General features: G+C 34.0%; 29 protein-coding genes, 1 long non-coding RNA gene and 1 pseudogene across 65 annotated transcripts; 14 read left to right on the top strand and 17 right to left on the bottom strand.

The window, feature by feature from the left end:
• Window positions 1-1,891: 1,891 nt before the first annotated feature.
• LOC107431484 (thioredoxin H-type) lies at window positions 1,892-5,373 on the bottom strand. The gene is made up of 5 exons (XM_016042403.4): window positions 5,019-5,373; window positions 4,298-4,357; window positions 3,433-3,555; window positions 2,771-2,893; window positions 1,892-2,251 (listed from the first exon to the last, which is right to left on the bottom strand). Exons 2-5 carry the CDS (start codon window positions 4,316-4,318, stop codon window positions 2,099-2,101), a joined length of 420 nt encoding a protein of 139 aa, XP_015897889.1. The 5' UTR covers window positions 4,319-4,357; window positions 5,019-5,373; the 3' UTR covers window positions 1,892-2,098.
• A 3,042-nt stretch (window positions 5,374-8,415) lies between these two features.
• Window positions 8,416-9,744, bottom strand: LOC107431478 (uncharacterized acetyltransferase At3g50280). Its single transcript, XM_016042397.3, has one exon. The coding sequence runs from the start codon at window positions 9,742-9,744 to the stop codon at window positions 8,416-8,418; it is 1,329 nt and encodes a 442-aa protein (XP_015897883.1).
• Window positions 9,745-44,174: 34,430 nt separating this feature from the next.
• On the bottom strand, window positions 44,175-45,616 carry LOC107431479 (uncharacterized acetyltransferase At3g50280). The gene has a single exon (XM_016042398.2). It carries the CDS (start codon window positions 45,614-45,616, stop codon window positions 44,192-44,194), a length of 1,425 nt encoding a protein of 474 aa, XP_015897884.2. The 3' UTR covers window positions 44,175-44,191.
• Window positions 45,617-55,325: 9,709 nt separating this feature from the next.
• Window positions 55,326-56,783, bottom strand: LOC107431480 (uncharacterized acetyltransferase At3g50280). Its single transcript, XM_016042399.3, has one exon. The coding sequence runs from the start codon at window positions 56,781-56,783 to the stop codon at window positions 55,326-55,328; it is 1,458 nt and encodes a 485-aa protein (XP_015897885.3).
• Window positions 56,784-61,645: 4,862 nt separating this feature from the next.
• Window positions 61,646-63,096, bottom strand: LOC107431486 (uncharacterized acetyltransferase At3g50280). Its single transcript, XM_016042405.4, has one exon. The coding sequence runs from the start codon at window positions 63,093-63,095 to the stop codon at window positions 61,653-61,655; it is 1,443 nt and encodes a 480-aa protein (XP_015897891.1). The 5' UTR covers window position 63,096; the 3' UTR covers window positions 61,646-61,652.
• Window positions 63,097-65,968: 2,872 nt separating this feature from the next.
• On the bottom strand, window positions 65,969-68,582 carry LOC107431489 (ubiquitin-conjugating enzyme E2 28). Of its 2 annotated transcripts, none has more exons than XM_016042421.4 (5): window positions 68,301-68,582; window positions 67,986-68,092; window positions 67,218-67,345; window positions 67,028-67,132; window positions 65,969-66,368 (listed from the first exon to the last, which is right to left on the bottom strand). In XM_016042421.4, the coding sequence occupies exons 2-5, from the start codon at window positions 68,053-68,055 to the stop codon at window positions 66,225-66,227; spliced, it is 447 nt and encodes a 148-aa protein (XP_015897907.1). In that variant the 5' UTR covers window positions 68,056-68,092; window positions 68,301-68,582; the 3' UTR covers window positions 65,969-66,224. The 2 variants fall into 2 exon arrangements, with proteins under 2 accessions (XP_015897907.1, XP_060674301.1); XM_060818318.1 differs by lacking the exon at window positions 68,301-68,582 and adding an exon at window positions 68,229-68,252.
• A 516-nt stretch (window positions 68,583-69,098) lies between these two features.
• Window positions 69,099-74,940, top strand: LOC107431487 (binder of USO1 and GRH1 protein 1). Of its 14 annotated transcripts, none has more exons than XM_016042409.4 (13): window positions 69,101-69,317; window positions 69,850-70,168; window positions 70,819-70,863; window positions 70,994-71,056; window positions 71,231-71,293; window positions 71,393-71,458; window positions 71,560-71,622; window positions 71,792-71,860; window positions 72,020-72,082; window positions 72,552-72,611; window positions 73,542-73,670; window positions 73,863-73,958; window positions 74,180-74,940. In XM_016042409.4, the coding sequence occupies exons 2-13, from the start codon at window positions 69,941-69,943 to the stop codon at window positions 74,642-74,644; spliced, it is 1,410 nt and encodes a 469-aa protein (XP_015897895.3). In that variant the 5' UTR covers window positions 69,101-69,317; window positions 69,850-69,940; the 3' UTR covers window positions 74,645-74,940. The 14 variants fall into 14 exon arrangements, with proteins under 14 accessions (XP_015897903.3, XP_015897901.3, XP_015897895.3 ...); XM_016042408.4 differs by having other exon boundaries at window positions 69,102-69,317; window positions 69,844-70,168; XM_016042412.4 differs by having other exon boundaries at window positions 69,104-69,317; window positions 69,844-70,168; window positions 71,393-71,455.
• Window positions 74,941-75,536: 596 nt separating this feature from the next.
• On the bottom strand, window positions 75,537-81,224 carry LOC107431491 (probable inactive receptor kinase At5g58300). 3 transcript variants are annotated; one of them, XM_016042427.4, is made up of 3 exons: window positions 80,802-81,224; window positions 76,899-78,255; window positions 75,537-76,546 (listed from the first exon to the last, which is right to left on the bottom strand). In XM_016042427.4, exons 2-3 carry the CDS (start codon window positions 78,169-78,171, stop codon window positions 75,918-75,920), a joined length of 1,902 nt encoding a protein of 633 aa, XP_015897913.3. In that variant the 5' UTR covers window positions 78,172-78,255; window positions 80,802-81,224; the 3' UTR covers window positions 75,537-75,917. The 3 variants fall into 3 exon arrangements, with proteins under 3 accessions (XP_015897913.3, XP_015897911.3, XP_015897912.3); XM_016042425.4 differs by having other exon boundaries at window positions 80,856-81,223; XM_016042426.4 differs by lacking the exon at window positions 80,802-81,224 and adding an exon at window positions 80,559-80,745.
• Window positions 81,225-85,304: 4,080 nt separating this feature from the next.
• Window positions 85,305-89,993, bottom strand: LOC107431481 (uncharacterized). Its single transcript, XM_016042400.4, has 5 exons — window positions 89,347-89,993; window positions 88,670-88,775; window positions 87,744-87,867; window positions 86,568-87,488; window positions 85,305-85,929 (listed from the first exon to the last, which is right to left on the bottom strand). Exons 1-5 carry the CDS (start codon window positions 89,561-89,563, stop codon window positions 85,525-85,527), a joined length of 1,773 nt encoding a protein of 590 aa, XP_015897886.3. The 5' UTR covers window positions 89,564-89,993; the 3' UTR covers window positions 85,305-85,524.
• A 4,807-nt stretch (window positions 89,994-94,800) lies between these two features.
• Window positions 94,801-100,842, top strand: LOC107431410 (acid phosphatase 1). Of its 4 annotated transcripts, none has more exons than XM_025079126.3 (4): window positions 94,801-94,897; window positions 98,706-99,124; window positions 99,332-99,544; window positions 100,463-100,842. In XM_025079126.3, the coding sequence occupies exons 2-4, from the start codon at window positions 98,733-98,735 to the stop codon at window positions 100,638-100,640; spliced, it is 783 nt and encodes a 260-aa protein (XP_024934894.2). In that variant the 5' UTR covers window positions 94,801-94,897; window positions 98,706-98,732; the 3' UTR covers window positions 100,641-100,842. The 4 variants fall into 4 exon arrangements, with proteins under 4 accessions (XP_024934894.2, XP_015897793.2, XP_015897794.2 ...); XM_016042307.4 differs by lacking the exon at window positions 94,801-94,897 and adding an exon at window positions 97,956-98,036; XM_016042308.4 differs by lacking the exon at window positions 94,801-94,897 and adding an exon at window positions 97,986-98,117.
• A 2,091-nt stretch (window positions 100,843-102,933) lies between these two features.
• Window positions 102,934-105,145, top strand: LOC107431369 (V-type proton ATPase subunit E). Its single transcript, XM_016042260.4, has 6 exons — window positions 102,934-103,125; window positions 103,240-103,340; window positions 103,627-103,783; window positions 103,895-104,091; window positions 104,355-104,454; window positions 104,969-105,145. Exons 1-6 carry the CDS (start codon window positions 103,024-103,026, stop codon window positions 105,002-105,004), a joined length of 693 nt encoding a protein of 230 aa, XP_015897746.1. The 5' UTR covers window positions 102,934-103,023; the 3' UTR covers window positions 105,005-105,145.
• Window positions 105,146-105,483: 338 nt separating this feature from the next.
• LOC107431368 (BTB/POZ domain-containing protein At3g08570) lies at window positions 105,484-110,315 on the bottom strand. The gene is made up of 4 exons (XM_016042259.4): window positions 108,872-110,315; window positions 107,728-107,794; window positions 106,307-107,461; window positions 105,484-106,070 (listed from the first exon to the last, which is right to left on the bottom strand). The coding sequence occupies exons 1-4, from the start codon at window positions 108,946-108,948 to the stop codon at window positions 105,546-105,548; spliced, it is 1,824 nt and encodes a 607-aa protein (XP_015897745.3). The 5' UTR covers window positions 108,949-110,315; the 3' UTR covers window positions 105,484-105,545.
• Window positions 110,316-110,520: 205 nt separating this feature from the next.
• Window positions 110,521-114,381, top strand: LOC107431393 (histone acetyltransferase TAP1). 5 transcript variants are annotated; one of them, XR_007238118.2, is made up of 9 exons: window positions 110,521-110,695; window positions 110,894-110,991; window positions 111,132-111,192; window positions 111,723-111,906; window positions 112,297-112,396; window positions 112,586-112,686; window positions 113,070-113,130; window positions 113,214-113,307; window positions 114,002-114,381. XR_007238118.2 is itself a non-coding variant. In XM_016042283.4 (8 exons), exons 1-8 carry the CDS (start codon window positions 110,661-110,663, stop codon window positions 114,079-114,081), a joined length of 741 nt encoding a protein of 246 aa, XP_015897769.3. In that variant the 5' UTR covers window positions 110,521-110,660; the 3' UTR covers window positions 114,082-114,381. The 5 variants fall into 5 exon arrangements, 3 of the variants coding, with proteins under 3 accessions (XP_015897769.3, XP_015897768.3, XP_060674237.1); XR_009639325.1 differs by lacking the exon at window positions 114,002-114,381 and adding an exon at window positions 113,470-113,983; XM_016042283.4 differs by lacking the exon at window positions 113,070-113,130 and having other exon boundaries at window positions 110,906-110,991.
• Window positions 114,382-115,229: 848 nt separating this feature from the next.
• On the top strand, window positions 115,230-122,633 carry LOC107431409 (probable LRR receptor-like serine/threonine-protein kinase At1g06840). The gene is made up of 21 exons (XM_016042305.4): window positions 115,230-115,494; window positions 116,030-116,136; window positions 116,237-116,393; window positions 116,654-116,725; window positions 116,852-116,923; window positions 117,009-117,152; window positions 117,250-117,321; window positions 117,473-117,544; window positions 117,997-118,071; window positions 118,257-118,325; window positions 118,549-118,617; window positions 118,737-118,808; window positions 118,959-119,045; window positions 119,223-119,291; window positions 119,441-119,958; window positions 120,177-120,335; window positions 120,434-120,717; window positions 120,864-120,915; window positions 121,270-121,520; window positions 121,763-121,897; window positions 122,009-122,633. Exons 2-21 carry the CDS (start codon window positions 116,034-116,036, stop codon window positions 122,384-122,386), a joined length of 2,910 nt encoding a protein of 969 aa, XP_015897791.3. The 5' UTR covers window positions 115,230-115,494; window positions 116,030-116,033; the 3' UTR covers window positions 122,387-122,633.
• Window positions 122,634-123,481: 848 nt separating this feature from the next.
• On the top strand, window positions 123,482-130,836 carry LOC107431384 (probable LRR receptor-like serine/threonine-protein kinase At1g06840). The gene is made up of 21 exons (XM_025078838.3): window positions 123,482-123,642; window positions 123,934-124,051; window positions 124,173-124,329; window positions 124,601-124,672; window positions 124,811-124,882; window positions 124,969-125,112; window positions 125,212-125,283; window positions 125,432-125,503; window positions 125,937-126,011; window positions 126,224-126,292; window positions 126,515-126,583; window positions 126,701-126,772; window positions 126,909-126,995; window positions 127,174-127,242; window positions 127,391-127,911; window positions 128,228-128,368; window positions 128,467-128,750; window positions 128,918-128,969; window positions 129,259-129,509; window positions 129,706-129,840; window positions 130,278-130,836. Exons 2-21 carry the CDS (start codon window positions 123,943-123,945, stop codon window positions 130,653-130,655), a joined length of 2,901 nt encoding a protein of 966 aa, XP_024934606.3. The 5' UTR covers window positions 123,482-123,642; window positions 123,934-123,942; the 3' UTR covers window positions 130,656-130,836.
• A 2,175-nt stretch (window positions 130,837-133,011) lies between these two features.
• On the top strand, window positions 133,012-140,779 carry LOC132799098 (probable LRR receptor-like serine/threonine-protein kinase At1g06840). Of its 3 annotated transcripts, none has more exons than XM_060818056.1 (21): window positions 133,012-133,244; window positions 133,519-133,624; window positions 133,711-133,861; window positions 134,033-134,104; window positions 134,258-134,329; window positions 134,493-134,636; window positions 134,735-134,806; window positions 134,944-135,015; window positions 135,470-135,544; window positions 136,057-136,125; window positions 136,229-136,297; window positions 136,397-136,468; window positions 136,571-136,660; window positions 136,838-136,906; window positions 137,054-137,388; window positions 137,753-137,911; window positions 137,994-138,277; window positions 138,511-138,562; window positions 138,875-139,125; window positions 139,339-139,473; window positions 139,592-140,779. In XM_060818056.1, exons 1-21 carry the CDS (start codon window positions 133,119-133,121, stop codon window positions 139,964-139,966), a joined length of 2,850 nt encoding a protein of 949 aa, XP_060674039.1. In that variant the 5' UTR covers window positions 133,012-133,118; the 3' UTR covers window positions 139,967-140,779. The 3 variants fall into 3 exon arrangements, with proteins under 3 accessions (XP_060674039.1, XP_060674038.1, XP_024934823.3); XM_060818055.1 differs by having other exon boundaries at window positions 133,013-133,244; window positions 137,054-137,565; window positions 139,592-140,751; XM_025079055.3 differs by having other exon boundaries at window positions 133,013-133,244; window positions 133,514-133,624; window positions 137,054-137,565; window positions 139,592-140,750.
• A 1,213-nt stretch (window positions 140,780-141,992) lies between these two features.
• LOC107431383 (probable LRR receptor-like serine/threonine-protein kinase At1g06840) lies at window positions 141,993-149,682 on the top strand. Of its 2 annotated transcripts, none has more exons than XM_060818205.1 (20): window positions 141,993-142,379; window positions 143,071-143,173; window positions 143,860-143,931; window positions 144,049-144,120; window positions 144,206-144,349; window positions 144,440-144,511; window positions 144,631-144,702; window positions 144,796-144,870; window positions 145,079-145,147; window positions 145,244-145,312; window positions 145,449-145,520; window positions 145,641-145,727; window positions 145,806-145,874; window positions 146,519-147,033; window positions 147,290-147,448; window positions 147,562-147,845; window positions 148,254-148,305; window positions 148,504-148,751; window positions 148,857-148,991; window positions 149,114-149,682. In XM_060818205.1, the coding sequence occupies exons 1-20, from the start codon at window positions 142,223-142,225 to the stop codon at window positions 149,474-149,476; spliced, it is 2,889 nt and encodes a 962-aa protein (XP_060674188.1). In that variant the 5' UTR covers window positions 141,993-142,222; the 3' UTR covers window positions 149,477-149,682. The 2 variants fall into 2 exon arrangements, with proteins under 2 accessions (XP_060674188.1, XP_015897804.3); XM_016042318.4 differs by adding an exon at window positions 143,625-143,775 and having other exon boundaries at window positions 142,241-143,173.
• Window positions 149,683-151,132: 1,450 nt separating this feature from the next.
• LOC132804253 (probable LRR receptor-like serine/threonine-protein kinase At5g37450) lies at window positions 151,133-154,491 on the top strand (annotated as a pseudogene).
• Window positions 154,492-157,006: 2,515 nt separating this feature from the next.
• LOC107431381 (probable LRR receptor-like serine/threonine-protein kinase At1g06840) lies at window positions 157,007-164,398 on the top strand. Its single transcript, XM_060818262.1, has 21 exons — window positions 157,007-158,152; window positions 158,263-158,334; window positions 158,452-158,523; window positions 158,609-158,752; window positions 158,854-158,925; window positions 159,045-159,116; window positions 159,210-159,284; window positions 159,469-159,537; window positions 159,634-159,702; window positions 159,841-159,912; window positions 160,033-160,119; window positions 160,196-160,264; window positions 160,863-161,390; window positions 161,659-161,716; window positions 161,845-161,848; window positions 161,987-162,058; window positions 162,172-162,455; window positions 162,932-162,983; window positions 163,180-163,427; window positions 163,539-163,673; window positions 163,768-164,398. The coding sequence occupies exons 1-21, from the start codon at window positions 157,980-157,982 to the stop codon at window positions 164,131-164,133; spliced, it is 2,793 nt and encodes a 930-aa protein (XP_060674245.1). The 5' UTR covers window positions 157,007-157,979; the 3' UTR covers window positions 164,134-164,398.
• A 1,160-nt stretch (window positions 164,399-165,558) lies between these two features.
• On the bottom strand, window positions 165,559-167,007 carry LOC107431406 (soyasapogenol B glucuronide galactosyltransferase). The gene has a single exon (XM_016042301.4). The coding sequence runs from the start codon at window positions 167,005-167,007 to the stop codon at window positions 165,559-165,561; it is 1,449 nt and encodes a 482-aa protein (XP_015897787.4).
• A 4,740-nt stretch (window positions 167,008-171,747) lies between these two features.
• On the bottom strand, window positions 171,748-176,704 carry LOC107431390 (KH domain-containing protein At2g38610). Of its 2 annotated transcripts, XM_016042278.4 has the most exons (7): window positions 176,100-176,690; window positions 175,854-175,942; window positions 174,498-174,649; window positions 173,451-173,567; window positions 173,228-173,344; window positions 172,916-173,059; window positions 171,748-172,262 (listed from the first exon to the last, which is right to left on the bottom strand). In XM_016042278.4, the coding sequence occupies exons 1-7, from the start codon at window positions 176,177-176,179 to the stop codon at window positions 172,116-172,118; spliced, it is 846 nt and encodes a 281-aa protein (XP_015897764.1). In that variant the 5' UTR covers window positions 176,180-176,690; the 3' UTR covers window positions 171,748-172,115. The 2 variants fall into 2 exon arrangements, with proteins under 2 accessions (XP_015897764.1, XP_060674155.1); XM_060818172.1 differs by lacking the exon at window positions 172,916-173,059 and having other exon boundaries at window positions 176,100-176,704.
• Window positions 176,705-178,080: 1,376 nt separating this feature from the next.
• Window positions 178,081-180,346, top strand: LOC107431394 (NADH dehydrogenase [ubiquinone] 1 alpha subcomplex subunit 1). Of its 4 annotated transcripts, none has more exons than XR_001582624.4 (4): window positions 178,081-178,253; window positions 178,412-178,524; window positions 179,648-179,820; window positions 179,989-180,346. XR_001582624.4 is itself a non-coding variant. In XM_060818578.1 (3 exons), the coding sequence occupies exons 1-2, from the start codon at window positions 178,146-178,148 to the stop codon at window positions 178,496-178,498; spliced, it is 195 nt and encodes a 64-aa protein (XP_060674561.1). In that variant the 5' UTR covers window positions 178,081-178,145; the 3' UTR covers window positions 178,499-178,524; window positions 178,975-179,069. The 4 variants fall into 4 exon arrangements, 2 of the variants coding, with proteins under 2 accessions (XP_060674561.1, XP_015897770.1); XR_001582623.4 differs by having other exon boundaries at window positions 179,614-179,820; XM_060818578.1 differs by lacking the exons at window positions 179,648-179,820; window positions 179,989-180,346 and adding an exon at window positions 178,975-179,069.
• Window positions 180,347-182,930: 2,584 nt separating this feature from the next.
• On the bottom strand, window positions 182,931-185,684 carry LOC107431422 (uncharacterized). 2 transcript variants are annotated; one of them, XM_016042324.4, is made up of 2 exons: window positions 184,953-185,684; window positions 182,931-184,636 (listed from the first exon to the last, which is right to left on the bottom strand). In XM_016042324.4, the coding sequence occupies exon 2, from the start codon at window positions 184,247-184,249 to the stop codon at window positions 183,287-183,289; it is 963 nt and encodes a 320-aa protein (XP_015897810.1). In that variant the 5' UTR covers window positions 184,250-184,636; window positions 184,953-185,684; the 3' UTR covers window positions 182,931-183,286. The 2 variants fall into 2 exon arrangements, with proteins under 2 accessions (XP_015897810.1, XP_015897811.1); XM_016042325.4 differs by having other exon boundaries at window positions 182,931-185,291; window positions 185,495-185,684.
• A 4,139-nt stretch (window positions 185,685-189,823) lies between these two features.
• LOC107431414 (uncharacterized) lies at window positions 189,824-194,517 on the top strand. The gene is made up of 9 exons (XM_016042312.4): window positions 189,824-190,383; window positions 190,491-191,095; window positions 191,384-191,460; window positions 191,554-191,722; window positions 191,882-191,970; window positions 192,167-192,331; window positions 192,508-192,585; window positions 193,240-193,343; window positions 194,073-194,517. The coding sequence occupies exons 2-9, from the start codon at window positions 190,510-190,512 to the stop codon at window positions 194,176-194,178; spliced, it is 1,374 nt and encodes a 457-aa protein (XP_015897798.1). The 5' UTR covers window positions 189,824-190,383; window positions 190,491-190,509; the 3' UTR covers window positions 194,179-194,517.
• Window positions 194,518-195,716: 1,199 nt separating this feature from the next.
• On the bottom strand, window positions 195,717-199,110 carry LOC107431415 (uncharacterized). Its single transcript, XM_016042313.4, has 6 exons — window positions 198,669-199,110; window positions 198,179-198,346; window positions 197,883-198,008; window positions 197,292-197,477; window positions 196,662-196,826; window positions 195,717-196,471 (listed from the first exon to the last, which is right to left on the bottom strand). Exons 1-6 carry the CDS (start codon window positions 198,855-198,857, stop codon window positions 196,040-196,042), a joined length of 1,266 nt encoding a protein of 421 aa, XP_015897799.1. The 5' UTR covers window positions 198,858-199,110; the 3' UTR covers window positions 195,717-196,039.
• Window positions 199,111-200,194: 1,084 nt separating this feature from the next.
• Window positions 200,195-205,262, bottom strand: LOC107431380 (uncharacterized). 3 transcript variants are annotated; one of them, XM_025079085.3, is made up of 11 exons: window positions 205,046-205,262; window positions 204,544-204,742; window positions 203,950-203,992; window positions 203,841-203,864; window positions 203,667-203,745; window positions 203,470-203,515; window positions 203,276-203,374; window positions 202,818-202,886; window positions 202,393-202,711; window positions 202,098-202,228; window positions 200,196-201,633 (listed from the first exon to the last, which is right to left on the bottom strand). In XM_025079085.3, the coding sequence occupies exons 1-11, from the start codon at window positions 205,051-205,053 to the stop codon at window positions 200,662-200,664; spliced, it is 1,989 nt and encodes a 662-aa protein (XP_024934853.1). In that variant the 5' UTR covers window positions 205,054-205,262; the 3' UTR covers window positions 200,196-200,661. The 3 variants fall into 3 exon arrangements, with proteins under 3 accessions (XP_024934851.1, XP_024934853.1, XP_024934852.1); XM_025079083.3 differs by having other exon boundaries at window positions 200,195-201,633; window positions 204,544-205,262; XM_025079084.3 differs by lacking the exon at window positions 203,841-203,864 and having other exon boundaries at window positions 204,544-205,262.
• Window positions 205,263-206,247: 985 nt separating this feature from the next.
• Window positions 206,248-209,555, top strand: LOC107431423 (uncharacterized). 3 transcript variants are annotated; one of them, XM_048464049.2, is made up of 2 exons: window positions 206,248-206,680; window positions 207,676-209,555. In XM_048464049.2, the coding sequence occupies exon 2, from the start codon at window positions 207,724-207,726 to the stop codon at window positions 209,440-209,442; it is 1,719 nt and encodes a 572-aa protein (XP_048320006.2). In that variant the 5' UTR covers window positions 206,248-206,680; window positions 207,676-207,723; the 3' UTR covers window positions 209,443-209,555. The 3 variants fall into 3 exon arrangements, with proteins under 3 accessions (XP_048320006.2, XP_015897814.2, XP_015897813.2); XM_016042328.4 differs by having other exon boundaries at window positions 206,249-206,680; window positions 207,719-209,555; XM_016042327.4 differs by having other exon boundaries at window positions 206,249-206,680; window positions 207,708-209,555.
• A 575-nt stretch (window positions 209,556-210,130) lies between these two features.
• On the bottom strand, window positions 210,131-215,042 carry LOC107431425 (protein PIN-LIKES 6). The gene is made up of 11 exons (XM_048464228.2): window positions 214,685-215,042; window positions 213,708-214,155; window positions 213,315-213,394; window positions 213,095-213,219; window positions 212,724-212,845; window positions 212,443-212,634; window positions 211,972-212,046; window positions 211,771-211,871; window positions 211,343-211,395; window positions 210,970-211,158; window positions 210,131-210,642 (listed from the first exon to the last, which is right to left on the bottom strand). Exons 2-11 carry the CDS (start codon window positions 213,891-213,893, stop codon window positions 210,521-210,523), a joined length of 1,245 nt encoding a protein of 414 aa, XP_048320185.1. The 5' UTR covers window positions 213,894-214,155; window positions 214,685-215,042; the 3' UTR covers window positions 210,131-210,520.
• An 11,282-nt stretch (window positions 215,043-226,324) lies between these two features.
• Window positions 226,325-227,925, bottom strand: LOC107416244 (3-oxo-Delta(4,5)-steroid 5-beta-reductase). The gene is made up of 2 exons (XM_048478024.2): window positions 227,737-227,925; window positions 226,325-227,633 (listed from the first exon to the last, which is right to left on the bottom strand). The coding sequence occupies exons 1-2, from the start codon at window positions 227,773-227,775 to the stop codon at window positions 226,485-226,487; spliced, it is 1,188 nt and encodes a 395-aa protein (XP_048333981.2). The 5' UTR covers window positions 227,776-227,925; the 3' UTR covers window positions 226,325-226,484.
• A 2,688-nt stretch (window positions 227,926-230,613) lies between these two features.
• On the top strand, window positions 230,614-238,908 carry LOC132804164 (disease resistance protein RPS6-like). Its single transcript, XM_060818230.1, has 7 exons — window positions 230,614-231,544; window positions 234,307-235,370; window positions 235,471-235,812; window positions 235,970-236,272; window positions 236,441-237,520; window positions 237,616-238,294; window positions 238,656-238,908. The coding sequence occupies exons 2-6, from the start codon at window positions 235,086-235,088 to the stop codon at window positions 238,240-238,242; spliced, it is 2,637 nt and encodes an 878-aa protein (XP_060674213.1). The 5' UTR covers window positions 230,614-231,544; window positions 234,307-235,085; the 3' UTR covers window positions 238,243-238,294; window positions 238,656-238,908.
• Window positions 238,909-247,284: 8,376 nt separating this feature from the next.
• Window positions 247,285-249,194, bottom strand: LOC132804268 (uncharacterized). The gene is made up of 2 exons (XR_009639394.1): window positions 248,480-249,194; window positions 247,285-247,913 (listed from the first exon to the last, which is right to left on the bottom strand). It is a non-coding gene; the product is annotated as an uncharacterized LOC132804268 (long non-coding RNA).
• Between the last annotated feature and the right edge of the window lie 2,087 nt (window positions 249,195-251,281).

Raw genomic sequence — 251,281 nt, 5'->3', positions numbered from 1 at the left:
TTGATACCAGTTTTCTTTGGTTTTGTTGCTTATGAGGCCGACCTTCCCATTATCAAACTCAAAAGTAAAAATTATGATCGCAACCCATCTCCATCAATTAAAGGCTAGAAGTCATTCCATCCTCAGAAACTTAAACATCTGAAATAAATAGCTTATTCTGGGGATGTAGAGATGCAATAGACCAAGGCCATGCACCAAAAGTAGAGAGCTCACACACCAGAAACAGAAATGAATTTTCATAGCTTGTAATTGGAGAGGAATTCGTGCTACAAAATGGCCTCTCTCCTACAAAAACAGAAATGAAGAATCTGATCATAGCTTCTCATTCAAAACCTCCTTCAATTGAGTCGATATTGTAATGTGACATTATTGGTAGGTTAATGCTTCAATAATTCTTTTTATTAATCCGTAAACATCAAAATCATCAGATGCTGTAATAAACGCATGGAGGCCAAAGTTTTCCCTCACACTGGGATTATTGTAAACAAGTTGAGCGAGAGTTGGCTTTCCAATCCCACCCATGCCAACAATTGAAATCACAGATATCATGCTTCCACCTATACCGCTATCTTTCAGCAAAGTCTGAACACTGACCTCTTTGTATATGCTGCCATAAATAGCAGGTTCTTCTCCAAGAGCTGGTAGTGCTCTAGGTGAAGGTTTATTTTCAACACCCTCCTTCAAACTAAGGTGATCTTTTTGTTTCACAATATCCTCTAGTGTATTAAGGATCTCCACCATCGTAGTCTTACTTTCTTAATAGTGAAACAACATGAAAAGAAGTTGAAGTTTAGTACTTTAGATTTTATTCATTTCGATTCACCTTCAAGCTCGAATCGCAAAGCTTCAGTGTCAATCTCAGGCACCCAATCCTCTGCATTGTAGATTGCCTTGTTGAGCTCCACAAGCCACTACCTCACATTTCAGCTCTCCATTAACAGACAATATCATGATCTTCGACTTGTTGAGCAGCCCATCAACGAGTTAGTTTCCACTAACAAAGTCGACGACCTGCTGAGAAGCCATCCTATCAAACAACAGCTGAAGGGAAGCAGAGTGGAAAGCTCCACCAGCCAGTTCAGCAGCCATGGTTTGAAAGGTGAAGAGTAAGAGTTCAAAAATGGTCAGGGAAGTTCTGGAGTTGCAAATAGAGAGATATGCAAAGAGAAAGTTTGAAGGGTGATGAGGGAAGCAGTTATCTTGTTGCAGAGCAACAATTGCAAAACTCTTTTGTTGGTCAGCCCAATCTGCTAACATATCCATTCCTAACATCTTTTATTTTATTTTATTATATTTATTTATTTGCTTTTTATTCCTTAATTTGTCCTCTCATGTTAGTTAGATATATGGTAATATAATTTCTAACGGGAAATGGATTAGCAATGAGAAAATAAATGCCTACAGTTCAAATGACCCTAATTGAGTAGGCTGCTGAACCAGACATGTTGATGGAAACAAGTTTCTGGGGTCCAGACGGGATGGTATTGGACTAGAAGTTGGACCATTCACGGTACTGGTTGTTGGGGTGGCTCACTTTGTAATAATCTGAGACAAAAGGAGATTAACAAGTGAGATTATTAGGAATTTTATAATGGTAATGAAGACTAGTAGTGTTAGTCATCTATCAATTAATTTCAAAAACTTGAGACATCAACATATAACCATGGCTGTGTCCTACAGCAGGACATCTCGAGTAGCTAGCATCATCTTGTCCTCCGTATGAAGTCAGACATCTCCAATTCAATATATTTAAAAACTAAACTTTTTTCCTTTTTTCCCACTCACAAGGAAAGCGAGGAGAATAGAACTTCCAGGGATGCAAGAACCCCTATGAAAATCCCCGTCAATTATATATAAGGATGAGGAGAAGATTTAAAAAAAGCATAAAATGGGAAACCAAAACCCACAGAACTCCATATAAATCCAAAATTTTTGAAGATCCAAAAGCGTTGTAAAAATGAAAAATTATTGTGCAATTAAGAATATTTACATGGCAAGGCCAAGTAACAAACAAATTCACACAACCGCATCTGGAAAATTACAGTGGACGAAGCAACAATTGATGACCTCTAAATAACTTAGAAACCAGAAAAAACAGTCATTTCTGGAACCGGGAAAGTGAATCTACAATAGCAGTTATTTTCTTCTCCAACTCAGGTTTGTTGGCTCCCACAAGCTTGTCAACTTGTTGCCCATCTCGGAGGAAGAAAAAAGTTGGAGTTGCTTTGATATCCCATGAAGTACTGAACTCCTGCACCATACAAAATATTAAAAAAGTACAACATTAATGAACTACGATTATTCAATAATGCACCTAATACCATAGTCGGATGTACTGATCATCCAATGAGCTTAAACTGTACCTTGCATAAATTAAATAGGATTTTTTCAGCTATAGTTTCCAATTTTTTCTCTAGTCTCCATTTTCAAGCATAAAGAAAGATTTTATAACCAATTGTTCTCGCCAGACAAAAATTTCTTCTAATTTATGAAAACTAAGTGTGGCTGGATCTTCTCATACTGTTTTCATTTTCAGCGTTTCCAGAACAGAAAATCATTCAAAAAGTAACAATAAACAACAGAACAATGCCCTGTAATAAGTATATAATAAATCTTCAGATTTAACAGTAAAGCTCTAATCAGACTACTATTCAGTTTTTGGCATCTGAGGAAAACCCCTCAGCAAAATTATATGGGTTATCAAAAGCAAGAAATGTCAAAATTGCACCAACTTATTTTACTCAATTAAAATTTTACTTTTTCCACTTACGGTCAATTCATCGACATCAATTAGAAGGAACATTAGAGAAGGATGTTTCTCGGATAACTCGCTGAATAGTGGTGCAATCATCTTGCAAGGACCACACCAGGTTGCACTGAAGTTTGCAACCACCTATCATACGTAAGCAAATTATTAATATGAAGCACTCATAAATACTTAAAAATAAGCAGAATATTCAGGCCAAACTGATGAGAAATTATGTATCAATCAATGCTCTAAGTATCACATTACAATTTAAGAGTCCTCTTATGAGTCTTTTATTGGAACAAACTTAAAACAATTTAAGGGTACTGATAATGGCTATGTATCTGTCCATGCATCCACAAAATGATTTACCAGAAGATATTAGAACAATTTATTAGCAAATTGGTCAAATTTTATGCAACACAATCCATCTACACCAAATCTTGAACTGTAACAGCAACATAGTCTAATAACCAAGCAAATTGGGTCCGCCACTTCAGCCATGAGAGGTTTACCAGAAATGAGACAAACAACAATCAATTTAAAATTTGTGCAAATCCTAATCAAAATAATGTGCACCAGAGCCAGACTCGTAAATGCAATGTGGTTACAACAACACAAACATATTTAGGGTAACCTTCTAGAAAAATAAAAGGCAAAGAAAGCATATATGATAAAAAGCTTACGATTTTGCCATCCCTTTTTGCTTCTTCCAGCTTTTGATCCCAACTTTCTTTGGTGGTGATAAGGCTCACCTTTCCACCAGCAAACTCAAAATGATGATCAGAATCCTCTCCATCAGTTAGGGGCTACAAGTATCATTGTCAAAACTAGTCAGATGACTTAAAAGGTAAGAAAACTCTTAATAGACTGGGGGCAGAAAAAAAAAAAAAAAAAAATTGCTACAGGAGAGTACACTTGTGCATGCTTTCAGTATCCATGAAAGTTTAGTTATTGCACAACATTTCCAAAACAGCTTGCAAAAGGCTAGTCTTAAATATAAGACATTACACAGCAAAGAAAAAGAAATAATATTTTGAGTTATTCATTTAACAACGCCTTATATTTTCATTTACAAGCATGTAACAACAACAAAAGTAACGCAATTCTTTCAATTCCCATCAGGCAGTGCCATTCAGTGTCTGTCGCTCTATAATTTAAGTATCATTTTAATCATGCATAGACCAACTGCTCACATTATCGTCCATTTCCCTCAAATTAAATTCTTCCAATCATCTCTATCTTTCGTAGCTCAATTATCTAAAACATTTGTGGTTGATTATCTAAAGCAGCTCAAGGTCAGATTATCATATTCCAAGAGACAAAAATGATTTTATGCTTGGGTATCTTTCCTCATGGAATTAAACAACCAACTCTATTAAAATCTTTTGTGACATTTGGACACTTCAAAAGTAATCTGTGAGCTACCTATACTAACTTCACAAGCATGGTTACCTAGAATGGCAATACAGACAATGTTCTAAACCTCATATGTTCTAAAACCAACAACCAATAACTACAAAACTAATGAGTGGCTCAAAAAGCACTAACCTTGGCCACACAAAGTCCCATACTGATATTTAGAAAGCCAAGTAGTGATAGAACAGTACCCTGAAAATCGAAAAAAATTATCAATTTTATCAGATAAACAGAATATGGATGCTGATAATGCTTTCCACAACATAGGAAAGTAAACACAAATACAATAAAACCAGATCGACCCTGCCCCAAAGAGAAAAAAACACCAAGCAAAACAAGAAAAAGTGAAAATAAAATAAAATAAAATAAAACAAATAAATAAATATACAAATTTTTACTTTTCGAGAAAGAAAAAGGAATGGAAGAGAAGTTAAAATAGTTTGTCTTCCATGTATCTACTATACACATTAATTTATATTCCTTTGCTCAAAAACAGAGGAAGAAAAAAAAAAAAAAAACATTTTGATTCCAAAAAAGGGATACAAAGGGAGGGCGAGGGGGGAAATGAAAAGGAACACTGCGAAGGTTTAATCAATCAAGCCCCCATGAACAAAAAGTAAAAAATGATAATTTAAATTTCAAAAATCCAAACTTTGAGAATTACAATTCCATTTCTTTATCCAAAAATTGCGGCCAACAAATCAAACAAATTTCAATGAAGATTAGGAATTCGCATCGTAAATGTAATAACCCTAAACCAAAACATCATCAAAAATTGTTCACCAAGCAATAAACGAAATTACAGAAATACCATTCATGAAAAAAAAAAAAAAAAAGGGCGCTAATTTTTCACCTTTTAAGAGTAAGATCGATCAAATTGCGCTAGAAATCTACCATTAGAATGTTGAAAAACTGCAAATCCAAGAACCAAATGTTCGACAAAATGACGACGAAACAGTGGAAAACGACGTCGCAAGGAGATAGGTTTTCCGAACAGAAAGAAAGAAAATCACGACGACGATTTAGAGAGAGAGAGAGAGAGAGAGAGAGAGGGATGAATAAACCCAACGGATGGTCGATGGTGTATGAAATCAGTGTACGTTGTTGTTTCTTAGATCACAGAATTACGTAAGAGCCCTCGGACATTTATTCTAATTCCGTATATGTGAATTACTTCTGGTCCGAACACTAACACCGGCCAAAAGTACTTTGGAGCTTTTTCTCGAAGCTTTATCTGAGAGAATTTGATGAGAGTAAATCAACCCCTGATTCTACTAGAAAATTACTACACTGCCCACGCAGTTTGGTTTGGGACTAGAATACTTGGAATTTATTAGATAATTAGATATTAAATTATACTTTTAAGATTTAAAAAAAAAAAAAAATGAACAGTAAACACAACTTCGTATTTGTAAATAAATAATTTGAAACATTTTTGCTTTCAAATAGAAAACATATTGAAGTCAACAAGACGTAGCTGAAAGTGTTTTCTTTTCATTGTTTGTGAAATCAAATAACAATGTTTTTTTGTTTTCGGAAAGGTAAAGTTTGACTTCAAAGGGTATGAAACCAAAAATACTTTTCAAACATAGTTTAGTAAGAAAATTAATATCTATCAAAAAAACAAAGAAATTAGAAGATTAATAGGCCGGACAACATATATTATTTTATTCTTTCATATATATATATATATATATATATAGTCTAGAACAGGTTGACCTACAAATTAACAAACTTTTTTTTATATGAAAAAACAAAACTAATGGCCGGCCTGTGGTGTTACGCCTTGTTTTTCACAGGGATATCAAAGGAATTAGACTTTCTTTTTTCTTTTCTTCTTTTTTTGTCGTTAATAATGTGAATTGCTAAACCATTTTTTATAACCACATAAACTATCTAAGTTTTATTTAATGAAACTACATTTTCAAATTTAAATTTCAAATTTCAACCTGGATGAATATCTCTTATCTATCAAATTATAATAGAAAATATATATATATATATATATATATTAGATCAAAATGCATCCAACAAATATTTATAAGTTATAAAATGCATAAATTTTACATAATTTTATTTAAGTCCAACTTATAAAAAACGCAAGATATTTCTACAATCAAATGGGTTTTTTACTTGTCTTCATGGATCGTAAAATTCATATGCATCACAATATTCTTATTAATATTGTGAATACTCAATACATAGTAGCTACAGCTGGAAGATGGCAATAAATACTGGTATATAAATTAAGAAAGTAGTAGACAAAAGAATATCATAATATTGTATATAGCCGCGGTTATACCACACATCATGTAAGAGTTATGAGAAGTTACATCATGTGAGAGAAATATATTGTGTTTACTGAATTATAACTTAATTTATTGCCCAAAAAACAAAAAAACGTACCTTTAATTAGTCGATGAGTCCTGACGTTGATTATGCATCCTGATGTATATATATATATATATATATATATATTTCTTGTATAATCTCGTTGGGCTTATATATATATATATATATATAAACTTAATTATTGTACCTTTCTTCCTTTTTTCTTGATTAATCTTTCCATTGCATATGTTCTTTTCCAGGAATCCTTTTTCCTAGTTCTTGGGACTAATTAAGCTCTTTTAAGCCCTCTGTATACATAAAATGTATGCGTTTTATATACCTTAAAAAAAGAAAGATATAAATAGCCAACTATGCTAAATTAAAGCTGCTATACTTGATCTCAAGGCGTAAAAGGACTCCAAGAATCAGAACATAAACAAAAAAGAAAAGAAAAAATAAACCAAGAAGCGAAGGAAGGAAGATTGCATAGGCTGAAACATGGTCGACTTTATAATTAATTCATGAACCTGAAACGCACTAATATACATATCTCTAAGGTTTTCTGTGTGTTTGCTTGTTATAAGATAGACATATACATAGAAGAAGAGAAGCAAATATCGATGGAGCTAAAAACAATATGTAGATTTAAAAATTGCCTTTTCCTAACCTTTTCGATATCTGCATCCCCCATCAATTTCTTGGTTTTACATTGTCCTTATTGGCACACCGATCCGGGTACTTGCTCTGATACCATACCCGTTTATAAGCCACCGATCCGGGTACTTGCTCTGATACTATACCCGCTCGTTGACACACCGATCCGGGTACTTGCTCTGATACCATACCCGTTTATAAGCCACCGATCCGGGTACTTGTTGGCACACCGATCCAGGTACTTGCTCGCACACCGATCCGGATACTTGCTCTGATACCATACCCGATCCAGGTACTTGTTCGCACACCGATCCGAATACTTGCTCTGATACCATACCCGTTTATACCGATCCGGGTACTTGCTCTGATACTAATGGTAATGGCCCAGACCACCTGCATGTAGATATTGTCCGTTTTGGACATAGGGAATCCTCTTACAACTTAATCCTCACGCGTTTAAAACGCATCTACAAGGGAAAAATATCCACACGCTTATAAATCATACTTCGTTTCATTTTCCAACTGATGTGGGATCTCACATGTATGTTTTAGTTTAAAAATATAAATTTCAGTTTAGCAAATAAATTTAAATTAAAAAAAAAAAAAAGAAATAAAAGGCACACGTTATGGGAAAAAAATAATAATAAAGTCAATACTTTTCTAATTTTTAAGTAGTTGTATATATATATACCAGTGATGCTATCATCTCAACTTATATAAATCCTGACAGAATAACTATTGCATATATATTAAAGTAATAGTTTGCTGTTTTAATAGTTCCTGTTTTAGGTTCCTCATATCCATATCTAAATATATCTACTCAATCTAATTGTAAAGATATTCCTCGATGGCAACTTTTTTGTTTACAATTAGAAACTTCATTATAAACGATAATAAAAAAAAGGAGATATCGTGGTACTCAAAACAGCGAATTTAAGCATTGAATATTATTGTAAAAAAATTTGAATTTAAGAAATAATATACATAAATTGTACACAATTTCACTTGTAACGGAACTAGTCAGGACAACAAATTAACGAAATAAAGAAAATAAAATAGACGATAATTATACAGTTAAATAATAATAACAATAATAATAACATTGCTTATTCAAACATTTGATGGGGAAAAGTTTATATATTAGTTCAAACACATGTATCACGAAGCAGCTTCCATGAACTCTTGATCAGATTCAAGGCCAAACATAGTATCCGGAAGAAGGCAGACTTCCAAGTCAACGCTTCCCTCTTCCCTCCCATAGTGGGCTATATCTTTCCACTGGTGGCAGTGTTTCTAGCCAACAAAATCGACAACGCTTTACCCATCCCGAACTCATTGCCAAATGTGTTGAATTTGGCCGACCCATTTATCATCACACAGTGTGGATCAAGACTTCCAGCTTCTGGGTTTAGAAACATCGGAGATTCAAGCCAAGCATCGAGCCCCTTGCGCACCGCCTTGTCGTTGTAGCTAACCAACACCTGATGCAATTTCCATGCCGCCAGACTAAGACCATTCTCACCCACCAGCTCACCTGCCGTAGTTATTGTCACTGTGATACCAACCGAGTTCCCAAAATAATCTTGAGATAAGGGCGGCTCTAGTTTCGATCTGGTGTTGACAGGTACCAAGCAGGTTGTGGATTGATGAGGTTGTAAACGGCGGACCCTGGTTATGCATCTCCATACCAATGCAGATAAGGATTGGAAGGATGAGATTTTGCTGGTTTCGCCTTCTGAATTGGCCTTTGCTTTCAGCTTTGCTATTACTTGTGATGAGAAGTGAAAGGTTCTCACCCTGAATTTGGGAGCTTCACATATTTTAGTAGAATCATGCTTATGACCATGATCATCATGATGATAATCAAGATCATGGAAAGGGGTGGAGGGTAGATTTATAAGTGGACCGTGACCATCAGGAAACCAACGGTCGAGGACTGGTGGACGTGAGATGGAAATACTAGCAATATTAGTATTCCCTTCAGCTTGATCTTGTGCTTGAAAGATCTCTGACCACATGTTGAAGAAATGCCAGAAAGAGTTGCCATCTGCAAGGAAGTGACTCCTTCCACACCCTATGAACACGCCATCCACCAACTCCGTCACATGGACTGTAAGCAAGCTCATTGCATGGAGGTGAATATTGGCTGTCCTATCATCATCAAACAAGGATTGTAATATCAACTCTTCTGTTACATCGGTTGAAGATAGGATATCTGATACAGTGGTGTTGTCCAACGCACCGTAGATGAATTTTGCACCAGGACTGTCGTTGCAATCCACATAGAAGGAATAGGAAAGCGGGTTTTTGTTTTTGATGGATTTAAGACGGCCAGCTAGAGGGAAGAAATGAACCAGGGCTAGGGATAAGGAGTGTTTGATCTTATCCAGTAGGGTTTCCATGAAATCATCATGTGGCTGGGGAGATTTGGCGAAGAGAAGGCCGCGCTGGACAAAGAAGCGTGGATGTATGTATACAAGATCCCAAGGTGTCAAGTAGAATGGCTGTTTGGATTGTTGTGAATTACTAACAACATCATATGGTTGGATAAAGCACTCTGAAATAATGCGAAGAGAGGGTGGATTTCTGGCCATTAAGAATGAGCTGTTGAATCACTTCTACTTTTGAAGCTTGGATATCTGTTTTCAAGTTTACCTAGCCCCCAGAGTACGGTAGGGATGGAGCTAGCTCTTTCACTCGCCTTGTCTAATTCTTGTATTTCAAAGCCTTCCTTATATATAGGAAAAACTCAAGTCTTCTATATTTGAATTTTTTTTTCTTTTTCCGCGTCTATATTTTCAAATCTCTATCAATATTCCATTTTCAAAAAAAAAAAAAAAAAAAAAACTCTTACCAATTTTCTAATATGTATATATAAATATACTTTCTTTCAATATATATATATATATATGTATTATGTAAAAGATAAGCTCCTCCGCTAGTTTCAGGTCTCCAATTGCGAAAGTCTGGTGGTGGATTGTAAAAAAGAATTTATGCAATTAGAACTATGAAAAAAATAATTGATATTTAATAATTAAACATATTAATTTTACGTACTTGTTTTTTAATTGCCTTAATTTCTTTAATTAATTTATGGGCCCATTTAATGCTCATGAATACTTTGAAATATTACACTTTTAATTGTTTTTTGATAAATTATGTGGACTCAACTATATATACAAGATATATATAAATAATAAGATAATGCATCATACATAGGATTGCTAAACATTATTATATTTTTTATAATGCATCATACATAGGATTGCTAAACATTATTAACTATATATATATATATATATACATACCTCGTGTTCCATGCCTTGCTGCACGAATTGTGATCAATGTAAAGTAGCAGGAGTGATATATTGGAAATCCCACTATGTTAGAGATTTTCATGAGTTTCATTATTATGGTTGCAAATCAAGCGGACAGATCATTATATTAGATGATTTTTCTGCTGGTATCATATATACAGCAGAAGTTTGATCGAAATTGAATGAAGCTTGATCAAGACTGAATGAAGCATGTAATAAATAATGTCACGATCCATTATTTTACTAATCTTTATGCGTAGAACTCTAAAACTCGCCGTTTCTGTTTTTCTCTCAAGGTGTTTTTAATTCTCTACTGAGATTCTTAATCTCTAAAAAATAATACATAAAAACATATTTTTGGAGGGTAGTAAACAGTGTATTTATACACTGCTAACCCTACTCCTCTTAGGGTTTCATAACACCTTGGACCCAATTAATGGGCTCTTTCTTGTATCTTAATGATCAGTTAAATGGGCTCTGTCATTTAATGAGCTAGTTTGGGGATCCTACGGTCCATTATTAATTAATGCTCTTGATCAACGGTTTAGATTGCTTCTAGAGCATAAATCCAACAATCTCCCACTTGCTTTGAAGAAAGTCTAGGATCATGATCTTATCCGGTGCTACTCCACTAAAAGCCCAGATGCAAACTCCAAAACTAATAATGTATATATTAATTGTATTTTTTCTTTGTAAAATATCAATAATTAATCGATAATAATTTCTATCAATCAATTAATTATTTATTCTCTTAACTTATCAGTTTCTCTAACGGATCCAATGCACTGGCTAATGACTTTCAATATCCGAGTACCGAAACATGTCAAGAGAATATTTCATACAAATTTCATTTTGTATATTTCATAAATACTTAGTAATCAAAGCACCATAATTCACAAATCATCAAGATATTGTCCATTCATAATAGACCTCACTTAATGATAACTCAAAAAACCATAGTCACTTAACTACCTATTTACAATATACTCAGGATTAAAAAAATAACATCTCAAATATTGCCTGAGATTCAATTCCTTTCACAGAAATTTATCCTTAATTAAATCTCTCTTGATCTTTTTAGAATGACTATAGTTCATTCCAATATTTTATAATAATCAAGACAAATTATTTCGTAAAATATTGCAGTCTAAATAAAGTGCCCAACTTTATTTAACAACTATGGGACAATTCATTAATTATGAGAACCTATAATCATGTCTTCTATGGACTTATTCATATGATCATAAACTACATAATTAATCTGGACCTTATACGTAAAATACTATGTGCAAAAATAACTTAATATTATTGAATCAGAAAATGAAATTACAACTTGTCTTACTCCCAGAGCACAAATGTAATTAACTCTCAGTTACTTTAAAGTAAGTTTGGGACCTTTTTAAGACCCATACAATTAAATACTTCTCAAACATGCTTTCAGGAAGAGTCTTAGTAAAAGGATCTGCTAGGTTCTCCTCATATGCTATTTTAGTAACCACTGTATCTTCTCTTTTAATGAAATCACGGATCAAATGGTACTTTTTTAATATGTGTTTCTGCTTTTTGTGAGACCTGGATTCTTTGGACTGTGCTACGGCCCCACTATTATCATAATAAAGGATAATGGATCGATCTGCACTTGGTATCATATAAAGATCCAAAAGGAATTGCTTGAGCCATACAACTTCATTTGCAGCTTCAGATGCAGCCATATATTTAGCTTTAGTTGTGGAGTCGGCAACACAAGTTTGTTTAACACTCCTCCAGCAAATGGCTCCTCCATTTAGGGTAAACACATATCCTGATGTTGATTTACTAGAATCAATATCTTTTTAAAAATCAGAGTCCGTATAACCAAGGGTTTTGAGATTCCCACTGGAATACACCAACATATAATCACTCATTCTCGTTAAATACTTGAGTATATGCTTCACTGCAGTCCAGTGTTCTACTCCAGGATCTGATTGGTACTGATTTACTACTCCCACTGCATAGCAGATATCTGGCTTGGTACATAGCATGGCATACATGAGACTACCAATAGCCGAAGCATAAGGTTTCTTACTCATGAGTTCTTTTTCTTGGGGAGTTTTTGGTGATTGCTTCTTAGAAAGATGAATTCCATGTCTAAAGGGTAAAAGTCTCCTTTTAGAATTTTCCATGTCGAACCTGATCACTATTTTGTCAATGTAGAAAGCTTGTGATAGAGCTAACAACTTATTCTTCCGGTCTCGTAAAAGTTTGATTCCTAGAATATAGTTAGCTTCACCCAAATCCTTTATATCAAACTGCTCTTTCAGGTAACCCTTTTATGTCTGACAATACTTTCATACTGTTTTCAATTAACAGAATATCATCCATGTAGAGAACCAGAAAAACTACCACTATACCTTGAATCTTTTTATACACACATGGTTCATCAGGGCTTTTCTCAAAACCATATGATTTGATAGCTTGATCAAACCTTATGTTCCATGATCTGGATGCTTGCTTAATTCCATAAATTGACTTATGCAACTTGTAAACCGTGTGTTCTTGACCGTTTGTTATGAATCCTTCCGGTTGTTGCATACATGTGTCCTCTTCCAACTCCCCATTTAGAAAAGCTGCTTTGATATCCATTTGCCAAATCTCATAATCGAGAGCTGCTGCTACAGCTAAGAGAATCCGAACAGATTTAAGCATGGCTATTGATGAAAAGGTTTCATCATAATCTATACCCTCTTTCTGGGTATAACATTTTGCCACCAATCTAGCTTTGAAGGTTTCAACCTTCCCATCTGGTCCTCTCTTTCTCTTGTAGATCCACTTACACCCAATTGGTTTTACCCCTTTAGGTGCTTCTACAATAGACCAGACCAAGTTAAAATCCATAGATTCTATCTTACGGTCCATGACCTTTCTCCACTCTTGCACATCAACATCCTCCAATGCCTCTTTGTATGTGGTAGGGTCGTCATCAGGATTATCCAGAACGACTTGATATGTCTCTTCTAACAAGGCATACCTTGCAGGTTTAAATATCATTCTCCCACTACAAGTTTGCTGCACTGGTTGTTGTACATGTACAGGAGGATCCAAGTTTTATGGTTCAGGTAGATTACCAATCTCTTCATTATATTCTTGTTCTTGAGTTTCTTGAATTTGGTTATGAGCTGTTTCCTGTGTTTGTTCACCTTCGGATGCATTTTGTACATTTTCCCCTCTTTGAACATTAACAGGAAATAGGGGTGGAAAACTAAGAGTTTATGTTGGATTTTGAACTGAGCCAAGTTCTTCAAGAACCAATTTATTCTTAGGTTTAAAATTGTTCATATAATCCTCTTCTAAGAAAGTGGCATGAGTACTCACTATCACCTTCTTTTCCTTTGGATTATAAAATATTCCACATCTCGTTCCCTTAAGGTAGCCAATAAACATACATATTTCTGTATGAGATTCCAATTTTTGAGATTTCTATGCTAAGACTTATGCTGGGACACCCCAAATCCGAATATGGTTTAAACTAGGTTTGTGCCCTTTTCATAATTCTGTGGGTGTCTTTGAAATAGATTTAGATGGAACCAAGTTTAGTATGTATACAACTGTTTTTAAGGCATATCCCCAGAACGATTCAGAAAATGATGAATAACTAAGCATTGATCTCACCATATCTAAAAGGCTGCTATTTCTCCTTTTAGAGACTCCATTTTGCTGGGGCGTTCCCAGAAATGATAATTGAGAAACTATCCCCTCTTTAGCTAAGTAAGACTTGAACTCTCCAAACAAGTATTCACCGCATCGGTCAGACCGAAGCTGCTTGATATGGACACCTAATTGCTTTTTTGCCTCAGTCTTATACTCTTGAAATTTATCAAAAGCTTCAAACTTATGGCGCATTAGGTAAACATAACCATATCTTGAGTAGTCATCGATAAATGTGATGAACTACTCATACTTGCCTCTAGCTTGAATACTCATTGGTCCACATACATCAGTATGTACCAATTCTAATTGTATGGCGGCACGATTTCCTTTAGCCTTGAAAGGCCTCTTTATCATTTTACCTTCTAAACATGATTCACATATTGGTATAGGTTTAAAGACTAAGGAATTTAAAATTCCACTTTTAACCAAACCATGAATTCTGCTAGAATTAATATGACCCAATCGCAAATGCCATAGATAGTTTTCATTTGAAACCTTCTTTTTCTTAGATAAGGGAGATTGCTCATCATCAGTATATTCAATGGCATTTATACTATAAGATAAAGAAGTTAAAAAATATACACCATTCATCAATAACCTGGAACAAATAAAAATATTATTACTCTTTATTGGAACTCCACTGTTAAACCATAATCAACTAAACAACTAACAGAAACCAAATTCTTCTTAAAATCTGGAACAAATAAACAGTTTGATAAACTTAAAATTTTATCATAAAAACATAACTCCACTAGTCCTACTACCATTATGAAGACATATTTCCTATTTTCCAACTTCAAGCTTCTTTGTCCTTTACTGAGTAGGCTACTTTGTTTGAACCATTGCAAAGAGTAATAAACATAGTTAGTGGCTCCTGAATCAATGATCCATTCATCATTGTAATTCTCCACTAAACAAGCCTCAACAACATTTAGACTACCGATACCTGATTTAGGGTAATCCTTCTTCCAATGACCTTTCTGTCCGCACTTAAAGCACTTGCCTTTTGGCTTCTTCATTGTAGCCGGTTTGACAGCTGAACCTGTTCCCTTCTGCTTCTTGGTCTTCTTTCCACCTTTAGATTTCCCTTTAGGTTTTGAGGAACTTTCACCATGATAAGTACTTCCTTACTTCCCGAGAGACCTTTCAACAATCTCAAGCTCGTGCATCAATTCAACAAGAGTAAGCTTCAGTTTATTCATATTATAGATCATTTTGAACTGACTAAAGCTATCCAGTAGAGATTCCAAGATCATGTCTATCTTCATCTCTTGTTCCTGTTTAGCCCCCATCACTTCCGTAGTACTGATGTGCGCCATCATCTTTAGACAATGGTTCCGCACACTTCCTCCAGTCATACGAGTGTTCATTAATGCCCCTATAGCTGCTTGTCTAGCAGTACTGCTATTTTTAGCAAACATCCCATCTAGAGTTTGAGGCTCTGTTTGGCAGGGCTTTTTTTTTTTGTTTAAAAGCTCTACTTGAGAGTCAAAAGCTCTTTTATAAAAAAATAAAGGTGTTTGGCAAAAGTCAATAAGTACTTATTGACTGAAAAATGAGCTTTGTTAAGCTATTTTAGAAAAGTTTAAATTTTGAGCTTCTCTAAAAAAGCTCTTTTTTTTACTTTATATGGAAATTTAATAAGCATTTAATATAGCTTAATGAGTATTTAACGCAGTTTTTTTATTTACAAGCAAAACTTATTAGCTTTTTAATAAAAGTTCTTTTTCAAAAAGATCTATTATAGAAAACTCTACAGACTACAACACTACTTTTATCAGCTATAGCAAACGGATCCTGAATCATTTCTGGTACACACTCCAGACTATCAAGTTGCTTCTGTAAATGTTCTGCAACGCTCGCAAGAATATAACAGCGAGCTGTTGTATTCGTCCATTGCCAATCTGCAAATTGCTTCTTAGTTTCCTTTGAAGCATTAGCAGTGGGCTCATGGGGTTTTGGAGTTGTTGTAATGAATTTTATTCTCTCAAAATCAAGGACAATATAGAGATTGGTTTTCCATAGGTCGTAGTTATTTCCATCGAATGGTTTTTTATTCAAAATTGTAGCTAGAGGATTAAAGGATACCATTTTCTGAAAATTAAAATGCACACATATTAACACGTAATCAACACAACAAATATACAAATATGTAGATCCCTTAAACTACTTATTATTAATGTTTATTGCAACAATAATTTAATTTCCATTTCAAATACTTACGTTGGGCAAGACATTTGTAATAAATTAAACTTTGAACATGGTATGTTTTAATGTCCTACTAAGTTAGCTCCCAGGAAAGGTGAGATGGGTCTCAGACTCCTTAAAAACGTATCTCCTTGGATAGAGCCTTCTTAGATAACACCAACACATACCACTCAAAATTGGTTTAAAAAATTAAAACTTTTTGAACCCGATATGTATAGTATCCTACCAAGTCAACTTTTCTTAAAAGCCTACCTTCTCTGATAGAGCCTTCTCATATAACACAAACACACATCATTCAAAATTAATTTTACAAATCAAGCATTGTTTCAATAATCTTTAGGCTTTTAATAACACTAATAGAGCCTCGTTGGGAGGATTATTAATGTCACTAAAATTGAATGTAATAACCATTAATTTTAATTTCAAAATTATTTTTAATATCTAAGCATTGTTGACGTTGGGCCGTACAACCTTATTAAAATTTTGAAATTGTTTTAGATCCAATCCAATAAAATCCGGTCATGCTTATCCTTTGGGGCATCACATAACCATTTTATTGTTAGACCCTTAATGGAGCCCGCAGGTTTCAAATTAATTGAATTAATTTTTTAACCTTCACCCATTAAATATTTTACATTGATTAATTAGGGTTTTCCATAATAATATTATCTAGATAAAACAAATATTATTATGCACATGTATATATCAAATGATGCAATTACATGGCACCACCTATTCTAAATGGCATGTTAAGCACATATCACATGTTATATCCATATAATTTAAACAATTATAAACATAGAATAATTAATAGCCCCTAATCCATGGTTTCCTAGAAAAGAAAATTACAAGCCCAAAAGGGCCAGAAGCCCAACTTGATATTTGGCCCATACTTTTTCTTTTCTTCAGGTCTTGCAATTCTATAGGGTATGGGCCAAGTTAGAATTGGTTTCTAGGGTTTTTAGCCCAAAAAACACAAAACCCTAACATGTCCCCTATTGATCCCGAGCACCAAAATCACCGACGGCAGCCACACAAAACTTGGATCACTATGAAATTTTACAGAGAGGTAGATACCTAAAGGAGGAATCAACCAACCACACATCATCAAATTTTGAATATGCACGCTCCCCCACGTGCCTGATGAATTTAGGTGCGTGAACCCCACTCTTAGCCAATTTGGTGACGCGTGACAGTGTTTTCGGCAACCGTTCTCCTCCCATCGATCATCCTTCGTGTTCTTCAACTTCTTATGGTGTTGGTTTGGCAAGGTATAGCTCCAATCCGCATGAAAAATGACGAATATCAATGTGTATATAGTTTTTTGGGTACTTTTACATATTTTTCCAATAAATCTGAATTTACATATAAAAATTCAAATAAAAATTTTGGGAAAAATAAATAAGTAAATCAATCAAGGAGGAAACCCTAATCTTATGATTAGCCTCCTTGTTACATCCAAAGAAAAAAGTACAAGCAAAAATCTACCATGGATTAAGGCCAAAACCAAATCATTCATTCATAATACAAAAAAAATTATAAATAACCTGAATAATAGAATCCTAGGTGCCATATATCCAATATACATCACATATACATGAAAAATAAAACTGTAAAAAAAATGGATTCGATTTATCACACACCGATTCAATCACGGCTTTGATACCAATTGCTGGTATCATATACACAGTGGAAGCCCTGATTGAGACTGAATGAAGCATGTGATAAATAATGTCACTATCCATTATTTTACTAACCTTTATGCGCAAGACCTTCACAACTATTCTCTAGCGACAGATCTACGTGTGGACGCACCTGATCACAAAAGAAACAAGAAGGCTAATCTGAAAAACACTCTGAAACTCGCAGTTTCTATTTTTCTCTCATGGTGTTTTTAATTCTCTATTGAGATTCTCAATCTCTAGCAATAATACGTAAAAACCTATTTTTGGAGGCTAGTAAACAATGTATTTATACACTGCTAACCCTAATCCTCCTAGGGTTTCATAACACCTTGGGCCCAATTAATAGGCTCTTTCTTGTTTCTTAATAATCATTTAAATGGGCTCTGTCATTTCATAAGCTAGTTTGGGGATCTCACGGCCTATTATTATTAAGGTTCTTGATCAACGGTTTAAATTGTTTCTAGAGCATAAATCCAACATTTTCAATCATTGGTTTTATAACATGAAGGAAATTTAATTAAATCATTAATAATTAAATAACAATCATATATGCAAAGTTGGAATGTGGTAAGTGGTATATATGAAAAATAACGAGCTGGCCACGGAGGAAATATTTTTATACGATGGTTTTAATTCTAATAATGATCATGATTCATTAACAAAAGCACAAGAACCTTAAACCGAAATACTAAATACGAGCAACTATCCTACATTATGCAGTCAAATAATAAAACTTCAATTTTGAAACTAGCACGCGATAACAATTTCTTTTGGCACATTTTAGATAAAAGACAATAATTTAATAATTTCCAAGGAATTAATTATGATGGTCCTTAATGAATAGTATATAGATAAAAAAAAAATACAATTTATCATCATTAGCAACCATCATCAACAAAATCCATATATCATTTGATCATTTAAATAGTTATTCAAAAAAAATTATTTTTCAAATTAAAATTTTAAAATAATAAATCAATATATAGTTAAATGCAGGCAATATACAATATTTATGTCAACAATGTTCTTATTCATGATTATCACCATTAAAGTCAAATAACAAAATTCACACCCATATAATAAATATTGAAACCCATTCGAAAACTTGTTAACCAAAATGAAATTGATTTCAAAGTTGTTTAGACTTTCAACATTTGGGGACTTATAATGTGGAGCTTGTTCTAGAGTATTTGGTATAACATCATCTAATTTGGGTTTCGCTCTATAAGAGCATCTTCAATAGAATGTTTATTAGTTCTGTCATTCTAAAAAATTTTTTGCCACATCAGATAGATAGATAGTCTTTTAAAAAAATCTTCTTCAATGATGATGTGCAAAAGATCTATTAAGGTGAGTTGGCAATTAAAAAAAAAAAATAGAAGCCATCTAACAAACCCTCTACTTGTAGAATGTCTGTTAGACAGAATTAGTCATAGATTCAACATATTCTCTCTCTTTTCTCCTCATCAATTCATAACTTTTTTCTCTCTCCATATGCCAACTCATTTTATTTTAAAATCTAAATAGGATCCATTGAAAAAAGAATTTAAATAGACATTATCTATTAATAGATACTATGCCACCTAAGTTTCAACACCTTTCAAATCTCTTGACATATAAGCTTTAATGGAGAAAATCATTAGAGATGCTCTAAGCACTAATGTAAAATCAAGAAAGTAAATTGCACTGTTCTATTCACTGTGAAAGAACGTGATATATACATGACAATAGTTGGATCTCTATCACAGCATAGTTATCAACAAAAGCTAAACACAGCCGAGTGTAATAGTTATCTACTTGTTGGTGGGATATTTATCTAAAACACTATCATGTGGCACTCCTGAGACACATAGGCTAACACGCTCTAGCTTCGCGGTTTTTGAATTTATTAGAAATGATATATCAAATTATGACTTGTCATATTTAAAAGCTTTTTTTGTTTTTGTTTTTTTGGGGTGTTACGGAAACGACATGTCTTTTTAATGTTGTACATGAAAAATTAGACAAATTTAATCCAATGCTTCATACCATGTTGCTGAGATCTTGTTTTTCGTTTTAGATATGATACCGGCATGTATCAATGAGTATTTGCGTCACGTCTCTTTTACATGCTTAAAAATCATATTTTAACACTGGCAATTGAAATTTGTAACTCAGGCAGTTGAAATTTATGATCAAAGGCTTTCAAACTGTGTGATGCCACTTTAGTTTATATTGGTGTATAATATATAACAACTTTTTGGGTTATGCTGTCAGGACCCGTCCAAAATTTCTTACTGGAGCCTTAGACAAGTCCTGATCCCAGGAAAACCCTACCGGACCCTCCAATGGAAAATTCGGTAGAACCTCCCCTAAGAATTGGACTTACCACAAACTTCCTGCATTGAAAACACACTTCTATATACACCACCTCATTCCTCCCACCTTACTACAATTTATTTTCACAAGTTTGAAGGACTCTAAATAAATAACAGTGAATCAGTACATAATTAATTAAGTAATACATCCAACGTAGTATATTGGGCATTAATAAAATTCTAAGTGTGATAGTTATTACAAACAAAATATAAAGAAATATTACATAATAAGGAATGAAGAAAATAAGATTTCTTGGTCCTTCAGAACGGTCAAACTATTGAGCTCACCCTGATCGAACAATGTCTACCACCTGAGCTTAAGGGAACAAAATTTAAAAATATAAAATGCTAATCATCTCAGTGAGCGACCCAGTCTACTAATTATTTATAATTAAGTAATTTAGTAATAAGTAAATAAATAAATAATAGTTAAATAAATAAATACATAAATGGTTTAGTAATACTAATTGAAAATAATTTTCTCTCAAAACCCTCACAGTCACTCAATTGGAAATGTTCCATTTTTAAAATGTTTTTGCAAAACCTAATATTTTATGCCCCAAGATTCAAAAAATAATTAATCAAATAATTTATAAATAAAACACAATAAATTAAGAATCCAAAATAAGAATGGAAATAATAATAGAAATGAAAATAAACTTTTATAACAATTACTAAAAGATTAATAACATATCATAAAAAAATAATACAAAAATATCAATGAAACTCATATTAAGACAATTCAAGAATTAAGAATTAATTAAATAATTAGAATAAATCAATTAATTGAACAATTAAGTAAAGAAATAATTAAATCAAATAAATACCCATTTAAAATAAATGGTAAGAATAAAATAAAATGAAAGAAAATGTAATATATTAGAATTGATTTCAAAATACCACAGCAATTTGAATAATAAATTCGTAAAAATATTTTCATAAAAATGTGTAAACTTTTAAATTTAAATAAATAAATAATAAAATACCGTTAAATACATTTTATTAAAAATAAGATTTTAAAATATTTCATATTTGAAAACCATGTCGCAAAAACCATTTGATACACCCACTATATACCAGTGGCGCCAACGGTATCCAGTGTCGTGAGCATAGCCAGACAGGAGGTTAAAGAGAGAAACGGGCATACGGACGCTTGGTGTCAGGATCCGTCCAAAATTCCTCCCCGGAACTCTAGACAAGCCCTGATCCCAGGGAAATACCACCAAACCTTCCAACGAAAAATCCGGCAGCACCTCCCCTAAGGGTAGGACTAACCAAAAATTTCCTCCACTGAAAACACACTTCTATAAACATCCCCTTATTCCTCCCACATTACTGCAATATAATTCCACAAATTTACAGCACTTCAAATGAATAACAGTAATCCAGTGCAGTATTTAATAAAATCCGTCCAATACAGTATGCAGAGCATTATACAGATAAATGTGGAATTAATACAATGACAGATAAAGAAGCAATATAAGATGGAGAAGAAAAAGGGAAGAAATACTTCTTGAACTTCGGGTAATGAACTGAGACGTTGGGCTCGTCCCGGACGATCAACGTCTCCCAACCTGGACCTAGGGGAACGGAATTTAAAAAACGTGAGATGCTAATCATCTCAGTGAGTGACCTTATCTACTGAACACTTTTAATATTAATAATATAACAAATAAAGGAATTTAATTAATACCAACAATTAAATAAATAAACAATAAACAATTGAAGTAATAATTTCTCTCAAAACCCTCACTATTCACTCCGTTGGAAATGTTCCCCTTTTAAAACATTTTCACAAAATCCGATATTCATATTTTCCGAAAACCAAGGGATCAATTAATTTAATAAACAATAGATAAATACCCCAAATATAAATAAAATGTAATAAAATATAATAAATAATTTTTGAATACTTTGGGGTTTGAAATTTCCATCCAAAAATTTATACTTGACGCACCACACCATATACCAGTGATGCCCTCCGATACCCAGCGTCCCGAGCACCGACTGGCGGGAGATTAAAGAGAGAAACTTGCATACGGCACTTCGGCGTCCCGACATTACCGCTGCTGAAACCGTCATCCCGGCCAAGGAGGGGGGCGGCTGATGCGCAATATATAAGACTTGCCTACCCTCGGTCCAATGGCAACTCACAGGAGACATAATAACTTGCGCGCTAACCACATAATAATAACTTGTGTGTATTAATTTAATTATTACCGTACCAATTTTCCAAAATCACCGTGGGAAATATACCAGTTTTCAATTTCACCATCCATCATTTTCCTTTAACATACCTGGTACGAAACCATCGATAACAATGTATAAAAATAATTTTTCTCGTAACACGAGGTCCAACAAATAATATTCCATGGGCATAATTATAAAATTTAAACCGCCAATTAAACCAATTATGCCCAAAATAATATTAAAAACCCAAATACAATTAATTAATGAAAAATACTTTGCTCATGTGTAATAAATACCATTATATCACAATAATAAAAATCGGGATTTTTGAGTAACCCAAAATTCCGTTTAGCACCAACAAACATATACATACTTATAAAATAATAATTTTCCACAATTATAATTAAATTTCACCACACGAACATAATTGCAGATATCAATTAAACACCAAATAAATATAATTAATTACCCCAAAATATTTTTAAAGGTGGGTCATGCACCTGAAACACGCAATTAAACCATGATCCATCATGGGATCAATTCCACGACTCACCCGTGCTCCTAGAACACAATTCACACAGTCAAATAAATTAATATTTTATTCGGGTAAATAATACCCGGTACCCGGGAGGGTTAAACACAAACGTTAACCAAAATTGATAAATTATATGTCTATGGAAAGCTTGTGAGATGAGGATCACATTACCGACCTCCATTGAGCTCAATTCAACCGGCGGTGGCCGGAATTTGGCCGGAAAGCTTCGACCGAGTTTAAACTTGAGGGATCTCTCAAACGGTGGGGATTTTGGGCAATCTAACCCCGGAAATGGACTCAGAGGGGTCGAAAATGGTGGGATAGAGGTATGGGTTGAGCTGGGTTGGCCAGAAAACACAAGAAAAGAGGAGAGAGAAAATTTCCTGCCGGCTGCTTCTCCAGCCCGATCTGGCCGCGTCCGGCGATCGGTGGCCATGAAATTTGCAGCCAAGCTCGCCTCCGTCCCCCGCTCATCTATGTCCGGCGCGTGTAGCAAGGTGGTGGTCAGAAACGAAGAAACGACGATGGCCCGAGAGGAAGAAGGAAAGGAAAGGAAGAAGAAGAAGAGAGCTTCGGGTGGCTGGGCGTTTTTTCCACGTGGGGGAAAAGAAAAAAAGAAAAAAGAAAAGAAAAAGAAAATAAATTAAAAATAATTAAATAATATTAAAAATAATATTATTATATAAAATAATATGATATTAAGCATGGTTGACATGTGGCATCTCAACATGGTGACACATGGTCACATTTATTAAGTCACACGTGGCACATTGTTACACGTTTAAAAATAATATTAAAATAATACAGTATTTGAAAAACTCTACAGGTCCATAACTTTCAAATTACATGTCCAAATCGGACGTGCCGCTAGTTTATGGACTCGTATCGACGAGCACTTGGACAGTTTGAACCTCAACTTATTTTGGTCATAACTTTCAAACCGTAGCTCCGTTTTCAACGTGCTACTGGTCTACGAACTCGTGCCAACGTGTACTTTATAACGGTACCTCAATCAACCTAGAATTCCATCCGAGTCAAAAAGTCAACTTTTGATCCCTTGGTCAACGGTCAACGGTCAAAGTCAACAATCAACAGTTAGCCTCGGTCAAATTTGAGAAATTTCCGTTGTACTTTGGGACGGGGTGTTACACTTGGTGTCCTACCGTGCCGCTGCAAACAAGTCTCCTGGCCATGGATGGGGGTGGCTACGGCCGATATCACTTGCCGACCCTTGGTCCGATGGCAACCACAAGACAAACCCATAAATCACCCGCGCGCTAAGTATATCCATGTATGCACTAATCATATCCATATATACAGAACACCAATACGTGTGTGATGCATCTAAAAACTCGTAAATCATAAAATTAATATTTGTATAAAAAACCACCGGCTGTATTTTATCCATTTAAACTCATAAATTTTTAACATTCCTTTTTAAAATCATCATCATAAATCCATCGCATAAATTTCAAATCCATCAACTCTCAATTCCATCAATTTAAATATACAGATTTTCCAATGGCAAAAATATTTTTGAAACATAATAATTTAAATCAATATTTCTTTCTCAAATCTTCAAAAACCAATTTGAATCAAATATGTCTTTTAAACCTCATAAAATCCACAATAATCAAAATTCTCATAAATATACATTTTCAAACACATAATAAATCCATCAATGAAATTAACAATAATCTAAAATAAATATTCCTTCAATTTCTCAAAATTAAAAATATAATTAAATTCCACAATTCATCAATAGATTAACACATTTTTATTAAACATAAATAAATTCACAATTAAATTCAACAACAATTCAAATAAAATTAAATTCACAATTTCTTTAAAATTGAATTTCATAAAAATAAAATCTCCATAATTTATCAAAATCAACATATGCTTTAATGCACATATAAATTTCAATTTATTCAAATTGTGCCATCAAAATTTCAAATATAATTTTGCTAAATATTTAACACATAAAATATTAAATCAAAACATTTAATTATCACAAAATAAATATAATTTAACATCCGACAATTAAGTTTGAAGGTGGGTCACTCACCTTGAGCATGCATATCAATCAAGATCCTCCACAGGATCAATCTCATGACCCACACGTGCTCCTAAAATATAAACATTACAAACAACAATTAAATTAATATTTTATTTGAGTAATTAATACACGGTACCGGGGAACTAATGTAACACCCCGTCCCAAAGTACATTGGAAATTTCTAAAATTTGACCAACGTTGACCGGGTTTGATCGTCGCTGACCGAGAAGGGGTCAAATGTTGACTTTTTGTTCCTGATGGAATTTTACATTGACCGAGGTACTATTAAAAAGTACACGTTGTCACGAGTCCATAGACTAGTAGCACGTTGAAAACGGAGCTACGGTTTGAAAGTTATGAGCAAAATCAATTGAGGTCCAAATTGTCCAAAGGGTGCCGGAGTTGACTTTTTGTTCATGCAAAGTTGAGCTTTGACTCATGCATGGTTGTGAAGTACTCGTCGATACGAGTTCACAGACTAATGGTACGTCCGATTTGGACATGTGGTTTGAAAGTTATGGACCTGTAGAATTTTTCAAATACAGTATTATTTTAATATTATTTTTAAATATGTGAACAGTATGCCATGTGTGACTTAATAAAGGGTGCCATGTGTCACAACGGTGAGATGCCACATATCAACCATGATTAAATACCATATTATTTTATTATTATTCTATACAATAATATTATTTAATTATTTTCTTTTTCTTTCTTTTTCTTTTCTTTTCTTTTCTTTTTTTTCCTTCCCCCACGTGTGAAAAACACCCCAGCCCCCCTGAACCTTTCTTCTTCTTCTTTCTTCTTCTTTCTTTTCCTTTCCTTTTCCTCCTCTCGAGTCCTTGCCGTTTCTCAATTTCCGGTCAACGGACGGCCACACGCGTTGGGCAGGGAAGGAGCCCATTCTCCAGTGACGCGAGCCTCTAATTTTCCTGGCCGAATGCCGCCGGACGCGCCCAGATAGGGCCAGTGAAGTTGGCGGCGGTGGGTTTGAGTTTTTCGGCGATTCTCGCCGTTTCCGGCCAACCCGATCCGATCTTCCACCCCTATCCCCCTATTTTGGGTCTTCTGAGTTCAAATATGTCTCCAATTGTTTAAATTCGAAGTGGTTGGCGAGTTATGAGGAGGTGAAGTTCGGCTGGTACTTCCCGAGCAAATTCCTACCACCACCGGCGGAATTGGGGTCAATGAAGGCCAGTAATGCAATCCTCGTTCCATAAGCTTCGATTCGGTATATTACTCGCAAATTTTGGTTAACATTTGTGTTAAACCCCCCGGGTACCGGGTATTATTTATCCGAATAAAATATTAATTTATTTGAGTTGTGTAATATTGTTGTTCTAGGAGCACATGTGGATCGTGGAATTGATCCCATAGAGGATCTTGGGTTAATTACGTGCTCGAGGTGAGTAACCCACCTTCAAATGAATTTCGGAAATTAAATTTATGAATATTTTGTGTGAATTGAATATTTGAAATTTATATTTTATGTGTCAAATATTTAGTGGATTTATATGTGGAAATTTGATGCCCAATTGAGTGAATCAAAATATTTATATATTAAAAAATATTTTGATCTAAAGAATTTTATGAAATTGAAATTGAAATTATTAATTATTAAATTAATTTGTTAGAATATTTCATAACTGAATATTTCAAAAATATGTTTACGTATTCGATATTATGAGAATTTCTATCTAGAATTGTATTGCCAGTTTATAATGTTTTTAATATATGTTTTGGTGCCAAAAGAAAATATTTGGGAATTTAAAATTGTGGTTTTGATTTATTTTAATTATTGCTATGGTTATTATTCAATTATTGTGCACAATTATATGAATTAAATATATATGGAATTTGTTAGGACCCGTCCAAAATTCCTCACCGAAACCCTAGATAAACCCTGATCCCAGGGAAACCCTACCGGACCCTCCAATGGAAAATCAGGCAGAACCTCCCCTAAGGGTTAGACTTACCACAAATTTTCCTGCACTGAAAACGCACTTTGATACTCATCCCCTTATTCCTCCCACAATACTACAATTTAATTCCACAAATTTACAGCCCTCCAAATGAATAACAGTAAATCAGTGCATACTTAACAACTAAATATCCAATACAGTATACAGAGCATTATATAAATAATTGTGGAATTAATACAATGATAGATAAGGAACCAATACAAGATGAAGAGGTAAAAGGGAAGAAATGCTTCTTGGACCTTCGGCAACAAACTGAGACGTCGGGCTCGCCCCGAATGATCAACGTCTCCCAACCTGGACCTAGGGGAACCGAATTTGAAAAATATGAAATGCTAATCATCTCAGTGAGTGACCCTATCTATTGCACAAATATAATAGTCACTATAATCACAGTACGTTTGATTAATAAACAATAAATAAATAATAATTAATTGGAAAATAATATTTCCTCTCAAAACCCTCACTATTCACTCCGTTGGAAATTTCCCCTTTTAAAATATTTTCGCAAAACCCGATTATTCGTACGCCCAGAAATCAAGGAATCGTTAATTTAATAAATAATAATTAAATAATCCAATTATAAATAAAATGTAATAAAACACAATAAATAATTTTTGAACACTTTAGGGTTTGAAATTTCTATCTGAAAATTTATACTTGACGCACCACACCATATACCAGTGATGCCCTCCGATACCAAGCGTCCCGAGCACCGACTGGCGAGGAGATTAAAGAGAGAAACTTGCATACGGCACTTTGGAGTCCCGACAGCGCCGCTGCTGAAACCGTCATCCCGGCCACGGAGGGGGGCGGCTGATGCGCAATATATAAGACTTGCCTGCCCTCGGTCCAATAGCAACTCAGGGGAGACATAATAACTTGCGCGCTAATCCACATATACATCCAAAACACCAATACTGTATGAGTGCGTCTAAAACCAATTATTAAATTTTATTACCGTACCGATTTTCCAAAAATCACCGTGGAAATTATACCATTTTTCAAATTCACCATGCCACATTTTCCTTTAATATTTCCGGTACGAAACCATCGATAACAATATACAAATAATTTTTCTTGTATCACGAGGTCCAACAAATAATGCTCCACGGGCATGATTATAAAAATGGAAACCACTAATTTAAACAAATATTTTCTTTGAAATATTTAAACCAATCATGCCCAAAAATAATATTAAAATCCGGCTAAAATTAATTAATGAAAATACATTGCTCGTGCGTAATAAATACAATTAAATCACAATAATAAAATCGGAAATTTCTTAATAACCCAAAATTCCGTTTAGCACCAATGGGTATATATATATATATATATAAAATAATATTTTTCCACAATTATAATTAAATTTCCACCACATGAGCATAATTACATATATCAATTTAACACCAAATAAATATAATTAATCACCCCAAAATAGTTTTAAAGGTGGGTTACTCACCTGGAACACGCAATTAACCTAAGATCTTCCATGGGATCAATTCCACGACACACACGTGCTCCTAGAACAACAATTCACACACAGTCAAATAAATTAATATTTTATTCGGGTAAATAATATCCGGTACCCGGGGGGTTAAACACAAACGTTAACTAAAATTGACGAGCAATATACCAAAATGAAGCTTATGGAACGGGGATCGCATTACCTGTCTCCATTGACCCCATTTCCGCCGGTGGTGGCCGAAATTTGGCCGGAAAGCTTCGGCCGAAATTCATCTTGAGAGATCTCTCAAATGGTGGGGGTTTTGGGCAATCTAATCACAGAAATGGACTCAGAGGGGTCGAAAATGGTGGGATAGAGGTATGGGGTGAGCTGGGTTGGCCGGAAAACACACAAATCGAGGAGAGATAAAAACTCCGGTTGTCGAGCTTCGCCGGCTCGATCTGGGCGCGTCCGGTGTCTGGTGGCCGGAAAATTTTAGGGCCCAGCTCACCTCCTCCCTCCGCTCCTCTCTGGCCGGCGTGTGTAACAAGGTGGTAGCCGGAATTAAAAAATACGGCAAGAACCCGAGAGGGAGAAAGGAAGAGAAAGGAAGAAGAAGGAGGAAGAAGAAGAAGAAAGAAGAAGGGCCCGTGGCCCTTTTTTCCCACGTGGGGGAAAAGAAAAAAAGAAAAAGGAAAACAAATAAAAATAAAATAAAATAAAATAAAATAATTAAATAATTTTAAAAATAATATTATTATATAAAATAACAATAATAAAATAACATGGTATTAAGCATGGTTGACATGTGGCATCTCATCATGGTGACACATGGTCACATTTATTAAGTCACACATGGCACATTGTTACACGTTTAAAAAATAATATTAAAATAATACGGTATTTTAAAACTTTACAGGTCCATAACTTTTTAACCAGATATCCAATTTAAGCGTGCCGCTAGTCTATGAACTCGTACCGACTAGTACTTTACAACCATGCATGAGTCAAAGCTCAACTTTGTATGAATAAAAAGTCAACCCCAGCTCCACTTGGACAGTTTGGACCTCAACTTGTTTTACTCATAACTTTCAAACCATAGCTCCGTTTTCAACATGCTACTAGTCTACGAACTCGTGCCAACGTGTACTTCGTAATGGTACCTCAGTCAACCTAGAATTCCATCCGAGTCAAAAAGTCAACTGTTAACCCCTTCAGTCAACGGTCAAAGTCAACGGTCAACGGTCAACCTCGGTCAGAGTTGGAAAATTTCCGTTGTACTTTGGGACGGGGTGTTACAATCTTCCCCCCTTACAAAAATTTCATCCTCGAAATTTCTTACGTTGCTGAAACGTATAAAAATATTGATTGCGGATTTGTGACGCGACCTTCCACGTCGCTTTCTCGACTAGATTAATTCACCATGAGACTTTTGATCTGAGAAAATAGTCTTATTGACCCATACGCATTCTTCATGACTTAAAATCTGCACTGGTCGCTCCTTACATGACAAGTCTTCGATGTCCTTTCGTAGCAACAATACGTAAATTACGTTGCGTACCGATGTCTGCTTTCCCGAAAATACTAACTTGCATACCACAAAACCAATTCTTCTAATAACCTCATAGAAACTAAGGTAACGAGAACTTAGCTCTCTCTGTCAACCAAAGCGTACGACTCTCTCCTACGGAGATAATCTCAAAAACTTAATCTCGGACTTTGAACTCAACATCTTTTCCATGCACGTCGGCTTAACTCATTTGTCGATTCCTGAGCGGTCTTCAACTCTCTTGGATGACCTTCACCTTATTCATAGTCATCCGTAGGTGTTTGCATCCAATTCACGTTGGTCGTCGTATGGTGCTTCTCCTCACCTACTTCACTCCAATATAATGGGGTTCGACACTGCCTTCTATATAGAATCTCATACGAAGACACCTCGATGCTCGCTTGGTGGCTAATATCGTAACGAATCCTATCTATGGAAATTGCTCAATCCAGCTCCTTTCGACATTGCATAATGCACGGTCTCAACATAACTTCCAAGTGTGAATTCTGCACTTTGCTTGTTCATTGGCCTATGGTGAAAGGCGATGCAGTTGTTAAGTCTCGCTCCAAGTGTATCTGTATACACACAACTGTATAGCTCTTCTTCCGAACCTGAGCAGCTTAACTTAGCAAGTATAATAGAGACCTCATCCACTATCACTGCACTACCGTCACGCCTAATAGTGAATTTTAACTTTCCTCTTGTGCAACTTTCCTTCTCATGCCCACTAATTAAGGATATTCAAACTAGGCCACGAGAACACGATCTACAAGTCTTAGTCATAATCGAACGCTAACCATAAAGTGCTTCTGAAGCTTGCATCCTTAAATCAACAACCAACTCTAGTAACTCGATCAACAATTCAAAAGGTAAGATTAGAACTTAAGTATAATTTCCTCAAATACTGGTATCACCAAGTTAAGGTTGAGATTAATTCTCTTGTCTTCGATTACCCTCCTAGTACTTACAATTATAAAACCCTTGCTCCTCATTGATTAACCAATAGTCTTAACCTCGACAAACATCAATCTTTATTTTAACGAAATTCCTCAAGGTCATGAATAAAATTTTTCAACATCCAAATACCATTCTTGAAAACCTTAAGTTCCCCCAATTCCAAATAAATTCTATGAATCCACACTTCAAGCAATAAGGAATTTAAATCTTAATTCTAGCATCACCACCAATACTATGAACAAATCACTAGATCCTTAACCCATAAAAGTATTCCACACTTCTTAAATTCTAACTACGTCCCAAAAATCATACTCGTTATCATTGTAAATTATCACCAACAATATCAACCACCTTAAATCGATAAAGCACCACCAATACGAACCTTAAATCTCCAAGGAAATAAGATATCAAGATCTTAGCTTCTAGAATGAAAATAACCATGCTTAAACACCTAACCATGCCTAAGGAATCATCCCCATCTCATTAACCTCATCATCAACCAAGTAGAACTTTAATCGCTATCCGGATCTAGTTTGATTTTCTAAACACTGTCGTACCTTCTCTTTGTGAACGATAGTTTAAGCACGAAATCCATGTTTACATCTCCCCACCCAACACGGAAATGGGCAAGGATTGAAACTACCTCAAACGTTTCTACTCCCCACTTTTACTTGTCGGTGACTTAAGTACCTTTATTTGAATCCTGCAACTTCCTTTATCGTGCCAAACCATAATGTCATCTAGTGAGCATTCCATACATCTTTGTGCCTTTAGGGTGTATCACATACATTGAATCATGTGCTTCCTTTAGGATCTCCTTTTTGAACTCAACGATATCCTACTTTGGATTCTCAATTGGCGATACTTAAACCTTAAGTCGCTCTTGGAAAAATATAACATAAAACAAATAATAAAATATATTTTTCAAATATACCACCAACATAAAATATACACAATTCATCAACCCGAATTAAATTTCCAAACTTCTTCAAAAAATCGAAATAGAATTTATGAAATGTACTAATTAAATCAATGGAATAATAAATAATAAGAAAATTATTTTAATTAGTTTAAAATACCTTAACTTGCATAGGCAATTGTTAAAACTCCACATTGGAACAATAATAAAAACATGAATAAATGCATAAAATCATATCTTAAAATCCATAGCATAAAATGAAATATGCACGCTCGTAATGGAGGTACGTACGATACCTTCTAACATGCTACGTGATCCATAATTCCAGCTGTCACCGGCACTCTGCTACCAATACAAACCAGGGTAGTTGCCTATATTGGCCGTCCAATCCCCTGGACTCATAGGCAACATGATTATGGGGCTAGCTCTACATGGACCACATTGGTTCGCCGCCTCTGTATGGTGCGGTATATGCAGTATAATATCAAACAATATAACATATAAATACATGTACGAACATAAACAAAACAATACTTGAATAAAATACCTTTAATTTCAAATATCACTTTGAAAAGTATTTAATTTTTTTTACAATCGATCGGAAAAAATATCATGACACCTTGAGGTTGATCGACACACATCCATACTCGACAACAAGTATCGATTATGGGTGGTCACCTTGTTAAGTCGTTGGTAACCGATACACACCCTTAGGCAATCATCCTTCTTCTCCATGAACGAAACAGATGTCTTTCACAATGATAAGCTTGATCTAGTGAAACCTTTATTCACCAAATCTTGCAGCTAAGCCTTTAAGTCCTTTAACTTTAATGGAGTCACACGGCATGGCAGTATTGAAATAGATTGATGTCCAAAGCCAAATCAATAATGATTCAATATCCTTTTTACGGTCGTAATCTAGGTAACTTGCTGGGAAAATGCTTTCGAATTGCTTCCCTCTATTAGCGGTTCCAACGCTCACCATCTTCTTTGGCATCAACCACCTGGGCCATAGACCCTTAACAACCATTCTCCGATAGCTCCTTACAATGACGGCAGAAATTAACCTCCGTAAAGGCTTCCTAACTCCTCCACGAAGCACCACTTTAGGTAAGCTGAAACACTTTAACTTTACACCTTTATGCTAGCTGTCCATAAACATAAGAACTACTCAATCCATATCTTGGACCACTTCGAATCCCAAAAAAATTCAAAGAATTGGATCTGCCCAAATTACTTGACCTTCAAAAAGAAAAGGCAATCCTCGACCATCGACTAGGCCATAGGAATTCCCCGTTAGGATAGATGATTCTAATTGACACCCTCGAAGATTAGAGTTATTCAAACTCGGGCAACGAATTTGCTTCGAGACAAAGGGAAAGAACGCTTTAAGACAGGTAAAACGAGAGATTAGACACGGATAGTATGCACAACAATGCACAGTCCGTAAGGAATACTAGAACCTAGAGCTTTCATACCAACTGTCAGGACCCGTTCAAAATTCCTCACCGGAATCCTAGACAAGCCCTGATCCTAGGGAAACCCTACCGGACCCTCCAATGGAAAATCCGGCAGAACCTCCCCTAAAGGTTGGACTTACCACAAATTTTCCTGCACTAAAAACACACTTCTATACTCATCCCCTTATTCCTCTCACAATATTGCAATTTGATTCCACAAATTTACAGCCCTCCAAATGAATAACAGTAAATCAGTGCATAATTAACAACTAAATGTCCAATGCAGTATACAGAGCATTATATAAATAATTGTGGAATTAATACAATGACAGATACGGAAGCAATACAAGATGAAGATGAAAAAGGGAAGAAATGCTTCTTGGACCTTCGGCAACGAACTGAGACGTCGGGCTCGCCCTGAATGATCAACGTCTCCCAACCTGGACCTAGGGGAGCGGAATTTGAAAAATATGAGATGCTAATCATCTCAGTGAGTGACCCTATCTACTGCACAAATATAATAGTAACTATAATTACAGTACGTTTGATTCATTAAGAGTAAATAAATAAATAAATAATAATTAATTGGAAAATAATATTTCCTCTCAAAACCCTCACTATTCACTCCGTTGGAAATGTTCTCCTTTTAAAATATTTTTGCAAAACCTGATTATTCGTACGCCCAGAAATCAAGGAATCGTTAATTTAATAAATAATAATTAAATAATCCAATTATAAATAAAATGTAATAAAACACAATAAATAATTTTTGAACACTTTAGGGTTTGAAATTTCTATCTGAAAATTTATACTTGACGCACCACACCATATACTAGTGATGCCCTTCGATACCCAGCGTCCCGAGCATCGACTGGCGGGAGATTAAAGAGAGAAACTTGCATACGGCACTTCGGCGTCTCGACAGCGTCGCTGCTGAAACCGTCATCCCGGCCACGGAGGGGGGGGCGGCTGATGCACAATATATAAGACTTGCCTACCCTCAGTCCAATGGCAACTCACGGGAGACATAATAACTTGTGCGCTAATCCACATATACATCCAGAACACCAATACTGTATGAGTGCTTCTAAAACCAATCATTAAATTTTATTACCGTACCGATTTTCCAAAAATCACCGTGGGAATTATACCATTTTTAAAGTCACCATCCCACATTTTCCTTTAACATTTCCGGTACGAAACCATCGATAACAATATACAAATAATTTTCCTCGTATCACGAGGTCCAACAAATAATGTTCCACGGGCATGATTATAAAAATGGAAACCACTAATTTAAACAAATATTTTCTTTGAAATATTTAAACCAATCATGCCCAAAAATAATATTAAAATCCAGATAAAATTAATTAATGAAAATACCTTGCTCATGCGTAATAAATACAATTAAATCACAATAATAAAATCGGGAATTTCTTAATAACCCAAAATTCCGTTTAGCACCGATGGATATATATATATATATATAAAATAATATTTTTCCATAATTAAATTTCCACCACATGAGCATAATTACATATATCAATTTAACACCAAATAAATATAATTAATCACCCCAAAATAGTTTTAAAAGTGGGTCACTCACCTGGAACACACAATTAACCTAAGATCCTCCATGGGATCAATTCCACGACACACACGTGCTCCTAGAACAACAATTTACACACAGTCAAATAAATTAATATTTTATTCAGATATATAATACCCGGTACCCGGGGTGTTAAACACAAACGTTAACTAAAATTGACGAGTAATATACCGAAACGAAGCTTATGGAACAGGGATCGCATTACCGGTCTCCATTGACCCCAATTGTGCCGGTGGTGGCCGGAATTTGGCCGGAAAGCTTCGGTCGAATTTCATCTTGAGAGATCCCTTAAATGGTGGGGGTTTTGGGCAATCTAATCACGGACATGGACTCGGAGGGGTCGAAAATGATGGGATAGAGGTATGGGGTGAGCTGGGTTGGCTGGAAAACACACAAATCGAGGAGAGAGAAAAACTCCGGCCATCAAGCTTCGTCGGCTCGATCTGGGCGCGTCCGGCGTCCGGTGGTTGGAAAATTTTAGGGCCCAGCTCGCCTCCTCCCTCCGCTCCTCTCTGGCCAGTGCGTGTAACAAGGTGGTGGCCGGAATTAAAAAATACGGCAAGAACCCGAGAGGGAGAAAGGAAGGGAAAGGAAGAAGGAGGAAGAAGAAGAAGAAAGAAGAAGGGGCCCGTGGCCTTTTTTTCCCACGTGGGGGAAAAGAAAAAAAGAAAAAGGAAAAGAAATAAAAATAAAATAAAATAATTAAATAATTTTAAAAATAATATTATTATATAAAATATCAATAATAAAATAATATGGTATTAAGCATGGTTGACATGTGGCATCTCATCATGGTGACACATGGTCACATTTATTAAGTCACACGTGACACATTGTTACACGTTGAAAAAATAATATTAAAATAATATGGTATTTTAAAACTTTGTAGGTCCATAAATTTTTAACCAGATACCCAATTTAAGCGTGCCACTAGTCTATGAACTCTTATCGACTAGTACTTCACAACCATGCATGAGTCAAAGCTTAACTTTGCATGAATAAAAAGTCAACTCCGGCACCACTTGGACAGTTTGGACCTCAACTTGTTTTACTCATAACTTTCAAACCGTAGCTCCGTTTTCAATGTACTACTAGTCTACGAACTCGTGCCAACGTGTACTTCGTAACGGTACCTCAGTCAACCTAGAATTCCATCCGAGTCAAAAAGTCAACTTTTGACCCCTTGGGTCAACGATGAGCGGTCAAAGTCAACTATCAACGGTCAACCTCGATCAAAATTGAAAAATTTCCGTTGTACTTTGGGACGGGGTATTACAGAATTTATATGGTTTTCATATTACTGATTTAAATTGATTTTTGAGAATTTGAGAAAAATATGGATTTAAATTATTATGTTTCAAAATATTTATGCATTGAAAATTAATGGCTTGATCTTATGCCATTGAAAAATTTGTATATTCAAATTGATGGATTTGAACTTGATGGATTTATAATGATGATTTATAAAGGAATTGTGAAAAATTTACAGGTTTAATTGGATGGAATGAACCCGATGGTATTTATGAGATTTTGAGATTTGAAAATAAATACATTGATTGTATGATTTTGAGATGTACCATACATGTACTGGTGTTCTTTATACATGGATATAGTTAGCGCGCAGGTGGATGTGATGAGTGCGCAGGTAGGTGTGAGTAGCGCACAGGTAATTATGGGGTTGTCCTGTGGTTGCCATCGGATGAGGGTACGCAGCCCCTCTATGGCCGGGACACCTGTTAGCAGCGGCGCGGTAGGATGCCACACGACCGTATGTCGATTTCTCTCTTTAACCTCCTGTCTGGCGGTACCTTGGGATGCTGGGTACCGTTGGCGCCATTAGTATATAGTGGGTGCATCAAGTGGCTTTCAGAGCATGGATTTCAAAATAAATATTTTGAAATTGTATTTAAATTAAGAATATATTTAATGTTGTTTTTATTATTTATTTCAAATAGAGGTTTTAATTTGATTTAATTTTTCCTTTGCTTAATTATTCAATAAATTGATTTATTTTAATTATTTAATTATTTCATGAATTGTTTTAATGTGAGTTTTATTAATATTTCGGTATTAATTGTTATGACATGCATTAATTATTTAATAATTGTTATTAGTTATTTTATTTCAATTTATTTCATTATAAATTTGGATTAATAAATTATTTATTAAATTAATTATTCCTTGATTTTTGGGGGCATAAAAGATTGGGTTTTGCAAAAATGTTTTAAAAGGGGAACCTTTCCAACGGAGTGAATGGTGAGGGTCTTGAGAGAAAATATTATTTTTAATTAATTATTTTTTATTTACTTATTTATTCTTAATTAATCAAATGTGCTATAATTATCGTTACTATTATAATTGTACAGTAGATAGGGTCACTCACGGAGATGATTAGTATCTCATATTTTTTAAATTCTGTTCCCTTAGGTCCAGGTTAGTCAACGTTGATTGTCCGGGGGCGAACTCGACTTCTCAGTTCATTGCGAAAGTCCAAGAAGCATTTCTTCCCTTTTTCCTCTCCATCTTGTATTGCTTCTTTATCTGACATTGTATTAATTCTATATTTATTTGTATAATGCTCTGTATACTGTATTGGATATATTTTATTAAATACTGCATTAATTCCCTGTTATTATTTTGGAATGCTGTAAATTTATGGAATTAAATTGTATTAATGTGGGAGGAATAAGGTGGTGTATATAGAAGTGTGTTTTCAATGCAGGAAATTTGTGGTAAGTCCAACCTTTAGGGGAGGTTTTGCCGGATTTTCCAGTGGAAGGTCCGGTAGGGTTTCCCTGGGATTAGGGCTTGTCTAGGGTTTCGGTGAAGAATTTTGGACGGGTCCTGACAGCTAACACAAACGGTAACTAAAATTCACAAATAATATATCGAAATGAAGCTTAGGGAATGAGGATCATGGATTGGGTCTTATTTTTGGGAGATCGGACCTAAGGTGGTCAGAATCTCGGCGGAAAGGTTTTGGGTTTTGGATCCTTGGATCTCACAAATCGCTGTGAATTGGAGGCAACCGACCTCGGATTTGAGATCAGGGGGTCCGAATTAATGGAAAAGGGTGGGCGGTGTGACTTGGAACTTACCGAAATTGGGTTTTCCGACAAGCCATCGTGGTCACCAAAAACCGTCACCTCCGGCGGAGCGTCCGATGGCCACTGGCTGTGATTTTTGGAGAAAAGGTGGATCAAAGAATGGGTGAATATATAGGACTGACAATGAGGCAAATGGAGGCCGGATAGGGAAGAAATTGGGGTTGAAAGGAATCAACGCGACAGCTGGAAAAAGTCTCGATCCGGGTGTGTCGGCTGTCGGCTGGCAGTGGGATTTGGTTGGCTGGTCGAAAATGAGGAGGCAAAGGTGGTGGGGTGGCGTGTGTACAAAAACGGTGGCCGAAATGGAAGAAACAGTTGTGGCCGGTGGTAGTGGTCTCTCCTCTCTCTCTCTCTCTCTCTCTCTCTCTCCTCCCCTCTTTCTCTCTTTTCCCCCTCGGCCCACATGTGTTTTGGCCAAAATAAAAGCCATCCGTGAGTGACACTGTTCACTCACGAGATTGGCTGAAAACATGACATGTGGCACACACTGTTGTCAGGACTTGCCCAGAATTCCTTCCTCGGAACCCTAGACAAGCCCTGATCCCAGGGAAATACCACCGAACCTTCCAACGGAAAATCCGGCAGCACCTCCCCTAAGGGTAGGATTTACCAAAAATTACCTGCACTGAAAACACACTTCTATACTCATCCCCTTATTCCTCCCGCAAAACTACAAATTGATTCCATAAATTTACAGCACTTCACAACAATAACAGTAAACCAGTGCATAAATAAAACATAAGTGTCCAAATAGTATACAGAGCTTTATGAAGTGCTATTCAACAGAAATACAACAAAGATGAAGAAATAATACAACTGAAAGGAATGAGTACAAAAGTACTTCTCGAAACTCGATAGCGGCGGAGAACTGGTTCACCCCAAAAGAACGTCTATCACCCTTTGCACCTAAGGGAACGGAACTTAAAAACGTGAGATGCTAATCATCTCAATGAGTGACCCTAGCTACTGAACACTTTTAATAATAATAATAATAACAAATAGGGAGTTTAATTTAATACCGATAATTAATTAAATAAATAATAACAGTTGGAAATAATAATTTTCCCTCAAAACTCTCACTAATCACTCCGTTGGAAATGTTCCCTTTTTAAAACCATTTCACAAAACTCGATATTCGTACTTCCCGAAAACCAAGGGATCAAACCATTTGATAAACAATAAATAAATAAATACCCCAAATATAAATAAAATGTAATAAATTATAATAAATAATTTTGAACATTTTTGGGGTTTGAAGCTTTATCTGAAAATTTCACTTGACGCACAACACCATATACCGGTGATGCCCTTCGATACCCAGCGTCCTGAGCACCGACTAGAGGGGAGATTAAAGAGAGAAACTTGCAAATGGCACTTCGGCATCCCGACAGTTCCGCTGCTGAAACCGTTATCCCGGCCAAGGAGGGGGGCGGCTGTGGCCAATAACAAACTTGTCTGCCCACGGTCCAATGGCAACTCACGGGAGACATAATACTTGCGCGCTAAACCACATACACATATACCAGAACACCAATACTGTATGAATGCGTCTAAAATAATTATTTAATCAACCGTACCGTTCTTTCCAAAATTACCGTGGAAAATATACCAAAATTTCACACTTACCATCCCACATATTTTTATTTAACAAACCGGTACGAAAACATCGATAACAAATAAAACCATAATTTTTCTCGTAATACGAGGTTCAACGAATAAAATACCGTGGGCATAATTATAAAATTAAACCACCAATTTAACAAATATTTTCATAAAATATTTAAACCAATTATGCCCAAGTATATTTTTAAAACCACATACGATTGTTACCAAAATATACTTTGCTTATGCATAATAAATAAATTAAATCATAATAAAATCATAATTAAATTGTACCACATGAGCATAATTTAAATACCAATTAAACACCAATTAAACATAATTAATTGCCCAAAATATTTTTAAAGGTGGGTCACTCACCTTAAGTGCGTAAATCAGCTAAAATCCTCCGCAGGATCAACTCCACTACTCGTACGCGCACCTAAAACATCCACAGTATACCAACCAAATATATTAATATTTTAATCGGATAACTCCCAAATGGGTACCCGGGGAGCGAACACAAACGACATCTAAAAGTTACGAGTTATATACCGATTTGAAGCTTGAGTGATGAGGATCACAGATTCGGTCTTACTTTCCGGTGATCGGACCCGAGGTGGCCGGAATCTCGCCGGAAAGCTTTCGGGATTCGACTCCTCAATTCTCCCAAACCATCGTGAATTGGCAGAAAAGGATGCCGGATTTGGATTCAGGAGGTTGGAAACAGTGGACAAGGACCGGCGGTGCAACTGGGTACTCGCCGGAACAGTAACTTCCGGAGAGCCGCCGCGGTCACCGGGACCCGTCGTTGGCTGCTCGCCTGCGGTGGCCGTTGGCTGAGATTTTTGGCGGTTTTGTAGATCGAGGGGAGAGGAATCCAACGGGACCAGAGGTGAGGCAAACGGAGGCCGGACGGCGGAGAAATCGGGGTTTAAAGATTTTCGGCCCCTCGCCGGAAAATGCTCCGATCCCGGCATGTCGGAGGTCTGGTGGCCGTAAAATTTGGTGGGTAGGCTGGACTTGAGGAGGTGGTGAGGGGTGGCTGGTGTGTGTGGCCTGAAAATGGTCGGAAACAGGGCAAACGGCGGTGGCCGGCCGTGGAGGGAAAAATCACCGCCGAACTTCGCCGCCTCGATCCGGGCTCGTCCGGCGACCAACGGCCGTGAGATTTTGGGGTTTGGCCAGAAATGGAGAGAGGCTTCCGTCTGGCCAGCGCGTGTAACGAGAATTGGCAGAAAAATTTGTCGGAATCCGGCAGCCGGTCGGTTTCTCTCTCTCTCTCTCTCTCCTCTCTCTTTTTCTCTCTCTTCCCCAAGATTTTTGTCAAATAAAAGCCACCGTGGTCACACTGTTCATCCACGTGGACCAATCAGGTGATGACACGTGGTGTTACTGTGCACTTAAGCCAGATATAATAAAATATTACGGTATTCGGCAAACTTCAAACGTCCATAACTTTTTAACCAAATGTCCGATTTAAGCGTGCCGCTAGTCTATGAACTCGTATCGACGAGTACTTTACAACCATACAAGAGTCAAAAAAAAATTACACAACAAGAAAAAGTCAACTCCCGGCACCTTTTGGACAGTTTGCACCTCAACTTGTTTTGCCCATAACTTTCAAACCGTAGCTCCGTTTTCGACGTGCTACTAGTCTACGAACTCAGGGCATCATACACTTCGCCACGGTATCCTGGTCAACTAGAAATTCCAACTGGGATAAAAAGTCAACTTTTGACCCGCCTCGGTCAACGTGCACGGATTCCGGTGTGATTTGGGACGGGGTGTTACACTGTTCACTCAAGTCAAAATATATTAAAATATTACGGTATTCGGAAAATTTTACAGATCCATAACTTTCAAACCACATATCCAAATCGGACCTACTACTAGTCTATGAACTCGTATTGATGAGTACTTCACAACCATGCATGAGTCAAAGCTCAAATTTGCACGAACAAAAAGTCAACTCCGAAACCCCTTGGACAGTTTGGACCTTAGCTTGTCTTGCTCATAACCTTCAAATGGTAGCTCTATTTTTGATGTGCTACTAGTCTATGAACTCGGATCGATGTACACTCTGCAAGGGTGCCTCAACCAATGTGAAATTCTATCTGGAACAAAAAGTCAAAATTTTGACACACTAGGTCAATGGTCAATCTCGATCAACGTGCAAAAAATTCCGATGTACTTCGAGATGGAATGTTACATATGGTATCCACGCTGTTGTTCAATTTAACAAAATTAATTGTCACAATTATGGGTAATGCATTTACATTATAAATATTATTTCAACGCCATTTTTGATAATGAAATTCATAAATCATGTGTTTTAGTTATGACGGTATGTAGATATATATGGGAACAAATTTGTATCTTTTGTTGTCCTTAGTTAGAAGAAAAAGTTAGGAAAAAGTTAGACAAATTTGGTCCCAATATTTCGTTCCACGCATGACTTTGCTTATGATGTGGTCCTCTTTTATAAGGTGTACTTATTTTACCTTCTAAATTGGACCTAGTCATGGGTAGTCAATTATCAGCGTAAAAATGAGTTTTAGCTTATTCCAAGGTGAAAAGTGTGAGTATTAAAGATGATCTAAGATAAAAAAGTAAACTTGGAAGAAGATATAATAATTAATAAAAACTAGCATAAAAAAGTAAACGATTATCATGACATTGAAGTCAAATTAATGTATTAAATTTGTTTTATCTTCTAAGTCATGGTTCTACCTATTAATAGTTATCAGCCTACAAATGATTTCTAACTTAATTCCAAAAGTGTGGGTATTATGTATGATCTAAGATAAAAAAATACGTAAACTTGGAAGAATATATATATATATATATATATATATTTGTAAAACTAAGATTTAAAAAAAGTAAAATAAATTGTCATGACTTTGAAGCTTGTAGAATTGAAATTGCCTACATAACTTCAAGAACATTTTTCATTCGAATAAAAAAAAACCATAAGGAACATTAGCAATACCTTAACAATAAAAATAACAAATTATAGTTTGTGGTTCTTTAATTATGAGGGAATCAATCAATATATTAAATTGAATGGGGAAATATATTTAAGCACAAAATATTGTGTCGAACAGTACTAGGTGATAATTTCATAATTCGGCTATCCCTTTAGATGCAAAAGACAAGGAATATTAATCATGAAATAGCTAGACACAATAAATTTTGAATGGTTGCTTAATTAATTTGTACAAATCTACATAAAATTTTGTTTAATTAATTATGTAGTTGAAGCAATTAAAATATACATAATTTATTTAAACTTTTCATGTGGGATCAAGTCAGCTTTTTTATTTTTTTATTTTATATATATATATATATATATATATTTATATTTCATCAAAATTCTTGTGTTTATCGAATTGTACCTTAATTAGTCGATGATGAGTCCTCTTGAATGCTGATAATCTTACTGAATTGTTTTCTTGAGCTTAATTCAATCTATTGTACCTTTCTTGCTCGTTTCTGGATTAATTAAATTTCCTTTGCTTATGTTCCATTCGGGAGTCCTTTTTCCCCTCTTGGAAACTAATTAAGCTCTTTTAGGCCTCTCTATCTATTTTAAAACATCCGTGCGTTTTATCTTGAACAAATTAAAAAGACAGCCAGACTGAAAAGCTCTAGTTTCAATTGGCATAAAAGGACTCCTAAGAATCAGAACATAAACAAAAAGGAAATTGAGACGAAACAAAATCAAGAAGAAGAGGAAGGAAGGTAGGATAGGCTGAAAAATTCTGCTTGTGCCATTTTGCTAATTATAAAAGATTTTCAGAGGAAAATCTGAAGCAAATATCAATGAAGCAAAATAGAACAATATCAAGATTTAAAGCCTTTCTTGGCCTTCTTCAGCATGTCCGGATCAACATGGTGGGTGTAGATGTTTCTTGAATATCATAGATGTTCTTTTTGCAGCTTCTCCTAAAGGATCAGCTAATTAAAACATGCATCTAAATATATACAGGAGGAAGAGATATAATTCTGGTAGATTCCTTGTTCCAGTGTGCACATGTACTTTGAATTGTTTTCAAATTATATGAGTTCCCTAAAACGTTCAAACCAAAGTTTATTTTAAAATAATTATATTAGTAGTAAACTTAAAATATGATATTAGTAGTAAACTTAAAATATCAACCAAAATAAAGAAACAAAACTTTAACAAAGGAGTTATATAATAATAATAATAATAAGATTGTTACAAATTTAACTTTCTGTTTATTTAAGTCCAACCAATTAAAGATTTCTATCCGAAGAAGTTATATAAGAGAACAATTAAGGAAAGAAACCAAATGAAGTAGACAAATTACAATTTGAATAATAATAAATCATTTGATGGCATCCAAATTAACATCATGAAGCAGCCTCCATGAACTCTTGATCAGATTCAAGGTCAAACATAGTATCCGGAGGAAGGCAGACCTCCAAGTCAACGCTTCCCTCTTCTCTCCCAGAGTGGGCCACTATCTTTCCACTGATGGCTGTGTTTCTTGCTAACATAAACGACAACGCTTTACCCATCCCGAACTCATTGCCAAATGTGTTGAATTTGGCCGACCCATTTATCATCACCCAGTGTGGATCAAGACCTCCACCTTGTGGGTTCAGAAACATCGGAGATTCAAGCCACGCATCCAGCCGCTTGCGCACCGCCTTGTCGTTGTAGTTAACCACCGCCTGATGCAATTTCCACCCTGCCAGACCAAGACCATTCTCTCCCACCAGTTCACCTGCCGTAGTAACTACGACAGTGATACCAACCGAGTTCCCAAAATAATCTTGAGATAAGGGCGGCTCTAGTTTCGATCTGGTGTTGACAGGAACCAAGCAGGTTGTGGGTTGATGAGGTTGTAAACGGCGGACCCTGGTTATGCATCTCCATACCAATGCAGACAAGGATTGGAAGGATGAGATTTTGCTGGTTTCACCTTCTGAATTGGCCTTTGCTTTCAGCTTTGCTATTGCTTGTGACGAGAAGTGAAAGGTTCTCACCCTGAATTTTGGAGCTTCACATATTTTAGTAGAATCATGCTCATTATCATGATGATCAAGACCATGGAAAGGAGTGGAAGGTAGATTTATAAGTGGACCGTGACCATCAGGAAACCAACGGTCGAGGATGGGTGGACGCGAGATGGAAATACTAGCAGTCTTAGTATTCCCTGCAGCTTGATCTTGTGCTTGAAAGATCTCTGACCACATGTTGAAGAAATGCCAGAAAGAGTTTCCATCCGCAAGGAAGTGACTCATTCCACATCCTATGAACACGCCATCCATCAGCTCCGTCACATGGACCGTAAGCAAGCTCATTGCATGGAGGTCAATATTGGCTGTCCTATCATCATCAAACAAGGATTGTAATATCAACTCTTCTGATACATCGGTCGAAGATAGGATGTCTGATACAGTGGTGTTGTCCAACGCACCATGGATGAATTTTGCACCAGGACTGTCGTTGCAATCGACATAGAAGGAATAGGAAAGCGGGTTTTTGTTTTTGATGGATTTAAGTCGGCCAGCTAGAGGGAAGAAATGAACCAGGGCTAGGGATAAAGAGTGTTTGAGCTTATCCAATAGGGTTTTCATGAAATGATAATGCGGTTGGGGAGGTATGGCAAAGAGAAGGCCGCGTTGGACATAGAAGCGTGGATGTATGTACACAAGATCCCAAGGTGTCAAGTAGAAGGGCTGTTTGGATTGTTGTGAATTAGTAACAACATCGTATGGTTGGATAAAGCACTCTGAAATAATGCGAAGAGAGGGTGGAATTTTGGCCATTTAGAATGAATTGAATTACTTCTACTTTAATTTGAAGGCTTGTATATCTCTTTTCAAGTTTATCAAGCCCCCAAAGTGCGTTAGGGATAATGCTAGCTCTCTCACTCGCCTTGTCTAATTCTTGTACTCAAATACCTTGCATATATATGTATATATACATATATATATATATATAATTTTAGGGGAAAAACTGTAGTCTCCTATATTTGACTTTCTTTTTCCCTTGTCTAAATTTTCAAATCTCTAACAATTTTCCAGTTTAAAAAAAATAAAAAATAAAAATAATCTTTATCAATTTTCTAATATGTATATATAAATATACGTATTTTTTTGGCTGAAAATATATAAATATATGTCTTATGTATAAGATAAGCTCCTCTAGCTAGCTCCAAGTCTCCAACCGCATAATCTAGTGGTGGATAGTATAAAAACAGTATTCATGCAATTAAAAACTATGAAAAAATTAATAAATATTTAATTAACATATGGATTGTACGTACATGTTTTTTTTAATTGTCCAAATTTCTCTAATTAATATTTATGGACCCATTTAATAATCATGAATATTTTGTAACAACAATTTTTTAATTTTATTTTATTTTATTTATAAATTATGTGGACTCAACTATATGTACAATATATAGATAAATGAAAAGATAATGCATCATACATGGGATTGCTAAACATTATTAATATATATTGTGTTCCATACCTCGTGTTCCATTTGTGGATGCAGGAATTGTGAAATATTTATATCATGGTTGACCAAATTCTTTGGCAACATGATCATTATAAAGTAGCAGAAATAATACATTTGAAGATTTTTGTAACACCCCGTCCCGAACCATGTCGGAATTTTTGCACGTTGACCGAGGTTGACCGTTGACCGAATGGGTCAAAAGTTGACTTTTTGATCCGGTTGGAATTTTAGGTTGACTGAGGTACCGTTACGAAGTACACGTTGGCACGAGTTCGTAGACTGGTAGTACGTTAAAAACGGAGCTACGGTTTGAAAGTTTTGAGCAAAATAAGTTGAGGTCCAAACTGTCCAAGGGGTGTCGGAGTTGACTTTTTATTCATGCAAGGTTGAGCGTTGACTCATGCATGGTTGTGAAGTGCTTGTCGATACGAGTCCGTAAACCAGCGGCACGTCCGATTTGGACATGTGGTTTGAAAGTTATGGACCTGCAGAGTTTTTCAAATACTGTATTATTTTAATATTATTTTTACTCGTATAACGATGTGCCACGTGTGACTTAATGAAGGTGACCATGTGTCACCATGGTGGAATGCCACATGTCAACCATGTGTAAAATCAAATTATTTTTATTATTATTTTAAATAATAATATTATTATTAATATTATTTAATCATTTTTTTATTTTATTTCTTTTTCTTTTTCTTTTCCTTTTTCTTTTCTTTTTCTTTTTCTTTTCTTTTCCCCACGTGGGAAAACACTTCCCTTTCTTTTCCCTTCCTTCCCTTCTTCTTCCCCAAGCCCGACAGAGACCAAAACGCACACACAGATTTCTCCCACCGGCCGTCCCTCTCTCTCTCCCGTGTTTTTAAATTCCAGCCACCCATACAGTACACGCGCCAGCCAGTGACGTGTGGAAGGAGAAGGCGAGCTCGGCCGCCAATTTTCACGGCCAGCCGCCGCCGGACGCGCGCTGATCGGGCCGGAGAAGCCGCCGGCCGGCCAAATTTCTCTCTCCTCTTTTCTTGTGTTTTCCGGCCAGCCCAATCCCAATTAAGCCTCCTCTCCCCCTATTTTGGGTCCTCTGAATCCAAAAATGGCCTCCAATCTCAAAAATTCAAAGCAGTTTGCGAGATACGAGGAAGTGAAAACCGGCCGAATTTTTTCCGGCCAAATTCCGACCACCTCCGGCAGAGTTGGGGTCGATGGAAACCGGATTGGTGATCCTCGTCCCACGAGCTTTGATTTGGTATATCATTCGACCATTTTGGTTAAAGTTTGTGTTTGACCCCCCGGGTACCGGGTATTATTTACCCGATTAAAATATTAATTTATTTGACTGTCTGTGAATTTTGTTCTAAGAGCACCGGTGAGTCGTAGAATTGATCCCGTGGTGGATCATGGGTTAATTGCATGCTCCAGGTGAGTGACCCACCTTTAAAAATATTTTCGGGGTAATTAATTGTATTTATGTGGTATTAATTTGGTATCTGTAAAATTGTGCTCATATGGCATATTTTAAATATAATCGGAAAAAATATTATTTTATATATATATTTATCCATTGGTGTTAAATGAAATTTTGGGTCATTAGAAATTCCCGATTATTATTTTATTATGATTAAATGATATTTATTACACATGAGTAAGTATTTTCAGTAATTCGTTGTGATTGGATTTTATATAAATTTCGGGTATAATTGGGGTAAATATTTTATGAAAATATTTGTTTAAGTTGGTGGTTTAATTTTATAAATTATGCCCGCGGTATTTTTATGGTTGCATCTCGTACTTCGAGAAAATTGTGGTTTGTTGGTTATCAATGTTTCGTACCGGGTTATTGAATAAAAATATGTGGGATGGTGTTTTGTAAAAATTTGGTATACTTCCCACGGTAATTTTGGAAAACGGTACGGTTGGTTATTATTGTTTATTTTTAGACGCACTCATACAGTATTGGTGTTCTGGTGTATAGTGTATGGACACTTGGTAGCATGCGGTTATTATGTGGTTTAGCGTGCGGTTATTACTTCACCCGTGAGTTGCCATTGGACCGTGGGCAGGCAAGGTTATTGTTGTGCACAGCCGCCCCCCTCCTTGGCCGGGTTGATGGTTTTAGCAGCGGTACTGTCGGGATGCCGAAGTGACCGTTGCAGGTTTCTCTCTTTAACCCCCCGCCAGTCGGTGCTCAGGACGCTGGGTATCGGAGGGCATCACCGGTATATGGTGTGGTGCGTCGGTGTAAATTGCAAATAATGTTTTAAACCCCAAAGGTGTTCTAAAATTATTTATTATAATTTATTGCAGTTTATTTATATTTGGGGTATTTATTTGTTTATTTGTTGTTTATTAAATTATTTGGTTTATTGGTTTTCTGGAATTACGAATAAGGGTTTTGTGAAAAGGTTTTAAAAGGGAAACTTTTCCAACTGAGAGAATTGTAAGGGTTTTGAGAGAAATTATTATTTTTTAATTATTATCTATCTACTGTATTATCGTGGTATTATATTGTATAGTAGATAGGGTCACTCACTGAGATGATTAGCATCTCACACTCTTAAATTCCGTTCCCCTAGGTTCAGGTTGGAGACGTTGATTGTCCGGGGCGAGCGCAACATCTCAGTTCGTTGCCGAAGGTTCAAGAAGTTTTTCTTCCCTTTTTCCTCTCTATCCTGTATTGCTTCTTTATCCGTCATTTTATAAATTCCACAGTTAATTGTATAATGCTCTGTATACTGTATTGGATGTGTAGTTGTTTTTAATGCACTGGGTTGCTGCTGTTGTTTTATTTTGAAGTGCTGCAATTTGTGGAAACAATTTGTAGTCTGTGGGAGGAATAAGGAGATGTTGTTAGAAGTGTGTTTTCAGTGCAGGTAATTTGTGGTAAGTAAATCCCTTAGGGGAGGCTCTGCCAGATTTTCCATTGGATGGTCTGGTAGGGTTTCCCTGGGATCAGGGCTGTCTAGGGTTCCGGAGAAGGAATTCTGGACGGGTCCTGACAATTTTGCCACCATATTAGAAATTTTCATTATCATGGACCATGGTTGGAAATAACGCGTACGGAGTATATTCGATGATTTTTCGATCGTTTGTTTTATAAAAGGAAGGAAATTTGGTTTTTCTTATTTGTCTTCTGAATCTGTGGATCACACTCCTATATTAAGTAATATAATTACTATTAATTAAGTCATTAATAATTAAATAACATTCGTATATGTACAGTTGGAGTATGGCAAGTGGTATATATAAAAAACGAGCTGGCTGAGGAGGAAATACTTTTATACAATGGTTACCGAATGCTTTAATTATAATAATGATCGGGCGCACAAGAACCTCAAACTGGAATACTAATTAATAGGCGCAACTATCCTAAATCATGCACTCAAATAATAAAATTTCAATTTTGAAATTAGCGATAACAATTTCTTTTGGCACATGTTATAACTATAAACAATAATTTAATAACTTCTAAGGGTTTAATCACGATTGTTCTTAATGAATGGTACACGAATAGAAGTATGCTATTTGTTATTATTAATAATTATCACCAATAGAATCCACATATTATTTAGTATTTTAGATGATTATCAAAAAGGTTTACTTTTTCAAATTAAATTTTTTTTAAAAAAAAAATCAACTCGTAATTAAATGCAGTCAATAATAACCTACTGATAGTCATCTTTACTAATAACAAATAGCAAAATGGAAAAACTAAAAGAGCTATAATAAATATTAAAATCCAATTGAAATCTTGTTAACCAAAATGAAATTAATTTCAAAGTTGTTTAAACTTTCAACATAAGCGGACCTTATAATGAGGAGCTTGTTCTAGAATATTTGGTATAATGTCAACTCTAATTTGGGTTTCAGTTAGATTCGCTGTTTTTTAATTTATTAAACATTATATCATCAAATTATTGGCTTGTCATGTTTAAAAGGTTTTTTTTTTTTTTTTTTTTGATGGTATATAAACGACATGTCTAAAGAAAAATTGGATAACTTTGGTCGAGTATTTCATTCCATGTTGCTGAGTTCATGTTTTTCATTTTATGTGTGCATCTAACACTAGCATGTATAATGATTATCACTAATTCTACATTTATCAAATTTGTATACCAAAATTTTAATAAACAATGATGTGGCATTATGCAATTGTTTTTTCCTCTCATGATTGTAGGATATGAATAATCTATTAATCTCTTGTATACTGGCATATTATTGTTTACCAAGATTTTAGTAAATAAATTTGGTAAGTATAGCATTACTAAATGATTGTTTGGTTTATGTCTCCTATTATCTTATATGCTAAAAGTCATACTATCACACTGGTAATTGAAATTTGTAATCCAGGCAGTTGAATTTTATGATCATAGGGTTCCAAACTGTGTGATGCCACGCCAGTTTAGCCTATATATTGGTATCTAATAACAGCTTATTGCAACACGATCTCCACGTTGTTGTTGAATATAATAAAATTAATTATCACAATTATGGGCAATTTGTTCACATTCATAAATAACATTTCAACGCCATTTTTTATGATGAAATTCATAAATCAATTGTTTGATTTCTGTGGGTATATATATATATATATATATGCATGGGAACAAAATTTGTCTCTTTTATTGTCTTACAAGAAAAAGTTGGACAAATTTGGCCCAATATTTCGTTCCGTGTTGATGTTGCTCATGATGAGGTCCTGTTTTATAAGGTTTACTTACTTTACCTTCTGAATTGGACGCAGTCATGGGTGGTCAATTATCAGCGTACAAATGATTTTTAACTTAATTAGTTCCAAGGTGAAAAAGTGTGTGGGTATCAGATATGATCTAAGATAAAAAAGTAAACTTCGAAGAAGATATCGTAATTAATAAAACTAGCTAACATTTTGAAAAAAAAAAACAAAAAACGAAAAGAAAAGAAAAGAAAAGCATTCAATTGTCACGACTTTGAAGCTAGTGGAATTGAAATCGCCTATAGATATATAACATTAGCACTACCTTTAACAATAAAAATATATCAGTTATAGTTTATCGTTCTTTAATTATGAGGGAATGAAATTAATATATTAAATTTATTTTACCTTCTGTGTCATGGGTCTTCCAATTAATATTTATCAGCCTGCAAATGATTTTTAACTTAATTCAAAGGTGAAAAAGTTTGGGTATTATATATGATCTAATATAAAAATTAGGTAAACTTGGAAGAAGATATAATAATTAGTAAAACTAAGATAAGAAATAAAAAATTAAAAGATTTTGTCATGTCGACTTTGAAGCTAGTGGAATTGAAATTGCATGCATAACTATTATAAGGAATATTACTAATACCTTAACAATAAAAAAATATATATAACTTATAGTTTTTGGTTCTTTAGTTACGAGGGAATCAATTAATATTAAATTTGGATGGGGAAATATATTTAAGCACAAAATATTTATATTGAACACTATACGTAGAGAAGATAAGGAATATTAATCATGAAAAAGGTAGACACAATAATTGAAAGGTAGTTGCTTAATTAATTTATACAAATCGATACATATACATATATAAGATTTTGTTTAATCGTTAAAAAAATATATAATTTGTTTAACCTTTTCAGCCCAAGGGGGAAGGATTGTAACATCCCACATCGGTTGGAGAGGGGCACGAAGCGGTCTTTATAAGGCTGTGGATACCAGTTCCACTGGCAAAAGGCCTCTTAAAGAGAGAGGTATCCACAGCCTTATAAAGACCGTTTCGTACCCCTCTCCAACCGATGCTTCGTATCCCTCTCCAGTGGGATTGGTATCCACAACCTTATAAAGACCGCTTCGTACCCCTCTCCAACCGATGCTTCGTGCCCCTCTCCAACCGATGTGGGATGTTACAATCCTCCCTCCTTGGGACCCAGCGTCCTCGCTGGCACACCGATCCGGGTACTGGGGCACGAAGCGGTCTTTATAAGGCTGTGGATACCAGTCCCACTGGCAAAAGGCCTCTTAAAGGGAGAGGTATCCACAGCCTTATAAAGACCGCTTCGTACCCCTCTCCAACCGATGCTTCGTATCCCTCTCCAGTGGGACTAGTATCCACAGCCTTATAAAGACCGCTTCGTACCCCTCTCCAACCGATGCTTCGTGCCCCTCTCCAACCGATGTGGGATGTTACAATCCTGCCTCCTTGGGACCCTGGCTCTGTGCCCCTCTCCAACCGATGTGGGATGTTACAATCCTGCCTTCTTGGGACCCAGCGTTCTCGCTGGCACATCGATCCGAGTACTGGCTCTGATACCACTGTAACAGTCTAGTACCACTGGCATCAAGATACCGCATCAAGATATTGTCCGCTTTGGGTTCACCAGGTTCAGGCCCAAGGCCCTCTACCACTGGCATCAAGATACCGCATCAAGATATTGTTCGCTTTGGGTTCACCAGGTTCAGGCCCAAGGCCCTCCTAGCCCCAGCTACCTAACTACTCACGGGTTTAAAACGCGTCCCCAGCTACCTAACTACTCACGGGTTTAAAACCCCAGCTACCTAACTACTCACGGGTTTAAAACGCGTCTTGAAGGGAGAGGTATCCACAGCCTTATAAAGACCGCTTCGTGCACCTCTCCAACCGATATGGGATGTTACAGCTCATGTATAAATTTTTTTTTTTTAAAAAGTATATATATGTTTCATCAAAAATTTTTGTGTTTATTGAATTGTACCTTAATTGATGACTGTTCCTTGAATGTTGATATTCTTACTGAATTGTTTTCTTAAGCTTAATTCAACCTATTGTACCTTTCTTCCTCTTTTCTTGATCAATCTAATTTCCTTTGCATATGTTCTGTTCGGGAATCCTTTTTCACCCTCTTAGACACTAATTAAGCTCTTGTTGGCCCCTCTAATATCTATATTAAAACACGTTTTATCTTAAACAAATTCAATGATAGCTAGACAGAGACTGAAAGCTCGATGGTCTCAATTGGCAAAAAAGGACTCCAAGAATCAGAACATAAACAAAAAAGAAAAGACAAAACAAATCAAGAAGAAGAGGAAAGGAAGGTAGGATAGGGTGAAGATTTCTGTACGTGTTAAATTGCTGATTATAATACTAGGTATGCACAGAGGAAGAGAAGCAAGTATCGATGGAGCAAAATTGAACAATATCAAGATTTAAGAGCCTTTATTGGCCTTCCTTCTTCCGCATGTCCGGATCAACTTTTTGGGTTTTAGATGTTTCATGAATATTATCTTAGATATTTTTTTTTGCAGCTAATTAATTCTCCTAAACGATCAGCTTAAAACATGCATCTAATATATATATATATATATATACATATATATATACACCAAGGAGGAAGAGATAGAATTCTGGTTAAATATTCCTTGTTCCAGTCTGGATGTGTTTAAATTGTTTTCGAATAATTTATATGAGCTCCCTAAAACGTATAAACCAAAATTTATTTTAAAATGTTGATAACAGTAATAGTAAACTTAAAACATTAACCGAATAAGAAACACAACCTTAATAAATTAAGGAGTTATATATAAAATTGTTTATTTAAAAAATAAATTTTAATTTTAAAAAAAAAAGAAACTTTTAAGTAATAATAATAATAACAAAAAAAGGAGCTGTTACTTACAATTCCAACAGCGCAGTGAAGCGCATATATATGAATTTGATATTATAATAGTAGAATTTGATATTATAATCGTACTAATTTAACTTTCGAAAATACATAAATTGTAAAATATAATTTTATTTACGTCCAAATTATTATAGATTTCTATCTGAATCAGATAATTAGGAATACAACGAAAGAAAGAAATTAGATAAAGTTGACACTAACTCATTACAATTTGGGACCACAAAAAAAAAAAAAAAAAAAAAAAAGCAAAAAGCAAAAAGTGGTGCTTATAATAAGCATTTGGTGGAGTAGCAGTCAAAACATCATGAAGCAGCTTCCATGAATTCCTTGTCAGATTCAAGATCAAACATACTGTAAAAAAGAAGATGCAATTTAGTTCCATGAATTCCTTATCAGATTCAAAACCAAACATGGTGTAAAAAAGAAGATGCACTTTAGTCCCGAACTTTTTTTTTTTTTTGGCACTGTAGTCATAAACTCGGATTTCTTTCATACAAATAATCATTAAACTTTTTTCCTTCCATTTTCCGATCATCTTGAATACATATATGTCATGTGACGAAAAGGAGATAAAATAGAGGGGTATATATGCGGTTTTTTCACCCGTAAGTGTCAAATCTTTTGCATTATCCTGAATAGATTTCATAAATGGGAGAAAAACAATATATATATATGTAGTCTTATTCTCGTGGACAATAGAGTCCAGGATTACTCATACAAAAATAATTTAAAGTTTTTTTAATTCTCTATTTTTATATATAATTGTCTCGTTATATTCTTTTTGCACATTAAATTTTATTTTCCTTCAACTCGAAGGTGGTACATTGATTTACATTTACAAAACTATAGCTAGCTAGTTTTATTTTATTTTTTATTTTTAATCAAACAGTTTTAAAACACCAAAAAAAAAAAAAGGAAAAAAGAAAAACACAAAATATCCAAATCGACGTATATATCCAGCTAAATTGTCGCCTATACTACAAGCATCTCTTGATTTTGTACTTTTTACTCTAGAGTATCAAAGTCAAGCAATTATATTCAAAAATAATGGATTATATGCACCTAATAAAAATTAATAAATTTCAATTTCATTTTATTGAATCAACCTTTGAAAATGAAAAGCACAAATAATTTTCCATATTACCCCAATCATAATTAATAAATTTCATGTTATTGAAACCAACTTTTAAAAATGAACGTACAAATAATTTTCCATGAAAAAGAATGCAACTATCAAAAGAAAAAAAACCAACCATCAAATTTAACTTTTTTTTATTTAAGTCCAACCTTAATATATTTCTATCCGAATACACTAATGAATTGCGATTTGAAAAAAGAAAAAAATGGTTATATTCAAGCATTTGATGGAGTGCTACTAGATGTCCAAATTAACATCTTGAAGCAGCTTCCATGAACTCTTGATCGGATTCAAGGTCAAACATAGTATCCGGAGGAAGGCACACTTCCAAGTCGACGCTTCCCTCTTCCCTCCCAGAGTGGGCCATTATCTTTCCACTGGTGGCTGTGTTTCTAGCCAGCAAAAACGACAACGCTTTACCCATCCCGAACTCATTCCCAAATGTATTGAACTTGGCTGACCCATTTATCATCACCCAGTGTGGATCAAGACCTCCATCTTGTGGGTTCAGAAACATCGGCGATTCAAGCCACGCATCCAGTCGCTTGCGCACCGCCTTGTCGTTGTAGTTAACCACGGCCTGGTGCAATTTCCACGCCGCTAGACCAAGACCATTCTCACCCACCAGCTCACCTGCCGTAGTCACTGCCACTGTGATACCAACCGAGTTCCCAAAATAATCTTGAGATAAAGGTGGGTTTAGCTTTGATCTGGTGTTGACAGGAATCAAGCAGGTTGTGGGTTGATGAGGTTGTAAACAGCGGACCCTGGTTATGCATCTCCATACCAATGCAGACAAGGATTGGAAGGACGAGATTTCGCTGGTTTTGCCTTCTGAATTGGCCTTTGCTTTCAGCTTTGCTATTACTTGTAATGAGAAGTGAAAGGTTCTCACCCTGAATTTTGGAGCTCCACATATTTTAGTAGAATCGTACCCATGATCATGACCATTATCATCATGATGATGACCAAGATCATGGAAAGGGGTGGAAGGTAGATTTATAAGGGGACCATGACCATCAGGAAACCAACGGTCAAGGACGGGTGGACGTGAGATGGAAATACTAGTAGTAGTAGTAGTAGTAGTAGTGCTCCCTGCAGCTTGATCTTGTGCTTGAAAGATCTCAGACCACACATTGAAGAAATGCCAGAAAGAGTTGCCATCTGCAAGGAAGTGACTCATGCCACACCCTATGAACACTCCATCCACCACCTCCGTCACATGGACGGTAAGTAAACTCGTTGCGTCGAGATCAGTATCAACCGTCCTATCATCATCAAAAAAAGATTGTAACATAGACTCTGACACATCAGTCTCCGATAGGATGTCTGATATGGTGGTGTTGTCTAGCTCACCATAAACGAATTTCGCACCAGGACTGTCGTTGCAGTCAACATAGAAGGAATAGGAAAGCGGATTTTGGTTTTTGATGGATTTAAGTCGGCCAGCTAGAGGGAAGAAATGAACCAGGGCTAGGGATAAGGAGAGTTTGAGTTTATCCAATAGGGTTTTCATGAAGTGGTCATGTGGTTGGGGAGGTTTGGCGAAGAGAAGGCCGCGTTGGACATAGAAGCGTGGATGTATGTATACAAGATCCCAAGGTGTCAAGTAGAAGGGCTGTTTGGATTGTTGTGAATTAGTAACAACATCATATGGTTGGATGAAGCACTCTGAAATAATGCGAAGAGAGGGTGGATTTCTGGCCATTTAGAATGAGCTGTTGAATCACTTCTACTTTTGAAGCTTGGATCTCTCTTTTCAGGTTTGTGAAGCCCCCATAGTACGCTAGGGATAGAGCTAGCTCTTTCACTCGCTTTGTCTAATTCTTGTATTTCAAAGCGTTCCTTATATATAGGAAAAACTCATGTATTATATATTTTACCTTTTTACCTTTTTCCACGTCTATATTTTCAAATCTCTATCAATTTTCTATTTAAAAAAAAAAAAAATCTCTACCAATTTTCTAATATATGTATATATATTATAAGTATATTTTCTTTCAATATATATATATATATATATATATTATGTATAAGATAAGCTCCTCTGCTAGCTCCAGGTCTCCAACTGCAAAAATCTGGTTGTAGATTGTAAAAAAGTATTACACTTTTTAATTGTCTAAATTTCATTAGTTAATTTATGGACCCATTCAATGATCATGAATACTTTATAATATTACACTTTGTAATTGTTTTTGATAAATTATGTGGACTCAACTATATATACAAGGTATATATAAATAAGAATATAATTCATCGTAGATGGGATTGCTAAAAGATTATTACTTATGTATATATTCCTCGTGTTCCATGCGTGGATCCATGAATTGTGCAATATATATATAATTAATGGTTGACCAAATTTATTCCTCAGCAACGTGATCGTTGTAAAGTAGCTGGAGTGATATATTGGAAGATTTTGCCGCTATATTAGAAATTTTCATTAGTTTCATTATTATGATTGGAAATCACGGGTACAGATCATTATATTTGATGATTTTTCGATCGTTGTGTTTAGAACATGAAGTAAATTTAATTAAGTCATTAATAATTAAATAACAAACAAATATGTACAGTTGGAATATGGCAAGTGGTATATATAAAACACAACGAGCTGGCCGCGGAGGAAATATTTTGATACGATGGTTTTAATTATAATAATGATCGTGATTCATTAACAAAAGCACAAGAACCTCAAACTGAAATACCAAATACGCGCAACTATCCTAAATTATGCACTCAAATAATAAAATTTCAATTTTGAAACTAGCACGCGATTCTTTTGGCACATTTTATATCAAAAGACAATAACTTAATAATTTCTAAGGAATTAATCATGATGGTCCTTAATTAATGTTACACAGATAATCGGCGATCATCACCGATAAAACTTATATGTTATTTGACCATTTAAATAATTATACAAAAAATTTATTTTTTTAAATTAAATTTTTAAAATAATAAATCAATATATAATTAAATGCAGTCAATATAAAATATTTATATCAATAAAGGTCTCATTTATGATTATCATCATTAATAACAAATAATAAAATTCACACCCATACAATAAACATTAAAACCCATTTGAAAACTTTTAACCAAAATGAAATTGATTTCAAAGTTGTTTAAACTTTCAACATTTGGGGACTACGTGGAGCTTGTTCTCGAAATTCGGTATACTGTCATCTAATTTGGGTTTCGCTCTAATTTTGCTGTTTTTGAATTTATTAGAAACGATATCATCAAATTATGGCTCGTCATGCTTAAAAGCTTTTTTGTTTTTGGGGTTGGTATGAAGACATGTCTTTTTGATGTCGTACAAGAAAAATTGGACCAATTTGACCCAATACTTCATACCATGTTGCTGAGATCTTGTTTTTTGTTTTACACATGATTCCGGCATGTGTCAGTGATTATTTGGGTCACGTCTGTTTCATATGCTTAAAAATCATATTTTAACACTGGCAATTGAAATTTGTAACTCAGGCAGTTGAAATTTATGATTAAAGTGTTTCAAACCGTGTGATGCCAGTTTAGTTTATATTGCTGTATATTATATACCAACTTTTTGGGTTACACTATCCGCGCTGTTGGTCAATTTGACAAATTTAATTGTCACAATTACGGGTAATGCATTTACATTATAAATATTATTTCAACGCCATTTTTTATGATGAAATTCATAAATCATGTGTTTTATTTCTGAAGGTATGTATGCATATATATGGGAACAAATTTGTCTCTTTTATTGTCCTTATAGTTAGAAGAAACAGTTAACAAATTTGGTCGTAAGCGATTGTCATGACTTTGAAGCTGGTGAAATTGGAATTGAAGATGCCTGTATAACTATGACATTAGTAATACCTTAACAATAAAAAGTGTTAAATGACAGATTCACATTTTTATGTTGAGCAATTTGGAATCGTTGGAATGCTATTTTGCATGGATCTTTGCCAAAATCGGATTTGTTATTATTAGATAGTATTACTAGCCTTCATGCAGATTATTTGTCAGCTAATTATCTACATAATAATAATAACAATAATAATAATAATAATGATAAGATTGGTGTTTCAAGGATTTTGAATTGGATCCCTCCACATGAAGGTGTTGTTAAAATCAACAATGATGGGGCTATATCTGCTGTTTCAAAGGTGGTTGGGACTGGCGTGGTAATTCTGAACTTTAAGGGAGAGTTGAAGGTGGCAATGTAAACACCTTTTAATCAAGGTATTACCTTCTCACTACAAAGTTATTAGCTATTAAATTGGGATTACAACTGAGTACGTATCAAAAGAGGGTTTCTGATTGGTATTTTTGAAAGCGACTCAAAGGAAGCAAATAGCTTGGTTAATTTGTCAGATGATTTTTTTGGGATCGATTGCTTCATAGTCAATGAAATAAGCATCTGTTATCATGCCATAGTGGTTTTGTATGTGTTTTTGCTAACAGAGATACAAAAATTGTAGCTCATAGTCTAACAAAGTTTGCTTTACCTAGCAATGATGTTGAGGTCTGGATAGAGAAAGGTCCACAATGGTTCCAATCCTCTTGTCCTATCTGATTGTTCTGTTCTTTCATTTTTAAATAATATTTATGTTTTTATTTCAAAAAAAAAAACATAAAAAGTGTTAAATGATTAAGCTAAATGATAAAAAAATTATTATAATTAAGTTAAATGATTTTTAACTTAATTCCAAGGTGAAAAAGTTTGAGTATTATACATGATCTAAGATTTAAAAATTAAAAAAAAAAAAAGTAAATTTGGAAGAAGATATAATTGTAAAAAGTAAACGATTGTCATGTCTTTGAAGCCGGTGGAATTGAAATTGTCTATATAATTATAACATTCCTAATACCTTAATTATTATTATTAATGTTTGTCGTTCTTTAATTCCAAGAGAATCAAATTAATATATTAAATTGACTTTACTTTCTGAATCATGGTTCTACTTATTAATAATTATCAGCCTAAAATGATTTCTAATCCAAAAGTGTGGGTATTATATATGATCTAAGATAAAAATTAAGTAAATTTGGATGAAGATATAATAATTAGTAAAACTATGGTTAAAAATAAAAAAAAATTAAAAGGTAAAAGTTATCGTCATGACTTTGAAGCTCTAGAATTGAAATTGCCTATATAAGGAACATTTTTCATCAAAAAGAAGGGGGAAAAAAAAACCTTAAGGAACATTAGCAATACCTTAACAATAAAAATAACAAATTATAGTTTGTGGTTCTTTAATTATGAGGGAATCAATTAATACATTAAATTTAATGGGGAAATATATTTAAGCACAAAATATTTTATCGAACAGTTCTGGATGATAATTTCATAATTCGGCTATCCCTTTAGGTGCAAAAGACAAGGAATATTAATCATGAAATTGGTAGACACAAATTATTGAATGGTTGCTTAATTAATTTATACAATTCTATATAAAATTTTGTTTAATTAATTATATAGTTGAAGCGATTAAAAAATATATAATTTGTTTAAATTTTTTAGATCAATTCAGCTTTTTTTAAATATATATATATATATATACATATATATAAATATATATCAAAATTCTTGTGTTTATTGAAATGTACCTTAATTAGTCGATGACGAGTCCTCTTGAATGTTGATAATCTTGCTGAATTGTTTTCTTGAGCTTAATTCAACCTATTGCACCGTTCTTCCTCTTTTCTTGATTAATCCAATTTCCTTTGCATATGTTCTGTTCGAGAGTCCTTCTCTCTATCTATTTTGAAACATCCGTACTTTTATCTTTAACAAATTAAAAAGACAGCTAGGCTGAAAGCTCAAGTCTCAATTGGCGTAAAAGGACCCCAAGAATCAGAACGTAAACAAAAAGGAAATTAATATGAAATAAAATCAAGAAGAAGAGGAAGAAAGGTAGGATAGGCTGAAGTTTTCTGTCTGTGTGTTATTTTGCTTATTATAAAAGATATTGAGAGGAAAATCCGAAGCAAATATCAATGAAGCAAAATAGAACAATATCAAGATTTAAAGCCTTTCTTGGCCTTCGTCAGCATGTCCGGATCAACATGATGGGTTTAGATGCTTCTTGAATATTATTGATTTTCTTTTTGCAGCTTCTCCTAATTTAAACATGCATCTAAATAATATATAGCGGAGGGGGAGATATAATTCCGGTAGATTCCTTGTTCCAGTGTGCACGTGTACTTTGAATGGTTTTCAAATTATATGAGTTCCCCAAGACGTTAAACAAAAGTTTATTTTAAAATAATTATATTAGTAGTAAACTTAAAATATCAACCAAACTAAAGAAACACAACTTTAATATAATAATAATAATAATAAGATTGTTACAAATTTAATTTTCTTTTTATTTAAGTCCATCCAATTAAAGATTTCTATCCGAACAAGTTATAAAGGAAAACAGTTAAGAAAACAAATCAAATAAAATAGACAAATTACAATTTGAATAATAATAATAATAATAATCACATTGCTTATATTGAAGCTTTTGATGGCGTCCAAATTAATATCATGAAGCACATTACCCAAAAAAACACAAAAAAATGAATAAAAAAATTAACATCATGAAGCAGCCTCCATGAACTCTTGATCAGATTCAAGGTCAAACAGAGTAACCGGAGGAAGGCAGATTTCCAAGTCAACGCTTCCCTCTTCCCTCCCAGAGTGGGCCATTATCTTTCCGCTGGTGGCAGTGTTTCTAGCCAACAAAAACGACAACGCTTTACCCATCCCGAACTCATTCCCAAATGTGTTGAACTTGGCTGACCCATTTATCATCACCCAATGTGGATCAAGGCCTCCACCTTGTGGGTTCAGAAACATCGGAGATTCAAGCCACGCATCCAGCCGCTTGCGCACCGCCTTGTCGTTGTAGTTAACCACCGCCTGATGCAATTTCCACGCCGCCAGACCAAGACCCTTCTCACCCACCAGCTCACCTGCGGTAGTCACTGCCACTGTGATACCAACCGAGTTCCCAAAATAATCTTGAGATACAGGTGGCTCTAGTTTCGATCTGGTGTTGACAGGAACCAAGCAGGTTGTGGGTTGATGAGGTTGTAAACGGCGGACCCTGGTTATGCATCTCCACACCAATGCAGATAAGGATTGGAAGGATGAGATTTTGCTGGTTTCACCTTCTGAATTGGCCTTTGCTTTCAGCTTTGCTATTGCTTGTGACGAGAAGTGAAAGGTTCGCACCCTGAATTTCGGAGCTCCACTTATTTTAGTGGAATCATGCTCATGATCATGATCATCATGGTGATGATCAAGATCATGGAAAGGGGTGGAAGGTAGATTTATAAGTGGACCATGACCGTGAGGAAACCAACGGTCGAGGACGGGTGGACGTGAGATGGAAATACTAGTAGTAGTAGTAGTAGTATTCCCTACAGCTTGATCTTGTGCTTGAAAGATCTCTGACCACATGTTGAAGAAATGCCAGAAAGAGCTGCCATCCGCAAGGAAGTGACTCATTCCACATCCTATGAACACGCCATCAACCAACTCCGTCACATGGACCGTAAGCAAGGTCATTGCATGGAGATCAATATTGGCCGTCCTGTCATCATCAAATAAAGAGTGTAATATCACCTCTTCTGATACATCAGTCGAAGATAGGATGTCTGATACAGTGGTGTTGTCCAACGCACTGTAAATGAATTTTGCACCAGGACTGTCGTTGCAGTCAACATAGAAGGAATAGGAAAGCGGGTTTTGGTTTTTGATGGATTTAAGTCGGCCAGCTAGAGGGAAGAAATGAACCAGGGCTAAGGATAAGGAGTGTTTGAGCTTATCCAATAGGGTTTCCATGAAATGTTCATGTGGTTGGGTAGGTTTGGCAAATAGAAGGCCGCGTTGGACATAAAAGCGTGGATGTATGTAAACAAGATCCCATGGTGTCAAGTAGAAGGGCTGTCTGGATTGTTGTGAATTAGTAACAACATCATATGGTTGGATAAAGCACTCTGAAATAATGTGAAGAGAGGGTGGATTTTTGGCCATTTAGAACGAGTTGAATCACGAGAACAAAAAGAAAAAAGAACAAGTTGAATCACTTCTGCTTTTGAAGTTTTGATATCTCTTTCAAGTTTCTCAAGCGCCAAACTTATGCGTACTGATAGAAATTTGCTTAACTCACACCTTGGTTTAATTCTTTGTATCCCAAAACCTTCTTTATATATACAACAGTATCGGTTTTCCATATTTGACCTTCTCTTTTTTTTTTTTCTTCCCAAGTCTCTTTTCAAATAAATATATGTATTTTATGTATAAAATAAGCTCCTCTGGTAGCTCTAACAGCAAAAAACTAGTATTTGTGAAATTACAATATTCTATATTTGACTTTTTCCCATGTCTATATTTTCAAATTCACATTGCTACCTATCTATTTTTGTAATTGACTCTTTCATATTCGATCGTCTAATGATAAATCAGTTATTATTTTTCACTTAGCTTATTTTATTATATCCTATTGTTTGCTTGTGGACTGGAAAAAAGAGAAAAAAATCTTTATCGGGGAACTGTGCATGCACGCATGCACGAATTGTAAAAATATTTGTACTACCACGGTTGATCAATTCCTTAGCCACGTCATTATTATATTACATACATATATAGTAGCCTGAGGGGAATATTGGACGGATTTTATTATTATTTTACGGTTGGAAATTGCAGAGATTATTATATTAGATGACTTTTCGTCTGCTTTGTATGTACAGGCCAAGAAGCGAAATTAAATACAATGGTTAATTACTAAATTAATGTTTTAATTATAATAATGATTATGACCTAAAGCACAAGAACGTCAGATTAGAAATGCTTAAGTGCAATTATCCTAAATTATTCATTTGAATGGTGTAATTTTTATTTTAAAACTCATATATATAACAAGTTTTGTGGCAGTACATATTTGAACAGAAGACAAGATTTTAATAACTTTCTAAGGAATCACGTACGGTTCTTGTTAATGAATGTCACAAGAAGTTTTTTTTTTTTTTTCCAAGAAAATGAAATTCTAAAGTGTTCAAACTAACAAAGTTGGAAATTGGAGGGCAACGAAGGTGGACCTTTTTCTAAATTTAGTATAATATCTAGTATATTTGGAGTTTCGCTCTCTACGCGCTTTGGTTGAATTTTAATAAAAAAGTATCGTCAACTACATTATAAAATATCATTTCAAAGCTTGCTTGATAATGAAAATCATAAACCACGTGTTTCTTATGTAGTATTTTACGGAGGCGACTCTTCTTTTTCGTTTTTTTTTTTTTTTTTTTTTTGTTTTTTTTGGTTTTTTTTTTTTTAAATAGGTACGGAAGCTACTTGTCTCTTAATGTCTTTGAATGTCGCATAAGAAAAGTTGTGACAGATTTGGTCGAATACTTCATTCCGTGTTACTGAGTCTTCTTTGAGGTGCACGTTATTTTACCTTTTATAAATTGAACCTAGTAATGGGTCTATCAATTTTTATTTTTATTTTTATTTTTTATTTATTTATTTTTGTTGTTGTTGTTGTTGTTTGTTTTTGGGGGGAATATATCAGCCTACATACAAATGATTGTTGCAACTTTATTTGCAAGGTGGAAAACTATGGGTATTTATATGCCTTCTTTTTGCTTTAAGATGAAAGTAAATTTGGAAGAATTTCAGCCCAAAAAAAAGAAAAAAGTAAACTTAGAAGAAGGTCCTAATATAACTAAGATAAAAATTCCAAAAGACCAGATCAATTTTTCTGTGATTGCTTTATTATCTGCAGTTTTATGTGCTTTGTTAACAAAGTTTGCTAGTAATAAGTTTATATCTAACAGACATAGTAATACCTTGTTTTTTTTTTTTTTTTTTTTTTTGAGAGAAACAAAAAATTTATTGAAAACTCAGAATTACAGCCATCATCCAAGGTACAGAGCAATACCCTAACTACTAAGAATCTGTATTACGAAGCAATAAACGATAATAATAATAAAAAAAAAAATTATGGTTTACGGTTCATTATATGGCAATCATTTATATATAAAATAAAGAGACAAGAGTAATACCTTTAAGCACATAATATTGTACAATACAAAAGACAAGGAATTGATCATGCAAGAGTTACGAACTTGAATGGTTTCGGTACCTAGTCATACTTGTTCAAATCTAATAAAGATTTATGTCCAAATTAGCCGAAGCAAAAAATAAACTTTCTTTTAAACTTTTTACTTGGTAACATTTTCATCATAATTATTGTGCTTATGGAATCATACAAGAGTTAATGAGTCCCGTTGTAAACTCTTCTTGTTCTTGAGAATAATTCAACCTATTGTATCTTTCTTCCTCTTTTTCTTGATTAATCTTCCTTTGCATATATTCTGTCCTCTTTTCACTTCTTGGAAACTGATTAAGCTCTTTTAGGCCTCTTTGTCTATATTAAAAAACTCTTTTTTCTTTTCTTTTCTTTTTTTCCCCTTTGTTTAATCCTAAACAAAAGAATTGGATAACTAGACACAAAGCTCCAGTCCCAAGGAGTAAAACAGCTACAAGAACCAGAATATAACTAAAAAGGAAAGACAAAAATAATCAAAGAGGAGAAGGAATGTAGGATAGACTACTATTTCTCAGCTGAGGTTTTCTTTTCTGCGTGTATTGCTGATTATAAGAAATTCAGGGAAAGAGCAGCAAACATTAATGAAGCGAAAAAAAAAAACATCAAAGTTTAAAGCCTTTCTTCGCCTTCTTCTGCATCCCCTGATCTAACTTCTTGGTTCAGATTTTTCTTGAATCTCGATGATGACAATAATAATAATAATAATAATTAAATAAATAATAACCAAACGCATAAAGAAAAACAACTTAAATAAAGGAGCATATGGAGAAAAAAAAAAAAAAAAAAAAACACTCGGTTGAGCTTGAAACCTCAAAACCTTCAGTTGTGATACAATACTGACTATTCTACACACAACAGCATCAAGCAACAAAGTGTGCATAACAACACCACCAGAAAAATAGAACATCTTGATCATACCTTTTCTCTTGTAATATAACTTAATAGTGGAAGAACACAGTTTTTCTTTTTCTTCTTCCAAAATTGATAAACCCACCCATCCCCCAACCATTCCCCCAAAAACCAAAAACATTAAAAAGCTGGATAAGGCAATATCATCCCATGGCATACTTTTGAGTCCAGCTACGTGCGGTTGCTTCGTACTTGGCCCGATCAGTTTTATACATGTGAGCAATCTCAGGTACAAGAGGATCATCAGGATTGGGATCAGTCAGCAATGAGCAGATTGAGAGCAATACCTGATTTATATGCAAGTATAATTTAGCATTCACATTTTGAACAAACGAAAAAATGTCCAATCTAAAACAGATGTTGACACTTCAAAGAAACTAGAAACCATGTTAACATCAATAGCAAGACTTCAATCATCACACATAACTTAAAACGATACTAAAGCCTCCTAAAGTTGATAGAAAGCTATAGTTCAAAGAGCCAAGGGACAGATAGTCTTAAAAGAAGCGGGGTTACAAGTAAATAACAAATGTTCAGGAGAGAGAGAGAGAGAGAGAGAGAGAAAATAAATAACGGAGCAGAAATGAAATGTGCTCAAACAACGTCCAACTGAATTTAGGAAAAACTAAATAACTACAAGGTTTACTTAAAACTTCTCTGTACAAATAAGCAAAAAGTGAGAATCTAAATCAAAGGCCATTTATCTGCTATCTTATTAAGATTTACTTTGCTAAGCCTAGATGGTGAGAAAGGTGTTCGTTAAATTTAAAAATGAAATTCAAAATTTAAGGTTGGAATGTGAATTTTGTGATTTCATATTGAAGTAGGTATAACAAACAATGTATAAATCAAAACCAAAACACTAATATTAACATAAATTTAGTGGGGAAACTGAAGAATAAAAATGCTGCATGTAACACAAACTGCCTTAGGACAAAATTCAAACCTTTGAAATTGTAAGAGCTGGGCTCCACTGTTCCTTGAGGATATCAAGACAAATGCTTCCATTGCTATTGATGTTTGGGTGGAAGACCTTAGTCCGGAAAGCAACCTGAAAGGGGAAATGACAAGCCTCCTTAAAAATACACCATATCACATAAGGCGCACAATTCAGCATGTAAAAGACCAAATATTACCTTAGGGGGCTTGAAGGGATAATCAGGAGGAAAATGAATAGTAACTAGGAAAACACCTCCCGAGTATGGGCTATCAGGGGGTCCCATAATGGTAGCTTGCCAATGAAACATGTCTTCGGCTACAGGACCTGTGTAAGATCAAGCTGACCCATAAGAAACAACTTTTTATCCTTATACTGTTATAGTTCTGCAGTGACTTGTTTGAATACGAATTCAAAACCCCAAAAAAAAAAAAAAAAAAAAAAAGATGAAAAAAAAAAAATAGAATACTAAAACTATTGTCATCAAAACTATTAAACTTAAAAAACTATGAATTTAAATTTTAAAGTGTCACTTTTTTTCTAGAAACATCTAACAAAACCGCATTCCACATTCAATGGAGATTACATCCATGACAACATAAGTTTTGAATGGCGGATGAGCAGGATTATCTCGTAGGTTGTGTTGTTGTTTCCTATGGCGTAATGGGAATATCAAGCTGTAATTGAAAAAATAAAAAATAAAAAAACAGAGTCCAACTGGTGGAACCCAATGGAAAACGAGAGCGGAGAAAAAACAACCTATGATGCCTATACTATTTTTACATCAACGGCAAGTGCCGCCAACTAAATATTTCCAATAACAAATTATTTCAGCCAGAGTAAATATGGGCAATCATTTTTAGGTGATCAAACATAATATGATAATATTATTCAATATGAGTAAATTATAACACTAACGAATGCTATAAAACGTTGATAGTATTAAAAATTGAAACTTGAAGTGTACCAGCGCTGCAAGAAGTCGGGGGATCCTTCTGCAAATCCTTAAGCTCTTTCAAGATACGCTTCGAAGCCATTTATATGTTTTAGTATTTCTCCTTCAAAGCCCAGGACCTGAAATACTCAAAAACAAACCACCCATTAAAAGGTTTGATCGAAGCAAAACCCAAACTAAAAACAAAAGCTTAAAAGGACAAAAAGCAGAATACTGTGGTTCAAAAGACGATGAGGAGGGAGGCATGGACTTTACCCAAGGAAATGGAAGAGACCAAGAAGAAAAAGGAAAAGAAAAATAAAGAAAAAAGAAAAGAAGAAGTAGTACCTGAGAAAGAAAAAAAAAAAAAAATGAGGGGTTTGGAATTTGGAAAGGAAAAAGCTTGGAAAATGACGATGGGACGGGAATAGCGGAAAGCAAAGGGAAACGGGTTTCAAGCAGATCCACAGCCGCCCACTTCCCAAAGCACCCCCCTAAAACCCACTACCAACCCAAACCAATCGTTATTTTCTCTCTTGCCAAACACACACACACACACAAAACCAAAACCAAAACCCCCCAAGCAAGCCCCCACCCCCCTGATTTTTTGCAAAGACCAGGAGAGTTTGAGCTCTGCTCTTGTTCACTCTTTTATATTATACAACCCTATTTGTTTTCTTAAAGAATATTGTATTTTCGTCCTTATCCATTTGCACCAAAATCTTTTACTATAAAGTTTTTTGTCTTTTGTTTTTTTCTCTTCCATAATGCCACCCTCCAAAATTTTCAACTCTTTTAACTTTTCTTTTTTTAACTCAAATAAATAATTAGAAACAATCTAATGCATAAATTTAAAGTACAATAAACGAAGAAATTCAGATAGCATTAGTTAAAAAAAAAAAAATCACTTTTTTTTTTAACTTGGAATGTCAAAATCAAATTTTTGTGTATCTAATTTAGAGAAAATAAACTAATGACACAGTGACCAATAACAAAAGGTACGTGTCTTTATTATTATTTATTATTTGCGATATACGGTATGCGTCTTCTACGTAAAGCCAACGAAAATCTAAGGTATAGACTTTTACATGTGATGTGGTATGCATCCTGTAATAGACCAACATTGAGGAGGATAAAATAGCTACCCAATCGAAATAATAATTAAAAAAATCCCATTAATAAGAAAACGAAAGAATTTATCAGGAAAAAAAAAAAAAAGGAAAAAAAAAAAGAACTTATGGCAAAAGTAAGCCGAAAGTTATATACCAAAGTGGTAATATAGCTATATTTCCCAATTCTCTCTATCTCATAGATTTTTTGGGAATTCTCCTGGAAACCAAACGTGAAGATTTTTTGGATCTGAAGGTACTTCTTTAACATCCTATTCAATTGGCATTTCCCATTTCAAGTTTCGATTTTTTTTTTTTTTGTAAGTTTTATTGACAGATAAATGGTAGCTGAATTTGGACGATTAGGGTTTCATGGAATCTTGCATTTAGTTCAGAATTCTTTGTTTGCCCTCGTTCCCGTTTAAGATGCGAACATTTTCAAAAGCCGATTGACTTAATGAAATTGGTATATTAGAAGCATTTCTTTGAATGATTGAGTTGGATGCAATGAGGTCGCATGTGAAAGCTTTGAAATTTGTTGTTTTGGAATCTGATGGATCCGCGTTCTTGCAATTTAGGGTTTTTTTGTGTTTGTATTTCCTTTTTATCTTCTAACGATAATGATAGGCTGGTAGCGGAGCCTCAAATTTTAGATCAGAATATATCATTATTTTCCCTATTTCGATCCAAAAATGCAAACTTTTCAAAAGATGATTGATTAATGGAATTTGTTGTTTTAGATGCATTCCTTTCTTTGATTAAATTGGACGCAAATGGTGTAGTTGCAGGTGAGAGGTTGGAAAGTTTGTGTTTTTGGAATCTGAGGGATCTGGGTATGTGCAATTAAGTGGGAGTTTCTTAGAATTTGAAGGAGTGAAGATGGAGGATGAGAAGAAGAAGAAGAAAAACAAGAAAAAGAAGAACAAACAGACTAAAAATGTGGCGGAGGAGGTTGTGGTTGGCAGAGGAGAAACATCTTCGGTAGATCAGAATCATAGCAATGGGAAGGATGATCAGGGCCAAGTTTCTGAGGCTGCAGATGTTCGAAATGATGTGCATGATGTGGATGCTGATCTCCATAGGCATCAACCCAATGGCACTGAATGTGTAAGGATGGTTTTATATTTACTATGAAGTATTATATGTTTATTGTGGCAAATCCTATTGTTCTAATTTTTGGTTGCAACCTTGATCATAAAAGTGGTAATCGTAAACATGGATTATGAAAATAATTGTTTCAAAATCAAACTTAACTTTTTTTCATTTTAACTACGATGGATGGGGCTTAATGTTACCGGGATCAGTAAAGTAGAATGATCCATTTACGGACATGTTTATGCTGTTGCTATTGGGTTTTCTATTTTATTGGATTAATCTAACTGTTCTAGTCCTATCAGTTGTGTCAGCTACTTAACACATAAGAGAAAAGATAGATACCTTGTTTCTAATTTGCATTTTCATTTTCAAGGATTATTAAAATTCTTTGTTGCTCTCTTAATCTGCTTTATTCCCTAGCTTGGTGCAAAAGGCTTCTCATGGGTCCTTTTTCAAGCCCATCTCAAACACGATGCAATAGGGTACCTGTGACCCTGCTGCTTTAATCAGCCATGAGACCAAAGAAAACAGAGTATACAGCAATTGAACGTGATGAGAGGAAAAATAGTTATATTATGTCTCATCTTTGTGCTCTATTTATCTTTTTCTGGGTTATTGATCATGTGTTGATTTGTCATCCTTTTCTCAAATGTTAATTGCAGTCCACTTTAGCTGAATCTGAACAACAACAGTGGCTCCAAAGAGTGGTAAGAATAAATATGGTTAGGTGTGATTGCTTTTTGCACTCCGCTTTTTGCTTGTATCATCCTGATTGTTTTTGTCAATGGACAAAATAATTTACTGATTTTGTTTCTAATGACAAATCTTCATTTTTAGGCTACCTTAGAAGAAATAATCAAGCAATTACAAACAGAAAAAGATATGCACATACAGAGAGAGGTAAGTCAATTTAAATCCAATTGTGAGGATGATCCAATAAAAGATTAACTAATATCTACCATAATGTGGCTACTTTCATTTATCTTTCATAATGCTGTTATTTAATGATTATACACTATAATGGGTTTGCTTTAAATTTTCATACTGCCATTTTTATCCTTTTTTTTTTTTTAGGCTAGCTTAGAAAATACGATTGAACAATTGCGGAAAGAAAACAACTCACATTTACAGAAAGAGGTAATATAATCTAATTGGAACTGAAAGACTATCAGGAAGTTTTAATGAATATTCAGGCATGCTTTACCTTATCTTTCATATTATATATTTCTTTTTCAGGCTACCTTTGAAGATGCAGTCAAACAATTACAAGATGAAAATAATTCTCATTTACAGAAAGCTGTAGTAATAGAATTAGTTGATAAACAGTTGATGTACATAATAATCTCCTTTTACTTTTCTTTTTTGCAATGTTGGATTTTTTATTTCATGTATGCTTACCACAGGCTAGTCTAGAGATGAAAATTCGTCAGTTACAGGATGAAAAAGATTCCTTATTGCAGAAAGAGGTGAGCAGAGTTTGACAATATGACTTTCTTAAAAATTTTTAACCTGTCAATTCAATAACACCTCTATTGTGGCTCTCTATTATATTTGTATATGGTCATTCTTTAATCTTTTGCAACAGTTCAATCAAATTTTGTAAGTTTAAGGAACTGGTATCTGATAATATGTTAGGTGCAGGTTGGATTGGAGGAGAAGATCAACCGGTTAACAGATGAAAAAATCACTTGGGATTTGAAAGAGGTCAGCCTTTACTGCATGAAACTCTTCCCCCATTAGTAATCAATTACTTTCGCCTACCTTGATTCCCATCATGCCTTTTCTTCTGTCTCTATTTGATGCTGTAGAAAAAATTAAAGGTTTTTATTATGTGTTTAATTTTATTTATATGATGTTCCACAGGCAAGCTTACAGGAAAGAATTAAACATCTAGAGGGAGAAAAAGATTCCTTGATGCTGAAGGAGGTAAATCTTTCTTTTTGTCTAGCATATGTGTTTGCTGCCATGTATGCACTTAAAAAAATACATGTAGACTATTGTAGTGTTTAATAAAGTTCTATGAATATGAGATCCAAATGTGACCCTAGCTATCCATTCAGAAAATTCTGCAAAAGTTTTTTGAAGTGCGATTCTCCATTCAAGCATAGATGGCCATCTTAATTCTAGTTTTGCGGTTTGCTATAGGGTAGTGTAGTGATTTGTTCAGAACTCAGATCACTAGTGCTTCTGTCTCTATCTCTGTGCCTCTCTCTACATGCACAATCTTGCATTCCGACACAGGAAGAATGCTTATGCAAATAACTGAACATACACCTGCTTTGTGGGTCATGAGTGAGAAACTTAATGATAATTATCCAATCTTCCTACTTTATATCGGAGACTTACTACTTTATATCTGAGACTTACTTGTTGATGTCATTCGTTTCTATTGCAGGATATTACTAAAGAATCAATTGCTAATCTGAATCATGATATAGCTAGACTAAGAGTGCAGGTACGCAGGTCCATTCACCAAAGTAATCTAGTTGATTTATTTAATTTAAAGTGCTCACTGATCTTCAGGCTGACATCGCACTTACTTCTTTTTCTCTGTATTAACGAAACAGAAGTTAATAGTTCATTGTTTAATTATCTTATAGGCTGAAGAAATCAGGTTTTTACTGTAAGACTGTTCCACCTGTACTAATAAAATCTAGCTAGTGGCATAAAAAGGAGAGTCAAGATGTGTGGACTTTATGGGATTATTTCAAGTTTTGCGCTTCTTTTATGGGCATCTACTTTGAAAGAGTTTAAGATTGTCTCAGGATCTCTTGTTTGTTTTTGAGTTGGAAAGAATGTTATCTACTTTATTTTGATTAGCAAATTTTCTATTGTATTTGAGGATTCCTCATCCTCTTGTTTTTCCTATGTAATGTTTTTTGATAAATAAAGTTCATTTTTTATAAATAGAAGGTATTAAAGTGGGTGGGGTCCTTTAATGTGTTAAGTTTTTTGCCACATTTTGTTTGTCTCTGATTTGTTGCATGGTAGTTGCAATTATGGTGACCTGAATTTCCAATTTGTTTACCATTATCGTTTTCCTTTCCTTTTTGCCTGGATAGATCATAAACTAACTAAACTAACTCACGATGATACCTGTTCATGCTAATTTGAAATGCTTTGTTGCTGAAACTATTCTGGTGGGAAGGATCAGCAACTTGTGAAATTCTATTTGAAGAAGATTTTTTCTAAGGATAGATGCAATATTAATATGATATTTCACATCTCAGCACCTCCCTGCTATATTATAGTCCTTTTTGTTCATTATATCCCTTTCCTATCAAATGAATGCCCTCATCGCAAACATATCCTGTCATTTGGTAAAAAGCAGTGCAGTATAATATGTATTTGCTCTGATATGGGATTAAAAAACAAAGCTCGGCAGGTGCTGGAGTTAGAAGAATCCAGAAACAATGTCTTACAAGAAAACCAGCAACTGGTGGCTCAACTTCAGTTGCAAATTAAGGATTTTGAGACTATTTCCTCAACTCAGCCATCAGATGAAGTAACAAAGGTTTGATTTCTGAACATGCTCATTAAATTGTAAATGTTATAGATGTACGTTTTTCAGAGAACAAATTTCTATTCTGGAATTAGAAGCTTTTATTTATGATCGAGGTTAATGAACAAATGAACTTTGGTCAAACGAGAAAAAGTGGGGGAGGGGGTGAACAAGGTATCTAATTACTTTTTGTGTCTGATGTAGCAACCTTCGGAGCTTGAGGATTTGAACTCTCAGGTAGAAGCAGCATGTGCACTGGTCGAGAAATTGATTACAGAAAATGCGGACCTTGTTGAAAAGGTAGAGCTTGTCAATGGTCAATGTTTTACATGAGGAAGTTCTGCTGCTTTCAGTCTATTAATGTCAACATATTGCAGGAATTGTTCATACAGTATTGTGCTACATTTATTGAATCTGGTAGTTGTGTGGTTGTACTTGTTGGAAGAAGACCTGAAACTAGTTTCTAATATTCTATCTTATATGTGTTAAGTTCCATATCCTTGTTATGTTTATTTTTGCAGGTGAATGAGCTGTATGTTGAGCTTGATCGACATACTGCAATTGCTCGCCTTTCCTCGACTGCTAGTGCTCCTGATCCCATGTCTCCTGTAACTACAAGTGTTCCAGATCCCTTATCACCGATCAAGGAGAATACTGTGTCTATATCAATTCAAAAGTCGGATTCAGTTGAAGGAATTCCAGTTAAAGAGGAAAGGAACGGTATTAGTAAAACAGATTCTGATCATGCTGATGAAATTCTCAAATCTTCAACATCTGATGCATCTAGTGAAATTGTCCAAATTCCATTGGAAGAGAATGCAGTTCGAGATTTAGAGTTGCAGGTTGCTGAAACTGATACAGAGGCTGTTGTTCCACTCTCAGAGGCTCCCTTAATTGGCGCCCCTTTCCGGTTAGTGTCGTTTGTTGCTAGATATGTTAGTGGTTCTGACTTGGTGAACAGAAATTCTTTTGACTCTAATCGTTAACTTGGAGGCATGATTCTCCTGTTTTTGTAATGTGTAGAAGGAAGAAAATACTTTTGAACTAAAAAAAAAAAAAAAAAAAAGGCATAGATGAGCCTTTATTGTGGCCATTATATGCTGTTTCTTCTCTTTGAAGATGCGAGCTTCTCAAGTTGAGAAAGTGTAGGATGCAGAGTTTCAATTTTCAAAGTATTACATACATGTTGCCCTCTTTTTAAATGTTGGGCTCTGGATTATGACTTTGTATTTTAACAATTCAGATTATATCAAAAGCCGATATGGATGTTTTTTTAGTCCCAGTTTGGTTTTACCTTTAATTTCAAAAAAAAAAAAAATATACAAAAAATACAAAGTGATGTCAGCTGGATTATAGAGTGGTTTGGTGTTGTGCTGGGTAAATTATGCTGTTAGGAGTGCTGTTAGTTTTAAAAACAATGTCGTTGATTTTTATTTTTAAAAAAAAAAAAAAATTACACAATTATATGTAATGTCAAAAGGAATTTAGAAAAATCCAAGTTGGCAGAAAATAGGATGGAGAAGATGACAATAATCGAATAACAAAATCCATATATTTCTTACTGTTATTTTTATTTTATTTTATTTTTATTTTATTATTATTATTTTATTTTAATTTTTTTTTTTTGGATTAAGAGTTCTATTAGAAAGCAAAAATATCACTTTGGATCTCCCAAACATGGTTTTACAATTTCTTTTTCATTGACTGCTAGACGTTCATTCTTTTCAATAAATTCCAAGTTGAACTATTTACCAGAAAGCTTTCATTTGTTATACTTCAATCTAAGCAGAGAGAGACTAGGCAGTTTCGAGAATTTCAGAATGCGTTTGGTTATTTCCTGGTTGTACTTCAACAGCATTTGCAAGAAACAACAAAGAATTCATGCAGAATATCTCCCGGATTAAGTTCTTCGAAGTCTGGCTACAATATATTTACAGAAGAGGGGAGTCTTCTTTTTCCCTCTTCTTCCAAGGAGCTTTGCAGAACTTGCTGATACTAACAGCTTAAAACCAACTTACATATGTTTTGAGAGGGCATAAAAATGTTAAACAATCAATTTCTGCTAAGACACTAAAAAGAATCACAAATGGACAGATAGAGTCGCAAGAAAAAGGAAAGGGATTTCATATGCTTTACTTGTGTGGACCTGCTCTAATAACCTAGCCACCACGTGCCTTTTGGAAAGTAATTTTATACATGAGCTTATAATATTCCTGGACAGAAAGTTAAAGAATACGAATGGAGGCAAGGCCAGGCTATTCATGGGGTCTGTGCAGTTGGAGTTTTGGGTTTGCTGTCCTCTGGTGATGACCGGTTTTCAGAATCTGATGGCCGGATTTCCTCTATCATCCGAACAACTACCTCCATAGATGGTCTCATGTCGGGCATCCTTGCCACACATGCCATTGCTATTTGAAGCATTTGTACCAACTCTTCTTCAATATTTTGATACTTCATGAGTTCTACATCAAAAACCTCAGCTGTCCATTCCTCCCGAACAACAGACTGAACCCACCTTGGAAGATCAACAACATCATCACGTCCTGGTGACTGGACTGGTGCTTTACCTGTCAGCATCTCAAGAAGTACAACGCCAAAACTATATATATCAGATTTCTGAGTAGCTTTTCGGATTTCAACTACCTCTGGAGCTCGGTACCCCACACTTCTGGAAGGAACAGTTGGAAAGTTCATAAGAGGAGCAAGGCCAAAATCTGAGATACAGCCATTGAGTTCTTGAGTGAGGAGGACATTGGAGGACTTGATGTTGCCATGGACAAATTTACCTCCACCTGCTGAATGTACATGGGCAATGCCCCTTGCACATCCAAGCGAAATCTTCAATCTTAAGTCCCAGTCTGGTGGGGTTCGTCCACTTTCCTGGTACCCTGCAAGATTGGATAAGGCGGAGGATTAATTTCCAAGTAACATCTCAAGCATTCACCCAGGCAGAGGCTTATAAGAAGAAAATACGCATACCATGTTCTTTAAAGCCTTCTGAAAACCATTATTTCACTAGTTTTTAGTAACATATACTGTCTTGTGTGGCCATTAGCACTGAGAATTATATTCTGTTCTTAACAAAAATATGAACAAAAAATAAAAAAATCCTGGTCTTACAACTAGTGACCAATCATGGATTTTACAAAGTTCATTTTAATTTATTATGAGAGATAATGGATGCTCACCAATGAAAAGAACAAAGTACAAGCAACAACAATATGACTAAATAGAACGTACCATGTAATAGTGTGGAAAAGCTACCAGCTGTTACGTAGTCATAGACAAGGAGTTTCTCATCCTTGGAATAGTAATAAGCGCGGAGAGGCACAACATTTGGGTGCTGACTGACCCTCCCCACATTCTCCATTTGCTGCTCAAACTCTCTCTTCCCCACAACCACTTCTTTCAATCTCTTCACAACCACTGTTGTTCCCTCCTCCAGGATGGCCTTGTATGTGGTTCCATAGCTCCCTTTACCCAGCACTTCAGCTGAAGCTCTTAGCAAATCCTCAAGATCAAAATTATAAGAACAACCTTCAAAGAAAACTAATTTGTTTTTCTCAGCCTCTTGTACTCCACTCCCAAAGTCCTCCTTTGGCTGCTCACCCCTTCCACCCTTTGCTTTCGCAACAACACCGCCATCTCTTTTTTTTTTCTTCAAGCAGCAAAACACAGTTACCAGAACTAGAAGAAACAACACTGCAGATCCACCAACTACAATAGCAATGATAGCTCCAATACTCAGTTTTTTTTTGGAACCAGCTTCTGGTTTAGGAGTTGGCCCAGGTGGTAAATGAGCTGGTTCAGGAGAAGTTGAGGGAGGAATAAGAGAGCACTGGTTTAGTGGTGGCCCACATAATTGCAAGTTCCCTTCAAAGGAAGAAACAGGGAATTTTTTGAGGGCTGCAGGAATTGAACCATTTAAGTGATTGTTGCTAAAGTTCAAATGCTTAAGCCTTGTGAGGTTGAAGTTGGGGATGGGTCCACTAAGCAGATTGTTACTAAGGTTTAGCCCAGTGAGGTTAGTTAAATTTTGAATTGTAGCTGGAATGGTGCCAGTGAGGGAGTTGAAGGACAGATCAAGAACAGTGAGCTGAGAAGACAGAGAAGAGGGAATATCACTTGAAAAATTATTATTTTGAAGGTATAAGTAGCGGAGGGAAGGGAGGGACAGAATGTCAGAAGGGAGACTCCCATTGAGGCTGTTGGATCGAAGGCTAAGGATCATAAGGGAATCCAATTTCCCAAGCGTGTTGGTTGGAATTGGTCCATGCAGTCCAACACCAGGAAGGCGGACAACAAGCACATGGGATCCATCCAAGCTGCAATTGATGCCAACCCAAGTGCAGACTGGTTTAGCAGGACTCCAGTCAACTTTAGGACCATGAGGAACATTAGAAATAAAATCAAGGAGGGCTTGCTTGTCTGAATCTAGCTCAGCTATAGTTTGGTGAATAAAAACCAGCTGTATGAGGAAAAATAACGTTGCATAGAATAAATGTGGCTTCATATGGTAATCTTTGTCAAGAGATCAAAAGATCTCTTGACCACAACAAAGAATACAAGTGTGATCTCAGCAATTCTTGTTCATTCCCTGCAACATAATAAAAGTCTCAAAAGTTGCTATTGATCATCTTAACATCATAGAAAATGAGGGAACAACTGCAGCAAGTCATTGGGAAAAAATGGAAAAGAAAAGAACTTTAATTCTGTATTTGTATCATACAAGACACTGAAAAGAATAACAAATTGTCATATTAAAGTGTGTACATTGTGCGAGCTATAGTACAAAAATCACCAGTTTGGCCTACTTAATGCAAATCAAAGCTTTTTCACTAGAAACTTTGATTAATAATTGATTAAAAAAAGAAAGAAAGAAAGTGGAACATCCTGGCCCAAACTGTCTTAAGCAATTAAAACAAAATAGAAGTTCTAGAAACCTTTTAGGATTTAACCAGATGCCTAGAAACTAAGTTTAACAGCACTGAAAAAAACCTTGGTAATTGGGATCTGGTCTACTCAAAGCCCCACCCAGCAGGAGAGAGAAAGTCCCAATGTAGGCCACTCTTAACAAAAGAAATTCTAAAAGACTTAAAGGTCAGTTCTTTATCTTCTTGAACCTTAATAGTTCATTACACTATCAAGTAAACTATTAATATTAATCAGATTTGTCTTCAAATATTTTAATTTACATGTCATCCTAACAAATGGATATAGGAAAAGAGGGAAACCCTTTTCCTATCCAAAGTAGACTTCGGCAAAGCTGTATTTTTGCCTCGGCTACCATACATCAAAATATTCAGAGCTGTATTTTTGCCTCGGCTACCATACATCAAAATATTCTTACAGAACAAAAGTCAAAGATCTAAAAAGTATTAAGAGAGTATTTAGCATAATCAACATTATCTAGATGTCTAAAAGTAAAAAGTAACCTTCATAAAAATAACAAAAGTAAAAGCATATTCTTTTTCAGTAAAGAGAAAAAAGCTTTAAAGCATAATACAATGCTGACAGAATCCCTTTTTCAGCATTTTTTTTTTTTTTTTTTTTTTCATTTTGCTCTTTCGTGAATCAAAGACTCTCAAAACTTGCTCACTCCATGGAATAAATAAACGAAGAAAACGCATAATAAAGAAAAATGTGCAACCAAAACTTTTATATTATATAGCTTCCAATTTTCTCCTGGTTCAAAGGACAGACAAATTTTCTATTTGTTGCTTGTTTTCCTTAACTGCTGGTCAAGTCCAATTTTTTTATGAAAAATTTGGCACAACGTTTGGGGGCTTTGTTTTCCACCTTGCAAAAATTTAGCAAATATTCATGAGCCACTTTTTCTTTAAAAAAAGAGTGTAATGGAGAATGTTCCAGACTATGATTGAATAGCTAAGATTTTCTGAAAAGATTTAAAATTGCACGTTTTTTCAGATCTAAAACAAGTAGTCTCTATTAGTCTCACTAGATTACATTTTCTAAATTTGAATATCCATAAGCTTTCCTTTCAAAAGCCCGTAAATTTTGAAAAATGGGTATAATGCAAAGACAGTTCAAAACAACTCATTTTCACAAGTGAAATCTGGGTTTAAAAAACAAAAAATTAAAAATAAAAAAATTTCTATCTCAACCATATGGAGGAAATATGGAGGAGAAAATGGGGTCATTTTGAAGAAAGCATATCGACTAATGGATCTCAGTGAAACTATTTATCCATCTTCACAGAGAAAGAAAGGGGGGGGGGGGGGAAATGGTGACATGAATCGTATTGATACTAATCCCCTTGCAGGAAATATAATCTCCTGGTCCAATGAAGCTCATTCTGAGAAAATCTTGTGTCTGAAACAAAGATTGAGTAATCAAATTGAGATCTGTTTTGCAGAAGATGAAAAAAGTGGAAATCTTCAACCTCAAATTCATAGTAAATTTGGAACCTATCCCTACATAGTTTAATAGAAAAGTTCATCTAAAAAATCAGTTGGATCCAATTTTGGCAATAAATATTAACCTTTTTTTTTTTTTTTTTCAACTCAACTGCCATTTCAGAACTCCACAAATTCTAAAAATAAACAATTTTTTTCCCTACTCCATTAATGAATAAAACCCTTTTCATTTCTCGGCTTGCAAAAGAAACAAAGCAAGAATAAACAATATAGCAGTATAAAAAGCATAATTAAGAAAACTCACTTGTTATAATAAAGAAATTCGTTATATTTCTTCTAATTCACTTAAACTTCTAATCAACGAAACAGAGATGGCTCTAAACAAAGACAAGCATTTTCTCCTAACTTTCATTCATCAGCATCTAAAACCCACAGCCCAACCAGCAATGCACCCAAAACCCTTAAACTTTCAAAAACGAAACAACAACAATTTCACAGACAGAGGGAAAAAACTGAAGAAAACCTGAAAAGCCGGGAAATGGGGAAGAAGAGCAATCAGTGAGTGAAGCAGCAAGTGTGGAGATGAACGAGGAAAAAGTGCGTTATACCAAATATATAGATATATATAAAGGTGTATATATATATATATATATAAAAGAAAAGGGTATAATTAAGTGAGCTTTAACGGCATATCTTAAGGAATACGCAGCGCGGAACACTAAAGAGGGTGACAGAAGAAGAAGAATAATAAGTAAAAAATGGGTACCCAGATTCGGAAGCAGAGATTCAACGTTCAACTGAGAAAGAGAGAGAGTAGTACCGGCATTGAAGCTTGTTGTTGAAGCAAACACGGTAGTAGTAGAAACGTGCCCCACGCAGATCTCGATGCCTTTATACCGTTTCGAAGCTTGGATTCCATTCTCTTTCTATTCTCTCTCTCTCTCTCTCTCTCTCTCTCTCTCTCTCTCTCTCTCTCTCTCTCTCTTTTCCTGATGAATGTTTTTTTCGTTGAGCTGCTGTGGACTTTCTCTCTCTCTCTCTCTCTCTCTCTCTCTATCTCTTTCTTCTTCTTGCTCCGCAAACTACAAAAAGTTGCAGCATTCCGTTACTTCAGCGTCACCCAAAAATCTGTTTCACTCTAGTTTTGGTATTTATAAATCATCTGGAAGTAATAGAATTGGTTCAGAAGAGCACAAGGGTGAGTCTTATTGTTATTATTATTATTTTATTAATATTGTTTTCTTTGGTGCGGTGTGAAGTAAATTGAAGTTTTTTAACGGCCTTAATTGTACAAAATGGTATTTATTAGTAGTGATGATACATGCACCATGTTAATATATTATCAATTGTTATACTTAAACTAAAATCAATTATGATCATATAGGAAAATCAATTAGAGTAGAATTATAATTTATATTTTATTATAATTTTTTTACATGATACATTTTACCATGTCTTTATAAAATCATTCAACTAAATGAATATTCTCAAAATTGCATCTAAAAGTGCAAAATGTGATATAATTAAGAGGGTCAAATGTAATTACCCAAACTAAACCACAAGGCATATTACTTTGACTATATTTCACTTTTCATTCTTTCTTTTTCCTTTATTTATTATTTTTTTTTTTTGGCAATAATATTTTGCATATTTTTTTATTTTGGAAAATTTTGGCCAGTGAAAGCAATGGATATTAAATAATTGGAATAGGAAAAATGGGTATTTCTAACATTTTATCATAAGTTGTGGCATTTAGTGCCATTGTTTATAGTTTTTTTAACCACACATATATTGGTCAAATAAATGATTCAAACTAATAACCTCTTTTTGTTGTGGAGAAGAGTAATGATATTACTTGTCAGATAGAAAGTGTCCTAGCATTAAAGAGACAATGAAGGTACGAAGTCCTTCTTCTTCTTCTCCACCTTCTTCTTCATTTTTACCCCCCGAAAGAAGTCATTTTTTTTCTTTTTCTTTTCTTTTTCTTTTTTCTTTTTCTTTTCCTTTTTCTTTTTCTTTTTTATTATTATGATTATATATCGTTTGATCTTATGTTTATGTCTTTTATTTAGGAAAGGTGAATTGTCTTTTGGTTAAAATTTACAATATTTGGTTAATGTATGTAGTCAAAGGCCATATATATATATAATACACCATTTCAACTAATATAATTACTTGGTGCAAAAACAGAAAATAATAATAATAATATTAACAATAATTACTAATATGAAAATAATAATAAAATTATCATTAAATACTCATTTAAGGTATGTTGCTATAGTAATAAATAAGTGATTTAAGAAATTTTGGGATATACATAGAGATCAATTTTTCATAAGAATATGTCATTAATTATCCTCTTTGTTTCATCTTTGATATTATTTTCCAATAACAATTATTATTAACTTGGCAGTATGCATTCTAGGTATTAAAAATACAATAGATTTGACAATAAAAATTGAAGGGTAATTAATTGAGACAATTGGGAATCTTGGGAGAAACTTGCATGTTACAATTATGTCTTTCAGTCCTTTGTCAATGAGAAAGCATGGTTTTCAGAGTCTCTTAATTGCTATATATATATGTTGGGACAAATGTTTCTAAACCATTGGAATTGAACCCTTTCTCTACCAAATTTTTTTGCCTTGCTTTTAGCAATTAAACTAGAAAGTCTCACTCTTGACTATCAGGCCACATATACCCTTCTCTGTTTATTTCTCCATGAAAAACAAAATATGGAAAAAGCAATTTGATAGAATGAAACTACTTTCCATTGGGCCTTAAGTGGACAACTCACCGATGGTGGATCACTTTTCTAATTCGAATCTTCTAATACTTATTCCAGGGGAAAAAAGAAAAATGAGTGAGAAAGCATAATACTTTTATATATTTGATGAATTTTTTGGCTTGAAGAAACTTCTAATCATGGAGCAAACAACAAATGCAGGATTAGAGTTGGTTGAAGGTGATCTCATCTATCTATACATGACCCACGTATATAGATAGATGAAATAATCAAATAATTTTTTTGAAAAAATAAATGTTCAGTCACAATTAGTAAAATCCTAAGTCTTAATAAACATGACATAATTAATCCTATATTCAGCGTCTATATTAATTTTTTGGGTTCCTCACTGTTCAAATATTGGAGCACTCCTCTCAAATTTCATGCTTTTTTAAAAATAAAAAAAATCTGAAATTAATCTTTAGTATTTTAAGACCCTTATTTTTGTTTTATTTTTAAAGAATTTTATTTGTAACTACATTTTGTTTTTTTTTTTTTTTGGGGCTAAGAATTTTGTAACTACTTGAAAGATTCAAATACTCATGAATCTGAATTGAATAATGGTAGGTGAAGGACAGTAACGATACTAATTACAAGTGGACAAACTGTTTCTGTCAATTACTCAGACATGGAACCCACCCTGAAAATGAAGTCCTTGTGTGCTTCCACTACCTACCATCCTATTCAAAACAAATTCAAATTCTCATTCCTCATATTTGTCTACTTCTTCAATTTTCTAAATTCAAAAATATATGTATTTGACTTAATAATTGAATGACAACCAAAATATAAAATAATAGAACCCTCTTTTTTTTCAAAAAAAATACACACACACACACATAAATATATACATATATATATATATATATATATATATATTTAGAGGAGAAAAATATAATTATTTGGAAAGACACATGCTTTGCGTACCAATTGCATGAATTTAATATAATACTAATGAAATTCAACGCTTTTAGATGTGTATGAACAAAAAGGTCTTAGAGTACCATGAGTAGCTCAAGAATTTACACATGAAGTTAGGTATGGATAATTTTCAACTGTAGTTAATGTAAGCCAAAGTAGAAAATGATAAATTTTGTCCTTTCCTTTATTTTTCCCATCTAGTTTCTTCTTAGCAGGAATACTGACAACGTGTAAAGCCAATGACCAGTTTTTGATATGAAATCAGAAGGAAATGAGAAGGTCCCCTCCCTCTTCTCAAGTGTGAACTAGTAGAATGGTCCTTATACTGAGTTTTTGGTTAGATCGTGGTCGATAAGATAATAAATTCTATATGTCTAAATTATTAATGCTTGACAAAAATTTTTTTTTTTTTCTTTTCCATTTTTTTTACGAAAGTAGACAGTGCAATATATGTCATCTCTAATTGTAACTATGCATGGATGAGTAAAGTTGACTTAATTTGGTGGAATTTGAACTTTAATATGCCATTTAGCAAATAAAAAAAAGTCTATTGAATGCATGAGAATGGTTGAATACCAATTTGATGAACTATTTCAAAGAGTATCTGTCATTGATTATAATAAGCTTTTGGAGCTCAAAGTTTAAAACAAAGTTTGTTGGGTCCTTTAAAACTCTCAAGGTTTATTCTTTAAAAATTATAGTTACATGTCAATTACATAGTGATTATTATACTAATTAAAGCAATTATTCTATATATTAAAAAAAAAAAAAAGATAATAAAAAACCACGTTGTAACCACCTCTACCAAATGAGTTGACTCAAATTAGATATCAATCATGAAAGCATCCAGAAATTCTCCATGCCCTTGTGAGTTCTGTTTAACACCCACTAATTTATCATTTTTCATATTCCATACACCAGTTCAGATTTTATAATTAAAATGGAACATAAATATATAATTATGAATGTATATAATAATATATATTTTTTTAAAATAATAATAATAATTTGCATCCCTTTTACAAAACATAATCCAATCATTTAAGTTTAATGCTTCATAAAACGTATAAAAAACAAATTCTCCAACGCAGATGATTCAAGCATTTTCCATTTTCAACAATTCACATGTCCGTCTCTTCCCTCGGGGTAGGTAGGGTTGGTGCCTAGCTGTTTTTTTTTTTTTTTTTTTTGGGTGATGTTTTTAGGAAGTTTAGATTGACCTAGACTTTTCTTGGTCAACGTCAAGGCCCAGATATATATATATATATATCACATCCGTGGCTCAGTTGTTAAGCCCACCAGATGATGTACCGTATTTGAAGGCTCAGATGTATAAGCCTAAGCCCTTTTCTACTGGGTCACCCCATATGGGCTCATTTCTAGCCCAATGTAGGCCCAAAATGACCAAACAATCTGATTGCAAACTGGATAAATTTTCTACTTGCAAGACCATTTTGACTCTACACACCTCCTTCCTCGAATGTACAATTTCCACGAATGCATGACCATGAAGTTTATTTACTAATACAAAAACGAACCACCTCTATCTCACGTGATCGTATATCCCAACATCAACAACGTAGATAGTAGATTTCATTGATTTTCTCTGCAGAAAAACACATACTCCCTCTTCATTTCTTCTTGATTTGAATCACAATTGGACACATTCCATTCTTTATAAAGAAACCAAATAATTTATAGAAACTAATAACTTCAAAAATAAACAACATACAAAAAAAAAAAAAAAAAAAAAAAAAAAAAAAAAAAACCCACTTCCCAGATGTTATAAGAGGCCAAAAGGTTCGGGTAGAGACTCAAATCCATTATCAAAGATGGGACCTTGATCTGTTTTGTCATCAATACTATGCAGCCAGTTTGTGTTCTTCAAATCTTCTTTGAGCAATATTGCATCGTATCGAGAGCTTTCGTAAATGTCCACTTCACTCAGTTTTGCAGAGTATCTTCCCACATCAGATTCAGTTCCATTTTCTACATGTCTATCAATATTGTTTCTATTTTCTAAAACGCTTCCGTGATTATCGTGGTGCAGGCCTCCATTGACGTTGATAGGTGCCGCAGCACTCAGACCACGAACAGACTGAGCCTTTTGGGTAGCAGATCGAATGCTCTGAGGGAAGAGAGTGGTGCCAGAAAGTTGTCGAATGTTCCCTGCGCCACTTCTTATATCCTATATCAAAAAGATCACTCACAAGAATTTAGCTTAAGCCAACAAAATTTCCTCTCCTGGAGAAAAAATAATAATAATAATAATAATAAAATACGTTCAATTGAACAGATTTAACACAACCAACTTTATAGTTCCTTCTCAGATGCGATTAACTGCATCCTTTATGGTGCGGGTACACACCCTACCACATGTGGTAGACCATGTATTTTAGAGTTCAAACCCCACCACACATGTTGTAGGGTGTGTACCCGCATTTGAGATTTATTAACGAAAATCTGTAGCCATTGCTGCAGTGAATAGAGGTGATGACAGAAATAGAATTAGAGCAAGGAGGTGATAACACATTCATGATCTCAAGGTCAGTTTTTATAATTATAGAAGTCCCCGTCTGGTTCGAATACAAATGCATAGATGGTAACAGTGGAGCCATCTATACGGTGTAGTTTATCCAAGAAGTCTGTCAGCAATGACAAGGACAATTTTCCAACCAAATAGCAATAACTGAGTCATCAAATGTTACTCAAGACTATGGAAACAATTTTACGTGCTTGAAATGTAAAACTATTGACCTTTAACCTGAAAATTTCTTCATCATAACTGGCTATGAATCATGTAATATTAAGGTGGGAGTAGCATACCATATGCCTGATAGCCATATCCAGAGATTTCTTTGAGATAGTTCTTCCAAATCCGGTGCTCTCTGTAGCAGTTGTTGAACTCTTCACAGGTTTGCGCATCGCCATGTCAGGGACATGTTGGGCCTTCCGAGTCTCAGTAACATCAGAAAGGTGCCCATTAGCATGTACACGGGCCCTTCCAGAAGGTTCTGTGAGTCTTCCCCTTGAGACTATGGGTGAGGAATGCCGTCTTGGTATACTAGATGTAGCTGTGCTTTCTAAATTCCCCTTCACTGAGACAGCAGCACCAGGTCGGGACCTACCAGCAGAAACTGGCCTATCTGGTAAAGTGGTTCTGAGGTTTGGTGGTGTCTCAAGAGGAAAATCAGGGGGTACAACTGGTTGAGGAGGAGGCCGAACACGTGGGCCTGGAGAGCTTGGACGGGAGGCTGGAGTTGCATTGCGACCATTTGACAAGACACGGCCAGCTGAAAGCGAAGGACCTGAAGCTGGGGACACAGAAGATACAGGACTCCGGCGAGTGGGAGTAGATGGACGAGAGTTTGAACGCGCAACTGGGGAACTCAAATTTGCAGGAATTTGTGGCCTAGAACTAGGAGTGGATGGCCTTGAGCTTTGTCCCGGTCGAGTTTTGTCAATGGAAGAGCTGGTCGGGGATGGACGGGCTCTAGAAGGAGTGGAGGGTCGTGATAGTGTTGGACGGGATGATGGAGTGGAAGATCTTGCTGTAGATGGGGAGCGGGTAATGGGCGATGATGGTCTAGTATAAGATGAAACTGAAGCTGAGCTTGTATTGAGGATCGAGGAGGATCTGTTTGAAGAATAACTACTATAATGTGATGTGGAAATTGAAGAGCGAGTCACTGAACTGCTTCTAGCAGGTCTTGCGGAATGACAACTCTCAGATTGTGAAACTGAAAGCTGAAGAGAGTGATAAATCAGAAATTAATAACGTATACTTTAAAACTTAACAGAATTTAATGCCACGACATCCCATTAAGAAAAATAATCATGAAAAGAGAATACAACAATTAAAAAAGGAAAAATTGGCAGCAAGATAGAAAAGTTTCTTGTTAACCAGCGCCAACTAAAAGGGTAGACAAAAAGAGTGCCAATGACATGCTATTTCAATGGAAATTCACAGCAAACATAAATAAGATTCAGGGCAAGACATACCCTTGAAGCCTTAGTAGCAGAAGCTGATCTTGCTAAGGAACTGCTTCTTGGAGCTGCTAAGGTCGGTTGAGACTCACTTCCCTCTGACGAGGGAAATATTGGAGTCCCAGGAGGAGTGAGAAGCCTGAAGAAATAAAAGGAAACACTAGCAAATCAGATACAGAAAGTAATAAATGATAACTACTTGAGGTGAAATAAAATGTACTACCACAGTAAATATGATGATATATCAAGAGGTTCTAAAGCATTCTCATTTATGTGAAGTGGCAAATAATAATCTCACTAACTGAATATGGTAAATCCTTGAAGATGAAACTAAAATTGAAAACAAGCACCAAACCAAACCCATGAATAAAAAATAAGCCAAATTAATTCGATAGAAGCTAAGATTGAGTGAAGGGAAGACTTTGTTCAATCCATTTCTTTTAAGATAGTTACAAAATGTTTGCAAACGATAGAGTTATTTCCTCAGCAAAGAAGGTACTTTGACAAATCTTGACATGCATCATGCTATGCGTATTCGAATTTCATCACAAATCTATTAACTTGATAGCATAATCACAAATGGTAGGAATATCTATTTGAAATGTTGCTATCATAAAATGCAACAGAATTCCATTTAATTTATGTTGATCTGCCTAAACTTGATCCTTTGTCTTCTAAGTTGGATCAATTCCCTAACAGGCAAAATAAAAATTCAATACAAAATTTAAAAATAATAATAGTAAAATAAAATCAGATAACAATTGGCTTATGAACATAGCGATACATGTGAGCAAAGATTTACTCTCACTCAAGTGAAAAAAAAAATATATATATATATATATATATAATTTTTCAAGAATGGATTTGGCTTGTGAAGCAGATCTAAACTGAAAACAAAATAAACGAATTGAATTAAGTGGAAAGAACAGTTGAGAAGCTACCAATCATAGTCATGCTTTCCTCCATCTGTGGATGAGAGCAGATCATCAATTGTATTCCTCGTCACTTTCGCGGATCCCACTGATAATCTCCCCAATTTCACCGAAACTATTGCCCACAAAACATAACCAAAAAAACAAAATATATATATCAATGTAAGCGCAACACAATTTAAAAAGAAACCATGTAAATAATTGGAAGAAAAAAATTAAATCTTCAAAAGAAGGGGAAGATCAGGCATTTCCAAGATCAAATTTTGAAAAGATAATAATCGTAAAGGAAAAAAAAAAAAAAAAAATGGAACTCAGACATCAACGATCGTCAAAACGCTGTCGTTGTAGCAGACTAAACTATAAAGCGACATCGTTGGCCAGAGCAAGCCGACAAATTTCCGATTACAGAATTATCGGTGGTCAAACGCATTGTTTTGAACGGGGCTTAAACAATAAAACGACGTCGGCTTTTGTCATCTGAAATAATGGTTCTGAAAGTAAACTTGATCTTCGTGTAGCCGAATAGTTAAGGTACACAGAGAGAGAGAGAGAGAACCGGCCCAGAACTAAAACATAAGCTCCGATGACCAAATTGCCCCCGTCTTCCTCTTCATCCTTAAAAAACGAAACCATACACATACAATTGAGCACAACAGAAAAGGGCAATTCGGGATCGAAAAATGTACCATCGGAGGATTCATCGGAAGAGGTAACAGAGAGGCTGCGGCGGTTCTTGGAGAAGAGATCCAAACTGTTCTCTTCGGCGGCGGTGGCGTCTCTGTTGACGGAGGAGTTGTTGGAAATTCCGGCGGTGAGAGTCAAGCTGCGGCCTCGCCGGTGATGGGAACCCGCCGGAGTATTCCTTCCAGCGACTAGAGATTCCCTGACATTGTTCCGGTTCATGATGATGGCATGGAAACTGGGAAGTGGCTAGGCTTCCATAGCTAGCTAGCCAACCAGCGACCTACCCCTGAGCTTCGGTTTGTCGCTTTCTAAGGCTTCAATGGTCCGAAACTGAATGTGGGTCTTCTGGGGCTCTGAATCTCAGAGAGATTGAGATCGAGAGAGAGTGGAGTAGATGCAACGAGTGCAAGATTGTCAGTCATGGAGCTTCTTGTTTTCCTTTTTGTTTTGTTTTTTTTTTTTTTTTGTTGTTTTTTATTTTATTTTATTGATATATATTTTTTGTGTTTTAAGCTTTACGTCACATGAGAGAGAAAGGAAAGAGAGTGAGATGAGCTTTTAGATCTGAAAGCACGCAAAATGGTATACTAAAACAGTCTGCTTCAAGATCTGTGCACCATCCTCTTTTTTGGTTTAGTTCTTCTTTCTTCGATTTATTTCTTTTATTGTAACCTTTTGAATTTTAATGAATGGTATTGTTTTTAACAATTACTTAAACTACAAAAAGCTCAATTGATCAAATCTAAAATTAGTTTAATTTTTTGTAATTATGTCAAATTTCAATAGAGATTTTAGTAAAGTTTTAATCTTTTTTTTTTTTTTTTTTGGTTGACGATTTACTAAAAAGATATTTCCCTTTTTAAAATGTTTAAATCATGGAAAATAATTTTCCTAATTTTGAACAGAAATATCTCTTCACTTGTTGAAAATCATTTCATTGTGATCTTTGTTTTTTGGAACTCAATACTTCATGTTACAATTATATGATAAAATTAGTAATACATACTCTTATTATAGAGTATGATTGATATTTTGTTTCAACAAAAAAAAGAGTATGATTGATATTTAAAATATGAAATAATATTCAAAATAATAATTTTTCTAAGATGGCGTGTCATTGTCAGTGACTCTATGATCATCTATAACCAAGATGATCGCCACTTGTCAACATTCAAGTGGACCAAGTTTTGTATTGGATACCTTAATCATAACCAAAACTGTCTTCTCCTCCGATGGAATTAACAAATAATCCTCAAGTGGATGACTTTGCTCCACATTGCATTTTGTGATCAATCATCATCAACTTTGATCAAGGGCCTAAAATAGATGTTTGTTTATGTTTTTGATGTTAATCCCCTTAATCATACCTTCACTAATTCATATGATTATTAGTAGTACTTTTCATAAAAGGACTTTGGAAAATTTTAGTATAAACGGTGGAGATTTTGGCATATATCCATGTCATGGGGCCCACTTCAAAGACTCCTTTTGGGGCAATTGCATTTGATTCAAGGAAGATCATGGGTCTCTATTCTAATCTCCCAAACCAACCATCTATTTTGAAAAATAATAATAATAGAAGCATAAAAAAAAATAAAAAATTTGTTGGATTAGTTTGACAATCAAAAAGGATGATGTAATTTTTAATTCATTTATTAGATGGGTAGTTGAAAGTTAATAGAAGAAAGCTAGAAAAATGCTTTTCTTAATTTATTTCATGCAGTACCAATATTTATGGTGCAAAGCTAGAAGTATGCTTTTCTTGATTTATTTCATTCAGTACCAATTTTTATGGTGCATTTTGATAGACATTGCAACCAACATCATTATCATAAGCAATTTTCTAGGTCAATAAAATTCATTTAATTCCACCATACTCTATAATTTTCTCTCTTTATAATTCTTTAAAAAAATTGAAAAACAAAAACTAAATAAAATTAATTCTAGTACAACTTTCAGGGAAGCAAATTGCCTACCTAAAAATGTTGAGATTCCTTTTGACTTGAAATAATTGACAACACCAAACATAGCTTATAGAATTAATTACTCACTAATTAATAATTGACTACTTATTCATCAAAATTATAAATATTACTAAATTTGTGGTGGATAATTGGTGGTTCACGTGTGTTTTACATTGCATCTACTCTTTCTGATCCGTGAAGAATGTACTTTTGCACTCATCCAACAAATTTTTTTTGTTTTAACAATCAATTGTCATTGGAGTTTACTTGACAAGTTAAATGAAGTGCATGCTTGCTTTTTCTTAATATTTTTTTAAATTTCAATTTAACTCCTTTCTACATAACTTATTTAAATTTTCTCATTTTTATTTTTAATATGTATGGTAAAATGAAATACAGTTGATGCTTATAGGCAAATTTTCTGAGTAAACATACAAGGATATTATATGGGAATTTCGGTTAATTGAGGTCAAATGGGCCATAGTAAAAAGATGACGCAGAAGTGAAAATGATGTATGAAGAATGAATGGGCCAACATATTAAGCCCAACAGGACAGGAAAGAGGAAACCCCCATGTGATGCTTCCTCAAATAGCAACAATACAATCAAAGATAAAAAATCCCACTAGATTTCCCAAATAAATGAAAAAAGAAAATTGAGGCCGATACACTTGACTTTCCATGATTTTGCAAATTTTGTCCATTTTAGACATCCAAAAATTTTGGCTTTGAGATTGCATTAATTTAGGAGGTGAGTGCCTTGGGTTCATGCATTGAGCCAAGAAATAGATTTTAATTTGAATAATTAATATTTAAATGTACGACTGTTTCAAAAAGAAAATTAGAATTTGTTTTTTCTTTTTTGTAAATTTTTAAAATTTTATATATTTTTATTTAAATAAATAAAAAAAAGAAATATGGAATGAAAGACGGTGGACCCAATCTGCCATTTTGCACGTGCAAACTCATGATGACCATGTGTCATGTGTGACCCATTTACATGATTGAATATCCATCGACTCCTTCCTGCTCTCTCGCGCTCCCTGTCATGTACAACAAAGCCCATGGTCCTACTCAGAGAACCCTGTTCTGTGAACATCTACTCTGTATTGCAATTTTTTCTTTTCTTTTTATTTTTTAATTGCATGTTTAATTATCAAAACTCAGATAAAAACACAATAGGGTATTTAGTAATTATATAAAAAACGAAAGGAAAAAAGAAGAAGAAGCTACTATATGTTATTTTGTTAGAAGTGTATACATGTTGAAATGGAAAGTGGATATGGGAATATGGCTATCTTATTCTAATCCCACTACTTGATAAGTTTCTATTATTGGATGTCCATTCTAAAATATCCAATATGTATCACTTTCTCTATAGTATAAAAACAGATTACCAATAAAAGTTTAAAAAACAAAACAAAATTATATGCGAAGATAGATTTACAGTGCTTTTTGAAACTAATAATGGAAATTAAAATAATTGAATTGGATTAGATTTATATATAAAAGTTAAGATACATGGGAAGCCTTCCAGAGTATGTAAAGCACCAGAATATCTTGGAAGCAAAGCTATAAATGCTTATATGCTTTGTGATGTCTATGATAGGAGCTCTAAAACAAGAGGATAAGACTATATTTATCCTTGAAATCTTTCAATGACCACCACTACTTCATCAATCTTCATCTATATCTATATTCTTGTACAGTGCTCTGTCCCTTCACATGCCTTCTCTGACTCCCAGCTAAAAAGGGAGACATAAAAGGCATATACAAACATATACAAGAACATCTGATATAATACATGGTTGTCTTTATTTTTATTTTTTCGCATATAATATTACGTCATCACCCTCTCCCACTTCATGGTATGTATGACTTTGTTTAGTTGGAAGCAGCCTGCTGTGGCCCATTTCACTCAATCATAGTTGAGATATCAAACCCAATATAAGTGGGCTCTGAAAATTTAAGTTAGGCCCCAACCTAAAGTTGTCCCAACATGAAACCCATTATTTAAACATTTATATGTAGGTATAGTAAAAAAGTATGCATGATGGTCTAATTCTGACTTGGGAAAAGGTTGAGTTGGTGCTGAGGCAAGAATGGATCAAATGGTGAGGGCAAAATATAAAGTTAGAATAGGAGGTGGGTAGGTGATGATATTAATGGGCAATATATAGGAGATTTGATTGGTTGAAACTCGGAAGAGGAGGTGGGGGTAGGCTACTTACATATATTTGGTCATCTTGCATGCTGAGGCAATTAGAATATAGGATTGGATAAAAGTCTATCCATAGATCTCATCTCGCACTCATACAAATATACAAGTATATATTTGCTGTTGACCTTTGTTTTACAAGGTTTTGTTTATGCAAGAATTGCATTATTACTATTATTATTTAATTTCTTCATAAAATAAAATCCATTGAGTAGGTGTGGTCCACTCCACAATCTCATGTATGATCATGTCTTAGGAGCCTTATATCCTTCAATGGCAATTTAGATACAAGAGTAACCATATATTGGCTCTTTTGTTGGCCGACGCATTTTGAGGATTTCAAATGGTGCTCATAGCACAGAATACGCTGTGTTTCTTTTGTATCTATATAATCATATATACAATCCTAATTATATTAAAATATTTTAACTTTGTAAAGTTAGCATATAATATAAATTATTTATAATAAACAAATTGTTACACAGCATCCTTACTTACTTAGAATATTTTTATATGGTCAATGTTGAATATAGACATACATATATATATATATATATATTACACATAAATAAATATATATTTTTTATTGATAATAATTAGTGGTAATATGGTGGCTTGTATAATGGTTTTTGTATGATTTTCGTTTGCAAATAACATTGTCTTTGCATTCAAATCCATACATTGCTTTTATCATTGGGCTATCCCATGGGGACACAACTCTAAATTAAATAATAAAAACTTACTATATATCTCACTAGGCGTGCTCTATGTATAGAGAGCAAAGGATATCTTTATACTTCAAAATTTTGGTTATATGTTTGATTCTCTACTATGGTTGGTGGATACATGAATTGAGGTGGCATATATAGATATATTCAATTACCAAATGAGACTGTCTCATATATATATATATATATATATATAAATCCAATTTGGTACTGCAAACTATTGGTTGAATGCGTATGGAAGATCAAATGGGGGTGCTGTAATAATCTGACGGCTGTTCCACCACTACTTTATATTTTGCAGAGAAAATGTGGGCTATGACTCTTTTCCCACTTTTGGACTTCATAAACTTGTTCCCCAACAGACCTCGGCGGTTGCTTTATGCCCCTCCGACTCTACACCTGGCCATCCACCATTACATTTCCTTTTTGGCCTCTGACGCCAACCCCACCCAGAATACCCACCTCAACGAGGCTTAATTACCCATTTTGCTACCTACTAGCTACTATATATTGTGAAGGAGTTACTTCACTTTCTGCAATATTTTCATTGATTTTCTTTCTTTGTTTCGGTATATATGCATATAAGCAGGTTTTGCCCTGAGTTTCTAATGGAAACAAACACGATGCCATGCCACATTTCTTAGGTAATTCATTTCAATTTCCTTTCTTCATCATAATCATCATCACGATGCCACTACATCCATTTCATTTGGTACGCATGCTTGTTGAGCTTGATTTTCCAAAGTTGATTTTGGAAACCATGCGTTGTTATTTCTTTCACGTTGATTCTTTTCCACAATTTTATAATTATATCCTGTTTAGGATAACTAATATTCTTATCTTTATTTTTACTTTTATTTTCACTAAAATTTAAAAAAATTAATACCATTGCACTCCAAATTTTATTGGAATTGGCACTTTCCACCCTAAATTTTTTTTTCTAGCAATTTGCATCCTAAATTCTCAACATCCTTGCACCATTGATCTTTTTTTGTCAAATATTTAATGAAAATGAAGGTGTAAAGTGCAATTTTTAGATAGTTTAGGATGCAAATTATAAAATATTCCAAATAAAAAGTAATGAGAAAAAAATAAAATAAAAAAGAGGACTATTATTTCTTTTTAATAAGTTAGTGAAAAACTTTAAAAATAATTTCAAAAATAAAAATAAAAATATTTTACATATAATAAATATTTTTAAAAAATAAAAAAAATGAAAAGCAATAGAAAAATTCAAATATGTATTAAAAAAAATTCCATAGATTATTATAAAAATGTAAATGTAATTTTTCAAAAAATAAAAAATAATACTTTGTGCATATTTAAGAGATAAAAAAAGTAAAAATAAAAACCTCTAAAAGAAAGTGATCAAGTATTTCTAAAATATAAAATAAAACTTTGAAAATTTATTTTTATAAAATATGTTCTTTTATTTATTATATATATTTTTAATCTCATATTTAAGAAATTTAATAAAAATAAATTTTCAATTATTTTATGTTTTAGAAATACTTAATCACTTTTTTTTTATAGGTCTTTATGTTTATTCTTAATCTCTCAAATATACACAAGTTATTATTTTTATTTTTAGAAACATTACATTTACATTATTATAATAAACTATGCAATTTTTCTATTTATTTTTTTTATAGTATTTATTATATGTAAAGATTTTTTTTTTATCTTTGAAAAATTAAATTTGTAATTTTTTAAAGTTTTTATTAGCTTTAAAAAAATTAATAATATATTTTTTTTAATTTTTAATTTTGTCATTACTTTTTATTTGAAATTTTTACAATTTGTGTCCTAAACTACAACCAAAAAAAAAAAAAAAAAGAAAAAAAGAAAAAAAGAAGAAAATTTACATATTACATCCTCATTTTTGTTAAGTATTTACCAGAAAGGGCTAACAATGCAATGAAATTATGCGTTTGGGGTGCAAATTGTCAGAAAAACTTTTTAGAATGCAAAATGTTAATCCCGAGAAAATTCGGAGTACAACAGTACCAATTTTCCCAAATTTTTTTGGTTAAAATTATACATGGCAATTCGTGTTCGTGGATCATGTTCGTGTCAACCCGTTTAATAATCGTGTCAAAAATACCTAATCCGAACACGACTCATTTATTAATCGTGTCAGGTACCTAAAACACTAACCCGACCTGTTTATAAACAGGTCAACATGACACGACCCGTTTAACATGATTATTTTAACGGGTCGTGTTGACCTATTAACCCGTTAACCTAAAATTGACCTATTAACTCGAAAACTAACCTATTAATCCGTTAACCCAAAAATTAACCTATTAACCCGAAATTTTTTTTTATTTTCTTTTATTTTTATGTTTTTGTTTTATTAAAGATGTATTTTTTGTTTTTAAAAAATTAGTAATAGAAAATTATTTTTATAAAATTTTTAATTTATAATATTTTTTAGTTATTAAATATTATATTAGTAATAAAATATTAATTTAAAATTAAATTTAAATAGGTTGTAATAGGTGTATAATCGTGTCGGGTTGAAACTGACACGTTTAATAAATGGGTCGTAACAGGTTAATTTCGAGTTAAACAGATCAACCCGAAAATGACACGATTAATATTCGTGTTAAACGGGTTGACCCGACTATAGCCCAAATCCATTTATAATAAACCCAAATCTATTTATTCCGTGTCGTTTTCGAGTCGTGTCGCCGTGTCATGATCCAAATTGCCAGATCTAGTTAAAATAGTAGTCAAAAACTATGAAATTAGTGTTTGAGAATTTTACGTTAAAAAGAAAGTTTAAATGAGAAAATTATATTTACACATGATATCAATTTGCCGCCCCTTAATTTTTTTCCTTCTTTGTTTTCTATGAAGAGCTCGGGGAAGACATATATAATTAAAACTCTTATGATAAATATATAGCGGAAGTCAACAAGTTAGGTTTTTTGAGTATAAAAGTCAGAAATGACGTGGTCAAGCGGGGCATTGATCTGTAAGATGTGATACATAGCTTAGACGTGAGCAACGGGAGTTATATGTGTAATATTAATTTTTGGATCTTTCAGACGCTTTCCTAGAAAATCAACAGGAAAAAAACAAAAACAAAACTAGTTGGGACAATTTGCTGTCAATTTCTCATCATCATCACCATATTCATCCGTGATTGCTGTTTTTCTATGTTCCCTCCTTATGATCTGTTACTACTTTTCCACTTGTTCCTGGATGTAACTCTTTTTCATTATTAATTTGTAACCATTTGGTCTAAATATATAACATATTTTTACAAACATACTATAAAATTGCTATTTCATTGACCAAAAACAAGTCAAGTTTGGAAATGGATTAACACAACTTGGGACTTTATAGGGTCATAGGCCTATTCATGAATGATTAAATGAACTTTACTTCTTTTTTATTTTCCTTTTTTTAATTGGTTTTTTTTTTTTTTTTTTTTGTTTTTACAAATTCTTCCAAAGTGTCTGTAGAATTTTTCAAAACCATCCAAGTTGTGGGGTTTCTAGTGGTGAAGCATCATACACGAAACGTCATCCATAGTACGATCTCCTTCTGATTATATATTTTTGACACGGCGGAGACCTACCAATTAGTCTTCACTTTTATTTTTATTTTTATTTTCAATTTTTCTTTAATTCAAAATTTTTCTCGCTATATATATAGTTAAAAATACCTTCCTTTGATATCACATAAGAAAGAAGATCATATTCATATATATATATATATATATATATACTTATATTTATTCTCTGTTCTTGCACTTTTTTCTAAAGAAAGCAGGTATAAAGTAATATTTTATGCTCATTATAAGATCTTCTGTATCTTCACAGCCTCTTCCATCTTTTTTACGCCCATAACCGAGTTTATTTTCTTTTTCCTCTTACTATTTTTTTTAATTAAATTTCCAAAAACTTCTTTTCCTCAACTTGCTGTTCATGGTTTGCTTGGATTCAAAACAAGCTTCATTAATATATTTCCCCAACACCCCCTCCCAAAAAACAAAAAATAAAAGATAAATAAATAAATGAAAAGGAAAAAAAATACTAAGCTTATATTAATCATGCATAAGCTTGCTCTATTTTTGGTCTTACCCTATTTAAGGACAAAATGAAATAAAAAAACATTGAGTCCCCATAAAGACGCTCGGCAGACAACTTTAAGCCTTTGTTTATTTATTTATTTTTCTCTTAAATTGACACTCTCTCAATTGGGAAATGACTATGACATGATATACCCCCTGCCACACGCCATTCCTTGCCATCACTCTAGCAAAAGGTCACCCTAGCTACTTAGATTAATTTCTTCTTCATTATAGGTGCATCCATATCTATATGTGTTAGTGTATGTGTGTGTATATATATATATATATATATATATATAGGTATTGCATGCATGTTTTGGTGGAAGAGAGAAAAACTAATATTGAATACTTAAAATTTTCTTGTCCAGAAATTAGAAGATCAATTGATAGCATATATGTTTAGTGCAATGGTTCAACGAATAAGGGAGGTGTTAGTGTTCTTGTTCTTAGCTATAGTGTCAAAGGTAACTGGTGTGAAGCCAATATTTTCAAGAGGGGGTTTCAGCTTGCCATTTGAGGAAGAAGAAGCCTACTGCTTGAGCTGGAGGCTGGGAGTGGAGACCAACAATGTGCGAGGATGGCGAACGGTGCCAAGCAAGTGTCTTTGTCACATCGAAAACTACATGACCGGCGGACAATATGAGAGGGACTTGGAGTTGATTGTGGAGCAAATCTTGGGCTATGCCGATGGGATATTTCTCTCTGGCGATGGCTTGGATGCTTGGATCCTTGACGTTGACGACACTTGCTTATCCAATCTTTTGTATTACAGGGGAAAAAGATATGGGTAATTACATGCCTTATAAGTCTTATTTAGTTTATTTTCATTGTTTAGTTGGACAGTTCGAATTCGTCAAAAGTGATCAGGATCATATAATTTTATTTTTCTTTTTTGCAAAATTAATTTTGATGAAAATTATAAATCATGTATTTCCTCAATTAAAGTACATATAGATATATGATGTAACAAATTTTCATTCGTATATATATGTAGGTGTGACCCATATGATCCACCAGCGTTCAAGGCATGGGCAATGAAAGGAGTGTGCACAGCAGTCCCAGCAGCGCAAGGACTTTTTGTGAAGTTGGTTGACATGGGTTTTAAAGTCTTCCTAATCACAGGAAGAGACGAAGAAACTCTTGGAAAACCCACCACCGAGAACTTGCACAATCTGGGCTTTTTTGGTTATGAGAGGCTCATTATGAGGTGATTAATTATATATGAATATATCTATATATATATATATATATATATATATTTTATAATGTTGATCGTCATCATGAGCTCCATTATCAGTATCTCTCCTGGTGAAATTTTTTCCATTTTTGTCCTTCTCTCTTTCGGTAAGACATAGGGATAGAGATGGTTAAATCAGTCAGATCCTCTTGTCCTGTAGCCATCCAAATCTAAGTTTACTAGCGAGCAAGAGCTAAGTCATAATTGATGGAGTTTTCGACGAAGTCAACATCCATGTCATTAATTCGAAATTTCCACCAAGCAACTGGATCTGATCCTAGTCAACATCCATGCATGGCAAATTTGTACCTACCCCTCCTTTTTTTTTTTTTTTTTTTGGTAAATTTATATAAATTGATTTTAATTCAATTTATTATTATTGTTACTTTTTAAAACCAGAGTTCCTGAGTGATTAAGGCCCATCGAGTGAGAAAATTAGCCAACCCACCTCACACCATTGGTCACCTTAAATTCTTATTTAATCCAAACTTTTAGATTGGATTTAGTATTTAATTAATTAATTATTGCTCGCTTGTTTAATTAAAATAATTCCATTTGACTAATATGCGATTGCTTGTTTAAGTGCATAGATAGAAATTCAGGTGCTCTCACACACAAAAAGTAGTGGATATTATTGTTAAATAAACCCTTTTACTTTTCTTTAACAACCAAAAAAAAAAAAAAAAAAAAAGAAAATTCCAATTAGACAAATATCTAAAATTAGGACCTTTCGTGTAACCTCTCACACTAAAAGAAATTGATATTCCAAGATGATTGGTGTTAACTTTTTGATATTTGGAGGAGAAGGATTCAAACTTAGATCTTTTCAGATTTGAAGAAGAGACTACAATATTGACTTTATTAACATGGTGAGAATGAATTGTACAGGACTAAAGCGAACAAAGGGCAAGGTGCAGTGATCTTCAAGTCAGGAGTAAGAAAGCAATTAGAAGGTGAAGGATATCGGATATGGGGGAATGTTGGAGACCAGTGGACTGACCTTCAAGGAGAAAGTTTGGGAAACCGCACTTTCAAGATTCCCAATCCCATGTACTTTGTTCCTTAATTACCATCGACTTCTGTATTATCATGTCTATTGTCTCTAGACTAAATTCTCTTAGTTTTAAGTCTGTGTCTACTTATTTCGCTTTCTTTCTTTTTTCCCTGAAAGTAATCTTTATTTACTTTGTGCTAAATTATGTATCAAATGAACTTCAAAAAAATCCATTTTCTCCCCGGTACATAATTAAAGAAGTCATCAATTTCCATATATGTTTATATATCTATTTATACATATTTTATAGGCCATTGTTATGCTTCCACTAATTAATTTAATACCATCAAGCCTCATCATATTAATCAATTATTTATCTTTAGAAACATATAAATAGTCTTTTTTTTGTTTTTTTTTTTGGCAGAAACAGATAAATATTCTTCTTTTGGGGCGAAAGATAAACAGTTTGTTGTGGAATTTTTAAATAAATAAATGAAATTAAAAAAATAAGGTTAAAATTATCAAAATATTCACCAATTTATTTATAAAATGATATGGTGAATAAATATCAACTATAATATTTTAATGTATATCAAGTTGATAAATAATTTTTTTAGTAAATAGTTTGGTGTTTCAAATATTATTAGAAAAATAAATCATATGGTATAGATTCTTTTAACTTGTAACTTAATTATGGATGCAAATATTCCCGATATCTTCAACATTTCAATTGATATTTTCATATTTTACATATTCGATATTGATAACATGGGCTAAAATATATCCATTAACATGTTTGATATTGATAAAAAATAAATTTATCAATGGAAATATCAAATTTATTGTTAGTTATTGATGATATCAATAATTATTTATGAAAATTAAAAAACAAAAAGATGAATTTTTATAAAAATATTAGAGAAATATTGCACGTATTAGTAGTTATTAGTAAATATGTCGTAGGTGTCGATATTTACTATTTTATTACCAATTATTTAACAAAAATACAAAATTAATAAATATATGTATTTTAGATAATATTTGTCGTATTTTTCAAAATTCAATGACATATATGCATTAACAAAAACTATATTTACTTTTATATATATATATATATATTGTTTGTATCATATTTTTCAAAATTTAATATCGATATATCTATGAATATTTTAGTACTTTTATTCAATATTTTTATCCTTGAACTTTTTCTAATAAATTTCTCTAGATAAAAACTAAACTAATGATATGGTAAGGGCCGCTAATCCACTTGGATGAGGGTAATATGCCTACAAGTGGGAAAGGTGATCCCTTTGGTAGGGCCGGCTTATCCCCATTAAAAGAAAGGAGCTTTGCTACTGGAGGAGCTCGCAGCCTGTACATGGTGAAGAAATTTTAGTTAAAGCTGAGGTTTCCGGATCCATCTTTAGTACAAGTAGCTTCTTCATCGCTCATGTACTTGTTTCTTCTTTTTCCGTTTCTTAACCTATCTTCTCTCATGAACGATTAATTCATAAAAAGGGATATGATATGTCAACAAGGCATAGGAAATTTTTTTCAGTCAATTCTAGAAAAAAAAATGATTTAAGCATTAATCATAATTACTAGTGGATCCCATTTTAAGTTGCTGTTCTCTATTTAAGATTTATTTTTAAAAGAATAAAAACTATTGATATATAATATCTTTCATCATCTGAATGATGTGAATTGACATACAGGAATTCATATCCATAAATCCTTACCATATAAAATCCCTATATATATAATATACAATTAATTTTTTTTTTACTGGTGAGGCTCGAACCAGTTCATAGGCTGGAATATTGGTGCCTCTGACCATCAGAGCTACCATAGATAAATTTACCTTGTAATACAAAAGTTTTAGAACAAAGTAATTATTGCTGTTGCCAAATCTATGAACTTAAATATGTATGCAAAATCACAGTATATGAGTTTTTTTTTTTTTTTCTTTTATTTATTTAATGACCCAAGTTATTATTATTATTATTATTATTTATAATAACAAGAAATTTCTCTCTTTCACCTTACCTTATGTTTCAAACCCATGACTTCCGAGTTGTGAGTGGCTTGACAACTAGTTAACAAATAATTAGCATATATTTACAAGATTAAGTTATAATTTATAAATAGAGTGATTAATTAGCTGATGACATTGTTATGGACCACAAAAGTTTAGGATCCGTGACTGACCAAATAAAGTGAATTTGGAAGCATTCAACATCCAAAGTGAAATTAAGGAAGTTTCGCAAGAAATTTCGCAGCGAAGAAGAGTGACAAATTAATTAATGTGAGTGCACCACACTAGTACGTACGTACAGAGTGCTGTTCATATTGCTTTTTGCTTATAATTATAAAACATATTTGGCCCTCCAAATTCAGTCACCAAACGAATAAATGATTAATTAATAAGAACAATTCCTCACCATCAATACTCAACATGAACGACACAGATGTTTCAAAGCAGATTCAGCAGATGGTCAGATTCATCCGCCAGGAGGCCGAAGAGAAAGCTAATGAAATCTCCGTCTCTGCCGAGGAGGTATTAATTACAATGGAGATTCCACCTCAACACTCTGCATATATATATATATATATATAAACGATTATAGATACGTATATATATTTTATTCTCTTGATGAGGATTTCCATGCAGGAATTTAACATTGACAAGCTACAAATAGTTGAAGCCGAAAAGAAAAAGATCAGACAAGAATATGAACGCAAGGCCAAGCAGATCGAGGTTCGTAAAAAAATGTAAGTTCTTCCACCAAGCTATGGCTAGCCCTCCACTCCATCAAATGGCTCGCGCTTGGTTAATTTCCATGTCATATGAAATGCTATAATAGCAATATCAAATCAAATTTTAAATATTTCTAGCATTGAGAATGTTGACATTGTATATTATAACCAAGTCCGAAGAATAAGAATTTTTGGACCACCAAAATATATAGGAATTTAAAAAGTTTACGTAAAAATGTTTAACTAGGATTTTACAGTATTAAAGTATTGTGTTAATATATATATATATATATATATGCAGTGAATATTCAATGCAGCTGAATGCATCCCGTCTGAAAGTCCTTCAGGCTCAAGATGATATTGTCAATTCCATGAAAGAATCAGCTAGCAACGAACTTGCTCGTGTTGCCAGTGATAAAAAGGCCTACAAAATGCTTCTCAAAGCATTAATTGTGCAGGTCATAATTACTATTAAGTACCAACCAAATCCCTTTCTCATATCTATAAACACATTTTCTTGATGGTTCTAAGTTTTTTTTTTTTGTTTTGTTTTGTTTGGTTTTGGTTAGAGTTTATTACGCCTGAAGGAGCCAGCAGTGTTGCTGAGATGCAGAGAGGCAGATCGAAAGCTTGTGGAATCAGTAATGGAGGAAGCAAAGAGAGAGTATGCAGAGAAAGCCAAAGTTAAGGCCCCTAAAATCACCATTGATGATCATGTGTTTCTCCCTCCAGCTCCTCGCGGTGGAGACTCCCATGAACCCTTTTGGTAATCTTTTGCAAATTTCATGGAGAATGACTCCATTCATTTTTCAATGATAGCATCTAAATTATTAGCTAGTCATTTTTTCCAGTTTTCTTTTTTCTTTTTCTTGTTCTGCTTTACATTTATCTTCCCTAGTTCTCGAGGGCTATATCATAGTTTGATCAATGGGATCTGTTTTTTGCCAAGATTTTCAACTAGCTTCTTGAATTTCCATCACCATCACCATGTTTTTTTCTTATTGACCCTTTTTGTTAATGGTTATAAAGCTCTGGTGGGGTGGTGGTGGCTTCACAAGATGGCAAAATTGTGCTTGAAAACACACTTGATGCACGACTGGATGTTGTTTTCAGGCAGAAGCTACCAGAGGTATGCATCTTTACCAACTACACAAACTTCTTTATATCCTTAATTCCTCCACATAATTACTAGCTAAATGTGACCTATATATGTATGAGTAAAATGATATTTGTATGCATGTGGAACGAAAATTGAAAAGGTGAAATCTTTAGTATATGCTGTGATTCTCTTTTTTGCTTTATGTTTTTCCTCGAAGAAGTGCAAACTTTGTTGGCTAGTCATAAAAACAAGCTTTGAAAGATTTCATGGTACTCATAAAGATACCACTAGCTCGAACAAGTGCAAACTTTGTTGGCTAGTCACAAACTTTGAAAGATTTTATGGTACTCATAAAGACACCACTAGTGATTATAACTTTTGACTCTCGATTCTTCATTCACATCAAATTTATAGCTTTCCTTTCTTTATATGACTACTAAAAATTGAGTTGATTAGCTTTCTCTTTCTTTCTTGGTGTTTAGTCTTGGAGCTGATAAAAAGTAAACTTGAACAAATATTTGCAATCTTTTTCTTGTTCTTGCAGATCCGAAAGCGCCTTTTAGCAGGAATGAGTGCATAATCTGAGATTTCCAATCTAATATTTTGTAGCAGGAGGGCATTGGCACTCTGATTTATTTATTTATTTATTTTTTTAAATTTTTAAATTTTCTTTGTGATAATTTATCTACAAGATAATTCAGTATGCTTATTGTGTTCATTATGCTCTGTGAGCTCACAGATTTTTTTGCTGCGTTACAAATTATTATGCACTTTCACACAAATATGCTGTTAGATTTAAATTTTTAACAAAACAAAAACTATTTCTAAACTCCCTCCACAATTCGTAGGTCTAATCCCAAAATAGAGAAGAAGAAAATTCCATGCCTTGTGTTTCATGTAGGAAAGTTAATACTCTTAATTACTAATAATATTGACTAAACTTCAAACTAATGAAACTGAACAGACAATCAAATTTCGTTTTCATCCTTTTTTTTTTGTTTTTGTTTTTTTTTTTCTTTTTTTAACCCCCTTCAAAAACAAAAATTAAAACAAAACATGAACTGCTATACCATCAAGAACCTGGTTAAACAACTAGAACTACCTTTTTCTTTAACAACAAGCTAAGAAACAGAATGCCTCCTACTTCTACCAGTTTTCCCATCTGATCCCCTGCCCTTTCGACCAGATTTTGGGCGCTTTCCTCCCGTTGGAGCACCAAAAATTCCAATCCTTCCAATTCCCTTGGAGATTGATGTCAAGAATGTTTTCCCATTTCCTGTTTTGTCCATCATTCCTTGTTTCATACACAGCTGCTCCTTCTCCAACTCGCTAAGTCTTACTCTCATCCTTGAAATTTCCAGCTTTAGTTCTCGATTTTCTCTCCTTAGAGAAGCATAATTATCTCTAGGAGACATAGCAGCACTGGGAACTCCACTGCTAATTCTCTGTGAAAGTAAACCATCTCCAGAGCTTCCAGACAATGCATCTTTCATCCGCAGCTGCTCAAAGTAGAGAACTCGTACTGCCATTTGTACTGGAAGTCGATCATTTTGTGCAGCATGATTGCAGGCTTCTTGAGAGAGTTTTCCACAGTCTATGAACTTGCACAGCTTCTTGCATTCTAGTTCAGTAAGCATTGGATGAGCCTAAACCAAAATATAGACATATACAAAACTCAAGTTAAAATCTCAAGTTGGTCTCCAAAAATTTAGCAAACAATTTAGTGCTGGTGGTATTGTTTGTATTGAACATACTAAGAGCGTGAAAGTAGGCACATATTACCAACATTATGTAGTAGACATGTTGTAGATCATGCATCAACATAGTCTAAGCTCTAATACATGACAGTCAGCAAAATTATGTTAGTTTAATGATAGTTTACCTTCAAATATATATCAATTGCCCTATAAAGTCCATCATCAATAACTCGTGCATAATCAGGCAGTATTTCGATCATGGCTGTAAACTTCTGTAAGTTCAGGTAAGGGTCAGGAGCAATTTCTGCTAGATATGAGTCGATTAGCCGCCCAACTTTCAACAAAGAACCATGACTTGGAGAACCAACTCCTTCAGATTCATAGCCACAATCTTCATTGTCTTCTTCTTCAATCCTCTGTAGGAAATTTACCAATATACGATGAATTGTATCAACATCAAACAATGAGTCCCCTGTTCTTATTGATGGTATAAGGAGATCATCTAGGGAAACCATCTCCAACCGAAAAGCAATTCTCCTTTCAAGCTCAAGCCTGCAGGCAATGCTAACATCCAGCATGATTGCCATCCTCAACATTCCAAACAAAAAGCTGAGTGGAATCGAACAACTTTTCTCTGTTGGCATTAAACTTACAAGACTTTCAACAATAGTTCTTTGGTCATGTTCTTCCATGCTAGGATTCGGCTTCACTCTAGCCGGATTCCAAATTTGGCATTTTCCAATGCCCTTCAGTGATGCTTGAGCATAATGCATTAAAGAAGCAATAATACTATCCGGTCGAACGCCTGTTCTTCCCATGGCACATATAACTCTTTGGTAGTAATCAATCCTTAAAACTGAGAGATCTTCAACCCACCATTCGAGACATCCGGTCTTGAGCTCTGTGGATTCACCATCACAATCTAACCTCGCCAAACCTGAAACTAGTTGTTCCTTGCAGGCATTTAGAGCAATAGCTTCTATACATCTACTTTGGATTCCGACCTCCTCTGCTAAAGGAGGCAGCATCTCACAGGTTGCCAGAACTTCCATAGACTTTTCTAGGCTTTGAGTTACAACTTCATTCAGGTAAGTCTCAGTTCTCGCAATGAGATTCTCTTCCCTATAGTCTTCTGTCATTTCCAAATATTCTGCAGCACAGCGCAGATGTGCAACATTTGTGGCCGTGATCTCAAAGTTCATGCCATAACAAAATTTCATTGCTAGTTCAAAACTCTGGGGTCCCCCTGGTACATTTAGGAGCTCCAGTTTTGACAGATTTGAGTCCTTGGCATCTGCAACCATTTTCCGAATCTTTCCACTTCGCGCCACCAATGGAAACTTCGGTAAACCACAACATTGTATTAGATTAGTCTCAAAAACACTGAGAGGGAAACTTTATTGCTTGCAGAGATAGAGACAAGAATCTATTTCAAATAGTTTGGAATCTATTCTGTGATAGATCAACTGAATTCATGTTCAAAACAATATAAATAGACTTGGGAGACAAATTTTATAAGTGAAAAAAAAAAAAAAAAAAAGAATTAGCTGCAACATATTACTGATTTAGGAGCAAATTTAAGCATAATGTTCGAAAAAGAGATTACCTTATGCAATAAGAATGGCTCGCCATCAACAACGATTGTGATGTCACCGGCAACATCTGAAAATATCCTACACGCAGAGGAAAGGTCTGACTTCAGAATTGAACAATCAGCATATTTAAAGCATAGATTAATATCTTTACTCCATTAGGATAGAAGATTTGAGGCTGTCCATTGTCATAATTGGTCAAAGTTGCATGAATGAATGCAAATGAAGGATATGAAGAAGAAGAAGAAGAACAGATAATGCATTTTCTTCCATTTCTAAATATAATGATCATTTGTAATTCAAAGTTTTTTTTTTTCTACTAACTTAAATATCAGAATGCAACCAAAGTCTCCCTTGTTATACTCAGAAAAAAGATTTATCAAAATGCACAAGTTGGCAAGAGGCTGACCAGAATAAATACATACAATGCTAAACTACAAGTCCTAACAGGACCATAATATTGCAAAAGATATGTAAATTAAAATCAAACTTGACTTCTGATTCCAACACTTGTTTTCTGGGTTAGCACTAAACATATAAAAATACAGAGGAAGCTGAATTAGCCTCTCTTTCTCTCTCTTTCTTTGTAAAATGTTTGTCCCAAAAAAATTAAAGAAACTAAGATGAGAAAGCATAGGAGAACCGAGGACCTCAAAAAAATAAAAAAAAATAAAAAAAAATCATTTAATTCATTGTAATATAATAAATATGTGAATAATTACTTAATCCCACCTAATGCCTTACTTAATTAGTACAGAATCAATAGAATCTCACTCACTCAGAACTGTACATAACAAGTAAAATGAGTCTCAACTCAATTTAGGAAAAAAAGAAAAAAAGAAAAAAGGAAAAGTTCACAAATAGGACCAAAAAAAAAAAATGCACCACTCTTATAAACTCCTGCAAAAAAACAAACATACCCTTCAGCTTTAGAAAAACATGCCAGCCTAGTTACATATAGCAATATTGTAGAAATCAAACCAAATGATAATTCATAAAGAAAACAAAAAAAACATGGAAAAAAAAATGATAGAACAATTTCACAATCAAATAAATTCACATTACACAACCCAAAAGAAGAAAAAACTTAAACTAGCCATCTTCCGTAGCTAGATGATCAAGTTAGCTTTGGAAAGAGAAAGATTTGGCAATATATACCGAGTTGTGAAGGAGTTGGGGAACTTAGGAGTTAATGGAGAGCGGATACAAGTAGAGAAAGCGTTGTCGGACACCATTTTTTGTTTTTTTTTTTTTTGGTTACTCTTTAAACTACCACCTCCATCAGAATCTGAAACAGTAGTACTAGCTCCACTACTACTACTATACGGATCACGAAGATGAAGATGATGATGATTTTACGTAAATATCCCAAGAGTGAGAGTAGATTCACAAGATCACCAACCCAACCCCTTCTTTCTCTTTTTTCTTTTTCTTTTTTTTTTTTTTGGCTCTCTCTCTCGCTCTCGCTGCTCTGCAGTGCCAGCAGTGTCACACCTTTTGCTTTTGCCTTCTACATTCCTTTGTCTTTCTTGTACTGCGTTCATTTATTATTTTCAAAAAAAAAAAAAAAAAAAAAAAAAGAAAATGAAAAAGAAATTATTTGTCTGGTTGGATATCCAGTTGTTCAGTCTCAGAAACCACGCCAAGCCAAACTCAAAATATATATTACTATATAAGATATATTTTAAAGGAAAAAAAAAAAAAAAGTGATTAATATCCGCTCCATATCCTCTTGAAAATTCAAAAGTTGAGAGAATATAACGGAATACAGAAAACGCGTATCCGTTATGGGATGTGGGGTTTTGTTATTTTTGGATAATATTTATCAAATCAACCAGATCAAACATAGAGTCCAGATTTCGGCCGTTTCATATAAAGATTTAAAAAAGGAAAAAAGAAAAAAAAAAACACCATCTTTCTCGGACTCTTTGCAAATAATATTACTCGTCAATCATGCCTAGTTATATTCTGCATGACAATCAGATTACTATTGCTTTTACTGTGTTTTGTATTTGGCAGCGACAATAAATTTTTCATTCATACATACAGGAAACTTAGAATTCAGAAAGGAATAAACTAAAGCAGTAAACTTAGCTTGCATGGATTAGATAGTATTTAATATATAAGTATATGTATATTTTTGAGAAAAAGACAGTATATAATATATGATATATAAATAAATAATATGTTGAGAAGGAGACAGAGGGGTTGAGTGGCAGGGCAAAACAAGATCAGAGAGAAATGGTGATTTTAGGAAAGGTGACACAAATGGAAAGCAAGCCAGACATTCATATTCCATCCCTTCGTGGAATAATGGACCCCACTTCGTCTATATTATATTTATAATAATGGGATTATGCATGAATGTTCATTGGTACCTTTAACCTTCCATATGGTATTATTGAAAGTTATTTACTTATTTTGATTGAACATTATGTATTTTTAGTATTTATCTGGGACTTGTTTTTAATTTTATTGGTATTTTTGGTTTGTTTTGTTGCTTAAATAAATATAATGCAAAAGAAAAAACAAAGAAAAAAAGTTGGAGGCTTTAGAGATTACGATATGTATAAAATGCAACAAATGAATGAATCTGGTAAAAGGCATTGGTGTTTGGATGGAGAGAAAAGTAAGACAAGGAAAAAAAAAAGCAAGCTGCAAGTGGTGGGGGCGTGGCCAATGCACGGAACTCAATAAAGATGCAATTATTTAGATTGCTCATCTCTTTCTTCTCTCTACATCTGTTATTTAGGAGTCCAAGGCCCAACGGAGTCAATGAAATTACCATCTAGCCCTTACCCTTCACCCTGTAATCTCAGGATTTTTTCTATTGGTGTTCAGTTGTGGATAGAGAGAGAGAGAGAGAGAGAGAGAGAGAGAGACCGATTTCCACGCCTGCGGAGCGGAGTAGTAGCTCTCACTGCACCACAACTCCCACCAGAGAAAAATGCCCACTCTATGCGGCGTCGTTTTCTCTTCCTTGTAAGTGCTTTTCGAACCCTAATTTCTTTCTCTCTTTCAAAACTCCATTTTCAATCAATTTTCTACACTGTTGAAAATTTTTGGTGAAACTAGAATACCGAATTTCATAATAATTAGTAGCTTTATCCGTACTTGTGATTGTAAATTAGCTTGTTTATATTCAAAAGCTTTGAAATTTCAAATTGTATGTGTTTTGAGAATTGGTTGCAGATGCCCAATTGATTCATTTGGATTGGGTCGTGGTAAAACTGGGCAGCTCTTGTTTCCTCACAATCTGCACTATGACATTGCAAAAGGTATTTAATACTTTCCCAATTCTACAACTGTGTAATTACTGTGGATTAATATGGAAAAACAAAAATATCAAAGAAGCACCTTTTTTATGTAAAAAATGTCAACTTTTTACTTATATAAGTGTCTGTGTGCGTATTTACAGCTAGGAAGAGGAACAAGAATTTCCAACTTAAGGCTGGCTTTTGGGATTCCATCAAATCCAGGTTATCGGAAATAACTGCTTGTCAATGGATGTAAACACGAATATATGGAAGCACACACTTAACTCAAATATTGAATCTGGAAGTTTTAGTATCGGATTGTTCACCTCTTGATTTTGAAATACTGCATTTCCTCTTTGGCTGTTGGGTGCATGACAGTTCAACATCTAAAACATAGTTATTTTGTTCAGAAGATTGTTGGAATTATGTTTACAGTTTAATCTGTCAGTGTTCAGCTGTGCTTTGTTTCACTCTGTTCTACCAACTTGCTTGGTTGACTCAATGAAATATGAATTAAGATATTTGTGTTGGTGGTGATATTGAGCTGTGTTTTATGTCTCTGAGTATCATATGTCTATTTATAGACTTGATAATACTTATTTGAGTATGGAGGAGCAAAAGATCATTCTTTTGCACCATGTATCCTATTCTTTAAAATGGGACAGTCTTTCGTTTTTTGTTACCTACGACAGTTTATCATCCATTATTTTATTTATATGAAGAAGTTATATGGAACTTGCATCACTTTGCAGCTTTACAAAGAACAGTACAACACAAGTAATTGAGTCCCCGTCCACACTTCAAGAAGAGGAAGAACCTTTGCCCGAAGAGTTCGTTCTTATTGAAAAGACTGAAGCAGATGGAGCCATTGAACAAATAATATTTTCTTCAGGTGGAGATGTTGATGTTTATGATCTTCAATCACTATGTGATAAGGTAATTGTATTTCTTTTTTGTCACTCATACATAGAACTATAAAAGAAACTGAATGTTAATTTTCTCTTAAAGATGTAGTAGCATATGCATGAAGTAGTAACAGATGTTGCCTTTCACAGATTTAGTGAAAGTAGTGACAGATGTTGCCTTTTACTATTTTATTTTTACTTCTTTAATTTTCCCCCTTCTTTTTTTTGGTTTTTATTCTCTCAGCTGATGTATCTTGGCTAGTCTATCTCTTATTGAAGTTTCTTTCTGTTAGTTGTTAATATGTTTGAAATGCATATTATCTCATTTTAAGTTGAAAGTTTAGGCGAACATAAGTTATATCTCGTACTGTATTGGTGAAAGTCAAGTGTTTAATGTTCAATGCCATTTTCTCTGTAATAGGTAGGCTGGCCTCGGAGGCCTCTTACAAAGCTGGCAGCAGCTTTACAAAATAGCTACATGGTAGCTACATTGCATTCTGTTCGGAAGGCGCCAGGATTAGGTACATAGTTACTATTGCATTCTTCTGCATCTTTTCTGTTGTATTTGGTAATGCAAGCTACATCATGCTTGTTGCTGTGTCTGAAACTCCTTTTTGCTATATTTGGTAATGCAAGCTACACCATGCTTGTTGGTACATCTAAAACTATTTGATGAACACCTTAGTGTACTTGGAGAAGTTATTTGACAGAGGGGAATGAACAAAAGAAGCTAATTGGCATGGCTCGTGCTACCTCCGATCATGCTTTCAATGCCACGATATGGGATGTCCTTGTTGATCCTAGCTACCAGGTATGCTTCATATTCCATAATTGTTGTGGCTCTAAGCATTTACTAAAAGACCTTTGCTTGTTAAAATGAGAAATGTTGTTGCAATGTCATTAAAGCCTCTAGTTTTGATTAGATGACATTACAATATCAAACAATGCAATGTTAATCATGGTATTGTGTGTGAGCTGCTTTTTGTGGTAGATTTGCAATATGTTATGGCAGTTGACATTTTTAGTGGTCTGGATTTTTGGTGGAAACAGTTTTCAGTCGTAATTATAATATTCTCTTCCAGCGTAATTTAGACTTTAGCTTGTTGAATCCTAAATGCAGTGTTGTTTGAGCTCCTTCATTAGGTACAGGATGGCATTTTATTTTATGTTACTATTTGTTTTTTTGGACAGCAGAAAATGAATGGCACTATTTTAGTTGGAAAGTTGGCTTCTTGGTTGCTAGCACCTTTTTCATGTAATAACTGGGTCTTGTACTTGCTCTGCATACATTCAAACTTTAATCTGGAGTACCAATTCCTGATGATGTTTTTATTACAGGGACAAGGCCTCGGTAAGGCTCTTGTTGAAAAGCTTATAAGGGCACTTCTTCAGAGGGACATTGGCAATATTACACTGTTTGCAGATAGCCAAGGTATAAATAATTACAATAGATGTAATGAAGAATGATGTAAAAAGATTGACAAACTTTTTGTCAGAGTGATGGAAATTTTTTTTTTTTTTTTTCCCTCCCTGAGTTTTTAAAAATTTTTATGCGTCTCCTATTGATGATACTTTTTGCTTGTAAATTAATCAGGGATTGCTGTTTTTCCTTAGTTATGTGGGTTGAAAGATTGGTCCTGTTTCAGCATTGGCAATTTTGTATTGGCGTGGACTTCTTGATTGGCACAGTTTAGTTTTTTATGTTAAAGTAAAGGGCAAATTTTTTATTTTATTTTATTTTTTAAGACCCTTCTGGATTTGCCCTAATTACATTTAGTCTCCATGCTTTTAGAAAATCGTCAGTAACCTCCCTTTAGTTTTCTATATCTATCAGACCCATGTGACATTTTTTTACCAGTTAATTTTAACAATTAAAAGCCAAATTTGTATTTTCACTAGGTTATTCAATCGTAAAAGGGTTAGGTATGTTTTGATAGATATAGATTGACAAAGGGAAGTTAATAATGATTTTTTTAGAGCATATGATCTAAGTGGAAGTTAGTAAAGATTTTCTTAGAGCTTATGCTTCAAGTGTAATTAGCACAAACTGGAGTCTAAACGAAGTTTATTTTAAATTAAAATTTAGCTTGAAGTTTCACTTTCTTTTTCTTTTGTTGTCATTGCAGTTATAGAGTTTTATCGAAATTTGGGTTTTGAGCCTGACCCAGAGGGCATCAAGGGTATGTTTTGGTATCCAAAGTACTAATGGTTTCAACAAGGTCAATTACCAAAAGTACATCAGTTCCTGCAAGAAGTATGAAGACCCGGATCATTGATGGTTGAAGATCTTTTTTTCTAAACCAGTTTAGTTACGTATTTTTAACTTTAGACACCTTATAACTCTCTCTCTCTCTCTTTTGTGTTTTTTTCGTCAATTGTGATGTATCTCCCACAAAATGTATGTTGTGTAATGGCTCTTGTTATTTCTGACTCTGTCAAATATTATAATCCTACATTTTAGAAGGAATGATCTATACAGATTCAGGCTCGAACATGACAATTTTCACCTCACTTGTTTAGGTTAGAATCTGCAGAAAAATATTTAATTTCCTAGTTTGTGACTGAGTCATTTGATAACAAGAGCTAAGGATATTTTCACAAAATGATTTATTTATGCAAATTGGAACCGTGATGGCTTTAATCTCTATTTTAAACTATGCTATTGTCTCCTATTTATCATGAAAATATAATTGCTATATGTTATGCGCATGCTGAAGTGAGATAGTTTTCTTGACATATACGATAACTTGTATAAATTAATTATTTCCAGGACCTTGACTTTCACTAGTATATTATTTACTTTCACATCGCGCACTGCTCATGAAAGTTCCAATAGAGTGAATACTGAACCACATAGTCAGCTCAAAATGTCTTTGTACCATCTTACACTTACGAAAGAAGATTATATCGTATTAAAAAAAAAAATGGGAAAAGAAAAAGATACTCAGATCTCTAGACGTTGCTTATTAATGATAAATTAAAGTTTTTATTTAATTTCTGGGTCGTTTATTGGTCGTCAGCAGCTTGGGATAACTATATAGGTAGGTATTATATATATAATCCAAGTTGTTTAATCGCTTATTTAAGAGGAATTAGTTAAAAGATGACCGAGAGCTCGGACAACATAATTTCAGCCCAGGCCAAAGCTAAATTTTCAACTCGATCTTAAAGAAGTTTTATAAGTATATTAATTCAAGTTGGAGAATAGAATTAAAGCCCTACAGTAATCTTATCTTTCGTGATATTTTATTGGTTCGTTTTGACCGTTGGTTCTTGCTAACGTTAGCAAGCCAGTTTAAAACTAAGGAGCAGTTGGGTTTGGCGCGTTTATTTATTTATTTATTTTTCCTGGGAAACAAACATTAATTGGACTAAGTCTTTGTTACTTCATTCTTCCAAACTTCAGACCAAATCCCCAGATACATATTCACAAATCACAAGCCCACTTGCTAATTCCTAGAGGTTTTTTCTAATCAAAATTTTTTTAAAAAATAATAATAAATAAATAAAGGATTTTAAATCTCAGTATGTTTATATACATGGAAAAACTACGACTCTTGGTTCCAAGTCTCAGTCTTTGTCTTCCTTTTGTATTTTCAGAAGCTTTACAATTACAAGGGTGAGAGTTCTTAATTTTTCTTGTACCATATTCATGTCTATCACTTTACAAATCCCATAAGAAAACATTTCAATCTTCTTTGGAGTGCTTCTAAAGTGACTACAAGCTAGCTAAGCTAGCGCTTTTAAGAGGATAGAAACAGTACTTCTTATAGTGTTTTGCTAAACCTATGCATGGAAGCACTTTCATTGGTGATTCTTCATAGAAGAAGCACATACTTTAGAACAGCTTCCAAAAAAAAAAAAAAAAAATACTTCCTATGGAAGCATGAATCCTGTTTGACATAGCTTCTGAGAAGTTGCTTTTCACTTTTAAGGTTCAAAAGCTGCTCCTAGAAGTATTTGGATAATTTTCTGGATGTGCTTCTGACCTGTAAAAGAGCTTTTAACCAAACTTAGTAAAAAGTAGCTTTTCAAGAAGCACTTTTGTAGAAGTAAAAGCAAAAGTTATGACAAACAGGGCTCAAAATCTTTATTTTTCCCTCGTTTTACTTTTTGAGAGTAGCTCTGATGAATGTGCTGTGTTCATTGAGCAGATAGATGGAAAGGATGAGAATTTGTCTTCATGGAGCTATGCTTGGTTTGCTTTTACTTTGTTTTTCCTTACACGTTTCAGGAGATCTCTTAACTGATCCTCGTGAAGGTGACTTTGTTGATTTCTGTCTACATATTGGATTTTGAAGATGTTGGATTTAAAATCAGGTTTAAGAACTTGGATTTCTTGTTACCGTTATATACTGCAGTGAAAGCATTGAAAGCAGTTCGCCGCAAACTCAAAGATCCATACAAGAATCTTTGGAATTGGAAAAAGACAGACCCTTGCATACCTGGAAAAGAATGGAATGGGGTTATCTGTACCAGTCCTCAGGATGACGATGCTTATCTTCATGTTAAAGAATTGTATGCTTTTCACCGATCTTCTTATGCTTTTCCCCACCCCCCACACCACCCCCCCCCCCCCCCCCCCCCCCCCCCCCCCCACACACACACACACACACACACACACCTTTATACTCCTTTTCATTCATAATAATAATATATTAGTCTTCTGTGTTTAAATTTTTATCTGATCAGAGATGGATACTACAGTCTTTTTGCTATCCTTTGTTGTGATCAGGTTGATGAACAAACAGTAATTTGTTAACCTATATTTTTTGCAGGCGGTTGCTGAATATGAATCTCTCTGGAACATTATCTCCTCAACTTGGCCAATTCCTTAATATAACTATATTGTAAGTGTCACATATTGACACCAAAATCTAATGGATCACTTTTCATTTTGTGCATGTTATTATTATTTTTCTTTGTATCTGTATTCATTACTGCATGGTTTTTATCCTTCTTTTTTTCTTGTGCAGAGATTTTATGAGGAATAATATAAGCGGTAGCATACCAAAGGAGATAGGAAATATGATTTCTTTGCAGCATCTGTAAGTCTTATCCTTCCCTGATTCTGATAAATTGCAGCAACAATTTTGAGAACATTTCTCTAAATATTCCATTCTGAAATTGCAGGCTATTGAGTGGAAATCAGATATCAGGCCCCCTACCAGATGAGCTTGGTAACCTCAGTAACATCGCTAAGTTTCAACTGGACGAAAATTATATTTCAGGACCATTTCCCAAGTCATTTGCATATCTGCCCAATTGCAAGCACTTGTGAGTTTCTTTCTCAATATCCAAAATGGATTTCACGTGAAGTAACTGTATTTTTATTTTCCTTGAGGTGCATATGATCATAGACTTTAAATCACAGCCACATGAACAATAATTCAATCAGTGGTCAGTTACCAGCTGAGCTTTCTGCATTGCCGCAAATGCAGCATATGTAAGTACGGTGACTATTTCCTTATCTTGTAATTTATTTTCTATGGCAGTAATGTAACATAGAATGATCAGTTCCTTTTACGGTTTTAGTTATAGAGGATGTGCATGTTCTACAATGGTCATGTTTTCCTTCTACATTTCTCCATTTGCAGCCTGCTAGACAATAACAACCTATCAGGGTATCTTCCTTCAGAGCTCTCCCAAATGCCAAACTTGACGATTCTGTACGTTATGTTCACTTAAACTTCAATGAAGCAATACTGGTTTTTAATTGCAACTTTATTGCTCCCTCTATGGAACTTTTTAGCCAGTTATTGTAATTTGATTAAATATTGGCTTCTATATATTAACGATCGAAGAATCAGGAAACACAGATTTCCACTTGAACAAATGAAATCTGTTTTGCTTTCCATAATGAAAGTGTTGAATGATTTGCAAGTATGCCACTACGGAAATAACTAAACCAACAATGTTGTTGGTTGTTTCCAATGACATGGGTGAGTTGTAAAGTGTTTATTGCGAGCAGACAATTTTAGTATAGGTGTGATTATCTTATTCAGGGAAACATTTTCAAAATACTATTGATTCAGATTCTGTTAACTTGGTATGAACCTAATTCTGATTGGAAGAGTAATCTATTTTTCCTATTCACCTAAAATCTTCCTCTCTATTGCAGCCAACTTGATAATAACAACTTCGAGGGAACAGAAATTCCAGACTCTTATAGAAACTTGTCAAAATTGCTTAAACTGTAAGCTTATCTCTCTCCACACACACATAACATACGTATGTGTATGTGTGTTTGTGTGTTCATCATATATATTCATTTCTCCCATTTTTTTTTTTTCCTCTTTACACATTACAAGCTTAGTATTGAATTGAATCTCCTGAAGTGACTCTATCCATAGCATAATTCTTGCTCAATCAACTAAGCAGGAGTCTTAAGAATTGCAACTTGCAAGGGAATGTTCCTGATTTTAGCACTATACCAGGTCTTCTTTACTTGTAAGTCCTAGAGAATTGAATATGAATGCTTTGTAAAATAAACAGTTACGGTTTCTAAAACATGTTTCATTCATATGTTTTTGAATTTCACTAAATTTTACTTTGTTAGATTTTCATATAATTTATAACCTCCTACATTTCTCTGTCGGTCTCATAAATATTTTCTACCACTAACATTATTTTGGAAGGAGATTGTCACCTTTTATAATTGTTCATATTGCAGGGATCTTAGTTCAAATAAACTTAATGGAAGTATACCAGCAAACAAGCTTTCTGTTAATATCACAACCATGTATGTGAATATTCGTACCCATATATTACACATTTCTGTTCTACAAGTTGCTCATCTTCGTTCTAGTTTATGTCACTTTGAAATAGCGAAGTAATTCTTGGACATGATGAATTTGACAGTAATCTATCAAACAATATGCTTATTGGATCTATCCCCTCAAACTTCTCGGACCTTCCTAATCTCCAGAGTTTGTAAGAGGCTCTCTTTATTCATTATATTTTTTTATATACATATGTTCTTTTTTTCATTTATTTTCTGCTCTGCAGTGCCTGTTCAGATGTTGTGACCTATATTATTATAATTATCTTGTATGAGATAATGAGGCTTCTCTTTTCTTGCAGGTCACTGGAAAACAATCGGTTAACTGGTGATGTTCCTACTAATATCTGGGAGGATATACCATTCACCGCAAATTGGACACTTACCTTGTAAGATATGGCTGAAAGCCACAGCTTTTAACGGCACTTAGCATTCAAGATCTTTAAGAAAAGTGTAGTTCTTTTGCCTTATAGTTTTCTTCTTAGTCATTTCCATTTGAGATAACTACTCTAAATTCCTCATACCATATTTTAAACCTCACTTGTTTGTTTTCTCTTTATTTGCAGAAATTTTGAGCACAACTTTCTCGACAATATATCAGACAGCTTAAATCCTCCTCCCAATGTCACCATTTTGTAAGCTACAAATTTCATATTGCATATGTCCAGTACTAACTTATATATGCCAGTCTCTTCTTGGAACTTCGCTCCAATTGTCAAAAAGTATATGTTATCAAAGTTTTTCTTGCAAGTAATGTAAATGATTTTGTTATGTGATAATTTAGGCTCCAGGGTAATCCTGTTTGTTCGAAGGAAAATGAACTAAACATATCCCGGTTCTGTGGGGATGAAGATGGAAATCTTGTGGAGGCTCCTGGAAAATCAACTACCTATTCTGTTGACTGCAAAACTCAATCCTGTCCGGTCGATGGCTTCTATGAATATGTCCCAGATTCCCCCATTTCTTGCTACTGTGCTGCACCTATTGGAATTTGGATGCGGTTGAGAAGTCCTAGCTTTACGATTTTTCGACCTTATATTAATCTATTTATGGACTATATAACATTCAATGTAGGAATTGATCCCTATCAACTAGTTATTGGCAACTACAGCTGGCAAAAAGGTCCTAGACTTAATCTGTTTCTGAAATTCTTCCCCAAGTACAGGAATGGTACCAGCCTATTCAGTAAAGAAGAGGTCCAATATATTTGTGACCAGTTTGCTAAATTTCAAATTAAAGGGAATAATTTATTTGGACCATATGATCTCATCAATTTTAGTCTCCAAGGAGAATATAACTACAGTATGTATTCTTTAATTTCATAGCTTTACCGTTTTAACCTTAACTTCAGTTCTTTTCTGATGAATTTTAAATCAGAAAACAATTGTTTGAAAGATGAACAACTGTGTCAGGAATAATATTTCACTATTTTTCTTCTTCTTCTTCTTCACATTTTTTGGTAGGAAAGCGATGAGTTTTCACGATGCATATTGAAATAATAGGTTTGCATCTTTTTGCAGTTATTATCATGCTTCCAGGATCAGGTATGAGCAAAGGCCAAATTGCTGGAATTGTACTGGGATCTATCTCTTGTGCTGCTACTTTGCTTCTGGCAATTGCATTAATTTACAATAAAAATCACCTTGGATTTAAACAAAAAATTTCGAAGAAGCGGTCTGGTAAGTCTATTCATCTTTTTCACAAGTTTTGGTTCATACTATGAGAACTTATCTTGATTTACGTATATACATAATGAGAATGTTATCTATATCTGCAGTTCCAAAGAATCCTATCAAGTTTGAAGGTGTTAAAGGATTTGGTTTTCAAGAGCTTGAAACAGCAACAGACAGCTTCAGTACTGCTTCCCAAGTTGGTCAAGGAGGCTATGGAAAAGTTTACAAAGGGATCCTAGCTGATGGCACAATTGTGGCAATCAAACGTGCTCAACAAGGATCCTTGCAGGGTGAGAAAGAATTCTTAACCGAGATCGAAATGCTATCGCGATTGCATCATCGCAACCTGGTTTCATTGGTTGGGTATTGTGATGAAGATGGTGAGCAGGTATAGCCACTTTCATATGAAATACCACAACAATCCCGCAGATCCACCTTGATAATGTCCTTTCTTTTGTAAACTATTTCCAAAATACTACTTGCAGAGATCCTTTTTAACGACACTCTTTTGCTATGCATTTTCTCTGTTTGCAGATGCTAGTATATGAGTTTCTGCCTAATGGTTCACTTCACAGTCTTCTAGCTGGTAATTCCATGGTCATGTAATATATAGTCAGTTCAATTTGTCCCAGAGGTTTCTCCATTTTCTTGCATAAGAAACAACTACTTTATGTGAAAATAACAGGCTTTTTATCATTCAAAAAGCAGACACAGAGACTATGGTTTTGTCTTCTGATGTAACTTTTATCATACTTGCATATGTTTCTCCTTTGGATTTTTTGTCCTTCCTTTCAATTAAATTAAACTCTGTCAATTTAATTACAGATCACTGTGCCATATTTCTAACTCTGCTGATATCTCTGTTAGTGTAGCTTTTATTTTATATGACTACATGCTCATATTGTTGTACATTATATGTTCATAATCTGTGATCTAACAGCCAGATTTCGAAGTAATCTTACTTTTGCGATGAGATTGAGCATTGCATTGGACTCGGCCAAGGGAATTCTCTACCTTCATACGGAAGCTGATCCTCCACTTATACACCGCGACATAAAAACAAACAACATATTGTTGGACTCCAAGTTTACCGCAAAAGTTTCAGACTTTGGAATCTCAAAGCTTGCACCAGTATCAGATGGCAAAGAAATGGGAACAGAGACAATATCCACAGCAGTGAAAGGCACGCCGGTACGTAGTACTGCTTGTAAACTTACAGAAGAATTTACAGAAAAAAGGAAATGTGTTCTTTGCAGGATTTACCTCTTCAAAGAGAAAACAAAACCCAACTCTTAGATTCTGCACTTGGATGAGTCATTATAATAATCTTAAGATTGAATCTTCAATGCTTTTCTATTGCTTGCATGTTTATTTGTTTTTTTAAGTTCTTTCAGAGGTGGATTTACATTGAAACATAATAAATTTGGATGCAGGGGTACCTTGATCCAGAATACTTCTTAACTCACAAGTTAACAGAGAAGAGTGATGTTTATAGCCTTGGAATTGTATTTCTGGAGCTCTTGACAGGGATGCCACCTATTTCTCATGGCAAAAACATTGTTCGTGAGGTACTAATGACTTACTCATAATCAAATCCTGAGCCAAGACTAGACTGCATTTTTCTGTTGAGCATTGAACTGTAACGAAATTTAAATGCATGATTCAATATATAACAACAGGTAACAGCAGCATGTCAATCAGGGAAGATGCTCTCCATTGTGGACAGGAACATGGGACCATACATTCCAGAATGCCTGAAGAAATTCATGGACTTAGCCATCAAGTGTAGTAAGGACGAAACAGCCGCAAGGCCTTCAATGTTGGAGGTAGTGAGAGAGTTAGAGAACATAATTTCAATGGTTCCAGCTGCAAAATCATCAGAGTCCAATAATGATAATTCATTAATATCTCCAAATTCAATGGATGGATCTTCCTCAGCTGGAACATCAGGAATTGAAATGGGACAGCTCTATTCTGAAAGAAACACATATGCTTTTTCAGATTACACTGGAAGTAACCTTGTTAGTGGTGTCATCCCCACCATCAAACCTCGCTAATCACTTTCACACCACTTTTATCAACCTTAAATTGGTTTTTCGTCACTTTTCTGCGAGTAGGCTTTATTTAGTCACAAGGTTTAGTTAAGTTGTATATGTATATGCATATTTATATACATACAATACACACATCAGCCGTTGCTACTTGTTTTTGGTTCTTTACATTGGTATATCGTTATTAAAGTATGTAAAAACTTTATATACAATCAAATTAATGTTCTTAAGTCAATAGGTTGACTTACCACCATATTGATCTACTTGAGTTAATTTACTATAATTAGTTTTGTTTAACATATACAATTTTATTTGTTTACAATTATGTACCATATGATATGCATCTAGGAAAACTTTATGAGATAAAAACGTACTTCAATAGTTAAGCCCAACAAAATTAAATACAGTGACAAAAATTAACAAGTTATCTAATTATCTAAAGAAATTTTTTATGTTATTTTGTGAAAGAAAAAAAAGTACAGAATATGAAATGAGTTGGATTTTGATGGGCATGAGTCACAACAAAAGTGCCATTTGTTAACACGTCAAATAATGTTGTATACACGTTAGTAAAGCTAGAATGAAGGATATTGACTCAAACTAGAAACAAAATCCTACAACAGTAAGTCCAACGTTAAGAAAAGATAAAAACAAATATAAGAAAAGCAAAAAATGTAAAAAGAATAAAAATTGATGATTTTAAGGATATTCTTTTGAAACAGTTGAGTTAATAATGACCACAAATAATAACTACGAAAACCTAGATTTAAAATTAGCAATGAAATCTCTACTTCCTAATTTAAAAAAAAAAAAAAAAAAGAGTTATTACAAAAATAAAGTATAGGTGTACCAATTTTGACTAGAATTCAGTATTGACTAGAATTCCATTGAGCATGCCCAACTAACAAGTTTTATTACAAAAAAACACGTGGTCTGATCCCGTCCGAAATCAAAATCTAAAAAATATTTAAATAATAATCTTTTAAGACAAATATATGACCCACAAACAGTAATTGGATTTGGATTAAGTCCTTGTTTCTCTTGTTACTCTCTCTTCCAAACTTGAAATTAAATGCCCAGACAGATACAACCCACTTGCTAATTCCCAGAGACTTTCCTTTCTCTAATTAATCAAAAATTAAAAGCAGAAAAAGATGGGTTTAGAATCTAATGTCTATTTGAATGTATGGAAAAACTCCTCATTCTTACTTCCATGTCTTCTCTCTGTCTTCCTTGTGCATTTTGTAAAGCTTTCCAGCTGGGTGAGAGCTCTTAGTTTTTCATGCTCCATTATTCATGGCATGCACTTTACAAATCCTATACGAAGCATTCCAATCTTATTTGGGATGTTTCTTAAATGTCTGGAAGCTAGCTGGCTAGCTTTTAACACGTGTTATGTATAGAAGAAGCACCTCCTTTGAAACAGCTTCGAAAAGAAAAGTAGCTTCCTATGGAAGCAATCTCAAAATGGATTTGTAGAACTGATAATTTTTTCACTTTTCTCATTTTACTATTTGAGAGTAGCTCTGATGAATGCGCTGTTGATTGAGCAGAACAGATAGATGGAAAGGAGAAGAAGTTGTCTTCATGGAGCTATGCTTGGTTTGCTGCTGCTGTTACTTTGTTTTTCTATACATGTTTCAGGAGATCACCCAACTCATCCTCATGAAGGTGGCTTTGTTTTTCTGTACTCTGTTTATATTTTTTTTTCGTTTTTTTGTTTACATATTGGATTTTGAAGATGCTGGAATAGAATCAGGATTTAGATTATTGTTACTGTTATATACTGCAGTGGATGCATTAAAAGCAGTCCGTCGGGAACTCAAAGATCCAAAAAACAACCTCTGGAATTGGGAAAAGACAGACCCTTGTGAACCTGGAAAACAATGGAATGGAGTAATCTGTACCAAGAAACAGGGAGATGGTGGTTATTTCCACATTCAAGAATTGTATGCTTTTCACCTTCACTGGATCTTCTTATGCTGTTCTTTTACTTTCTATCACTATGCATTCATAATAGATGGGTCTTATTTATGTATTTAAATAAATATAAGATCGAGGTGGATACGAAAAAAAATTCTTTTAAGTCTTAACACAGAAAACAGTTTGCTATCCTTTGTTGTGGTCAACTTGATAAACAAACATTAATTTGTTTACTTTTCCTCTTTATTTTATTTTATTTTATTTTATTTTTAAATAATAATATCTGTCATGATGAAGGCGATTGCTGAATATGAATCTTTCTGGAACATTATCCCCTCAACTTGGCCAATTCCCTAATATGACTATATTGTAAGTATCACATGTGACACCAAACTCTAATGGATCATTTTCCTTTTTGTGCATAAATTTTTTGTTATTCTTATTATTATTATTTTTTATCCATATTCATTATTTTGTATTTTTCATCTTTCCTTTTTTCTTATACAGAAATTTTATCAGGAACAACATAAGTGGTAGCATACCAAAGGAGATAGGAAATATGACTTCTTTGCAGTTCCTGTAAGTCGTATCCTTCTTTGATTTTGACAAATTGTAGCAAACAATTTCGAGAAGAATTCTCTAAATATTCCATTCTTTAATTGCAGGCTTTTGACTGGAAACCAGATATCGGGGCCCTTACCAGATGAGCTTGGTTATCTCCCTAACATCATTGTGTTTCAAGTGGACGAAAATAATATCTCAGGACCATTTCCCAAGTCATTTGCAAATCTGCGCAATTGTGTGCACTTGTGAGTTTCTTTCTCAAGATTCAGAATGGACTTCATTGTGAAATAACTATATTTTTATTCTCAGTGAGGTGAATATAATCATGGATTTTAAAATTACAGTCACATGAACAACAATTCAATCAGTGGTCAGATACCAGCTGAGCTTTCTACATTACCAAAAATGGAACATTTGTAAGTTCAGTAACTAGTTCCTCATCTCGTACTATATTTTCTACAATAGTAATATAACAAAGAATGATCTGTTGCCTTATGCTTTTAGTTATAGAGATTGTTCATGTTTTACAAGTCATGTTATTCTTCTACATTTCTCCATTTGCAGCCTGCTAGACAACAACAAACTATCAGGGCATCTTCCACCAGAGCTCTCCCAAATGCCAAACTTGACGACTCTGTACGTTATTTGCACGTAAAATTTCAATGAAGTAACACTGGTTCTTCATTGCAACTTTATTGCTCCCTCTACCGAAAAATTTGATTAAATATTGTTTATATGGAGCACAGAGTTCCACTTGAACAAACGAAAATGGGAAGTAAAAATGAACATCTGTTTTGCTTTTTGGACTAAGTGTGTCGAATCATTTGCAAGTTTGTTACTACAGAAATAACTAAACCAGCAATGTTGTGGGTTGTTTTCAATGACATGGGTACGCTGTAAAGTATTTATTGTGCGCAAAAAGGTTTAGTATAGATGTGATTATCTTATTCAGGGAAACATTTTCAAAATACTGTTGGTTCAGATTCTGGTAACTTGGTATGAATCTAATTCTGATTGTAAGAGTAAGCTGTCGTTTCATTCACCTCACAACTCTCTCTCTTTATTACAGCCAACTTGATAACAACAACTTTGAGGGAACAGAAATTCCAGCCTCTTATGGAAACATGTCAAAATTGTTTAAACTGTAAGCTCATCTCTCTGCATACACACATGCACGCTCACACACATGTATGTATGTTCCTCAACTGTATTGATTTCTCTTATTTTTATTTATTTATTTATTTTATTTATTCTAAAAATTTTGGTGAGGAAAAGGACCGTTGATTGTTTGTATTGAATTGAATCACCTGATATGATTCTGATCAGAGCATAATTCTTGTCCATTCAACTGAGCAGGAGTCTTAGGAATTGCAACTTGCAAGGGAATGTTCCTGATTTTAGCCCTATACCAGATCTTCTTTACTTGTAAGTCCTTGAGAATTGAATATGAATGTTTTGCAAAAGATACCATTGTGTTTTCTGAAAAATGTGGTCATTCGCATGTTTTTGAGCTGAGATAATTTTACTTCATTATATTTTCATGTCATTATAACCTGCTACATTTATCTGTTGGTATCACAAAAATTTTCTAGCACTTACATTATTCTAGAAGGAGATTGTCGCCATTTATAATTGTTCATGTTGCAGAGATCTTAGTTCAAATAAACTTAATGGATGCATACCAACAAACAAGCTTTCTGATAGTATCACAACCATGTACGTAAATATTCCTATCCATATATTACACAATTCTGTTCTACTAGTTGCTCATCTTTCTTATGGTCTGTCACTTTGAAATAGGGAAGTAATCCTCGTAACTGATGAATTTTGCAGTGATCTATCACATAATTTGCTTATTGGATCTATCCCTTCTAGCTTCTCAGGCCTTCCTCATCTCCAGAGACTGTAAGAGGCTCTCTTTAATTTTTATATACATATATTCTTCTTTTTACATTTATTTTCTGCACAGCTATTCGGATATTGTGATCTATATTGTTGTGATTATCTTGTATGATATAATGAGGCTTTTCTTTTCTTGCAGATCACTTGAAAACAATTATTTAACAGGCGATGTGCCGGCTGATATCTGGAAGGGTATAAAATTTGCTGCAGTTTCCAAACTTCGCTTGTAAGGATTGGCCAAAAGCCACTAATTTTAACTGCACTTAGCATTCACGATCTTTAAGAAAGGGCTAGTTCTTTTGCGTTATGGCTTTTTTTCTTAGTTGTTTCCGTTTAAGATCACTGCTGTAAATTCCCGATACCATATTTCAAACCTCACTAGTGTATTTTCTCCTTATTTGCAGAAATTTTGAGCATAACTGTCTTGGGAGTATCTCAGGCAGCTTAAATCCTCCTCCCAATGTCACCATTTTGTAAGCTACAAATTTTATATTGCATATGTCCATGACAAATTATTATATGTCAGTCTATTCATGAATCTTTGATCCACTTGTCAATGAATATGTATTATTGAAGCTTTTCTTGCAAGTAACATAAATGACCTTATTATGTGTAATTTAGGCTTCAGTATAATCCTGTTTGTTTGAAGAAAAATGAACTAGACATATCTCAATTCTGTGGAACTGAAGATGGAAATCTTGTGGATCCTCCTGGAAACTCGACTAGCTATTCTGTTGACTGCCCAACTCAACCCTGTCTGGTTGATGGCTTCTATGAATATGTCCCAGATCCTCCTCTTTCTTGCTACTGTGATGTACCTCTCGGAGTTTGGATTAGGCTGAGAAGTCCTAGCTTTTCACATTTTCAACCTTACATTGATCAATTTAAAAAATACATAACCTCCAATCTAGAAGTTGAACCACCCTATCAACTAGATATTGGTAAGTACTTATGGCAAAGAGGTCCTAGACTTTATCTGTTTTTGAAATTCTCCCCCAAGAAAAGGAATGCTACCAGCCTATTCATCACAGATGGGATCCAACGTATTTGTGATCGGTTTGCTACATTTGAGATTCCTGGGGATAAGTTATTCGGGTCATATGATCTCCTCGAAGTTTGTCAGCTTGGAGAATATTGCGAAAGTAGGTATTCTTTAATTTAATAACTGTCCTGTTTTATACTTCATTTCTTCATTTTCTATTGAATTTTAAATCAGAAAAAATTGTTCAAAAGATGAACGAACTGTATCAGGAATGTTTCACACTTTCGTCTCTCATCTTCTCCCCTTCATCTACTTCTCATCCATTTTGCCAAATTCTCGCCTCCCTCATTTCTTTGTCCTTCCTGGACCTGTATCCAGAATGTTTCACACATTTTTTGTAAGGAAGCGATGCATTTTAATAATGCATATTCAAAATAATGGATTTCCCGCTCTTGAAGTGATTATCATGCCTCCAGGATCAGGTATGAGCAAAGGCCAAATTGCTGGAATTGTACTAGGATCGATCTCTTGCGTTGCTACGTTGCTTCTGGCCATTGCATTATTTTACAATAAAACTCACCCCAGTTTCCAACAAAAAGCTTCAAAGAACAAATCTAGTAAGTCCGTTCATCTCTTTCACCAGTTGTGGTTGGTGGTTTGAGATCTTATCTTGATTTATAGATAAACATAATGAGAATCTTATTTCTATCTGCAGCTCCAAAAAATCCTATCAAGTTTGATGGTGTTAAAGGGTTTAGCTTTGATGAACTTGCAAGAGCGACAGACAACTTCAGTGTTACTTCCCAAGTTGGCCAAGGAGGCTATGGAAAAGTTTTCAAAGGGATTCTAGCTGATGGCACAGTTGTGGCAATCAAACGTGCTCAACAAGGATCCTTGCAGGGTGAGAAAGAATTCTTAACCGAGATAGAAGTGCTATCTCGACTACATCATCGCAACCTGGTTTCATTGGTTGGGTATTGCGATGAAGAAGGCGAGCAGGTATAGCCACTTTCGTATGACATACCACAACAATCCCACACATCCACTTTGGTAATGTCCATTTAGTAAACTCTTTACAAAGCACTACTTGCAGATGTTTAACATAACAATACTCATTTGGCTATATAAAATCCTTAATTAACGTCTAGTATTTTCTCTGTTTGCAGATGTTAGTATATGAGTTTCTGCCTAATGGTTCACTTCACAGTCTTCTCTCTGGTAATTCTGTGGTCACATTACAGTTCAATTTGCTCCTGAGGTTCTTCCAGTTTCTTGCATAAGAAACAACCAATTTATGTGAAAGTAACAGGCTTTTATCATTGAAAGAGCATGCAGATAGACCATGGTTTTGTCTTCTGTAGCAACTTTCATCATACTATCTATGATTCTACTTTGGTTACTCTGTTACATTTCAAACTCTGCTGATATCTCTATTACTGTAGCTTTTAGTTCATCAATTACAAGCTCACAACAGCACATTGTATGTTCATAATCTGTGATCCAACAGCCAGGTTTAGAAGTTCCCTTACTTTTGCTATGAGACTGCGCATTGCGTTGGACTCAGCCAAGGGAATTCTCTACCTTCATACTGAAGCCGATCCTCCAATAATACACCGCGATATAAAAGCAAGCAACATATTGTTGGACTCCAAGTTTACTGCAAAAGTTTCAGATTTCGGAATGTCGAAGGTTGCACCAGTACCAGATGGCAAAGAAGTGGGAACAGAGACAATCTGCACAGCTGTGAAAGGCACACCGGTAAGTAGTACTATTTCTGAACATGGGAAGAATTTATAAAATAAACAAAATGTGTCCTCTGCGGGATTTGGTTTTTCAAAGAGAAAATAAATCTGAACCCCTTTTTTTCTATTTTCTATCGCTTGCTTTTTTGGTGGTTTTATTAGTTCTCTCATTGGTGGATTTACTTGAAAATTTGTGATAAATTTGGATGCAGGGGTACTATGATCCAGCATACTTCTTAACAAACATGTTAACAGAGAAAAGCGATGTTTATAGCCTTGGAATTGTATTTCTTGAACTCTTGACAGGGATGCCACCTATTTCTCATGGCAAAAACATTGTTCGTGAGGTAGCCATTATTTTCTGAAAATACGCTTTCCTAATTCTAAGCATATAGTTATACATATTATGCAATGATCTCACCTACAAACACCGTAAACACTGTAACTACAGCTGTAGCACATGCTACAATACCATGGACATCGAGTTATGTATTCTGTTTAGTGCTTCAAAAAATTTCCCAGCACCTTTAAGAACCCAGAGCCTAGGACTAAAATCCATAAATAGGATATGTCTATGGAGCACAAATTTACAGATCTTACATGGTGAGCTTCCATGGATCGAGTTATGAACCACAAGCAAATAGGACCATGTCACGCAGACTTGTGCTAAGATGCATTTTTTGGGTGTTGATTATTTAACTTTCTACCACCAAATTGTTATGACATTTCCATGGATATGCATGATTTATATATATATATATATATATATATATATGATACGCAGGTAACAGCAGCATGTCAATCGGGGAAGATGTTCTCTATCGTGGATAGGAACATGGGTCCATATACTCCAGAATGCCTGAAGAAATTCATGGACTTGGCCATAAAGTGTACCAAGGATGAAACATCAGCGAGGCCTTCAATGTCGGAGGTGGTGAGAGAGTTAGAGAACATAATCTCAATGGCTCCAGGTGCAGAATCATCAGAGTCCATTGATAATAATCCATTAATATCCCAAAATGAAAAGGACGGATCTTCCTCGGCTGGAACATCAGGAACTGAAATGGGAAAGCTCTATTCTGAAAAAAACAAATATGTTTTTTCAGATTACTCTGGAAGTAACCTTGATAGTGGTGCCATCCCCACCATCAAGCCTCGCTAAGCACACCAATTTTATCAACTTTTGGTTTTTTGCTTACTTAAGCTACCTTATGTACAACATTAATACATTTTTCTTTGCGTTTGAAGGAATTTTATAGGAGGGTAGACTTTGTTTGGTATTAAGGTTGGGTTAAGTTGTACATATACGTATAATTCATGATAAATATATATTGATTGATACATATACTGTGGTTCTGTCCACTGGTAAATCGTTATTGAGAAAATTCTATAATTAAACAATTCAATTAATATTCTCAATTCAACAGGTTGACTTATCGCCATATTGATCTAATTAATTAATAAAAATGAACTTGTTCAAATGTATAAATTCTATAAGATAAATCTAAGAAAATTATATAAGAGAAAAAGTGTATCAAGTCTTGGGGAGTGGGGGGAACAACGAAAATGAAGAAGTTAACTGCTACTTTGTGAAAAAAAGTATAAAATATGGAATGACTGAATGAGTTGGTCAAGATTAGCATGGTTTAACACAACTAGTAAATAGTCTCTTAATACTTCATCAACCATGCATATGGTGGTTGAGTTCCTATTTTGTTAAAAAAGATAACTTAGTTACTCCATAGACTTCATCAACTTCTAAAAAGTTAACAATTTCCAATTCTTAGAAAAAAAATAATAATAATACATTTTCCTATTTTTGACTTGGTCCATTTGAGTTTGACTTTGGAACCAATAGTTGTGGATTTTTTCATGCTATGATTTGTTTTTAATTTTTTTAATTTATTTTTTTTTAACAAAAATATGGAATTTTTGTTAATATATCTCTTTCTCTACGCAACCATTATCTTTGTCTCCTTCAACTTTTTTAATTACAATTATTACGTCCAATACTCCAATTGCAAGTAATGGATTACGATGACCATTATTTTTATAATGAGGCGTATTGTTTGGTGTCGTTGACATATACGTGTATACATATATATATATATATATAAAGAAAGGCGTATTGTTTGGTCATTTTTGTACGAGACAACCTTGACAAAATTATGTCTACTAAAAAAAACTTTGATAAATTCTCATTTGGACCTGGCTTTATATATTATTTACTTTATGATTTTGCTAAAAACAAAAAATATATATATATATATATATATATATATATATATATAATGGATTGGAAATGGAAGGACATGTATAAGCCATATAAATAATACATAAGGAGATTTATTTATTTATTTATTTATTTTTGCTTTTCTAAAGAAGAAATATTGTCAACCCTAACGCAAAATGTCTAGAATCAACGTTCTTCGAAACAGATAACTCTACTACCGAACTCTACCCCATGAAGTGACATGTTTTTCAGCGTCATAACGGCTCATAAATCTCAGAACAACCAATGTCGTCTTCTTGTCTTCAACCGGATGCCCCTGTAACACCAAAACTGAGAGTTTAGTAGAACGTGATTAGATAATTGAAGTAGGTACGAGGCTGAAGGTTCATTGGTCACTTACGATTAAGATAATGTTGACATCACTCACCAACTTACACATTCAAAAATATATATATATATATATATATATATATATATATATATATATATATATATTGTTCAAATCTATAGGATAGTTGGTTGCTTGTTATATAGTGTAATGTGCTATTTTTTAGTTTTGTTTAATCGGTTGGTCTTCTTTGGTATATATTTATATATATACTGGAGCTGGGATGCGTTGTTCTCCTAGTTATATATATATATATATATATGCTTATACATGATATGTATTAGTATTTGATGAAATTGATGGAAATTAATTTATTCCAACTGGCACAATGGGAAATGAAGTTTTCATAGTATCTGAAAAGTAAACACAAAGGAACATCTAAAAAATTGGTGTATAATTTTTGTTAAGATATAAATATAATATCATTAACATTGAATTTGATATAAAACTGAAAAGTATATTGCCTCCACTTTAATGCTTTTATTTAGCATCAACAAGCAACAAGCAAATTTATTTTATTTTTTGAGTAAATCTACAATGATCAAATTTTTATCAAAATTTTAATATTCAATTATTTGGTATCTTGTCAATAGTTTTAGCATTATTAATTTAATGACAGTTAAAAAATTGCTTTACAATTGGTTATTAAAATTTTAATAAAAAAATATGATATCTATAGTATTCCCCTCTTTTTTTTCTTTTTTTCTTTTTTTTTTCAGCTTTCTTTATCATCACTGATGCAAGCCAATTTTTTTTTTTTTTTCTTCTTTTGAAAACAAAATTAATACTACCAATAAATAAAAATAAGAAAGAAGTTGGGTTCTGCACCTTAAAAACTAACGTGGACAAAGTCCTTCATTATTCATTCTCAGCTTTGCTCATCACTCTTCACAGAGAAGAAGATGAACTCAAAACCATAAAAAAACTGGTCCCATAAATCGGCAACTTGCAAATTCTCAGCTGACCTGATCCTCCATTCCTTGAACATAATTAAGAATTAATTAATGGATATAATTTCAATCTCATCCTCTCTATTTATATCCAAAACCTTATCTAGCAATTTTCATACAATTCCAACTTTCTTCTTTGTCTTGGTGGTCTTACTTTTGCCCTTTGATAAGCACATTTTGGTGAGATTTCCTTAATTACATTTTGCATGTACCATTCATGGCTGCCAGTCCTAGCTAGAGAACTAGAATATTAACTTTTACTGATTTCATCATAACAACATTGATCATTCTTCTTCACCCTGTTAACTTTTTTCTTTTGAATTTTAATTTTTGCAATTATTTTAGCAGCTAGCTTTAGTAATTTAGTATATATGAAAGACTTGGAGAGAGTAGTTCTGATGGATGTAGTGTCTGTTTGATCTTTATATATATACATATACATATAATAGCATAGATGGAGATGAGGTGGAGGAATATTTGTGTTCAAGGAGCTATGCTTGGATTACTGCTGCTTTGTTTTTCCTTGCTGGTTTCAGGACAAACACTTGACCCTCTTGAAGGTGAGTTTTATAGATTTGTTGTTGTACAAATTGGATTTTTCAATATAGAATCAGGTTTTCAGAACCTTGGTGCTGTTATATTGCAGTGAGTGCATTGAAAGCAATTCGTCGTAAACTCAAAGATCCATACAAGAACCTTTGGAATTGGAAGAAGAAAGACCCTTGTGAAAATGAATGGACAGGTGTAATATGTACGGAGGATGATGACCAGGATGCTTATCTCCATGTTCAAGAATTGTAATTCCATAAAAATGCGATCAAATACTTAAACTCTACTTGACATTCTGAGTGTTTGTGGAATAATTCTTAAGTGGAAAACAGAAAAGCTTTAATTGGTTATACATCCTTTGTTATTAGCTTGAGATATGTTGATTAGCCATCTTCTGTTTTGATTCTCCTGTGATGCAGGCGGTTGCTTAATTTGAATCTCTCTGGAAAGTTATCCCCTCGAATTGGCAATCTTCCTAATCTGACTATATTGTGAGTAACATATAAATTGATACCAAACTCGAGGCTTTCAAGTTCGTTGTGCATTTCTTGTTTATACATTAAAATTTTTCATCCATATTAGTCTCTGATTGGATAGCAGATATAATTCTTTTCAACATTAATGTCTTTTCCCCGCACATACAGGAATTTTATGTGGAATAATATAAGTGGCAGCATACCGAAGGAGATAGGAAATTTAACTAATTTGCAGCAACTGTAAGCTGAACTTCAAATTGCTCTTTTATCATTATAATTTGAATATATATATATATATACATTTTAAGTGTAAAGGTGTTTACATTTGCATGCAAGTTAATAGCTCATTATGAAACGTTTTTTCTCATTAGATTTTTGTTAATATTCCATTCTTTAATTGCAGGCTCTTGAATGGAAACCAAATATCTGGTCCCTTACCAGAGGAGCTTGGTTATCTCCCTGAATTAGTTATGTTTCAAGTGGACCAAAATCATATTTCAGGGTCAATTCCCAAATCATTTTCAAAGCTGAAAAAAGTTCAGCACTTGTGAGTTGCTTTTTCAAGATTTAAGATGGATTTTCATTGTGGAGTAACTACTTTTCATTTTCTTTGAGGTGCATATAATCATAAATTTTCTATCACAGTCACTTCAACAACAACTCACTCAGAGGTCAGATTCCATCTGAGCTTTCTGAAATACCAGAAATAATTCATATGTGAGTTCAGTAACTAATTCCTGATTAGGTGCTTCGTATTCTGTTAATAAAAACATCACATAAGCATGATCTCTTCCCTTTATGCTTGTTGTCAGTGTTCTAGAGGATGTTTATTATCTACATTTCTTCCTTTGCAGCTTGTTGGACAACAACAATCTATCAGGGTATCTTCCACCAGAGCTGGGGCAAATAGAAAAATTGAGGATTCTGTATGTTACTTGCGCTAGTCTTCTGTAAAGCAGTACTCAATGGTTATGTTTTTCTACTTGTACTTACAGATCAGGGTAGTTTGCTTGAGTGTCTATTAAGAATCCAAGACATCAGGGGATTAGAGACGTTCACATATTGAACAATGAAATGGGAAGTAAATTTTGCTTCTTGAAGTGTCAAATCATTCCGACTGTGCCACAGCAGAAAGTAACTGAATCGACACTAGTGTTGGTTATTTGCTATCAAATAGGAAAGCCGTAAAGTTCTTTAATGTGCTAAAAATTTTACTATATGTCTGATCATCTCCTATCTGCATGGAACATAATCTCCAAAAATATTGATAAATTCTGTATTATGTTAAATCGATAATTATCTAGTATCTAACTGAAAGATTAACCTACATTTCGGCCCCCCACCACCCCAATCCACCTACCCTTTCTCTCTTTGTTGCAGTCAACTTGATAACAACAACTTTGGGGGGTCAATAATTCCAGATTCTTATGCAACCATGCCAAATTTGGTGAAATTGTAAGCTCTCTCTCTCTCTCTCTCTCTCTCTCTCTCTCTCTCTCTCTCTCTCTCTCTCTTTCTCTAGACGTGTGTGTATTTATGTTCAAAACTATTATCTACTTTACTACATAGTTTGGCAGCAGGGCCACTTTACATAAGGCTAATTAAGCTTTTGGAACTGGTAGCAACTTAACCAGTGGGCTTGCATGCTTAACTTATGGTGGGCATCTCACTTCCCATGAGTTGCTGGGACATATGATTTCTGCAAATTGTTTGTTCTATCTCCCACTAGAGTTGGTGTGGGACGTGAGATGCCCACCATAAGGTAAAAATGCAAGCATAGCATAGCGTAACTAATATATAAATACTTTTTTTTTCCCCTTTCTGTCTCTTTCTTCTTTTTTTTTTTTTTTCTTTCTCTATTTCTTAGAGTCCTTAGCATTATTTATGGTTAAAAGGACCTATTGATTGTTATATTGAAATGATGTGCCTCTATAAATATCATAATTCTTCACCAATCAACTGAGCAGGACTCTTAGGAACTGCAACTTGCAAGGGAAAGTTCCTGATTTTAGCCGTATTCCAGGCCTTCTTTACTTGTAAGTTCTTGAGAACTATTGTAATATTTTTTTTAGGAAAAATCCTTATATTTCATCAAACATATGTTTTTTTTTTCATGTGTTTTTGATATTCCAATTTCAGAGATCTTAGCTCAAACAAACTTGAAGGAAATATACCAACAAACAAGTTTCCTGTCAACATCACAACAATGTATGTGAATGTTCATATCTATAAAACATATAAATTCTGCTCTACAAATTTCTCAATTCAAACTAACAAAGTAATACTTACAGTTCATGAATTTTGCAGTGATCTGTCAGGAAATATGCTTATTGGATCCATACCCTCAAACTTTTCAGGCCTTCCTGAACTCCAGATATTGTAAGAGGCGGATCTGCTTTCTTTCCTGAGTAATGAAAATGGAAAAATAGATGCTGATTTACAAATCTTAAATGTGAAAATGAGGCTTCTCTTTTCTTGCAGGTCACTCCAACACAATCGGTTGACTGGCGATGTTCCCTCTACTATCTGGGAGAATATGACATTTAGTAGTGCAGATGCCACACTTACCTTGTAAGATGTTGCTGAAAGCCACTGCTTTTAACAGCACTTTTCATTCGAGAGTTTTAAAAAAAGTGAAGCTCTGATTCATAATTCTTTGAGATCAAACTAATCTAGGTATAATTATTCAAAAACTATACTAATACCATATTTTAAAAACGTGCTTGTGTATCTTCATTCTACTTGCAGAAACTTTGAGAATAACTTTCTCCAGAATATCTCAGGCAGCTTAAATCATCCTTCAAACGTCACCATTTTGTAAGCTACAAATTTCATAAATGATGTCCATCTATTTAAGTCTGTACTTGGATCTTTGTTTCAATTGTCAACTGAAAATTGTTGTCGAAGTTTTCTTCTGCTTTACAATGCAAGAACACCAATAATGTTATCGTGTGGGTATCTTAGGCTTGCAGGTAATCCTGTTTGTGAAAGTGCAAATGAACTAAAGATAACGCAGTTCTGTGGACTTGGAGATGGAGATCTTGTGGAGCCTCCTGGAAACTCAAGTAGCTCTCAGGATGAATGCGAACCTCAAATTTGTGTGGCCGAACTGTTCTTTGAATATGCCCCTGATTATCCTTCTTGTTTCTGTGCTGCACCTATTGAAGTTTGGTTTCGGTTGAGAAGTCCTAGCATGACAAATTTCAGACCTTTTGTTGATTTTTTTAAGGCATACTTAACATCCGATCTTGGAATGGAAATTTATCAACTGGTTGTCGGTGGGTTTGATTGGCAAAGAGGTCCTAAGCTCATATTGCACCTCAAATTCTTTCCTAAGTTTTCAAATGATTCTCATATATTCAGTACAAATGAGACCAGACATCTTATTGAAAAATTTACTAAAAATGATATTCATCTGGACAACTTCTTCGGGCCGTACGATCTCCTCAATTTTAATTTAGGACACTATGATAATCGTATGTCTCTGGAACTTTATAGTTTTCCTGTTTCAACTTAACTTCAATTCTTACTTTTCTAATGAACTGAAAATGTGGAAAATAAAGGATGAAGAAACTGTGTTTCTCATTCTCTCTTCTCATAGTGGTATGCTAAATTACTGCTTGGATGACAAATCATTTTTACTCTCTTTCTTTCGTATTGCAGGTACTGGCATGCCTCCAGAATCAGGTATGAGCAAAGGCATCATTGCTGCAATTGTGCTGGGATCTATCTCTTGTGCAGCTACTTTGCTTTTTGCTATTGTATTTATTTACAATAAAACTCACCCCACATTCCAACGAAAAGTTTCGAAGAACCAACCTTGTAAGTTCTTTTATCTTCATGAGTTGTGAAACTTATCTTCATTTATGCATAAACATAATGAGAACGTTATATCTGTCTGCAGTTCCAAAGAATCCTATCAAGTTTGAAGGTGTTAGAAGATTTAGTTTTCAAGAGCTCGAAACAGCAACAGACAGCTTCAATATTACTACCCAAGTTGGCCAAGGAGGCTATGGAAAAGTTTATAAAGGCATTCTAGCTGATGGAACAATTGTAGCAATTAAACGTGCTCAACAAGGATCGATGCAGGGTGAAAAAGAATTCTATACAGAGATAGAATTGCTATCGCGAGTACATCATCGTAATCTGGTTTCATTGGCTGGATATTGTGATGAAGAAGACGAGCAGGTATAGCCACTTTGATAGTTTGAAGTTTTATTTAGATATCAATACATGCCAAGTTATGTGACTGTGTCTTCTCACAACTTATTTTTTAAAAAGAATTTCGCTTAACCTTCATGTTTCTTCCATTGAAACTAGTCGAGATCTATATGCAAAAATTCTGTTTTGACGTTCTTTACGACGATCATTTTCTTCTTTGAAGTGAATAAGCTAACACCTGGTATTTTCTGTGCTTGCAGATGTTAGTATATGAGTTTATGCCAAATGGTTCTCTTCAAAGTCTTCTCTCTGGTAAATTTTTTGTATTATTTTGTACACTTGATTTCCATTGTCATCTGTGGATGTCTCCAGTTTCTTGGAATCTTGAAATGTTGGTGACTTTTCCATTTAACACCATGGAACAGAAAGAAACAACTAATCTACATGAAAATTACCGCCTTTAGTATCAAAAATGTGTGCAGAAAGACAACATTTTTCTCTTCTGTTGGGCAGTCTGCTGATATCTCTGTTTCGAAACACAATCATTTAATTTGGCTTTTTATTTTATTCAACCACAATCTCATATTTTTTTACATTCTCTGTTGATGATCCGTGACCAAACAGCTAGATTCCAAAGTTCTCTTGGCTTTTCTATGAGATTGCGCATAGCATCGGATTCAGCAAAGGGAATTCTCTACCTTCATACAGAAGCTGATCCACCAATAATACACCGTGATATAAAAGCAAACAACATATTGTTGGACTCCAAGTTTACTGCAAAAGTTTCAGATTTTGGAATCTCAAAGCTTGCACCAGTATCAGATGGAAAAGGAGTTGGAATAGAGCAAATATCCACAGTTGTGAAAGGCACACCAGTAAGTAGTACAACTTCAGAACTTCAGAAGGATTTCCAGGACAAAATGTATCCTTTGTAGAATTCGGTTCTTCAAAGAGAAAGAAACCTTAATCTTAGTTTCTGCACTTGGACTCATTAATAGACTTTTTCCAATGTGGTTCTACTGCTTAAATTTATGTTTTTTCCTCCCTTATTTGTTGGGTTACTTACAGATATTACACTTTTCATGCAGGGCTACCTTGATCCAGAATATTTCTTCACTAACAAGTTAACAGAGAGGAGTGATGTTTATAGCCTTGGAATTGTATTTCTTGAACTCTTGACAGGAAAGCCACCTATATCTCACGGTAGAAACATTGTTCGCGAGGTAGTATTACTTGCATACATACATACAGACATATATATACGTGCATACATATATACAATACAAGCATACAGACATAAATGTGTTTGCAATGGAAATTTACCATAATTGTGAATAACAGGTGATTACAGCATGTCAATCTGGGGAGATGTTGTCCATTGTAGACAAGAACATGGGTCCATACGATCCAGAATGCCTCAAGAAATTTATGGAATTGGCCTTAAAGTGCAGTCAAGAGGTGACATCAGCACGGCCTTCAATGTTGGAGGTGGTGAGAGAGTTAGAGAACATAACTTCAATGCTTCCAGAATCTGACTCCTCCATTCCATCAGAAATTGATGGCTCTTCTTCCTCGGGGATGCCATCAGGATATCAACCGACACCACTCTATTATTCAGAAGGGAACGGGGTGAACACAAATAACAATTTATTTTCTAATGTTTACACCGGAAGTGACCTTGTTAGCGGTGTCATCCCCACAATTAAGCCTCGTTAATGACACTGTGATGAGTCTATGTGGCATTAAATTAATTAGTGAAGAGATGAGTAAGCATTCCTTTTAAACGACATGTCGCTGATCTGTTGTGGGTCATATAACCAGCTTGCACGTGGGATGCCTTTATAGCTTGGTTTACTTTGATCTATGGCTAGAAGCTTTGTATCCATCTTGGCTATCACTTTGGTTTTGCTAGAAAGCATATCTGATTGGTTTTTATCTCCAATATATATCTCTGATTGTGTTGAATGATTCAAGTGTTTTGGATATATATATATATATATATATATTTCTGGTCGGTGAAGCTGATTGGCCCTATTGCTTGTGTATGTTGCTGGTTTGGTGTTAAATCACCTTGAGATAGATTTCGATTAGGCATCGAAATCATCGGGTAATCTAGAACTACAGCTTCCATAAGTATCGAAATCCTTTGGATACTCTCCAAATTCCCTCCACAGACACCGACCATAAACTTTCTCTTAAATGGTTAATTATCTAAGCTTAGTATTTGTGCAGCAGAAATTCGAACTCTTATGGAGTTGTTTTTTTGTTCTATCATTCTAATTTATTAAAACTTTCTTTAGTCTTAGAGAAAGCAAAACTGAAAGAAAAAACTTTCTTATAATATATAGATATGTTTTAACGTATCTAGTATCATTTTTAGCGACTGAAGAGAAGACGTCTGTGCAGTTGCTTTCTTATCAAAGAAATTTTTGTACAACTTTGAACAAAACTACTAAGAAAGTGATATATATTTTTCTATTTTGCAACATGTTTATAAAAAATATGTACATCTACATAGTTTGGTTAGAAATATTTTTCCCAGTTGGATTAAAGTCACGATTACCACTTTAAATATTCTCTCTATTACTTGATTTTTCCATATTGTTGATGTAAGATTTGAAAGAATTGTATGAATACTCTCAATTGATGTGTCTTTACAGCCATCAATTTTGACTATTTGATGATTTTTACTTACTTCCATTATCTTATCTCTAATTCATTGATGCAGATAGAGAAAGTGACACCAAATAGTGCCAATTCCGATTTGCTCTACTTTCCAACGTACTCCACCCTTCACACGTAGTCCCAAAAAATCCCTAACAAACTGACAAAAAAAATTTATTTCCCTGAACCTCTTTACAGTAAAATATGGACCTTGTTGTAAATATCAGTGTTATAAAAAATTTATTTCCCTGAACCTCTTGACAATAAAATATTGACCTTGTTGTAAATATCAGTGTTACATATATATATATATATATATATATATATATGTTACATATATTTTTTTGGGCAGTGCTGTTCATTATTCCATTTCTGAGTTGTTCATGTGTAACCAAAATGAGAGAATGAGCATTTGATACTAAGGAATACCTATTCCAATAAATGTATCTTATATTATATTTTTTTGTACTTGTTTTTTTTTTTTTTTTTTTCCCCTAACTATTTTTTCCCCTAACTATTTTTTCCCTTTGCTTTGTCTCTGTAATTATACTCAACTTGTTTCTCTCGAATTAATATGTGTCTGTATATCTCTAATTCGGCTAGGTGCATCTATGTATGTTTTCTTTATGGATTAATTAAGCAAAAACCAAAAATAAGAAGGACTTTCATCACTAATTTATTCACTAATAGATTCAAAAATTGAACCAAATAATAAAATCTTTTTAAGTTTAACAAAACAAAATTTAATTTCTTTAATTAGTTTGGATTTCCATTCCATTATTTATAAATCCAAAATCCAACAAGGAAGCAAAGAGATATCGACCTCAAACAAAAAATAAATTTGAAATCATTTTAAAGTGCTAATTTAAACCATAGATTAATTAGATGATGATCATTAATATTAATGTTATTTATGTTTAGTGGTGAGTTGTCAGAGTTTGAGTGGGAGGTGGACACAAAAAGAGTCAACTCCAAGAAAGCCGCACGTGGCGGGACATCAAACAGTATCTCCAACGCTAAATTATATTAATCACCAGCGGAATATTAAAAACAAAAACAAAAACAATATAAAATGAAAAAGAAAATAGAAAAGCAGCTAAGCATGCAGAAAGAAAAGAAAGAAGCAGGAATATATATACATATATATATATAATATATGTTATTCAAAAATGACAAGAACCAACCGTGACCTTAAAGTCAGCAACTCAGATTTACCCCTCTCTTTCTCTCTCTGTCTTTTCCCAAAAGTCTCTAAACATACGGGCAGTAGATCATGGATCATCATGGATTGATGATGATGATGATGGTATGGATGACGACAACCATGCATCATGCTACGTCGTTCTGAAGCTCACCTCCAATATTCCATTGACTTGGAGGGGGGTGGTGTTCTCAACTTTCAAGCTGCGCCTTTCATATCCTAACTGCTCCTCCACCGGATGTCCAGTTGAAAGATTCTTGACTTGTCTCTCTCTCTCTCTCTGTGAAACTCTATTATGGTTCTCTGTTGTGTTTTTTATTTTCAACTTTTACGATTAATGTCAATAATGTTTTCAATTTTCAATCTGTTTGGCTGCCTGGAGAGTAATTATTAATTAATTAAGAGATACTAATGTTTTTTGTCAAGCACTACTCTTTTCAATATTCTCCCCAATTTCTCAGCTAAAGGTCGTCCTCTGCAACAATTTGCTTAGTTTGATTCCCTCGATTATTGTTTCATTTCTCTTGTCTCTAATTAGGAAGGAATGGAGAAAGTGGGGGTGAAAAGACAGTTTAATTTTTAATTGGGGTTTGAAGGTTCAGTTCACTGCTTATTATCTGTTCCTTGTGCTAATCATGAGCCACTAATTAACGTTGGAAATGCTCCACGCCTTAGGAGTCTACACCCCTGTTATGTATTTTCAAAGTCAACGTGTTACTTTACTTTTTTTTTTTTTTTTTTGGTTTATTTTTCTGTTTTTTTTCCTTCTTTCTTTTATTTTTACTGTCAATATATTTCCTTCTCTCTAAGTCATTTGTAACACTTGCTGATTAGTTGATTTGCCTAATTGTTTCATGTTTTCGGTATTTAGCGCTGATTGTCTGCTTTCTATGCTTATGAGCAACTAATTAATTCCTGATTTTGGAATTTACCCACCTTTTTAATTATTCAAAAGGGTGTCAGAATGCTCAGGCTGAGAGTTTATGCACATGTTCTTGCTCTGTCATTTTCTTGCTTCATGCTTCTCGCACTTGCACAAATTACAGATCCTTCAGAAGGTCAGTTGCTACTACTTCTTATGACTCATGATGGTGTGTTTTGCAAACTTTTGAAATTTGTTGCGTGTCATCTTATTTTTCTTCTTAGTTAGTGTTCTGATCATTGTTATGTACCATGTTCAATACTTTTTCTTTCTTTCTTTTTTTTTCGTTATTTTGATCTGGTACCTTGTTCAATGCTGCTGAAGTAAGTATTAATGTATAATTTCTTTCAGAGTACATCCAAATTTATCTTTCACTGAATTTGTTGGAAATTTTAGTGTTCTACAGATTTTACATGGAACAGAAACTAGATTCTGTTTCCCATTCCTAGAAGGGGATTTTAAAATTACTTAATGTTCTTCATTTATACTGGCATCATTAGAAGTTCAAAGAGTATATGTGGAACTTGGTCTCACAGATTTCATGGATTCAGTTGAGAATCAACTTATGAATATGTGTCCATTTGCAGTCAAGGCCTTGCAAGCAGTCAAAAGCGGTTTAAATGATCCTCTGAATCATCTCAGAAACTGGAACAAGGGGGATCCTTGTGTATCCAATTGGACTGGAGTTTTATGTTTTGATACAATTGCTAATGATGGATATTTGCATGTCAAGGAGCTGTATGTTGTTTTTCATATTTTATTCATCTTTTCAAATAGGCAGTTCTCCTATATGATCTCAATTATGACATAATATGGATGCAGCCGGTTGCTGAATATGAATCTTTCAGGAAGTTTAGTACCTGAGCTTGGCCAACTGTCTCAACTTCAAATACTGTGAGTCATAACAACTTATAATTGATCTTGTGACTTGGTCAGCATGTTCGTAAATTGATCCTAATATTCATTTCAAAGATGCTAATATCTCATTTTCTTCTGTTTGTCTTATGGAAGAGATTTTATGTGGAATGAACTAACTGGCACTATTCCCAAGGAGATAGGAAAGATTGCATCACTGATTCTCTTGTAAGTTGAGTTAATATATTTGGTTTTGATAACTTTTCTCATGGAGTCTTTCTCCTCTCATCTCTGTTATGTAATGTTTATGCAGGCTCTTAAATGGAAACAATCTTTCAGGTTCTTTACCCGATGAGCTTGGCTATCTCTCGAAACTTAACAGATTCCAAATCGACCAGAACCAACTTTCTGGTCCAATACCAAGATCATTTGCTAACCTGCTCAGTGTTAAACACCTGTAAGTTAATCAATTAAGGTAAATGCTAATTCAAATTGGTTGAAAAGTGTGCCTGTTTTTGGTTCTTATCTCCATGATGCAACTTTGCAGCCACTTTAACAACAATTCTCTTAGTGGTGAAATTCCATCTGAGTTTTCCAAATTGTCCAATCTTCTTCATATGTGAGTTTTCACTTCTTTAGTCATTTATTCTGTGATTTTATTGTAATTTGGAAACTGTTTTGGTAGTGAAACTTGTTGACTGGTTGTTGAGATGAGATTGATAAAGTAGTTCTTCACAGGCTCTTGGACAATAACAACTTATCTGGATCGCTTCCGCCAGAATTGTCCAACTTGTCAGATCTGCGCATACTGTATGCTCCTCCTTCCTTTATCTCGGTTTCTAGTTGAAAGAAAACGAATGTGGTGCTGATGTTTTCTACATCTCTTTGATTTTCTCTTTGCAGTCAACTTGATAACAACAATTTTAGAGGATCTGAGATTCCTGCTACTTATGGAAAACTTTCCACATTAGCAAAATTGTAAGTACTATAAGAAAAAAAAGTTATTTTCCTTTTTTACTTCTTTGTATTTCATTCTGAAATTTATTCATTTTGACCTCATAATTAGAAATTGGAAATGGAATAACTAAAAGATAATATCAAAACTTCTTGGCAAAGGTATGATCTTCAGAGGAACTAATAGTACTCTGTTTTTTTTGTTTCTTCTCTCCATCATTCGACTTGGCAGAAGTCTTAAGAATTGCAGTTTGCAGGGAGGTATTCCTGATTTCAGTGGCATAGCTAACCTTAGTTATTTGTAAGTTTAAGTATGGTTTAGCAATGAGGTTTTCAATTTGTATCTTTCATAACTGTAAATCCTGTCTAACCTTTGACTGTTTATATAATGCTACAGAGACTTGAGTAGGAATCATCTTACGGGAACCATACCATCACAAAAGCTTTCTCATAATATGACAACCATGTATGTTTGTGCCCAATTTAAATCCTTATTTGTTCAAATTTGTACATTCTCATATTGCATTCTAATAAGTTTTGATCCGACTTCACTCTCTGTTAAGAACTCAACTTGTAAAGAAATCCATTTTCTTTTGTTGCAGCAAACTGTCACATAACAATCTTAATGGATCTATTCCCATGAGTTTTTCAGATCTTCCTTTTCTCCAAAAATTGTGAGTTCCATTTCGTAATTTGAAACATATTTATACATGACTCCTTGATAATGTAACATGATTCTCTTGTGATTATGTGGACTAATATTTGAATCTCAATTTTCGTCATCCTGAGGACAGGTCACTTGAGAGCAATTTGTTGACTGGTACTGTCCCTGCTAACCTATGGCAGAATTTGTCCCTTACGAAAAGTAATAGACGTACACTGTAAGTTCCTGTAGCAAAAACCTTATAGATTGTTTTCAGAGTGCACTTTATTTATATGTTACTTATATTTTTCTATAGTGATCTTCGGAACAATTCACTATCAAACATTTTGGGAGATTTAGATCCTCCAGCAAATGTCACTCTGAGGTATGCTTTCATATTCACTATTTCATTCAATCATATGATCTACGAGTTTTTTTATTTTTTTATTTATTTTTTTTTTTTGGGCATTATATTTGATACTCCATGCACTACTTGTCACAATTTTTAAATATAAATGTTGGTGAAGATATATGTATACTGCTTTTGTAAACCTTTAGGTTGTTGTCCAAATACAGTATTACCTAAAACCTCCCCTCCATTAACAACAGGATTCAAATATTCTTATAGAGCTTAAAAGTAGGCTCAACTGTGTATATCAAGCTAACAGTAACTCTAGTTTTAGCAAAGGCTTAAGTATCTTACTTTTCTATGTTAACTTAAATTGTCAAGGGTTCAATGTACAAACATGATTATGAAGATCAATATAATAATGTAAGAATAAATTTTACTTGCAACCATTTCTACCAAAGTGAATTACAATCCATAAAAAGAGTCATATCTAAAACTCCCGGCTGCTTGTAAATGCATTTTGCTTAAGACTTCTAATTCTAGGTTATATGTACACAACATAACTTATTAAGCAATATCCTTAATGCAAATTTTGTATGAAATGAAATTATTTGCTCAAAAATATCTTGTTTTTGATTTTATGGTCTCAAATACTCATGATTGTGGCAGTTATTCCACAGGCTTGATAACAATCCTATTTGCAAGAACTCTACCATGCAGAACATAGGCCGGTTTTGTAGTTATGAAGCTGGAGGAAATGAGATCCCAGAAAACTCAACCAATTCAACTCAAACAATGACCTGTCCTCCTCAGGCTTGTCCTGATGATAATTACTTTGAATATGTTCCAGCTTCCCCTGTTCCATGCTTTTGTGCATCCCCACTAAGAATTGGGTATCGGCTGAAGAGTCCTAGTTTTTCCTATTTTCTTCCATATATGAGTCAATTTAAGATGTATCTAAGTACGTATCTCAACTTGGACATTTCTCAAATTTCAATTGATTCATTTATCTGGGAAGAAGGGCCTCGTCTACGAATGAATTTGAAGCTTTTTCCTTTGTACGACAAAAGTACATTCAATACAAGCGAGGTTCAGCGGATAAGAAACCAATTTACTTCGTGGAGATTTCCTCGCACTGATTTTTTTGGACCATATGAGCTTCTCAATTTCACTCTCCAGGGGCCTTATTCTACTAGTATGTATCTTTTGCCTAATTTTCTAAGAAACTTAGGAAGTTTGTGAAAATATTGAGCAAATTCTGTTCAATGATAGTATTTTCCTAGGAAATTTGACTAGAGTATTATTTGTTATATTTCTGAGTAATCTACTTTCTTCTATGATGGGCATTGGCCAATAGTTCATATGTATTATATTCTACTTGTGCTAATGTCAAAATTTCCTTTCCTATACTCCCATTTTGATGGATCAGTTTTCATCTTTCTTTGCTGTAGTGAGTGTTAAGGTACAAAGGGCAAGCATTAGTAAAGGCATTTTGGCAGCCATTATTATAGGAGCCATAGCCATCATTGTTTCTATAGCTGCATTAGTCATGCTTCTGATTACAAGACGTTCTGGCTTCCATCACACGCCATCATCGAGGAAAAATATGTGTAAGCTCATTCATAAGAAGTGCATAGGAGCGAAGTATATTGATACCATCAAATCGCAATATTGATGAAGAAAGTAACAGATGGTCCTTTTTGCTTTTTTCTTTCACTTGCAGCCACAAGGATTTCTGTGAAAATTGATGATGTGAGGTCATTCACCATTAAAGAAATGGCATTAGCTACTGGGAATTTTAGTAGCTCAAGTCAAGTAGGCCAAGGAGGTTATGGGAAGGTTTACAAAGGCATCTTGCCTGATAATATGATTGTGGCAATCAAACGTGCAGAAGAAGGATCATTGCAGGGCCAGAGAGAATTCTTGACAGAGATAGAGTTGTTGTCAAGGGTACATCACCGAAACCTGGTCTCATTAGTCGGGTATTGTGATGAAGAAGATGAGCAGGTATTATTATTTGTCTTTTCTTGTGCTGGTTTATATAAGTTGTGAAAATGAGTATCTAAAGGATTGTAGTTTTCAAATTCAACCAAAGAATTTCATGAGGCTGACATTCAGATGGATAAGGAGTATCCTATATGCCAGAGAGATAAATACTGAGGCCTTGGACATTCTACATGATTTTGATATGAGAACTAGTTAATTTGCAATTATGCTTCTTCTTTTTCTATGAAAATTTGCGATCACTTTTTGTTATTTCACCAATATTTCTTATTTTCCATTGGAATATTAATATTGCGTTTGTCAGAAACTTCATAAACGTGCATTATATTGTATGGTTAAGCTTCAAGGTACACTAAGGTTGCTGAACTTGTAAATATCCTTCTACAACTTGTGTTCTTGGTGATTGTGCAGATGCTGGTGTATGAATTTATGCCTAATGGAACCCTGAGGGACTGGCTTGGTGGTATGAAAATCTTCACCATTTATGATTCAAGAATTGTTCCTGAACTTTCTATTCTGCATCTTGGTTCCACTAAAACTTTTATGTTTTCTTTTCTTCTTTAATTATGCTGGGAAATAGAGAGCTGGACTTGGTTCCATTACATAATATGTACAAAGAACTTTTCAATTCGTATCCAATGACTTCCATTTGCTATGACAGCCAAGGCCAAGCGAACATTGAGTTTCGGTATGAGGTTACGAATCGCTTTGGGTTCGGCTAAAGCCATTCTCTATCTCCATACAGAAGCAGACCCACCTATATTCCATCGAGACATTAAAGCCAGCAACATACTTCTAGACTCCAACCTTATAGCTAAAGTGGCTGATTTTGGACTCTCACGCCTTGCACCACTCCAGGATGACGAAGGGACTCCTAAATATGTATCTACAATTGTGAAGGGAACACCAGTATGTCTAATTTTTCAGCAAATACTTTGAAACTATATGGAAAAATATCCCTGAATACTTGATTTGCATATGAACAACTTATATTTCATCCATAACTTGGTGCAGGGCTACCTGGATCCAGAATACTTCTTGACTCATAAATTGACAGACAAAAGTGATGTATACAGCCTAGGAGTAGTATTTCTGGAGCTCTTAACAGGAATGCAACCTATATTACATGGCAAAAACATTGTCCGCGAGGTATAAACATAAGAGACTTTTTTTTTTTTTTTTCCTTTGTTACAAAGAAAGTTTAACTAGGTGACCAGTTTATTTTGATCTGAAAAACAATTTTTGTTTTGTATTTTGTGTGTGATATATAGGTGAATGTGGCACACGAGTCAGGCAATATGTTCTCCATCATAGACAGCAGAATGGGATCGTATCCATCAGATTGTGTGGAAAGGTTTGTAGGTTTGGCTCTTAGTTGTTGCCATGACAAGCCAGAAAAGAGGCCTAGTATGTTAGACGTCGTGAGGGAGCTTGAAAACATCCTCAAAACGATGCCAGAAAGTACTCATCATCATCATGCTACCATCTCAGAATCCAGTGCTCCCGCATTTTCTGGCAAGTTGGAACCTTCATCGTCATCTTCATCCTATGTTACCCACGACACATTCATGTCCTCCAGCATTTCTGGAAGTGATCTTGTCAGCGGAGTCATTCCCAGCATCACTCCTCGCTGACATTGACTTGATGAAAACAAGTAGTTTGTTGTAACTTTTGCACTTTTTCAAAATGGGATTTTGGTCCATTTCTGTATGGTTTTCGAATTTGTAATTATTGCATATCATCTTGTTTCTGAGTTTGGCCAAAGATGAAAACACACATGTATATATTGACCAATATGAACGGAATTTGACTCCTGGTACTGACAAATTAAAGAGATCAATCTTGTTTTATTTCCAGTTCATTAAAACCGGACGAAATAAAATAAAATGAAACTTGGAAGAAGATAATAAACCTGTACGTAACTTTTTTGTATTTTGTAGTTTCCTCTATATTTAATTGCACTTCGAGTCAAGGAGAAGAGACCGTAGCCAAATTTGTAATAAAATGCTTGATTTATGAAAGAAACAAGCAAAAAAGTTTCTACATATTTATATACATATATTTAATTAATTGATAATGTTATGCATACCAAAAGATAAAAATTCAAGTCATTAATTTTCTATATTCATAGGTATATGTATACCGATACGGGGTTCAAAACTTAGATCTATGTAAAAAAGTCCCTTTCCCCCAAACTGTAATAAAAGAAATAAAATCAATAAATTAATAAATTATCTGATCTCCATATATGTTTTTTTTACACATTTGTATGCAAAACGTTTGTTGTTAATTTAATCCCAATCATCCTGATCAATATGTATGAAAAAATATATTTTATTGATCACGTGGTACTGTGGTACATTAAAAAAGAAAAAAAAAATGGCTACAGAGGGGCAGGGGATCATAGTCATTCACTTATAAGTTAAATCATCAAACAGACTATTTCAAAAGAAAAATCATAAAACAGAGACGGAGAACTTCAATAAGGAACCCATGGATTGGATAACAATAATAATAAAAGACAGGACATAAACATCAATTTTTGTAAATCTGAATTATTTGGACAATAAGTAATTTATAGTTTTAAAAATATGGCTCAAACAGTTTTGCACAGCCAAAGGCTGATAAATTACATCCTCTTTCTTCATATTCTTCACTTTAGGTTGTCCACATTTTATGTCTATATCCCTTTGCATATATGCATGATGTTAAAGCAGGTCAACGAACTTTTTTTGGATGAAAGGCAGGAGAATAAATTTTAATATATATATATATATTAATCATTGTTTTATCTCGAATTCGTGCTTATGTGTATTTATTGTTAAACTTTCTTTCGATTCTTGACTTACAAGAAAACTTTTGCATAGATACGTTTTTTCTCTTATTCTGTTATCCGATCTCTCTCCTACAAAAAATTTTCACCCAGAAATATGTTTTGATGTGCATGTATATACAGCTATTGTTCGGCTTTCATGCCCTTACAGGCCAATAAATGCCTAGTAGTGCATGTATGCTGATTTTGGACCTATAGCTAGAATAATGGATAAAAGAATTTACATATGTATATATATGTATATACATACAGGATATGTATACACACACACACACAGATATATATAGGAGGATACCAATGAAGGATTAACATTTCATACAGAAATTTAATAACTTTTATTGTATGGGGAACTGATAAAAAGGTTTGGACCCTCTGCACATCAAACTTGAATCAAGTTGAACAACATTAATAATAGACCAACGCAATATAGTACCATAGCAACTAAAACCATGGGAAAATGAAGGAAATAAAAGGTCAGATCATAAGTCATAAAAAAACATTAATTCCCCTTGCTCTTCAAGGAGTTGAGGTCATTGATGAGAGCCATGAGGTTGGCATGAAATGATCCCCCAATCTCCAGAGCCAATCTTTGCCCGACTTTGAAGCTTACTCACTCTCATCCTCATCGCGACTTCCGCTAGCTGTTTCTATCTATGTTTTCTTTATGGATTTATTAAGCTAAAACCAGAAACAAGAAGGCATTCTGTCACTAATTTATTCACTCATAGATTCAATAATTCAACCGAATAATAAAATCTTTTAAGTTTTAACCAACCAAAATTTAATTTCCCTTATTAGTTTGGATTTCAATTCCATTATCTATACATCTAAATCAAACAAGAAAGCATAGACATAGAGATATCCCCCTCAAACAAAAAGAAATTCGAAATCATTTTAACTTGCTAACTTTAATTGGCTGCTTAATTGACTGACAAAATAAAAAATCGTGTCTAATTAACATCGTGGAAAAAACAAAGAACAAAGCAAAAAATAGAAAGAAAAGGAGATCGCTAGTGAAATTGGAAAAGAATTCTATACTAAGATAGAATTGTTATCGCGAGTACATCATTGCAATCTGGTTTCATTGGTTGGATATTGTGATGAAGAAGACGAGCAGGTATAGCCACTTTGATAGTTTAAAGTTTTATTTAGATGTCAATACATGTCAAAGCTATGTGACTGTGTCTTCTCCCAACTTATTTTTTAAAAAGTATTTATCTGAATCTTCATGTGTGTTCCACTGAAACTAATTGAGATCTATATACAAAAATTTCTGTTTTGATGTTCTTTACAACAATCATTTCCTTCTTTAAAGTGGATATGCTAACATGTGGTATTTTCAGTGTTTGCAAATGTTAGTATATAGGTTTATGCCAGATGGTTCTCTTCAATGTCTTCTCTCTGGTAAATTTTTCGTATTACTTTGTACACTTAATTTCCATTGTCATGTGTCGTTTGTTTAAATTATTCCAGATGTATCTCCAGCTTCTTGGAATCTTAAAATGTTGGTGACTTTTTCTTTTAACACCATGGAACATGAAGAAACAACTAATAAATATGAAAATTACAGTCTTTAGTATTGAAAAAGTGTTCTCTTCCGTTTGACGGTCTCCTAATATCTCTGTTTTGAAACAGAATCATTTAATTTGGCTTTTTAGTTTTTTTCCAACCACAATCTCATATTCTTTTACATTCTCTATTGATCATCTGTGACCGAACAGCTAGATTCAGAAGTTCTCTTACTTTTGCTATGAGATTTGTAACAACCCAGCCCAGACCACCCGCATGCAGATATTGTTCTCATATTCTTAAAAAACGCATTTCAGTGGTTAGAGGGAATCTTCTTCCAATCCTTACCTGCCAGTCCTACTGGCCCGGGCCTTCCAGGCCCAACCGAAGCGTTTCAGTGGTTAGGGGGAATCCTCTTCCAACCCCTGGAGAATCTTTTTCCAATCCTTACCTGCCAGTCCTACTAGCCCGGGCCTTCCAGGTCCAACTGAGGCGTTTCAGTGGTTAGGGAGAATCCTCTTCCAATCCCTACCTGCCAGTCCCACTGGCCCGAGCCTCTCAGGCCCAACTAAGATATTGTCTACTTTGGAAGCTAGATGATGAGTCCAATCCTACCTCTCACAGTTTTACTTTCCCTCATGGGAACGCGTCTTCAAGGGAAAGGTATCCATACACTTATAAGCTATGCTTCGTTCCCCTTTCCAACCAATGTGGGACTTGACAATCCTCCCCCCTTGGGGTCCAGCATCCTCGCTGGCACACCGATCCGGGTACTGGCTCTGATACCATTTGTAACAGCCCAGCCCATACCACCTGCATGCAGATATTGTCTTCTTTGAGTCTGAGGAATCCTCTTACAACCCAGCCCTCAAGGATTTAAAATGCATCTCATTGGTTAGGGAGAATCCTCTTCCAACCCTTACCTGCTAGTCCCACTAGCCCAGGCCTCCCAGGCCCAAAAAAGACAATATCTGCATGCAAGTGGTCTAACCTGGGCTGTTACAGATTGCACATTGCATTGGATTCGACCAAGGGAAATCTCTACCTTTATGCAGAAGCTGATCCACCAATAATACACCAGGATATAGAAGAAAACAACATATTGTTGGACTCCGAGTTTACTGCAAAAGTTCCAAACTTCAGAATCTCAAACCTTGCACCAGTATCAGATGGAAAGGGAGTTGGAATGGAGCAAATATCCACAATGGTGAAAGGCACACCGGTAAGAAGTACAACTTCAAAACTTCAGAAGGATTTACAGAACAAAATGTAGATTTGGTTCTTCAAAGAGAAAGAATAATAGCTCCTAATAGACAATCTTCTCGTGCTTATCTGTAACAACCTTTGTTATAGCATTATTGTTTTTATGTTTATCTGTTGTAACTGGTTTTATGTATTTATACGGTGGCCCAATACATTAATAAAATATAGTTTTTCCACAAATATTTACTTTCTCATAAAGAAAACCTTAATCTTAAGTTGCAGCACTTGGAATCATTAGTAGACTTTTTCCAATGCTGTTCTACTGCAATTTATGTTTTTTCTCCCTTACTGGTTGGTTTACTTATGGATGTTACACATTCCATGCAGGGCTACCTTGATCCAGAATATTTCTTCACCCACAAGTTAACAGAGAGGAATGATGTTTATAGCGTTGGAATTCTATTTCTTGAACTCTTGACAGGAATACCACGTATATCTCACGGTAGAAACATTGTTCGCGAGGTGCTAATACTTGCATAATACATATAGACAGATATATATGCACGTACATACATACATACGTACATACAGACAAATAGACAGACAGACATAGATGTGTTTGTAGTAGAAATTTACCATAATTATCAATAACAGGTGATTGCAGCATGTCAATCTGGGAAGATGTTGTCCATTAATTGTAGACAGGAAAATGGGTCCATAAAATCCAAAACGCATCAAAATATTTATGGAATTGGTCGTAAAGTGCAGTCAGGAGGTGACGTCAGCACGGCCGTCAATGTTGGAGGTGGTGAGAGAGTTAGAGAACGTAACTTTAATGCTTCCAGAATTTGACTCCTCCATTCCGTCAGAAATGGATGGCTCTTCCTCCTCGGGAACACCATCAAGATATCAACCAACAACACTCTATTATTAAGAAAGGAATACGATATGGACACAAATAACAATTTGTTTTCTAATTTTTACACCGGAAATGACCTTGTTAGCAGCGTCATCCCAACGTTATATGGTAACCTAAGCCTAGTATTTGTGTAGCAGAAATTCGTACTCTTATGGTGTTGTTTTTCGTTCACCATAATAATTTATTAAAACATTGATTGGCCTTGAGGAAGTAAAACTTTGATTAGCCTTGAGGAAGTAAAAGTGAAATAAAACTTTTGTCATAATATATTGATATGTTTTAACATGTCTAATTTCATTTTTAGCCACTGAAGAGAAGATATCGGTGTGGTTGTTCTCTTATTAAAGAATTTTTTATATAATTTTCAACGAGACTACTAAGAAAATGGTATATGTTTTTCTATTTTCCAACATATGTTTATAAAAATATGTACATATATATAGTTTGGTAAGAGATATTTTTCCCAGTTGGATTAAAGTCTCTATTGCCACTTTAAATATTCTCTCTGTTACTTGATTTTTCCAATGCTGCTTATTTCTTAATCTTATTGATGTAAGATTTGAAAGAATTAGACGAATACTCTCTCAATCGAGATGACTTTAACTTACTTCCATATCTTATCTCTAATTGAGAGATGACTTTAACTTACTTCCATATCTTATCCCTAATTCATTGATGCTGATAGAGGAACTGACACCAAATAGTGCCAAATCCAATTTGCAGTATTTTCTAACGTATTCCACACTTCACTTCACATGTAGTGCCCAAAAATCCTAATAAACCGACAAAAAAAGTTTTTATTTTCCTCAACTTCTTTATCATAGAGTATTAAAGTTGTTGTAAATATCAATGTAATATGCATATATATATATATATATATTGTCTTTTTCAAATATAAATATTTTTATTTTAATAAAATCAGGATACACATCAAATAATATGTTACATGATATTGATATTCGAAATTTTATAAAATTATATCTAAATTTTGTAAAATCAAAATATTCATATATGAATTTTTTCCTCCATATGTATATATGTATATAATCCTGTTACAAGGTATCCTAGGCTCGGTAATCTAGAAGAAAATTTATATATATATATATATATATATATATATGTATGTATATAAGTATTTCATTTGCAATGTTGTTCATTATCCCATTTCTGAGTTGTTGATATATAAGAATTCCTATGGGATATAACTATTCGACCAAAATGAGAGAATGAGCATTTGATACTAGGGATAAGGAATACCTATTCCAATATATTCATCTTATTTCATACTTTTTCTCACTTTTTTTCCCCTAATTTTTTTCCCTTTGCTTTGTCTCTATAATTATATTCAACTTGTTCTCTCTAATTAATGTGTCTGCATATCTGTACGTCCGCTAGCTGTTTCTATGTGAGTTTTCTTTATGGATTAATTAAGCAAAAACCAAAAATAAGAAGGAATTCCATCTCTAATTTATTCACTCATAGATTCAATAATTCAACCAAATAGTCTAAACAACCAGAACTAAATTTCCTTGATTAGTTTGGATTTCCATTCCGTTATTTATAAATCCAAATCCAACAAGAAAGCAAAGAGATATTCATATCCCCCTCAAACAAAAAGAAATTCGAAATCATTTTAAATTGATAACTTTAATTGGCTGCTTAATTGACTAACAAAATTAAAAATCGCATCTAATTGATATTGGGAAATAGGAAGAAAACTAAAAAGAAAAGGAGATTGATAGTGAAATTGAAGAAATTAGCAGATTAATTATAGATGATGATCACAATGAATGTTATTTATGTTGAGTGGCGAGTTTTCAGAGTTTGAGTGTGGGTGGATGCAAAAAGAGTCAACTCCAAGAATGTCGCTATCCAGAGAGTTTCAGTACACGTGGCGGGACGTCAAAAGATATCTCTAACGCTAAATAAAATTAATCACCACCAGAATATTAAAAAAAAATAATAATAACAACAACGACAAAAATAAAATAAAAAAGGAAAAGGAAAAGAGAAAAGCAGCTGTGCATGGAGAAAGAAAAGAAAGAAGCAGAGCAATACATATTCTTCAAAAATGACAAAAACCAACCCTGACCATAAAATAAAGCCAGCCTCATCACATTCACTTCTCTGGCTCTTTCTTTTTCTCTCTGCTTTGCTTGTCTTTTTGCAAAGGACTCCAAAAAACCGTTTACTTATACGATGCTCACTGCGATGGATCATGGGTCATGGATCATCATGGTTCATCATCATCATAAATTGTTGATGATGATGGTATGGATGTCGACAACCATGCATTACGGTACGTCTTGCAGAAGCTCACCTCCAAATCCAATTTTCCATTGACTTGGAGTTGGGGTGTAGTGGGGGTTCTCAAGTCGACTTTGAAGCTGTGCCTTTCTTATTTAACAGCTTCCCCACCGGATGTCTAGTTCAATGTTTCTCGACTTGGTCTCTCTCTCTCTCTCTCTCTCTCTCTCCCCCTCAAACTCTAAGGTTCTTTTCTCTGCTTTTTTTTTTTTTTTCTTTCACTTTTTTTATGTTTAACGTCAATAATGTTTTCATTTTTCCATCTGTTAGTAATGTTTCTTTTTTTTTTTTTTCAAGTACTACTTTTTTCAATCCAATTTCTCAACTAAAAGTCTTCATCTGCAACAGTTTTCTTAGTTTGATTATTGTTTCATTTCTCTTATCTCTAATTAGCTAGGAAGGGATGGATGGAGGAAGTGAAGGGGTGAAAAACCGGTTCAATAGTTTTAATTGGGGAATTTTCAGTGCTAATTGTCTGTTCCTTGTGCTAATCATGAGCCACTAATTAATGTTGGAAATGCTCCATGACTTGTGGAGTTTATTCCCCTGTTTGGTTGTTTTTAGTCAACGTGTCGCATCTGTTTTTTTTATTTTTATTTTTTCTTTTACTGTTTCTTTAATGTTTACCGTCAACATATTTCCTTTTTTTTTTTTTTTTTTTCACTTTTGTTTACTCTAACTTGTCTCAACTAAGTCATTTGCAACACTTGCTAATTAGTTACTGCTTTGCCTCATTGTTTCATGTTTTTTCTGTCTCTTTGGGAACGTATGGGGGATGTGGGATACAAAAATTAATTGATTTCTCAATTTGGAATTTGCTCACCTGTTTAATTATTCAAAAGGGTGTCAGAATGCTCAGGCTGAGAGTTTATGGATATGTTCTTGCTCTGTCATATTCTTGCTTCATACTTCTCGCACTTGCACAAATTACAGATCCTTCTGAAGGTCAGTTGCTACTGCTTCTTATGACTCATTATAACATGTTTAGCCGTTTTGAAATTGCATAAGTCCAAATGTTACTTCATCTCTTGAAAACTCTCTTTTGAAATCTGTTCCATGTCCTCTTATTTTCTTCTTTATTAGTGTTCAAATCATTGTTGCGTACCGTGTTCAATACTGTTGAAGTAAGAATTAATGGTATAATCTCTTCCACCATGTATCCAAGTTTATCTTTCACTGAATTTGTTACAAGTTTTAGTGTTCTACAATTTTTACTTGGAATAAAAAACTAGATTCTGTTTCCCATTCCTAGAAGGAGATCTTAAAATTACGTAATATTCTCCATTTATACTGGCATCGTTAAGTTCGAAGAGTATATGTGGAACTTGTTCTTACAGATTTCATTGATTCATATGAGAATCAACTTATGAATTTGTTTCCATTTGCAGTCAAGGCGTTGCAAGCTGTCAAGTGCAGTTTAATTGATCCTCTGAAGCATCTCAGTGGCTGGAACAAGGGGGATCCTTGTGTATCTAACTGGACTGGAGTTTTTTGTATCGATACAACTGTTAAGGATGGATACTTGCATGTCCAGGAGCTGTATGTTGTTTTTCATATAAATTACATCTTTTCCAATTTTGTTAAATAGGAATTACTCCTATAGATTCTCAATTATGACATCTCTCTTATTAATTTGAATATGGATGCAGCCGGTTGCTGGATATGAATCTTTCAGGAAGTTTAGCACCTGAGCTTGGCTTACTGTCTCAACTTCAAATACTGTGAGTCATAACATCTTATAATTGATCTTGTGACTTAGTCAGCATGTTCGGAAATTGATCCTAATATTCATTTCAAAGATGCTAATATCTCATTTTCTTCTTTTTTTCTTATGGAAGAGATTTTATGTGGAATGAACTAACTGGCACTATTCCCAAGGAGATAGGAAAGATTGCATCACTGATCCTCTTGTAAGTTGAGTTAATATATTTGGTTTTGATAACTTTTCTCATGGAGTCTTGCTCCTCTCATCTCTGTTATGTACTGTTTATGCAGGCTCTTAAATGGAAACAAACTTTCAGGTTCTTTACCTGATGAGCTTGGCTATCTTTGGAATCTTACGAGATTCCAAATCGACCAGAACCAACTTTCAGGTCCAATACCAAAATCATTTGCTAACTTGCTCAGTGTTAAACACATGTAAGTGAACGTTTAAGGTAAATGCTAATTAAAGTTGGTCCAGAAGTGTGCATTTTTTTTTTATTTTTTTTGGGTCTTATCTGCATGATGCAAATTTGCAGCCACTTCAACAACAATTCTCTTAGTGGTGAGATTCCATCGGAGTTTTCCAAATTGTCCAACCTTCTTCACATGTGAGTTTTCACAGCTTTACTCATTTATTCTGTGATTTTACTGTAATTTGGAAATTGTTTTGGTAGTGAAACTCTTTGGCTAGTTGTTGAGGTGATATTAATAAAATAATTCTTCACAGGCTTTTGGACAATAACAACTTCTCTGGGCGGCTTCCACCAGAATTCTCCAGCTTATCAAAGCTGCGCATACTGTATGTTCCTCCGCCCTTTATATCAATTTCTAGTTGAAAGAAAATGAACGTGGTGCTGATGTTTTCCACATCTCTTTGATATTCTTTTTGCAGTCAACTTGATAACAACGATTTTGGAGGGTCTGAGATTCCAGCTACTTATGGAAGCCTTTCCACATTAGTAAAATTGTAAGTATTATAAAAAAAATAAAATAAAATAAAATATTTTCCTTTGTTACATCTTTGTATTTCATTATGAAATTTAGTCATTTTGACTCATAATTAGAAACTGGAAATGGAATAACTAAAAGATAATACCAAAACTAATAGTACTCTGTTTTTTGTTTCTTCTTTTCTCCATTTGACATGGCAGAAGTCTTAGGAATTGCAGTTTGCAGGGAGGTGTTCCTGATTTCAGTGGCATAGCTAACCTTAGCTATTTGTAAGTTTAAGTATGGTTTAGCAATTAGGTTTCAATTTGTATCTTTTATAGACAGTAAATCCTGTCTAACTTTTGACTGTTAATGTAATGCTACAGAGACTTGAGTAGGAATCATCTGACCGGACCCATACCATCACAAAAGCTTTCTCATAATATAACAACCATGTATGTTTGTGCCCAATTTAAACTCGTTATTTGTTCAAATTCCTGCTTTCTAATATTTCCTTGCCAATAAGCTTTGATCCAACTTCACTATCTTTTAATAACTTAACTTGTAAAGAAATCCACTTTCGTTTGTCGCAGCAAACTGTCACATAACAATCGTAATGGATCTATTCCCATGAGTTTCTCAGATCTTCCTTCTCTCCAAAAATTGTGAGTTCCTGTTTGTAATTTGAAACAAATTTATACATGACTCTTTAATATTATAACATGGATCTCTTCTGATTAAGTGGACTGATATTTGAGTCTCATTTCTTGTAATCCTGAGGACAGGTCACTTGAGAGCAATTTGTTGGCTGGTTCTGTGCCCTCTAGCCTATGGCGGACGATGTCCCTTACTACAAGTAATAGACGTATACTGTAAGTTCTTACACCAGAAAACTTTTAGATTGTTTTCAGAGCACTTTATTTATATGTTACTTTTATTTTTCTGTAGTGATCTTCGAAACAATTCATTATCAAACATTTTGGGAGATTTTGATCCTCCAGCAAATGTCACTTTGAGGTACGTTTTCACATTCACTATTTCATTCAATCTCATGATCTAAATGACCTTTTTTTTTTTCCTTTTTTTTTTTTTAATATATTATGATCCCATTTGTTTTTTGACAGTATATTTGTCACTCCATGTACCACTTGTCACAATTTTTAAATATAAATGTTGGTGAAGATATATGTATACTGCTTACTGTACAAAATCATTTTTAAACCGTTAGGGTGTCATTCAAATAAAATATTACCTAACAGTAGGTGTAGTCTTAGCGAAGGCTTAAATATTTTACTTTTCTATGTTAAACTGTCAAGGCAATGTACAGACATGATTATGAAGATCAGTATAATAATGTAGAGAATAAAACTTATAGCAAACATTTCTACCATAGTGAATTACATTCCATAAAAAGAGTCATATCTAAAACTCTCATCTGCCTATAACTGCATTTCACTTGAAAAGACTTCTAATTCTAGGTTATATATACACAACCTCACTTTTTGAGCAATATCCTTAATGCAGATTTTGTATGAAATAAAATTATTTGCTCATGAATATCTTGTTTTTGATTTTATGATCTCAAATTCTCATGATTGTAGCAGTTCTCCCACAGGCTTGAGAATAATCCTATTTGCAAGAACTCTACCATAAAGAACATAGGCCGGTTTTGTAGTTATGAAGATGGAGGAATTGAGATCCCAGAAAACTCGACCAATTCAACTCAAAAAATGATATGTCCTGCTCAAGAATGTCCCGATGATTATTACTTTGAAAATGTTCCAGCTTCCCCTGTTTCATGCTATTGTGCATCCCCACTGAGAATTGGATATCGGCTAAAGAGTCCCAGTTTTTCTTATTTTCTTCCATATATGAACAAATTTAAGATTTATCTAAGTCAGTCTGTCAACTTGAACATTTCTCAAATTGCAATTGATTCATTTATCTGGGAAGAAGGGCCTCGTCTACGAATGAATCTGAAGCTTTTTCCTTTGTACGACCATCGCGACAAACATATATTCAATGCAAGTGATGTTCAGCGGATAAGAAGCCAATTTACATCGTGGAAATTTCCTCCCACTGATTTTTTTGGACCATATGAGCTTCTCAACTTCACTCTCCTGGGGCCTTATTCAAATAGTATGTATCTTTTGCCTAATTTTCTAAGAAACTTTGGAGTTTGTGGAAATATTGGGCAAATTATGCTAAATAATAGTATTTTCCTTGGAAACTTGGCTAGAGTATTATTGCTGTATTTCTTAGTAATCTCCATTCTTCTACAACATCCAGTAGTTCATTTGTATTATATTGTAGCTGTACTATATTTGAAATTTCCTTTCCTATGCTACTATTTTGATGGATGGGTTTTCATCTTTCTTTGCTGTAGTGAATGGTAAGGTACAAAGGGCAAGCATTACTAAAGGCATTTTGGCTGCCATCGTTATAGGAGCCATTGCCACCGTTGTTTCTGTTACGGAATTGGGAGAAAAAACAAATAGCAACGGAAACAAAGAAAGCGAAGAACAAACACACAATTAACGTGGAAACCCTTGACGGGAAAAACCACGGGCAAGGAGAAGCAAATCCAATATCGAAAGATTGGTACAAAAGGTGAGCCTGACTGCGCGATACCTTCTAAAACCTAATTTCAGCCGAAAACCAAAAATATATAGTACATAAGAAACCCTAATGGGTCGGGTCAACAAGAATTCGGGTCACAAACTCTAACAGTTTCTACAGCTGCAATAGTCTTGCTTCTAATCACAAGATGTTCCAGCTTCCATCACACTCCATCATCAAGGAAAAATATGTGTAAGCTCATTCATAAGAAGTGCTTAGGAGTGAAGTATTTTGATACCAAAAAATCGCAATATTGACGAAGAAAGTAACAGAAAGTCCTTTTTGCCTTTTTCTTTCATTTGCAGCCACAAGGATTTCTGTGAAGATTAATGATGTGAGGTCATTCACCATTAAAGAATTGGTATTGGCTACTGGGAACTTTAATAGCTCAAGTCAAGTTGGCCAAGGAGGTTATGGGAAGGTTTACAAAGGCATCTTACCTGATAATATGATCGTGGCTATCAAACGTGCAGAAGAAGGATCATTGCAGGGCCAGAGAGAATTCTTGACAGAGATAGAGTTGTTATCAAGGTTACATCATCGAAACCTGGTCTCATTAGTCGGGTATTGTGATGAAGAAGAGGAGCAGGTATTATTATTTGTCTTTGCTTGAGCTGGTTCGTAGAAGTTGCGAAAATGAGTATCCAAAGGATTTTATTTTTCAAATTTAACCAAAGAATTTCATAAGACTGACTTCTGATGGATAAGGAGTATCCTACATAGTTGAATTACCACTTCTCCTAAATGTTTAAGCTGATAGGATATAGGCTATCATATTATTTATATTTTCTCTAACATATATGCAAGAGAGATGAATGCACATTCTACATAATTTTGATACGCCAACTAGTTAATTTGCAATTATGTTTCTTTTTTTATATGAAATCATGCAATCACTTTCTGGTATTTCACTAATGTTTCTCATTTCCTTTTGGAATATGAATATTGCATTTGTCAGAAACTTCATAAACGTGCATTATATTATATGGTTAAGCTTTAAGATGCACTAAGATTGCTGGACTTGTAAATATCATTCATCAACTTGTGTTCTTGGTGATTGTGCAGATGCTGGTGTATGAATTTATGCCCAATGGAACTTTGAGGGACTGGCTTAGTGGTATAAAAATCTTCAGCATTTATCGTTCAAGAATTGTTCCTGAACTTCTATTCTGCATCTTGGTTCCATTAAAATTTTATATTTTCCTATTTTTCCTTAATTATGCTGGAAAATAGCCGCACTTGGTTCCATTACATCATACGTACAAAGAACTTTTCAATTCGTTTGCAATGAACTTGTCAATTTTCCATGACAGACAAGGCCAGGGGAACCCTGAGTTTCAGTATGAGGTTACGAATTGCACTGGGTTCGGCTAAAGGCATTCTCTATCTCCATACAGAAGCAGACCCTCCTATATTCCACAGGGACATTAAAGCCAGCAACATACTTCTAGACTCCAACCTTACAGCTAAAGTGGCTGATTTCGGACTCTCACGCCTTGCACCACTCCAGGATGATGAAGGGATTCCTAAATATGTATCTACTATTGTGAAGGGGACACCAGTACGTCTAATTTTTTCTGCAAATACTTGGAAACTATATGACAAAAATATATATTCATGAATGATTAATTTGCATATGAACAACTTGTATTTCATCCATAACTTGATGCAGGGCTACCTTGATCCAGAATATTTCTTGACTCATAAATTGACAGACAAAAGCGATGTCTACAGCCTAGGAGTTGTATTTCTGGAGCTCTTGACAGGAATGCAACCAATAATGCATGGCAAAAACATTGTTCGCGAGATATAAACACAAAGACTCATTTTTTTAACTATGTTACCAGTTTATTTTGATCAGAAAAACAATGTATGTTTTGTATTTTGTGTGCTATATGTAGGTGAATATGGCACATGAGTCAGGCAATATGTTCTCCATCATAGACAGCAGAATGGGATCATATCCTTCAGATTGTGTAGAAAGGTTTGTAGGTTTGGCTCTTAGTTGTTGCCATGACAAGACAGAGAAGCGGCCTAGTATGCTAGATGTAGTGAGGGAGCTTGAAAACATCCTCAAATTGATGCCAGAATGTACTCCTCATCATCATCATGCTACCATCTCAGAATCAACTGCTTCCGCATTTTCTAGCAAGTTGGAATCTTCATCATCATCTGCATCCTATGTTACCCGCGACCCATTCGTGTCCTCCAGCATTTCTGGAAGTGATCTTAGCAGCGGCGTCATTCCCAGCATCACTCCTCGATGACATTGACTTGACAGAGAGAAGTAATTTGTTGTAAGGATTTTGGTCCATTTCTGTATGGTTTTCAAATCTGTAATTATTGCATATCATCTTGTTTCTTGGTTCGGCCAAAGATGACAACGCACATATATATTAACCAATATGCTCGGAATTTGACTCCTGATGCTACCAAATTAAAGAGATCAATCTTGTTTTATTTCCGGTTTATGAAAACCGGGGGAAATAAAATAAAATGAAAATTGGAAGAAGGTAGTAAACCTGTACGTAATTTTTTGTATTTTGTAGTTTCCTCTATATATTTAATTGCCCCTTGAGTCAAGGCGAAGAGACCGTAGCCAAATTTGTAGTAGTAAAAGGATTGATTTGTGAAAGAAACAAGCCAGAAAGTTTGTACATATTTGTATACATATATTTAATTAATTGATCATATGGTGCATGCTAAAAGATAAAAACTCAAAGTGATTAATTTTCTATATTCATTGATATGGATATACCTCCAGATACAGCATTCAAAACTTAGACCTGTGTGAAAATTCCCTCTCCCCCAAATTGTAATAAAAGAAGTAAAAATCAATAAAATATCTGACTCCATATATCTTTTCACATTTGTATGCAAAATGTTTGTAGTTAATTTAATCCTTATCATTTGTCGTTAATTTAATCCTTATCATCCTAATCATTGTATGAATAAATATATTTAATTGATGACGTGGTATTGTGGTACATTAAAAGGAAAAAAAATGCTACAACGGGCAGGGCTCATCGTCATTCACCTATAAGTTAAATCATCAAACAGACTCTTTAAACAAAAATCATCAAACAGAGACAGAGAACTTCAATAAGAAACCCATGGATTTGATAACAATCATAATAAAAGACATGACGTAAACATTTATTTGGACGATAAATGATTCAGAGTTTTTAAAATATGGCTCAAACAGTTTTGCATAGTCAAAGGCTGATAATTAACGTCTTCTTTCTTCATATTCTTCACTTTAGGTTGTATGCATTTTATATGTATATCCCTAAGCATGTACGCATGATGTTAAAGGATGTCAGTAAACCATTTTTTTTTTTATTTTTTTTTTTTTGGGCGGATGAAAGGCAGGTCAATAAACTTGAGATTTTAAAATCTCTCTCTCTCTCTATATATATATATATATAGTTATTTTTTCATCAAAAAAATAACTACATACACGCACATATATATATATATAGGAGCATACAAACGAAGGATTAACATTTAATACAGAAATTTAATAACTTTTATTTGTGGAGAACTAATAAAAAGGTTTGGACCATCTGCAGATCAAACCTGAATCAAGTTGAAGAACATTAATAATAGACCAACGCAATATATAGAGTACCATAGCGACTGAAACCATGGGAAAATGGAAGGAAATAGAAAGTCAGACCGCAAGTAAAATATTAATTCCTCATGCTCTTCAAGGAGTTGAGATCATGGATGAGAGCCATGAGGTTGGCATGAGACGATCCCCCAATCTCCAGAGCCATCTTAGCCTGATTTTGAAGCTTACTCACTCTCATCCTCATCTCTTTATTATTATTTCCAGCTCGTTCTCCATCATATTCATCATGAGTAGCCATCAAAAACCTCACAGCCTTGGAAATGTCCTCACTCTTCACCACTTCCTTAGGCACTTTCCCCAAGTCATTCCATTGTTTGACTCCCACACCAATCCCAATTCTCAGAACGTCCTTGACAAGCTTCTCATTGTAGAATTGCTCTGCAAAAACAGGCCAAGTGATCATAGGCAGCCCCGCATTTACGCCTTCAAGTATGGAATTCCAACCGCAATGCGTCACCATTCCTCCAGTTGCAGGATGGTCCAAGATGAGCAGCTGTGGGGCCCAACCTTTTATTATTAGTCCCCTGTTGTTGCTTTCTGTTCTTATCCTCTCTTCAAATCCCTCCGGAGTCAACGCTTGCTCTGCTTCCTTCCTCACCACCCAAATGAATGGATGACCAGAAGTTTCAAGGCCATGAGCCAGTTCCTTAATCTGAGCCGCTGACAACTTGGTTCCACTTCCAAAACTGACATATACCACAGAGTTTTTCTGTTTAGAATTAAGCCAATCCATCAGCTCATGATGATGATGATCATTATCATCGCCATCGGCAACTGATTTAAACCTGTGGTGGGCTTTGTGGGAAGAATCCCGGTTCGCCCAAAAACAAACCGGTCCGATGCTCCATGCCTTGAGCCCCATGGTGGTCTTGTAATGCTCCTCGTAAGCGCTCTCCAGCTCATGAAAGCTGTTCATGAGGATCCCATAACTTTTTTCCTCTGTCTCTCTCAATCTGTCCATTATAGCTGTGAAACTCGTTGTCGTTTTACTCCACTCTGGTAGCTGGGATGTCAACATCTCAATCTTATGCGGCAGCCCAAGCAATGAAACGACATCATCATTGTCATGGGAATTAGATGAAGAAGAATTGTAATGGAGTCGAACACTATGCTCGGCGCAGAGAGAAAAGTAGCTACCACCTCGAAAGGCTAGCCTAGGAATCCCAAGCTGATTGGCCACCTCCAGAGTCCATGGATAGAACAAATCGGCCACGATACAGTCGGGTCGCATGTCGTAAAACACTTGCTCCATAGGTTTTCGCAGCAACAGCTGGGCTTGATGGATTGCGGCATTTGTTTCATCGCTATTCTCGGAGCTAAAGCTTTCGATGCCTTCAGGAAGGCCCACTTCAGCCGATGGGAATGGAAGGACATGGGTTCTGATGTTGTGGTGGCGGCCGGCGTTAAAGTCGCCGTCGATGTTCTTGTTGATGACTGCAGCGTTGGCTTTGGTGACGATGATGGTAACATCCACATCGTCACCATGTTTGGCAAAAACTCTGGCCATATCTACCATGGGGATCATGTGCCCTGCACTTATGAACGGAAGGAAGAAAATCCTTAGTTTTGAACTGCTTTTTGTGGCCATTTGATCAAATAAAATTTGCCTCTACGAGCTAAATTGTAACAATGGGTTATATAGACAAACCGTACAAGACAAACAAACAGACACATTGACCAACTTTTATTAATTAAAAAGTATAATTTATAATAAATTTTAAGTATTAGATTAAAAAAAAAGAAAAGAGTATCTAATGTTGGCGGATCCACAAACTTTATTACAGAGGAATCCATTATCAAAATTTGACTACTACATATTTATTGCTAAATTTACCAGCAATGAATTTTGCAATATGTCATTAAAAAGATAAAAAGCACCGCTTGCACTAAAACTTGACATGACAATAGTAAAATGCAATGACCACAAGCTTTGCATCTTTTTTATACACGTAGATCACTGCACTTATTTGAAAGGGGTTACACTTTTAACTCATATGCATCCGTCCCATTATTTTTCTGTCAGACTACCCCATCATAATTGCTACAATGTTACTTCATTTAAAAATATTAACAAAATATAAGATAAAATAAATAGAAATAATTAATATTTTCTACCATTCTATTAAAAATAATCTGTAACATTCACCGAATAAAAAAAATTTTAAACTTTTTCAATTTTGTCTTAACTACAATTAAATTTATATTTTTAAAAATTTATATTCAAAATTTATTTATCAATTCTTTTTAGTAATTTTTAATGTTAAAAATTATAAATAAAGTTATAACAAAATTGAGAGAGTATAAATGAGATTAACCCAAAAAAAAAAAAATCATCTATAGCGCTTACCATTCATTAGTTTACTCTATATTTAATTAGTTCACAAAAAAAAAATTATATATATATATATATATAACACATATGAAAGGGAGAGCTAGGCTAACGTCAAACAATCTGATGGCTTTAAATATTATTAATTAATTAAGATTTAAACAGAATTATTGAATAACAATTTGAAGATTGAATATCTATAAAAACTTTATATATTTATCCTGTATATACTAAAAACCCTTCCAATCATTTTACATATAGATAACATTCTTTATACCTATTGGATTGTTCTTAGCATCAAGTTTTTCTTAGTTCTTAAACCATATTAAAAACTAAAAATTTAAAATTTAATTATGAACCAAATATAAATTTAATGAAATATTAAAATTTAACAATGTAAACTAGATAATTTTTTTAATTTCATCTTTTAAAACAACTCAAACCCTAAAAAAGGAGAAATACTCTCAAATCAACCTTATAAAAATTTGGCTGAATATATATTTATTTATTTATAATTTTATACATATATTCTATGAAGGGCTGATGACCCTATTGAGATGGAGATAGAAACCCATCATATAAAAAACTGATCATGCGCTTATTTATTTATTATTACCTTTTTTTTTTTTTTTTTGAGGGGTAATAAAATAAGTGATCGCGTGGTGCATACCAAAAGACAAAAACTAAATGATCAATTGGATCCTTTGGTCGACAAGTTTGATTCCTTTTTCCCCCCAAATATAATATAAATCAACTCATTTATATGATATATCAACTACGTATCTCATGAAGGGTGGCAAGCAAGGAAGTCTTTATTGACAAAACTAAACTATAAACAAAGACTGGGTGGAAAGAATCAGTCTTAATTATAACGTTGTTTATTTTCCGGACTTGAAAATCAAAGTGCCAATTGTTGTTGTTGTTGTTCCTAGTATGTTCCTTGAGGCAAATTCTTACATATAATACAGCAAAGACGACCATAGCTGTACGGTCAACAATGGCGTCCACAGCTCAAGCTCATCATCTTCGTTACTCTCCTCCTCTTCCACCGGATCGCCGAAACTCCAGCAACCCATTCCCAGTATCCTCCGTTTCTCCATCCCAAAACCGTTCTCGCTTCATTTTCCTTCCCGGCAAACTCCAACTGGCATTCGCCGGAGGCAACGCAGGCAACGGGATCGGTCACGGCGGGGGCTACGGCGGCCGATGGAGTAACGGAGATAGCAACGAAGGCGAGGATTCATCGTCCAAGTACGTATGGCATCTGGGTCGGCTCCTAATGGGTCAGATATTTCGGTGGATGGTGACCGGCGATCGTGATATTCCGTTCAAGGTTGTGTTAAAAGAGATGGTGGGTGTGACAGTGAGTGCATTGTTTGTGATGGAAGAATTTAGTACGAGGCTGATGATGCCGATGGACTTGGTGGTCTCCGGCATAGTGGCCGGAGCCATTCTTCATTTTGCATTTTTTAATATCTTGGCTTGTTTCTCCTCCTTCTTCTTTTGTGAAATCGCATACATTATTAGTTTCTTCTTCCTTATTTCTCTTCCTTTTCTTGTTTTTCTTTGTTATGTGATTGGTCGGGATTTCTAATCTTATTACAAAATTTTAAAATAAGTGCAAATTTTATGTACACTCCTTGGCTTAATTCTAATTATACTTTAAATTTGAGCTTTTTAGAAATATCATTCATCTCTTTTTGTTTAATAAATTATCCTTTCATTATTTTTTAGCAATTAATTTTATAACAAAAATTAACAACATAGACCAAATATTATTTGCCATTGTTTGATTAGTTTATACCTAATTAAATTTACTATTTTAGTTATATTAATATGTTAATTGATAAAATATTAATTTTTATAAACACACTGCATTTGCTATATATTTTTTGTTAGATTATTCAAGCATTAAAAGTTAAAAATCAAAGTCTCTTTAATGGTTTGCATTGTCATTAATATATATAGATATATATATATATATATATATATATATCCCATACTTCACTAATATATCTAATTGTAGTAAACGACGATCGTGCTTTTTTTTTTTTTGTAATAGTAAACATCAAAAATATGTCCCACTTCAATAATGTATCCAATTGCATTAAACGAATAGCGAGCTTATTTTTTTGTAATAGTAAACATTTAAAAAAACAAAAACTATTATTTAATACTTACCATCAAAATAAAGCATGATTTACACATATTTATTCTTAAAGAAAAAATAATGAAACTAACACTTTTTCATTTACTATTTATTTATTTATTTATTTATTTTAGATAGCAATGAAAATGCATGGTTAATGTGAGCACACCAGATACGAAAAAAAAAAAAGCGGAGAGATAGTATTAGCGAATAGCTTGTAGTGCAAAGAGATGTGTATCTTTTTCTTATCAAACAAAAAACGCATGCTTAAAAAAAATAAAATAAAAAAAGGCACCTTGTAATTGTTGGGGAAAAAAAACTAATCAAATAATATGTAGTCTCCCATTTTTATTTTTTTTATTATATATATTTTCATCAAAAAAAATCACACATATTTAATCATATTCCTAATCAAATAAGGTAATAGCCGAGTGAGAAAACTATTATTTATGGTATTTATTTTTAAAAAATAAAATAAATAATTCCTATTAATATGATAGCATTGGTCAATCAAACTATTTGTTTTTGAAATTAAAAGGGTTATAACAATTTTAATAAGTACATAATTATTATATTTTGAATAAGCTGGAAGTTCCATTTGCGATACCATTTGCACTTTATACACTCTTATGGAAAACTTTAAAAATATCGAAACCGTTTTAAATAATAGAAGTGTATTATAAAGTTTAATCAGTATTAAGGAAATAAAAGCCCTTTTGGATATCCCTCATTGGCTGATCCATCATCTTTTTAGCATAGAATATCAACATGATATGTAATTGACCATGCGACTGTTCATTTGCATAATTCATGCATTTATTTATTGTTTATTGTAATTTTGGACACATGCTTCAATGAAGCCAAGTGCCGATACTAAACAAAGATGGTCATTTTCATAGAGAACTCGTAGATAATCTGACATGAGGGGATATTCATCCAATCTTCGATCCTAAACAAAGATTATCATTATCCACTCGTATGCTTTTGGAGGTCCACTTTGTTTCTTTTCAATGTAAAAAACCATCATAAACAAGAGCAAATTCAAGATGACCAAGAACAAGAAACAAATATCCTACAAGTTGGAAGCCCAACCAAAAAAAAAAAAAAAAAAACCATTGAATGGAAGCTGAGATCTTTCTGCTCTTTCTTAATCTTCATCTAGCAAAAAACAAAATTGCTGAAACCGGAGACCAGAAAAAACCTCCAACTCATTCTTAATACCAAAATAATAATTAATATTACTAATATTAACATTGAATAAATAAATAAATCAAACAATCAGGCGCAATCTGTGCCAACCCACGTGAGTTTGTGCATATTTTGCTGTCTTGAGGTCATTAAGACAGCTCTTTACAACATAATAGCCAAAACACAGAAACAAAAATAAAACAGAAATGAAAGAAAATAAACTAATGTTCCCAAAAGACAACAAATCATTAACTTTGAACTTTGAATTCTTCCCATATGGTTCTGTTGCTTGTTGATATAAATATATAAACAAAAACAAATATACAAATTCAAAGCATCAATTTATTTCTTGGTTCAGCATTGATTTTCTATCAGAACCAAAAATTTCCAAATACTTCTGAGAGATTGGGAAGGTAAGAAATAAGTCCAGTCTGAACTTACATTCCAATATTAATCTGAAACCAAAGAATATGGAACATGACATACCTAAGAAAACGATGATTGTTTCTTTTTGGTCTCTCTAATGGTTTGCATCATCATTAATATATATATATATATATATATATTCCACACTTCTCAAATATCACTAACACAAGAATAAATCCAATTAATGCATTAAGTTTACAGGGGGGCAAAAAAGAAAAAGCTGACCTCACCAAACCTAAAAACTCAAGAGCCAACTATATAAATAATTTCCTTTCCAATTTTTTTTTTTTTTTTTTTTCATTTTTGTCCCAGGTGTCTGTTGCGGTTCAAAAAAAATAATATAATAAAAGGGAGACCAAAATAAAAGAAAACGCACCAGAAAATATCACCAACATGGACTGTTAGCCTATTCTTCTTGTAGCTGTGCTGAACTGACAAGTACTGCAAGGGCATTACCAGCCATATATTTCTTCTGGAGCAGAGTTGGAAACTGTTCTAGGATGGCAAAAATACAAGCTCACTCTCATCTGCCTGTTTTCGGACGCTTCATTCCGCTTGAATTGAAAGGAGAGACACTACCACTTGGCCCTGGGCTCTCTTCTCTGAAATTAGAATTCAGCATGGCTAATTCACGCAACTGCTGCCTCTTGATATAGTCCTGTGACTCGTCCTGTGTACGGAAGTTGAACCAAAATAAAGAAATTAAGGAGATAACTCCAAAACTTGTACCAAGATGTTAAGTTGTTCATATAATTATGAAGGATTTAGTTGTGCAGGATCCATCAACAAGTTACCCCTAGCAGCACAATGATATCTTTACCAGACTCATTACTGATGTCCGGAAATTTAACTGTCATCATTTTGAATTAACTGACATCTTATATGAGGGTTATAACTTCTACAATGAAATTGATTCTGCTCGCTAACAGATGATTCTCTAATGAATTAGTTTAGAAGGAAAGACAAATACAAGAAAACCATAACTAGGAAATGAGATCAACTTCCTGTTTACTCAAACACAAGCTGCAGAATTGTATCAGTTATAAAAAGTTCCAGAAGAAATAGTTAAAATTTTCCATTTTTGTTAATTGCCTCTAAGTTGCTTCCAGTCACACTTTACTTTATGCTTTATGAATGAAGCATATATGGAGACTCCCATGCAGTTTAATCTCATCCTATTTCTTCCATAGACATATACAAGTAGTTATGCAGAGGAAAAATAAGTTCAAAGACAAAAATTGCATGAAAAAAAAAAAAGTTTCCATAACAATCTATATAAAATTTTCAAAGTAGAGATCAAGTAGGAGCAGAGTAGATGATTACAACAGGTTTGAGCAATTCTTCTATAATTTCCTGAGCCTGTCTCAGCCTTATATCGACTACATTGGCAGGCAAATCAGCCTCAATTAAAATGTGGAGCGGTTCATTGAGGTGTTCATAGCCAGGTCGTCCTCGTAGCTTCTCTTCCTTGAGATTAGAAGGAAAAACAGAAATAACAAGCATGTAATACCATTCTCAACAAACAAACAAATCAGCCAAACAGCTAAATAGCTCCATTTGGAAAAGCCCATCATTTCAAGTTATTTTAAACTGAGTGAAAACAATAATTAATGAATGGTGCGGTTCCATAGTTACCTTGTCTGGATCCTTAATAGATCCTTTCCCTCTAATATATACACGGCAGCCTGTAGTAGCTTCAACCCGTTTCAGGGAATTACCTCTTGGTCCAAGAAGTCGCCCGACAAAATTGAACTGATATCCACAAAGTTTTATAGTACAAACATTATTCATCGCTGTGAGATGTGTTCATTACAACCCATGAAACAGGATTTTATACACTAGCTACTGAAAACCTTACATTGGGATAAGTATCTACTGGAATTTCCAAACGTAAAATCCTCTTTACAGTGAATGAACTTGGGCTCGCAGGTGCACCTTGCCAGTCCATTGTCACTCCAGGAGGTCCACTTAATCTCTGCTATGTAACAAGAGGTATTGTCAGCAAAATTCTTAGCATTTAATAGGGGGGGAAAAATGAGAGAAAGAAACAGGGGAAAAAAAATTTGTATGGAAATTACAATTTGCATAAAAGAAAAAGATGCACAAATGTTTACTTTTTCATCCATAAGTATCTTTCGATCACATCCTCTTGTTAGATGCTAACTTTGTAGATCAAAGCCCAAATTTACACTAGAAATTGGGAGAATGCAACTCATACCAAACAGCAAAGCAAAGGTAAAAATGGCCAAGTCATGATCAATGAGAAAACAGTTAGTTCACCAAATATGATTGCCAGCACAGTATAAGTATTAATTCAAACAATTCAAATGCCTTGTTTGACTTTGAAGGAAGGATTTATTTCTTTCAATACAGCTGCACCAATTTATCGACTAGATACGTACAGAAAGGTAAAAGGAATGGCCCTTATTGCAATTTCTGTTATATAAGTTCCTTGGTGACAAGATCCTTGGAATGTTCTCTAAAAACCAACAAATAATCCTGTATCAATCTAGATCCGTTCCCAAGAAGATACTTGCACAACATCTAGGCAGTAGCAATCAATTCCAGCAGTCCCAACTCTTATCCTATAAACTTCCACAAAGAAGACTGCATACAAGGTTTATTTACCCAAGTTCATAACAATATATTAAATAAAAATCATAATGAGCCTACTGACAACAAATCATGCACATTTAAATCATATGTCCAATTGTAGGAAGACATAACAAACATATTATAATCTCACAAGTATGTACTTATCTATTGAATGAAGCATGGAGAAAGAAAAATAAAAATAAAAAAGAATCATTTTTTTACCAACAAACATGAATATTGCTATAGGCCCAAAAAACTGGAAAATAAGGACATCAAGTCATAATGAAGTTAACAATTCAGAAGCATGCACCTCTTGAGGAAGTCCATTCCAGCTGCTTAATCCCGTCCCAGTAACATTTGGCATGAGGTTAGAAGAAGCCATCGGACTAGGACTTCTATGCCGCAGCCTGTCAAAGTCACCAAAACCTTGATTGGACATCATGCCTGAAACCCGTAAGATCTCTGCAATATAAAGAAGCAGTCAGCATTAGGAATTGAACCAGTCTCACAAAAACCATAACAGACAAAGACAGAAAATGCAAGGCAAACTTGAAATAGGATTACTTAGTTTGAATTTAATTTTAACCACAAACCATAACAAACAATTAAACTAAAAACCAGAGCAGAAGTAGCCTATAACCAAATTTTTGAAGTGTAATACAAGATCACACCTTGAGATTTGATACCTAATAAGAGGATTAGCCAGTAGAAGTTCAATAAAAAAAAAATGTTTCTGGTGAGCAAGGACGCTTAATAAGGTCAACAATTGAACTGTCTTAACCATCCATTTTTAAGTCAAATTCATCACAGCATCAACTTTCTAGTACTCAAAACATCTGATAACTTAAGTATTTGCTAAACTAATAAATTACCAGAACAAAAAAACTTACCTTGATAATGTGAAGCCAAGTCAAATACCCAGCTATACTATTGCAGTGTCTTATGCTATAAAGGTCGTTGAAATTAACATTCCTTATGGATTATGAAATATACCATTTTTATATTTTCCTTTGATAAATTCTTAATATTGATGTTTGACAGAGAAGTATAAGGTGAATGCTACTAACCCTGGTATTCAAAATCACATCTCAGTAGTATCCACTCCCTATTGCAAATGGCCAGACCTCAGCCTGTTATAAATTATTTGCTTTGAACCACAGACACTAATGAGTAGCCATGGATTACCACATTTCAAACTTCAAAAAGGCAGGTCCGTTTGATGATGAAAGGTTAATATTTCACCAATTACTAAAACCACTCAAATGAATATAATACCAGTCTTTCATATTATCTAAACCACTGAAATGTATGCAATATCAGTCCTTAACATTATGTAAACGACATAAATTCAAGCCTAAATTCACATAAGACTTCAAACTCCACAATTAAGAAATGCAACATCACGCTGACTGAAATTAAAGTGTTCGCATATCTGCATATGATCAAGCCTATACGCCACACATATGTCGACCCAAAAAAATGTAGAAACAAATGCCTGATCAGTTCAAGCTTCATGGTTAACAGAACGATACCAAACAAGCGGATCTAAAAACATAAGAAGCACATTTGGTAAGCCTACCAATGCTGTTAAAGGGATATAAAGAAAGGGAATGAGGCAAATCCAGAAAACCCCAGATCCAAAATTGAAAGGGTGAAGAAAGTAAACCTTGATTCAGGAGGCGGCTACATATCGGAAGCACTTGCATGAAAGGTCCAAGCTTCTGATGCTCTGCTAATAACTCTGACAGGTACTGACTACAAAATCAAACAAGAACCAAGCACAGATCAAAAAGCAACAAACTTGTTCAAGAAAATCAAATAAAGGGACAAACTTTAAGAAGCCGGCCAATACTATATCTGTTCTGGGCACCTTAATTTCATGAACAAGTGTTAGTTTCGGAAAGTTGTATACCTGTCAACATCTGGGGTGCTTCTAATCTGGGGAGAAGCAGCTCTGGCAGGTGAGAAGTTGGGATTATACAAACCTGACATGGCTTTTTCTATCTGCTCTTTTCTCAGAGAATTTGAACAAAAGAATGAGATGGAAAAAGGGTTTTAATTGGTGTTGTTGCAGAAGAAAAAGGAGAGACACAGCACCATCAATAAAGGGGGTTTGTAATAAGAAGAAAATAGATTATAAAAAAAAAATCATAAATAAATAATAATAATTAGAGAGAATAAAAAAGAAAGAAAAGAGTCTCGACAGGTCTCTCTGAAATTTTGCAGAAAGGAAAGGAAAATCTTTTAATTATTTTTGTTCACTAATTTTCCATTTATATTCACACCCTTAACCTTTGTGTCTAATATGTCTATGCAGGTTTTCCAAAGACAAAACAAATAAGATTAAATAAGTGTGAATAAATAAATAATCATTTGGACTTTTCTCTTTTCATTTTCCCTTTTTGTCTTTTGGGTCAGTTAGAGACTGAAGAAGAGCGGAATAAGAAAAAAATAAAATAAACATTAAGGTGGAAAAGATTTTTTGCAGGAAAATTTTCACTTCACAGTGAATGAAGAAGTGAGACACCAAGGAGGGAGAGAGAGAGAGAGAGAGAGAGCCTTTTTACTGAAGATGAAGTAAAAGAGAGTCTGATTGGAGTCAGTGGACACGTGTCGAGCATGCAGAACATCAAGTTGTGTAAGATCATGGAGGTCCCAGACAAGCTTAGAAGGCGAATGGCCATTGATAATGATGTTGCCAACGCAGGCCTAGCTGGAGTCGTGAAGACTGCACAACTTCAAACCCCATACTACGTCGTTCCTTTAGCTCCTCAAAAGATTAGTGTCTTCATTACCATTTACCATACATATTGCATTTTGCATCCATTTCTGCCTTTTTCTTCTCTTATTTGGCTGCCAATGTATTTGGATGGTGCTTCTCGACTAACTTCTTTCTTTTGGATTTTTTCTTCACCACTTTTTATGCTTCATATTGTATATATATCACTCTCACCACTTTGTTTCTGTCAAAATCATCTTATTTTCTTTTTTTTACCCACTTATAAATTCAGTCCAACTCGTATTTTTTATCAATTTGGCTGGCAGTAATTGATTATTAGCTTGGAACTCATATTATCTTATCATAAATAAATAAATAAAACATATTTATATATTTATATATGTACTTTTATAAGATATAATTTATAATTTTAAATGAATTGGACCGAATAACAATTTTCCTTGTAAAATTCCAATGGCAATAATTATGTTCATTTAATTTTATTCTGTTTGCGGGTTTGATTAGTAGGCGTCGAGCCCGCGTTGCAATTAGATTATAGGCGGTCCTCCAACGTCCAATTCATATTAAGAAAATTCAAGAGTCAACCAAAATATATTGTTTTGGCCCCCCAAAGAAGGAAAAAAAAAAAAAAAAAAAAAAAAAAACCAAATTGTGAATGCTAATATGCAAATAAAGCTGTTTTTATTTATTTAGTTATTTATTTTCTTGTGATTTGTGGGGAAGGAAGGGAGGGAGAGAGATGGTGGGGTGGGTTAATAAGGACAGCTTGTGCCTACCCCAGTTTTGAAGCTTGTGGTGTATGCTTTTTGCATTGGTTGTGGAAGCTAACTCTATTTTCAACTAATAAATACACCACCAAATCTTCTTCTTCTTTTTTAATTAAAAAAATTAGCAATTATTTTGCTTTTTAAAATCTAGCCTTTTTTAGAAAAACAAAATATAATCAAAACCATTTTAGCTAAAAAATAAGTGGGCTAATTATTCATCGCATTGCAAGCCCCTGAGAGTCTGACTCTATCAAATTGAAACTGGTGTGTAAACGACCCATTTGGTATATTGGGCTTTTCGAAAGAGATGGATTTGTGGGTATGGGTGAGGAAGCCCAAAATAGAAGATCCACAAGGGCTAAAATGGGGTTGAAAGGGATTCGATTGCAGAATTACAGTGTACAAGGAAAGGCAACGAGAGATATCGAAGAAGAAGAAGAAGAAGAAGAAGATGACGATGATATGGTTGGAAGCGGTACTTCCACTTGGAATCATAGCGGGAATGCTTTGTGTGATGGGAAATGCTCAGTATTACATCCACAAAGCCGCTCATGGCCGGGTATTTTTCTTTCCTTTTTCTCGTTTAGGGTGTAGATCCGACTCCGATCCCTTTTTCATATAGGTTTTTTTCCAAAATAATTGATGGGGGTTCTTGAAAAAAATAGTAATTTGTGGTTTTTTTTTTTCTTTTTTTTGTTTGTTTGTTTTGGTGTATAGCCGAAGCATATTGGGAATGATTTATGGGACGTGGCCATGGAAAGAAGGGACAAGAAGCTCCTGGAGAAGTTGTCTCCTTCTACTTGAAAAACCAATCCTTTTCACTTCCTCTTGTAAGCTCTATTTTCTTTCTTTGTTCCATAAATTTTGTTCTCTGCTTGCAACTAATGGTTGTTAATAGCTTGATTTATTTAATTTGTTGTATGGGTAATTTATTTGCTTAAATTTGTTAATTTAAAATTGAATACTTCTTTTAATTGGAAGTGGTAGAGAAGTTACTCATCTAAGAAGTTTTTGGCTAGCAAGAAAGGTTGAGAGAAAATGGAAGAAATAGGCAGAGAGTTCTTGATGAAAGAATATATTGAAAATCTTGGAAAATGATGGCTACTTCAGCATTCGAGTAGTCTAGGAGATTTGTTAAAATGTTCAAGCTGAATTCTCTGTAAGTTGGGATTGGTTGGTTGGGAGTTGAAATTGAATGATTTTATGCTGAATATGGATAAATTACTGGGGTATAGCATTGTTGAATAATCAATGGGATGTCTGTTTTAAATTGTTGACAGAACGAGCTGCTGAATCAGATGCTTTTCATAGAGCTTTGGTTGCATCTGCAGGCTCTTAATTGGATAACTGGAATATAAGATTTGTGGTTTGTTCTTTCCGCTTTATTTGACATTGGTGGTGAAAATCTAACATCTTGAATTCGTCATAAGAGTTGCTTGCAAACATTACTATAAATCTAAGTTGATGCGGGATCTACAAGAATGCGAGAGATCAATCAATCCATCTGTGTTTTTAGCAAATTTATTGGAATCTAGTTTGTAAATTTTGAGGAGGTAGATAGAACTAGGCACTGTTAAATAACTTCATTTTGATGATGGAGTCTATGAAGAATTTGAGGACCTTGGGGAAAGTAAAGTTTGAGAACACCATGGATATGATTAAGATTTTACTGAAGCACTTGAAAAAACTTGTCTTTCTCTCTGCCTGCAAGTCCCTACTCTTTTTCCTTCTGCTATTTCTTATTCTTCTCCGTATCTCTAACCTTCGCAGATTTTCTCTCCACTTGTTTACTCTCCCCAAGTACTCTAATTTCTTCTCTTCTATATTGTATTTATACACTTTTTTCTTTTTCCTTTTCATTGTCTCATCTTTTCATGTTCACTACTTCACAATGGTTATCTTTTGATCTTATTTTTTAGGACACCTGTGTAATGTATATTACATATATTTCAGCAACCTATATCTATTGGGAACATAGGTCCCACATTATGTTGGGCACCTGGTGACACGGCAAGTGCTAAGGATTGCTACTTACCCAACTACGGTTGTAGTACTAACTCATTAATTGAAATGACTCCTACAACATTTGACACATCAACACGTATCTACCTTATATTGAGAACAAGGTCTCAACAAAACAACTATATATATATATATATATATACACATAAATTTCAGTAACTTATGTATCATTACAGTTCTGCCCTTTTTAAAAGCTAAAAAAAATGCTTTAATACAATCCCCTTCTGTGTCTAAACTCATCGTTTTCTTGTGTGTATTGGTGGCAAATGCAGGAAGCTTTGCAGATCAAATCTTGAAGAAATAAAATGTTCGTCTCATGCTGAAGAAACTCCATTCTCAAATATTTTCATTGTATCTGATATGAACAAGGTCTTAAAATTGTGTAGGAAAAACCTGCCTTTTTTTTCCAGTGATTTTTTTTTTTTTTTTTTGGGGGAACTTCTTAATGATTACATGTGCTGGAGCTTTGTGTGATTTGGAGGTCATTATATCTAATTAGATGTTCTCCTTTCTGTGGTTATTACCTGAAACCATTGTGAGCTTAGTTTTTAATATGTATCTCAATTCCTATAGCTGGAAACAAGAGGGACTATTTTTGGATTTAAAAAAAAAAAGTTTGGCTTTGTAATACGAACTTTTCGTAGAACAATTTTCATTTTGTTTAATTTGTAAAAACTGTTTGTGGGATATACTTCAAAAGTAGTTTTGAAGTTTCAAACTGTTATAGTATAATTTGTTTCTCTAATAAAAATAAACAATGAAAGACTATTTTCTGATTACACTTAATGCTTGCAATTGATTATAGAGCTAAAAAGTACCATGAATTGGAATTTTTGAAGTAGAATTTGGAAAGAGGAAAAAGGTGTGATCTTACTATTTTAGCTTCTTTATTATTATTATTATTATTATGGCTGATCAGATTCTGCGATAACTTTTAACAGTTTTTTCACACAAGAAAATAGAATTACCTTAATTTTCTTTAATTTGTATTATATATATATATATATATATATAAAGTTCAATACGATATTTTGACATTTTGACGTATAATGGATTATTAATAAAGTATGTGTTCTATAAATATATATATATATATATATGTTATACAGTTTAATGTTTATCAAAAACAAATTATTTTAGTTAAGTTGATTCATTGGGAAGGTTATCCGCGCTGATAATGGTATAAGATTATCCAAAGTAAAATTACATTTTTTTAATTTATTGTCTTTATAGGGCACTGGTTATAAAGTTATAAAATCTTATAAAGTTAGGATATTAAAATGAATTTAATTTCAGTCATCTTTTTATCAGTATATATGCTAGTAGAGTTGCTCATGACTTGCCAATTGACTCTTTTCAATCTTGGTTTGAGAAGGGTCCATATTGCCTTCTCAAATCAATTCATTGTGATATATGTGATTTGGCTTTCTCTTAATGAAAATTTTCTATTATTTGCAATATACATAAATATATATATATATATATACAAAATAATAATTTTAAAAATTCCTAAAAATAGTATAAATAAAATATAAATAAAATAACATTTAAACCCTTATGATATTTGTAATATGGTTTCTTGATCAATAAAAGTTTCATTTTATCCTCCCCCCCCCCCCCCCCCCCCAAAAAAAAAAAAAATCATGAGAAATAAATTGGAGGAGCGTTTTATTTTTATTTGGAGGAGCGTCTTCACATGGAACTATATATTGTTGGATGGCTGATCATATACATTTATAGCACTTCCAATAAGAAATATTATTTTGTTGACCAAAAAGAAAATAAAAATAAGAAATAATAATATTTTCAAAATAAAAAGAAATAAGAATATTCTTTATATATATATATATATATATAGAAAAAATAAATTATTAATTTTCTTTGATATGGCAACTCAAAAGGCTCTGAATTATGGACTTGACTTGGGTGAATTTTAATAAAATTACATTAAATTTTAATATCCATCTAGTCTATCAATATAATAGTTAATTTATTTGAATTTAAATTTAAATTTAAAGTTATTGAAAGTAAATTATTTTTAAATTTTTATATGTTTATCGTTTTACCGTTAACGTTTCCTTACAGAAATTGGTATATTTTTAATTTTCTGTTACAACGATATATAAATTATTCAACTTTCCATAAATATAAGATTATTTGTGAGACAGGCTTCAATAGCCCGTTGAATTTTACACATCTTGTGAAATTAAGAAATCCTACACCTTTTTACATTGGAAAAACATTTACTAGTCAATATTAATTTCCTTAAACAATTTAGATCTAATTTTTGGGGTAAAGTGTTGGGCAATTTAGGAAAACCATGCTCATGATTATCCAAGAAAGAACGAATCCAACAAAACGATACCATCATAATTCATAAATGAAGAAAAATAACATTAAGTTTTAATAACTCCGATTTACCCATTTTACTTGCCAAGAAAGAAAATTGATATAATAAAAGAAATAAAAATTTATTACTATATTAATTATTATACGTGTAATACCATGCCTTTTAAAAAAAATAAAAAAGAAAAGTGTGAAACCGTGGGCATGGAACATTAATTATTTGTCTTTTCCTTTCCTTTTTTTTTTTTGGGTAGCTTTGGAACATTAATTATTTGTCACACTTACGATTTGACTGCTTTTTACAACTTTGGTTATTGTCACATTTGGAGTTTGACCAATGGCTCACTGGAATTAGTAGGCCCCACCATGCCAGGAGGCAGACACACAGGATACCACATGTATCTTCATATTCTTCCTTTGTTTTTGTTTTTGTTTTTGTTTATTTTATTTTTTTTATTTATTTATTGCTAAAAACCATGATCCATGTACAATTATACCCATGCTTCGTTTGGCGTATGCCTATTCTTCGTATAAATGCAGTCATCTAACAGAACAGTCAACTAGAGCTATTGACAAGTTAGTCTTGGTTAGGTGGAAACAACTTTTAAGAACAGAAAGGTCTCCGAGCATTAAAATAATTTACTTTCAATGAAACAACTAGAATTTGAATGAATGAATACCAAAGGTTTGGTGCATGTAAGCTTTGTCCCCCCCCCCCCCCCCCCCCCCCCCCAATACTTTTCTAGCAAGTGACTGCAAACAAAATGTCAAATACCCATAAAATGACCAAAATGTAATGGTAGAAGTGGTCATCAAATGAGTTTGAACATTCATCATGAAAATAAAATACAAATAACCGAAAGAGATGGGATATAAACTTTTTTTATTCCTTGTCAATGAAACAACTAGAATTCATCACAAATAGAATCACTTTTTGGCTACGTTCACAACACAAAATGAATCATAGAACTATAGGGAAGGTTTTGTGAGCCATAATAGATGTACACAAAAATGCTATATTACCACACTAAATGAAGAGCCCTAAGAAAGAACGGGAAAAAAAAAGTAAAAAAGGGAAATGGAAAACACCACCAAAAACAGGTGTGATTTGAAGAATTTCTTGAATACGGGAGTTTGAACTTTCTTTTTTTTTTTTGTTTTTTTGAATGTGAATTGTGGCAGCTGGACTGACTGCAGTGGAAAGGTTGTATAAATGGTGAGGAATCAAGGCACTAATTCGCTCTCAAGGACTGGTTGTGTTCGAGTCCCCGTTGCTGCAGGTGCCCTGGTATTCCCAACGGAGGTCATATGCAAGGCTTCTCCTACCTCTGCAGCCCTCTCCATCCGTTGCATTTTCTTCCTCTGCTTATACTTCTGCACCCATAGTACCAAAAATGCTGACAATACAAGCAATGCTAATCCACCCACCACAGACCCAATGATTATCCATATTTTTGAATTATTCTTCTCCTCTCTTTTACCAGGTGGAGGAGCCACATTTGGTGTAGGACTTGGAGAGACCGGCTGTGGAGAAGGAGCAATAGACTCAAACACTATAGAGAAATGCCCCTGTTGCACGGTTGAGCATGTATTGCCTGGTAGCAAACCGCTGTAATTGACTGATCCATTTAAGTCAAACCGAACACACTTTGCCACAATCCCAGAAGGGGCTGCTTTTACATCCGGAAATATGATCGATATGGGAGCTAAGGAGGCCCTAATATCCAGTTCTTGTAAATTTGTCGCTGATAAGTTTGAAGCATCATAAGCAAGAAGACCAAGCACTGGAGCTACATAAGTGTGACCAACTAAAGGGTAATAAGTCTCAGACCAATTGCCCAAATTTTGGTACACTAAAACAAGCCTCTCTACATATTGACTCTCAGTGACACCAGTGGGAATCTTAAACTCTTTGTACATATCTACACCTCTCCTGTATAAACTACCACTCCTTAATCTCATGCCTGAAACCTTAATTCCAGTCAAATTCGACGGAACAGCCCCATCGAATGGAATGCCAGTTTTGGGATGACGAAAAGCCCTGTAAGCATAATCTTGAAGAAGTGCATCTAGAGCTCGGGCATTGCTTATTGAAGACCCATTGGTAGATTGTGCATTGAGATCAGGCAGCCATGAGAAACAAATCAGAAGAAAAAGCATCGCGAGACTTCGACCAAGAAGCCCCATCGATGCTTTTAGAGGTTTTGAAACTTCAGCACAATGCCACTCAAATCGGAGCTAGCAAAATCCCAAGAGTATATAGCCCAGATAGTTAACAGCAATATCTATATATAAAAATATTGCTCAGATCCAAAAAATAACAACGGAAATTCACAATAAAGCTCTTCAAAGCACGCTTCCAATCTTCTGGTCTCAGCCTCCTAAAAACATACTTGGAGCCACGTTTTGCGACTAATAAACGGAAACAACGGATAGTAGATTAAAGAAAAAAATACATAATATATTCTCTCTGAATCTGAGAGGGACGAGATATTAAAAAGCAGCTTTGAATGTTTCAACCGTTGCAATTCCTTATGCTCTTCCTCAGGTTATAACTTTTCCCTTTTGGAATCCCTGTAAAAAGAAAGCTCCTCTCAAAGACCATACACAAACAACAAACAGGAATCTTTTTGGCACCTCATTTCTCAAAGGAATTCAAAACCCAGAATCTTCACCATATTTCTCCTCGACAAGAAGTGTGGTAAATAGAAATTAAAGCACCCATGAAAACTCTCCCAATACACGGTCAAATAGCAAAAGCTCGAATTTTTTTTTTTTTTTTCACCGGGTTTTCAACAAATCAGAAGCAAAATAACGTAGATTCAGCACCAAAATCAATAACCCATATGGAGTTCTCACTATTTTAGCAGAGGAGGCCAACCGAAAATACCTGATTTCCGTACGGATGAGAAAGATTCGTACTGGGGTTTTTGAGAGCAGCCCCAAAACTTCAGAGTAAAGCTTGGCTTTTTTTTTTTTTTTTTTTTTCCTGCTGCAATGGCGGAAGTGTACAGCCTCAAAAACCCAGAATGAGAAACTCAGGAAGACCCAGAATCACAACCCACAAAACGCGTAAGAATCCCAGAATCTTCAAGAAAATCATCATTAATTCCCCAGGCAAAGATCACAAGCAGTAATGGCTCGCAACAGCCCTGAGAAACAAAGTGGGTGGAAGAATCAGAGTCGCAATGATCTCATTCACTGCGGATGGTCTGCATTTTGGCCAAATCTGGAGAAGAACACAGAGAAAGAGAGTGAGAGAAGAACTATGGAAAAAAATTCTAGGATCAGAGAGAGAAAAAAAAAAAGGTGGGCTTTTTTTTCCCAGTAAAAAGTGGTTCAATAGAGTAGTAGATTTGAGAAAAAAATAAATAAATAAATAAAAAACCGGGATTTGATAGAGGTTTAGAAGGAGATTTTGAGGGGGTTTACGAGAAAGTAATCCCAAGAGATTTAGAAGGAAAATCTAAGAGGGAAAGGAGAAAAAGCTCCTCCTCAAGATGTAGAAGGCCAACGCTCAGCAGAGAGAGGATGATGGACCGGTGGAAGTGAAAACAAAAAGACAGAAAGACAGAAAGATAGAGAGAGAAACACTGAGAGAGAGAGAGAGAGAGAGAGAGAGAGAAATTTTTCTTTTTCTTTTTCTTTTTTATATTGTTCAAAAAAAATGGAAAATAGAAAATAAAACAATTTTGGCATTTGTTATTATTCTTTCTTGCTTTGTTTGTTTCTTCTTCTTTTTTTTTTTTTTTTTTCCTTTTTGAATCAGAGTTTTCAAAGTATTTATTTTGTTTATTTCGTAAATTGAAAATTTTATAGGCTTGTATTTGCATAGCCTAATTTTGAGTTTATAAATACTTTTTTGTCGCAATTTTTGTTGGATTAATGCCAGCTAACATTTTGGTTTGAATTCAATTGAATTTGTTCGAGTTCTGGTTGCAAAGTATTACTCACTATTTTTTCACAAAAAAAACTTCATTGAATCAAAACTTTCATTTCCAATTTTTAGTTCTTATTTTGTTTAAAGATTTTACGCAATTTATGTTAGATCAAAGTGAGCTAATTTTAGTTGAATTAGTAGGGATTTGTTAGAGTTAATGCAAAATATTGTTAGATACATTATGTTTGATCAAAAATTTTGAGGTACCAAAATGTTAAAGACTTTTTTGACTTCAAAATTTCACTACAATTGAGCCACGGAAACCCATTTTCCAGTTTGTCAAATGAGAAAGCGCTTTAAAATCAGTTTGTTTGTGTTTTCTTGTCTTATAGCATTAATAAATGAGAAACCAATATAAAAACTTGGCCGCTGTAATCACTTTGGCAATTTTTCTGTTGCTGCATAATTGTTTTTATTTTTCTTCCCATTTTCTAAAAAATAAAATTTGTTTGAAAAGTTTGTTTGTTTTGGATGGATATTTTAATTTGTTTTGGATGAATATTTTCTAATAAACCTTGTTAAGAAAGAGCTTATTATTTTTCCAACGAAAAAAAAAAGGTGCTTATTACAAAGACAATGACACATTTTGAGTTTCAGTTGTTTCATTGTCAACGTGCTTTACCTTCACACGATCACCTTCTTTCATTATTATTTTTTTGGTTTAATTATTTTCATTATTTTCAATTGAAGTCAAATTTGTTCCCGCAATACAAGTTAAAAGGAAACATGTGTCTAATATTTACCCATTTGCAATCATTTTCCTTTTACCTTCTTTTTCAAATGGTAAAACAAAATAATCAAAAGCTTAAATTTCGTCCAATGTTTCAAAATTTAAATATAAAAAAAGAAAACTTGAATAAGATGATAATCATAACAGATTAGAAATCCATTAGATACAGTAATATAATATATATATTTTGTTATGTGCTTCTTGAATGATCCACGTACTCCCGGTTTTGATTAAAGACTGGTTTAAAAGTTTAAAACAATTTAGTAATAGAAGCAACATTATTATCATATTATTATTTCTCTGAAAAATGCACCAAAAGAAAGAAATTATGGTGGGCATAGAGGGAGCCCATCACAACCTTGAAAGAGTGTTGTGTGGATTTATTTATTCATTTATTTATTCGGGGGTGTTGTGAATGGAATTGGATTTTATTTATTTACTTGTTTTGTTGGATTTATTTCATATATTCCTGATACTAATTTTGGTGTTGGGATTTTGTGTAATAAATTTGTAACAGACACGAGGATTTGGCCAGTTCCATAGGATCCGAGTCGTTCCCATGCACAGCTCCACAGTGGACCACAATCGGAGGCATGTAAGTCGGCAGTGGGCAAAACCGTCATTTGAAGAGGTTCACCTACATTCCTTTCCACCACTTACTAAACAAAAGCAACAAAATAAAAGTGGAATTGTGGGATGTAAAGCCACTCTCAATCATTGCTTCCACATTGACCATTTCACCCTTCCCTCTCTTCTTTAATCTTTTCAAAAATATATAATCGAATATTCTACTTGAGAATTTTGTTATTCAAGTAGGGCATATCTTTGGCACCAAGGCCATGTTCATTCCATTACATTACATGTACTTTATTTGATTATAGTAAGTAGATTATATATGTACATTTTACAGCAAAATTGCTATATTTTATATATATATATATATATATTCCATACTATCATATATCATATTCACGAGGTGTAATTGACATTTTCACAATTAGCCAAAAATACTTGATGAAAGGCAAAATAGAAGGTTCTGAATTCCAGAGCCATGGCATGGGGAAAATAATAGGCCAAAAGGACCACACTAAGACTCGGAAGAGAGGAAGGGAAGGATGGTCTAATCAGGCACAGCGCATCCAACGGGGCCACCATGGCTCGTGATGAAGCGCCGTCGTGTTGTTGAATGCTTGGGGCAAGAATGACAACGTCTCTATCTCTTCCTCACTCATCTTCTATTTCTCTAACCAATTCAGCGAATTCAACCAAAATATAAAATGTTAAAATAAAAAAAAAGGCTAGTTTGTTGTTTGTTGTCTTTTTGGGTCCCTGTTCACCCACGTGTCCTTTCAATACAAAAATCTTCTTACATGGCATTGGGTATGGGTCCCATCACCCGAAACCCTCGGGAGCCGGGACAGCTCAAAACATTTGGTTTCTAGTCTACCTAAGTTTTCAATGCCAACACATTGGGTATCAAATTGGTTCATAATAAACATTGTTGCACAAGAAAAGAGAAAAGATAAAAGAGAGATTGAAATTGTCAAAAAATATCAAACTCCCTTTGCATTTAACACTCTTTCTCAAGTTGGAGCATATAAATTTGTAATGTTTCATTTGGTACACGACAAAAAAAAAAAAAAAAAAATTTATTAGAAACTTTTAGGAATTTCCTTTGTAACCTAGAGATATTGTTTCTGATTTGATATTCAAATATGATGAATAAGGCCACTACTATTTCCCCCTTCACTGTTTCCACTATTATTCTGTTGCTTGCTTGCTTCCTTATGCATTGGAGAGTATCTTCCACCAATAAATCTACAATATCCACTAATTGATCTTCGACTATTTCTCAAACCAATCCATTAGCATCAAAATAGCTTATTATATCAAAATCATAAGCTTTCTTATTGGTGTAATTCATCTTAAAAATTCTAGGCCTGTTCGAAACATATCCTCATTGGCTTTATTCTTTTAAGATATCTAAAACATGCAAACCAACTCTTTTTGGCACCAATGTTTGAGTTACTTCCATTCCTTAATTATATGCATATATATATATATATATGTATCTATATGTATGTTTTAATCAATCAATATTATTGGAACTTAAACTTATACCTAGACGTGTGGATTTGTAACCGCATGGATTACATGCATATATAGTTTATAAGAAAAGAGAAGAAGAAAAAAGAAATGAAGATGAGAAAATCATGATGTCGGCATCCAAGGTGCGATGGGTTTCCAATGCCATGAATGTGCTGGATGGTTTTGAGGCCGAATTCAACAAACAAAGGCTCCATCAAAAGGGAATTTGATTGGGCTTTCTTCAAAGTTGAACCACAATTTAAGGCCCAGTCTAGAGCCCCGTACAACTTTTGCCAAGTCTAAGTGGGGACAATGCGGATTTTGACCCATTACATAACTTATTAATGCTTGTCACTCTTCCTTTTATTAATCTCAAAGAATTAAAGAATAACGTACTTGTAAATCTATTTACAATAATAATAAACTACAAAACAATTCCGTGTGACATGTATCAACATATCATATTTCCTTTTTTTAAAGATTACAATTTTACTTCAATCCGCAAGGATTCTTTTAAGTAAATTATGTTTTTGTTTTTGTTGCTATTTATGTACATTATTTTATAAATCTATTCTTTTTTTCTAGAAAAGTTTTGTTATAAATTTTTAATATATTAAATTATGAAAACACTATCATACGCAAAACATTATTTTCAAAATTTTATAGTTGTATTCTTTGTTCTCGTGACAGAAAAATTCAATACAAAAAAACTTATGTATTGCCCAAAAAAAAAAAACAAAAAAAACAGAAGAGTACAATAAGAATTATTGATTTTTCTTTTGTTTAAATTTGGATTTGCGTTAAAAAAAAGAAAAAAAGAAAAAAGAGCTTTCATCTTTTTATATTATTATTTATTACAATGATTTGATGATGATGGGTGATGAGAGAGTATGTATTGATCGGACATCCGATATGTCCGGTGTATGTATATGTATATGTATGTGTACGCATACATGTATAGATGCGCATGATATAAGGTTAAGACCCATGTTTGACGAAAAGAACGAAATGCTTAATTTTCTTCCGTTTTCTTGTCTTTATTGGTGAACTCTCTTTCTCTCTCTTTCTTTCCAATTTCCCTTCTCTTTCCTCGCCCTGTTTCTGAATTGAGCTGAGCGAGAAAGAGAAGAAAGAAATTAATAAAGCAAAATCAACAAGTAAAAGAATTAAAAAAAAAAAAAAAGAAAAACCAAAGAAAACGAAAGAAAGAAAGGAAGAAGATATTAAATATCCGAGAGAGGGAAATTGAGAAAGAACGACTCAACTTTCAACCAAATCCACAATTTCTTCTTCCTCACGATTTCTTGTTCTACTTTTTTATTTTGGGTTGGAATTTGAATTTTTGTGAGTGGATTTGATCAAAAGCCCTAACTCTTCCCTTCCGTCCAAACACTCCCTCCCCCTGCCTTCCCCATCCATCCAATTCGCCGTAAATTTGCTGTTAATGACATCGGCTGCCATGAGCTCTTATTCCCGTTCCTGCTTTAGGGTTAGGGTTTGCGGTAGGAAGTCTCTCCATTGATTTTTTTCAGGTGCCTACGCGACGGTGCTGCGCTTTCGTAGGTATGCTTTTTGGCAATAATTTTTATTTTTTATTTTTTTTTATTTTCTTGTTATATATTGTTTATTCATTCTCGCTTTTGCTTTTTAAATTCCTGCAAATGGGTTAGGGTTGGGAGACATAGACAAATGGAAGCGCCTGGTGGCAATTCCGAGGCGTATAGAAGTAGTAATAGTATTTCAAGAAGATACGGTGGTTTGCTTTCCGCTGCGAATATAATCCAAGCACCGCTCTCCACGTTGTTGGAGTACTCTAATCTTCTTCGGGGCCGCTCTAATCATCAGGAAACAGAGGGTTTAATTGCGGGGCGTTTCAGGGATCGCCTTCGTGGTCAGCTGGACGAGCCTGTGGCAGTGACGAGCACCAATGATGGGGAGGTTTCAATCAGGATAATTGGAGCAGGCGAACAAGAACTTGACAGGGAAGGGACTGGCTTAGCAGTTGTGCAGGGAAGGGAAGCAAGTGCTTCCCAGAATGAGGTTGTGGTGCCGGAGGGGGGTCAGGGTGATGATAGGATTGATCGTGGAGCTGGAGAGGGGGTTTCACAGACAGTAAATGGAGGCTCTGATGGAGAAATAGGAGATGGAGGTGGGGCTAATGCCAGGGATTCTTCTTACCAGAGATATGATATCCAGCAGGCTGCCAAGTGGATTGAGCAGGTCCTGCCCTTTTCTTTGCTTCTATTGGTGGTTTTCATCCGGCAGCATTTGCAAGGTAACTCTTTTCTAATCATGTTAATAATCTTACTTGTTCTGAAATTGAACTTCGGTTGTAATTTAATTTCTTAGCTTGTTTTGGTGTTAACATTCTGCTGATTATGCGGTGGTTGCACTTCTAACTTTCTGGGGGCACCTAATATAAAATTTATAATTTATTTCGTTTACCTTTGTTGTGATTTACATTAACTAATGCTTTTAGGATGCTCTCTTTGCAACATTCCTTTTAATTTTTTAACTTTTGCTTCTTCTTTTTTTCCCCTTGCATTGATTGAATTGCATGCAGGTTTTTTTGTCACGATTTGGATTGCTATTGTCATGTTCAAATCAAATGATATTCTAAGAAAACAGACAGCTTTGAAGGTATCAATTTTAACAACTAGTAGACAATGTCATTTTCTGTGTGTGCATAGAGAGCTTTGGTTTACTTAGCACTCTGATCGTTGGTGGCTGCAGGGAGAGAGGAAAATCTCTGTACTTGTTGGCATCTCACTTGCATTCACGTTTCATGTTGTTAGTGTTTACTGGTGGTTCCAGAACGATGATCTTTTGTACCCATTAGTGATGCTTCCTCCCAAAGTTATACCACCCTTCTGGCATGCCATGTTCATCATCATGGTCAATGGTATGTTCTTGTCCTGATTTTTCAGTGTCATTGAATAAATTTATCGAACTTTTATAGTATGTAGCAAAAGATTGTGTTATGGTGATTGTTTGTTTTCTAGTACTCAAATATATACAGTTTCAGGGCCTTGTGGTAATTTCTTATAATTTTTTCTTTTAGATACCTTGGTCCGGCAGGCAGCAATGGTGTTCAAATGTCTCCTATTGATATACTACAAGAACAGCAGAGGCAGAAATTACCGTAAGCAGGTGAGTAATTAAATCCAAGCAATTATGAATATTTTATTCTTTTTGCCTAGAGTAACAAGAGGAACTTACTTAAGCTCTTCGTATACTCTTTGTCGGTAACATGTTTCTCAAAATTTATAGTGGAACAGTCATGCCCATATTTTAGCTGTATATATCTTTTTTTTCTATTATTTTCTGAGCAGTACCTTTTTTTCAGGGTCAAATGCTAACTTTGGTTGAATATTTGCTGCTGCTTTACCGTGCTTTATTGCCAACACCAGTCTGGTATCGTTTTTTCTTGAACAAAGAATATGGAGGCCTCTTTTCATCATTAATGACAGGGTTGTATCTGACTTTCAAGCTCACAGCTGTTGTTGAGAAGGTGAGGTTTTGTTTTTAATAGATCTGTATTTCCTATGTTCTCCATTTTTTTCCCCCTTCTAATTTTATCCTTTATTCATGAGATTCACAATATGTCTTGAGTGGTATTTTCACACTGTCTCTGCTCTCTCTCTCTCTCTCTCTCTCTCTCTCTCTGTGTTTTGTTTATATGGTTAGGTGCAATCCTTCTTTGCTGCATTAAAGGCACTGTCACGAAAAGAGGTGCATTATGGGGCATATGCAACATCAGAGCAGGTATTTTTATATATTTATATTCTATAGACATAGCTAGGCAACTTGAATGAACAATCCTTTAATAAAGTCCCAATTGAATAAACCTCTAATTCAAGATAAGTTATCAAATTATCCTCTTATTGTACCAAATGATACAATATTAGTAGGAATTTAGGCTGCATAACTACCTAGCGTGTACTGTGTTTTCTTCTCTCTTTCTTGCTGTCTTCTTCTTCTTCTTCTTCTTATTCTCCTTCTTCTTCTTCTTTGGCCTGATGTCAGTAACTACTCATAAAATCCTATTAGCCGATCAAACTCAATTTAATCTTGTGAGCCTACTTGCTTTCCCTTGCAAGGCATCCCTTATTACTGAACGTTCTCTTGCATGACATGTAGATCCCATATCCCAAGAAATGCCGATGCTGTATTAAATCCCTTTTAGCTTACGCCAGCTTGTATTCTTTAGAAGCATGAAATGAAAAACTGGCTTGATCCTTGGTCTTTGACCAATGTTTTCTCTTTTCTAATTATTTTGCTGCTTGTATTTGTTTTTATTTATTTTATAACAATTTTGTTTAGGATTTTGTAGTTTTCGGACTTCCATGCTGGTTCTGAATCTTTCTGTGAAAAGGCAATTTGTCCATGCAAGTTTAAGTTGTCAACTTTCTAATGCAGGTCAATGCAGCTGGTGATCTATGTGCTATATGCCAGGAGAAGATGCATACTCCAATTCTTCTACGTTGCAAGCACATCTTTTGTGAGGACTGTGTCTCTGAGTGGTCAGTTTGTTTTCCTTCTGAGTAAATTTCATTTAGTTCTGTTGTCCATCATAAGAAACTTTTCTTCCAAATTACTTTAAGTGGCACCATCTCTTTATTACGTAAAATTGCTTTCAGTTGCATCATGATGAAGTTTTCAAGAAACAGTCTTAAGTGGTTGGAGGAACTAATAGATTGACTAATTGCTGTATTGTGATTCAATTTTTTATTTTATGGTTGAATCTTTTACAATTGTGTAGTTCGAGGTATAAGTGGTTGGAGGATCTAATAGATTGACTAATTGCTATATTGTGATTCAGTTTTTTATTTCATGGTTGAATCTTTTACTATTGTGTGGTTCGAGGTAAAGTTGTTCCAATTAAGAGTTCTCGCTTGACCAATTTGACATTGTTGTGTGCATTTGAATTGGTGGTGTAAAGCATGGGAACAGTGTTTGAGATAATGCACATGTCAATTGTTGTTCTTGTTGTTCAACAAAATATGATGAGGACGGCACTGCAGTTTTGGGGGGATTGGGAAGAACCACAACACTTGGTTACCAGGCCACAAAAAGTATAGTGGCGTACTTTGTATGTTAAGTGTGGTAACATGGTAGACCCTGCAGTTTGGGGGACTGGGAAGGAACATAATTCTACCAAGCCAAAAGCAGCTTAGTTGCCACGTTCAGTGTTATACATGTGTTGCTATTTCTATTTTGGGTTACTGATGAATCCCTATGCTTTTTCCCAGGTTTGAGAGGGAACGGACATGCCCGCTATGCAGGGCTCTTGTAAAACCTGCAGATCTGAAATCATTTGGTGATGGATCAACAAGTTTGTTTTTCCAGGTGTTCTGAATGTTTTACTGTAAAACCAGGGAGTTATTTTTTTTTCTCCTGCTTTGAAGCTTTAAGTATCTCATTCAAAGCGGCCTCTCTCTCCTATCTTCACAACAACTACACAGGTTTTAGCTCTGCCTTTGCTCATGGGTTTCCCTTGTGAAGTAGTATAAATTGAAGTGGTTGAATAGAATTTTACTGACATTTGTTCATATATTGTATTGATGAGAAAGTTTACAAAATTGTATGTAATGGCGCTGGTTAACCTACATGTGAAGCTTCTTGTTTAAGAACTCTTTAACATATGTCACTGTTCATTGGCCATGAATGAAAAGTCTCCCCTCCTCCCTTTGGTCCTTTACAGCTTCTAAATTGTCGTTGTAGTGGTATAGCAGACTTAAAATAATGGTCGACCTTGTCGATTGATGCCCATATTATTTTTGAAATTTGAATACTAGATATAAAAACAGAGGAAACGGTGTTTGAGTAAATATGGATATGGTCACCATATGCTACTACGAGCTATAACAGCAATCCTAACCCTTTTTTTTTTTTTTTATATATATATATATTTTATAATTTATATATATATATATTTGTACAAAAATTCTGTTGTTGGGCAGAGGGCTTGGACTATACATAAGAAATGCTATATATTGGCACAGGTTCTTCGATGGAAAATGCTAAAATATCAAATGCCAAATTTTTAGGGACGCCACTTGCAATATAGTATGAGTTAATTGGAGATACAAAGCTGAAAATGCCATGCTGTATTAAATTCCTTTTAGCAATCCATAATGGAGATTCACTTAAATATTAACCATAATGAAGCCTTAACCTATGGTTTATTAGGCGGCTTCTTTTGTACCTCAACGTAGGTATTCCTCTCTTTAAAGAAAAAGTATATATACATAGCTATTCCCCAGCGTGAAAAATTTTCTCCTTTAAAAAAAAATTATTATTTAAGTATTTTAAGAAGCATTGGGTTGAGTACATTAATTTGAAAATTTTAAAAATTGTGTATCAAAGATGTCAGGCTGTAACAAAAATAAATATTTAAGGGATGTTGCTTTAATTCCTAAAAAGTGCGACAATATATTTAATACCCCTTACAAGTGTTTCATATATACCATATACAAAATTTTTTGCTACATCCCATTTATATTTTAGATTTAAATTTAAATATTAATTGATAATGTATTCTAAAAATGAAGGTGCTGATGTAACTTCTAGATTCTATAAAATGTGGATTCTGTATATATTTATTTACATAATTTTATTCTACAATGATGTAGCTCAACAACGCCCCCACCATCTTTAGCGGGAAATTTTCCATGCCTCCCAACGCAAAAAGGTGGTGGGACGTAGGTCAGCTAGCATAAGCTCGATTATGTTGTCTGGGAAAAATATTAATATATACAATTAGACTCAAATAATATCTACTTAATTATTTATATCTTATTTTATTTTATATATAGTTAATTAAATTTCAAATGGACGGATAAATTGCATCAAAGAAGCAAATAAAACGAATAAAAGTTACATTGGCTCACAACTAAACTGAAAAAAATACCCATCAACCATTTAATCGAATAGAACAATTCCAAATTCTATTCAACACAGTTCAACTTCTCACTCTAAAATCCAGGAAAACTCCTCAAAATCGCTCGCTGGGTGTACAAGGCAGACAGACAGACAACATTTATACGACAACAGATGGAAAAACCAAAAAATATTACATACGCAAAACAACAAATATTTGCAGGCGGTGTCTTCCTAGCTTCCCCAATGCCAAAAATAAGAAAAGAATTTAAGTTTGAAAGAATGCTACATAAATCTATATATATATATATATATGTTTGTGTCTGTTTGTATATTCTCAGGTAGAAAATGTAGAGGGTCTTTTGGTATTATCTTCTTCATCAGCAACTGATATGGTTGAAGTTGGTGGGACATCACTTGCATTTTCAGAAACAACATCGAAGCTGTTTTCTTGTGGCTGATTGTGGAGAGGTGAAACCTCCTTGGTCAGTGTTGGGCTTTCAGATGGGGATAACAGATCTTCTGAAGGTGAGGTCGGTGATGTGGACGAATGTGGGGAAATGGAGAGCATCTTCGATACCCCAGGGCCTGATATGGGGTATACTTCTGTAACTTCTTCAATACCCTCGTCGAGGTACACGACATCCTGCATGGTAAGTTGGTGATATTCAACAATTTCCCTTAGAAACCGATTCTCTCGTGCATATACAGAATTCTCATGTGCCAAACGGGCCTTCTCAGCCAAAAGTGTCTCCAGTTGAAGTCGGATCTGAAATCATCAATAAAACAATATGCCGCAATTCTTGCTTAATCGAAATTCATCAGACATAAACTTGTAATGCAAGCATCATGGAGAATGAAGTTGCCTAAAGCTTAAGAAATGTAAGTATGTGTAGCTGTCTTGCTTAAGATCCTTAACACATCATACACAACTAACTATAGAAGACAAGAATGCATACCAAGTCATCATCTGCACGGTGATCTCTCTTATCACGATTCTCTCGAAGGATTTTGTTTTCTTCTTCTAGTTGAGAACATCGTTCCTTTGCAAAAGCCAGATCTGCCTTTATTGTTTTCAGCTCTCGAAGAAGTAGTTTTGCTTTGGCAGCCGTTGCCATTGCAACCTGCAACCCACAACAAGATCACTTCATGCGTTTCACTGGCTGGGAAGTTTGAAATAAAATCAGCAACTAGAAATGAAATGCATACCATATCATCATGTGAACAGAAATTTCTAATGTCAAGAGTACCCTAGACATGAACACTCTAATAAGGGCTATGTTATGTGATGAAATCTCATAAGAGTATCCTAGAAATGGTACATATCTAACTCTCTTTTGCCTCTTTAGTTGGAATTTGAAATCCTTTTCCTGTAAATTTTCAATCAAGCTGTGAAGTTGGATGCATGAACTGAACATTGTGTTGTCTTGGATCATCGTATGACAGATACATACCAAGGCATTCCTGTCCTGCCCGGTAACTTTGAAATGATCTAATGAATTGAATATGATTAATTAATATTTGACATAAAGACTAGATTCTCTAAACAACATGACCATATTCACACAATAACATAATTGCCACCTTACGTCGCGGGATGCCTTGAGTTGGGTTTCATTGTTGTTTTGATTCTGTGGTTGTGTTGTTTGCAGGAGAGGTTGCTGCCATGTAGTATTGGCATTTGGAGAATGAAATGATCCATCAGAATTGTTTCCTTTTCGCTTTATTTGAAGTTTGATGTCGGCAGTTTTACTCTCCACAATGGTGCGACCTTCCTGAAATAAATAAATATGCAACTGTCAAAAGCCATAGGAAAATAGTAATACAATCATTTCCCCAACCTAAAAGGAAATAATAAGCACTTTCATAAATTTCTACTGTACTCAATGATGCCAGTTACACCCTCTTTCTCTCACTCCTAGGAAGGTGGATTTCAAATAAGTAGATACATTCTATGAGACACTTCAAAGGGAATCCAATAAATACGCAGAAGCAAGGAAGAGAATTATTAGCTGAAAACAAAAGCGCAACTCATGGAGGCAAAATGATAATCAACATAAGCAAGTAAACATACAAAATATGAATTAGTTTATTGAGTTTCCAAATACTGACATGAAAAGGCAAGTTGACAGATATGCAATTCAAGAAAGAATCCAAATTTCAGTATACGACAGTTTCACCTCAAAAGCCTTCTCAAAGGTGTCACCTAGATGATTAAGGGAAGTTGTGATTGCATCCAAACCCTTGCGGAATTTCCGATTTTCCATCTTTCCCATATTGTCAATTGAGTGAAATGGTTGCTGATGCTGCTCTCCATTTGACATTAACATGGAAAAATCATAATATAAAGCTTAGCAACCAAAAAATATCAAAACGTACATATGAGCAGGAACAGTTTATTTGTCAAATTTCATGTAAAGATCCATCATTTACTCAATCAAGTAAGATAAAAAATTAGAAGTTAACAAATGTTTACCTGGTCAAGAGCTGAGGCATCAGAGTTTGGAATCTTTTTGGTAGCCGTACCATATTCTTGGGAAGCAACATCATCCTCAAGAATGGCTTTCGCTTTGCGAGCCAGAACACCCCAAAACCCCGATTTGGACTCGCTCAGTGTTGATCCCTCACCAATAGAACCTAATCCCTGTATTTTAAGGGAGAGTAAACGAAACCCAATTCATAAATTCATTACATGGTTACATCAACATAGAATTAGGATCGAAGAAGGAAGAGCAATATCAATCCACAAGCCCCATCGTAGAATCAGATCAAAACATACAACAACTTTTCCCAAATTTCCATTCTGACAAAATTGTTCAAAAAAATAAATAAATAAATAAATAAAAATACCATTCATTCAAACAGAAGCAGAAACAGAAAAAGAAGAGACCCCAGAATGACAAAGACGATTGTAATGGATAAAAATGAAAGCTTTAAATGTATAGAGAGAATTCCACAAAACCCACCTTTCCAAGAGAGGATTCGCGGTGAGCAGCGGAAGCCCGGATAGCCTGAGCGGCAAGAGATGAAGAATTGGAGAAGGAATGGGAAGAGGGCAAAACGGAAGGCGAGGAAGATGACAAAGAGTGATCATGGTGAATCTCCTCCTTGAAGGTTGAAGCCCTGGTAATTCCTTGCCTTCTTCTGTATGCCATTGTTGTTCTGAGCCTCTGAGAGTTTTTTCCGAGTCTTTCCCAGTTTTTATGTTTTTATTTTCCTTCAGGGCCACCTTTGTCACCAAAGGAGGGAAGATCGTCTTTCTTCTTCTTCTTCTTCACCACCACCACCACAACCTTTCTTAATTCCTTTGCATTTTAGCTTTGCTTTCTGGGTCTATATCCTCTGTCTCTGTATTTTTCCTTTAACTAACTATTCCGTGTTTTTTTCTTATTATTTGTTGAAGACGACAAAAGAAAAACGGAAATATGAAATGGAATTTTACCGTCTACACACCTTCAACTCTCTCTCTCTCTCTCACTCTCAATTTTATTACCAAATCACCTATTTCACCGCTGCTTCAATCCTCCCTTTGGATTCTCACTTTCTTACCATTTTTATTCTTATTATTTGCTAAATTTATCATTATTATTTCACCCAAAAAAAAAAAATTTAAATAATGGTTATTTGTCGCATAAAATACTAAAGCATGGCTAAAAATTAACTTTTTCTTAATAAATATAAATTTAATATGAGTGTGAAATAATGACAAAGTTAGTAAATCACATACATTAATATTTTCAATTAAAAAAGAAAAAGAAAAAGATTGTTACGGAAAACAATCATTTATATTAATTTTTGATTTGGAATGATTGTTACGGAAAACAATGAAATATGCTGACAAAGAATTAAAAAAAAAAAAAACGAAAAAAGAAAAAAAAAATAAAGAAAAACAACTAAGTATGAGAGAGTAATACTTTCTTGGAAAAGAACTATACACATTAAAGATTAATGTGTAATAATGTCATTTATGTTTTTTGAGTTATGTCTTCATGTGGTTCTATGCTTCTGTTAGATTTTTTTTTCAGTTATATTTTGATGTAATCATAGATAATTTTTTGGTTCTATGCTTTTTGAGTTGTGTCTTCGTTTAACATTTTTCTTTTGAATTACCTTGTTTCATAATTGCAATAATTTCCAATATAAATGGTGTTTCTTTTACTTTTGATCAATGTTATTTGAAAAGATATAATTGAAATATAAATATATATTAGAGACTAAACTGAGATATAATCTAATATATATATATATATATAATATACTATATCTGATTTTTTTTTTAAGCTTTTAAATTATTTCAAAAGTTAATATTTAAAAATTTATTTATGGTTATTTTGATTTCACACATGATTTATTTTGTCCAATAAAATTTTAATATATCATTAAATTTATATTTGATTAATAATTAAATTTTAAATCATAATTAATAATTTTATTCTTCTATATATAGTAGTGGACCCTTATGGTTAAACTGAGGGGGCAGATCCACACCGACCACATCCAATTAGTTTTAATTATGAAAGCAAGGAATGAATTTGACAACTCACAATCAGCCTAACAGCACACCAAAAAGTGATTCCGCGTTCATTAACAAAAGCAAGGCCAATGGTGAGTTGTAGACATGAACGAGGCATTGTATTGTCTAATATCTATATGTATATCCATATATATACATATATAAAGCGCATACTGTTCTTCATTTGGGGCACCCCACCAAGTTAATCAGCAAAATCAGATCAGCTATGCAATTGAATCATCTTTTGGTAAGATATCTCTGTAATTTTCATTTTTCATTTATCCTGTAATATAACAACGATGGTAATGAAAGAGACAAATGAAGGAAACTTTTGAGAGCTGACAATTATTAAGCACATCGACGAATAACCATTTTGGTGATGGAAATATCAAAGACCAACTTTCCTTTCTTCGAAAATTTTTGGGTCCTATACAATGCAAGTTTTCTTACAACTGAAGTGCTAAATTCCTATGGTGAATATCCAATGAAGATTGCAGTTGATCATCACCATAAGGCTGAGCATTCAGCTCCACTCCATGTGTAAGAAACGAAGCTCTGGGATTGCTCATTTTGTTGAAAAATGGAATCTCCATACCTGAATCTTGCTTCAGGAAACTATCATGTTCTGAAGAAATTTTCTGATCAAGCCTGGCTCTCAAATATGGCAGGTCAAAAATGAACTTGGGTGTTGGGGACTTCCATTGATCTGATGTCAAGGTTTGGCTTCCTTCAGATGAGGGGTTGACTCCATTATCATGGTAAAAACTCGACAAATCATGAAGTTTCAACTTGGGGCCCGACAAATTAGAATGAGAATGCTCTGAAGGTGACTCCAGTGATCGTGATTGATCATCCAACTTACTTGGATCCAATATCATTGTTGACATGTTGTCTGTGCTTTTGTACCCAGCAATGGAGGAATTAAAAACTGCAGCATGAGCGAACAAGGAAAATGTAGATAATTGAATCCCATTACTCTGATTCGGATGAACTTTCTCACTGCCGCAAACACCAGGAATAGTCATAACATTCATGGTGTGAACTTTCTCTCCTATGGTGTCATGTGCCTTGTTTTTCTCACTACCAGATTGTACTTGAACCATAGCATCACTAAGGCCAATTTTCCTACCCATGTATGCCTTTTCTCCTTCATCAGCATCACTTGAATCTGTCCTGTGAATGGTGTTTCTGGTGACAGTATGATGCTCAGCTACATGGTCCAGGCAAATCTGAGATTTTGATGTGATGTTCATAGTATCCAGAATACTATGTCCCCATTGGATTCCAGTGCATGCAGTGGAAAATTGACCTTTAAACAAGCCAAGTAACTTCCGTTTGGCGATCATCAGGGCTGTTGGTCCCAAATCTTTAACAAACAACATTAAGCTTTCCCTGTAACCAATATCCGGCTGACTCACCTATGCAAGAAGAGGAAAAAGTTAGTTGTATTAGTGGATTTTGAAACATCAATTCCAGAAGCATAAAGGAACAGCACATTCATTTTCAATCTCAGTGAAATGCATGTTATTCAATGTGCTTTTTTAATCAGAATGCATCTTCTAGCCTATTCTCTGGTCTCACATCCAGTAAAAGAGAGACAGAAAAGAATATGACTGGTGACAGTCATAGCATACATGGATTTTTCTGACCAATGAGATTTCTGGTTTCAAGAACCGTTGTATGCTTTTTCAGGATAGTCTTGTAGATCCTTCTTACTAAAGGGATATTTGGCATACCAGAGGCCTAGAAGTATATTCGCATTGCACATCTTCCAAAGTTGGAAGGCATTTGACATTTGGTTTCTTCTAAAAATAAAATAAAAAATAAAAAAAAGGTATCCTATCAAGGGTTTTTGCAACAGACAAAAGCCAATAAGACTTACAAATTCTAGTTGTTTTGAGCTGCTGAGTACTGTTGAAACAATTGACTCATCCTCATTCAGGAAGGACAACCTAGGTTTATATGCATAACGCTGATTTGCTTCAAAAGATCTACATCTAACATCAATTGAACCTGTTAGAGAAAGCAAATAAATTCAGTACAATATCAACTTTGATTTAAACGGATTCATTGAATCTCATTTGACTATAATGAGTGCGTAAGGTATTGCTATCCTCCCAAACTGACTATAAAGAGAAATTTGAACAGAAAGTAATAGGTCAAAATTTGACTCTTACCAGAAAGAATTTCTTCTTCACCACGATCAATACCAGAAGAAAAATCAGAGCACCCATGTTTTACACGAAACTGTCTCCTAGTGCTTGAAGAGCTGCCAAATGAACGTGGGACTAAATTTGATGATTCCTTAATCATGATGCTACTAGATTTCACTTTTGTAGCATTCTGAGGGCTTGTGCTACTAAGTGAATTATTAGATTCAGTTTGGAGCCTCCTCCTACTTCTTCGTCTCATCTCTGAGAATTCTATTTCGAAATTCTCAGGATGTGTTTTCAGAACTTGAAGGACCTTATTAGTTAGTTCATTTAAGGCACGAGCCTGAACAAACCAAGAGTTGACATTCAGTAGAAAGTAAAAGATAGCATTTACGTTCAGAAGATTCTGATTTTGCTGCTACAGAATTATCTTGGATTCATGACTATACCTGTCTGAAATAAATGGTAGTTGAAGAATTAAAATGCATCGCATTTTTGGATATCAGGAATACATCATGCTGCATAGCAGTTTAAGAATAGTTGGTCAGACGACAAATCATATTTTCATTGGTTTCTATTTACATATATATTTATATAGATATATATATATATATATATAACTAAGTTTTACTTCTGCACAGTTGCAGATATTGTTTGCAGAGCCCAATTTTATGTGAAGACAAACTCAGTTGATGTGTACAGAAAATTGCAAAAACAATTTGAAGTTATGTGAGGATGCAAATAAATGCATCTAAGGAATTAGTAATCCTGATCTTATCCGATGTGCAAAGAGAAGCGGTCTTTTGAAATCTGCCTTGTACGGGGGAAAATTATAAAACTGACAGCAGTAAAGCATAGTTTTTATACTACCAACAATGAGAATTAAAAGTTAAAGAGAAGAACAAACCTCAAATTGTTCAAGATTTTTATATATTCCTTCATGAAGTTTGGCCCTCATGGTCCCAAAGTCCATTGGTTCTTTGATTATTTCATAATAGTCTTCAACCTTACATAATATCAGAAAACATCAATTTAATAAATAAGACAAGAGAACATAAAGCATCATGCAATAAATGATTAAACCAATGACAACATACACACCTCCTGTGGGTCAACTGGTTCAGCAAATATTTCATATGTATCTCTCCTATAATTTAAAAATATTTAAACCACAAGACAAGAGTTTCCAAATCAGTAATAGAAAAGTAAACGTTCTCACGCGTATGGCTCAAAAAGGTATCGAAACTTCTTCATAAGCCCAAACCATGCAAGACCTTGGCTTATTGCCATTCACCCACCTCTGTAATATGTCCAAGATAAGGTCAAGTATACGTTTTTCAGGCATCCACGTTGCAGATGACGGGATGGACAGTTGACCTGAGACAAGCAGTAAATAAATTACACATAAAATAATTTTTTTCTTTTCCTACTAAAATCTTTAAAATTTAAAGCCTGCTTTCATGTTTTGCTACCTTTATCCTGCAGAACCTGTTGATCTGATGCAGCAAAATGAAAGATGACAAATTATGACAGGATGTGTCCCAGAATACAGAAGGTTAAATTAGGAACAAAAAGGCCTACCAGTATCAGTTTGATGATCTCCATGATTGGTTTTTCTGCCGCCCTGCATCCGTTTTAAAGTCTTCAGACTGAAGGCATATAATATATTGGGGGCTTAACAATTGCATAATCAGAGATCGAAGGAAAGAACTAGAAAACCAATACCACTTGGTGTAATATATTTCATTTTTATACTTCTCTAATTACGTTACAATTTGTGCTTTGTCAAATTGATGAACTAATGGGTCAAAATTGGAGCTTAAGTGATGCTAATTAAAATGCAAATGGGTCAAAATAGTTACATCTACAACATTACTTGATACCAAAACGCAGAGACATCAAACTGTACAGCAACTATTTGCTTTTGATACCCCAACAACCCCATTGTCAAATCCTTCTTCCCCATAAAACCGAAGACGTAGATAAGAAAAAGGTTGACATTTTCAAAAAGAAACAAACAAATGTTATAAAAAATCATAAGCAATGATAGGCACAGGCGCAGGCTATTATATAAAGCACCAATACTGCACATAATCCAAAGCACATTAAACTAATAAAATGATGTTTTCTAAAAAGAAAAGGCAAGAAAGAAAGGAGAAAAGCCAAGAAGATGACCACTTCTTCAACTGGTCTGAGTTTTGGCTTCTTCCTGGACCTCGTCCGGGAGGCTGGTCCACGAAAGTTACCCTCCATTTCCTGCTTGCAAGGGAGAGTGATATCCACGGGCCTCGACCGCGGGGCCATCTTCCACGCGTCCAATGCAGATATTCTCGGGCTCCTTCTCTGCCCCTCCCTCTTTGTCTTTTCTACTTTTCTATGTACAATGTCCACAACAACAACAAAACCCATATGCTTAAATTCCTATTCCATTAGAAAATTCTCAGTGTTTTACTGTCGCTTATTTGTCAAAAACCAAAAACAGAATGCAAAAAATGGTTTATGGTCTATCCTGACATCAAAAACAAAAACCCACTTGGACATTCATATATTGTAAGGAAGAATGTTCCAGTTTTTAGGAATTCCCAGTTTTACTCTTCACCCTGCTGTAAAAAGTTTTAAGAAAACAAAATGCAAAGTGGATTGTGGTCAGTGTAAACGTGTAATATCAAAAACCCACCTGGACATTGACGCAGATTGGAAGGAACAATGCTCTCGTTTTTAGTTTTCCAAAAAACTAGAAAATATAAATGTAAGAATGAATGGATGAATGCAGGAGGCTAGGTAGAAAGTGAGAGTTTGATATGATTCTTTTAGCTTATAAAAGCTGAAAGTAAAGCGTTAATGCAGAGAGAAAATGCAGAGGAAGATACAGCTTGCAAATGGGCTTGTTTCTGTTTATGGAAGAGAGAATTTATGTATGTTTCAGACAAGGATATATAAATCATTAAACCTCCCAAATTTTGTTGATGTATTTGGCTGGTATTATAATAATAATAATAATTATATAGAATAATATAAAGTTTTAAAAAGGAAAATAGTAATAATATTTTAGTGGTAATATGTGGGGAAGCATTGAATACAATTGGAGGAGAAATAGAAGATGTGGTCAAATAGCCAATGACAAAATGGATAACTGAGGCAAAATATAATAAGATGCTTTGTGTGTGTGTATGTATACAGAATAATTATAAAAGTAAATTATGTTTTTTAGTTGTTTTTAAGTATTGTCACCTTTATATCATATTGGTGGGATTTTTTTTTATTTTTTTATTTTTTACTATTGTAAAATAGAGTCCGATATGGACATTGTCATAATGGCCGAATAGCCCATTTTTTAGTGTGAAACTAATGATAGGAGGGAGTTTTAACTGGTGGCCAAAATTGACACCATAGTTCTTATACATACATTAACTTAGAATTAAAAAATAAATAAATAGTTTTATGGTACATATTAAATAAAAAAGACAAAATTTTAAACTGTCAACTTTGTCTTCATTTTCTTGTTTAGAAATTCATCTCTAATTTGGAAAATTAAAGTATAACTCCTCCACATTTTAATTATGTTTATATTTAGCCTTTTATAATTTGTTTTTCTTCTTTTGGCACAAAGAGAAAACGTCAACATATGGAGAAGAAAAATAATTAAAATGTCAGTTTGAGAAAAATAATAATAACAGATTGATTAATGTTTTGATTGGCAAAAGTGAAAATGGTAATTAAAATGTGAGAGATCTAAATTGTAATTTTAAAAGAATAAAGATGCATTTATGCAAAAGAGGCAAAAAGAGAGGGGTTAAACTAGAATGAAAAATAAATTTGAGAGGGGCACGTTGCATTTTCCAAGTAAAATAGAAAGCAAAATTGACCGAGAGCGGGGGAACCTCGGCATTGAGGTAAGTGGCAACGCGTGGAGTTAGGTCAGTTTGACAGGAAGCTTCGCACACGCGCGCTGTGATCATGGTACGGAGCGAAGGGTGAGTGAGAGAAGGAATTGAATTGATAAAGCAATCCACTTTTTCCATCGTTCTCATTTTCCAAACCAAGTAATGCTCTCCCACTCCAAAGTCTGTGTGTTGTGAATCGTAAAGTCACTGATTCAGCCCCAGTTTCGTTCCAAGACTAGTCAGTTTGAGAAGCTCGGTCTTCTGTTATCTCATTCCTCCCACCGACGAACCCTAAGTTTGCTGAATCTTATTTCTGAAGGTGGTTTTCTATGGTGATTCTTTATTCGTAGCCTCCGATGATCAAAGCCGATTTCTTCTGATTCTGCAATATATTTTTCTACAAATTCAAATCCTTCGTCGATTGTCCGGTAATTTACTTAAAACCCAGAATTGACCCATTTGTAATTCCCCTTTTTTCGTATTAGAAAACAGTTTCTGCTTCTGTTTGTATGATTTTTACTCTGTTTGCGATCTGGGTTCTCCACCAAGCTGCCATCTTGACCTTCAAAAATCATAATTTATCATCATGCTTCTTGTACTAGGTCTTCCTATGCGAAGACTAAAGGTTGATTTCATTGGATTCTTTATTTTCTCCTTGGTTTTCTGGAGTAAGTGTGTTGGATTTCCCAAGTGTTAATATGCCATGGTCTACGTGCGAAAATCAATGATAAATTTTTATTTAGCATTGCGATGTGATATTAACATGGAGTGACATAAAACTTTTTGCAGAAGAGGCTACTAGAAGAGTTTTCAGAATTGTTTCTGTCATGTGTTGAATTCATGAATTTACCTATTCTTGGCAGTTGCAATGCCATTGTTTTCATTTTCTTTTGGTTTTTCATTCTTTTAGATAACATTTACATGGTTCTAGTTTCTGTGTTCTAGCCTCTATAAGCTTTAGGTGCTAAATAATGTTGGTGCAGTATTAGTTTAAAGTTGTAATCTAGGGACAACATAGACAACACCTCCTTTTAAACAATGTCTAGTAAATGTCTTTTAAACTCTCTGCATCTTTGTCGTTTTCAACTTGATGTTTCCTAATGGGTTCCTCTCATTTCATGCACAATTTTTTTTTTCCCTATCTTTTCACTGTGATATAAAGGATTCTAGATGATCAATAGTTCACAAGTTGTGGAATTGTTAAAAGTTGGGGAACCAACATTTTGATACTAAATTTACCTGCATGTATTTTTTAATTATTTAAGCCATTTAATTAAGTAATACTTGCTTTACTTTTTTGGCCATCGAATTGTTCTGAGCACTATTTTTACGCTAGTTAATCATGATTTGGTTTGTGTGGTTGTCAACCTAGGCATTCTGCTTCCATGTATAACATTATCATTCTCTTCTTTTCCATATGCAGTTTGCTTCTTTCTCATTTCGTTTGAATTTTAGGCTTTTTTCAGTTCTGATGGATGGAGAATCACAAAGAATCTCACAGGAGTTTCCTCATTCTACTGCCCAAAGTGGTTTAAGTGGTAGTCAGCCTCCACGATGTTCTTTATGTCAAAAGATCCTTTCACCTGATACTGAGGTGGCTGGCGACCTTGAAAGTATCGGTATTTGTGGGGACTGTAAATTTTTGCTCCTTGAAGATTTTGGTACCCCAACACATGAATCTCATCATAGGAGGCCACCTAGCAGAAGAAGAACCAGGTACAACAGTAGTTCTGAGTCAATTGAGAATCTCTTCTCACAGCAGTTCTCACAAATGATAAATCTGGCAAGGCAAACTCAGTCCTCTGTCTCTGGTCTTGAGGATTCACCAGGAGATGGTGATGCTACTACTAGGTTACCTCAGCATACAAGTTCCCGTGCTGCCCCAAGAGGGTCTACAAGGTGGCGGCGGGTGCTTTCTGATACTGAAAGTGATGGTTTTGACAATGCTGATTCTCTTTATGCTGAGAGTGAATCAAATGTCAGTTTTGGTCGGTATAGGGTTTTCCATGCTGAGAGTGATGCTGTTTCTTTTAGTACTTATGGTGGGGACTCTGACGCTTCTGTAGACCTGCATGGTTTCCTAGATTCAGAGATGTTTACTCAACCAAATGAGGGAAGTGATTTTGACAGTGAGACTGATATTGATCCAATGCATGCTGGGCTCAATCAGTGGAACTCAGATGAGCTTGAAGAAGAAGGTGGAGGAGGAGAAGAGGAAGAAGGGGAAGAGGAAGATGGTGAATGGGAAGAAGTTGATGGGGAGGAAAACACAGTTGATTCTACAGAAGCAAGAGCTCGATTTCAAAATTTTTTATTTTCAAGTCAAAGTGAAAGCAATTATGCTGTAGGCTGGTCACGACAGACCCATTCTCCTGAATCGGAGGGTATGATTAATTGGAGAGCTAATAGTCAATTATATGCTTATGACATCTTTTCTAACTTGGAGCAATCAGAGTTTCTGCCTTATATTGGAAACTCTGGCGATTATCTTGATGCAAGAGGCTTTGAAGACCTACTTCAGCATCTTGCTGAGGCTGACAACTCAAGACGAGGAGCACCTCCTGCATCTGTGTCCTGTGTGAACAGTCTACCTCGGGTGGTCATTAATAAGGAACACAAGAAACATGATGACTTAGCCTGTGCAATTTGCAAGGATGTGTTATCCATTGGCACGGAAGTGAATCAGCTACCATGTAAACATCTGTATCACCCTTCTTGTATCTTGCCGTGGTTGAGTGCACGAAATTCTTGTCCTCTTTGTCGGTATGAGCTACCAACTGATGATAGAGAATATGAAGAGGGGAAGCAAAACATTATCAATAGAGGGCAGATGCATGATGTCCAGCAAGATGTGGGTGAGGACAGTTCCTCAGATGTTTCTGTTATAGCTGAAGAAGATGGAGAGCATGAATTTAGCAGAGACATATCAGAGCAAAGAGAGGTGCTAGATATAGAACCAGCCATCAACAGCTCCGTGAGGGAGAGCAGTACAGGAAGGTGGTTTTTTCTTGCTGCTGCTCCAATAGTTGGTCTGGTGGGCATTGTTCTGGTGTTTTGGTTAGGCAATCCCCTTGGTGAAAGTAGAGGGGCAGCAAGGCTCCCTGAACAGGGCCAACGACAAATTCTTGTTTCTGGCTCTTCACTCAACCAAAGGGAGAATAGAAGCAGAAGATGGTGGTCACTGTTCTAAAGACACTTTTTGTGTAACTTAGCAATCTTCTTGTTGTTGAACATGCGTATTTTTGTGTAAGAATTCTTGTTTGTAATTTAATAGATAAAGACTGACGTGGTCTTTTGCATGAATAGCTTTTTGCATCAATCTTTGGAGAAAACCATTAAAATGAATCTATAATCTTTGGAGAAAACCATTAAAATGAATCTATGCGTTGAGACCCTATCTTCTAATTAACTTTCTTTTATTATTATTATTATTATTATTATTATTATTATTATTATTGTTTTTTTTTATTTAAAAAAAAAAAACAAATAAAAGACCTGTTGTGAACCTATCCATATGTATGTATGTGTGTATATATATATATATACATATATATTATCAAGTATTGGTACATAACAATATGAATTTATTTATACTAGTTTTATAGTCATTCATCCGTCCCGTTCCTATTTTAATCATATCAAGGGCGGGCTGTAATGCCTTTATTATTAGTTAGAAAGGCAATTATCTCAAAGAGAGCCGAGATAATGGTTGATTGTGAAACCAAAAAATTTAAAATATTTTCAAAACTACTAATAAATTAGAAAATGAATGCAAGTACATTTATATTATGTATTATGGAAAGTTGTCTTCGCTATATTGATGCTTGATTTGCAATTGGATAGTTGTGTTGAGAAGTCGCAATAGTAGTCACCCAATATAAAAAATTTATATTATATTATATAATATATAATAAATAAGTACAACTTACTTACCTGGGGTTAAACAATAATGACAATTAAATTCAAAAATTATATAAAGGTTTACAAATAATGTCATCCTAACTCAATTGAACCAAGTAATTCCTGGGTGCGTCCACCTTCTCACAGCTCCTACAATCATGATTTCCACCAAAAAAGAAAAAAGCTCCTATAATCATGATTGTTATATTTTTCTTCCTCTTCCTCTGTTTGGCAACATGGTTTCCTAAAGTCTTGACATGGAATAAGACGCATTTCCCATTAAGAAATTGGGTTCCAACGACTAGTTTCTTATCCATTTAGCTATTGTACTGGATTAGGATACAATTAACAGCTAAATGGACACAGGTTCAGAAGAGAATGTTTAGATACAAAACTATCCACCCAGCCATGGAGATCACAGCAAAAATATGAACCCAAAACAGGACAGCAGCTGCCTCCCTTCCGCAACCTCTTAAATTGGCCACGGCACCTACACATAATGGGTTAAAATGTAAAGTCACATACATTGCTTTCCCAAGATAAATAATTCACAAATAAAAGCTAACATGCAAACTCAACAAAAAGCATAGCACTGCATTGCTATATCTGAAATCCCTCATTTGACCAATTTTCTAGGAGCTTGAAGCGGAAAATTCAGAAACCTTCAACTAGATTTCTTCATTTCAATTGCATTTGCAGTTTTGAAGAGAATATAAGGATTACCACATAATCAATACTGAAGACGTGTCATGCAGTCTAAACAAGCCCAAACAAAAAACACTAACAATATCCATGTCAATGAGATTTAAGATCTTACCTGAAAGGACTGATGTGGGCATTGTATGCTGAAGTAGTAGGACAAATCGGAACATCTTGTCTCCAGCAGGAAGGAAACCAAGCTTATCAGCCAATGTTACAATTCCAAGTCCTACAGGAGGCACCAAAACTAATCGTCCAAAAATAATAGCAGCAGTTGTTCGTAGGCCTAGTTTTGAACTTCCTGGTCCTACAAACATGAAAGTGAAATGTCATATTTAGATTCTTCAATTCCATAATCCCAAAGCATACGAGGCAGTTCTGCTTTATAAACAAAAATATAGGCAAGACAGCTAACTAGAGATGCTTTGGATATGAACAACCAAAGTTACAAGAAGAAATTAGAGGAAATAAGTGATAGGAAGTCAACTTACCATCAACGAGGTTGCCGCCTAATGCTAACAGAATGCACGGAATCATTGCCTCCCTGATAAATCCAACATTGTCAGATTATATATTTTAGATATTGAAAATAAACTCATGGTAAGTATTAATATTCACATCATGCAAGACAAAGTTAGCCCAAGCCTTGTTTGATTTGTAAGATATAGCTAAATACTTGACCAAAAAGTGTTACCCCACCCCAACGTCATAAATTAAATTAACACATGCATATAAAAAGAAAGGAATTCCGAGGCAACAAGTTTGTGGGCAAAAATCTCTGCAAGTCAGACAAGATCTAAGCACAGAATATTGATCCCTATAAGTAGCGGGCAAACTTCAAAAAAAAGATAAGCATACAGCAATTGAGTGGAGAAAATTCCCTTTAGATTCAAAAACTATATGATTTAATTAAGCATACCCAAGAATAATGCAGCTATCAGTGAAGAAGAAAAGTGGGGCATCTTTTGTGAAGAATAATCGCTTCAAAAATGGAATTGCTCCGAGTACCATGGCCAAGATCTGAGACAATCATATACATACCACTTAGATGGAGCACATGGTTACTTTATTAATGAAAAGAGAAACATACATTAGTCAAGTTAAAGATGGACAAACTTACTGAAGCTATTATAGGAGGCTGGAGGATTTGTTTGAGTTTTAACTTCTCATACAAAAACGCCATGAAATTTTTAATCTGTATTAAGAATCATAACATATAATTAAGACAGTATATAATAGAAGAAAAACAAACAATTAAAAAATGCAAAATTTTTTGAACAGGTGCACTTTGAATATTCATTGAATACGTCATGTATCTCCTTGACACTTTTAGAAACTAAACTACACTATCTTAGACATGTAATTTTTGCTATCAGATTTATATTAATTAAGAGTAATGTCTTTCCTCATTTATTCATTTATTATATAAGAATAATGTCTCTCCTATTTTAATCATATAAGTTTTTTCCCAAGCATCGGTCATCCTGAACTTTGTTAAACCAGTATGATATCTTTCTGCAAACAATGAAATCCAATTTGCTAACTTGAGACAGATAAGACTGAATATGAACAAATCAAATTCTTTTTGTACCTTAGTTCTCTTTGAAGAATTTGAATTAATCAGTTCCTCCTCCCCTTGTGTAAGCAATGGAACTTGCTCAGGGGTGCTGTTATCCTTTGGAGGGGCTTTCATGGGAAGGCATCCGTCCTCAATGTCAAAAGTACCTTCAGGAGGAGGTGCCAACATTTGGAATACGTATGTATACAGAATTATTGCACCAACCTAACATACGTATAAAGACAATAAGATGCAAGAACTGTCAGTATTTAAAAAGCATGTCCTGTTCAAGTGTAAAATGCCAAGAAACCTACCCACTGGCCAAATGAGATATAAGCAGTCCCATCAGTGCTACATTTGTTTGAGTCGCCAAAAGGGTTGGATTTCTCTCTACATAAAGCTGAAATCAAAACAAGCGGCACATTTCCAATGTTCCCTGCATTGAGAATTGGTAAGAAGGTAAATCAAGATAAGCCAACTGACATTAAGCGCAAGACCAGAGTCAAATAAAATCTTAACTGGTTAAAAGATTTTTTTTATTTTATTTGTTTTTTAATCATTGGAAACTAAGGAGAATTTTGGACACTGATAATTAGCCCAAAATCTTTTACCTTCTAATAGAAACATAAATTTTCAAGATGCTAAGAATTCCAATAGAAGCTTACTCATGGATGAAGCATCTTACCAATTCCAATTTGTATGATCGTAAACTTGAAAAAAGGGTATGGCGGATGAACAATGGAGGCAACAAGAAAACCTATTAATGACCCAGATATGGAGCCCAGAACAACATTCATAGGAATAAACCACCTGAAACAGTATAAATGCAATTTAAACACCAATTTGTTACACTGCTGTCAGAGCTGTGAGAACCCAAAAAAAAAAAAAAAAATTATAATTCTTACCACTCCATCATCTTCTTGACAGTGATGGCTTGTCCAAGTTGAGAAAATATCAGACATGGAAGCAAAAGTGAGAAGACCAACTGCAAGACATGGGAAAAATCGGTAAGAATTCATCCAACTACTTTGGAATCTACAGGATACTAGTAGTTCCGTACTGAAATTATAAACGAAAAGAACTGGATTTTTTTTTTTTTTTTTTTTTGGCCATTTCGGAAAAATTGGAATTGTTGCTTCCTGCAATTTGAAAACAAGTTTTCTCCAAAAAACAGTAAAAACTTGGGAGTAAATAATAAGGATAAATAATTTATAGGTCAGGTCGACTAAGTTTAATGCTGTGTGGTTTTATATAGCATATGTTAGAAGGTGAGCAAGATAATGCAAGAAGCTTCTTACCCCATTTAAAAGCTTCCTTCCATTGGCAGGCAAAATGTTAACATACTTGGAAGCCATGAGAAAACCCAAAAAGCAAACTGTAAAAACCTTTGCAATGGGTAACACTGCAATCTTGATTGACCCAAATAAGGACTCCCCTCCCTGCTGAGTGTCCACCACCGCAGATAGAATCCTCTCCATACTCATATTCCCAAATTGTTCAGAGATAGTCAGAATCCTCCACACATCCACCAAGATTGCAGTTTTCAGAAGCTGCCTGTTTGTATTTTGAACTCTAACGACTCCAACTTTATCTCGTTGGTAACTCACACAAGATTCAATCGACAAACGAGGAAGACAATTCCGCACAAAGTAATCAAATAAAAGTAAAACCCAAATATCACCTGCCCTGCTTTCTATACCCGTTAACAAATGAGATATAAATCTGGTTCTAGGTCCGCAAATTTCCCTTCAATCAAAAAAGAGAAACACAAAAAAAAATAAATAAATAAATAAGTAATCAAGGATTACAATTCATAATCCAAAAATAAAAAATAAAAAATCATTGATCTTGGCTTTCGACACACGGAGAAAAACCCACTCCTAGTTGCACGCAACTAGCCCCCAAGATGACAAAACAGTCAACAAATACGAACGCGTAGATAAAATATACATATGCACATATGTATATATATTTTCAATAATAAATTTGTGAAAAAAACAGTAGAAGAAAAATTATTGAAGGAATCAGAGTGAAAACTGGAAATTAGAAAAGAAACAATAGGCTCACGAAGAATGTGAATCATTTATAAATTTCAATTCAGGAATCACTGTCAACCAGACTAGACAGAAAATTCAATTCCCAGGAAGAAAACAAAACAAAACAAAAAAGTAGAGAAAAATTAATAAAACAAAAAACCAAAACACTCCCAAAGAAAGAAAGAAAAAAAAAAAAAAGTGAGACAGAGATAAAAGGAGGAGAATGGAAGAATGGTTACCGGGTTGCAGAGAATTTCGGAGGTGAAAAAGGAGAGACAAAAGAAAGCGGTTTGTCTGGAAGTGCGAATTGGAAATCAAAACTCAAAACGCGCCGAATCTGAATACAAAAGTGGTTTGGTTTTCTGTAACTAACTAACTAACTAACTCTTCGTCTTCTTCGTCTTCTCGCTTTGCTGTTTGCTGTTTGTATGGAGCTGAAAGAAGCAGTGCAGTGCCTTGTTCCTCCTCCTTCCTTCTCCTTTTCAAATTCCGATTTTAATTAATTAATAAAAAAAATTAAAAATTGGAAATTGGAAAAAAAGACCTCTCCAGTCTCCAGCAACTCTCCAAAACTCGGAAATCGTCGGTCCTTTAAACACTTAGGTGTCACGCCTTGTCACTTTTGCCCCGTTCCTGTGAATTCCCCAAATTGACCTCCTCTCTCTCTCTCTCTCTCTCTCTCTCTCTCTCTCTCTTTGTCCTGCCAACGAAACTTCCTCACTTCTCCTCCTCGCTCCGCCTTTGACCCTCTTTTTGTATTTTTCATTTTTTATTTTACTTGTTGTGTGGCTTTCTGCCTCCCACGTGTATTTTCCGTTCCCCACGCTATGAAATTTATTTTATTTCATTTTTAAAAAAAAGAAAGATAATTATTTATTGTAGAGGGATAAAGTATAATTATACTTGATAAAAGTTTCACTTTTGTATTTTTATTAATAAATTATAAATTTTGTTTTTTTATTTTTTTTTAATAAAAGTCGAAAAATTGAAAATTGATGATGATGGTGAATTTTGAGAGAAAGGCATGAAGGGTAGTTGGGTCACGTGGAAGCCGTGTGCGTTGCAGAGGCAACGGAGAAAAACTGAAAAAAAGTGTGGTTACGTGGCGTCTAGAATCTGAAAAGGGAACAGGATTCAGGTCGTCTTTTTGTTTGTTTTTTTGGGGCCTTTTTTATGTAGGCTCTGTAAGATAATGGCTTTACCAAACTACGAAAACCGACTAAAAAGAAAGAGTTATGGTTTTACTGTAATTGTGTTTGCCTTAAAAGTCTTTTAAGTCTCGTATAAACTTAAAAAGAGAGACTACGGTTTCATTCAACAATTTGGGTTTAATCACGTCATTATCCTCATTATGTTTCATTTTACAAAAGCAACTTTTATAGTTGTACAATATCATTTATAATAATAATATAAATTCTTTTTGTTTATTTAATTTTCTAATCGCCTTCTACTTGGTTCTATACTTTATTATTATTATTATTGGTTTTGGTTAATTTTATAATTTTTGGAATGCCAATGTGTAGTTTTATATTCATTCCAAGTCGGATGATCTCTGAACATACATGTTACTGTCATGTGAATGTTAACATATGATGACAATTCCACTAAAACCTTGTTAAATTAATCATCCTATTTCCCTAAACACGTTGCATAAATTATTGTGCTTAATTGTTTTGTAATTTTAAAATTGATTAATTTTAGTTTCACCCCCAAAAATAATAATGATATTTTTCTGTTTTATTATTGAGAAAAAAAAAAAAGAAATTTTAAAAATTGGATAGATCTATTTTCTGCTTTAAAAAAATATAATTTTGAAATCAAGGCATGTTATTTGATTCATTAGGTTTTTTTTTTTTTTTCCCTCTCTCTTTAGCCAAAAAAAAAATGTTTAATTTTTTTTCTTTAAATTCCAAAAGTCCGGCTTCCAAAAATTTTCATAAGCTTAATTGATTAAAATACAAAAATTTCCACAAGCTTAATTGATTATAAAAAGCTTTGTTCCTTATCATGATTAATTTAATCCGATAATTAATCTATATGATTAACATGCTACGAATCTTAATTATATTCACCTTAGTGATCAGGGCTTATGAGATTTAAGGAATCTTTTCTAGGCCAATAATATTGGTTGGCCTCGTTGCTTTAGTACGAGGCAATCAAAATCATGCTCATAAAAACAAAACACAAAAGGCGAAAACAGAAGGAACAATCAAATCATGCCCTTTCCTTGTTACTTTCTATTTAATATTGCTTGGACCACCCAATTATCAATGGAGATGATGTTATTCATTGCCAAAAGCACCCAATTTCTTTCTATTATGTAATACGTACGTTTTACGGATAAACTTGAGAGTCTCAAATTAAGCGCATAGCTAGTTCTGTTAAATAAATATTGGTTTAATTTTTTAAAAGAAATTATTGGTTTAATTAATCCAATAATTTATTGTAACCTTTAATATATGATTAATAAATAGGGCATGGATTGTTCATGATATATATTCACCTGCCTTAGTGGTCATGGCTAGAGGTTTTTTCAACGTTGGCTATGGCAATTCATTACTTTATTAGTATGAGACAAACCAAATGAATTAATATATATATATATATAGATTAGGCCTAACCAAATATGGTGGGTGTTAATCATTTGATGGTTCCAAGTACAGAAAAATATATATTATATAATATATGTTTTTGCTGAATATATATATATATATATAGTATGGCTCTTATATTGGAAATCCTAGATAATTTTTATTTAAGATATGCATAACAAATAGGTAATATGTTGTTTTTCTATAAAAAAAAAAAAGGTAATATGTTGTTTGAAATTGTTATAAAATAACATGTTATTTGATCATATATTTCAGATAAAAATTGTTTAGAATTTTCCATATATATATATTAGAAAAATTATACTATATATTACATAATTTAATTTCCGCAACATTGATGTCTTATCTTTTAATTAATATCATATCCTGTCTAACGAGGTGCTTTTTTCAATTAGTATGTGGAGTGACCATTATAGCTATACATGGGCCCATGCCTAATTAATGTCACAAACTGACATTATTTACATTTGGTTTAGACTTTAGATCGATATGGTCATTTATCTTACTCATGAAACACGGATATTAATTAAGGTCTAGTTATTTTCATACTGTAATCAAAAGTTATCCTGGCTCATTTCAGCAAAGTTTCTTCAAATAAAAAATAGAAATAATTAAATTAAAGAAAGTCGTTTCCATAACATTCTACGATGTTGTCTAATTAGCATGTCATTTTCATACCACTTTCAAGTTTCTGGAAAATTGAACAATTCATCCTAATTGTTTACTTTTGGTCAAAAGCTTGAAATTTAGGCATACCTGGCTACATAATGTAACGTATATCTCAATTCGCGTATCAGGGGGAGCCAAGAATGTTAGGGTGGGGCCCCAGAAGTTAAATTATTGTTTATAAAAAACTTAATGTTTATAATCAAACTATTTTAAAAATAAATAAAAACAAATGTTTATTTTCTTTGAAAAATAAAATAAATAGGCATAAATTAAATTACTTAATTTTATTGAATAAAAATAAAAATACGTTGGAATAGAAAAAGCAAAGAAGTAAGGGTTTTTATTTGTCAATTTAATGGTGAAACACTTATATTCTCATGCTCTATAAAAATTATTTAGCATAGGATAAGAGATTATAACATACATGATTAAGCACCTATATCTAAATAACAAACTAATTTATATTTTGTATACAACTAATTCATTATTTCAATTATTTTAATGATAAATGATAAATAATTACAAAATCTGTATAGTAATAATTAATTGATAAGGAAAGCTAACAAAATATGGTGGTGGGTGGGGTAATATATGTGATATATGTGAAATACTAAAGTAAATCTAAAATATAATAATATATATATATATATGGAAAAAAAAAAAATATATATATATATATATATTAAAAAGGGCAGGGGCGGCCCAAGTGTGGCCCCACCACAACACTTATCAGCTTTTGGATCGTTGGAGTTGTGTTCTTCGTTAATTTCATACATATTTATATATATTTATAGAAATTCTTAGATCAGGATCTCTTTTATAAATTTTGGAATTTGTTCAAAAACTAATATAAAGTTTATATGAATATATATTGGATTTATTTTGCTTCCTTAGAGTTTTAAATTTATATAGTATATAGTTTTAAATATTAGTTTAAAAGCTAATATTAAATATCATGATATAGTTTTCTAATAAGAACATTTTAAAATAGAGAATAACGATAGACATATACAATAAATCTTTTATCACATTGACCTCGTAAGATTTCACTAACATCTTTAGTCACAAACATTGAATTTGTTTGATGTCTGTTTAATTAGGCTAAATCTATTTTTGAAACTAAATCTAAAGAGTTGATTTTGATACATCTTTAATAAAATGCATGCTATAAGAAACTGACTCATATATATATATATATATATATATATATATATATATATATATCATATACATGAAAACGTATGTTAGTATGTTGATTTCGTGTTTCGGGGCGACCATTCAGATGCTGGAAGAGTCATCTGTTTACATTTACAGCTATACATATATTGATTTCAATGTGTTAGACTAATATATTTGAACCCAAAATTTAATCAAGATGCTGATGCAAATGCAAATTCTATACCATATAACTGGACACGTTAGTAAAGCACGTATGAATATGATTAATTAGCTAGACGGTGATTATATATATATATATATATGAGGAGTTTAAATTACAATTTTAAATATAGAATCTTGATTGACTTCAAGATATAGTACAAATCAATAGGCCAACTTGGTTATTTTCATTTCAATTTGATTTTTTATAGTATTCTGGCATTATAATATGATATTTTGCTTGAATAATTACTTTTGTGTATATGTACATATATAGAATAATATAATTTATTACTAATAATGAATAATAATAATTAAGATTTAAATATTGAATATCAATTTAAATGATTATTATTAAAAAAAAATATTTTTAATATTTTTATATAAAAAATAATAAAATTAAATATAATAATTAAAATTTATTATATAAAATAATAATCATGATCCTTAAAGACAAATAACAAAATTCATATATATACATGTATATACATGTATATATATGAATTTTGTTAATTAGATAAAAATATTTATTTATGGGGGTTATTGAGTATAGGATAAGATGAAGAGCATGTTAGAACACAATTAAGTTGATATATATATATATATATATATATATATTCTTATCTACAATTGGTTGTTGGTGATGAAGATCGTTTTCACTCGACAGCGGCTTGACGTTTTTGGTTTCCGAAGTGCAAGTGTGCTACTTTTAGGAGTCATTATTGAAGATCATATAGGTACATAACATAGGAGCGAGTATATTGAGACACATATGTCCCGAAGAACCAGTGAGACGGCCTGGTTTTAGAACACTGAGATGTCTCTCAATAACGAAATCTATGTTGCATAAATGGCAGCTGATCAATAATATCTACCAAACAAGCACACAAATTTACTTGAATGGTTCTAAATTTTGTAAGTTTCAGCCAGTGCAACTATAGTATATTTTCGCATATAAATTAATATACATAATACATGATGATATGAAATAAAAAGTAAAAAAATTTGTTCAAGTGATAATCAAACTCTGCAGATTTAAAAGGCGATTAGTACAATCATTGATTCTGTATATATATATAGTTGATTTGTTTAATTAAGTTGAGATAGTCACAAATGAAGACAATTAATTTAATACAGTCAGCTTGGTATATGTTCTGAACCATGTATTTAAGTATTGCATGCATTGGATGCATATTCTATTCAATTTAATTAGCTGGATACAATTTAATAAAAATAAATGACTCGGTAAGCTTTTATTTTAATTTTTTTTTCCTTGCAAGAACAGGAACATGACCGATAAGATTTATATTAAAAATAAAATTAGATTCAACCACAATCTTTTATTTCCTATATAAGAAGCAGTAAATGACGGGCTTGGTTTCTGATTGCGACGAGTAGATGATTTCAATAATTAAAGCCCTGCTATGATCGTTGATGTTGTGTCATGCTTACAGGGAATCTAACTGTGGCAGACAAATGACAACTAGCTTCCCAAAACAATCCAAATATTGTACCCATTTTTTAATTCCAAAAGCTAAAAATAGTAAAAAGAATTGAACAATTATTAATTATTGGAGGAGTATTGTATAGTAACTACTATGTCGCAAATACATATGTATAATATTTAATATTTTGGCATGCATGTCTAGCTGGTACACGTAATAATAAATGTTAAAATTTTAAAAAAAATTATTGTGTATAAAAAAACAGGAGACCTTGCAAGAAAATAAAATGTAATATAAATTTTTTAAAAAAGGACTTGTAGTAGTTATCTAGACGCGTATTTTTTTCTCTTTTTTTTTGTTTTTTTTTCTTTGGTAATATAGTATATATAGACACGCTTATAGATGTAAGATATGTAGAATATATACATATACGCATTGCATGTGAATGGGATCATGAGAGAAGGAATAAAATATGCAAGGGCGAGTTGTGAAATCAACATCTGAAGGGAAGGAGCGTGAAGACGTTGGACTATGGTGGTTAGATTAGGTTGGGCCCACAGAATAAGTAGGTTGTGGTCATTTTCATTGTCATCGTCATCGTCATCGTCATCGAACGGTCCAAAAATAATAATATCCTTATCCAAAACTTGGAAGGCAGCGTACAGTAATTGTATACAGTGTAGAGTGTAGAGTACAAGTGGCAAGGGCTTATTCGATTGTGTGCGTATGTGTGTAATTGCTTTGTTGTTATATGTATTATGTATAGACAGAGACATGGGAAGCTTCCCTGTTTAATTATCAAACCCATATATATATATATATATATATATATATATATATATTTCAATTCAAGAAATTTCATTTTGTGTTTCCCATTCTTTGCCTCTCGATCTACTTTCTTAACTCTGCAGCTTTGCTTTCTCACACTGGTCAAAGGAATACTTTTCTTGTTCTATACAATATATGTTGTATGTATTTATTTCCATCTATATTTATAGAGTTTATTTTTATTTGAGAAAAAGATATTCATGTATATATATATATATAAATTATATTTTTCTTTAAATTTTTAACTTGTATATATACACATCAGATAACATTTTATATGACGTTTGTTGCTTGATATAGAAATATGTACTATAGAAAAAATTATATAATATAAATATTCATGAGAAACATACTTGAAAGATTTCCGTAACCATGAAGGAGGCTTTCCCAGCCAAAATATTTTATCACGCAGGACAATACTATACTGGTGCTTGTCCATCGAAAAGCTCTTGATAACAACCAGGACGCATCAATAAACATTTCAAATTTCAAATCATGTCATTTCACTTGTAAAATATGAGACCCACAAAAGAAATGGCGTGTTAGATTATTATATGGTAGCAAAACGAAAGAGTTAATAATTTGGATTGGAAAAAAACTCATTTAATAAACAAAAAGAAACTAGTTCAAAGGATTCGTGATTGCCACAGGCCTTAATGTAATCTCCATAAGCTTTATAGGGTCATGCTTTGATGACAATCTGACATGGTGTTTGAATATCTCATATATGTTTTTCTTCTTTTATAACCTTACTTAATCACAGCAGTAATGATAATAGAAAATATTTATTAAACTGTCACCTCTCTCTCAACCTCTACCAGATATATATATATATATTATATATACACACAGTCAGAGCTGATTTTGAAAGCGTATAAGATATGTGACCGTATAAGATCTTATAATCATAGACCAAGTATTTATAGTTATAGATATATAATAGGTTATATATGTATATATTTCTTTTTATTTAAAGAGTTTTCTCGTATGATTTTTTTTTTAAATTAAAGTGCATACAATTTAGAGATAAAATGATAAAAAAATATATAAATATTATATTAATATAGCATATTAATTACTAATTATTTTTTTATTCTTGAAACTCAAATCACAAATTAAATATGGTTGAATATGATTAAGGGAATGCATAGCATATAATATCAAAACTAATTAATAAAAATACATGTATATCTTATTTTATGTAAAATTATGGATTGAAAAAAAGAAATAAATATTTTATTCATATTTAACTAATTAAAGACCAAAATTAATAGCTTTTTAAGAAATAAAAAATAGATGAAAATAAATAAAGTTAGCTTTTTGAAAGAGGCTATATATATGTGTGTGAAAAAAAATAAAAAAAATACTTTTTTGAATTTTGTACAGGATATTTTAAACTTTAGGATGGACTATATACATAGGAAAAGGGTATAAAAAAAGGGCAATATTCTATCTGTTCATTTTGAGGTGATGCAGCATAAATTTGGACTGATTTCCCACTTTAAGCCAAAAAAAAAAAAAAAAAAAGAAGAAATAAAAAAGAAAAAAAAGAGACGAGTGATCGAGTAATATTGGAATTCTTTCAAAAGGTCAAAAAAGAAAGAGAGCAATTTTATTGAAAATGGAAGCATCATATTAGTTGTTCAAATCTATTTTTTAATTTTGCATCTCTTTATAAATTGGTTGGTTCAATCACATGGAAGCGGTTGCTTGACCCCGCTTGTTTTTTTTTTTTTTTGGGGTAAAAGGGGTCTAATAATATGTCTTATTTCATGAGTGTCGAAAGGGGAGCTTCCAAATACACCATAAAGTCGATCAACTCTATTATTATACACAAAGAAAGTCGATCAACTCTATGTACACTTGCTTTGGTTTTCAATTTTCAGATATAATGTGGGTGCATTTAGTTGTTTGCATAGTGTAATTAGAAGCAGGCTACGAGTGAAAATCCACCACGTTAACCCAAAAATCTAGCCCCAATTACAGCCGAATTCAATCAATTCCATTTCGAATCGAAATGTCTCGCCCAGCGCCTATTGATTGATCATAATCGAATCCAAAGTCCATTTTGATGTCAAATCTATTCGCCAGCCAGCCGCATATTTCCACAAAGTCCATCCACTTGAAAATGTCATCGTTGTTGCAATTAAATTAAATTAAATTAAAGGCTCTACTTTCACTATATATATATATATATATATATATATATATATCTACGCTGCTTAATCGTATCCTTCTCAAGTCCCGATTCTCAGCCAACTGGCTTTGGATCATGATGATGAGGCTGATGGTCAATAATATTCTTCTTCCCATCAGGAGGCTATATATAGCCTTTTAAATTATAATATATAATGGAACTATCCTTACATGACGAAAGTAACTATTGGTAAATCAGATTAGGTAATGAAATGAAATGAAATTTTTATTTTTATGTTTGGTTAAATTTTTTGATAAGATTTATCTAATTTTAAAAATTAGCTATTTTCTATATTTAAAGGATTACTCATCCTTCTTAAAAATATAAGAATATCTTTCTTTATATATTTACGTAAAAAAAAAAAAAAAGTACTTATCTTTAGAGAACCTTTAAGAAGCGCTTAATTCTTTTTCTCTACCATATCATTATCTTAAATTTTCATTATTATTGACGTGAAAAAAAAAAAATGTACTTGTCTTTAAAGAACCTTTAAAAAGCGCACAATTTTTTTCCTCCACCATATCATCACCTTATGTTTTCTTGATTTCATCAATTTTATTTTATTTTATTTATTTTTTCCTGTCGTCGTTGGCCTTATTTTTTTTTTCCAATTTTTTTTACCTTTTTTTCCCCTTCTTCTTTTCATTATTTTAAATTAAGCAACTACAAAATCTAACACTTATGTTATTCTAATTAATACGTATTGGGGGCCATTCCCATACAAAATTTTTGAACAAATGATCTTAGTCTTTTAATTAATTTAATGGTCCATATTTATAAACCTTCATATTCTTATATGTTAGTACAAAATAAAACAGTTAAATGTGCATCAATCATGTAGATTAATAAACAATATAACACTATGTTTCAAGAATCTACACACAATTATATGCTGTATTTTATCAAATTATTAATTTTTAAAACACAAAGCATCCTTTAAATCATTTAACCCGGAAAATATGAAAAACAAAAAATAAAGGAGTAGTGCTTAATTGACATACTCCTTTTTAATTTGTTTATTTCATGTTTCTACTAAGCAACATTATAAATATCTCAGACCCTCAAGCCATATCTCATGTCCATAATGTATGTGTTATGTGTTGATTCATGACTTATTTCTCACTTTACAAATATACAAAATAATAATAATAATAATGAAAATAAATCAATTGGACTTCTAGAAATAATATAAACTTCAATCAAATCAAGCAACTGAAATATTATAAAAATATATACCCAAGGATCATACTACAAAAATTAATAAATAAACTAGGTCTTGGCATAAATAAATTCTATAAATAAATCATATAATTATAACTAATTGATATAAAAACATTTAAGATTACACTTATATCCAAACAATCTATTTTAAAAATAAATAAATATAAACAAAGTTCCAATCAAATTTCTCTCCCATTAGTTAAATATTATGACTATGTTAACTTCTCCATTGCCTTCCTCTCTTTTCATTAACTTTTTTATTTTTTGGGTCATCTATCTCCTTTCTTGTTTGACAATGTTCACTCTGCAAAACGCCATAAAATTCATGGCCACAAGAATATCTACCATTAAATAGTGTTTAAATTAGTTTTTGACTAAAAAAAATGTTGATTATATGCAAAAACATTGGAGAATTTTAAAAGAAATAATTGATTTCCAATCAAAATTTGCAATTGATATTTTGCCACTGTTTATGAATAAATATTCCAGATTTGATGCAGTTTTGCAACCTTTATTGACAAATAAAAAGAGAGAGTCGAATATATATGTGTATATATATATATATATATATATAGATATTTTTTTTCCTTTGGGAACAAAGTACAGTTTTGGGTTGACAATGAAAAATGACGGATAGGAGGAAAAGAAGAGATAAAAATTGGTTACTATGTTTTATAAATAAAGTTCAAAATCCAAATAGAGGAGTGAAAATCGGGGTTGAGAAATCAGAAAAAGGTTTGGCTCTTAAAGTTGAAGAGATATTCAATAATTGTATATTACTTTTTCTAAAGCATTAGGGTATAAAAGCTGGACTAATTTTTGTAGTGTTGAAGTTCGTAGTCCCTTCAATATTGGCTTGATCAAGTTCTTCAACAATGCCACATCCACTTGGTGGAAGAGCCTAGCATGTAGGGATATGATATCCCATCGTTGTTACCCAAAAGACCAATATAGATCCAATTCTTTAATGATCTTGGAAATCCTTTGTAACTTTGGTTCTCCAAATTCTCGACATTGAACCTCAATTTGCATCCTTCTGTGACAAGTGTTTGTATAAGAAAAAAAAGTAATCAATCTAATGGGAATAATAATAGGACTTTCCCCCCCCATCGTACTTTCAACCTACGGCGGTCATCACCAACTTGGGACAACTTAGGTTTTTCATATTTCAGTAATATGGTACAATTTAGTAGGTAAAACAAATCATACATTCATAATCCTCGTAAACTTATTAGTTTTACAAATCAATATTTATGGTACAATTTAGTAGGTAAAACAAATCATACATTCATAATTCTATTAAATTTATTAGTTTTACAAATCAATATATATAACCTTTTATTAAATTGGCTTGATAGTTAGTTTTATCATGAAAATTTTATATTTTCTAAATTCATATCTAATAGAGTGCGACGCTAAAATTTGTCTTCCTAATTTATCAAAATATGTATATATACATAGATTGGCAGTGTGATATAAGTTAATGATTCTCACTAGAAATATCGTAGTAAAGCCATACGACACACAACATAAATAAATATTCAATCTCATTTTTTTTTTTTTTTATACACAAAGCTGCTGATGTGTTGTTGGTGCTTATTATTAATATAAAGAAGACCACTGTTTATTCTATGGGGCACATGGAATGAATGATATACATCCCATGCAAAGGAGGACAGGTGGGAATTTTCTAAGGGACAATCTTGTAAGACTTCAACTTATCGATCCAATAAACAAATGAATTCCTGGAATTCCTAAATCCCAAGAAGCCATGCTCTTTGCTCTTGTTCATGCTAGCCAACGCACCCGCTCCGCTCAGCATCATATCCGCAAACCACCAAACCCCGACTTCCTCAAGCTTGGTGGGCTCCAACTGGTTCACCTTCACAATCTCTTCCCAGACTGGGCCTTTATCCTTCATTAATTCCACTAGCTTCAGCCTCTTTCCATCATCACCATCATCATCGAATCCATAATCCTCGATCCCAAACTGCTCCGCCAATTCCTTCCACAAATGCTTCCACTTGAACACGTCCCCGTTGTTGATGTTAAACGCTTCGTTTCGAGCGTACGGATCCACCGCTGCCCAAATCTGGTGCTCCGCTATCAGATCCGCATCCGAAGCCATGGAGAAGCCATCCCAGGCCGATTTCGTTCCGGGGAATTTCAGTGGAAGCCCCAAGTGTTTGCAGATGGCCGCGTAAACGCACAGCGACCCGATTAGGTTCATCAAGCTCAGAGGGGAGAACCCGAATATCACGTTGGGTCGGTGCACCGACCACGTCAATCCACCCCCCTCTTTCTTCTCCGATTCTTCGAATAGGATATCTTCCAGAGTGTAGTAGAAATTCGGAGCATCCAAACGCGGCATATCCTCGTGGAAAGGCGGATCGTGCGCCTGGATCTTCCCGATGCTCTCGAACGGTCCCACGTAGTGTTTGCCTCCGGTGAGCAGGCAGATGTGGCGGAGGTTGGGCGCGTTTGGGATGACGGCGCTCAGGACGTTGCGGAACATAGCGCCGTTGGCCGCGCAGTTCTCGGCCTCGGAGATCCGGTTGGTCCAGGTGACGTAGAAGATGTGGGTGACATCGGTGAGGGAGGAGAGCTTGGCTTGTGTTTGTTGGGGATCGGAGATGTCGCACTGGATGTATTCGATGGGGTGATCGGCGTTCCAGGCGGGACGGGGACGCCGTGCCACGCCGTAGACTTTCCATGGACCACCGGGAGTGTCGGCGAGTGGGAGGATTTCGGCGAGGCTGTTGCCTACTATGCCGGTGACTCCAACTACCAGTCCGACGCTCTGGAAGCTTGTAGGAGCTTCATCTTCCCCAAACTTTTTCTGACCAGCCCAAGAATTAGTTAGAAATTTTTTTTTTTCATTTTTTATTTATAGGTATGATTATATGAAGTAGTAAAGTCAAGTAAAGATATCATTTGGTTACCTTGGCAGCTCCGACTGCTCCAGCCCACCACCAGCTCATGTTTTTTTTTTTTTTTTTTTCAGCAGAGTTGAGCAGAGTAGGTTGAGACTTGTGGGTGAGAGTTATGTGAGATAGAAGAAAAAGGAGAGGATAAGGCCGAAACTTCTACTTCATATGCCAACTGTCAGTCTTGCATCTCTCATTACTTCTTCTTCCTCTGACTTTTATGTAAATGTAAATTGTAGATTGTAATGGTATTATTACATCTTTAAATTCAAATTCAATTTAATTGCAGTATAATAATCCATGCCCATAACATTTATATTTCATGGAACAGACTAGAACTTTTCCGAATGTGCGGTGGTGTGGTTTTATGGACTGGGTTGGGTTGGACCAACCTTTTTTTCTTTCTCTAGAAATCAAAATGGCCCGTATGGACTTCTAGCAAGAAAACCCATCATAAACATTAAAAAAAGAAAAAAAAAAAAAAGAAAAGAAAAAGAAAAAGAAGATGATGACGAAACTAGCGAATGTTAACCCATATTATATTTTTCTTTGAAACTTAAGACCATTGTATTCTATGTAGCCAAATCTTTTCCAATATTTATGATTTTGGAAGTAACAAGAAGGGGTGGAATAGAATTGCGTGTGAATCTAATTCAAAAACATATGTTGTTAAAATTTTATGTGCCCTTATATCTGCAGCAATTAGGAATATAAATTATTCATAGAGGATGTTAGAAATATTTCTTTTTTGTTTTGACTTCTGTAAATCATTTTGGATTCCTTGATAGCTAATTTTGTAGGTGATGATGAGCTATGTAAATGGCGTTGAAGGATAATCTTAGTGAATGTTGTATTTATTGTTTTAATCTCTCCTCTAGCTGTAAAGGTTTTTGTTTAGCAAGGGGTGTGATTTGTAATTTTTTGGTTAATGGAATTTCTACTCATAATAATAATAACATAACAATATTCTTCTTTTAAATTCATCCACTATGTAAGGTTCACTTCTCACTCTGACTGATTTATTATCAACGGGTCAAATTGTGAATTTCATTTTTTCCTTTTTTTTTTTTTTTCGTTTTAAAAAATTAAAAACTAAAACGGCTCTTGTTCATTGGAGGTGGAATAATCAACGAGAGAGGATCACATATAGTAGTTGACTAATGTTAGACACATTAAATAAATGTTTTGAAGAACCACGTGTTAATTTTTATTGATATATGTATTATTAAAATTTAATTATGATAAGTAAACTTTTAAATAGATAAGAATAATAAAATATAAATCAATCATATATTAATACGTAATTTTTTATATCTATTTTGATATATTTATTTGGTATTTAAATATTATTCATAATTACACATTTTATTAGAAATTGGACGCAACCAAAGTAACCATAACATAATATAATTAAGATCGTATTATCATTAAACTTCAAAAATCCATTAATTTAACTTAATATTTGCTTTACAAGGAAGAAAAATCAGAAACATACTAGGTAGTTCATGAAAATGAATATTATATACATATACATATATATGTGTCATGGGAATGTACTCTATCACCATCATATGTATGTATAATCAAAAGCTAAAATCATCAGAAGATGATGTGGTTCTGGCAAAAGAAGTTTTACAGTGAGCAATGGCGGACTGAATTGAGTTCTCTCTTGAATAAGATTTATAATAACAATATTGGTCACTTGGAACGCCTTTATGAAGCGGAGAGGACTTGATAAACTAGGGCAGCTTCGGGCCTTTCTATCTTTGCGATCATAAATGGTAATGCTCATTGCTTCTAAAACACCTCTAACTGCTCCCATATTGATCACCAGCACTCTGTTGGATTTCTCACCAACTTGATCATGAGAAGAATTAATACTACTACTCGTTGTTTGGTCTTTGTTTCTCTGTAACAACCATTGTCTAGAGCTAGAGGTTTGATCAGTCTCCGATAGTACTCAACCGTCTCCCGGGATATTTTCTTGTTGTTGCTGGTGCCTTGAGGGGGAACCGCTTCTGCTACTCCTACTCGGCGTGGTTTGACAATGAAGGCTATTAGGGTTCCAATTTTGATGCCTCGTAACTTGATGAACAGCTACGTGATTCCACTGCTATTATTCATTGTCACTGTGGTTTTAAATTTAGATGATGCTCGTTTCCTTTTTGCTGTTATTAATTTGTTTGATGCACAAATAGATCACATGCAAAACCACCGCAGAAATAATTCATGAGTACTAGTACTGCTACAGAAATAATAATTAATTCATTTTTTTCTTTTTTTTTTTGAAAAAAATAATAATCAATTCATGAGTACTAGTACTACTACCGACATATAATAATTAACTCCGCATTGTAACTACTTTTTCATAAAGGAAAAGCGGCTTTAACCCCTATTTCATACAGGAACTTCCTTGTAAAAAAGTAGCCACAACGCGGAATTCACTATCCTGTGGAAAAGAAAGCACTTTAACTTATTAGTCAATGTATGTAGAATATTGGTCTGCTGAATTGAGTGGGACTGTGGGACATACAAGGAAGACCATCAAGCAATTTCGGAATTTTTTTTTTTTTTGGGGTTTGGGAAGGTTCAAGGAAGTAAAGATAAAGCTTCTTTTTCTCTTGCTCTCCAAACAGAGAAACAGAGTATTTTGTTGAAAGTAATTTAAAATAATCATAGGGTGTTGGTTTTTTGTGTTCTGGGCAGGCGATCAATCCATCAGAGAAAGAAACCAATAATAGGAGAGGCTGAATTGGCATTGGCTTCCGACGGAGAGCCTAGCTGCAGCAACGACGTAGTTGTACTTGTTGGAGGCCCAAGTTTTGGGGAACAGAGGCATGTTGGTTTTCCTCCCTTTGTATTTGCATTTTCTTTTCTATTGAGTTCGTATATTTTTTTATATATATAATAGAGTTTACATCTAAAAATCAGATCTTATCTATAATGCATTATACGACTTATCAATAAACAAATTTACGTGTGTTTGCAATGGTTTTAGTTTCCTGAGCTGATCAATAATCAGAAATGTTATCTATATATATAAAGGGGCAATAGAATAGAGGGTCAGGAGGAATATATGTAAAGAGAAATTAACACAACGGTGGATTAGGGGCTCTGAAATCTGAGGCTCTATGCAATGAGCATAATTATATAGGTCCAGAGGGAGAATGATTAAAGCTTCTTCCAGCTTCATTTTATTTTGCTCCCTCCAACCAGATAGAGAAACAGAGCATTTTGGTTCTTCACTAATTAGTAATTAAGGTAAATTATGGGAGTTTCAATTTACTCTTAACATTTTTGTTTTACCTTGCAGATTATAGAGATATATGGCTTCTTCTTCTTCTTCTTCTCAAGAAGAGTACGAGTACGAGGTGTTTCTCAGTTTCAGAGGTGAGGACACCCGCCGTGGTTTTACGGGACATCTTTACGATGCTTTGCGTGAAAAGAATATCAGAACCTTCATGGATGATAAAAAAACTGAAACTGGATATAAAATTTCACCACAACTTAGCAAAGCAATTATGGGATCCAAGATTTGGATAATCGTTTTCTCCAAAGATTTTGCTTCTTCCACGTGGTGTTTGGATGAAGTGCTTCAAATACTTGAATGCAACAGAAATAGAAATGGAGAAATTAAAGGCAATGTGATACCAATATTTTATGGCATAAAACCAACCATTGTACGGAAACAGGAGGAAAGCTATGCAGTTGCATTTGCTAAACACGCAGAATGTTTTAAGGATAGAATTGAGATGGTGCAGCAATGGAGGGATGCTCTAAATGAAGTGTCTGGTGTGATCGGTCATGATTCAGAAAATTTTAGGTACGTTTCGTACCGATTATTATTTTGCGTAGAATAATTAATAATGTTTCCTTATATAAATTAACAATGTTCCATCAATAATTTTGCAAATCATCGTTTTCCAATGCTTTGAATTTAGTCTTGCTTGTATATTCAGTAAGAGTTAGGGTTCAAAGCATTTTACTATCCTTTAGTTTTGGACAAAGTTCTTTATAAGGTCTAATTCTATTTATTATTATTATTATTGTGAAAGAAATAAATAACAGAAGTGGTAGTAGTCAAGGCTTGCTATTCTCATTGATACAGAAAGTATTTATACAGGTTACAAGAGATTCCATATGATAACAATTGTAAGGTAGAAAGATAGAGAGAGCTAGAGATATACGTGAATATAGAGATAGACATATACACGATAGAAAGGAAAGAGTATATCCAAAGTTATAATGCTAGCATTAATCACAACAGATTGGATAAGCCTTAGCAGCATGTAAGCATCAGGAAATATCGAAATTGATATTCTAACATGTTGGCTTAGTTGATAAACCATTTACATTTACACCGATAGGGAGAATTTTTTTAATTTATATATGTTAAAAATGAGTAAAATTATTATTATTATTTTCATTTAATACTTTTAAGTTTCAAAAAATTACACTTTGTTACTCCACAAGCTATTAAGTTTATCCGTTGTTTTTTTACCCTAAATCTTTTGTTTCTTTTTTTTTTTTTTCATTTTTTAAATCATTAATGCATCCCTAGTAATCCAAAAACTCACTATTTATTGGACAAATAAATATTAAAAAAATAGAATTTAGGGTCAAAAATGTATAAACTGGTAGGCTTCTCTTACATTTTGGTCATTAATGTAACTTTTTGGAATTTAAGGGGTATTACGTGCAGATAATTTTTTTTTTTTTTAAAAAACCTTGAAATGAACTTTGCCCATAATAGATGATATTAAAATGCATTTAACCCTAAATGTTAGGTCCAACCCTTCCCAACACAATAAAATTAGAATTAAAAATAAACTTTTAATTAGCTCATACGACAGATTTATTGGATACATAATTACAAAAATATTCATGCATATACGAATACGTAGTTACAAAATTGTCTATGCATATATTTTCAATCAATTCTTAATTTCCTCTGTCCTTGCTGGGACAATCCAGTGGTTGTTACCACTGCTTCTTTAAATAATAATCGAAGTTTGAATTCCCCATGCCACCATGAAAGGAAGAGAAAAAAAAGGAAAAATCTTAATTTGGTCTTTTTTTTTATTCTTACTAAGCACTTAAGAAAGACAAAGTAATATTTTGGCTCATTGATTTCAAGTTCTACGAACTAATTAGAAATTAACAAATAATTGTGACAAATATTTTTCACAATTGTGTAGATTTCTTATATATGGTTCTTTTCAGTCACTTCTCTTTGCTTTACATGTTGGGCATATATTACATACAATTTTTAGTTCATCTAAATTCTTTAGGGGTAACTATATATTCTCTACTTCTGAACTACAACCCGTTTTGTTCATTTCCCCACCCAACCCCCAAAAAAAAAAAATTTTTTTTTTTTTTTTTTTTTTTAAAAAAAAAAGAGTCAACCTTATCATCTTTTGGAACTGTTTCTCAATCCAATGAGTAGTTAACGTTTACATAAGTAATGACAATTGTGGCATAACTTAATAGAAGGAGTAATGGGTATAAGACTTGAAAGGATGCTTCTTCTTCTTCTTTTTATTTAACACACCATTGGATGAGTTCTTTCAATTACAGGGATAATTTGTCAAAAACATTTCTCCATAATATGGCCCTCTTAAATGTATACACACAAATACATATATATCGTCTACTCGGCGTTTATATAAGGCGTTTAGATGTTTAGCACTTATATCCAGATAAGTCATGTGACATCCTATATAAATTTAACTCATGTTTTAAATATAATATTCTTTTTAAAAAACTAAAAAGAACTTAGCCACTCATAAAACCTGATATCATTTTCTATGTTTGTTTTTTTTACACTAAAATATATACATATCAATACACGCTTAATAATGATCATTTTACATTACTTGTTAATAAATAGTTTGATATTAACAATTCACAGTTGGATTGAAAATCAAACATTTGTAAAGAAAGATGTAAAAAGCAAAGAAAATCCTAATGCTTTTTGTTATCCCTAAATAGTACAAATTATTTCCAACCAATAAAAGGGCAGGGTAATGTTTAGCATCTAATATTTAGAGCTTTTATATAGAGTATTTATTAAAAAATTGCATAATATTTTTGCGTGTTAAATTTCATTATTTACATACAAAATAACAAAATAAAACAAAATAATGAAATTTTGACCAGCTAGGGCATTCTAGTAAATGAAGCTGATACAATGAACACAATGCATTTTATTTTTTCCGAACCAAACAATGCATTTGTTTAAAGTAATAAAAGACTTTATTTAACAAATGTCAACAAGTGAAAAAAACAAATAACATTATATCCATATTAATCGGCAAGAGCAACTATTAATATTGAAAAAAATTCGGATAATCTAGTTATATATATATATATATATATATATCAGTTATCTCAAAAAAGGAAAAAAATAATATATTGAGAATCGATATTTATATATATCAGTTATCTCAAAAAATGAAAAAAATAATATATTGAGAATCGAAACCTTCTATTTTATTCTTTTAAAGACCTAAATTTATTTCGGTGCCTCTAATACTAAAAAATTGTATTTGATTTTTTATTTTTTATTTTTCTTTTGGTTAGGTATGATCACGAGCTAATTGACAAGATTGTTAATGATGTTTTACTGAAGTTGCCAAAAAAAAAAACTAACAATTGATCATTTCAAAAAGAACTTGATTGGAATTGAAAAGCGTGTCAAGGATATTGAATCATTTTTATGCATTGACTCGGAGGATGATGTTCGCATAATAGGCATTTGGGGCATGGGAGGTATTGGTAAGACCACCCTTGCTAGTACTGTGTTTGACATATATAAATCTTCTTTCGATGCTGATTGCTTCCTTAAGAATGTGAGGGAGGAATCCAAGAGACAAGGAAAAGAGTATTTGAGAAAGAAACTTGTCAAAAGAGTATTTCAGTTGGCCCAAAAAAAGGTGATTGTTGTTTTAGATGATGTGGATGAAATATTATCATTAAAATATTTTCTTGAAGGGCATGAAGAGTTTGCTACTGGAAGTAGAATCATTGTCACAACGAGAGATGTGCAGGTGCTTAGGTAAGTCACTGATAAAATCTACGAGGTTAAAGGGTTTGATTACTTTGAAGCTCTTAAACTCTTCCATAAGCATGCTTTTGGAAGACAAATTTCTGTTGCAGCAGACTATGAAGCATTATCAAGAAAAGCGATAACTAGGGCAAATGGCAATCCGTTAGCTCTTAAAGTATTGGGCTGTTTCCTTTGCTCCAAGAGTAAACAAGAATGGGAAAGTGCATTGGATAGGCAGGCAATAGATCCACACAAGGAGATTCTTAAAGTATTGAAAATAAGTTATGACGGATTAAGCAAAGGCACCCAAAATATGTTTCTTGATATTGCATGCTTCATTAACGGTGAAGTTTACAGAGAAAAAGTAGAAAACATGTTCAATTGCAGTGACCATTATGATGTGACAATAGAAATAACTGATCTCATTGATAAATCCTTATTAATAGAAAGCCGCTCATATGGAAGAGTATACTTGTCAATGCATGATTTACTAAGAGAAATGGGTCAAGCAATTGTTTTTGATGAAAGCAAAATACCTGGCAATCGTAGTAGGTTGTGGATTGCTAAAGATGTCCGCCATGTATTGGAAAAAAATAAAGTAAGTGCAAATGTATGTTGATTTGTGTATATAAATATGGTACACATTAGGAGATTTTCTTATATTGTATCTCTATGTATAACAATGGTTTGGTTTTCAGGGAACTGATGCAATCCAAGGCATATTATTGAATCTGTCTGATCGTGGTATTAAAAAAAATGTGCAAGTGAGCCCTACAGTATTCTCAAATATGTGCCATCTAAGATATCTTAAAATATATGGAGGCAAACAATTTGATGGGGATTTGAGTTCTGAATACCTACAAGAGCCGTGTAGATATAATATATATGCTCCTGAAGGTCTGTTTGATATTTCTGATGAACTAAGATATTTTCGTTGGGATTCATGCCCTTTGAAATATTTGCCGAATTTTAGTCCAGAGAATCTTGTTGGACTTATTATGCGTGGGAGCAAACTTGAGAAACTTTGGAATGAAGTCCAGGTACATATGATCGTTTAATACAGTAATCGACCTGTATATATATATATATATATATTATACACATCATGAGATGTTATATGGTTATTTTTTATTAAATTAGATGCATACAGTTGATCCTTTTTATTTTTTATTTTTTGGTTTGTGACTGACACGACAGCTCCTTGACCTCGAGAAGTTAAAGAAGATTGATCTTAGAGATTCTGAGCACCTTACTGGAATACCAAATCTGTCTGGGGCTACCAATCTTGAAATTCTAAATCTCCAAGGTTGTAAAAATTTGGTTCAAATTCACTTAAATCTTCAGAATCTCCGCAAGCTTCAGATTCTAAATGTAAGTCATTGCTACAATCTCAAAAAATGCGGAGCATCTGAAAGTCAAGAAGTGCCCTCATCAGCTCCCGTTGGATTAGATTTCTCATATTGCACAAGGCTTAGAAGTGTACTTTGGAATGAAGTTCAGGTACGATTGCTTGATTTAGTTATATATATAATATATGCTGTTATATATGATATATCATGTTGAATAAAAGTAGATGCAATGCAATTGAACCTTTTCGTTTCTTATTTTCTTTTATTTAATTAATTAATTTATTTTTTTGGTTTGTGACTTACATCACAACTCCTTCAGTTCATGAAGTTAAAGAAGATCGATGCTAGTTATTGTGAGCACCTTGCTGAACTACCAAATTTGTCTGGGGCTATCAATCTTGAAATTATAACACTCCGAGGCTGCAAAAGTTTGGTTCAAGTTGCTTTAAATTTTAAGAATCACCCCAACCTTCGGATTCTAGATTTGAGAGAATGCGACAATCTCGAAGAATGCAGAGATTCTGAAAATATTGCAACTGATAATATAGCATTTACAGAAGAAGAGACCTCATCATCAGTTCCTGTTGAGTTATATTTCTCAAATTGCAAAAGACTGAGAAGTATACCAGCAAGCATTGGGAAATTGAAATATCTGAGTCGGCTGGATCTTAGTAAGTGCCCAAACCTGGAAAAGTTTCCAGAAATCTCTTCGGGCGGTATGGAATGCTTGCATGAGCTTTCGTTAAAGCGAACAGAGATTGAAGAGTTACCCGACTCAATTGAAAATATAAAAAGGCTCAGACACTTAAGTTTGAAGTATTGCAAAAGACTTAAAAGTCTACCCCAGAGCATTTGGAAGTTGAAATATCTGGAAAAGCTGATTGTTCCTGGTTGCCCAAACCTGCAGGGAAAGTTCCCAGAAATAAGGGATATTATGGAATGCTTGGATGAAATTGATTTAGGGGGAACAGGGATTGAAGAGTTACCCGAATCAATTGAAAATCTAACTGCGCTCACAACTTTAAACCTTGGCAGTTGCCCACAGATTAAGTTTCTCCCAAACAGCCTCTGTAAATTATCAAGTCTTGTTACATTGAACCTCAAGGAATGTTCATCACTTGAAGAATTGCCTTGCCTTCCACTTGGTTTGGTAAAATTGAATATCAATTACTGTGAGAGCTTGAAATCAATACAACAGTTTCCATCTTCATTATCTATGTTTGAAGCAGCCGGTTGTACATCAATTAAAACAATATCAAGTTGTGAGTCGGCTCACATTCACAACCTAACATATTTTAGGCTTCTTTTCCCTATGTTTTGGAGGTTTGAAAATTGTATGGATTTGGATCACAACACACGCAACCACATAATTGCTGATACTGCATACAATAGAGTTTATGTATGTATTATTTTTCTCTCCCTGTTTGTATATGTATATATCTTGCATGCTCTTAATTACTTTTTATGATCATTAATTTCTCGTCCATGGTACAGGGCGCGGGTGCATGTCCATTTGTTGATATTGTGTACCCAGGAGATGAAATCCCAAAGTGGTTCAACAACGCAAGAACTGATGATGGGAATTCGATCAATTTTCGGCTTCCTCTAAATTGGTTTAAATATCCTGATAGCCAGGTCTTTTTTGTTGTCTGCATTGTTGGTGTGTTGAATAATTTTGATGATGATGATCATGATAAGCAGATGAGGATTGTTGCATTGAGATACAATATCAAAACCGAAACCAATACCAGTGATGGCTGTCTTCACAAATATATTGGTGGTTTCGCAACTACTTATTTACAAGCAAATACCCGTAATGCTGATCACGTGTTCATTATGCACAACCGAGAATATATGTGTTTGGATGCACAAGTGTTTGGAAAACTGTATGTACCTCATTGGTGTTTTAATCTTCGGAAAGTGGACAGCCTGCAGGCTTCTTTCAGTATATGTTTGGTAGAAGGTGTAGGTGTCAATTTTGACATAAAGAAGTGTGGGATACGCTTCATCTATGACCATGATGAACCAAATGTAGACAGTACTAGTGGTGAATGTTCTGATCAAGCATGTGGATGTCAAAATACATATATATATGATCGATCAGTCACATCCTCAGATTAGTTCAAAGAGAATCAAGCTTAGGGGACAAGATGCCTCTCTTCCAAATAAACCGGTACGTACACAAATCATTAACTACACATTATTTAATGGTTCATATTAAAAAAAAAAAATGCAAAATTCATATTATTTCTCTTAATGAGAATTAATTAGTTCCACAAATTTAAATTCAGAAATCAACCCTATGTTGATTAAAACTACTTTTGAATCTACAAAAACAAAGGGTAATTGGAAAAAAAATTTAGGTTTTCATAAAAAAATTTAATTTTTAGAATGTCTATATGCTAGTTAGCATCACTTTTATGTTATTTATATTTACTTCTTTTATAGTTTTTTCTTTATCAAACAATGACAACTTAAATATTGATATCTGACGATTGGCTTTGTATTTTGTTTCTAATCTACGACCTGTTCAGGCACCGTAACAGTCTTCTTCTTCTAGGATTTCTACCATGATCATGCATGTGGGCATATCAAGTATGAATTCCATATTATTAATATTAATGGTTCCATTTTTTTTTTCTTGATACAAAAAGCCATATTATTGTTGATTCACTGCCCAAAAAGCAGAGAACAAAAACTAATATTCCTGAATTTTGTTTATGGTGTATTACATATGGATGAAATATATGTAACAGATTAACATCTATTGATCATTCTTTGGTTATCTTCCATGTGCTTGATGAATTGTTTTGGAAGCAGAACACTTGCAATTACAGCAACTTAAATAGTGAAGTCGGCTGCAATGCAAGGATCTGTTTTGAATTAATTAAGGGAGAAAATGCCAGTTTGTTTGTCCGTAATTTAAAATGAATTTCTCGCATACCAAATACTTTTCAATCAGCCTTGAAAACATAGATACAAAGCAGTGGCAATGTTTAATTACTCTTAATTTGCATAGATCAAAAGAAAAGCATGCTTTCTTCTACGGCTTTCTTGAAATGTCCAAAAAGAGAGAAGATGATTACAATATATGAAATATGCTAAAATTGAAATTATTTTTATATCTAATATTTTCAGATGAAGAAGAATGATTAGCTTGAATAATGTCTAGAGAATAATGAGCTTGAATTTCATGAATTTAAAAGAGCAGCAGGTTGGTAAGTGCACTTGTCAAACTAGTCTTTCTGTCTGTATGTCTGTCTGTCTGTCTCTCTCCCTCTCTTCCCCCCCCCCCCCCCCCCCCCCCCGTGGTAAGCAATATCACCGCGTCGTTATGATTTTGTTTTTTGAGCGTAAATGCTGTCATCAAACAGACTGCGAAGGCCCAATAGAAAAACTTCACTGAACACATTGGTGGCTCTCTTTTACTTAAGGATTCTCAAAGATAGGGAAATATAAAATTTCAGTAATATGAAATTGTATACTTGCATTGTTGTCATTTTTATTTCGCTAATTTAATGCTTTATTATTGCTCTTTGATGCTTTCTTATATATTATCAAAGAAAAAATGTCAAATGGAGAGATGAAGAAAACTTCAACAAGATAAATGATTTTCATTGTCCTATTATATATATATGATTTTAAGGATACATCATGAAAATGGGTTTAACCTTTACAAGCTTCTCTTTGCTGCTTCAGCTAGATCCTGTTTGCCTCATTTAATGATAAAGGAAAATGAAGTTAGAGTGGAAGTAGCAAAAAGAAGCTAGGTTCAGAAATGTTAGTACCTCATTATTCGATAAGCGAAAGGAAAATGGCTTACTGCTTTTCAAGCCATCAAAAAACCTGGCCATGAATACTTCCGAAGACAACCATTCTTAGATTAGTCACCACCATTGTTCTGCTAGAGGATAGCAAAATACATCTACACTATTTCTTCTTCTTCTTTTTCTTCTTCTTCTTCTTTTTACTTATTATTTTTTTTATGAGAGATAGTGGCTGGTGTCCAACCCTAACAGAATGCACGCACTTGAACTTATTGATCATTCTGGAAATAAACCAACACAACTGCGTGTCGTTACAACTTTCAACTGTGATCCAATCTTAAGCTTAACAGTATAAAAAGCTTAGACCAATAGCTTTTAGCCCTCAAAGGAGCTACAATCTGGGGAGCACCATGTACGCACTTGAGATATGAAAAACCTTAGGATGTCCCACCTTTTCTTACCAACATAAAGCAAGCGTGTGATCTCATGATTAGGATGATTCACAACCTGCAAGAGAAGAGGTACAAAAGCATCACAAATTGCACTGGAGAAAAATAAATTGAAATAAATCATCTCTATCAATTATGCAAAAGAACACAGCTATCAATGGCTATGAGTCGCAAGGGTTTAAACCAATTTCCTACCTTCAAATATGGTGCCTTACTGGTACGGTGATACCATATAACACAATGGACAAAGCTAAAGGAGAGGATAATCATTGGGAATGACCTACTTGTACAGACATGCTTCCATCCATGAGACAGATTATGAATGTCTTTGAATGTAAAATACTTTTTATGAAGGATCTTGAAATACCTAACTCTGTAAGCCCTTTTAAAGCAGAGCCACCATATTTGTACGAAAACTGGTTATCATATTTGTGGATTTTATGATTTCGATCATTAGGCGTTTCAATTGCGTCCTGCGTATCATAACTGATTTGACTACCCAGCAGGTCGTATACATTTTTAGGCTTCGTGGCGTCTTGTACCTGATGAATAACGGGGACACATCAAAAGATAACAATTAAACGGAAAATACAATAAATGAAAAATTGTGATTATTAACCAGAAAAAAGTTGAGTTTCATACAACAAAAGTGACAGGTTTGTTAGCGTATTGCTTTGCTAAATTTGACACACCAACTCCGACTATACCAACATATAGAGAGAATATAAATCTTATCTTGTGTATCATACTGTAGGACTAGATTACCAACTTGGAAACAATGATCTAAATAAAGATGAAAAATTAACTAATAAAAACACTTAATCCAACATAACTACCAGCATCAAATAATTAACTGACAAACACACGAGAGTTACAATAACTACCAGCATCAAATAATTAAAAACCCTATTTTAACAGATATTTTAAGAAGTTCATCTAAGCTTACAAAGAAATCAATGCTCAAGTTGCAACACTAGGATGCGAAGTATGGATTTGATGAGAAATTTCTTTTCCCATGTTATTTTTGCTTTTGATAAGTGATAAAAGCTATATTCTGCATCATCAATGACTTAAAAATAAATCCTTCTTTCACTTGATTTAAACCAAGGATGTTCGTGGAAATCTCGTATCTTCTTTTAAGCACAAGTCTTTCAAAATCCAGGTATTTTTTTTGCTTTGGATAAATGATAAGGTTATGAACTTTGTGTCACTGGTGCCTTAAAATTCTCCCTTAGAATACTCCCCTAATCTATCTTTCACTTGATTTGAGCCAAGGATATTTGTGGAAAGCTCATATCTTATTTTAAGCATAAGTCTTTCAAAATGCCTGATAAGCAACCGCATGTTGGTAGAGTGCATTGATCTATATCAAACACAGCAAACCAATAGTGAGAACTACCTGTCCAGAATATATAATTTCAAACGGTCCACCTGTCTCAAAAAAAGGAATCTTTCCCCATGCTAATCTATCTAGAATCCCCTGAAGGCCATCCATTGCTCCAGCCTTCGCAGCTTTGATAAAGCAAGCAACAGGTTTCTACAACACATTCCAGAAAGCATATATTGTTACATGACTTACGCATCATTTTTTCAATTAGAAATATTATGTTCCATCAAAAACTAAATAAATAAATAAAAAAGAAGAAATATTATGACGACTTTATATTAACTGAAAACATAACCGATTAAACTGATAAATATGAGAACTGAAATGCAGAAAGGGTGATGAGAGAATTGCATGCTCTTTTGCTGTGCAATGCTTTTTGAGTTCAAGCCAACACTCTCTACTTCCAGTAACTAACAGAGAATCCGCAACAAGAAGCAAATGTTTCTAATTATCAATTTGATCGGTTTTGATGATAAAGATTTTCATTTTGGGAGCGATACCAAGTTCTAATCACTACAAGAAAAAGAGTTTTTGCATTGTGATAATCAACAGTAATCAACAGCAACTGCAGTTAGTTAGTTATTCTTGTATATCTGTAACAACTACAAGTTTATCCTAGAGATAATTCTTATCAGCTAGTTATCACATGGTTAGGAGTCTTATCACTGTTTTACACCCTTGTATAAATACCTTTACAGTGATCAATGGAAATTATCTGAGTAAATCATATTATTCAAACCTTCTATATGGTATCAGAGCCTTCCAAAATTCTAGGCATCATTTCAGCAATGTCTCAGATTATTTTTTCTTATCAAAAACTTCCTTCACTGAGTGAAGTGACATTACCAAATTATAATTTTCCTTTTCAACTACAAATTGATAATTATATTCTATGGAGAACACAGATCTTGCTTGCCATTATTGGAAGCAACCTTGAAGGTTTTATCAATGGTGTCTTTATTGAGCCACCTGTGGAGATAATAACAAAGGAAGGCATCAGTAGTCAATCAACAGTTAATCCTGATTATCTACTGTGGAGACAATTGGACTCTGCTCTCCTAGGCTGGATGCTCTCATCAATTTCCAAAGAAGTGCATACTCTTTGTACTCAAATTACTAAGCCAAAAACTTGCTTAAACTTTGGAGCTCGTTGGAAAAGCTCTTCGGAAATCAGTAAAGAGAAAAGTTAATGCAGCTCAAATTACAGCTTCAATCAACCAAGAAGGGATCACTTACCATGACTACTTATTTGTCAAAAATGAAAGAAATTGCAGATAACTTGTCATTAGCAGGTTATTCAGTGACAGATGATGATTTCATAATGTATGTTTTCCAAGGTCTACCGATGGAATATGATGCTGTGATTTCAAATGTCAATTCTAACTGTGATCTTATTCAACTTGAAGATGTGCAAGCAATGTTACTTAGCCAAGAAATTCGGATCTCTCAACAGAATGGACTTGAATTTACACTTGTAGCACATGTTGCTGATCGATCAAAGAAAGACAACAAAAATAGATGGATTGAAAGCACCATAAATTGTGGTGGTGGACATGGAGGCTGTGGAAGAGGACGCAGTTACACAGGTGGCCGTGGACGTGTTTTCTATCAATTATGTGGTCGAGATGGCCATGTTGTTGCTGAATGTTGGCATCTATTTGACAAAGATTTGGTTCCTATTTCTCATAATAATAACAATAATGCTGCATATTATTCCTCAGTGATCTTGCAGCACATGGTGACTAGTTGATGGATAATGGTGTTACCAACCACGTCACTACTGATTCTTCAAACCTTCAAAGCAAAATAAAGTATGATGGGACAGAGAAGCTGGTAGTAGGCAGTGGCAAAGGTTTGCAAATTAAACATACTGGATCCTTTCTTGTTAATGTTCCTGATAATTTATTCCTTAAAAAAATTTTACATGTTCCAAAAATTAAAAAAAATTTGATCAGTATTACGAGATTGACCTCTAATAATAAAGTGATAGTGGAATTTAATTCCTGTTTTGTTTTTTTCAAAGATCAGATTACGAAAAGGGTTCTTTTGCAAGGAGCACTTAAGGATGGATTGTATCAAGTTTTGTTACCTGGACTTGGTTCTCACAAATCGGCATCTCTGGCTCATTTAGGAAATAAAGCTGAATTTTCCAATTTATTTTCAAGTTGTAATTCTTCAAATTTATTGGATAATAACCTTTGGCATTATCGCCTAGGACATCCTGCTTTATCTATTCTTAAAAAAATTGCTTCCCAATCTCAAAATGTTTCTTTTTCAAATAATAATGATTTTTGTCATTCCTGTCAATTAGGAAAATTGCATCGCTTACCTACTTTTTTTATCTAATTCCATCAGTAAAGCTCCTATCTTATTCATTCTTATGTGTGGAGTCCTGCTCCTATCTTATCAATGGAAGGTTATCGATATTATGGCTTGTTTATGGATGATTTTTCTCATTTCTCTTGGCTTTATCCCATGCAATTAAAATCTGATGTAACAAATTTATTTTTACAATTTAAGAAAATGGTTGAAAATATTTTTCAGACAAAAATAAAAACTTTTTGTTCTGATTGGGGAGGTGAATTTAGACCCTTAAAAACATTTTTGCCCAATTTGGAATTATTTTTCAACATCCTTGTCCTCATACCCATAATCAAAATGGCAGAATTGAAAAGAAACATCGTCATATCACAGAAACAGCCATTTCTTTACTTGCTCATTGTTCTATGCCATTCTCACATTGGTGGCATGCTTGTTCTACCACCACATTTTTAATAAATAGATTACCAACCAAAATCTTAAATTTTCAATCACCTTTTAAAAAAATATTCAAAAAATATTTTGATTTTAATTTTTTAAAAGTTTTCGAGTGTGAGTGTTTTCCTTTCGTAAGACCATATCAGACAAATAAATTCTCCTATCATTCAGAACAATGTATTTTTATCGGGTACAGTTCAACCCATAAAGGTTACAACTGTATGAGTTTGACTACAAAGAAAATTTACACCACCCCAAATGTTATTTTTAATGAAACAAAATTTCCTTTTGATAAGGTAGAAAACCGACCCACAACATGTCTACATCTAATCAGTCTGTTTCTCCTCTTAGTGTTTTATTGCAGGCCAACAACTCAAGAGACAAGTCATCCTTTATACTTCCTTACACGGCACCCTCTTCACCATATCTATCTTCACACAACAGCAGGTAAGTCTTTCGACTCCTTTATTATCTGATAAATCCAATAATACTCTCTCACGGGTCTCATCACTATTCTCTCCACCTTCTACCTCTTGTTTACCTTCCCAAAATCTGACCAAGTCCACTGCTCCATCTTCTCGCATCCCAAGTCCCAACCTCCTTTCTCATTCACCATCTCATCCTACTCCTTCATTGACCACAATACCTACCATAGCACCTGCAACTGGTGCACTGTCTCCCAACCTGATTCCTCAGCATCCTATGGTCACTCGTTCCAAATTAGGAATTTTCAAAAAAAAAAAAAAAAGAAAGCTTTTGCTTGTGCTCTTGATCCTCAACAGGAATGAACAGCTTCTCAAGCTCTCTGATCTCCTCACTGGACCTGTGCCATGAAAGAAGAAATGCATGCTTTGTCCAAAAATAAAACTTAGACTTTAATGCCAGTAACAACAACCATGAATATTCTTGGCAGCAAATGGGTTTTCCGAATCAAGGGACGTCCTGATGGCTCTATTCAGTGGTACAAAGCACATCTTGTAGCCAAGTGATTTGATCACAATGCAGGTGTTGATTTCAAAGAGACATTCAGCCCGGTGGTCAAACCAACAACCATTCGAGTGGTTCTTTCTCTTGCCCTTGCTCGTGGTTGGTCTATAAGGTAGATAGATATAAACAATGCCTTTCTAAATGGTATACTCTCAGAGGATGTATACATGGAGCAGCCTAATAGATTTCGAGACAAGAAACATCCAGATTATGTATGAAAGCTTCATAAATCTCTTTACAGATTGCTTGGTGTGCTTGGTTTGAAAGATTTCTCACTCCTTAAATGGGGTTTTCGAAACTCCAAGATGGATATTTCATTGTTCATTCTCCACACAAAGGCCGGCACTTTATGGGTCCTTATTTATGTTGATGACATACTAGTCATTGGTTCATCATCCTCATTGATTCAGAGGTTCATATCTCATCTTGATAAATCCTTTTCCTTAAAGGATCTTGGCTCTTTGTCTTATTTTTTGGGTATTGAAGTTGTCTGGAATGACACAGGACTTCACTTATCACAAACAAAGTACATCAAATATCTTCTTCACCGAGTTAACATGTCTTCTTGCAACTTAAGTCCAACTCTGGCAAGTGTTGGTACTCATTTAAGCAAGTATGTCGGTGGTCTTTTTAAAAATATCCATATCTATCGTAGCACTATTGGGATGATTCAATATCTAACTATCACAAGATTTGAGATTAGTTTCATTATAAGTAAACTCAGTCAATTCATGCATCAGCCCACCGATGTCCATTGGGCAACTTGTAAAAGGGTGCTTCAATACTTGCAAGGGACTAAAATTTTGGGATTACAACTGCATGTCTCTTCTCAACCCACGTTATATGGGTTTACAGATGCTGATTGGGCTTCTGATGTAGATGACCGTCACTCCACAGGTAAGTACTGTATTTTCCTTGGCAAAAATCTTGTTTCTTGGTCTTCAAAAAAACAAAATGTTGTGGCACAGTCAAGCACTGAATCCGAGTATCAATCACTTGCTAATGGTGCAGCTGAGCTTCAATGGTTGCAGCATTTGTTACAAGATTTGAATGTTCATATACAAGGCATCCCTGTTTTATGGTGTGACAACATTGGTGCTGGTTATCTAGCTTCCAATCAAGTTCAGCATCAAAAGACTAAACACATAGAGATTGACATTCATTTTGTACGAGATCATGTTGTCCAGAAGCAACTATGTGTTCGTTATGTTCCTAGCTCCCAGCAACTAGCTGACATCTTAACTAAAGTGCTTCCTACTGCTCAATTCCTATATCTCCGGTCCAAGCTCAATCTCACACCTATACCGTTTCACTTGAGGGGGGGTGATAATCAATAGCAATCAACAGCAACTGCAGTTAGTTAGTTATTCTTGTATATCTGTAACAACTACATGTTTATCTTAGAGATAATTCTTATCAGCTTGTTATCATATAGTTAGGAGTCTTATCACTATTTTACATCCATGTATAAATACCTTCATAGTGATCAATGGAAATCATCCGAGTAAATCATATTATTCCAACCTTCTACGCAATGGAAACTTCTAACTGCAAAGCTAATTTCGCAACTAAAAGCCGAAAGTGGGAAGATGATCTTTCTAACTAAAGGCTAAATGCAGCCACTTTCAGCGATAGACTTCTTAATTTCCTCCTGCCACAAGGAGGACAATTCCCCAAATTTATAACATCGCTCTTTGCACTTTCTCCGCTGGAAACATTAATATATACATATATATAGGTATGGAGTATAATAAACTAGTTCTGCCTCAAAGACCAAAATTTAAAGCCCTTTGAGAGCTGATAGCAGAGGCAGAGATTATAAATGATATAATCCTTTCATCATATATATTGATGATTTTCTATTAATCCAACTTTGGAGCCAGTCATCAAAGAACTCATACAGTATTTACAAATATACAAATAAGGGATATTGCAACATTCTTTACATAGATCGTGAGTTGGACTCGGCTTTTGCATGATTTTTACATTAAACGCAATCAAAACCTTGCGCTGCTAGTGAAATAAGTTAACTATTGGGGCATTCTATGAAATAATAGATCTCATATTATCACTCAAAATTTCTCAAATATCTCGAGATTCAATGCGTGCTTCTGCTTTAGTCAAATTCTCATCGTTCCCATTTAACATACAGTCGCACAGCTCCAAAAGTTGATCGGCAAGGGGAGGTATACATGGGTTACGTCCATCATTATATTTGTGGGCGTTATAGGTGATCTGCCACACATCATGCCTGAATTGTTCCCGGCTTTTGTATTCCATTTTCCTCACCTTCTCTCTGATGGTGGACAGATCCATTGGTCGTTCTATGATGTCCGGGTAATCAGGTGCTTCTTTTTTGGATACTGGTTTTAAGAAAAGATATGATACTTCATATCGATCTTTTAGGGTCTCTACAATGCCCTCCAAGATGTTAGACAAACCAACCTGTAGGAAATTAAGAACTCAATATAAATAAATATTCATATACTAAAGCAAAATATAGTGAATAAAAAACATGAGTATGTGCTATGACATACCAAGTCCTCCACTATGACTACGTTCTTATTCCATCCATAACAATTCTAGAATGTTTGTAGTCACTATGATCTCTAACAAGCAAGAACAACTGAGAGAGAGAGAGAGAAAGAGAGTCAAAGTTTGACTAAGCAAGTAGTTTAAAACAGAATTGCTTGTTGACACCTGAAGTAGCATTACGCTTCCCCAAAATGATTATAAACCCCAAAGGAGTTTGCATCCGCTCATAATCTATTAATATTCTAGATTATTATGCCGAAAAGAATATACATGGGACCGACCAAAAACAAATAAACTTATATCCAAACAATTTTATGCAAAAAGCAATCTATTAAATATCCAAAACCCCTACAATTACATTTTTCGATTCCTATATGAAAGCAATCCTTCACCTTTGATCAACACTATTAAAGTCCATTTAAGTTTGCACCATGATGAAAGAAAGTTACAGATGAATCTAAGCTTAAGAAGATTACCTCTACTCCTCCTCTACGACGCTTTGTTGTTGGGCCATTGTCAGCACCTACCCTTCCCACTCAACAACAGGCCTTCTTTTTGGACTTCGATCCCTTTCTGCCACTCTTTTTTTCATATCTTCTTGCTCTAGCGTCCTCTATATACTCATCTCGTATCTCAGGCCTTTTCTTCTTTTTCTTCTTCTTTTCCTTTTGGCGTTCTTCTTCTTCCCTCTCTCTTCTAATTGAAGCTTCATATCTTCTGAGCTCTGCTAATCTTTCTTTCTCTTCAAACATCCGCATTTCCTCCTTACTAAGCTTCCTTGCCCTCTCTTCTCTCCTTCTCTCTTCACTTCTCCACTTCTCTTGCTCCTCCTACTGTCTCCTATCATCTTTAGCTTTCTTCTTAGCTGCCTGGTCAGCCAAATACACATTCTCCTGCTTTCTATGTTTTTCAAAACTTGACAATTCAACTATCCTTTTAGTCTTCCTATGCTGAAGTTCGGTGCCTCCATCCTGACTGATCTGATCTGTATCAATAATTTCTTTTGGCCGCTTAATTATGATTTTCTTATGAGGTCGCTCTCTTTCCGTTTCGGTCGGTGGCCATTCGGCAGTAGAGGACTTATGAGATTTCACCTGGTCTCTATTTGTATTTGCCGGAGGCCGAATAACAATATTTTGGGCCTTTGCGATTCCAGTTGGGTTAGGGGCCTCGAGAGATTCAACTTGTACATCTTCGGATTTCATTTTATTCGAAATAATTATTTTGAAATAAATTTTGCTTTTTTCTTTTTTCAGAAAATTTCGACCCTTTAAAAAGTTGAGGATCATTTTAACAATATTTATTTATTTATTTATTGCTAGATTAACTAGATATGGTATTTAAACAGATTTGATAAAAAAAAATTAAATAATTATTTACCTTTTTAATGTGATGAAAATAATATAGCCAAAGATGGATCTTTTAATAATTGAAGATGCATAACCAACAATCACAAATATTTCCCATGCACGGATTCATAGAATTATTAATTTGAGCGAGACCATGAATTTACTATAAAATTAAATGAATAATATCAAACTAAATTATTAAATATATAAAAATATGAATAATATTGAATAACCGTACTAATTATCCCAAAAAAAAACATTCTGTTTTTTGGAGGCAAAATATTATGTTTTCCTACTGGAGGAAAATAGTGAAAGTTTATATTTTTCGTCAATTTTTTTCCGTTTTTACAGAATTTTGCGATTTTTCATATCTATATAATTTTTTTGCTATTTTCACATCATATATCACCTAAGTATATTTAAATTCAAATATAAAAACTTATAAACTAATTTATTACATACCTATATCAAAAAAATCTTTAAAAAAGTGAAAAAATATAATAATTGCCAAGGAGACAATATAAGACATGCCCATATCTAAATTTTTATCTGATTTAAGTTTCGAATGTGAGACAATACAAAAAAAAAAAAAAAAAAAGTGAAACCAGATGAAATGCCAAGGGAATTGGTGTCAAAGTGAAAATGTGTTTTTCAAAACAAAACTGATGCTTATTTGAGAAGGGAGAAAAAGTGAAAGGTAAAAGAAACAACATTTTGTAATTTTAAACTTAGTCAAAGGCTTTTTGGTCCATAGTTGGTTATTTAAAAAAAAAAAAATTTTTTTTGGTTATATTTTAAAAAACAATTTATGGGTGGCTATTTTTCACAAAAACCCTTCAACTTGTTCATCTTCAGGTTTCATGTTATTTGAAATAAATTTTACTTTTCTTTTTTTTTTTAAGAAAATTTTAACCCTTACAAAAACAGAAAGTCATGTTAGCATTATTTATATTTTTTTATTGTCATATCAACTAAATATGGTATTTAAACAGATTTATTAAAAAAAAATTAAAATAATTATTGTCAGGACCCGTCCAGAATTCCTACCCGGAATCCTAGACAAGTCCTAATCCCAGAGAAATACCACCGAACCTTCCAACGGAAAATCCGGCAGCACCTCCCTTAAGGGTAGGACTAACCAAAAATTACCTGCACTGAAAACACACTTTTAAAAAACATCCCGTTATTCCTCCCACGTTACTACAATTTGTTTCCACAAATTTCAGCACTTCAAAAATAACAGCAACAACCCAGTGCATAATTAACAACTACACGTCCAATACAGTATACAGAGCATTATACAGTAAATGTGGAAATAATACCATGACAGATAAAAAGCAATACAAGATAGAGAGGAAAAAGGGAAGAAATACTTCTTGGACTTTCAGCAACGAACTGAGATGTTGGGCTCGCACCGGACAATCAACGTCTCCAACCTGGACCTAGGGGAACGGAATTTAAGAGCGTGAGATGCTAATCATCTCAGTGAGTGACCCTAACTACCGAACACCTTTAATATTAATAGTATACCAAATAAAGGGATTTAATTAATACTAACAATTAAATAATAAATAAATCATAACATTGGAAGTAATATTTTCTCTCAAAACCCTCACTATTCACTCCGTTGGAAATGTTCCCCTTTTAAAACATTTTCACAAAACCCGATATTCGTACCTCCCAAAAACCAAGGGATCAAACCATTTGATAAACAATAAATAGATAAATACCCCAATATATAATTAAAATGTAATAAATTATAATAAATAATTTTTGAACACCTTTGGGGTTTGAAACTTTATCTGAAAATTACACTTGACGCACTACACCATATACCAGTGATGCCCTCTGATACCCAGCGTCCCGAGCACCGACTGGTGGGGAGATTAAAGAGAGAAACTTGCAAACGGCACTTCGGCATCCCGACAG

Source organism: Ziziphus jujuba, chromosome 6 (genome assembly GCF_031755915.1).
Source record: "Ziziphus jujuba cultivar Dongzao chromosome 6, ASM3175591v1".
NCBI lineage: Eukaryota > Viridiplantae > Streptophyta > Magnoliopsida > Rosales > Rhamnaceae > Ziziphus > Ziziphus jujuba.
Note: the sequence above shows the minus strand (reverse complement) of the source record. Positions and strands in the feature narration are given on the sequence as shown.

What these genes read in the sequence shown, in the direction of transcription:
- LOC107431484 (XM_016042403.4), bottom strand. Translation starts at nt 4,318, where the DNA reads ATGGGACTTTGTGTGGCCAAG. An exon ending in TGGGACTTTGTGTGGCCAAG is followed by an intron (nt 3,556 to 4,297) that starts GTTAGTGCTTTT and finishes TGATACTTGTAG; the next exon opens with CCCCTAACTGATGGAGAGGA. An exon ending in TTGATGTCGATGAATTGACC is followed by an intron (nt 2,252 to 2,770) that starts GTAAGTGGAAAA and finishes TGTATGGTGCAG; the next exon opens with GAGTTCAGTACTTCATGGGA.
- LOC107431478 (XM_016042397.3), bottom strand. Translation starts at nt 9,744, where the DNA reads ATGGCCAGAAATCCACCCTCTCTTCGCATTATTTCAGAGTGCTTTATC.
- LOC107431479 (XM_016042398.2), bottom strand. Translation starts at nt 45,616, where the DNA reads ATGGCCAAAATTCCACCCTCTCTTCGCATTATTTCAGAGTGCTTTATC.
- LOC107431480 (XM_016042399.3), bottom strand. Translation starts at nt 56,783, where the DNA reads ATGGCCAGAAATCCACCCTCTCTTCGCATTATTTCAGAGTGCTTCATC.
- LOC107431486 (XM_016042405.4), bottom strand. Translation starts at nt 63,095, where the DNA reads ATGGCCAAAAATCCACCCTCTCTTCACATTATTTCAGAGTGCTTTATC.
- LOC107431489 (XM_016042421.4), bottom strand. Translation starts at nt 68,055, where the DNA reads ATGGCTTCGAAGCGTATCTTGAAAGAGCTTAAGGATTTGCAGAAGGAT. An exon ending in ATCCCTTCAAGCCCCCTAAG is followed by an intron (nt 67,133 to 67,217) that starts GTAATATTTGGT and finishes TTCCCCTTTCAG; the next exon opens with GTTGCTTTCCGGACTAAGGT. An exon ending in CAGCTCTTACAATTTCAAAG is followed by an intron (nt 66,369 to 67,027) that starts GTTTGAATTTTG and finishes CATATAAATCAG; the next exon opens with GTATTGCTCTCAATCTGCTC.
- LOC107431487 (XM_016042409.4), top strand. Translation starts at nt 69,941, where the DNA reads ATGGAGGATGAGAAGAAGAAGAAGAAAAACAAGAAAAAGAAGAACAAA. An exon ending in AACCCAATGGCACTGAATGT is followed by an intron (nt 70,169 to 70,818) that starts GTAAGGATGGTT and finishes TGTTAATTGCAG; the next exon opens with TCCACTTTAGCTGAATCTGA. An exon ending in AACAGTGGCTCCAAAGAGTG is followed by an intron (nt 70,864 to 70,993) that starts GTAAGAATAAAT and finishes CTTCATTTTTAG; the next exon opens with GCTACCTTAGAAGAAATAAT.
- LOC107431491 (XM_016042427.4), bottom strand. Translation starts at nt 78,171, where the DNA reads ATGAAGCCACATTTATTCTATGCAACGTTATTTTTCCTCATACAGCTG. An exon ending in CTTTTCCACACTATTACATG is followed by an intron (nt 76,547 to 76,898) that starts GTACGTTCTATT and finishes CCAATCTTGCAG; the next exon opens with GGTACCAGGAAAGTGGACGA.
- LOC107431481 (XM_016042400.4), bottom strand. Translation starts at nt 89,563, where the DNA reads ATGAACCGGAACAATGTCAGGGAATCTCTAGTCGCTGGAAGGAATACT. An exon ending in TTCCGATGAATCCTCCGATG is followed by an intron (nt 88,776 to 89,346) that starts GTACATTTTTCG and finishes TGTGGGCAATAG; the next exon opens with TTTCGGTGAAATTGGGGAGA. An exon ending in ATATGGCTATCAGGCATATG is followed by an intron (nt 85,930 to 86,567) that starts GTATGCTACTCC and finishes TTTTTGATATAG; the next exon opens with GATATAAGAAGTGGCGCAGG.
- LOC107431410 (XM_025079126.3), top strand. Translation starts at nt 98,733, where the DNA reads ATGTTTAGTGCAATGGTTCAACGAATAAGGGAGGTGTTAGTGTTCTTG. An exon ending in TACAGGGGAAAAAGATATGG is followed by an intron (nt 99,125 to 99,331) that starts GTAATTACATGC and finishes ATATATATGTAG; the next exon opens with GTGTGACCCATATGATCCAC. An exon ending in TATGAGAGGCTCATTATGAG is followed by an intron (nt 99,545 to 100,462) that starts GTGATTAATTAT and finishes TGAATTGTACAG; the next exon opens with GACTAAAGCGAACAAAGGGC.
- LOC107431369 (XM_016042260.4), top strand. Translation starts at nt 103,024, where the DNA reads ATGAACGACACAGATGTTTCAAAGCAGATTCAGCAGATGGTCAGATTC. An exon ending in TCAAAGCATTAATTGTGCAG is followed by an intron (nt 103,784 to 103,894) that starts GTCATAATTACT and finishes GGTTTTGGTTAG; the next exon opens with AGTTTATTACGCCTGAAGGA. An exon ending in TCAGGCAGAAGCTACCAGAG is followed by an intron (nt 104,455 to 104,968) that starts GTATGCATCTTT and finishes TTGTTCTTGCAG; the next exon opens with ATCCGAAAGCGCCTTTTAGC.
- LOC107431368 (XM_016042259.4), bottom strand. Translation starts at nt 108,948, where the DNA reads ATGGTGTCCGACAACGCTTTCTCTACTTGTATCCGCTCTCCATTAACT. An exon ending in CCCAACTCCTTCACAACTCG is followed by an intron (nt 107,795 to 108,871) that starts GTATATATTGCC and finishes CTCTGCGTGTAG; the next exon opens with GATATTTTCAGATGTTGCCG. An exon ending in AGCCATTCTTATTGCATAAG is followed by an intron (nt 107,462 to 107,727) that starts GTAATCTCTTTT and finishes GGTTTACCGAAG; the next exon opens with TTTCCATTGGTGGCGCGAAG.
- LOC107431393 (XM_016042282.4), top strand. Translation starts at nt 110,661, where the DNA reads ATGCCCACTCTATGCGGCGTCGTTTTCTCTTCCTT. An exon ending in GGCGTCGTTTTCTCTTCCTT is followed by an intron (nt 110,696 to 110,893) that starts GTAAGTGCTTTT and finishes ATGTGTTTTGAG; the next exon opens with AATTGGTTGCAGATGCCCAA. An exon ending in ACTGTTTGCAGATAGCCAAG is followed by an intron (nt 113,308 to 114,001) that starts GTATAAATAATT and finishes TTGTCATTGCAG; the next exon opens with TTATAGAGTTTTATCGAAAT.
- LOC107431409 (XM_016042305.4), top strand. Translation starts at nt 116,034, where the DNA reads ATGGAAAGGATGAGAATTTGTCTTCATGGAGCTATGCTTGGTTTGCTT. An exon ending in CCAAGGAGAATATAACTACA is followed by an intron (nt 119,959 to 120,176) that starts GTATGTATTCTT and finishes ATCTTTTTGCAG; the next exon opens with TTATTATCATGCTTCCAGGA. An exon ending in GTGATGAAGATGGTGAGCAG is followed by an intron (nt 120,718 to 120,863) that starts GTATAGCCACTT and finishes CTCTGTTTGCAG; the next exon opens with ATGCTAGTATATGAGTTTCT.
- LOC107431384 (XM_025078838.3), top strand. Translation starts at nt 123,943, where the DNA reads ATGGAAAGGAGAAGAAGTTGTCTTCATGGAGCTATGCTTGGTTTGCTG. An exon ending in ATGACTTCTTTGCAGTTCCT is followed by an intron (nt 124,883 to 124,968) that starts GTAAGTCGTATC and finishes CTTTAATTGCAG; the next exon opens with GCTTTTGACTGGAAACCAGA. An exon ending in AGCTTCAAAGAACAAATCTA is followed by an intron (nt 128,369 to 128,466) that starts GTAAGTCCGTTC and finishes TTCTATCTGCAG; the next exon opens with CTCCAAAAAATCCTATCAAG.
- LOC132799098 (XM_060818055.1), top strand. Translation starts at nt 133,119, where the DNA reads ATGGATATAATTTCAATCTCATCCTCTCTATTTATATCCAAAACCTTA. An exon ending in ATACCAGAAATAATTCATAT is followed by an intron (nt 134,807 to 134,943) that starts GTGAGTTCAGTA and finishes CTTCCTTTGCAG; the next exon opens with CTTGTTGGACAACAACAATC. An exon ending in TTTAGGACACTATGATAATC is followed by an intron (nt 137,566 to 137,752) that starts GTATGTCTCTGG and finishes TTCGTATTGCAG; the next exon opens with GTACTGGCATGCCTCCAGAA.
- LOC107431383 (XM_060818205.1), top strand. Translation starts at nt 142,223, where the DNA reads ATGGATGACGACAACCATGCATCATGCTACGTCGTTCTGAAGCTCACC. An exon ending in CTGCTCAGTGTTAAACACCT is followed by an intron (nt 144,350 to 144,439) that starts GTAAGTTAATCA and finishes GCAACTTTGCAG; the next exon opens with CCACTTTAACAACAATTCTC. An exon ending in GCAAAAACATTGTCCGCGAG is followed by an intron (nt 148,992 to 149,113) that starts GTATAAACATAA and finishes TGTGATATATAG; the next exon opens with GTGAATGTGGCACACGAGTC.
- LOC107431381 (XM_060818262.1), top strand. Translation starts at nt 157,980, where the DNA reads ATGAATTTGTTTCCATTTGCAGTCAAGGCGTTGCAAGCTGTCAAGTGC. An exon ending in ATTGCATCACTGATCCTCTT is followed by an intron (nt 158,524 to 158,608) that starts GTAAGTTGAGTT and finishes CTGTTTATGCAG; the next exon opens with GCTCTTAAATGGAAACAAAC. An exon ending in TTGTCCAACCTTCTTCACAT is followed by an intron (nt 158,926 to 159,044) that starts GTGAGTTTTCAC and finishes AATTCTTCACAG; the next exon opens with GCTTTTGGACAATAACAACT.
- LOC107431406 (XM_016042301.4), bottom strand. Translation starts at nt 167,007, where the DNA reads ATGGCCAGAGTTTTTGCCAAACATGGTGACGATGTGGATGTTACCATC.
- LOC107431390 (XM_016042278.4), bottom strand. Translation starts at nt 176,179, where the DNA reads ATGTCAGGTTTGTATAATCCCAACTTCTCACCTGCCAGAGCTGCTTCT. An exon ending in TAGCCGCCTCCTGAATCAAG is followed by an intron (nt 174,650 to 175,853) that starts GTTTACTTTCTT and finishes TTTATATTGCAG; the next exon opens with AGATCTTACGGGTTTCAGGC. An exon ending in CTATTAAGGATCCAGACAAG is followed by an intron (nt 173,060 to 173,227) that starts GTAACTATGGAA and finishes TCTAATCTCAAG; the next exon opens with GAAGAGAAGCTACGAGGACG.
- LOC107431394 (XM_016042284.4), top strand. Translation starts at nt 178,146, where the DNA reads ATGACGATGATATGGTTGGAAGCGGTACTTCCACTTGGAATCATAGCG. An exon ending in ACAAAGCCGCTCATGGCCGG is followed by an intron (nt 178,254 to 178,411) that starts GTATTTTTCTTT and finishes TTTGGTGTATAG; the next exon opens with CCGAAGCATATTGGGAATGA.
- LOC107431422 (XM_016042324.4), bottom strand. Translation starts at nt 184,249, where the DNA reads ATGGGGCTTCTTGGTCGAAGTCTCGCGATGCTTTTTCTTCTGATTTGT.
- LOC107431414 (XM_016042312.4), top strand. Translation starts at nt 190,510, where the DNA reads ATGGAAGCGCCTGGTGGCAATTCCGAGGCGTATAGAAGTAGTAATAGT. An exon ending in GAAAACAGACAGCTTTGAAG is followed by an intron (nt 191,461 to 191,553) that starts GTATCAATTTTA and finishes TGGTGGCTGCAG; the next exon opens with GGAGAGAGGAAAATCTCTGT. An exon ending in GCAGAAATTACCGTAAGCAG is followed by an intron (nt 191,971 to 192,166) that starts GTGAGTAATTAA and finishes CCTTTTTTTCAG; the next exon opens with GGTCAAATGCTAACTTTGGT.
- LOC107431415 (XM_016042313.4), bottom strand. Translation starts at nt 198,857, where the DNA reads ATGGCATACAGAAGAAGGCAAGGAATTACCAGGGCTTCAACCTTCAAG. An exon ending in CCTTTGAGAAGGCTTTTGAG is followed by an intron (nt 197,478 to 197,882) that starts GTGAAACTGTCG and finishes TATTTATTTCAG; the next exon opens with GAAGGTCGCACCATTGTGGA. An exon ending in ACCGTGCAGATGATGACTTG is followed by an intron (nt 196,472 to 196,661) that starts GTATGCATTCTT and finishes TGATGATTTCAG; the next exon opens with ATCCGACTTCAACTGGAGAC.
- LOC107431380 (XM_025079083.3), bottom strand. Translation starts at nt 204,777, where the DNA reads ATGGGTTTTGTTGTTGTTGTGGACATTGTACATAGAAAAGTAGAAAAG. An exon ending in TCAGACCAGTTGAAGAAGTG is followed by an intron (nt 203,993 to 204,543) that starts GTCATCTTCTTG and finishes AAACGGATGCAG; the next exon opens with GGCGGCAGAAAAACCAATCA. An exon ending in CTACCATTTATTTCAGACAG is followed by an intron (nt 202,712 to 202,817) that starts GTATAGTCATGA and finishes TGGTTTGTTCAG; the next exon opens with GCTCGTGCCTTAAATGAACT.
- LOC107431423 (XM_048464049.2), top strand. Translation starts at nt 207,724, where the DNA reads ATGGATGGAGAATCACAAAGAATCTCACAGGAGTTTCCTCATTCTACT.
- LOC107431425 (XM_048464228.2), bottom strand. Translation starts at nt 213,893, where the DNA reads ATGAGTATGGAGAGGATTCTATCTGCGGTGGTGGACACTCAGCAGGGA. An exon ending in ATTCTTCAAAGAGAACTAAG is followed by an intron (nt 212,047 to 212,442) that starts GTACAAAAAGAA and finishes TTCTTAATACAG; the next exon opens with ATTAAAAATTTCATGGCGTT. An exon ending in GATAGCTGCATTATTCTTGG is followed by an intron (nt 211,396 to 211,770) that starts GTATGCTTAATT and finishes TGGATTTATCAG; the next exon opens with GGAGGCAATGATTCCGTGCA.
- LOC107416244 (XM_048478024.2), bottom strand. Translation starts at nt 227,775, where the DNA reads ATGAGCTGGTGGTGGGCTGGAGCAGTCGGAGCTGCCAAG. An exon ending in GAGCAGTCGGAGCTGCCAAG is followed by an intron (nt 227,634 to 227,736) that starts GTAACCAAATGA and finishes TGGGCTGGTCAG; the next exon opens with AAAAAGTTTGGGGAAGATGA.
- LOC132804164 (XM_060818230.1), top strand. Translation starts at nt 235,086, where the DNA reads ATGTTTCTTGATATTGCATGCTTCATTAACGGTGAAGTTTACAGAGAA. An exon ending in AACTTTGGAATGAAGTCCAG is followed by an intron (nt 235,813 to 235,969) that starts GTACATATGATC and finishes CTGACACGACAG; the next exon opens with CTCCTTGACCTCGAGAAGTT. An exon ending in TACTTTGGAATGAAGTTCAG is followed by an intron (nt 236,273 to 236,440) that starts GTACGATTGCTT and finishes CAACTCCTTCAG; the next exon opens with TTCATGAAGTTAAAGAAGAT.